This window comes from Sparus aurata, chromosome 4, assembly GCF_900880675.1.
Source record: "Sparus aurata chromosome 4, fSpaAur1.1, whole genome shotgun sequence".
Taxonomy (NCBI): Eukaryota; Metazoa; Chordata; class Actinopteri; order Spariformes; family Sparidae; genus Sparus; species Sparus aurata.
Genome location: NC_044190.1, coordinates 14,509,654 through 14,798,011, shown reverse-complemented (window position 1 = coordinate 14,798,011; position 288,358 = coordinate 14,509,654). Strand labels below are relative to the sequence as shown.

Sequence of the window (288,358 nt, the reverse complement as noted above, 5' to 3'; positions counted from 1 at the left end):
AATAGATTGTTGCATCTTTGAGGATCACCTAAAAGGGTCTATCCATGGAAGTTTGACAAAATAGGGGCCTCCAAACAGCCTCTTGCATATGGCCCCCAAAAGTCAACTCCTGATCCAAATATACGGAGTAACTAATGATAAGTTTGTGATAAATTAAAGAACGCTATCCATGCAATCATAGGCGTAGTTTGCAGGGTGGCATGAGAGGCGACGCCTCCACTAGCGGCTGAACAATGTCACTACATTGAGTCCAAAATAGTTTCAACAAAAATATTTCTTGATGAATTTTCTTGAATGACGTAAGCACTCAATTATTTTATGTTTGATTTTGTAATTGATGTATTTTTGAGCAGTCATGTGACAGGGCTCGTTGTCACGTACAGTGTTAGTGATGACTTCCCTCTCTTTTGCTGTCAGCGATTCAGCTGCTCTAGCTATCTTTCTATTACCTGTCAAGGGACTGCAGATGTAAATTAGCTCCAAGCTCACTCTGGTTCAACACATCAAATTGCAACATGATGTTTAATATTGTACATGGTCACTTTACAAATGAAGATGATTGAAATTAAATGATACCATGAGCAGTGATCTTTGAGTGGGTATGAACCTATCAGTTTTCAGTTTCATGTGTGCGACTACTACATATTTTAAAAGGGTATATGGAAAATTAAAGCCATACAGTAAAACATGCTCGACACAAATCTATGATTCACTTTTAACAAAATTTAACTTTGTGGCTGCGAGTGTGTTTCGATTGCCAATGTGCGAAAGATAAATTTCCCAAATGGTCAGAAACAAGATTGTACGCTCTTTTGTTGGGGTACATGGCACTCATTTAGGTTAAAAAATGATTGCCCTCTGAAACCCAAATATCAAACTCTGTTGAAACTCTTGTGAAATGTATAAAACTGACAGCTGATCAGTTTTTGCTTTGGTTTTTGCAAACCTTATATCCCACAGTCCCAGCTAAGTTACTGGTGCAATAACCTTAATACTGTATATTTATCTATTAAAACAAGAAAGCTCTGTCTGTCTGTGTGTGTGTGTGTGTGTGTGTGTGTGTGTGTGTGTGTGAAATATCTCTGCAGATCAGGATCAGACTGACCTGAGATTTTCAACATGGCTGCTTCGTGGTTGAAGGGTGTGCAACCTCGGATTTGTTTGGACTACAAAGTGCCGTTAATAAATTATTTAAGAAATGATTTATGAATTCCACCAGCATTGTCAACCATAGCCACCATAGCCACACCCCCTGAATTTGTGCGCACCAGAGCCAATCATTGCAGAGCCCTTCCCCACGCCCCACCTCCTGTGTTCTGATTCTCTAATGATACAACTTAAGAAACAAGCTACTTTGAGTGGAGATATATGCAAGAAACACAACAAACATGAATCGGAAACGGATACTTGCACAGAACACTAGTATGCTAGAGAAAAACAGAAAATTGTCCAAGAATTAAAAGGCAGACTGCAGTTGCAGCAGAATTTGTTAACCAAAGCTACCCCTAAAAGTGATGCAGCAGTGAAAGGTAGCTTAATTGTGGCCGAAGAAATCACCCAAGCGTCCAAGTGCTTTTTGGAGGGCGCATTTTTGAAATGGTGCACGCTAAAGGTATGTGAGCAGGTGTGCCCCGACCAGATACAGACTTTTAGCAATATCAGTTTGTCAAGAAACACCATCCCAGACCAAGTTAAGGAACTGGCAGACAATCTGACAACACAGCTGGCCGAAGAGTAACGCAGTTACCTGGCTTATTCATTAGCTGTTGATGAAAGCACTGACAATGTAGCTGCCACGCATGGGACGACGACAGGCAAGAACATTTTAACTACCCATGGTGCACCTGCAATGTGTGGAGGAAAAACAGGCTTGGTTGGGCTAGTAACATAAAATCAAAATCTTTCAAGTCCATTTCACATTATTTTACTTGAAGAATCAGTTTCATCAATTTTTATACAAAGAAGAAATTAAATTCTGAGACATGAACGCAAGTTTCCAGTATAAATGTCCTCTTCAAACCATAAAAAAAGGAAATTCTCAGGATAGTTTTTAACTTCGAAGCGGTGCAGAAAATTTAAACTGAAAAAAAAAAAAACCTTGATATTTTAAGAAATATGAAATAAAAACAACTTGTGTGTTGATATCAAGTTAATGAGAACAATTGAATGATTGTTTTGCAGTGCACAAGAGAATACCACAGAGAAAAATTAGTGTTCAAATCATGGAAAATGGCATTTTGAATTTAGCCGACATAAAAAGGTCAGTTGATTACAGGCAGAGGGTGGAAGTGATTTAAATGAGTTAAAATGCAGACTTGCGGACAGGAGCGCCAGAACAAACAAGGTATTACACAGATGTCTGCCGTGTCGTGTCGGAGCTGTGGCTGAGGTGTTTTACTGGCTCCCCGGGCCGCAAGCTTTAATTTCAAACAGTTTGCCCGGCGACTGACTTTAATGATGGGTTCCTGTCACCTGGCTAAAGGTGTGTAAAATAGTGAGCTGATGTAGCAGTTGGCTCCTATAGCACCTCACGCAGCACAAAGTGAGCTTTTTCCGCCAGGTTACAGGCATGAAGTGTCTCTAAAAAAAAGTTGGTGGCTGCTCTCGTCGCAGTCGGGGGGAGAGTCGAGAATCAGCGGTCTTCTGGGTCAAGAGTGCCGGGGCGTTCTGGTGGCGAGCCCTCTGAATCATGAAGACACATTTTCATACAAGATTCGATGTGAAGCTCAAGTGACACTAATAAGTTGAGCTGAAAGATAATCGATGGGGTCAAACTGCTTGTACGGAAACATTCTGCAGATTGATTCCCGCAGAGAAAAAATGCATCACCGTCGAAGCTGGCGAAAATGGGGTGTAGTTGTGCATTGATGAATTAGAGGTGCCACGGAGCATTATTTTTCTCTGATGTGTTCAAAGCAGTGCGTTCAGAGGCACTTTGTCATGGCTGTCTTCCAAAGAAACTCACTGAAAAATATGTTTTCTCACTGTAACTCTAAATTTGATGGAGAGCTAACGGATGCGGGGTCCCGGGGTGCACATCGGCTTAACCATCAGGGAAAATTAATTGCATTGCATTTTCTGTCACCTTCCCGGTCGACTCAATCACGGCAGCTTCAAAATAAGAGCGGAATGTGACCTCAACACGTTCTGCTCCAATACATTTCCGAAAGATGATGTAACAGGTGGTGCAGTCGTGACAGCAAAATCGCCAAAGCGGTGGCTTTTACTGTCCTTGGATACGTGGACGTGACAGATGCAAGGATCACTCATAAATAAGTGACAGAATAGCTCATCTCTCAGCCTCCTTTGAGAAAACCATATGAGCACACCAAAAACAACTTGCATCAGTGTTTTTGATCTGCATGATACAAGGTACAAGGTAATTCATTTGTCATTATACAACGCAGGGTCGTGTAACAAAATGAAAGTTTGCACACTCATCCATGCTACACAAATTACAGAAGATATATACAGTTATTTATAGAGAAATATACATTAACTTTTTGAATCTGCATTGGAGTGTAAACTTTGTAAACAACAGCCACAGGATGTGATGATAATGTTGTAAGAATCTTTGCATCAAAAGGTCGACATGTGGGCAACACTTTCCATCTTTCCCACTGTGTTGGTGTTATAAACACTGAGTCCACCTCTCCTCATCCAGCTGCAGTCCTGCACTCTGTCGGCTCGGAACAGAGATGTTGTGTCCAACTTTCATGCAGCTGAGCCGAGACTGGGTCCCATCGTAGACTGCTCATCATTAAAACAAACCTGTAACAAGGGATTTGATTGCTTGAGTCACTTTTACAACATGTCAGTAGCCTAACCATTCCTTTACCATGGTTGGTTAGCTTTTATGATGCTATGGAGAGGCATCCTTAGGATGCATTTTTGTAGCTTGCTCAACAGGCTAATGTTACTTATTCTGTAAGAAGTGATAAAAATCTAGACGCTTGCTCACCCTGATGCTACTGTAGCTCAGCAACCCTCTTCATGCATGTCTTGGCGGTCCCTCAAGAGCCTCCTGAAGCGATGCTACTGCGTCAGCTCCACTTATTTTTCCCTTTTGCTGAAAAAAGTGGTCATCTGCAGCTTTTTGCTAGGCTCACTTGAGATAAAGGGAATAGGGAGTTTCAACATGATGGGAGTATTTAGTCCATCCAGTCCAATCGCATTCTTACTCTGATAAGACATCCAGATAGCAAGGGTAAATTAGGTAATAATGGCCGAACAATCAACAATGTCTTTAATCATAAGATAGCGAATGATTGTGCTCTGAAAGAGCAGCCTGCCTTTCCCCCCTTTGTGACTCTCCATTACAGCAGTCTAATCTTTCTTCCATCCAGCCCTGAAACTTTTTTTTAATGGAGTGAAACTGCGGGACTGTGCAGTGAGGACTATAGGTGAGAATCTCTCTTTCAGCCCAGTCTAATACCTCAAGGGGGGAGAGCGAAGGGGGAGGGTGCAGGGAGCGAGGCACACTGCGATTAGATGGCATTAATGGGCTTTTAATGTAAGTCTGGGCTTATTAGATGTCAAACACGAAAGGGCTGAATGGATTTTAGAGATGAGTTGAGTTAACCTGCTGTCAGGTGAGCATGACACCTGCTCCATTGCTATTCCCAGCCACGGAGGTGCCGCAGATTACATGAGAACCTGCACTCCGATCAAAAAGAAACACAAAGACGAGACTGGCGCCAAAGTGAATCTCTTGTTGATCCCAGAGTAAAGTGAATGGGAGCTGGTGCGGTGTGACACAAGCGCCTTCGTGACTTAGAAGTCCTTTTCATCCATGAGAGCTCAAGGTTGTTGGTCAGTTCAGACTGCAGCGGCACACATGCCGCGCCCGCTCGAAGCTCCGTGTTCTCTGCTGCAGCACTTAAATGACAAACACACTCTGAACTCAATTTGACGCCAGCACCGCGCGTATTTAAAGTGCATTGTAGGAGACAGTGCCATGGCAGCTTGACAGTGAATATAGGGAATAAAAGATGGCTGAGAAGGAGCATGTTTGATGACAGTCATGGAGGAGTAGAAAGTGTGTGTGTGTGGTTGTGTGAGTGAGAGGGAGATACATACGAACCATGAAACAGAATAAGTGATGAACAGCCTGCATATTTTACTCCACGGGAATGCAAGACGTACAGTGTTCATCTGCGCTGGCGACTCGATGTAATTGTGGTTTTCTTAAAGGGAAGTCATCTGTGACAATTAGTGATACTTCAATCTTATGGGTAAGTAAGATATCAACAAAGAATATAATGACCTGTCAGCAGCGTAAAGTCGAGTTGATCAGAGAGAGTTTTTGTTTTAAGATCCACAGAAACCGCTGAGTGTGTTGTTTCTGTGCACAACACTCTCTGGATTATGATCTGTTTCCTTGAATCATACGTAAACAGCTCACTTACAGGATGTCGGTATGGATGATAACCTTGGTATAGAATCAAAAAGTAAATATCAATATCGTGTCAACAGTACACATTTGATAATACCGGCAGTGCAGGTGTTAGACCTTGTGGAACTTCTGTTAATCAGTTCATCTGGTCACCTTTTCACCATTCCTTTACTCTAATTGGTCTTTTCATACAGTGATGGTTACAGACTCTCTCTCCACCTCCCTACACTGGTAGTTTGAGTGCCATTTATTTGCTGTTGCTGTTTCAAAGATATCGGCAGTAGAGGTGTCTGCCCTCTCTTGAGCTGCCACTTGGCTTTTGGTGCACGAAAAAAGAAAAACGTGAAACACTTCATCCCGCCGACCGTGCCACCACGCAGAAGAAGGCGAGCATCTGCTCATGGATGAGACGCTCATGCTCGTGGAGGCGCTGAATGTAAGCATGAAGCGTCCTCCTCGGCTGAGCTGTAGCATTAGCATAGATGGCTTGGTTTTGTTAGCCTCCTGTCCCTGAGTCGATCTTCCTCTGCACAGATATGTGAAAGATAATAGTTCCAACATAAATAATGCTCACAACATTTACTATAATCTATTTAATAATCTATTTATAATCTAAATCTACTATAATCAACGTTTGTGGATTATAGTAACCGGGTCATGATTTCTGGAGAGAGACATCGCTGTCGAGTTTTTCAAATGTTTTTTTTTGTTTTTTTTTATGCTTTTTAGCACCAAAAGCCAAGTGCCATCGAGTTCCGTTATATTTAAGAGATGGCAGACATCTCTACAGCTGGGAGAAGTGAGAGAAACAATATATATTGTTGATTTTAGGGTGATCTGACCCTGGTAAAGTCAGTGTGCAGAGACATGACTGTTTTCCTCTGTTTTATGTAAATAATAATTTTACACCATTCGTGCAAATAAGTGCTTTGCACATAAAATAAACAAATGAAAAAAGGCAGATTCCAAAACAAATAACTTTGGGCTTTTACACAGGTTGATAAAGATCAGTTGATTGATTGTGAAAATGATAAACACAGACTGATTCATAATGAAAACAGTCAGCAGTGACAGCCTGAGTATATCAACTCATGTTTAGCCTCAGAGATCATTTCCAGCACACACAATCCAGCACAATTCCTCCACTGATTGTTGTTTTGTCTCCTCATTATCATGTGTGGAGCTTTTGTTATGGAGAGCACAGCAGGATTCTTGATTCTAATCAAAAATAATAATAACATCCTCATCTTGCTGAATAAAAACCTCTAACTTCCAGTCATGCTTCATGAATATTTTTCATCTGTTCTTTTGTTTTTTCGCCATGTCTGAGCACAAAACCACAGAACGTTGAACTTTCAAAACAGAGCAGAACCTCTGAGACCATCTCGGCTTTGACAGAAAAAAAAAATGCACCTCTGCAGATACTTCAGACCTAAATTGATTGGACAGTAAAATGTGGAGAGGAAAACATGAATTTATTGATTGCCTCTGTAGACTACAACAATAAATATATATACCTATATAGCTATACCTTCCCAAGAGGCTGGAGCATGTACACGGAGAGGTTTGAAGTATGTTTGGATGAAATAATTAGCCAGGTCAGTCATATTTCACTGGTCAGTAAAACAGAAAGAGACGAATCAACAAAACATTCAAAGAGCTAGGATTCCTCTGTTTGCCCCCACGTCCACATCAGGTTTACCTTCTGTTCAATCCAATTATTTTTCCTTGTGAGGGACCTTCCAGGTATGATAGCTCGAGAATTGCAAGTCATAAAATAAAAAATTGTGTCTCCGGAACTTTCAAAGCACAACCTCCCTGCCGGAGGACAGTTGTAGATATTTGCTTTTCAGATCACATTTCACCTTTATTTTTTTCTATTAGCAATCAGCTGCCAGGCTTAAAGTCAATTACCTGCTCTCATTTTGGAAATTAAATGAAAAATAGTTTGATACTAAAGAGTCTGGAATCCATTTTCCTGATTTGTGCATAGTGAATTGCTTTTGCTGTGTGCAGAAAAACCTCCCGACTACACTTTAAAATATTTTTCATACTTTCAGACGTCACATTAATCCCTCTGTGATGACTCTCCAGCCTCTTTGGCTTCTTGAACCCTGTCGAAACTCATCAGAATAAAAGTCCAAATTTGTTTCGTCGTCGCGGCGAGAACAGGTCTATCGCTCTCGGTTATGGAGAAACTGACACGTCTTTCTTCATGATATGCTGCTCTCTTATTTTCTTTGTTGGAATTTTAATATGTTATATCTCTTTTTAAGTATTGATAGCGAGAATGAAAAAAAAAAAATAGCACACTCTTCACGTGTGACTGGATTCCCAAAGCAGCTGCCTTTTGTTTGATCTGACGGTCACAGAGCTGGAGAATTTACACATAAAAAATTCAGAAGTTGTTTTTTAACATTAAGTGGCTCCTGACAGTCAGATTGCCATTTGATTATTATTCATATTATTTAAAACAAAAAAATGTAAAAAAGTTACTTTGGTGGAAGAAATATAAAGAAAATTTGAGTCTGTCACTAGATTACTGCGGCAGTTGAAGTCAAAGATGCTTTAGAGGGAACTAAGATTTTGATCGCAGAAGCAGGGGCCATAAATCATCCTATAGATGTATGTACAGTGTTAAAAGATTATGCCACAAGCTGCCGTTGGAATAACACACTCTAAATAGAAAAACGGAAAAAGACAACACCTAACTAAAGCTCTGTGTGATGCGAAATAATAAATCATTTATTCGCCTCCTATCTTATTTTGAATTGATGTTATGAATCGTCTATGGAAAAACATACAGCTAGTGTTTAAATATTTAACAATCCGCGGGTAGATTTAACAGTTCCCATGACAGCTGTTTGGAGAATATATTTCAATCAGAGGAGAAAGATCTTCATTAACAACTAAATCAAACTGACCTTAAAGGGCGACGCAATTTCATACTCTTTTTCTTGGTTTATATCTGGTGGACCCTGCCACCTTTTCTGTCGTCAAATAGTGTTATGGGGAACAGCTTGTTCATTCAGTTATGGACCAAAAACATATTTTTGAGTTTGTATTATTATTGATAGTGTAAAAAACACTGACATTCTGAGTTTGAGTTTCTTCTCCAAAACAACATAGTGCCCCTTTAACATTGTTTACGGTTTCAGCTCTTTTTAGAAAAATCAATTGCACTAAAAATACTGATATAAATGTTGGGAGGTGGAGAGAGTCTGTAATTGTACATTATCATACAAAGAGAACAACTGCACCGAGTGAATAGGGAACCAGATGAACTGACAAACAAACGATTCTGAAGACCTAACATCTGTAGCTTATTTACAAGGTGTAACATGCATATTATTAACATGGGCTAGGACTAGGCTATATCACCGATGTTGCCACAGGGGCAGGGCGCATAGAGTTTTGAAATGATACAAACTACTACAAAAATAAACAAGAAAAGGTACTAGGTAAAGTAAAGTACTAGGACAAAAAGTAAATAGTACAAAGGTACTAAAAAGGTTAAAGGTTAGATGATTGAAGTTATTCACGCTAGCTAGCTTACAATTGGGCAGTACAGTATGCTGGTTGCATACTGTAGAAATCAGCCGTTTTCATGTTTTCTACCAAGACTCTTGATTCCAGACGAAAAGCAGATACCAGGTGACTTCAACAGTGTATTACGGTCGGCTCACAAACCTTATTAGAAGCTGGAACCAACCGCCAGATTTCTTACACAGACGTAAACAAAAACAGTCATTTTGGACTTGACACATTGTTGTCACAAGCACACAAGGGTGGTAACTATTGGTGGACGGCACAATATCATTTATTATTCAACCCTCCTTTTCCCCCAAAATTGTTAAAACCGTCACCAACATGAACATTTGCATTAAGTCATGTGAAATTTGATCTGATTTTCAGGCCCTTTTCTCCTTTTCTGTTTCTTTCTACAAGCACGGTTGAGATGAGCAACTCACCTCATTAGAAACCTCGTTCTTCTTTTCGGTCTAAACAGGTTCCACTCAAAGCTCAATTACGGGCATCCGTTGTAACATTCATCTTAATGAAGACTGGGTTCAGCAGCAGTTTTACATGTTAAATGGTTTTTAAAACAAGCTAAATATAATTGACTTCACTGACCTTGATGGCTGAATAAACAAAGTCTTGTAGGAGAGCACAGAGAAGCTAGAACTTCATGCCTAAAATGAGAATTTTGTGCATTCATTTCTGTTTGTACGTGAGCCACGCTGACATTTAAGTGGTGGTATTTTGTCCTGTTCTCTACATTGCTGTGTGCGTGTGCTGTGGGCAAAATATCACTTCTTAAAGCATTATCCATTCATAGACCACAGTTTGTTCCATCTTTCTGACATTAAAACACGGATAACCGAAGATCCCAAACTGCAATTTGATGTTGTTCATGCATTATTAATACTCTCGAAGATAGGAGAACTTGGAAGTCACTTACCTTAAGTTTTCTCTCTAAAGTTACTTTTATATCTTAGATGGGACATCTAAGGCCTTTATGGATGCTTCCCTTACACATCCTGTTCAAAGTTCAAACCAGAAATGTTTAATAGATAGCAAAACAGTTTCTCAGGGAAGGAGAAAATATTCAAGTCTGAGCATCAGAACTTTTACAGTAAATGTAATGTTTTGGAGCCTCTAATCTCCTCCTTAAGTGTGCGATTATATCTGCGCTGACTTCAAGCAGTTTCTGGACTTGAGGTAGCCAGTTTAGTGGCTGATTTTTTTTTTCACTGGTCCACTTTGTCACTGGCAATTTACCAGAATTGCCTTAAAGTCCATTAACGGGCTGTACGTGAAAAGCAGAAGCTGTTTCTGCATGGGTGGAATTTAGTGTCAGGCTGTTTCAATCAGCGTTCAGCTTTAGTGTCAGCAAGATATTTAATTATGTTAAACCCACTTGTGTGTTTAACTACGCCATGAGAAGTATTAAAAGTTAGTAAGGGCAAACAGAATGATCAGGCTCTGAAGTGTCTTTAGTTCACAGTAAAGGTCACACCAGAGGGCCGTTAATTTGTCAGTTTTCTTATAGAGCATCTCCGACTAATGTTGGAGGACATATTTAGACCCAAACAGTTCATGTATAGGCTAAAATGTAGGGTTCCCTCAGCATGTTGAAGAAATCTTTTGGTTTTCTCTTATTGAGTCCTCTGGAGTACCTTACAGCAATACTAAACTCCTGTACTTTATATGCTTATAGAAGGCTATACAGTGGTCCATATTTTGAGCCAACAGAATAGGTCTGAGAATGAAAGCTGCACAATGATCAGCAGGTCAGTGTGAAGGTTTGCCAGCTTTGGTCAGCTAGGTTCAGCAGACTACTGTGAGATTTTGATGATAGGTTTGGGGAGAGGTACTGAAGCCTCTCTTCACCAGAACAATTCTTGATTCCTGATTTTTTAAGGAGCATTATGATCAGGCACAGACTATTATTCCTAACATGCACAGCTCCAAGCACAGGTAGCATGTAAACATGTTGTCCTGCTGGAAAGAGGATGCCCTGGTGTATCTTACACAATACACCTGACCTGGCTTTAAATTACTGAACATAAGAGTAACAGAGTCTGGCACTGAGTGGCTAAAGCTAGCTCAAGCTTCAGCCGGTCCACGTGACACTGGCTAACAGCTAACGAGCGAACTCTTTTTTTATTTGATTGTCATCTTACATTTCATCCCCATTTATTGGTTTCGGAAAGGTTCTTGGTTTGGTGCCACAGACACCTCTTTATTTTCAAGGTGCAGCTATTATTTTCAAATTGACAGTGTCGAGTTTGTGCCGCTGCGAGAACAGTGTTGTACCAGACGATGTCAAACTGTCTGTGAAACTCTGCCAGCGAGTTGTGTTATTAACAGGCTGAGTTTCAGGCTGTTCTTCCTGCGAAGAAAGGACTTATAGAGACAGTTCACAAAGTTAGAGACAGTGATGAAACCAAAGTGATAAAAAACAGACAGGGGTCAGGAAGTTGTTCGTACTTTAACATCTACAGTTGAATAATTACTTCAGTCCCCCTTCACGGACCTTCCTCCAACCAGAACAGGATGCAGCAGTGGATACTACACCTATTTTTATAAGGTCCAGTTGATGGTTTTTCATTGTCTGGGGTGCATCTAAAGCTATAAGGAACATTCATCTTCATCAAATGGACTCACTACACTACATGTTTCACTCAAACTGCTGGATGGACTCTGTGAGAAATGTCAGCCTTGGGATTTTGTGTCTTAACTGGCTCAATAAACCACCTCAAACTCTGCCCTCTCAAAACACATTTTATGTGTGAAAAATACTGCTGACCTTGTTTTATGAAAGGTATTAAACGCGTCCGTGATTCACTCAGTAAAGTTAGTGGACCGCATCCCTCTCTCAGATATCGTGGAAGTCTATAAACTATAATCTCTTAACTACATTGATATATTGATGGTGAGGGTTGGAGATTTCAATATCTAGACAGGTACATGTGCTTACCTAAATAACTACATGGTATATTTATATTTATTCTTTAGAGAAAAAAAAACAGAGGTTCAATACATGAAGTATAGTTATGGACATACTGTAGTCTGTCTATATGTATCTACTTTTTAAAAGGTGGCCTACTTATCAGGTACAACATCTTAATCTCAGGGGGGTTTCAGCAGCCTGAACTTGTTCAGTTTTATGTGGATTGACACTGGTGTACAAAGTTGTATTTATTTGTTGATATTGAATCCAGTAAGTAAAAAAGCTTTTTTAATGGAGAGGCAGTTGTGGCAGAGAGGCAGGCAGGATCACAGAAAACAGTTCCGGATAACAAAAACTCAGCGAGGCTGCTAGGATGAAGTGGCAGGGTCTGAGTGGGAATGGGATGGTTAAGTATCTGCCGGGTGGATGAAGGAGAGTGCAAACAGGAGAAAGGCTGGGCGGAGTAAGCCCGTCAACTTGATGAGGGAGGTCAGAACAGGTGTGTAATTGGGTGTAACAGTCAGGCATCTCGCGGACAAGAGGAGAATGGCTGTAACTGTGTCTGAAGAGGTGGAATTGTGACCGGAAGGGGAGACCTAAAGGCAGATTGTAGATCTTATTGTGGAGTGTGAAGCACTTGGGATGTGTTAGCACCTCCAGTGCCGAAGCCATGGTTCCCTGCTGGGAAAACATTGGCTTGCCCCCTACCTCAAGTGAAGGAGTTTACGTATCTTGGGGTCCTTTTCACAATTCTTCAAAAATGGAGAATGAGACGAACAGGCCGTTTGGTGCAGCATTGTGTCAGAACGTGGGAAGAGAGACAGCTGAGCTGAGATTTTGGTAACAATCGGCCCAAATGAGTCTTTCCCATGTTGAGGAGCTCAGAGTAGACAGAGGACCTTGAAACTGCATTGAAAGTAGCCAGCTGAGGTGGTTCGGTGATCTGATCTGATAAAACTTATTTTATCATTCTTCCCAAACCCAGATTGTTGCGCAGTGGGTCGCATTTTACCCGGTTATAAGAGAATTTATATCCAGTAGCTAAAAAAACTAACTAAAAACAGTTTAGTTGGATTTTTCTTAAAGTGGATATTAATTTGCATTTGGGGTGCTTTTTAAATCTGACATTAACTACAGGTGCACTTGATTTTTGCTGCCTTTATATCCTAAAGTATTCAGCTTTTTAGGTTTATTATAGAATAAAAACTATTTCTACATTTACCAATGTTAATTCATGTACCCTTACTGTAAAGTGCTACCTTATAATTTCTAATGTTAAAATTCTTCTTTGTGTTTATTGCTTTTGCTTCTTTCTATTGAATCTGAACCTGTTGTGTTCGGTATGTCATCCGTCACCTCTACAGATCACACCTTCCGCACTCACAGATGCCTGGCACCATAACCGGCCGGAGCTGACAGATAATAAAGCCACACAAGACAAGATTCATTAGAAGCATCTTGTGAAAAGGAAAATTATCATCCAACAACGTAAAAATACACATATTGTGCTAAAACATATTGCTTTATCATCTGTTTTTTGGAATGTAGAATAAAAAGTAGGACCAGGCTTGTAATGAGTGAAAGCTGAAAATCACAGCAAATGTTGAGTTAGTGGTCGTGAACGGCGTGCTCTCACATATCAAATTTAACCAGGACAGTGAGCTTAAGTCGGAAAACAATCTAAGATGCGCTCTGCATAAATTGATTTTATTGCTTTTCTGCCCTTGACGTTGATAAAAACCCAACCCTTCACGCTTGCATCTTGTACTTCCCGCATTATGGATTGCCCAATTCTGAGTATTGATGACGGGGATCCGGGCCAAGGACTCCCCCATTCTCTTCTCCTCTCCACTGTCCCCAGAGGACAATGTTTTACATAAAAGATGACTTCCAATCCCCCCAGACATACCCCCTACCAAACTCCTCAGAGACACTTGTGCGGACTGAGGGTCCTTGTTGTGAATAGCTCTCTCTAATTAGGTTTCAGACTTTTTCAAAATGATAAATGTTCAGCCTCTCCAGAAACCAGAATATTAACTGTGGTCTTATTCTTACTCCTGATATATATTTGTGTCCTTGTCAAAAATTGGAAAAGAGAAAATGTCCTTCAGGGCGTTTTATAACTGCATCTGAATCATGACGCATTACTCCCACATGCCATTATACCAGAGTAGAGCAACGTCTACAGCAGATACAGTCAATTAATCCCCAAACTAATTATACAATAATACCTGAGAGAGTTCTCACAGTGAGGTGCTGACACTGATGTGCTGCTGACACTGAACATACGCAACCTTTGGTTCATTATAGCAAAAAAAATAAAAATAGCAGTATAATCGCTGTAGATGTTTCATTGTTTGTTTTCTTTAACTACTGAAGATGCAGTTTCGCCACTATTTTAATCTGGTTGAAATTTAAGAGACGTTAAGTTTCATTGTTTGTGTAACTTCGAGTTGTGGTTCCATTTCTGTGGTTCAGGACCCCTCAATGGTTTGCAACTTAAATCGGAGGGGACGTTAGCTTATTGACAAGAAGGAAGAAAAGTAACAAATATTAGCTACTATGACTCTCTGTTAGCAGAGTGGATGGAGGCAGGATTTGCTCCGAGGTTTTGTCTGTTAAAGGCATCTCTAAGTGCTTGAACACATGGAAGGGGAATATTGGATCTTTGTAAATTAATTAAAGAGTATGGTCTGAACCAGTTCCTATTGAAAATTGAGGCACTCTAGGTCTCATCCTCCTCACAAGGAATCCAGAGTCCAGCAGCATAAAACAACTTCAACAAATCATCCACAGACTTGTATAGACAACAGAGTCACATTACAGTCGCACGATATGGTCAATAAAAAAGTGATTAATGCATGTAAATTGCTACAAATTGTTACACATTGTTACAAAGAGCCCCTTTAAAGATGAAGAACGCAAATCTTGGTTTGTCGCGACCGGTCACTCCTGGCAGACAGATGCTGCGGGGGCGTAACAAGTAGACATTGCTTCATTTTTAAAGCGTCACAAGACGTTTTTTGAACATGTAACAATGACATTTGACTACAATAAAGCATATATTAATGGATCATTCACATACTGAAATATTTATATTTCCCCTGTTGTCAGCTCCATCTTCATTATTGATTATGATCCGATAAATTATCCCAAAAGTTACCCCATATTAAAACCACTTTAAAGCTGTCTCCGCCACGCGCAACTCAGCAAAACTGCTCATTTTCTGCTCCCAACTGCATCAAAAGCAAGTAAAAGTAAATATGTTTGCTACACTGTAAAATCTTACGGTGCTATTTCTGTTAAAAATTAGGAAACCGACTACCTCATAATTATTATAATTATGGCTAACTGAAATAAATACAAGAACTATTACTAAAAGTACAATTCAAATGTAATAGTCTACTTGGTAATTCTAAGTTAATCAGTTTCCTGACCTTTTAAAATAAAAATCACATCTCATTTTATTCCAATACTTATTTAATCATTCATAAAAAGTTATATAAAGACCCTGAAACACTCACAAATAAAACAGATACAGTACTTTTAAAAAAAGCATTGTTTTCATGTTTTATTGTTTGACAGTATTGAATTAAAGTGAATAAAATTTCGCTTTTGCATGACAGAAAAATACCCTTTAATGTCCAGGAAAAAATAAATAAATAAACAGATCTACAGGAAATTGATTTTTTTTTAAATATATATTTTTAATTTTTTCCAAAATAATCGTTTAAAATAAATAATTACGGCTCATTTTACAAATAAATGTGTTTTTAATTATCAAGAAAGAGCCAAATATGTCATTTGCGTCCACGATCATTTCCTCCTCTCCTGGGGCGATAGAAAAGTCGCCCCAGCACTGCAGCAGCTCAGCCAATGGTAGACTGTTGCTGAGACAAATAAACACATAGCAACGGATAATTCAGCTAATTAGCATCGTCAAATTTGATAAGCTTGGGGCGATGAAACGATCGCCCCAAGCCTATGTTTAAGTATCCTGGCAACCAGAAACAAGTGTGGGAAATCGAGATGGCGGCGTCAAATAGACACGAACAAGAACACACAGGGCTTCAGCTAGCCATACATTCTGTAAAATCTCTCTTGCTATACGCCTTCGAAAGGAGAACTTTAACGGAAAAAACTACATATTAAAAAACTTGGACCTGATAAGCCCGGTCCGAATTTAACACAGCAGACACATGAGAAAGGTAAAGTGCACCAGAGGAGCCTCTCTCTGAGTTGGTACGACAGGACGGCTTGGATAACGTTAACTGGATGTACTTTTGCAACTGCAGTATTCTGCTTCCCGTGTTTACTTTTTAAAATGCTGGGGACATATACTACGGAGTGGATTAAAAAACGTGAATGCTCGATGGTACACATGAACAACGCTGTCAAGCTAGCATATGCTAGGCAGGACTAGCATAGCTGCACAGCTGGACGAAGGACACAGGATTGCGGTGAGAAAACACAATGAAGAGGTGGACATGGACAGACATATTTTATCAAAGATCATTCATTGTGTAAAATTCTGTGGAGCTTTTGAGCTGGCATTGCGAGGCCACTTAAGACAGCCTTCGACAACCCCGGCATTTAATTTTTTTGTAGCATTTTTCGGGGAGTAGTCGATTTTGTGGCGTCCCTGCACTGTGTGTTAGAGGAGCACCTGAAGACCGCCACCGTCTTAAAATGCACCTTAAAGTCTGTGTAAAGCAAAATCAGCCATTTTCTTCTAAACACATTAAACAGGTCATAAATGTGTTTACTTAAAACATGTAAAAGCCATTCGACCATTTAGAATTTAATTTTGGAGCTAGGCTCACAAACTGCTTTTGAACATTTCTTTGTTCAGGATTTAATGGGCGGGTCAGAAATCATGCAAATCATGGCCGCGTTACGTAACGCAGCCATATGATTTGCATAAACCAGGCCATGCTGCGGAAGTGGTATAAATACGTTCAGCGCGTCAGCTTCAGTGGTTCTCCCACTCGCTCTCCAGTCTTGGATAGCATTGCTTACAATAGTTTGCAGCTAGCTAACCAGCCAACCAGTCAGCTAACCAGTCATGTCTCCTCCACATCGCTTGTGCATCTTTCCTAGATGCCACAGTGTGCAGGGTGACGGTGCTGTTAGCTTATTTAAGTTTCCTAAGGAGGACAACGTAAGGAAACGGTTGATCGATTTTGTCAAGAGGAGCTAACGCTACTGTGGGGAGTTAAACATCACCACCAACACCCGTCTCTGCAGTGTCCACTTTACCCCTGATAGTTTCAGCAACTATCACCAGGTAATGTCTGGATTTCTGCAGAGTCCCTTGATGCTGGTCACTGGGCATAATGTGGCCGCCGCAGCCGACCCTCTCCGTCCCGCTGACGGCGGGTCCCACCGGCGGTAGGTGGCGGTAGTATCAGGGCCGCATTATTGGTGAACCGTCCCAGTGTGAACGGATAAACCGGAGGTGCGGAGCGAGGGCGTGTCGGTCTGACAGTCTGATAACTACACAGGTCAAAACAAAAGTAACGTAGTAACTGTAACTGTCTTTGGCAACTTATATGAGGAAAACAAATACCACAGCTGTATGTGGAGAAGCGTCTGTCCTCTTGTCCGTCCTCCGCCTGTCCTCCCGACTCTCCCTCACATTTCTGCTCAGAAAACAGCGTCTGTCACCGGCAAAAACTTTAACTCACCGAATGTTTGTGACGAAAATAAATCACGGCGACCGTCAGCCCTCCTGACCGAGAATTCAGGGAGCCTTCCCCCAGATAACAGCCTCTGTCCCCGCGACTGACAGAGTCAGACAGCGTCCTGTTTACTGATGGTGATTATGTATAATTATGTAATTTAGTGCGAAAAACTTAACTCCGTCACTTTCCAGGATGTTTGGTGGGTCAGGATCTCAATCACTACACATATAACAGCATCCATATGATTATAAACTGTCCGCAGGTTTAGATAGACAAGAGGAAAACCTGGGGAGACAGCGACGTCATTAACATGACGTGTACCGTCACGCTGTAGGCTGCATCCTTGTGCAGTACACGGAAGCACCCCCCCCCCAGTGTTTCACAGCAGAAAGAAGTGCTTGTTTTTTCATGATTTTGAGACCTAATTTTATATACTTATATACTATACTAATTTTATATACCTAATTTTATATACTTATCTTACGCGGTAATATTACCGCGCAAGATTACTCCTCACTGAAAAATGGTCAGATTAGAGTAACGCGTGACCGGCATAACTGCACGGGCTCGGCTCGGTCGGTTAGGCTTGATTTTTTTAGGGCCAGATCTAAGCTCTAAGTGTAAGTGTGTACTTATGTATGTTATAAATAATGTACATTTGGGCAATTAAATGCATTTTGCTGAAGGTGCAAATCCTGAAAGTGATTTTACATCGTGCATCCTGTCATGCCCATGTAATGTTAGCAAATGTTATTGCATTTAATTATGACATGATTTGGCCTTATTCCCTGAGCAGAGTCCATCTGACAGCACAATGATAATCCACAGGTAATATTTTATGTGCACCAATATAGCTATGACAAGGAATTATATGTAGACTGGGGTTTTAGGTTTGTGTGTAATGTAAAACATGGACTGTGAGGAACGAGGCTGAGCACTATCAGTGTCTGACTCAGAGTCAGTGTCTGGCTCTGATGGCTCAAACAGGTCGGGCTGGGTCCTCCGATGACGCTGCTAGCTTCCATTGTTACTGTAGGTTGCGTCCTTGTACAGTACACGGAGGAGGCTCCCCTCCCTGCGTGGGCGTGGTTCCAGCGCCTCTAACTGACACGCCCCCAGTGTTTCACAGCAGAGAGAAGTGCTTGTTTTTCCATGATTTTGAGACCTAATTTTATATACTTGGCAATTTTTTTAATCTTTCAAATTTGGCTCAGTGGTCAATGATACATGTTGTGTGTTAAACTCATAACAAAAATGTATTTCTGCTTTACATGGACTTTAAAGACAGTTCAAAACGAACTTTAGGACTGCGTGCTGTCGGTCCTTCGAGACCGCATTCTGGAGGATGTAAAAACGGCAGATTATCTAGCTATCCAGGCAGATGAAACAACAGACACTGCCACTCATTGTCAGCTGGTGCTTGTGCTACGTTGCATTTTACGAGTTCATCCAGCTTCCAGACGCGACCGTTGACACAGTCGCCACTGCAGTGTTGGAAAGGCTGAAGACTATTCTTCCTGAGGGACAACAAGGGAAACTACTCGCCCAGGTCTATGACGGAGCTGCCGTGATGAGAGGAGCTACAGGTGGGGTCCAGCGCAACGTTCAAGACGTTTACGGGAGACCCCACTACGTACGCTGTTAAGCACATCAGCTGATACTGATAATGCAGCAGGCAACATCACACATCAGAGGTAAGCTGTAAAGGGGCGTTCAGACCAAACGCGACAGACGCGAATACAATCGCTTCAGACACTTAATTCGCGCCGCGTCAGACGCTCCATTCGCACCGCGTGATCATTTTGGACTATTCGCTTCATTCGCGTCATTCGCTTCATTCGCGCTTGCCCGCTCATTTTTGAACCGGTATTTCTCAACCCGCTGTCTTTCCACGTCTATTATGGCTGATATCTATGGAGGACCAAACCTGACATAAGTATAAATAAATAAATAAATAAATAAATGTATAAATGCATAAATGCATAAATAAATACATAAATAAATAAATAAATGCTGAAATAAATGTATAAATAAATAAATGCATAAATAAATACATGCATAAATAAATGAATAAATAAATAAATGCTGAAATAAATGTATAAATAAATAAATAAAAGTATAAATAAAAGAATAAATGCTTTTTATTTATTTATACATTTCTGTTCACCTACATTTATTTATTTATTTATTTCTGTTCACCTACATTTATTTATTTCTGTATTTCTGTATTTCTGTTCCCCTACATGTATTTCTGTGTCCATATGTAAATGAGGAGGTAGGAGGTCCTAACCTTAGTCAAGAGCATGATTGGTCAAATCGGAGAGCCAGACAAAAGCAAACGATTCCTGATCTCAAGCCTCCCTCTCTGTAACGTTGTAAACAGCTCTAGTTAGCTTAATGGCCTCGACCAATGTGACAGGTTAACTGGCGTTCATTTTAACTTGCGAGGGTCCCAGATGTGCTGGTGGTGTGGTTTGAGAATCCTGTCTGGAGAGCCATTTCCGCTAACCAGGAAAAACATTCTGCTCATCGCTCCAAGTCATGTATACCTGTATTCGTTTTGACGTGGCTTGAACACTTATATCCACACGGAGAAGCCGGGGCTGCGACTTGCAAACCACTGCTAGACGAGCGCTACAGAGCACAAATCGTCCAAAAGTGCATGTTGTCGGTCTCATATCTTTGTCGTGAATCTCTTCAACTCATGTGTGGAACAGTATCAAGCATTTGTTCACGCCGAGCGGCTCGAGAGCGGCGTGGACACCGCTGTTAGCAGTTAGCTGCTAGTAAGCTTTTAGCTGCTCGCTGTAGCGCTAAGAGCGTAGCGTCCAGGTTAACTGTTGACACATGTTACCACCGAGAGTGAGATAGATGTCTGGGCTTTCCTATGAACCATAGTCGCTACTGGTGTTTGTATCACAGGTTGATCTGGACGTCTCACGATTTGCCACAGCTGATTGACCTCACGCTGAGCTCGGGCTGGATGTCAACGTACTCTGCAGACTGTTTGACCAGCAGGCTGTATGACAGTGTACAGTTTTCACACTGACTTAGCTTCAGCTTAATAACGATGTATGCGGCTCGGAACGATGGCTTTAAGTGACCATTTGAACAGTGCGGAATGAAAAATACCCGATGGTAACCGGTGTCACAAGGTAGCCTGGACGCTGCGCTACAGCATGCAGCTAACAGCTAACATAAGAGCTAAAAGGGGTCTCCACGCCGCTCTCGAGCCGCTCGGCGTGAACAAATGCCTCAGCCTGTTCCACCCATGAGTTATTTGAGAGTACAGACATACACGACAAAGATATGAGACCGACAACATGCACTTTTGGACAATTTGTGCTCTGTAGCGCTCGTCTAGAATACACATATACATGACTTGGAGCGATGAGCAGAATGTTTTTCCTGGTTAGCGGACATGGCTGAGGACCCCTCTCTCTCCAGACGGGATTCTCAAACCACACCACCAGCACACCTGGGACCCTCGCAAGTTAAAATGAACGCCAGTCAAATTCATTACTAAACCAGAGCTACATGAACAAATGTCAACAACTGCAGCTAACAGTTAGCTGAGCGGGCTTGCTGGTTGCCAGCAACATTCCTGTACAGTGTACAGGAATCAGCGCTGCTAGTAAGGCAGAAGTAGTAGACCCTCATCGAGCACACTCCTGTAACCAATCATGCTCTTGACTGAGGTTAGGACCTCCTACCTCCTCATTTACATATGGACACAGAAATACAGAAATAAATATATGTTGGTGAACAGAAATACAGAAATACAGAAATAGATAAATGTAGGTGAACAGAAATACAGAAATAAATAAATGTAGGTGAACAGAAATGTATAAATAAATAAAAAGCATTTCTTCTTTTATTTATACTTTTATTTATTTATTTATACATTTATTTCAGCATTTATTTATTTATTCATTTATTTATGCATGTATTTATTTCAGCATTTATTTATTTATACATTTATTTCAGCATTTATTTATTTATGCATTTATGCATTTATTCATGTATTTATTTATGCATTTATTTATTTATTTATTTATTTATACTTATGTCAGGTTTGGTCCTCCATAGATATCACCACCGTTGCTGTACTGTACCTGCTGTACAAGTCCCAGAAACGCTGGAAAACCACCCGCCGTCGTGTCTGGGCTCATGAAGTCCTCCGGAGACACATGGAGCTGGGGGAATTTCACTGTCTCCTCCAGGAACTCCATCTGGATAACGACCGGTTCCAGCGGTACCTCAGGCCAGTTCGAGGACCTGTTAGCTCGGGTCGGTGCCAGGATCTCCCGCCTGGACACTAACTACAGGCACTCCATCTCAGCTGCGGAGCGCCTGTCCATCTGTCTGAGGTGAGTTGCGGTGTCGTACAGCACCGGGTGCCCACACACAGCTACAACTAGCTTCTCCTCCATCGTTGCTCTGAGCAACCGTAAACAACGGTACGTGAGGGAAGTGATGTCGTCGGCTTGAACTCGTCGCTGATTGGATGTCGCGGCGCGATGCTGCCTGAAAAGTTGGATATTTTCAACTTTATTCGCGTCGCTCCAGCCGCTTCATTCGCGCAGCGCCAGACGCTCCATTCGCGCCGCCGTCGCCTGAATCGCGTGTCATCGCGCCATTTACATTGATTTCAATGTAGAGTTGCCGCTCCATTCGCGTCTATCGCGCTTGGTCTGAATGCCCCATAACAGTGTTCTATATACAGGTCATAAGGTGTTTACCTTTGGTATCTTTGTGTTCATTTCCTGTATAATTATGACAGTTAGCCTATGTATTTGAATATCCTGAACTATTCACCATACAGCTACTGAAGAACGTAAACACACCGAAATGTTTAGATGAAGTTTTTTCATATTTATGATATTTAACAATAAGATGTCCTTGTTTTTCCATACAATTTTATATGGTCAGCTTGTAAGGAGATAATGATGATATTTACGTGGTGAGATGTGAACATTTAATTCTACTGTTTATTATGTGTAGTGAAAAACATCTGTATCATTTCATAGGTATGTGATACGATCTGAGGCATGCCAAGGAGAGGTTCTCTTTCACCAAGCACCTCATCAGTGCCAAGGAGACTTGTTCCCCCAACACAGCGTTAAGTCCCTGGATTCAGAACTGGAAACCACTGTGAAAGCCTATCTGACACTGGACAAGGCCAAACTGAAGACAGAATTGTCCCTGGTCTGTGTAAATGAAGAGTTCAAGGCTTGCAGTGGTGCGCTGGCTCTCATGCAGGTTTCCATGGAAAACAACCTCCAGGACACATTTAGTGAGACTGTAATAGGGCGTTCAGACCAAACGCGACAGACCCGAATACAATTGCTACAGACGCTTAATTCGCGCCGCGGCAGACGCTCCATTCGCGCCGCATGATCATTTTGGACTATTCGCTTCATTCGCGCTTGCCCGCTCATTTTTGAACCGGTATTTCTCAACCCGCTGTCTTTCCACGTCTATTATGGCTGATATCACCACCGTTGCTGCACTGTACCTGCTGTCCCAGAAACGCCGGAAAACCACCCGCCGTCGTGTCTTGATTCATGAAGTCCTCCGGAGACACACAGAGCTGGGGGAATTTCACTGTCTCCTCCAGGAGCTCCGTCTGGATGACGACCGGTTCCATCGGTACCTCAGGCTGACTGGAGCCCAGTTCGAGGACCTGTTAGCTCGGGTTGGTGCCAGGATCTCCCGCCTAGACACCAACTACAGGCGCTCCATCTCAGCTGCGGAGCGCCTGTCCATCTGTCTGAGGTGAGTTGCGGTGTCGTACAGCACCGGGTGCCCACACACAGCTACAACTAGCTTCTCCTCCATCGTTGCTCTGAGCAACCGTAAACAACATACATGAAGGAAGTGACGTCATCGGCTTGAACTCGTCGCTGATTGGATGTCGCGGCACGATGCCGCTTGAAAAGTTGGATATTTTTAACTTTATTCGCGCCGCGCCAGATGCTTCAGACGCTTCATTCGCGCCGCGCCAGACGCTTCATTCGCGCCGCGCCAGACGCTCCATTCGCGCCGCCGTCGCCTGAATCGCGTGTCATCACGCCATTTACATTGATTTTCAATGTAGAGTTGGCGCTCCATTCGCGTCTATCGCGTTCGGTCTGAACGCCCCTTAAGTCTTCTTTAGATTCTTATCACCACACCGATGACCACAGCAGAATCAGAGAGGTGCTTCTCTACTTCTCTCTAGAGGATAAAAACATTCCTTAGGAACACCATGAACGCGCAATACCGCCTGAACGCACTGGCTCTCCATGGAGAAAAAGCTGATGCAGACATTCCTGGCTTTAACACAAAATCATTGAGAGGTTTGCTATTCAGAAAGACAGAAGAGCAAAGTATATGTTCAAATAAGAGCCGTCACACACTCACTCACTCACTAACTCACTCTATCACCCAAAAAAACAACTCAGCATTTGCACACTCCAATTGGTACAATTTCCTGTCAGTTTTTCTTGCCAGTTTTTCTGTGTTAATCTTTAATCATCGTCCACCTGTAAATGTTTCTCAAGAACTTTAATTTTGTATTAAGAGTATTCACTAATATACATCTCATATCATTGTCATTATCTGTCAAACTGTTGATTTCTAAAGGGCAATTAAATAGTTATTGTTTATGCCTAAAACAATGGTATCTTTTGGTTTGGGTTCTTTTATTGGGTTAGTTACCGTAAGCTTCTGGCACACATAGCCCCCCCTAGAATATTTTTCACCAGCCGCCACTGACTATACATATATTACTACAAATTTAATACATTAAACACAGCAATTACAAAATACCCAAATAATTCAAGAGATGATTTATCTTGTTTTTACCTATGATATAATATCATACAATAAAAATACGCTTTGCCACTTAAACCCACTCATCGGAGTTGCACATAAAATGCAGCTTGCAAGTGACGAAGTACATATTAAAACACTTCAGAGTGAGTGTTCCACTTGCTCGTTACGGACAAGGGAGAGAAGCAAAAGCATCACGAACAGATTGTGTGAACTTTTTTTTGTCTTTCTTTTTTTTTTTTACTTTTTATTAGTATCATGCATTTCATGTATTCATTTCAATTCTTGATTCAGGTGGATTTCATAACAGCTGCAAAACTGCAGAGAAAAAAAACAATTAACTAGAAGAAGGACACACACCAGTAATAATAATAAAAAAGAGAAAAAAAAAGAAGGAAAGATAGAAAAAACAAAACAAAAAACATACTCTCATGAGACATAGCTGTCACAATCTAACATTTTGACAATGGTTTCTTAAAGGAAAGAAATTCAATCACAAGCACCCTGTCAGTCTCAATGATGTTTAGGAAGACAATCAACACGTGTCATCTGATGGCACCGCTGAGTGGTTTTGTCACCTTGACATGTCTCTTATCCATTTTTCTATCCAACACATTTAGGAGTACGAGCTGTGAGTCCACGATGCTGTGTGCTCCTCCAGTCCAATCCTCATTAGTGTTTGTTTCTACAGTGCTTTGGGCTTTTTCAGCAGTTCTTCTCCTTCATACTACCCAGGTTGCTTGTTTCGCTTCACATGTGTTTAATTTCTCCTCTGAGATCGAGATCAGGCGCGGTAGCTTCATCTTTACTTCTCTCCAAAGGTCACCTAGCGTGGAAATATCAGAAGTTTGGCCCCTCGGATCCTCTGTTCCTCTCAGACATCCGTGTAGTGGTGGCAAGCGATTCTGACACGTTGCTAGGTGTCTGATATCTCTGAAACAAAGCAGACGTGTTTTTGCAGGGAGGAGTTGCTAGGTTACAAGTGCCATTGTTGTCAGATTCTGTCACTTTGTGGGAAGCTCTTATTGAACCACATAATGTACTGATGTTTCTATCAATCTTTGGACTGAGCTGATAGCCTCAGTATGTTCACAGTAAGGCACGTTGGAACAGCTTTTTTTCAGCATAACGTTCATAAAGATATTCAATTCCTATTAAAGCTCGTACGAGGTGAATGTATCCATGCTTCATCATTCTCCATAATTGACAGGGAAGTAATGGCTCCTAAGTCAATTAAAGTCACTCATTGCTCTGCATGCTGTCATTCAGAATTAAGTTTACAAATGCAACCTTAACATACGTTTTAAATTCCTCCTCTTGACCTGTATGTCACGTCCATTTCATCATCTCGCCTGCAGCCGTGTCTTGAAAAGGGTGTGAACGCATGGTCTGAAGTTTGCACATATGGTGCACATATTCTAATCTGCTTCAGTCGCAAGTAGCATTTCCTGTGTGGGAGAGGTTCAGTTCAGTTCTGACTTTTATTGTGCTTCTAGAGGAAATGTGGTTCAGAGAGGTGGATACGAACACAGAAACAATATACAAGAGGACACGGGACATCAAGACAGCAAACAGCCAAAAGGAAAAGGAAAATGTGTCTTTTCCACTAAAGGGAATCAATACACCGGGCATATGCATTGTTTCTGCGTGTACACACATTCATACAATCTCGGCTACGGTGCTGTGACTGCTGGCTCACCGTCACACTGTCAAGGCTTATAGAAGATAAAAGGGTGTCACCCACTTTAAAAGTTTTTAGTTTAACATGTGGTGTCCCTGCTATGAGATGGTGTGAAATATCAAGGTCCTTTTGTACTGATGATGGTCCTGAGAGAGAGAGAGAGGGAGAGACATCAACGTTCATCCATCTCAGAGTTTGACCAAATAACTTTTGTCAGGACAGTCTCGACAGTGCTCTTTCTTTAGTGCTGCTGCTGCTGCTGCTGCTGGACAGACCTCTTCTGCTACGTTTACAAGTGGTAGTGACAGTGTTTTGGCCCCCTGGTGAAGCTCATCATCATTTGTTGAAGTACTTTGCTTACTTGGAGTTTGGCCATAACTGTCTACAATCTCCCCAGGCTAACAGGGACGTTAACAGTGACAAGAACTGCAGGGTTTAGAAAAGTAAAGCAGAAGTATTGTTAGCTCATGGTTGCATCATTTGTTCAGCCCGTGGCCGACTGAAGATTGTACTCGGTGACCTTTATGAACTGTCATCTTGCACTATTACTCTTATTCCAAATGCCAACGGTCTCCGCTGCTGCATCTGCCTCCAACACCCCTCCTCCCTGTGACTGAGGCTTAACATCGGTGACGTGCTGAGATCTAATGTTCATGTATGTTCACAGCTACAGCTGATTATATGCCATTGTATGTTAATGGGGATTAGTTTCTGCTCCCACCAGGGGGATTGTGCTGGATAATCTGGAATTCATGTGAACCATTCCTCACTGATGGCTGTGAAAGAAATGTAACCGTAGCAACCCTTACTTTCATGTGTTTTCATAATAATTGTGTGCTTAACAATGTAACTGCTGCCTGGATTTTGCCCAGAGAAGTTTCTTTGAATACATTGAATACATGAAATGTCCCTACCGGAGTCAAAAGGGCGTGGCTGGGGTGGATTTTACAAAGCCAGCAGGGCAAATGTGCTGAAACCTCAGAGAAAAGCATGCAAACAGACAAAACATGGGCAGGCGTTCTACAACAAATGCTTCTGCAAAACCACAGATAAGTTCGAACTGGTCATCTCTTCATGTTCTAGCTATGTTTGATGAGGTTGAATTCTCTTTTTTTCGTCACAACACTGTACTTAATGCTATGGTTAACCCTCTGGGGTCTGGGGTATAATTGGCCGTTTTTGACTATTTTTGATTTTACCATTATATTTCACCTTAAAAACTATTTACCTTGCCTTGTTTGGTGTCATTGTTTTCACCACAACCTCACATGTGTGACTGTACAGTTATTTTTTCATTTTGACATACTGTATTAACACAATGGACCTAAAATCACAAAAAAACATAAAATCCGAATAGAAAAAAGTTCGTTTTTTTACTGTGAAAACCACAAATATGCTCAACAAACCATTTTTGTTACTTATAATGCAAATATAAATTGTGTTTGCTAATTTGTGCATACGTCTTTTAAATTTACAAAGTTATATGTAACTATTTACATTTAAGTCAATGAAGAGCTTGCTCCACATTCAGCTGTCTCCTCATTGTTTTGACTCATTAAACAAAAAAAACAACTCCACTACACACTAAACACACTACACTAAACACTACATAACACACTAACTATGCACTCCAAACACGCTAAATGTCACAAAACTCGCGATCTCTGTCGCTGCCTCTGTGACCAGCACTGCTGCTTTCACTTTTCCACCCCGTCCCTTCCAAATCTTCCAAATCACGTGGTTTGCCATGTAATTTTGTGATTGGCTGGTGTGGTGCCTTTTTCCACCAATAGGAACGTGTTTTTTTGCTTGCACTTCCTGCTTGCAGACACGTTCGTGAGGAAAGCCCGATCTCTTTACCGTCTCTTCCTGCACCAAATGCGCAGCAAATGTGACGGCAACGTTAGCGAAAAAGCGTAAGCATAATATATCATAAATCCGGTTTTACTTGGCCTATCAACATGATTTAAAAACTGGTATGTAGCTTGAAGGCTGCTCGAATACATACAGTCAGAACCGAGACTCATAGAGGCTCCGTCTCACTGCTACATCATCTTAAATTGGTCACGTGATTTGGACGCGCCGGCGCGTCAATCGACCTCAGAGGGTTCAACAAAAAACACGTGGTTTGGGTTAGGAGAGCATAAAGGTTTTTGGGTCTTATGCCTCTACATGTATCAAACAAAGAGAAGGCCTGTAGGAGAAATCAAAAGCCTAAACCATTAGGGCCTTATTGACACGAGGAGCTGCAGTACAAAAGAACAGAACCGAGGACCAAAAGGTGTAAAAAACGTAATTCAGGGTTACGACCTGCCCCCAAATCTTTCACCCGGTCCCTATTGGCTGTGAGCTGGGAAACTCTGCCAGGATCAAAATGACATCAATCCCCGTTAAAAGGTCAGGAGACACTGAACCACGTCGCACTCCAGGTAGCGGCGTGGTGGTGAGACCCCCGTTTCATGCTGCTGCTGCTGTAAGGGTGTTACTTTGAGAAACGTTTTTTCATTTTGTTTGAGCTAACTTCAGTTCCCTCCTTGCTGGACGAGACAGAGACTGTTTTTGTATGACTTTCGTTTTTGTTTGAATATTCATCATTATTGTTTTGGATCCATAGAGGAACGCTGCACAACCCATTGTGAAAATGGGGTCATTTTCTCACCCCATGCAGACCTGCTGGGGTGGGTCTCCGCTTCCAGTTGATTTTGGGGACATGGAAAAAGGTTTGTAGCACTGTCCGATTTATAAGGGAGGGGAGTCTTCAATTTCGGTGACACACAGTGCTTGGGATTCTTGATCATGACGAAGGTCCCATTCACAGCAGCACAAACACTCAATTTCGGTTGCCATTACTTCAAAGTGCATTCATATGGAACTAAGCTTGAGGAGCGTCCCACCATTACTCTCCTTCCTAATGGTCGCACTCATGGATAGACACTTTTTGCCTGCCATGACGGCCACGCGCCGGAGATGCAGCAGCTAAGGTGAGTAGTTCAAAAACCTTGTTTTTCATAAACTCTGGGTACACAAACAGTGTTCTCAATGATTGTGTTCATGACTAGAGACCCTGGTGATGCTACGAGCAAAGTTTAATGTTGTGTCGAGCCTTCTAAGGGCTCTATCTTGCACTAAGCGCAATTGACTTTGTACACTGGCGCTTGTGTAATTCCTATTTTGCATTCGGCGCACATTGGAATTTTCCCTCCACAGATGCACGTCCTTAAATTAGGGAATGAACTTGCGCTCCTGGGGGCGGTTCAGCGAAAAGAGGAGGCGTGTTCCGGTGCAAACGTTCACTGGTGCTATTTTGCTGTTTCAGAAAACACTTCCGCAACAGACCAGAAAAAACCTATTCTAAAGTCAGTGGCGCTTATTCAGATGCTATTTTAAGGGCGCATGCTTGGCCATAATGTAGCGTGTACTCAACCTGCATACACTTTGCTTCTCTCATCTACAAGGAAGCAGTTCCCGTTTTTTGCAAACCATACAAAAAAAGTTGAAAAGATTTAAACCGGAGAACTAATTCTTTTTCCCTCTGATATGCGACGCGCCCGCCGTAGCCGTGAGGGTCCGGGAGTGGCAATGCGCGATGTGCTCCTGCTGGAGCGGGTGGACGGAGATGGAGTTGGGGGAGGAGGAGGAAGGAGGAAGGGGCACAACAGGAGCAGGTGGTGCGTTTGGAGACTTGAGGCGATGCGCCTGAGAGGCCGCAGCAACATCGCCACCCGGTCAAGACGGGCATTAATACCTTGCCGCATCCCGGACAGTGCGGTCCGGTCTGACATGCTGCCACGGCGTGTAGTGGGTCTGGATCATCTGCACCTTGGTGTTTGCGCTGCTCCCTCATCAGCTGGCCGTTGCGCACTGCTCGGCCCGTGCGCACTGCTCCCGAGGCCCGGTGCGATGTCGTGGGGATGCCAGCCTTAGAAACAATTGTGGCAATTTCCTCCCACGTCCGTTTAACCAAAGATCATTTGGATGGATTTCTCCCATCCCCATACAAGACCACTTCTCGGTCTTTTACAGCCCTGACGAGAACGTCTGTCTCCTCAGCTGTGAACCGCTCCTGGCGTGCGCCTGGAAAATTCGCCATTATAATAGCAATCCGCCTTGGAACAAGCGCGCCTGCTTTTAAAGGGAATGTGAGATGACGCTCTGATTGGTTTATTGCACGCTACGCCCAAACCACACCTATGACTGATGTAGCTACTTCAGACCAACCCATTTTAGATTTGTGTCGGGCGCAAGAGTCATTTATCCCGCCGGCATAATAGCGACAGCGCCTGAGATCCGCCCACAAAGCTTCTTGCGTTTTGTGTTTGATACTTGCGTTTCAGATCGTTAAGATAGAGCCCTTAGTGTTTAAAAAATAGCAATTTTGATGCCATCGTATCAGTGCCCCTAGCACTCCCATTCAAAATTAACCTGCCCGAAAACGAAACTACGGTAAATCTTAAAAGTGCGTCTTTCTTCATAATTATGCATTTACCCGAAGGTTTGACTCATATACATTCACAAATAAAGCCTTGGTTGCATTTTGGCGAGAGTTTCACTTTAATAAACACTGCTGACTAGTGTCTGTGATTATTTTGCACTATCCCATATCATAATAACAGCTGGTTGAGATGGTCAGTGCTCGGATTCACGCCTTCCCTCATATCTAATTATTGATATTTTCATAATATTGACAATTCGATTAATTTCAGGCTTTGAGACTAAAGGTATATCATTTTATTATTGATCCCTGATTTCAGTGTGGTGCCCCGTGTTGATTAATGACTCATAGTTACCCAAGTTTCATTAATTAACTATAATGATTGTATTAATTAATGAGAATATTTTAATTAACAATCACTAATCAATATCGATTCCCAACAGTTTGTACCTTTCTTTTTCAGTTGCCATGATGACAGATGGAGATGATCAGACCTCCGCTGAAAAATAGCCGATTTTAGTCGCCCCATAAACAGACATCCACAGGTCCGCTTAAAAATATCCAGTGGTGTGACTCACACTGTGGCAGCTTTGTCGGCTGTAATAACACCACCACTATCTCCCTCCACCTCGTGACGTGACATGTTGCTAACAAGCCTATAATGTGAACGTGATGTGCCACGTTCGATACCAATGTCCACCTTGGATGTATCTGTGGTTTGCAGCAAGGTTTACCACTAACATTGAATCCTGGGGACTGGGCAGGGAGCATTTAGGACATTTGCTGCTAATACAAGACTATAACTAAATACACAAATGGCCCAAAACACTTCAATTAAGAGATATGTAACCTGATAATGGACGGGGCATTATCCATGTATAACTTTAATTAGCTTGTTATAGGACTGAATCAATATCAAGTGTAGAATATTTTTCTGTAGAATATTTTCCTTTTTTGCTTTTTGCTTTTTCCTCTCATCTCTATCGAGGGCTCAGACGATTTGAGGGCACTTCAGCAATTGAAGCAATCATGTCAGACAAATAACATTACTGCTGTTGAATGAAATCCAGTAGCGGTCCTAAAACCCTCAGCTCGTCATCTCAGCATTTACACTTTCATAAGATGTGAATAACTGCCGCCTGTGCTAATAGACACTAACCATCCAATGAATTTGGATGAAGGGAGCGAGGCTGAATTGTCCTCCATTAGCTGCATCAAGAGGATTGTATGTGGAGCCATATATATAGATAAAACTGGACAGATGATTGGTTCAACTGGCAGAGTGACATACATGTTTCTCAGAAAGGGTTAAGAGAGTCCAACAGAAAGAAAATATCAGCGGATGTTTTAGGCTTTCAGGACAAACTCAACTCTCTGAGGACAAAAAAAAATCATGCGACACATTTCCCCCCCCTTTTTTTCCCCTTTTTTCAGCACATTAGGACACAGGGCTACCTCACTCCAGAGGAAAGGGTCTGGAGGTTAAAGACAACTGGATGTTTTTGATAAGGCGTTTCGAAGGATGCAGCTGTAGGCTACACTGTTGAGGGTTTCTCCTAAACCCATTAAATTCTGAAACACACTCACAAACAGACTCACTTCACTGCCAGGTAAAAGAGACAGAGAGCCCAAAGCAGGTTTGGAGATAATAAATAGAAAATCACATCTTATGTTGGCTCTGTAGAGGGGCAACTCAGGACTCTCGAAACCAAAGAGGTAAAATGAATTACACTCTGCGCGTGGGAAAAGGTACATCTTAATTAGCAGTGATAGTCCAAAGAATATAACAAGTGCTTTGAGAGAGAGGAAAAAGGAATTGTGCCACGAGAGCTGAAATACAAAAATGTTCGCGTAAAATGAAAACACACGTCCGCTCGAGCACATCGTCCTGTATTCATCGTCCTGATGAAGGCAGGGTAGCTGCTCTGTTTGGTGAAAAGAACACAGAGTACTGGAGAAGAGTTACGCAATGTGTTTTAATTTTGAGTGACCTTCCTTGACACCCGCCGTTAAGTGTCTGCATGGTAGAAAAATGCAGAATTACTTCCCGGTAACTCCCTTAGCAATATTTTAAGTGTGCTCGGTAGAAAAACAGCCATAAAGACGGTGAAATGTAATTTACTATGGATATCTTATTAACCTTTTTTAAATTAGTGTGACATAAACTAGACTTTTATCATATAACTGGAGTCTGTCTGTCAATATGTCCAATAGCGATGCATCATTATGATGAGGCGAGACAAGACAGACATTAAAGGTATCATTTGTAACAAATGGGCAGGATTATGGTAGCTCCAAAAACTATAGTGGGCAGCAGAACCTTTTACTACTGCTCACTCCTCCGGATGTGCTTACTTGTTGCTGTCACTCGCAAGTATCTCAGATGGCCGTGGAGCAGAGGGGCCCTGTTAGCGGATTCAAGTCCGCCCACACAGCATCCTCAGATCACAGGAGTCACCAGTCAATCGGTCGAAACAGGTTGTGTCGAGCTGGAGTATTTCCAAATCTTACTCGGTGAGCTACAAATGTATTTTTGCTGAACCGGAGGTGATTGTGGAAAGACAAAGCAGTGCTGTTCTGGTGATATGTGTTGTGTTCGAATGGTGTGTGTTCAAGTCTGAGTTAAGGATGAGAAAAACTCATCTTAGTTCCGCCAAAGAGAGACATTTTTCTCTACAGTGAGAAGACTTGGTTTGAAAATTATTTGCTGTTTTGCCATTTCGTGTGTTTACGTTATTTACTCAAAAGACCAAGTAGCAAACCCACAGCTCGACTATCAGCTCATGTGGTACAAAGTGGTATCATAACTCCAGTAGACATCGCTGCTGCACGGTACATGATGTCTTTAACAGCACTGTTGTTTCTACACACTCTGTTGATGATGTTTCTTAAATTTCTTAATGCTTTCACATAAAATGTCTTACAAATCGCTCCGTTATTTGTAAAGTACAAAACAAATGACATGCTTTTGAGTTGTTTTTTGACATTTGATGTCCTCGTACCCAAGAATGAGAAGAGATCGGTTCAACATGACTCATGGGCTCAGATCTGTTTCTCTAATGGTAAAAAAGTATGCATGATGACTGTTGTGTTGTAAACGTGATTGAGTATTTTTGTATTTTCCACTCCATAGTAAGGTAGGCTTTGACCTTTCAATACAACCGTTGTCAAAGCTTACCTCAAATCCCCATCATAGTGCGTAAAATCACATACATGGAAGACTTGGGGAAAAAATAACTTTTCAACAGAAAGGGCCGTTCTTGGTTTCTGACGACAGCTGTTTCTGAATTGGTGGTGACTCATGCTGACGGCAGTGCCCCCTGTCTGTTTGTGTCATTTTAGTGCAGCCACAATTTAGAATGAATGTAATTATGTTCCATTCGGACCAGGTCTGACTGTGTCCTCTTGTCCCTTTGGCTTTAGTTTCATTTTTTTTTTTTTTTTTTTTTTTTTTTTAAATTACCTTGTGCACAGCCCTGTGAATGCAGGTCCTTCTCCTGTGCGAAAGGTCAGAAATGATGCACATACAAACAGAAGCATTTGAAACATCCATCTAAAGTGAGGATGTCGTGTTTCAATTTCGGTTGGAACACACGAGCATCAAGATTGTTTTGTATTAAAACTGTTTTCCTGATAAATGGTTCTTATTGCCACTTTAAAAGGCAACACTTGAGCAAATGCTGTTTCACAAATGGCAGACTACCCCGGGTTACTCGGATGCAGCCCGGCGATGTAAATTCATATGCTGATGGCTTGTCAGCTACAGGGCTTGAAGACATGACTATTTAATTTATGTAAAGGAGTGTGGGCGTGCGGTCCGCTCCTCTGCAGTAACGTTGTGGATTTGAAGGCCGGGGAAGAATAGGCAAGAAAAAGATGTGACAGCACACCAGCCGGCAAGGGAGCGCCTGTTTGACTGCTGTATGATTTAAATGTTTCACAGTCGACAAGACGCACGATTTGTCAATGATGCAAAAAAAAATTAAAGTTTCCACACAGGCGACCATAAAAGATTGGAGCAATTACTTCATGGTCCCCACCTTTGCTGACACAGGCACACGGAAAGACACATCCTTATAAAATCATCTCCGTGTCAGCTTCGGCTGAATCAGCAGGGAAAATCCGTCATTTTTATTTTTTATTTTTTTCTCAGATGTGGAAATTTCTCATGTGTCTGCGCCTCCTATAGCGTGATTAAGTTCAGGTTATTCAAGCTGTATCCTGTGGAAGCTGAGGACGACTTCCAGTTGAAAACGACATAATTTAGGTGAATTTTCATTAAAGCACAGATAGATTTAATACTCCAGTGTCCCCTAGTGCTTATTAAATCAGGTCAGTTTGAGATAATGGATCTTTAAAATTCTACAAGCAGCTCTGGTAATCTCTTCCCGCTCTCCTCCCTCTCCTCCCGCTGGACCCGGTTCCCTTACACCATATTTATTACAGGATGATTCAACTTTGGGGAGAAGGGGGAGTGAGAGAAAGAGCGTGTGAAAGAGATTTCCAATAGATAACGTGTTTATAATATCAACTAAGAGCCCCGCAGCCGGAGAAAAAGAGCTGCAGGTGTCAAAAGTGCAGATTATTTCAAAAAGCAGCAGAGAGCAAAGATTAGGGAAAGAATAGCAATTCCAGTTCTCAGTGAGACGATGCAGTCGATGCCTCCTGACTGGGGTGAGGCACCGAAGACGAACGTCAGGTAACTACGCTGAAGTTTCTTCTTTGAGATCCGGGGCAAACTTGTTGAATCTATAGCTGTCACATTTGATGTCAGTATTGATTTGTGAGGACGGCACATTGGAAAGACTGGCGGCTTCAAGAGATCTCACTGTTTAGCTATGCAAAGCTTGCTTTTAATCCCACAGCAGGTTTTGGAGCTTCCTGCTTTGTGTGCAGTCGTGGCTCGGCAGAGCAGAGTAGCATAATGTATAATGATTGGAATATTGAACTACACATGACTAGAAATAACAAGAAAGAAAGAAAGTTTCTCTCTCTAACCACTCTAGGATTGTATTTTCCCTGCATTGGGGGGGGGTGAAATATGTCCTAGCAAGTAGCAAATCAGGAGCGTATTTGTTGTTCAAATTAGCTGCCTTTGAAGGAGCATTTTTGTGCTGCAGCTAAATGGAAAATAAATAAAGGCAGTAGCTGCGAGCCACAATTGGACAGATCAAAGATAATACGCACTTCAGGTGGGGAATGATTTGCGGTTTGGCCTCATGTAAAAGCAGAGGAAAAATTAGGCGCAAATTTGACTTTAACTGTTTCAAGGTCTTTCCTCCCCATCCTGTCACACATCATCATGAACTCCAAATCCCCTCAAAAATGGCCACAAGCTATTTTTCCTCATGCGCTTACATTAATACATCTGCCCTGCCCATGATGGTCTTATCACAGTTTTAGCATCTGCTTGCGCTGTTGGTTTTTCTCCGCCTGTCATTCACAACTTTACACGTCCCAGTGAAAAAGCTCAATCACTGCAGAGAGATGCCTACAGGCCAATATTATGTGCAGCAGCGTGTGATGTAAACACCCACTTCAACCCAGCAGCATAATTTTACCTTCAAAAGAGAAAGCACTCAGCTCCCATTTTCATTTTTGCCAGATGAGGTCTCTACATATAAAAACTGGCCGTTATGAACAGGCTGCCTTTACCCTCTTTTGTTTCGTGACAGCTTTGTGTGCTCAGACGGACAAGTTGGCACCAATATGGCAACCCTGCTGGGTTGATTATTACTTGCCGCACATCCGGTGCATACTTGATATTTCAGAACCATTTTAATCTCTCTGAGAGACCACTAATCTTTTTTATTTTTTGAAAGAATTCTGTTAAACACTGTGTGGGAGGCTTAAGTCAGGGAAAGGTAGTCGCTTGAGTTTCACTTTGATGTGTACGAAACTTACTGTTACTTGAGGCAGAATTTATAAAAGTTAAAAGGAGTTCTCCAGAGATGAGGATTTAATGTTCATAGTCATTTAGGAGGATGAAGTTTGATGTCCTGGTGAATATATAGCCGAACATTAGAAACATTTAATTTATCGTTATCCACGTTTCTAAAAGAAATTAAAGTTTGTAGTCTCCTGCTTGCTACACATGTAGAACATACACAGGTAATCAAATAAAGGAAAGAGTTTGTGTCTGGGTGAGTGTAAACTGCAGCAAAAAGATAATATGGTCTGTATACCTTCACATTGAGACTTCAACACAGGAAATACTGTCCATTTGTTGCACTCTTTCAATCCAGAGCACGGTCCTCCAATCGAGTGCAACAGCTTGATCTGGGATGTTGTGGCAGGGACGGGTCTCTGTAAAGATGTAGGCACAATAGTCACTGACTTCCTGGTTGTTTGGCCAGGCAGATTTCAATTTTGTCCATTTAATTTTTTTGCCATCAGGAGTTAGCCAAGAGCAGCTCAGGGGTCCTGCTGGTGTGGCTGAGTGGTCAAAAGGAGCCATGGCAAATGTATATATATATAGATATATATATATATATATATATATATATTTACAAGTGTATAAATTAAATGTGCAATATGTAGGCTTTGAGAGTAAAAACAAAAACCTATTTTGTTGTAAAGATACCCACTGAAGTTAGCATGCTAACCAGCTTCTCCCAGGCCATCCTGGTCCAAAGCTCCTGTGTTAGCGATGTTCACAAACAACACACACCCAGTAGTCTGATTTCCCCATCTGGACTGCTAGCTGCATGGCTAACTGAGCTAAGTAGCTAATGGCAGCTACAATTAGCAGCAGTTAGCAGTTACTCTGGTGATACACTGCCCCCCATTTGTTTTGAGTGCAAATTTGACAGGTGGCCGTTCATTACATATATCAAACACTTTGATTCCAGATTATTTGTTTGGTGTTGTAAAGAATGACATGTGAAGCTCAATGCTGGGGCCAACATGAATAATAAGTCTGCTGATGAAGACCATATCCGTGGTTGAAAGCTGCAGAACATAGAAGTTATGACCCTGAGTTGAGCTGGTTTGGTTGAAAGCTCTTTCAGAGGTACATGGAAGAACACTTTGTCACAGGAACAGTTTGTTACAAACAGACTATGATTCCTTCAGGTTCTTTAAATCATCATTGATATACTGAGGGGAGGCTGGCGGTTGGTAATTGTAAGGCTCCCCTTGCAGGTTTAAACTCCTCAACAAAGTTTTAGCTGATAAGAAAATAATTAAAAGTTTCTTGGTTCCCCGATAAAGTTGGTTGTGTCATTTTATAAATGTGACAGTGTCGGGGAGACTAGAATATACACTTGGGGAACAGCCCAAAAGGAACATGAACTTGTCACGACACAGCCACTCCCCCTGCTGTTACATTTCTTTGGAACTTCACAGACCTGTCACTCTCCACCTGTCCACAAGATGACCTCTGACTTTTCCCAGATGTGGAGCAGCAATTTTAAGAGTGATGGGATTCGAATAGTATTTAGTCTCAAATGTACACTGTTGCATCACAAGAAACTATATTCACCAACATCAAACATAACAGTGTAAGAAAGTAATAAGTATAACAATAAGGGATAAGACTTTTACAATTGAGGGGATGGTGGATAGTGAAAATCTGGCCCATATTTACAGATGATTTAATAGCAACATAATGACATCCCATTAGCATTTAACCACTTCCTAGCCAACATTACCGTTTGATTACATCCATTGGTTTCACTGATAGGTTTTTTAAAAAAAATGTTTAGAAGATGTGCATTGTTATTTCAGTACTGATTTAATGCCTCCCCAACTGCATTATGTTACGCTATCAAACGGTAATTTTAGCTCGGAAGCGCATGGTCGTATGCTTACATCAGTGGTTGATAACTAAATAGTAATTTTACCTTGACCTTGGTGAAATTGAGAATGAGGTAAAGTTTTTGTTTTGCTGTCCTGCTATGAGGTCGCAGGTGATGAACTTTCAACCCACCAGTCCTCAGTTATTTATGTTGATCGCTTTTGGCAGGATGATTATGAAAAAGTCGAGGTGCGCTTTCAGGAGAGGAACCTTTTTTGTAGCAAACTTTGTCGGTCAAAAGCTTGGGAGATAAGGCAGAAGATGTTGTTAAGACCAAGCTGAAATGTTTGACTGCTGAAAATGTGCTTTTGGTGTCTTTCAGATCCATCAGGTTTGGGCACTATGTATGCAGAAAGGAAAACAATCATAAAGCTTTTCTGTTTGACATCTGCTGCCTGTTGATGAGCTGCCTGCTGCCTCCCTCTGCATTTGTCTGTTTGTTTGCACTCTCTCATTGTTGGCTGTAAGCCTGGTAGTTTGAACATTAGTTTAGTCCTTTTTCTTTGACCTGTTCTGCCTATGTCTGCATGTGGCACCACAATCCGTTCGCCTTGTGCACGCAGCTGTGACTGCATGTTTTTTCTGACTTTTTGAACAAGTGTTTCTTTTTTAGTTTGTTTGTTTGTAAGGTTTTTTGTATTTTGCCTCACACCCTGGTGAAGGCTTTTAGCCAAACTGCATTGGTGTCAGCCATCTAATATTAAAGGCCTTATTATTATGTTCAGGACTCGCTGTTCATTCGATTTTATTTTATTTTTTTTTTGCTCTTGTTTGTGATTTTTCAACACACACTTTAACATTCTGTTTATAAAACTTTTTGTTTTCATCCCCTCCTTTTTTTTCCCCCACCCACAAACTCACCCACCAGATTCCATTTAGTTTCTTCACAGTTTGGAAATGCAGAGACCCAATCAATCAGTACCCCATCAGGGTTACCTGCACACACTGTAGGTGTGAACGGATTTGACAATCTGTGCTGCCTTTTAACACAACAACACCTTATAAGAACACGAAAGCAGTGACGATTTGCACTACAATGGATTACCTCCAGTCATTCAAGCAGGGTTCAAGGCTCTGCAAGCTGATTTTCACACCTTTCAGAAATGCAAATCCGATGCAAAAGACCTGCTGCCTCGGAGCTGAGGAAATAAAAATCACAGCGCTATATACAATGGGATGTTGAGGAAAGTGATTAGCAGTAATGCAGAGCATATTTGACATTTGGGCAAGAAAAAAACCCTGATATGTTCCTACAGGGCAATAATAGCAGATTTTACTACACACGTGCCACACAAAATTTGCTGATCTAAAAAAAAAATAACATGAAATGAATAGTAAAGTTTATTTTTACCTTCCTCAGAGGGGTCGAGAAACTGGCGTATTCTTTGCAGTCAAATTTCCCATCTCAAGAGGAAGAAAAATAATAAGATTTACACCACACCCTGCAGGGATGAAGTTGGTCATTCTTTTGATTCAGTGGCAGTCTTTACAGTGCTTTACTATCACTGAATTATTAATTGATCGTAACAATGAAAGGCAAAAACTACAATTCATAAGTACAAGAGAGCAAGTCTTAAAGCAGTAAAACACAGTGGAATAAGCTGAACATTTGAACTCGGGCTAACAGCTTTGGAATAACAGCAGTCTGGCTGTGGATCAAATGAAAAGAAGACAGGGATACAGTCATAAATAATCAATACAATAAACTTTGAAAGAAAAGAGGAAATAAGACACAACCTGTAAAGGGTGTGGCATCAACACCACCACCACCGCCGCCGCCTGCTTTCAGTACCTGCAGCTCGACTCAGCAGCATCTTGGAACACATGATCATGGCTTCAGTTATTTTAATCTGTTATCTCGGTCGGCAGCTGTTACACGAGTCTCCGTATTCTCAAACAGGGTCGTGCAGTCATACCCTGCAGTGCTGGGAGAGATATGTGTAAGTCGGTATCAAATTGATGAATAGAAGTATAATGGTGCAATAATTTTGCCACCTGCCTTGTATCCACAGAGCTGTGGCGTGAAGTCCAACCGCCCCTTGAGCATAATGGTGGAGAAATCAAATACATGCTCAATACATTAAAAGTGAGAGAAGCACAGTGCATTTCTCCGCCGCTAAAGGATTAAACGAGGACAGGAGAAGGAGACTCAATGGATTCACACTGAGATGATGGACGGACGAGCACCATTGTGTGGGTGGTCGAGAGACAGATATATTTCACCGGCCTGGACGCCAGAAATAACTGTTGGCATTTTCCTTTTGTGCGTACCACAAATATGTCCAAATGTGTAAGTTTCATATGAGTCGTCAATGCAGTACATGTCATATCATGTTCACATGCAAGAGACCACTGTTCGAGACGGTGTGTCTGCATTTGTAAACGCTAAATCATTGGATATTTAACACAGTCGCCAGGATAAATGTTAAGATACTTTGACACTACTTTTCTTCAGGCTGACTTTTCATTTTCATTTTTAATCTTGTGACAATGCTGTGGTTTGGTATGGGCACAAAAACCACTTGACTGGGGTAAGAGAAACCTCATGTTTTGGCTTAAAATACCAGGTTTTAAAGGCACAAACAACATTGCTTGAAATTGCCCCGAGGCCTTCTAAAAATATCCAATATTTCCTATATTTAAAGGGACATTTTCAGCTGTGATTATGGCAACAATATATGTAGTTTAGGCCAAAATGTCATCTTGAAACCTAACCCAAACATAAGCACAGTCTTGTCACAGGATAAAACTGATAACTGAACCTAAAGTTGAATCATAAAGACGCCTAACGTTTCAACGTATCTGGGGATTGCAGAAATGTACCTTTTGTTTTTGCCAACATTTATTCGGGCCATCTGGTTGAATCTCACTTATTGAGTCAAACAAAGTATTTAATGTAAATGATTTTATATTTTTCTCACACAATAATGAAAAAAAACAAATTTTGATACAAAAACAACCACAGACCAGAACTGGATGTCATCGTGTACCATGTGTTTTGCTTCATTACCTTTGTTTTTTTAATCTACTTCACTGAGTGTGCCGTATGTGTTCTCAAACAATCTGTGAAAAAATACATATCCAATTTCCAGTCTCTGGTGGACAAATACGCTGTATAATAATGATATCCACATACCTCCTGGTCTCATAGGAAATATGTAATTATGTGTGCTGATGCACTGTGACTTTCCTGCTTGGAAATAAAAAAGAGACTGTAACTACATGCCAGTGGGGCTGCAGATACCAGGAGTGTCAACAGGATTTTTGGATGAAAACTCAACCTCATGTCCCCTCTGGAGCTCCAGCCAAGACAGAGCAATTTTAAATCGATGTAAGCAGAGCACGTTTGCCGGTACTGACATGACCACAATCTATTCAACAATTAAAGTAATTCCTTGTCAAGAATGCCACAGCAAGTGCAAGCTAGAGGGGCAGACATGCTTTAACGAATAAAGTTACAATAAAATTTGATTTATGAGACAGTGGGGCTTCCTCGCTGGTGATTTATTTGTTGAAACAAAAAGAGGTTATTTGGGGAAGGACACAGAGACATGATTGGTGAAAAGTGTAATCTAACTGGATATCAGTTAGGCAAGCAAAGTTATATTTCCTTTCGATGTGGAAACTGTTTCAAAGCAAAATAAAAGTAAGGGTGCGGAGGTCGTGGGGGTTGGCTGGACATGTAGCGCGTCTGCCTTTACCGTCATGAGGGAGACAGGTAACAGGCCTGCAATAAATGTTGGCTTCTTTTTTAGAAACGGTAACCTCTTCCCTAACCATATCTATATCTGAGATCATTTGCCATGAACACAGTCGTTTCCTAATAATCAGAACTTGTGAAAAAATTTAGTCCTGGGTTTAGCAGAATCATCCGACACCAACTTTCAGTCTCATGAAAGGTTTGGTTTGGGTTAAAAAGGATTATTTGAGGAAAGAGGCAGGAGGAGAGGTGCTTTTGACACCATGTAGAGTGTTGATTTTATGTGTTTCTATGTGATTTTATTTGTTTTTCATGCATATTTTCATTTCTGTTTTATCTTTTTGAGCAGCACTTTGGAAACCACGTGTTTGTTAAAATCGTGCTATATAAATAAAGTGGATTGGATTGGATTGAGAGGCAGGGATGTTAAAAAATCCTGTTATGTTCAAGACCCTGTTCAAGAGGTAAAAGATGTATGTTTCTAACAAAATAAAAGTTAAAAATGTTAAAGAAAATGTCTGACTCTTCTGTGTAAGGCACAATTAATTATATAATTTTAAACAAGACTGGAACCACTGTACCTCGGTCTCATTATACATCCATGGGAGGAACACTGCAAGTGAGCAAAATCAACAACACACAAAATTGTGAATGTTTTACGAAGACAGAAATGCACTCAATACATTTGTCATGCCTCGAGGGACACACTGAATGTGAACTTAACTTTCACATAAAATTTCTGCCTTTTTCAGTTGTTCCAAATGTGCAGCGTGCGGCTACCTAGAGAAAAGATCCTGCACCCAGCATCTTTTTGTTGCCCTCTGACGCTTCTCATCAGAGGGCTCTGACAACTTTAAGTCGCAAATATTGGAACCTTTTCAGAAAGGCGCGGGGGCCTCACTGTCGCTCTTTTTCAGGTATCCAATCATATGTTAGATCATGCAGGACTTGTCACTGGTCGCCATGGTAGCCTATCAGACAGAAACATCATACAGCTTGAGGCTTGATAATGTTTGCAGAACAGCCAATAAACAGACTTCCAATTTTATCACACTTTTATTTTCAGTTACAATTAGTTTGTATCAAAAACTGTTTCATACCTGTTTGTGATTATGTTTTGTTACAGACTAAGTCTAAAAAAACAATAGTTGTTCATATATTAGGGAAAATAAGTCAGTTAATTGTGACTTTAAAAGTAGGCAAGTGCAACATAACTCGAGGCAGTAAATGCTCTGTACACTGACTACGGATTCTTCTGGATGATTTGAAATAAAGGCGTGATAGCAGCAGTTGTGTAGAGGCGACCTGCTTAAATCTTCTCTTGCTGTAGTTGAAAACACAGCACATATGTTCTGCTTGTGTCATTTATTTTCCCCTCATGTTGTTTTCATGTTTATCTCCGCCAACCCAATTTGATGCCCTGGTTGCTATGGAAATACGGAGTCTTGGATCTTAGAGACAGCGTGTACAATTTTGCAGTACCAGGCTCTGTGTTGACAGCGACACACTGACGTCCGGGATAGCAGAGCACACAAAGAGCTGGATACACATTTAGAATGGAAAGCCTGTTCACTGGAGATGTGTTCTACTCTGCTCCTCTGAGGCAAAAAAAGAGTAGGAGGATGCAACCTTTCCCAAAGGCCAGCAACACACAGCTTCTACACATTGTTTTTCTATGTAATAACAATGTTTATTATTGTATTAGTTAACTGTTAGTTGATGATTCTTACTGTATTACTATTAACCAATATTAGCATCTTTATAAATGAATAAATAATGACCATATCAAAATCAAAGGGTAAGATTTAAGGGATGACACCTGTGAGCTTTTTATGGCTTGTTGTTTTTTTTTTTATAATTTCAGGCCGGCAAACTTCAATCTCTCTTAAGCTCATTGCCAGACGGCAGGCAGCTTTTTGTTTGTTTTGATGAACTCACTGTACTCGAAACCAACTGGCAGACCAAACAGTGAGCATACCTTGGCATTTATTTTGATAGTCATTGTGTTTTCCTCCAACCTGAGCATTTATTTAGTTTAGATCAGCGTAAATGAGCATGGGTGAGAATGAAAAAACATTTAGATTCTGATGTAAGCTTGGAAGATTTGTGTGAAAGTGTCTGCAAGACCCAGACTCAGAACCAGGTAGGTGGATAATCAGGAACAGGTAAACTGAACAGTGAACTCAACAAAGAATGATTTGAAAACGGGATCTAAGTATAAACCAAACCAATGAAGGGGTGACATAAAGGTGGAGAGAGGTGGAAAAAAGGGAAGGGGGATGAGTAGAGGAACAAGAGAGCTGGAAAGGAGCTGAGCACTGGAAACCAGGCAAGTGTGGCAGGAAAATCAGACTGTGGAGCAGCACAGGAGGGAGGGAAAAACACAAAGACACCAGAAAAACCCAGAAAACATAATGAAGGAGAAAAAATGACGGGACCTCGACGATGGCAGTAAAGTACATTATAGTCTTTTTTTTATTAAATGTTTAATTGTGTCTTTGTTAAATGTTTCTTTGTGGTTCTTTTCCTATATGAAATATATGAAAGCACTGTTAATTCATATATGGCAAATTAAATGTCCAAACATACGGATACAGCACCATGTGTATATGGTGTTTTTTATTATCCTATTATGAATACACTTATTCATTAATTTATTTGCAACTATTTTAATCTTTTATTCATGTACTGTACCGGCCTGATGAATAAACCCACCATTGAGGCAGATTGGCAGTACAGTAGCTCTCTCACACGCTGTGAGAACCTTCTCCACGGTTAAAGAAACATCGTGTTAAGGCCCTTTTTCTCCAACAATTAGCAGACCTCATTTTACTGCTATTTTGAATATCTTTGTTCAAACTGGCACAATGTCCTTAGGGTACGCCACGAATCCTTCATGAGTATTCATCAGCATTTAATACAGAAGCTCTTCCTGTATTAAGAGCCATAAATCAGTTACACGCCAAATTTAGGGTAATTTGCCACCAGAATTTGCCCCTTTTAATGTTTGTAGTGCTGTTCAGCCAGCCACAGCATGCTGATTTATTGACCTCAGCTTCATGAAGTTCATCGACAGTGAAAGTGATATATGGGTGTATACTGTGTGTTTTGCCCTACTGCATGTCATGTACTTCAGAGATAATCCTGGAAGCTGATTTGTCTATTCGCCTATTTGCAATATTTGTTATTGTAGAAGAATGTTAAGTGACTGAAGAAAGCTGGGTACAGATCCTAACTAAAACAGATAAGTGGGAGGTAAATACTATTCAATTAAGAGTAAATATATGGATTATACAAGGTATTAGGTTGCAGTTACCTTTATCAGCAAAAAAATATGCTTGAACTGTCAGATAGAAAAAGAGAGATTGATAATGCCATGCAGAAATTCACTGTTCATGCTTCACAAAGGAATGAGTTATAGCAATGTGAATTGTATAAGTACTTCATCAATTGCAAAACATGATTTAATTGGAAAAAAAAGGGCTCTGTGTGTTTTTTGTGCTTTTGCAAATGGATTGTAATTGGAACACTTAATTGTCTAATTATTGTCTGCATATTTAATTGACTCTTCTTACGTCCCGCCCATTAGTGCCCTCTGATTGAATAACAGCTGAGCGACGTTACTACCCGGATGTTTCTCAGTCGACTTTCCCGATTGCTGTGAAACTCATACAGTATGCTGCCATTTGCTTGGCTTGTCTTTTTTCAAAGGGAAAATGCGTTAACAAGTTGGTTTACTGTGTGGTTGGTCCCGTAATAAAGACACAATTTGTCCGATATAAGGAGTGGATCAGGCTGTGTGACAGACCTCAACATCACCAACCGCCGCTTGTTTGTTCAAAGGTAACATTATGATGCACAGTCACATGATGTTGATGCCAATATCTTCATGGACACATCACATATATGAGTGAATGTTAGAAATGTGCTAGCTAATATATAACAGTCAGCACCATGGTCTGCTGTGAGGAATAACTACATCGCAGACATTATAATCCCAAGAAGGGGAACAAGGGACATAACCGGCAGCACAGGAGCGATGTTGACTGATAATCTTGTCATCCTCAACATCCATTCAAAGAATGCGTGGCTCTCTTGTTTTCCTTCACACTGTGATGACTCGGCCTCAGTTTGCCGCATATTGTTGTGTTCATTAAACTTAACATAATGAAGACGTCTCCCACGGCACACTGCAGTCCTTGCTGTTAACTTCTTGAAGCTATATTGCATGACTCCCAGAAACTATTAATTAAACGCTGCTGCTGATGGATAAATGAGAGCGGCATCGCCACGTTTTCCTTGTCAAACTTGTCCAACCTAGCAACAGTGACTAAGGGGAGCGGGACATAGGACTGGTCACATGTCTTCGGATGAGCACATGTTAGAGCTGCACAGATTTGTGTTTTCATATTAACAATGGAACAAAATACTTTACAGCCTGAAACTTATATTGGCAATAGACAGTTGTTGTTTTTTTTGTTTTGATGCATCATTATGAAGTAATGCTTAGAATTACTCTATTACTCCACAATGTAATAGAATAATAACAAAATCAACCTTCAAAGATGAAGCCTGACTGGCAGTCCAATCTGGCAGCCTGGCACCATTTCTATCTGCTTCCTGAGACGACGTGAATGAATGAACACGTGTTTGGTCCTGTGTTGTTGGTAGTTGCCACTCTGAAGAAAAAAAGGAAATGACCCGGTTGTCTTTGCTACAATAACACCACTAGGAAAGCGCTAAATTGAAAAGTTGTCTTTCTCCACTTCTACTGCGTTGTGTCACTCTTACACTGTCATCAGTGTCATTTCGAGATGCTGCAGCTTTCAGTGAAAATAACTCAGTGTACACTACCTGCCCAGCACCAAACAACACAGACTAAGTTACCATTTAGCAGCTAAAGAGATATTTTGCTCAGCAGTTGAGACCAGGTTAGAACTAAAAGGAGACGGTTCACTCCTAATGAATACTAATGTTGCTTTTTTTTTTCTCTGCTGTCAGTTTGCAGGACTTTCTGGTGTCTCCAAGTGGCCAAAAATCAATTAATACTGCTTGAGGATAAAAACGAAAAATGAGTTACAAAGAGAGGCTGTGATGTGATATTGAGTGAAACTGGGACAAGACTGGCAGCAACCAAAAATCATTATTTCTGAAGAAGTAACTAAAGAATTCACTTTTTCCACAGTGTAACCAATGCCCACTTCAGCTCTTCTACCAGCTTTTGGTCTGTACACAGTGAATGATCAAATACAGCCTTGTTCATCAGTCTTTCTGCTGAGTATCACAACCAAACAGGTTTTAATTTAGCTCAACTGAGAGGCATGTAATTAATTCGCCATAAGCGGTAATGAGTTGCATTGTAATGTAGCATGTAATCACCTCTTGTCTAAAGAAAAATTGCTCTGGTGTTTCGCCTGCGTGTCTAGATATACCTGTCTTTAAGTATTTTTCTTTCCAAAATGGGTTCAGCCTCGGTTTCCACTTTGAAGGGCCTCAAAAAGCATTTCTTTTCTTTTCAATACAGAGACATGAATACAGTGGAAAGAAAAAGAGGGAAACAAGGTGAGATTGGTTCGATGTCAGCAGGCAAAAGGGGAAAAGGAGTCTCATCCTCTGCATTGCAGGCCCCGAAATAACTGTGAGTGTCCTCGGTGCACTGGGCTGTGGCAGATTTTAATCAGCTCCACGTCTCAGCCACAGCACGATACGCACCACGGGAGCAGTGGGACCCAGAGACACACACCACTGACAGAGAGGATCTCTTAATGGCACTGAATGGGGCTAATAATGCAGGACATCAATTATCAATAGAGGCGTGGTGTGAACAAAGACTGTTAACTGTGTGGCACCTCAAACCACAAGGGCATGTCAATAAAAGTGTGTATTTATTTCCACTCATGCGCATCGGGCGTCATAAAGGAAACGCTTTTAGTGGCTGATGACCACCTCCAAGCTGTAATCATGTTCGTCATATGCATTACCATTGTAGTCCGAGCTCTGCGGCCGTTCAAAATAAAACTATCAAACACTAATTAGCGGCAGCCACTCACGTGAAATCCCTGCCGGGGATTTGTGGCAGCGTTAGGAGCCGTCGTGGTGCTTGTTTCGTAGCGTCAGGAGCTGCTACAGTGGCCGCATTGAAATCAGCTCAGAGTGTCATCTGTGTGGGCCATTCTCACACAAGACAAGCGTTCAGCATTCAAATGATAAATGGAGGCTGGCTGCTGCCTATCTCAGACATTTCTGCCACAGAGCAATGGAATCACGAAGCATCTCGGGTCATGAACATGGTTACAGCTATGCTGATAAGTCTCCGGCCACCAGAGGAAAGGGAAAGCTCTACAACGAGCAGACACACATAGTTTGCTGTATCACTGACTTTTAAAGTTAGTTTCGCTAAGGTGTTTGTAACCTGCCTTTTTTATAAAAGAAAAGGATTTACTTTGCGTTTAGCATTGCACTTTTTGGCTGGAAACAGATGCCTATGGGTCCAGCTACACTGTTATTTTCAAATATATGTTATGCAATAATTCTGCATTCAAATGTCTGAAAACACCTAGACCCTGTTTTCATATTCTGTTGAGTAGTGTACTCACATTATCCTAAAGATCCAAAGATTATCCATTATCCACCTGTTAGAGAGAGAGAAAGGAAGTCGACGAACGTGACTAAACTATCTAAAATGTTACCTCGTCCTTGAAGATTTCTGCCTGCCTGATGGCAATACTTACTGTCAAAGAATGAAGACAACAACTCCCATGATCCCACAATAATTACACGTTTCCTTTTGTTGTTGTTGTTGTTTTTATTGAGAGACCCTAAACGGCAGAAATTTCACACTTATCATTTAAAGATGCACTATGTAGTTCTGGGGAAGACGTTTAAATCAGAAGAGAAAGATCTTAATCACATGATATTTTTTTTCATGCCTAAACAAACTACATGACCAAACTCTTTTTGTTCTCATGACTGAGTAAACTGAATGAAGAATATGACCTTTGAGGACAATGAAGTTTCACTTTGTTTTTATTTGGCAGACCTTGCCACCTTCCTAGCTTCAAACAGCGCTCTGTGGACCTTATTTTCCTCTGAGAAGCTTGTTGAATTTCTTCTCTAGAACTAGATTGGTGAATGTTTGGACCTGCTCAGAGAGAGAAAGCAAATTCAAACAATGCTTTGCACACACAAACTCGACAAAGATGTTGGTATTATTGCCTTATGAAGCTGGATATGTTAAGAAGTTAGCGATTTGACTTTTACATAAAAAGCAATACTTTTCCTTCAAAATGTGTCTCTGGGTATATAATAAGTAAAGAAAGGTGGGACAAGTCCATGCATCATGCATGTTTAATCACATCTAGAGAACATTGGTTTCAGAAAAAGAATGGTGCATTCAGCTTTCCCTTATATTAATAGACCAAGATGCTGACATACAAAAAGTTTTGACGCATATTGATTTTTTAATGTAAATCTTCTCATGGGACTGAAATAGGTAGTGCACCCCAAATGTTTCAATTTTAACATTGCAATTCATGTTCAGCATGGCCAGCCTTTTCAAAAACTGTTGTTTTCAGTGTTGGTTGTCGTGAATTTTGGTGAAAGTAACTTAAAAGCAATGCAATAATAGTGTAATGCCTTACAGGTCAAAGACAGTAATATTATAATGTAACGAATTACTTTGAAATGACAGTAACAAGTAATAAAATATAGCTGCAAGCGGCAATCCGCAGGTTCTAACCTCGTTCACCCCAAACCACCCACCCTGACCCTCATCCCCCGCAGTCGATGACATCGGTCGCCGTGTTCCTCAAAGATCTGTTCAACACATAACCATGACAAGCCCCACATTTCTCCAAAGTGGATTTTCAGCTACATGCTAATGGCATGTATAGCGCCCCCTATAGGTTGAGCTCTACATGCTTTGTTAGGCGGATTCCCAGGCATGTTTGGAACCTACCCGCCAAGTTTTGTGATGATAGGACATAAGGTGTGGGAGTTATGGCTAATCATTTCTAAGCACCGCCCATTGCGAAAAGACATTGGTCCGTGGCGGCCATGTTTTTTTACCAATCTGGCTCAATTACAGTAGAAATGTGTCCCCCGAAGCATATACCAAATTTGGTGTTGATAGAGTCAATCTTTCAAAAGTTCTATTCATTTTACTGTTTTTCACATTATGCTAATTAGCAAAAAATCTAAGTAGGCGGAGCTTCATGGTCCAAGAGGCTTTTTTGTAGAGCACATGGAGCTGGACTTGTGTGTCAAATTTCAAGTCAATCAGACTTACGGTGTGAGGGGCATGGCCTTCCCAAAAACGCATTTTCAAGCCTTAGTTACAGCGCCACCATGTGGCTGTCTGGGCTCATATTTTAATAAAAGTTGATGCACATCATTTCCAATCATTGGGCCAAGTTTCACATTTCTGGCCCATTCCAGCTCACAGGAATTTGAGCTCAAGCGGCAGACAATAAATGAAAATAATAAACCGGCACAATTCCAGAAGGGTTCTACTCCGGGGTTAGAACCCTAATAATAAACCAGCACAATTCCAGAAGGGTTTGGAATTGTAATGCATTACTATTTGGAGTAACTTGCCCAACCCAGTGTTTTCGTGGTTCATGAGCCCGGTCACAGCACTCTTTTCAGTAGTGAAACTTTGGACTAAAATCAATTCATTTTGTCCAAGAGAGTAAATTCGTACAATGCTTTTGCACTTTGACACAGGGCTGTCGAAACACTGCGAACTGCCTTGGCAGTGCTCATCTTAGAGGGAACAGGGAGACCTGAAGAGTCCAGAATGAATAGGATTTTATATTAGCTGTGTTGTACATTTCATTTTCACATAACCCTGCTCTGCTAGAACTAGACCTCCCATCAACCTCCCTACAAAAGAGTTGCAGCAAGGTGAGATATGAGTGAATGGCACCAATAATATGCACATACAGTATGTTCCATTGAACTTACTAAATTCTATTCAACTTTCAGCTTCTTGCGTTATCTATTTCACACGGTTGCACAGACACATTTTGCTGTCTTACTTTCTGGTGTCAATGTGCAAATTGGGATGATGAGAGCAGCTCAGAGTGAACCTTAATCACCAAAAACAAACCAAAGCAAATAAGAGCTAAAAAGATCTGTTTGTAAATTCTCTGTAGTTAGTTTAAAGGTATGTTTTAGGTAGTTTTTGTGAACCACGATCTCAGAACTCAGAGCATTAATGACGGGCGACAGGGCTCAGCTCAACTATATGTGGCAGGCTGATGTGGGAGTCAACAAAGTACCGAACTGGGACTGAAAATAGACTCCAAGACAAGGGATACAGTATGGAGGTGATTTACAGCGGTTCTGACTGAGATTGAGGACGATGAGACACAGTAGGTGACAGAAAGTCAGATATCCGAGTCGGGTGAAAACAACATATTTTCAGATCGATAAAAGAGAAATTTGAATTAATTAGGGGTTTGGTTGTATTTTTCTGTTTAATAAGGAAAATAAAATTAAAGGTATTTCATTTCATGACATTTTGTGAATTTATTTTGTTCACTTATTACATGAAAAGATGGCACATATCAAGACAAAGTTGCATTACAAGACAGGACAGGCCATTGCTAGCCAGTTAGCATGTTAACTTCAGCAGACAACTCAAGTTCAATTTTTTGAATAATTAAAATAAAATTATGGCCATACCCTACAAATTGTTCCTTGAATAACAGCCTTTCACATTGTACAAGGTAATTTGATACAGTGTTGAATTAAATGTTATTAGTCATGATTAGCTTTAACAAGAAAGAGCTGAAAGCATCAGCAAATTTGATTGAAGTTCCACAACATGGCTAATTAAAACTAAGAGAAAGGTTTTTCTATCCAGAAAAGTGTTAATTTGTGAAAGTTACTTCCTCCAAACGTTCACATTAACATGACTTACCTTCCAGGCCCACTAATATACAGGAAAGTTTAATGTTGTGTACTTGAAGTTGCACTCACAAAAGTCTCAGCCATTAATATCGTCTCCTCCACACTGTTTTTGCAGTGCTGCCCTGTAAACATTGTCCATTTCATCTTCTTTGCCTTTGTAATAATGTTTTTCGAGATATTCTGAATATGCTTATACCCACAAATAGAAACCATCAAAATAGAGACACTGTGAGTCCTCTCCCTGAAGATTCACTCTGACAGCACTGTGGCTGGACAGATAATGGGATCTGCTGAGGACATCAGCATCCTTGCATGAAGCTGTGCATTGTTGTAAATTGTTCAGTGGATGTGGAAAGCACAATTTCTTCTTTTAATGATTGAACTCCGTGGCTGATTGCTCTGGTGTAAATGCTGGATGATAATGGTGATAATGAACTGGGAGCATGCAGAGTCTCAGCCTCAGCACACATTTCACTGCAGCAGTCTGGCATATGGCGTGAGATTTCCGTGCCTCCTCAACATTTGTTGACCTTGATTTGAGCCTGCCTGCCTCCCATACATAATTAGTACCTGTTAATTTCAGCATTCATCCCCAGTCGTCTGAAGTGTGGTGCCAAGTGAGAAGTGGCAAGTGCTTAACCAGCCTCCCCTCTGTTTCATAAGGCTGATGATGAGCAGATGAGGGGGTGAAGTCAACGGCTTTATTGCTGACCGGCTAGCTGGCTGGGGGCTGTCCCGCTGAGTCACTTAGCTGATCGATAGCTAATTCCCTTAAATAATCAAGGGGCCTCTGCAATGGGAATGTGGTGGGAGGTGTGATAATTGATTACTTTTGCTCTACATTTTCCCCTGTGAGTTCACTCTGTACGATACTCCACCGCATTTTTCATTGAGCTGTTCACGAGATGCTGAGGTTTGCTCCTTCCATGCATCACATTTGGTTAGGGCCAATACAAGGGTATAATTCTCCTTTGCAAAGACATTTACTCTGGTGCAAATCTTGCTGGGCCAACCTTCAATCCATGTCCGCCTCTAATACACATGTCAATGAGTTGTATTCTTCCCTGATGAGCTTGTATTTATGACATTACACGGGAGCCACATGTCTCTTTCAACCACATGTTCGGTCACACAACCCCAAATCCTGCATGGATATGTTAATGGGGCCTTCTTTTTGGAAAATAGACTGTAATAAAATAATTGTGTGTGGAAATTATGTTCAAGAAGCTATAAAAATCCATACGTTCTGAGTCTCAAGATGCAAAACCTTGAGCACATATTGCATTGTGACCCCATTTAACCTGGAATGAAATGAGGCTTGGCTTTTCTTCCCTCACAGAATTACTCATTAACCTAAATCATTTTTAGTTTATTTTGCAGAGAAACAAATTATGCTTGAAGATGGTAAAAAGATAAGAAAAAAAACAACATTTTTGCAGCAGCTGCTCAGATGTTGGATCCAGGACTCAGCTGTGCTGCTGAGGAGAGGAGCGAAGATGAAGAGGACCAGAGGCAAATTTTCTGCCTGCCTTGCAGTTCTCGTGCCTCAGATCTTCTATGTGCCAGCCTGCTTGTGTGTATGTTTACGAGCATGTGCGTGTGTGTGTGCGTGTGTGTGTGTGTGTGTGTGCGCACACCTATAGTAGGAGGGCAGGGATAGAGGAGAGAATACATTTTACTTTTGAAGAGGCACTTTGACTGGCACAAACCATCTGTTGTTTTATTCTGTATTCAGTTGCTTGTTTATCTGCCAAAACCACAAACAATGTAGGGAGGACGAGATATAAAAGGAGGAAAGTGCAAAAGCACTGAGCCAGCAGCGAGTCAACACAACTGACAACCGCAATCTCACAAGTGAGCTCGCATTGATTCATTTCAAGGTGTAAATTAGTTGGTTTGGACAGATTTTCAGTGGTGGGGGACGCCTGCAGTCCTTGTGTAGCCTCATTGAAATGAGGACGGTTGCTTTTATCTACTGTTTAATATTCACATGCAGTGATGAGTGTAATCAGGACTGGGTAATCAATCAGTAATGTGTTCAGTAATATTATTTAGAGATTAACCACATTCATGCACCTATCAACAAGGGACAAAAATAATCTCACCTCAAGGATTGATAAGTGGTGATCTTGAACTTTTGATCATATCAGGGCTTTGATTGTTCCTGCAGGTTCAATATAAATAGAGATTTATTACTCTGCAAATACTTGGAGACAAGAAGAGGAAACTATTTTGGTGCAAAATTAATAATTATTTTCTCATTTGTCCCTTAGACGAGAAATTTACAGTGGGATGAAAATGAATTTTTGGTAGGGAAAGCAATATATATACAGTTGAAACCAGAAGTTTACATACACTATATACAAAGGAACATATGCTGTTTTTTCTCACTGTCTGACATGAAATCAGACAATCACTTTTCCTGTTTTAGGTCCGTTAGGATTACCAAAATTATTTCTATTTGCAAAATGCCAGAATGATGTGTGAAGGATTTTTTTTAGACAATTTTTTATTACTTTCTTCAAAGTCAGAAGTTTACAAACAGTAAGATTACTATGCCTTTAAACAATTTGGGAAAGCCCAGATGATAATGTCATGTCTTTGGAAGATTCTGATTTTATTGTTTATTGACAACATTTGAGTTAATTAGAGACACACCTGTGGATTTTAAGGCACACCTGAAACACACTAGTTCTTTGTGTAACATCATGGGAAAGTCAAAAGAAATCAGCCAAGATATCAGGAAGAGAATTGTGGACTTGCACAAGTCTGGTTCATCCTTGGTTGCAATTTCCAGATGCCTGAAGGTGCCACGTTCATCTGTTCAAACAATTATATGCAAGTATAAACACCATGGGAATGTCCAGCCATCATACCGCTCAGGAAGGAGACGGGTTCTGTGTCCCAGAGATGAACGTGCTTTAGTCAGAAATGTGCATATCAACCCAAGAACAAAAGCAAAAGACCTTGTGAAGATGCTGGCTGAAGCTGGTAAGAGTGTGTCATTATCCACAGTGAAACGAGTACTGTACCGACATGGGCTGAAAGGCCACTCTGCCAGGAAGAAGCCATTACTCCAAAAGAAACATAAAAAAGCCAGATTACAGTTTGCAAATGCACACAGGGACAAAGACCTTAATTTTTGGAGACATGTCCTGTGGTCTGACGAAACTAAAATCGAACTGTTTGGCCATAATGACCATTGTTACGTTTGGAGGAAAAAGGGGGAAGCTTGCAAGCCTGAGAACACCATCCCAACTGTGAAATACGGGGGTGGCAGCATCATGTTGTGGGGTTGTTTTGCTGCAGGAGGGACTGGTGCACTTCACAAGTTAAAGCTTGGGCGCAAATGGGTCTTCCAGATGGACAATGACCCGAAGCATACTGCCAAACTGGTTATAAAGTGGCTTAAGGATAACAAAGTCAATGTTTTGCAGTGGCCATCACAAAGCCCTGATCTCAATCCTATTGAAAATTTATGGGCAGAGCTGAAAAGGCATGTGCGAGCAAGGCGGCCTACAAACTTGGCTCAGTTACACCAGTTCTGTCAGGAGGAATGGGACAAAATTCCTGCCAACTATTGTGAGAAGCTTGTGGAAAGATATCCAAAACGTTTGACCCAAGTCATACAGTTTAAAGGCAATGGTACCAAATACTGATGAAATGTATGTAAACTTCTGACTTTGAAGAAAGTAATAAAAAAAATTCTAAAAAAATCCTTCTCTCATTATTCTGGCATTAAGCTAATAGAAATAATTTTGGTAATCCTAACGGACCTAAAACAGGAAAAGTGATTGTCTGATTTCATGTCAGACAGTGAGAAAAAAAAGCATATGTGTCTTTTTATATAGTGTATGTAAACTTCTGGTTTCAACTGTATATGTTCAGTAGGGACCCATTAAATGACAAAACCACGATGGACTTTTAAGAAATGTTTCATTTACGATACACAATTGGGACCAGGACCCAAATGCAGATACAATGGCACGTACTCGACCTGAGGTTCGGAAGTCCAAAACCAAAACGCAAGGGATGAGGAGAACCCAAGAAAACAAAAGAGATGAACTGACAAGACTTGAATACACAAGGGCTATTGAACAAATGAAACACAGGTGTACACAGAAAAAGGGCAGGAAAACAGACAAAGGCAGGAAGTGGAAAGTCACAAGATGAATTCTACAAAATACAACAGGAAACATCAAGACTGAAAACAAAAATCATGACAACAATCAACTATTACAGGAGTACTAACAGCAGCATCAATTTAAGAACTTTACAATGTAGTATATAATTATATATGGTATGACCATGTCAGTGTTTGTAGTACAAGTTTAGAGAAAATTAATGATCCGATGCAAAAATGACAGCAGGCAAATACAAGTCTATTTGCTGCCTCAGCACCATGGATTTATCAGTACACAGTACGGTAAGGCTGCAGATATTTCAGAGCCATGGTCGGGGTCATAGATTCTAACTTGCACAAACCTGAGTCAGACAAATAATTAATGAGGCAGAAAAACTAACTAGACTAACATGGTCAATTAACCAACTTCTCTGCTTCTGCACTCTTTCTGCTAAAGGCGGCAGAGATTGGACATGGCAGGTTAACAAGGTGGATGGCATCCCTCCTTCTTCCCCTTTACTGATCACATCACATAATATTCATCTGTGGATTGCAGTCTTTTCCTATCATACTCTTTCACTCAACTAACAGTCCTTTATATAGCGTGAAATCAGTGGCAGCTAGGACATGAATCACAGCTTGCAAAAAAAAGAAATAAGGGACCAGCTCTGAAAGATAATGCTCCATAGTGCTACTAGTGGTCAGAAACTCCACGCGGTACCTTGAATGTCATATGTGTGTTGACTGCAGTGAGGTTAGCCTCTGTTTTTCATGAAGCTAATGGAGACCATGATAAGTAAAACTGAATTTAACTGTAGGTTCAACTTTCCACTTTTATCCTCCATGTTATCTTAAAACAGGTTTCTCAAACATTTTCTGCTGTGCCCCCGTTTTCCAGATGACATTTCCATACACACACATACACGTCTTTTGCTTCCAAACTCTTTGAATTTAATCTACGTTTTTAAAAAATAATTTAAGTGGAGATGGAAGGCTTTTATTGTACAGGCATGGTCATTTTAGACCTTAAAAACAGTCTCAGGTGTGTTTTGGTGTAAAGCCTTTGTCAGGAGGTCATAGAATTAAGACGTTCTTTGACCTCCTGATAAAGGTTTGACTTTAAGGCATTCTGTTAATATTAGTAGTGTAATAGTTTCAGAGGGGGTGCATGAAAGCTTGCCTTGCCATTTTTATTGGAAATATTGCCTGTAATGAATATAGAATTGCAGCTTCAGTGTGGGATCTTACTGAAGTTAGTATAAAGCACGTTACTTTTCTCGTGGACTTAAAGGATCTAAAAGCGTCTTTAAATATTTACTATGTAACAGCATTCAGTGCTTTCAACAGATTTTCTCTTTGCACAAAAATGGCAACTCCCTCGGAACAAACAAAAACCTGAACATTTTCACTGTACCGAAGCTGAGATACGGCTTGTCATATTTTCTTGTCGTTGTTTTGGAAGTTGTCACGTGCGCTGTAGATTCATGAACTGCTTTATGTTTATAACAGGAGTCCTTTCTTAAAGTTGGTGCAGAACCATGGCTCATTAATTTTTTCCGAGGAGAACAGCCCCTTTTCATAGGGAAACACCTAAAAGATGCAGGGAAGGGGGCCCCAAGACCAGGACTGAAAAACACTCACAGATATGGCTGCATCTATTTATAATCCGGAATGTAATGACTAATAATAATTCATCTATTTAATATTGTCTTTGGAATGAGACTTCAGCAGTTTGGCAATTTTTTTCTCATGATCAAAAATCGACTCTCATGCTTTTAGATTAACTCAAGTCAAGACAGGACGAGAATTAGTCTTGATTGACTCTCCTCACTGTAGAATTACTCACTTTCTCTAATCAGGTCGTTTTGCAGCATTTGAGCTGGAAAGCCTCCAGAGCAGCAGGTTTGCCCCCATTGAAGTACACAGAGCTGCTGCTGTGACTGGTAAACACACACTGCCTGCGAATACTTTCCCTTAAAATCCATCCAAATGAGTCTTGAATTAATTCATTTGCCTTTCTTAATTAGTATTTAACTTGCCGACTTTACATATTAACACATTCTTTGACATTAACTAATTTGTCTCCTCTCGCAGATAAATGGCCAAATCCTGGAAAATGTTGTCACGAGTTAAACTGGTACTTCCAGTTCAGATCAATGACACAAGCACTCCTTCCATTAGCTCGTTATTAAAATACAGTGACCACGACCATTTGATCTGAGTTGAATCCAGGTCATCGCAGTTGAAGCCAAAAGCCTCCACCCTGACCACACTGTGCTGCTTTCATGTCAGGCTACCACCTGCTTCCTCAAATCTCCTCCACATAATCCTCTATAAACAGTCTCAGGACTTCCTCCAGATTGTTGTTGGCAGTTGGCTCACTGTGCAACTAAGATTTTCACTGAGGAAAATCCAAGCAATAATGATGTAAATATTGGGCATTTAGACCCGCAGTGCAAACATCTGTCCACAAAATACTTGGATTATGTTGCACAAGCTGTTCAGATGAGCTTGATGGACAATATTCTGCCTTTTTCAGAGATGTAAGGAGATGGCTCTGTTAGGTAGCATGGGAGGAGACTATGGTGAAACTGCAGCAGCTAGCTTGGATGGTTCTCTATTAGTGTAAGTCTTTAGTTGTACATACCAGTATTGATAGTCTGGCTAGCTAAACCTAGTTAAGGTCTGGTTGGGTAATCCCTTGGATAGGGTTGGGGAAAGATCATTTTTTGTCACCACTAACATCGCTGAACATCGTCCCGACATCTCGCTAAAAATATCTAATGGTTAGCTTGGCTTACATATTGAAAAACTGGCTCGAACAGTGGTCTCTTGCCCGGCAGCCATCTTGCTTAACTGGTCACCAGATGGTCATTAACTTTGTTTGGTGCTGGGCAGGCTGCATATGTGGATTTTAGGGGCCTTTTCACTGAAGAGAGCTGTGTTGCTGCCAACCAAAACACTAAAGTTAGATTTGAAAAACCCAAACCAATGAAAGACATCATAAGGCTATGTAGCGATGATGGAAAGTGTAGAGTCGGGTGATAATCGTCTGTGAATTCATCAGTACAAGTTTAGATTTACCTGAGGGTAGCATGCAGCTCATGCCACATTTTTCTGCCCGACTAGAGTTCAACAGGCCTTCTGTTTTTTTGTTTGTTAGCATGGTGAAAGCATGTCTGTTTACCTTGGTTGCAGACATGCACAGTGTTGATACTCATACAAGGCCTTAATCTCATGGCTATAAAATATTTTGAAAATGTATTTTTAGATTCAGATTTGTATTTGCTACATCTTTGTGTGGAACGCATAATACGCCACGACCATAATACTACAGTGAAGGGCCAGAATAGATTCCCAGCACAAGCCAAGTTATATAAAGAGAGGCAAAACATCATTAAAAAATGCTCCTAATTTACATACAATCTTTGGATTATCAGTCTGCAATAGCAACGTAAATTTAAACATAGAAGGCTGATTAACAAACATTAATTCTAAAATGTTTGTCCAAAACCAGCTGGTCCAGCATTGAGTTCCCTTCAGGTATCTATGCTCTAATGAGTATATAAAGTAGATGCAGTATACCAGCTTTTTCATTCATGTTTCGCAAATCACTGGCACTGTAGTGACGCCTTATCATATTCATGTAGCATTGAGTATGACATATAGAGAAACAGGCTTATTCCCTCATGCCAATAATGGATATGAACAGCTAGTAGGTGGTTACATTTACTGAAAAGCACTCTAACTTACACTTATTGTTTCTTAAAGCTGTAGTCAGATCATAACATTTATTCAGTTTATTCTCTCTATCATACCAGTTCCAATCATTCCAGAGACTCCCGTCCTGCATTAATCCCCTTCTTGCTGTTTCAACCACTGGACCTTCCCCCACCCACTCACTCACCTGCCTCCTATCTCCCCAGTAGTACATATACCAGTTCCCTGCTACCAGCACTCTCTCAGGTTGTCTAGTTCACATGTGCCCTAGATTTCCAGCCTGTTCTGATCCTGTATTGTGTTTTGATGATTCCTTTTCTTCTGGTCCCCTGTCTGGTTAAGTTTGCCTTCTCTGACTGATCTCCTGGTTTTGATCCTTGACTTGCTTTTGATTAAAACTTTAACAATATTTTGACTATCTTTGTGTCTGTTCTGTGCCGGATTCAATACAAACTGGTTCAGAAACATGCGATGAGCTGCTTCTTTGCAGGGCGCAGTGACTCCCAGTGAAACGCAAAACAGTCTTAGATTCCACTAAAACTAATGTTGTGTCCGGAGTGAGCATCAACTGCATTTAGAAATCTGAAAGACTCGAAGTGTGACCCAAAAATGTTCTCTTTAGACTCGACTGGCCTGTGTGGAGACTCAGCTCATGCTTCAAAGCAGCTTGAACTGAGCCAAGTCACCGAATCGGCAACAAGCTGGTCACTGCCTTAAGCGCCAAGTCTGAACCTGCTTGAACTAACCTTGCAATTTTATATGACACAATTATGTGGAACCTGGGCCAACCTGTTCTGAGAGCAGTTAAAACTAATGTAATGATGTCCACACACAGACCAAAGAGAAAGAGACATTTGGTCCCTCTGATTGTCTGTTTTTATGCCTGATTGATTAGAAGGGTTTGATGAGTTAAGCATTAAGTCATCATCTTTTGGCTGCCAGGCTTTAATACAGGGCTTTACAGCTTTTTACTGAATTGAAAGAGCACTTATCAGTGTACCTTTATGCACGAGCTGGCACCTTCCCTCTCTCTCTCTCTCTGACCCTTCAGAACAGCCATTAGTGTCGTTTTGTTTTTAAGTCCGTTCTTGGCCCAGTTTCTGTCATATCTTTGGAATTATACTTGTCCAAAGTCTGGTTAATGCTGCCTTGACAGGAGTTGTTCCTATTATCTTTCTAAGTCCGAGCACAGTTGAACAAAAGAGCTTCAAAATAACTTGTTGCTGTTGGACCTTTCTGCAAAATGACTTATTACTAAGAGCCTGCTGTTCACAGACACTCTCCATCACTTCAGACTAAGCTTGAGCTATTTTGCAAGGAAGAATGGGCAAATATTTAAGTCTCTAGATGTGCATCGCTGGTAGAGACTTACCCCAAAAGACTTGCAGCTGTCATTGCAGCGAAAGGTGGTTCTACAAAGTATTGACTCAGGGGGGTGAATACTTTTGCACATCACACTTTTGTGTTTTTTTATTTGTAAAAAAAAAATTAAAAACCATGTATCAATTTCCTTCCACTTCACAATTATGCACCACTTTGTGTTAGTCTATCACATAAAATCCCAATAAAATACATTTACACTTGTGGTTAAAACGTGACAAAATGTGGAAAAGTTCGAGGGGGGTGAATACTTTTGCAAGGCACTGTAAGTCGTTCTTTCCCCCAAAGCCAACCTCGTGTTTTATTCTGGCCGAACGGGGAAACCTTTAGGAATCAGGAATCGGTTGAGAGATTCACAAGTGTTTCAACCGATTTGGTGCAGCTGCAGACAAACTTCTAATAAGTGTGGTAGAGGAGGATATCACACTAATGCGCAGGATTAACGAGAGAGGTGAGGTTATACAAACGTCACATCTCAGCATTCTGGATTTAGCCATAATAAAGTTGTGAAACTGCGTGCATGTGCAGTGTAAGAGGAATGAATGTTTGTAAATTACAGAACATACAAACAGTCTATGTATGGCCTATATATACAAATATACATACGTAGTGCATCTTTTGAATCTGCGTTACGGTGAATGTAAACAACACCGACAAAATGTTACATGGAGGAAACACATGCCATCAACCTTGTCTGAGTGGGAGCATCGAGCATCATTGTTATTACCACAGAGTCCACCTCTTTCCTCGTCCAGCTGTACTTCTGTCAGCGCAGAACACAGCCCGCCCATCGGAGGAGCTGGCGGCCGATGCATCTTCACGGGTTGGCGTAGAACATAACCATTTCATTTCAAATAGTACGGAATGAGACATAATATAGTAAAAAATTGAGTGAAGTTTGTGCCCACAGATTGGACTTGGCAGAGGTATGAACATTTCCAGGGCCCCTCCAGTCAGAGAATATAATGGTAGTGACTCTTTTGCCTTTTTTGATGGAATTAGTGCCACTAGCGTAGTAAGCTGAGGGTATTTACTTCCCCCTCCATGTTCATTACCCGGCCTTTGTTAATCGCAGTTTATTCATGTTGCCGACACTGTGATGGCTTTTATTTCAGACTCAACCAGTATTTAATGCAGACTTCCCTGGAAGAAATTGCTGTATTTATATTCTGTGGCTGTTTAATGTCAGTGGGGCTTAGCAGAGCGAGGGCTAAGTGAAAGTCAAACTATTCTTTACCTGGCAACTGTGCCTGCAGGGTCTGCTGTGTGTTGTCCCAAAAAAAAGTATCATGCTTTGAATAACGCCACCACGTTTCACAAGTTTACAGTTGTCTACACTTGCATAACTGGCCGCAACCCTGTTCATTTAACACGGGACTCAGTCAGTATTCATTGTCTGTCCATGCAAATATCACTCCCCTGTCTCATCTGTGTATTTGGAAACCTTTCATATTTGTTTATCTTTCCCAGAACGGGCTTTGTCAGAGGAGGACGCTGACCTTTCAGATCCACCCCAGCGACCCAAACAGCAGCAGCAACCGGTGTGGAAAGATCCCTGTCAGACATGTGGGCAATGTATAAGCAGCAGAGTGCAGCGAGACAGTGACAGAGGGAGAATGTTAACCTGCTGTTTGGCCTCATTTCTCACTCTCATACTCTCACTGTCATAACCTCATTGAGTTAGCTTTTAAATGCACCCCAGGAATCACTTTAATGTCGCAACAGTCTGAGCTGTAGGTGTACTTCTAAAACGCAAAACAATACCTCCAACCCCCACCTACACAGACTCACACACACACACACACACACACACACACATACAGTATGTTAGTTAAGCATACTTTTGGGAATATTATACTTACTTTGCCCCAAACTTAGCTTGCCCAATTAAAAAGAGAATCTGGACTAGATCGCTCCAAATACACCTACACTGACAGGAAAATGGCAACGCAAGTTTTGTGCTTTGTAAGAAAATGCCTCTCTTTTATTCTACTCTTATATTGCACATATAATAAATCATCAAAACTACCTGGTTAAACTAAGAAGCTCGCAGAGAAAACAAAGGGGAATTCTAAGTAGTGCGACGTGATTAAACATGCAAGACTGTTATCAGCTTAACTCAAGTAGTTCATTAAAAAAAAAAACTTGGATTTGATTACATATTCTCCTTCTGTGCCACAAATCCACCAAAAAAAAAAGAGATGAACACATCAGTATTTCCTGAGTGTGCCAGTAGCTGTTCATATGATGAGAATGTGTTGTCAAACTGGAACTCAAGCTGTTCCTTCTTTCACCAGAATTTGTCTCCGCGGATTATCTGTTGGGCGGGTTTGGCTGAAACAGCAGCTGCGCATCGGCCTCCATATGCCACAGCTTCCCACCATTCCTCCCAATTATTAAGCAAACCCGGGGAATTCGGGGTCTATCAGGACGCACCGATGATTTATTCCAAAATACCGATGTGCTCTTTCCAGTCGTATGTGATTCGTTAAGTTCAATGTGGCTCATCAGTGAGAAGAAAAGAACAAACTGAAACAAATTCCTTTGATCGTTAGTCGTGTCAGAGACCATTTTCATTCTGGAAATTACATCATTACACAACGTCACTGCATAAAAGATATTAAGATCCAACTGAAATTTGAATTCTCCTCACTCTCAGCTATGGTGCATATTTCATCCTCCCTTCAAAATAGGATAACACACTTTTTGGACATATTTTTGGAAGCAGCATCTGAGCTTAGAGTCTCTGGGGGTTGTTTCCCATGGCAGCCACTGACTGACAACTGAGGGCCGGTGCTGCCAGGAGAAGAGCTGACATCTTCCACTGTGCACTTCAGACTGGAGCGTGTCATATACCTGTATAGACTACAAACAGGACATTATTCCTTTTTACATCCGGCTTTGGTTATGTACCATCTATCAGCGAATTAAAGGGATCCAATTTATGTTTTAAGAAATCCAATAACATCGTAAAACCGGACCAAAACAGACCCCCAATTTGCCGGCCTCTGTCTAAAACCGTGGACCGAGCCACCAAAAGGACGGCAAGTTGGCGGCTTGCTGCCCTGTATAAAAACGGCTAGTGTCTTCACAGCGTTCAAAACTTTGTAGGACTCTTTCTGCCGTTGAGTTTATATTCCAATTGGAAAGATGACGCTTTTCTGGTGATGGCGAAGGATTTATGTAGATGAAGTTGTTTACAATGTTCAGTTGAAGCTGAGGTTTCACCTTTACTGCTTAACTATTTAGAATCTTTCAAACATTCTCAAAAAGGTACCTCTATGGATATTAGGTACACTGTAAACCTGAATAAGTTACCAGAACTCAAAAGAATTGAGGCAATCGATTGCCTCAATTCTTTTGAGTTGATGAACTCAAAAGTCAAAATTCTCCAGAACTTAAAGGTTGGATGACTTGCTACTTGTACCTTTTGATAACAGTTAAATTAAAGTGCTGCTTTAGCTCAACTCAATTATTTTTCAGTTAATATGACTTACAGTTTCCAGTTTTCAAAACCACTGGAATAACTTAACAGAACTTTAAAAAATAAGTACACAACCACACCATTTTTATGTTAAGCAAACTCAATGTTTATTAGTTTGTGCTGTCATTGTTTTAAGTACACATTTGTCCCATATGTTGAGTTTGTTTACTTAAAAACATGTCATTCAAAACTTAACATTTTTGAGGCAATTGATTGCCTCAATTACATTGAGTTTAACAAACTTAATATCTCTCTCATATAACTCAAAATTCTCTGATTCTAGCATTTCAAATGTGTTCCTGGTCACTTAAGGCCCTAGGAAATAGATATTTTTCACAAATTTCTGATATTGACCAAACAACTAATCAGATAGTCAGGAAAATAATTGGAGTAATCAAAAACAATAATAAATAATACACAAATGAAATTAGCTTTCGTTATCAGCTATAAAAGTGTTTTTGGCGACCTGGCTAATTCCTTTCAGTGACGATAGAGATTCTCACAGGGTGGTAGTGAACTGGACTTGTATCATGGTCACTGATGACAGTAAGGAGACCCACGGCAACACCAATCACAAACTAACACATGGAACAAAACAGATGACATATCATTTATCTTTATCACATCTCCAGTTATATCTTCCTCAACACTTAAGTCTTAACTTCTTGAAACTGGAAGAGAGAGATGCAATGATGGGAAATACATTCATCACATATCAAAATATACTGTTTGTGAGTTTGGATCCTCTGAAAGATTAGGTTGTAACCTAGGTTAGCTAATGTTAGCTCGCTAGTTCTAGCAGCTGACCATTACATTTGTTGTAATTGGTTAGCTAGTTAGCACCATGGTGGCCAGCGGAGTTTTGCCTCTGCTGTAAACTTAGTTTATTACAATCCATGGCGTTAAATAAGTAAAAGTGAATAAATATTCAACTTCAAGACTTACAGTAAGTCCTGACTGCTGCCGCATAGGTCGAACTTTCTGCCTTCTGTTGCTTCCGGCCGCCAATCATCTCTGCAGTTCAAACTTTTCTTCTTCTGTGTTTTTTCCAAGAGCGGTAAGGAATCAGTGTAGTATGCACATTAGCGCCACCTTCTGCTTCGGAGGGTGAATCAGAGATTAACTTGAAATAAAACATTATCCCTGCAGCTGCTCAACACTTAAGTAAAAATAAAAAAAACATATAGGTTAGAGTAAACTGATGCTTAAATAAAATACATTTTGTCCTCCACTAATGTCAAATGCATTGTAGACCATTTGTCCCAATCGAATTGTTATTGTTTTTTTTTACTGATTTTATTTATTTGGAGAAGCACTTTGAGATTTTATTGTATTTCAGCATGTGATATATAAATTAAGTTTATTTTTAAATCATCCCTATTTAAAACCATAGAAATAACAGGACTTTATCACTCTTAGCATGTAATAACTTAATTCTATTAAGTTGTGCTTAAGTGATGTTTTTAAGTTATGCTCACTTAGATATAAAATTGTTCCATTTAATCAAAAATGATTAGTCAAAATAACTCAAAAAGGAACAACATGTTACACCAACTTGACATGATTAAGTAAGTAGAACTTTTTCTCAAACTTTGAGTATACAGTACTTAATCTATATAATTACTTTGAACGTTCGGGTTTACAGTGTAATGGTGTTCATTTATCGCTGATGTTTCATTTTTGTCTTGTGTCTACTAGAATTCTGCCCATACATGTGCAAGATTTATAAAGTATTAAACCCCGACTGTTAAGAAGTTTGAGTGCATGTGGTTTAAATGTAGGTCCCATAAAGTTTTTCACCACAGTAGGCCTGTTGATTTTATTATTTCCATCCTAGTGTCGGAGGATGATTGCCTGATCACTCTAACGTGTTACTTGGCTGTGGCCTATATAACATGAGTGCCTGTGTTTCAGTCTTGATTTTGAAGGCCTGAGGGCTAAAAACGTTATCTAATTCAAGAAAAACTGCATGTGGAGCCAGAACGTGTGACACCCTTTCATTTTCTTGCCTCCTGTCGGTGATCAGCACCTCATTAAAGCACTTGGTGTGTGTTGCCTCTCAGTGACAAACTATCAAAACTCACATCAGCAGCAGGTATTCCTGTAATCAGAGCACCACTTCATGATTTACAGCGAGTACACAAGGAGCGCTCGAACACAGAAGGGAATAAGCAATGGCTACCAGTGTCACAAACTCAGCTTGGTATTGCCTGTGTGGCTGTTGGAACTGAAGTGATATCAGGAAGTATTTTTAGCGCTCACCCACACAGATATTGCACCAATCAAATGCAGGCCGGTGCCAAAAATTCATTCACCCTGGGGAATGGCAAAGTTCTGGGTGCTAATGTGACCGAAAAATACATGAATAACATATATTTCTTCTTTTAGACCAATGACACATGCTGGTATCTTAGCAAAGGAAAGTAAAAAATCACAGTGTACAGATAATTTCCCCCACTAACTGTGGAACTCTTTTTCTGAACAAACCCCCATCTTCAGCCTTCGCCCCGACGTAAAGGCCCCATGTTCATTAAAAAATCACAGGATTCCAGCACAACGCACTGTTGACCATTTAACTGCTGTCAGGGCTGATCTGATAAAGAGACACTGATTTGGGGTTATTACAACAGGCTAATCTTATAGGTTAAATTAATTCCAAGCGAGTTAGCTCAAAGAAAATGGATTTAAATTTAGCCAATAATAAATTTGACATAGCCTCAATTTAGATAGCAATCTTTTAATTTCATCGGAATTAATTTGGGCTCAGCTGGAAGTGTGAATTAACCTGCCAATACCCCCCAAAGAAATGTGTACATTCTTTAGCAACCACTCGCTGCCTGTTAATTGATTCCAGCACCCTGCCAAACACTCACAGCCTTAATTGTTGTGCTTAATTAAAACAGGCACAATCTCTCCACAGAGCACGTTTTCTGTGATGAATGAAGCAAATCCTCGCTTGTACAAACATGTTTTTTGATACCCGAACAAACAGTGTGTGTACATCTGCACACAGAGCCATTTCTGTTATATCTTGAATAGAAGAACTCTCTTTTTTGGGTGGGGGGGGGTTCAGGTTGTTTATTAAGGCATCGTCAAGTTTCATTACATTTCTCAAGCAGTGGTAACCAATGCGGAAGTCTCTCATTATACGTCTGCAGCAGTAATCACTGCGATTCTTTAACACTGCGACACAAAACTCCTCTTTCTCTCTCAGCCAGACAGAATCCCTCCCGCGCTGACTGATGCCTGAAATTAGAGCGTGGAAGGAAGCAGACCCGTCCTGCCTGTCACGTACTGAAAGAAATCACACATCTCCGGGTTATTGTTGGCCGTACGGGCCCGGCCGAGGCACATATCAATCATAATAAGGACGCATATTGATCTAGTGTGCGCTCCACTCGAGTAATGATGAGTGAAAGGACCGAGGGAGCAGGAAGATAGATTTTCTGGATGGATTTTCTTCACGTATACAGATATAGAAGTGTTTATATTTATATATATTTATTATAGAAAAATAAGAAAGCTCAGGTGTGAACAATTATGAAATATTGTTAGATTTTCTTTCATACAAAGGCATCAAAGACAAGAGAGCGGAGTTAATCCCTATACCTATTCCCTCTCTGCCCGCAAATACATTCTCAGTCGAAAAAAAAAGGAGACACGTTTTCTTGCTGAAGGTTGTCACTCAAAGTTAAAGCAAACTTAAAGCAGAAGAATAACAACCAAAAAAAAATAATGAAAAGTTTTCAAATATGCTGCATCAGGTACATACGTACATATATTTCGCTCTCAGCATGCAGCAGGTAAACGCTATGTAACTCTCCAAGGTGCACGCGGTGAGTCGCTGTGTGGAACTGGAATCTCTGTTTGGACACCTGGAGGTCAGAAGATTTAAGCAGTACATTACGATGATATAGTTGTTGCTACTGAGTAGTGCTAGGACCAAATACACAACTCCCTTCCTGAATACCAAAACCTCAGTCTATGAATAACAAAACAGCACCCAGCCTCCCTGCACCTCCCTCGCTGGGGTAGAAAAACAAACGCAAATTCTTTGGTTTGACGGTTCAATTCTAAGACTGTGGCTGCGACTGCCAGTTGTGGAGTATCAGAAGGCACAGTTCGAATTTAACTTTCTACTGCCTTCCTTATGCCGTAACAGCAGGTGATAGCTGATATGGATAATGTTATTGTTCGCCATGGCTTCTGGATTTTGTTGCAAAGGCCTCAGTGGGCCAGCTGTGTCGTCTGTTATTTAGGCTGCAGAGCAACAAATGTTCAGCATCAGCGGGAGCTGCATTTCTTCCCTTTAGCTGATATGATCATGTGCAGATTGTCTTTGATTGTCTTTTACACCATTTTGTGGCGCCTATCCACGCAAAGATAATTAGAATTAAAACAAAGCTTATAGCAAAAACGTTTTTTTTTTTTTTTTTTACATCCTTTGTTGCCTGCAAAGCATATTCTTCATTAGGGAAAAGACTTCATTTGATTCTCTTTGGCAACATACATAAATGGCTGACAGTTAATTTTGGCTGTTTCAGTGTAGTTCACATAGATTGCCTTCAGCGATCCCTCTATTTCAATGCATTAAATCTACTCAGAACAATTCATAATCTAACTTAAGCATCTGACAACAGACCTTTACAAACTCAGTTGTAATATCCATTGTAATTTATGTACAAAACTCCACACTCCTATCAAACGCCAATGAGCACGAGTGGCAGACTTTCTCTCATGGGAGCACGTGACTTCGGTCCGGAGAGTCTTTCCAGTTTTTAGCGGCGTCCGGGAAGGTTGCTCATCTGGATGTTGTCCCCTTGGAGTGCTGGGTTGTAATAGGCCGACCCACCCAGGTTCAAGTCCAAAGGTTCACTGTTGTCTAACCTGAGAACTAGAGATGAGACAAGTTAACATTAAACATTTGTACCATTGATCTCGTCTCCTCATTCCTGTATTATGAAGGAAAAGATTTTAGACAACAAATTTAGTATTTCAAAAACTGCCTTTAAGTCAACTATTGGACTGAACCAAAAGATGGATGGGCTTTGTTCTGTTTGCAGGCAGTGAGAGTGGTGAAGCTGCACCGACTACTCATTAAGGTCTGGTTGGAAGAGAAAATGACTGTCTGCCAAAAATGGATTGCTTTGCTCATCTTATATACAGTTGCTTTTATTGGGATTAACAGTCGTAACGCACAAGAACGCATAACTCTAATTCCAAGGTCATAGAAAGGTATGTTTATTGTGAAAATTTCAGGCTTATTTTAACCAAATACAGTCTTGGTCAAAGAAGTGTTGGTAGTATACAGTGTAATCAGGCATGACATCTACATGAGTCAACACTATAGGAATGATTAGGCATATGTAAAACCAGAGTGTTATTAACATGCTTTACAGATTGACAGAGTGGTCTCTATTCCTCCCTCTCATTCTACATTGTTTATGCTCTTTGCCATGTTTTTTCACCAATTCAGTCTTTTTCACTGGTTGAAACATTTTCAAAGTGGACAGAAATTTGGGAGTTTTTGGAGAGTCAGTCAGTCATGCACCTGCTGGTATCCTGATGATTCATTTTCATGAAAAAATGTCTCTTTTGTGAACCCTCAACCTTCAAGCTCAAACTGAGGCTTTGCACTCAAAGGTACATAAAATCATAGGGGTGTGCATTGGCACTGCCCTCACAATTCGATTCGATTACGATTCACCAGGTAACGATTCGGTTCAATTCGATTCTACGATGCATTGCGATGCATCAAAATTCTACTGCACACAACAAGGCAAACTTTTCATCAGTCATGAGGCAATACAAGCAGTCAGATATTGAACAACAGATTTTATTGGCTGCTATGTGTGTATTATCACTGTCCTGTTTCCCCAGGTGTTCCCCTCTGTTAATCCAAACCCGCGGACAGTTTATAATCATATAGATGCTGTTATAATGTGTAGTGATTGAGATCCTGACCCACCAAACATCCTGGAAAGTGACGAAGTTAAGTTTTTCGCGTTAAATTACATAATTATACATAATCAACATCAGTAAACAGGACACTGTCTGACTCTGTCACTTGCAGGGACAGAGGCTGTTTTCTGGGGGAAAGTTCCCTGAAGTCTCGGTCCGGAGGGCTGACGGTCGCAGTGATTTATTTTCGTCACAAACACTCAGTGAGTTAACGTTTTTTGCCGGTGACAGACGCTGTTTTTTGAGCAAAAAAGGGAGGAGGAGTCGGGAGGACAGGCGGAGGACGGACAGGAGGACAGACAGGAGGACAGACGCTTCTCCACGTACAGCTGTGGTATTTCTTTTCCTCATATAAGTTGCCAAAGACAGTTACAGTTACTACATTACTGTTGTTGGGTCCTGTAACGTTGCTTTGTGGGACATTTCTCTGTATTTAGTTGAGTGAAGGACCTGTGTAGTTGCACAACCGACACGCCCCCGCTCCGCTCCGCGCCACGCAGGATCCCCGCATGCAAATGGCAGTGTGAAAGAGGCTACTGTTGTTGTTATGCTAGCTAGTGCTGCCGCTAAGCATGTAGCTACAGGCTGCGCATGTCATTGCAACGTTGCTCCAGAAATGCCCCCGGAAGTTATTGAAAGTTCAAAACTTTATTGTCCACTCAAGGCCAGAAAATAAACAGTGACATAATCGTTTATGGAACATTGCCGCATCGATGCTGAATCGTGCATGCCCCGCATTGCGATGCATTGCCGAATCGATTATTGATGACACCACTATAAAATCACATCATATGTTTCTGAATTGTGACATGGTATTGCAGGAAATATCCACCCTAAAACACTTTCACTGTTATAATCCTACAGTTACTGTATTTGTGTCTTGTCTTTTAGTTGTTTTGGGCTGTAATGTTGTTATTCCCACACATAACCGGCCAAACACAGACAATCCAACATCTTATTGATTTATTTACAGTCCAATTTTGTATTGTCTTTTTATTTTTTTCTGCAAAAAATCCCTCAAAATCAGAGAAAAAGGTTTCTCTTGTCCCTCCATTTTGGACAGACATTCAAAGAAATCAATCACACAAAGCTCCTTTTTCCTTTTTCCTGAGTAAACATCATTCCTGTTGAGTCATCATTGTCCTCTCTGCACCTACGGGAGCTGAATGCAACAGGTTCACATCCATTATACAGAGCTTTTTGAAAGTAATTTGGGGGGATGCAGGAAACCACTAAACCTGGCTGAGTTAGAAGTAAACAAGGCAGATTGAAGGTAAGTGGCTGCGCTTACACTTAATACAAAATAACAACTGCAGCTCAGAGAAAAGGGAGAAAGGGTCACCAGCCCACCAGAGGAAAAAAGAAAATATGTAATCAGTCTTTGATGATTTTAAATGTAATTAACATTACTTTACTTTTAAAGGTACCCCAAATGTTATTTTGGGGTACTTCCAGAATACGTTCACATGCGTTGATGCTCAAAAATCCGTTTATTTATTCTCTCTGTGTATCTCACACAGTATTCCCCCTCTGTCTGAAACACTATACTTGGGCTCCTCTTCAAGGCCCCTCCTCCCAAATACCCAGTCTGCTCTGATTGGTCAGCTCACACACATCTGAGTCAGCACCTCTAAAAACAACAGCGCATCGACGCTACATTAAGAGCCCGTCCACACGGAAACGCTCTTTTTTGTAAACGCACATTTTTTGCATCGTTTTGGCCGATCGTCCACACGGATCCTGTAAACGCACAGCTGAAAACGCACTTATTTGAAACCGGGTCTCAGGGTGGAAAAATCCGAAAACGCAGCCCTCCCGTTTTCATGTGGACGGCGAATCCGCATACTTTCCGAAATGATGACGCCATCATCACCCCACCCCTCTACCTCAAGCCTTTGACCTCTGAACCAGTCTCATAACAGCAACAACAACAATGGCGGACTACTGCTTGTGTTTGTGTTTCTTGCAACTTACTCGCCTCGTAGTCGAGTGTGAGTCGCAGCAGCAGTTCGACCTCATTATCGGTCCACACAAACAATTCTGGTTTCCTTGCACTAGCCATTTTCGTCTTTTTCTTGTTGTGTTTGGTTTCTCCGTCTACTATCTGTTTGTTTACGGCGCGCAAGCTTTATGCGCATGCTTCGTATCTTCTTCTCCGTTTTTGCTGAAATTTTAGCGCCACCTATAGGCCTGGAATATGAACTACAGCGTTTTGAGTCATTTTCAGTGGATCCGTCTGGACGCAAATATTCTTGATGCGGACAAGGCCTAATTCTTCCATGTCAAACTAGCTGCTGTCTTATTATGTAAATTATGTAAATGTGTGACATGGTGACGTAGCGCGATGTCACCGGCATCATTGGATTAAAGGCAAGACTACTGACAAGGCGTTTCAGGAGCAGCGTTTTCTGTGTGAGAGAGGAGCTTCTGTTGGTATGGACTTTAGACTTTTTAACTTTCAAAACCTTTTTTTAATACACAAGAATATATAGCAAACACTGAAGGGAAGAAAGAAAGCACAACAGGTTTCCTTTAAACCGTTTTTTTTTTTTTTTTCTATTTTACATTAATTATATTTCATCAGTGACATAAACGGGTCTTCGGGGATCAGAAATTCTCCCCTAAACTACAAGCTTGGTAATTTATTAGTAACTGTAGCCTTTAGGTCAATAACAGCTGTATTAGCAGCAGCATTGAATAATACCCTCTCCGTTGTTAAAGTAATATGAAGATTGCTTTCAAGTGATTCATTTACATTGAAAGGCTTCCTGTTGCTCCTCAAGTATTTACGAACGCATGTGTGAAATGAGCCTATAGAGCATCACTTCAAGATGTAATCTGACGCATGTTAAAGATTCAGGCGTACCTGCTGCAGTGGAGTGGAGGAGAACTGTGAGAACAAACCGCTGCCTGCTACTGGGCTCATGGCAAGAATGAGACAAATTGCAAACTGTCATAGTGCATGATCCTATTTTGCATGGTGAGGTTACCTTATTAAAGCAGGATGGAGTTGTGAGTGAGTGTGAGCGTGTGTGTGTGTGTGTGTGAGTGAGAGAGAGAGAGAGAGAGAGGGAGAGAGAAAGAGAGCGAGGGGGAACCGAGGGCTTGAAGGAAAAGTTTAACAGTTTGGAAAATGTGCTTATTTGCTTCCTTGCTTAGAATTAGATGAGGAGATCGATACAGCTCTCATTTCTGCTTCGGAACCAGAGGTGACACATTTGCCTACAAGGTTGTATAAAGCTCACCAGTTAACATGTTTTATCTCACTTGTTTAATCCATTAAAAAGAAGTGAAAGGTCCAGTGTGTTGGATTCGGAGAGATTTATCGCCAGAAATGAAATATCATATCCATGATTATGTTTCCGTTGTGTTATATCCATAGAAGGAGCTGGTCCTCTCCCACTATCCCCACAGTAGTCTAGGATGGACAAACCAAACACTTGCCCTAGAGAGGGACTCCCTTTTTTTCACAGTTTTTAGAGCAGACCGTAGGGGAGGGTGGATTGAGGGATGTGCAGGTGGTTACTTCATCGCTAGACATCACCAAGGCCCTGTCCCGATGTACATGGGTATTTCTTAAAATAAGCTTTTTCTATGGGTTCCTGGCCTGTCCTACACCCGTTTTATGTCATTGAGAACAGACCTTTTGGAAAACTCCTTCTAGGGTGAGGTTATTCACAAGCTCCATTTTCAGCGTTTACATCTAGACAGCAGAATCTGAGATTCTTGGAAACAATGACGCCTATCTTGGTTGTGTTATGAAGCTCATCAGAAGGACTCTCTTAATGCTCATTTATTCAAAGTTCTTTCACTTTCTCTTTCTCTTTCTCTTGAGGTCGCACAATCCATGTGTCCCTCAAGGCTTCCATATATATTTGTTTTAAAATGTAGAGTAAAAGTAAAGAGTTATCAGAAATATAAATACTCAAGAAAAGCACAGATACCTAAAGAATCTATTCATGTAGTTTTACTTCATAACTTCCCACCTCTGGAAAATATAACGAGGGAAAAAGGACAAAAAACGTCATTGTTTTCTTTGAAACCTTGTTTCCAAATAAAACCCTGCACGCATGAGGGCCAGACCTGAATCCTGCACACTGGACCTGGAAGTGTAAAAATCTTATGTAGAAAAAAAAGTGATTTGGCAAAACAACTGTGTAGCAACGATAACTGTCATCACACTGGGTCGAGGCAGCATGAAGTCCATTATTTTTTCCTACACAGCTTTAGTCGAGAGTTTGCAATCTGCCGCCCTCCAACCAGAGGGTTTTTTAATATACGAAAACTTTGTCGGATCAAACTGGCAACCTAATTAAGCCTTGATCAGGCAGTCGCAGATAGCAGTGTAATTAAACGCGTCCTGGGGTGGATTTTCCTTTTGAAATACCAGGAAGTTTAGCGTTTATTGTAAAAGGGGGATGTCGAAGGTCACGTACCTGGATCTGAAGGGTACTCCTCGACCAGTTTCCTGTGAGAGAAACCCTTCTGGTGTTTCCGCTTCAGGATGACGTAGACCACCAGTCCCACGACGGCCACCGCCACCGCCGTCCCCAGCACCGCCCCCCACGCTCCGTTCCTTTTACTCCTGTGGGGATCTGATTCCAGGCCTTCATCGGAGGAATGAGACGGGTGGGGAGGAGGGAGCGGGAGAGAGTAATAAATAATTGTGTCAACATTAGAATCATTTTTTATCATCTGCTGTCTTTGAGGGTTAATTGTCAGATAATTATGGCTGGAAAGCCTTTTTTCGAAATTGTGTTTCCAGTGGCAGCACTCTGCATAGATACACACCCTAATTAGTCAGCTGTTCAGATTTGTCTAATTGCACTGCGATAATTAATGCAATTAACATGGCAAAATCATTATAATATCTTGAATACATTTGAATATTTTAAGGCAACATGCTGCGCTCATTGTCTCGATAAGGTGACGTGTGACTGAACATTACATTAGTCCTCCATGGTTCACTTATACATAACCATTGAGCTAATCACTACCTGCACACATTAGCATCCGCGCTCACGCGTTTCCGACAGCTGTACGGGTGCGACAAGCATCGAGTGTGATAGATGCTGCATCCAGACGGACTGAAGGGAGACGGACCTGCTCTGACATCTTCGGTTTGAACGGCGACTGTTCTAATGTGTGAAAGCTGAAAAGCCTGAAGATCTCTAAAAATGTACTTAAAGGTACTTTTTCTCCTCTTCTGTTTCACAGTTCGTGTTCAGGACGAAGAGGCAGTATGTCAAAGTGACAGAATTGTTTTCAGTATCCTTTGACATAGAAAAACGACATTCTTATTTAATCAGGGCTCACATATACATAATTCAGTGGCTCCGGTTATCTACAAATAGCTCAATTTACCCACTTGCAAGGATCAATTTACCCCTAACCTGGGGCAAGTTGAACCAAAGGAGCATTCAATTTCAGTCTATTTCAGTTTTGTTTTCTTTTGCTGCCTTTTTCCCCACTTCTTGGTGAGCAGACATTATCAGTTATCAGAGGAGGATATTATTGTTCTCGCTGGGAAAGCATTTTAAGTAAAGATATTGTCATCTTTACCCCCTCTCATTTCAATGTTGGTTCAACCGTATCAGTTATAGTTGATGTAGGTAAAAAAAAAGAAAACAATTAAACAAAAAAAGTCTCCCTAACGTGTGTTTTCTTCTTGTTCATACAGTTGAGTGTTTGGGTTCCACTTTGCAGAGTTCGACACTGGAGGGCTGTTTTTACATTCATTACAGGAAGTGGAAATTATCTCCGTGCTTATTGGAAATCTGTTTTAAAGCTCCTTGAACGAGGCTTGTGTTTGTGGGATTATGAAACAGGTCTGTCTCCAAAGTAGCTTCATTATTGTTGTCAGACACTCAGAATAACAATCTCAGTCTGCCAGTTGCAAAAACAAGCACTTTCAGTGGGCGTAACTTTAATGGTGAAAGAGTTACACTGCAGCCAGCGCATCTGAGGTGACCCATTGGACCAATTCTAACACTTTCGGCAAGTGTGCATCATTTTCACACCCACACTTGTGAAAATAGGGCCCAGGTTAATACGGCTCAATCGAGTGTGATGTGTAGAGTTGAGCCCCCCAGTGAACGCACCCTGAGACATCTTGTCTCCAGCAGTTAAATGTATAAAAATGAAAAATATTTGCATTTTCATTTATGACGGGGAAGTAAAAAGTGCCATGTAAGGATTTTAAGTAGGCATTTACACTTTTCTTCTTGCAAAAACCATGTCAGACACACATTAGAGATTCATTGTTTATGTATGCCACTTGTGTGATGAGATCTTAAAGTTTTAAAAACATATTTTCTCAGGGGCATTTGAAATAGATTCAGTCAAAAATGCAAATACATGCAAATAAAATGACATAACCCCAAATCCCAATCCCTTGTTAAAAAGTTTTTTGTCACACTAGTTTAGCGAATGGTGATGTCTGATATACTTCTACAACTATTGGACAGGTTTGCTGTGACACTTGCCGCAGATATCCATCCTCACCTGAGGACCAATCCAACTGACTTTGGTGACATTTCCTCTAGTGCTGGGTCTCTAGTTTGATATATGTGGTTTGGGCTAAAATGGCTGAACAACTATTGTATAGATTGCCTAAAAATGTATAACTACTTAGTAGTAAGTAGAAAAATGAATGATGCTGTAATGAGCAGCTCCCACTGTTGGTCAAAATGTGACTGAGAGGTTAACCTGTAGGCTCTGCTACCTGATGCCATTCTTATAGCTTTGTTACCCTGCTGTAGTAGTTGGATATTTGTATTTATTCATGTCAGTAAAGCAGAGTCGTCTTGTATGTTCATATTTATAGACCCGATGTTTATCTCCGCTTGGCGGTCTTGAGCTTTTGTACAGTTTTTGTGCACACGCTGTGCCTGTCACAGTGACTGAGCAGCAGTTTTCTTTCTCCCCGTGTTACCCGCAGTTTCACAACTGTTTTCCCACAGTTTATTGCCGTCATCTGTTAGTGTTACGTCCTGCTGTCACATCTGTCCATGTGATGTGAGTTTTATTTTAATCTCAGCCTCGCGCCAGCTCTCTGAAGGCCTTTTCTTTCCCGCTCGGCATCGAGCTCGCCCACATATGTTTTGCAGGGAAAGTAGCTTCTCGAGTTGATAAGATGGACTTGCACTAGTGGATATGACGGGCAGCCTTTTCCGTCCTTCTCTACTTGATCTCGTGGCCGACACCAAAGACTGGTCTCACGCCCCTGCAAAGAGGCAGCACAAGTATCTCTGACCCCAGTCCCACTTTCGGGCCTTTCTGCCACTAAAACAGGGTTTCATTGTCCGACTGAAAAGGTGCTTGTAACAGACCCCCTCACTCATAGCGGCCACATCGATAGCACCTGAAACCCAACCCAGCCTTTTCCTTTGAAAGAAGGGGCGATTGTCCTCTGCCAGTGGGAGAATAGATGCAGGCAAATGTGGGTCAGGGAAAGGGCGGAAAAAAGCGAGGCGTGACAGTGATATAAGGAGCACACCTTCAAAACAAGTCTCTAAAGGTAATCTACAAAGGATTGTATGCTTCTTTGGTTGGCTTTTTGTTCAAACCTTAACCTAAAAGTAAAAAAAAAAAAACCTTTTTCTGACATCTGTTCTTAAAGTGATGTCATGCTGCTAGGACGACACACAAAGCACTTTTTCCGGACAAAGAGAAAAATGTGCACCAGCTACTGTGACACTTAAACCTGCAGCCGTACCTCTTTCTGGATTTTCCCCTGAGGCTGAACCCTCGTCTGTCCTGTTGGCCCTCTCAGCGACAGTCTGAGTCGTAGGGCTCGTTTCTGTGGTCTCCGATGAGAAGACTGTTGTAGGTGAAGACGCGGTTGACGTGCCATTCATCTCTGGCATCTCTGGGGTTGACGATGAAAAGACTGTCGTAGGTGAAGACGAGGTTGACGTGCCGTTCATCTCTGGCACCGCTGTGGTTGTCACATTTGTCGTGTTTGTTGATCCCGTTGCATTAGTCGACCATGTCTCCTTGTCTCTCGTTGTGGATTCCTGCGTAGCGTTGCCCTCCGGAGCCGAGGTCGTCGTCCGTAAATCAGTGCGGTTCGAGTGATCTGGAGAGCCGGTGGAGTTTCGAAGAGTCGTCGTTGTGGTATTAAACTCCTCCTCGGCTTCTGTCGCGTTGATCGAGCTCGAGTTTGTAAGATCTGTAGTTGCATTGGATGGAGGAACAGTGGTGTTTTTGAATTCGGGAACCTTGGTTGTAACATTTGGATTCATGGGAGGCACGTTGGTGGTGACAGCAGTCAGATCAGCAGATCCATCATTAGCATTGTCATCTTGGCCGTCTTCTTCTTTAAATTCTGCCATGGAGCCAGATGCTATCCCACTGCTGTAATCATTACTCGACTCCGCAGCAGTTGCATCAGCTCCCTGATCAAATTTTATCTCCTCTCTAGGAACTGCTTTGTTTTGACTTCCCGGTTTATTTTTGGCTAGATTACGGAGCCATTCTCTCAGAATTGCCCGTCCCGGAGAGTCGGTTGAATTTTGGAGCGATGCCATGTGGAAGGTTTGGACAAGCAGAAGGAGGCCCGCTGTGATTCTGAGATTCAGTTTCATTTTTCCTTCGGTTTCACTCTGAAACACAAGATAGAACATAAAACATTCTTTTAGTTCTCGAAATAAATACAATCCAACATGCCAAATTTTGAGCAGGCTCAGATTCACATACTGTGATAGTAGCTCAGATGTGAGTGCTCACTATCGAATACAGATCATGTTATGGCTGAAAGAGAAATGATGAATATGAGTATGGTGGCCATTTAATTACATGGGTTGGTTATAGTATTTTTTTACATGTCAAATGTAGATTCTGCTGATTGTTGGTTTGATGTAATTAATTAATGAATTCATGAATTACTAAGAAACACATCTTATTGCCTTGAATATACTGAAAAAATAAATGTGGACAAATCTCAACTATAAGTCTTCTTTGGGGCTGAAATTATTTTCATTATTGATTAATCTGCTCAACATGTAAAAAAAAAAAAAAAAAAAGGGAAAAATGCTCTCCCAGAGTGATGTATTCAAATGGCCTCCTTTGTGCAGCAAATAGACCAAAACCCAGACTCTATCTGAAAATGAATCAGTGAAACTCAAGACAAGTCATGAAATGGTTCAAAAATAATAGTATGTTAAGTTATCTCCATCTGTACATAAAGAGCTATAGAATGCGTAGGTTGCACAGTAGATATTGCGTGAATATTGTTTTGTCACATTGTTAAGTGACTTTTTCTTATATCACTTTACTGTATGTTGATATGGGAAATATACTCTTGTCAGCCGATTGTACGTCACTGTATGCTGATATTATGCAGCAGTATGTCCACGACATGTTCAAATAACTTGAAATTATTAGCACAGAGCAACACAGACACTGAGTTGGAAGAGAAACAGACAAATGAGACTTTCATTTTCCATCAATTGCTATAAATATGTTTTCTGCACATGACAGATGGAAAGATACTCCAATATAATTATCTGAATGTAATGATTTAAAGTCCTTGTAAGTTTAAGTCAAAAAAACATAAAAAGAATGGCAACTGCACACAAATGTATCTCCTTCAAATGAAAACTTGAAGGAAAAAGGTTGTTGTTGTTTTTTTCTTTTCTGTTCTCTCCCTGATAAGATCTGTTTACCACCTGCCCAGCGCAAGCACCTACAGGAAGGATGGCGCCACAGGTGTTAAACTTGTGTTCACAGCCTTTAAACTACCCCTGACCACACGCAACGACTCGACATCCAACAAGACATCTCTGCTTGTTCCTATTTTTCCATGAGCACAAAATACCCCGCTACACCGGCGGCACTGACGCAAGTCATGATGAAAATCCTTGAACGACTGAACCTGTCCCACCTCCCGCCTTTGAGCAGAGCTGCTCAGTTGATGGCACGGCGAACACGGGCCACAACATCAGGAACACGACGTCCCTGGCTGCTACATCAGGAGCTTGTAACACATGTGCCCTGTGAGCTATGTGTTCTCCCCACGGCTTCACTCCGGTACACAAATGACTGCAGCTCGAGTTATTCCCTGCAGGGCACTCTCTCTGCGAGTCACTTTGTTGATCGGTTGCTTTGTTCGGAGCTTATTTCTTATAAGCAGTGCAAACGGCTCCGTTAACATCCCCATCGCCCGCAGCGACCGAGGTTGGAGCATGCAAATCTGGGGATTTCACATTTCTGTCAGAACAAATAAGGTGCATTTTAACGAGCCAATAAAGGTGCAAGTAATTGAAAACAAATTGGAGAGAACTAATTTCTGTTTATTCATCTCCTTATGCAATCAAAGCCATCCTTAGTCTTATCAACATGCACATGGATTTCTGAAGAGGTGCAATACACGTCTCACCCATTTCACACCTCCAAAAGATGGAGACAGGCGATCGTATTGTCAGCATCAGTTTTTAACAAACTTCTTCATCGTCCACGCAGCTGCCATGTTCATTTTTTTCTGCTCTGCGGGGAATAAATGGGAAACCTGTGGGATTCTAATGGCGCAGCCAGCCGTGTGAACGCAGGAGCAATCAGACGGCTCAAGTTTGCTGATTGTACGGCGCTAAAAGCACATAATTAAAGAAAATGGCTTAATCAACCCAGACGGAGGGAGGGGCGGAACAATTTAGAGCTTATAAAGCTGCAACAGTGAAAATCATAAATCGGATTCAAACTGGTCGTTTTTGTTTGTTTTTTTTTGCACAGAGAGATTAAAGTTTAGCACTGTGAATTTTAATTCTGCAGCAATTTGGGGGAATTTGGCACAGCAATAGAGTGTACCGGATCTGCTAAAGTTTGAATCCATTCTTTAAACACAAAAGAGGTAAGAAGCGTCTTTCTCTGGGCCTGACTGGGATGAACCCATGATGAAGAAATGTGACATTATATCTTTATCTGGTATTGTATTGCTGAGTATCTGCCACACCGTGCTGATAGAAAAATGGGAGTCTTCTGGATAATCAAGCTTTAAGCTGAATGTTTTTTTCTAAGTAACAGAATTTTATTAAGAAAGTAGTTACAACTCTACAAATTAGGTACATTTGTACATTCACATTTGAAGTGTAAATGCCACGATTACCATTACAGTTATATGTCGTGTTAAGAAATAAAGGTTTTTGTCATACAATGAACTTCAGAGATCATCAGAGATGTTTGGGGGCATAAGACCCGTGACGGACTTCATTCCCTTCTCTCCCCACATGTTCTGTTTGTATCTTAATGATACATTATCAATTTAGAGATGTTATATATAAGATTTTCACATGAAAATGTCTTGTTGACTCGACATTATCTCACATGACAACAACATGGGTCAACTGTGAATGCAACTTAACGACCCTTATTTACGCTTCTTTATAGGTGGCGACCCCTAGTGGCCCTAGTAATTAATACAGCAGCAAAGAAGGAAGTCAATAGACTAAAGTATGTATAAAGAGCAACAAGTCTGCATTCGGAGAAGGTTGGGGATGGATGGCGGGGTTAAGCAAGCACAGGACTTTTACTCAGTGAGGGTCGGTACGCAACATAATTGCAGTAGGTACGTTGGTAACTGACTTTACGAAAGTAAAGTGTTAATTAGAGGAAACCACAATGTTAAACGAAACCTAACTAAATAGTTTTCTTGCATGAACCCAGCTAAACTGTGATTGTATAACAAAGGTTTGGTACGCCTGTCACTGTTATGCTGCAACAGGCAACAGTGATATAGTCATTTTGGAAGTCACTGGTAATCAAACTATTAAGCAGATTAGGTATAAGGATGTGTTGTCCAATTGATTCCAATAATGTTCAGACCCCCAAAAAAATCTATCAATACGCTTCATTTATTCGCCTGTTGCTGTAACTTCTGAGAGAAGTTAAACATAATGCGAATAAAGCTTTAAAACATTACCTCATGACTAAATACTTCTTCCTGTTTCACGTCAGAAAGATTTTCATGAGAAATGGTGGTTGTATAACCAGTAAAAATAACTCCTATGATCACGCCCTGCTTCACGATGTCCTCAAACTACATACTTTGTTTTCATTTTGTTTGAGAGACCATGAGTGGCAGGCGTCACACACATACATGTATAACAATCATGATGATATTTTTAACCACTGTGACTCATAACATACTGTGGACTCACTGTAAAACCAGTTTAACATGAAGATCAGCATGGCTCGTTCGTTTTGATTTGTACTGTGTAAATGTGATATTCAAGATCACACAGGTTATAATCAGTATCTCAAACACAATGTGGGTGACCGGTATTCATCCATATCTGAACAAATGTTTTGTGTTTTTTGCTGGCAGGTGTGAGCTGTGGAATTTCAAACCAGTGATTCCTGTTTTGTGTAAACTCAACATGTCACTTCCTGTCTAGAATAAAAAGTCCACCTGCCTATGGAAAATACAGCAGCAGCCCGCCCGCCCCGCTGAGCAGGTGTTTGACCGTCACTGTCTGACCAAAGAGTCTCTGTGCCAGGGTGGGTCAAAGAAACAGCCGGAGATGTTTCTCGGCGACCCATCGCTTTCTGTTGAAGGAGTTCCCACTCAGCTGCTCTGTCGGAGATTGTAGCAGCTATCACCTCCACGGCTCCATCAGCCGTGACTTCAGTCCCACATAAACACACTCACACAGACTTACAGACACACAAATACACCCTGTGAGCTCCTTCAGCCCACATGCAGGCACTAATTATCTGACATTTACACTGTGAATCACTCAGTTTGTTTAAAGTTCACCTGTGTTGTTGTCACCTATTAATAAACTTAAAATTAGGTTGTACATTTACTGCGTCGTAAAACTTGAATACCTGTGTCAGACAGAATCCAAAGCAGGGGCTGAATGTAACTAATTACATCTACTCAAGTACTGCACTAATGCACAGAGGCACCTGTACTTCTATCTTATGCCTCTAAATACCTCCACTTTAGTACATTTCAATCACAAAATATTGTACTCCAACGTATTTGTTTAGCAACCGTGGTTAACACTTACTTTTCAGATTACATATAAATCAGATCAGTTTTTTTAAAATATGATTCAGATGCTGCAGGTACACGGACAGTATATCTATAACCTGAGTGGATCGGAAGATTGGAAGATGTGTGTTTACACGCACCAGAGCATTTGATCAGATTATAATTTCTTTGACAAAATGGTTCCACCTTATCAGCTGATAAGGCCCTGGCGACGGATTTTTGAATAGAACTTGGCTTGTCCTGTTCTATGGGGAACCTTTGCCAAATGCCCTTAAAAGTATCACAATTTTAGATTGTTTTAGTGATAGTATATGTAAATATAAATATCTTAAAATTTGTGAAACATGACAATGATGTGAAATCTTTGTAAATTTTCATTTCACAAAACTGTAATAATTTAGAACAAATTTAGTACGGTAAATAGGTGGTCTTTGCAACAACAGGCTGGCTGATCGTGAAAGCCAATATTTGTACTGTTTTGAGTGATACTTGTTGTAAATGGAGTACAGAGTGTAGAGAGTACAGTACACTTGCTGTTACCTCCTAGAAACTTCTTCATGGCCCCTAAATTGTGCAAAGTTGCGCAGAAAGAATACATTTATTCCAACAGGACAGAAATGATCCGCTCAACATGGCTTGTGTTAAATTTACACGGTTATGAGGGCCTAATATTGTTCCTATTGACCGACCTGCTTTTTCAGGCCTGGATCATACAATATCTTCTGATTCAGGTGGTCACACGAGGCATTCTTGTTTTGATTATTAGTAAATACTGTATAAGTATCCATGTAAAAGCAGCTATTGCTATAGATGAAAGTACCCAGCAGCATATGAGAAGTTAAAAACAGCTCAGACAATGATCTGATAATCAAAATTTCTGTGTTAGGTTACCTTCTTTGACTGGAGTAGATGACATACTTCCTCCAACACATGTAACTGCATTGTGTGCATTCCCCTGTTCAGGTTACGTAAGACACAATGTATGTCACTTGCTGTTATGTTTTGGAAGCCGGTGACACACTTTCACGTCGGAAATAAAATCAGTTATGTTTTTGTTGTCTCTTTGTTTTCTGTCATTTAAAGCAGCAGCAAAATCTGCCAGGTAGAACCACATTTTTACACATCTTAGGTGGAACGTTTTCATGTTACAGTTGCCAAATATAAGAATAATTGGAAAAGAAGTCTTTACGCTATAAATAAAATGGGCTATTTGTGTTTTGTTTGAGTTCAACGTAAAAATATAACAGCGACTTAAATCTTAATAAATGTTTTTAGACAAAATAAATCATCCATCCGGCTTATATTCCCACACACCTCCTGAGAAAAATAAGACAAAGACTCAAATCCTTCCACAGTAAATCCTTACCTTATTCTTAGGCTATATCAGATGAGAACAGGTGCACAGGCAACAAAATCTCTTCACTCAGCTGCCAACGTGTGAGAGTGAATCAGCAGTCGTCCCGGAGAGAGAGGCAGGGAGGAAGGGGAGGGAGGGGAGGAGGGCCCAGCAGAGTGGCATTCAGGGAACAACCTGCTCAACCTGCTTCTACACCTGCCAGTAACAGCAACACACCCTGAGCCTCGTCCAGCAGCCCGCTGTGAAAAGGCCACACAGGACAGGGATGGAAATAAATTAAAGGACAAGTGAAGGGTAAGAGGATCGAGGAGCTTTGGCGAATGAGTCGCTTTGGTTCCCATTTAAATAAGTTGATTATATACATTCTTGGTTACCAGGTTGGAGCTGTGAATTCCCCCAGTGGGTGGAGCCCCTGGCCACAGGTCCTCAGAGCCCTTTTTTTCTTTCTCAATGAGGCATTGGAAACGGCTGCTGTCGTCATGGCAACAGAAAGGAGGCTGGCGAGCTCAGGTTTCATCCACACCTTTGTCTGCGGTCTATATCAGGCTACCGGGTGACGTGTGACTTTGTGAACTCTTGGGTGCCGTGCGTCAGATGATCCCGATGATTTTGTGTTTTCTTTTTTTTTTTCTTTTTTTTTTTGTCTCTTTTCTCAGTTAACTGAGTCATGAAGTGGTTGAGTCCACGAGTGAGGTGGATGAAGTGACACTCCAAGCTAGTGCGCTCTGGCGAGTCAAGAACAAGGAGCACTTGTGTTGTAAATCTGTAAAGTGTCCATCCTTCAAATTGTTTAGAGTTTAATTTGAGTTTGAAAAAAAAAAAAAAAAAAAGCCCTCAACATAACGTGCGTTGTCAGAGGTTTAACTAATAACATTAAAGAATTGCTCCATTATATCTTGGTGTCCATGACAGCGAGCCAGCATGCGCAGTACCAGGACCTTGAAACTGAAGCAGCTAAAGGGAATCATATTATGGTCTGAATGAAACTTGTTTTTTATACTGTGGAAATTCTCAAGGATCTCCAGTGAAACCGGACACCTTCATATTAGAAATCCATTTAATGGACTGATCTTATTTAGAACACTAAACATAGTCTTTCAGTTCATCATCCACTGAATACCACAGGATGGTGTTTTATAACACAAACTGCAAAAAATGGACGTCAATTTAGTGGTAAACCGAAGTGTTCGCGCTTAAGGCGCAGTTAGGTCATAAATAGGTGAGTAACGTTGTGTTTGATTTGGAATAGCTGGTTAAACTGTTTAGCCGCCGCCACAGTTGTATCAAGCGTTTGTGCCAGATCCCATTCACTACTCAACCCGCAGTGACGGTGACATGGCTGTTCAGCTAGCGCGTCTTGTCGTATAACATGTCGTCAGATTATATTTCCTGGGTCTCACAAATCATCCTCCAATAGAGATCATAAAAGCAGCACGATTCCTTTAAGAAACTGGCCGGGCAAGAGAAAGAAGGATAGCTCCGGTGGCAGTAAATGTACAATACAGGTTACGACTTCTAGTTGAGTGACAGCTATCACGATCCCTGCATTAATGCTGCTTGTTGGGCTTTGAGGTGGGCTTTAAGTGATTGTAAGGGTTGTTCCAGCTATTAGTCAAACTCTGCGGTGTTGACATGAAAATGGTGCTGTTGCTTGTGAAAAACCTTCATTTGAAAACCAGAGAAAATATACATTAATGGCATTAATGGTCTATTTTTTTCTTTTTTCTTTGTCAAGTAACCATGGTATAAGAGGGAGAACACTCGATGAGGTGTCCATTATCGGGAGCTAAATGACTGTGGAAACTGTCCTCCACTACACATCTTACAGTGCTGACCTGCATGTTGTCCATTAATTCCTGATAATGGACACCTCGTCAGGTATTATGCCTTACTTCAGAGGGCACACACGAGGAATCAGTAATTTACATTGCTCTCACAGAAATAGACAGTCTTCCCCACAGCCATCAGACTGTTTAACTCAATCGCTACCTGAACAATCACTTTCCACTCACCTGTTTGTTTGTTTTTTGTAAATATCTTATTTTCTTTCTATTTAACTTAAAGCGTATTTGTCTAATTCTTTTTCCTGTACTCGTTGCATCTTGAGCTGTTGTAACAAGTGAATTTCCCCGTTGCAGGATGAATAAAGCCCACCTAATCTAATCTAATCCAGACATAAAGCTAGGAATGAGGACAAAAACAAAAACACAGTTCAGATAAGGTAAAGAATGGTAAGAGTAGATAATGATAAAAAGGCAGGCCTGTACACCACAACAGCTTGTTAAAAGAAAGCAGATGTATATTAAGTGAAATCACTCTAGGGTCACATGGTAAGAGACATTTTGCCCTCTTCTGTTCTTCAGTGAATCATAGACCTTGCGTGGACTGCGATGAGCGATTCCATCCAGTAGATTAAATGTTATCTAGATTTAAAGGCAGATGTAACTGGTGTGAAACACTTGCTGGGTGCGGTCAGCGGCAGAACACTCCCTGGGGAATGCATGTAGACATGTTAGAAAAAACGTAATGGGTTATAAAACCGTGAGCACGGATTGTGAATCCATTCCCGCGGTTTACAAATCCCTTCCCACGGATTTCCACAGCCAGTTTTTTCTTCTACCATGTGACCCTAGAGGGGCTCCGTACTAATCCACCATGAACACGATACAAATGTGTGTTTAAGTCAACTGTTCTGCATGCTGTAAATACAGTACAAGTAGCGCAAGTAGCGATGGAGATAATGCTTTTTTTGCTTTGCTGCAAACAAAATATGTTCCCTGTGAAAAGGGCCACACAGAAGTACGCACTTTAAGTTCTGCCTAAGAACACTTCCAAGATGTTACATTTCTCTGTGAGAAATGTTTCATTATTTATTTGATTTTGTTTTTTTTCTGGTTTGGCCACGAATGAAATATCAAAGAATATTGGTTTGTATTTGAAGTGGGCTTTTACTTTCCTGCCTTCAAACACCGCCACAGGCAGGATTTTAGAATTCCTTACAACTCTCCCCCTCAAATTCTTAACAGAAATCCATAGTTTTATGTTGGATTATTCAGATTTCATTTCATAGTTAACTGTTCAGCTATACTTACAGCCAATTTTATCTCCCAACATGAAAGTTGAAAGCCTGTTTCACAGCCTTCCGGGGAGGAATATCAAACACTTTGTTTTTTAATCTTATTTAAGGGCTTAACTATTGTCAAACGTAAACATATTTAATCAAAAGACACTGCAGTCAGCTCATAGAATGCCTACGGAGAATAAAAATAACTTAGAAAGAAAGACTGGTCAACTTCTGATCAACAGAGTTGGTAGTTCGATCCCTCCCTGATGTCCCTCCTCCTCTACACAAGTGTCACTGAGAAAGACGCTGAAGCCAAAGCTCCTCCTGATTGGCCAGGCCAGAAACCTGCATGGTAACCTGCTGTGTGTGTGAATTGATAAATGACAAGAACATTGTAAAGCACATTGGATAAAAGCACTTGATAAACCTATTGAAGATTCAAGATGTTTAAAGAGAGCCAAAGTCACGTCCCTTCTGGTTTCGCTCGTGGGACCCCATTTCGGAAAGACTTATGATACTTGGGCCAATGCTGGTACCGATATTAGGGAGCTGAAAAAATTTAGATATCAATACAAACTGAAGGATCATTTTTTTGCAATGATCTCTAAGATTTGGTTATCAAACTAGACATAAAGATATGCTCAAAAGTTTTTATATCGAAGCACACCAGACAACGTGTACGCCAATACCAACATATCTGTGGGCCAGTGTCAGCCAGTACTCTTTCTAGTGTTCAGGCTCTACACTGGACGTGACCCCAGTCACCCCTGTGACAAACATGTGCTACTAAGTGACTTTCGCTCCCAATAGCTCAGTGGAGGTGTGATTGTGTAGAGGTCAGCGGTTGAGATGCAGCCATGAATGAGGTGAAACAGTGGCTGACTGTCTCACACACACACACACACGCACACACACACACACACACACACACACACAGGCAGCTTGTCGCTGGCTCGTCATGTGGCCTGCCAGCGTTTGAAGCTAATGGGATCATGTAGCCTCATCAGAGGACGTGAATAATAGAAATGTCTAAATCTTGAACAGAGGACAAACAGGCCTCAGACTGCAGCGGCGAACAAAACTAAAGTCATGAAAAAGTAAGAAGGCGGGGCACTTTGAAACCTGGTAAATACATGATGAGGGGCTTCATCACAGCGACTCCTCACAAATTAGGATTCAAGTTAGGTGGAAGTGTAAAAGCCGGCGTCGTTGTTGTTTTGTCTCTGGCAGTAGCTGTGCAGTAACAGACGAGCTGATTCTGTAAATCTGCAGTGATAATGAGTTATCGTTTGAGGTCATTATCAGGATTACAGTGATGGCGGTGGAACAAATTAGCATCCGGCACACACAATCCCTTACATAATCTCCTGAATCGTGATCCAAATAGTAGAAAATAACTGTCTCACTACTGAGCTGCCAAATATTTGTACTCACACAGTAACACATGACATGATATTTTGTTGATTGTACGACATCGATTAATTATCATAAATAAATAATTATGGAAAAAAGTGTATTATTGAATGGAGCCTCATTGTATGAACACGCGTTTTGAACAGACCACTTCAGCAACGATGTCACATTGTTACAAACATGGCAACATGGCAAGCTGATCCCAGACCTGTCCAGGAGAATTGATCCAATTTTGTAAACAGCTGTCGATGTTTGTCAGACTGCTGTTTTGGAATTTTCAACATTGTCTCCCACCTCTGACAGTGCTTCACACCATCTTCTACAGAATAGCAGGTCAGATATTTGACCAAATGTAGGCACATCGTCAGCTGGCTGCACAGCACGGCACATTCCAACTTCGCATGTGGTGGGGAAGTTAAAGGACAAAACAGCAGGGCTGTGATATTTCTATGTTTCTGACAGCCCGCTCACAGAATAAAATGAAGCTCTAGCATAAGTTGAGACAGAAAGAGTACTCTCTCACATGCTCAGTCCTGAGTTTAATCCTCACACCATGCTTTCATTCACCCCTCTCACTCACGCTCACTTTATTATTTTGGGGCCTTCAGTTGACATCAGCAGCTCACATCAGCCGGGCACATCTCTCCAATACCACGGTGTCACACCTTTGACTGTTAGCCTATCATCTTGCTGCTGTCTCTTTAAATTTGATTGTCTCCTGCCTTTGTTTCGTCCATGCTGCTGTTTTGCATGCACCTTTCCAGCTTCATCGTTCAGCAGCCAGGAGTCAGGGCAGCAACCTTCGATCACAAGATCTCCCTGTTGAGTCCACGCACCAAAGACTTTCTGACAGGACTCACATTCTCTCCTGATTGAAATGTTTTTTTCGAGGCTGCTTTTATACATTTTTGTATGTGTATATATATATAATATATATATATATATAGATATAGATGTAGATATATATAGAGTATATATAAAAGGAGACCTCAGGACAATTTCCAGCTGTGTTCATGGCAACCAAAACAGGTATTTTAGGCCACAACATGATGAATTTCTAACATTAACCAAATAGATTTTGTGCCTAAACCTAACCAGGCGATAACCACGACACTGTCACAACATGTGAACCTAAAGAGGCACAGAGTTGAAACACATAAAAAATAGGGTTTGAGTTGCAACCAATGTTTCTGAAACCTTTATGGTCAATAACCTATAAAAAGTAAAAAAAAAAACCATAAACAGGAACAAACAGAAATACAAGAAGTTTAACCTTCATAACAGAGCACTCATTTGGTTTAGATCAGAGTATATGGAGCATACATATTATGAAAGGATTCATTTATTCTTATGTGTTTCGACCGTGTGTGAAATGGGAGTGTGTGATTGGCTGCAGGTGTGTTCGGCTTACTAAGTGAGTGATGTATGTGTGTGTTGTCCCAGACAGCTGATTGGTTCCAGCCTCCGAGCCAGCAGCTAATAGGATGGCTGCTGTCAGTTCCTGTGGCTTCTCCTCTCTACAGCAGTCCTTTAATTTGTCAAATGTATTTCAAAATGGCCGCAATTACTTTGTCGCTGGTGGTTCTTGGGAGCCGGGAGGAGGGGAGTCTCATTTTCATGTTGCGCCAGAGCTTCTGTTGGTTCTTTATTTGATTTCCAAACAAAAACTCAAACATTCAGCTCTTACAGGCCATCCCATCCATATTTCTTCTCACAGATCCTTAATTTTACCAGCCCTTTTCTTGACTGCCTCACACTGTAGGTACATATTCATCAATGCATTTGTTGAGGGAACTTGTTCATTAAAGAAGACTTGCGAAAGACAACTGTAGGCAAGTGGATAATGGAAAGAGGATTTGCTCTATGATTTTATGAATCAGGCTGGAAAAAAAAACAAACACACTCATCATTACATTCTGCTCAGGGCAACCACATAATGTTGCAGTATTTATCATGTCACCTCACAGCAGGACTGTTCTGGGTTTTAAACCTGCTGGCCAGTTTTCTGCGTTGATGTTCTCTCTCTATGTGGGTTTCCTCTGGGTGCTTCCTCCCACAGTCCAAAGACACGCAGGTTAATTGGCGATTCTAAACTGCCTGTAGGTGTGAATGTGAGCATGAATGGTTGTTTGTCTCCATGTGTCAGCGCTGTAATAAACTGGCCGTCTGTCCAGGCTGTACCCCGCCTCTCGCCCAACGTACGCCCAGATTGGCTCCAGCACCCCCACACAACCCTCCAAAGGATAGGCGGTTATAGTTAATAGATGGACGGATGGATGAATGCATCGCTCTTGTATACATGTGGAAAATACATAATTCAGAATACATATATTATATATTTAAATAGAAACATCATTCGTCCGTGCAGGGAGGTTTTTGCATGAATTCTACTTGATGTTGAAGCAGCAACATAAATGCATAAACCCTGTTCGCAATTTCATATGAGCTGCATAGCTCATATATTTGATAAATCAAATGGACAGTATAATGAAACTACACCAGTTTAGGTACAGTATGCTGACAATCCAGATTACAGGAAACCACAGCTTGGAAAAATGTAATACACTGAAGCTGCCTTGTTCCGGTGTTTATCACTGGAATATTTAACCGAGACCTGGTGACCTGGTGTTTTCACTCCACAGCAGTAATTTGCTTAACGTGAGGGGTCAGAGGTATGATTTGCCATATTGATAATCACCAGATTGATAACTGAGTAAAATCAGGATTTGTTGGATGTTGTATCTTGTGACATATCTAAAAGACAATCATCAGAGGAAATTTTGGCAATGTACATTTCTGTTAACCACAGATATGTTGCAGCTTTACATTGTGCTTATGGTTTGGTTAGGTTTAGGCACAAAAACCACTTGGTTAGTATTCAGAGAAGATCATGTTTTGGCTTACCTGGTTCTGTCGCCACCAACACAAACATATAGAAAATGGAGGTATGGATAAAAACATCCAGCGGTTTAGTACTACTTACCAGTGGTGTGTTGCCTGGCAGCTGTCTCACTCAGGACTAATGCGACAGCCTGTTTTCATTCCTGCTGTAACACATAAAGCTACCTGGTCATTGGCCCTACGCTTCTAAGTTTGATACTGTATTTACCACTCTGCTGTCACTTCTTGATGTGTTAAATACGATTCAAGGTTGGGGCTGGTAATTCACTGGACCTTTCCACCTAAGCCCACAGTTCACACCCCGATCGTGACCAAGAGTCAAGAGTGATAGGTTTTAAATTGCAGTGCGTAAGTAAGTTAATGTACGTAAATGACATAACTTACTTTAAGTAAGTGAGGTGAGTTACAAGAGTCAATGTAGCTGTTTTAACCCAAAGCACAAACTTTTTCTATTTAGAAAGTATAACCGGTTGTTGCAGACCTAATGATGCTCTGGGTTACCCCACTCATCAAAAACTGACGCTTTAGGGTTGTAAGACAGGTTGGCTGCCAGTCGAGAGCGTCATTGTTTGACAAGTTGGGAATGAGACTCAAAAATCTACTTTTCTTACAAATAGAACCTTTAGGGCCACTAGCAAAGCTGCACAATTTGGCAAATTTGGAGTAAGAAGGTGTCAGAGGAAAACACCATCCCCTCAAATTCCAGACATGAGTCATGTGAGGACAGGGTAGGACAATTGTGTTATTACTGTATCTGAACAGGAAGGAGCTTTTTCAGAGATCAAGGCCGTTTCGGCTTTACAGAGAGCCAATTTCACACATGCTGTGAAAGGGAACGTGGAACAGCCAAAATGGCATAATGGGTGTGAATTATGTGATTCTTATGAAGCATCCTTTGAGCTATTACTGTATTTGAGGTTTATTTACTCTAATTACGGACAAAGAGTAAGAAAAAATAGGTCACACTCTGGATGTTTGTTTCGAATTAAAAATGTGTTTTAAAGTATTGATACGGTGTTTTCATGCCGTTACAGACAGTTTACAGCTGCTTAGTTTGCACGTGAATGCCACAGTGATCATTATGAATTAAAGTTCCATGTGAAGACATTGAAATGATTTTCTCTTTTCCAGTAAATTCTCCAAAATGAAGCTCTCAGATGCTCTGGATGAGACATTTGATTTAATGAGTGTTTTCCCTGTGTGCTGAAGATTCTCTGGCTCAGTCTGAGGAACACTTTTGCCAGTCTTTGGAGAGGCATAATGGAAAAACTCAAACTGCGCTTCCTCTCGCTTATTTCCTCCGCTGATCATAACAAGCGCATCGTTTCTACCAAGTCAGAACCTGCGGTTTCCTCTCGAGGTTTTAATGGTTCTGACTCAGAGTCAGCGAAAATGAAATCTAGCGGTAAATTGCCTCTTGAAAACACATTCATCTGAGATAACAACATGTAATCGCACTCAAGGTGCTCTGTTTGTTATAACATGCTTCTGACATTTGAATAACAGTCGGCTTTCAGCACAGGAAGGCTGTGTCAATTCAGAAGTCCCCACAGTTTTACAGTTTTATCTATAGAACATGGCTTGAGGTTATTCACAAAAATGAGTGCCGTGAAGCTGGTTTTTTTTTCAGACAAGGCCAGGCTGTTGCGTGCTCTAAGCTTCCTCTCTGGGCTTGATTACAGCCTTTGTCCAACTGTAACATTACTGTGGGCTCACAAAAAGCATTAATGATACCCTCTTGAGGCCCTCCAAGAGCACGTGATTTGTGCGTGTGTTTGTGAGTGTGTCTGGCGATGTATCTCTGCAGGACTGCGGAGGATACTTCACTGTCAGAGTTGAATTATCTTCTTCAGGTTCGTGTCTGGCAGAAACTGTTGAGGCCCAGAAGGCAGGAGGGAAAGCTGTATGGCTCTGCCCTCATATCTGTTAGGTTTAACCCCTTAGAGACCCACCCTACACAGTCTAACATTTGCCATTTTCATCCCACTGGTCGCCATTTCATCCCACGCCAACCCCTTAAAGGGACAGTTCACCCCGAAATCAACAGTACATATATTTCCTCTCTCCACTGTAGTCAGTACGCAATTCACTTATATCATAAAAGCATCCAGATCATAATTTCTGATTTGCACTGTGTCAGTGCCGTATAAAATATCTTGTCTTCTACCATCAGTTTGGATTTGAGCAGATAAGTTTGCTGGGATTGGCTCCAGCAAAAACCCCCGCGACCCCATAAAAAGGGATAAAGCGGTTACAGACAATGGATGGATGGATGGATGTTTTGGCATTTTCAGTCTCAGATGTGATAATAGGAATTGGTGTATTGGTGTTTTCCTCACTGAAAGTTCTGGTGCTTGATTTATCCGACCCAATCCTATCCAACTGTTTTTTATTCTTCTCCATCTTTTCACTTCCACCTTTGGGGCTGTTATAATTACTACAATCACTAGAGGGCACCGCCTAGCAGCACATGTAAATATGTGCTATGATAAGTTGCTTTCATAGTTGACCTGTACGGTCATTGTTCTGATGAGAATGAGGCTCGTTTTAGGCACACAAACCACTTGGTTAGCGTTGGAAGAAGGTCATGTTTTGGCTCGACACAGCAGGAAATTGTCCAGGTGTTTCAGACGAACAAGCCCTATATGTTCCAATGTCTACTTAAAAATATCCACTGGTGACATGCTTACAAATGTTAAAACGCCGTCTCGAACACTGGTCTCTGGCTTGGACGCCATCTTTCAACAAATTATTCAATGCACCAACGCTGTGGCTTTTCGAGCATACCTGCCTGACTACAGTGATACTGCACAACGGCATCTTGAGTTGTATGATATTGATTTACAGGTCAACAAAGAGGATGCATCCCTGTCATACTGCTAAAGAGGGGGATGGTGTCCCCCCTCAAATTGATTACTGCCTATTGGCTGCCTGAACTCGGCAACTCACACAGATTCAATCTAGATGGATAATTAACACTGCAGGTAAGAAGGAAATTATGTTGTACCAGTTTCCTCCTTTTTCCCTTAAAGTCATCAAACTTCGGGGCGCCGTTTAGCTGAGTTGGTAGAGTGGGCGTCCCATGTGCAGAGGCTTTGTCCTCGCTGCAGCAGACCTGGGTTCAACTCCCGGCCCGGGGACCATTTGCTGCCTGTCACTCCCCCTCTCTCACCCTGTTTCCTGTCTACTGCTTCAGCTGTAGACAGAAATCAATAAAGCTGTATCAATAAAGCCATAAAGGCCAAAAAAATACTTTAAAAAAAAAATAGCTTGCATCAGCTTGTACCAACGGTTTATCGAAGCTACATTATTTCACAGTGAAACATCCTGCCCGGGACTCTGCGAATTAGGAATATTATGGTGTTATTAAGTCTCTCGTACAGAAATACTTTCATGCACTTTTCCCAAAATTTTAATCTGAGATGATCGATGATATTTGACTTTGTAAAATTTCCACAGTGAAGTTCTATGGGTTTGAACAGAGTGTGACTGCAGCCAGAAATGCTCCCTTTCAAGAACAGCCTGCTGTATTTAAACATCACTATGGAATCAGTTAAACAAAGGAACAAAGTCTGCAGGCTTTCAAATGCAAATGTGGACATCAGTACACAGCTTGGCCAACAGACTCTGCATCTGTTACTACTGTTTCAAGCATTTGAATTTTTGTTTTTTAATATATGTGTGCCCCTGGAAAGCAATATCAACACTGAGTGGCTGTATTATCCTGCAATATACTAAGCTGATAGAAAGCACTTCAAAATAGTTTGAAAAGCATTTACTGCTCTTGGCTTTATTCTGAATCCGACACATCCTCCTTGTGGCCTTTGTGAGGGACAGAGGCTCTGAATGTATCAGCCGCAGCTTATCAACTCCTCATTATGAGTCAATAAAGGCTTTATGAGCCTTTTTGGGGAAGTTTCCTGGATCTCTCCCTCCTCATTACTTTAACATCAGAAAAAGCAGCTCACAAGCTTTAAGATCTCAGTGAAATATTGGTGTTTTAATGGGAAGCCGTGAAGTAGAAGAGTACGAAAGTGCGAAACAAAGACGAAATTATCTGTGCTAACTTTTTATTGTTGGTGATAAAAGGCTGGCTTTAGAGTGTTTGCCAAGCATGAGTTCCAAACATATGTGTTCTGAAATCAGGTTATGTCGCTCTGGTTACTGTGACACGCAAATATCCAGTGACATCATTTCTTTTCTTTTATGTCTGCAAAATGTCTTTTATGGCACCTGAATCTGAATTTTCACATCCACGAAAAAGCCATTCTGGACAAAAAAATCCCATCTTCAAATCACAAAGCTGCTGACTGCATGTTTGTCGTTCCTTTTTTCCTGTGAAGTGTGGTGCTTGTGGGCAGGCACACACCTCAGGTGGAACAAGAAGGATCTGGTTTATTAATGGACGCTAAGAGACTCGGTTTACAGGGTGTCAAAGGAGCGTGTAAACAGCTTAACTGGACTGTGGCCAGGGGCAAGGTTAGTCTCTGCATGGGGCCAAAGGACGGGTTTGTGTGATTACTTATTATTCAAGCTAATAATACAACAGAGATGGGAGATGTAAACACCTCCTTTAATTAGGTGTGAGGGTTGGTTTGTTTGTCTGTTTGTTTGTTTGTTTGTTTGTTTCCCTCAGGGAACAGAAGCCGACAACACATCTCTGACATTCTCTCACGAAGGTACGTCAGCAAACAGATTTAGACCTACACATTAGGCACACAGAGCAGCATCAGCATGCATTTATTTATTATTGAGTTGTGTTTCTGCCAGCTGATGAGTATGATTCCACTCAGGCTGCACCCAAATCGCCGACCCTCCTGCAGACTGAACCCTCGCGGACTTCAGTCGTGACTGATTCACCGTCATCAATCTATTCAAATCAATCTTTATTTATATGGCGCTTTTCATACAAAAAAGTATCTCAAAGTGCCTTACAGAAATGTAGCGCCTTACAGAAATGTTCACCTCGAGTCTGCGAGTGCCTGAGAACGAGAGGCAAGTATACCGCTGATACACAGGCCTGAGGTCTACAAAAATAAAATCAATTTGCTTGCCTCTATAACCTTTACGCCTACATACATTATGACTGTATCATGATGTGTGTTACTCCCCAAGCGGACTCTCTGCGAGTCTTCAGAAAACCCGCTTGAGATCGCCTGGGGACAGGATAAATTGTGAGCTTGGACAGCAAGGGGTCAGTCCAGACCTTTTGGACATTTGGACGCAGCCTTACTCTCCTTGTAGCTCTTTTTTGGCCTCCACCAACTCATGAAAAACATAGTTGGCTCTTCAGCTGCTTGATGGCTGACTTTCTTCCTAAGCGTGGGGCTAACTTTGTCTGTCATATCGTGCTGGGTATGTGATTTTATGTTTAAAATGTTTTGTTTTTGTTGAAAACAGCTGCCAGCTGGGGCTTGAAATACAGTTCATGACAGCAGTAACAATGAACCACACTGTTTTGGATGTGCCAAAAAAACAAAGAAAACCTGGCTAAAGCTGCATAGAACAACAGTTTGGTGCACATCTATTAAATGATCCAGGTGTGTAGCAGAGGGACGACTAAACCAGACAGACAGTTTGCTCTCACCTTTTGATCATTTTCTTCGGTCAAAAGGAAATGACCGAAGAAACACTGTGGATCCCTTACACTGTGGATCCCTAGACACTTACACTTACACAGTGGATCCCTAGACCCGTCATATTCCAACGTAGTATCGCAAAGCCAGGCGGCTCCCGCAGTGGACCAGCGATGAATATGTGACGTGATTTCAAGCTAGAAACTTTACCTCACCATGTCTTTAACTTCCCCCACGGAAAACATCCATGAGTGGGAGCCACACAGGGTCCTCCTATTTACTGATTGCGGTTATGTGATGTCATTTACAGTCACTTTTCACGATGCATGGTAGGTCAGGATCCAAGTCAAAACACTTGATAGCAGCATGCATATGATTATAAACAGTCAGGGGGATACATCATCGTACGTCATCTCTGTGTGAAAAGGGGCTAACGTTAAGACGGGGACATGTGACGGCCGCGAACCTGTACGTAGGCAGGTGTGACCAGACACGGCAACTCATCAGCTGACTGACAGCTTGGCTTCTACCGGGTGACGGCACGCTATGCAAGGAGCCGACGATGTTGCTGGAGGTGTGTTAGGTAACACTCGTCTTCCTCCGCCACCTTCTACCTGTACAGTTTGGCGAACATTTTGCCAGGCTTGAGGACTGCTGTTGTCGTTCATCACGTGTTTTTAGTACTCAAGGTTAAGCCGGTGTAATGTGTCTACTTTGATGTCATGTATTTTACACATCAGCACGGTAAGCATCCGTTTGGAGTTGTGCTTCTGTTGTCCACCCGATGAACATTCTCTCTCATCTCATCTCAGATTCGGTCTCAACCAAGAAGTCTCGTGAAGACAAACCTCTGAATCATTAGTCAGACAGTTGACTCTCTTCATCAGGCTTGGTGCTACGCAGGCAGCGTTTATGTGCTGAGAACAGCTGCCTGCTGCCGCTGAGAGCATTGTTAATTAACGGATCAGACTAAACCATACATTCAGCGGGCTGTAAAACTACAACAATGAGTTTAAAAGGTTCATGGAGCCGCAGAGTTGTGTGATAATTCTCTGTGGGTTTGTCACAACAAGCAGCCCTTTTTAGACTAATCCGTCCTATCCTCTGTGTGAGGATTGAGCGGAGCTACCACAGACATTTCTGTTTACACTTGATTTGGACGAGTAAACCTTGTTTTTCTTCCCATTTATGGCTCCGTATGAGTCACAGCTGAATTAGATGCAGAGGTTTCTTTGAACAAACAGAGACATCACTTTATGTCACATGTTCTCCAGCTGCTTCGGATGACTAATACTGAAGGGTATGTACATGTGCAATATGAAAGACAAATACCAGAATGATGACCCCGCGCTCTGACAGACGGGACACGCCCAGATGTGGTCAGCTGTTGTTTGCGTCATCTCAGGCTTCGAGTGATGTAGGCTAAAAAAAAAAAATTGTGCGCTTTCGTGTGATGTTTGTTCTTTCCTTTAGGACGCTGACAAACGGACGGCATCAAAACATAATGGCTTTGAATTATTGTGCCAACCGGCATTTTTAAAAGGCTCCAGTCCCTATATCTGCAGGTGCTCTCCCAGCTGACTGATGGTAGCAAACACTTTTTGAGCCATAATTCAAAAAGAGAAATTATCAAGACGACATCCAGGACAGTTAAAAGATACTTTGAAAGTTGAGTTGTCACCATCCGGAAAAAAAAAAATTGCCTGACTTTCAAAAGTGAAGAAGTGAAAGTGGTTTCAGTCACTTCTATGGGTTTGATGTGACTTAAGAAATATCAGGGAAGAGCGACGTGTCACAGGAACAAACAGCTTTCAGATTATTAACATCTGACAAACACAAAGTCGAGCCAAGAATGAGTCCTTTGAGGACACAGTCTGCATGTTGAGTTTAGATAGCACCTCATTTATATTAACCATCTGCTCAGTCACTATGACAGAGACAGTGATTAAAACTGTCTAGTTTCATTAAAGGGGAAATATCTGGATTTCTGGATAATTGAATATGAACATCCAGAGAAGAAATGTGTAGCATCATCCGAATCACATTAATGCTACATATACAGGTTGTTGTTGTTTTTTTTTAATATATCCAATATTAATAAACCTTATATTCATCACATTTAATCCGTGCTTTCACATGAGAACTGCAATCTGCACATCACTGAGCAACACTTTGCTGTAAAATGTGAATGCTAAGAAGGAGACTCTAAAACAAGGTTAACGCTTCACAAGAAAAACATTAATAATTGGTAAATGTATAGTTAATTTAACTTGAGTTAATTGTTTTTCACTGTTAATAAATAATGAAATGCTTTATAAACCATTTATTAAAGCAACATTATGTACTCTTTTTTTACCTTAAAACACAGCTTCAAAATCATATACATTTACTACATGACATAAGGTTGCTGACTAAATTTTACAGGCCTGGGGTTGTATTGAAGACAGTGGTGTTGCACTCAAAAACTGTGGAGGGGGGTGGGGCAAATTGCACAAAATACAAATTTCTACATCGTATTGCTTTAAAGAGTGTGTATTATGTAGTGGCTTCTAGCAGAACGGTCTCGGCAGGAATTGAATATTACATTCATGAGTATGTTTTTGTTTAGTGTCTAATCCCCCAAAAATAAGAGTAGTTGCGTTTTCATTACCTTAGAATGAGCACTTTATATGAAGTTTCGAGTGGCTGCCGGAAATGACCGGGTTGGGAGAGACGAAGAAGGTAAAGAAGAAGAGCAAGTGGCTGCTTTCCAAACAGTCTGTATTGTGAGAAGTTTGAAACCACAATCTGAAAAGTATGTATGGTCATACGGATCAACTCCAAGATGCTAAACGAGATCGGGACAAGCAACGGCATAAAACAATAATAAGCATTTGAGCTGCCTTTCCAAGATGGAAATGCTAGAGGACTGAATTGTGCTGCTTTCTGCTGGACAGGTAATAGTAACACTAAAGATTACAACAAATATTTCCCCTGCTGCTTATGGTGAAAAACCTACATAATGTAAGATGTTAACTTGCAGTAGGCTACATTAGTTTCACCTGAAAGAAATGGCAGATCATATGACATCAGATATTAGCACACCGTAGCCTCAGTTTGTGCCTCTCAGAGAGCTGGGGGTATCACTCGAATTAGCAGAAATACTCAACGCTTTTGTGAATGAGTCCATATTCAGAAAATGTGTGTTCTTGTCATGCAGGCCACTGTATCTTCTGGAGCCTCGCTAACGTCTTGGGAAAGGGAGGGGTGAGCGAGGGAGTGCTGCAATCTAGAACCTCACCGCTAGCTGCCGCTAAATACTGGATATATTACAACCTGTACCTTTAAGCGATTGTAAAGGTTTATAAAAATCAGCTGCAACTTTATAATGGCCATACAAATAAAGTTAATAAATTAACTACACGGGATTTAGAAACCATTTATAACGTATCATAAACATTAGTTGGGACCTCAAGCAACATTATGTAGAAACTGTCATTTTGTGACATGGCGCCCCCCACAGTTTCTGAATGGAACGCCACTGTTGTAAATTCAAATCCCAGGTGTCTAACAGTTTGTTAGCGTAAAATAAAAAAACATAATGCGGCTTTAACAGCAAGGAAAGCTTGATAAATTGATAACAAAGAATGTCAATGTAAGTTAACAGTGAAATAACTATTCATTACATTTGATTAACTATACATTTACCGTTTATTAATGATGGTTATTATAAATTGTTACTGATGCAACATCGTGCAAACATGGCCAAGATGTTTGTTTTTTCAATGTTGGAACAACTGCTAAAATAAGATCAAACACCTATGTGTGTCTCTGTTTCATATTTATTTTATGGCCAACTAAAGCTTCTAAAAGGAGCTTGCAAAAATGCAAGATTAAAAAAAAAAATGTCTCGGGGTGCCATGTTAATTCTGTTTAAATAGAATATGTAATGTGTAATCTTATTTTCAAATGTTTAGTTGATTAGGCCGAGCAGGGTTTCACATTTAAATTAAAATGCTCGCAAAAGTCACATAGATTAGGAAGTAATATCCTCATAAACTGTCACAGTAATTAAATGAACCATAAATATTGCAAGCTGCTGTCTTTGCACCTCAACTGAAGAGATCGACAAATAACTGATTCTGACTCAGTGTGAAGTCTACTCTATTTCAAGAGACTGAACGACCCGTTCAAGGGCAATAGGACAACCCAGCGTTTTACAGTTTAACAGCCATTCTTCACCTTGTGTGCTTATGTTGCTTTCTTATCATTTATTTATCAAATTATTGTTTTCCCTCCCAGCATTGTTAAGATGCTGCTGGTGCATTTTCCACCACTAGATGTCAGCATGAACCAGCACCTTTACCTGTGATCATTGACTGTAGATGTTCAATAGACCGACCTTTTCAGAGGGTCGATGGCATCATGACCGGCCAAATGAATCGCTGACTTAAAACAGCAATGGGAGGAAATGGGTCAAACCTCTGGGATGAGCAACGGAAAATGGATGATTCATGCAGGAGAGATAGGTGTAGCAGGAGAGACAGGTGTAGCAGCAGTAGAACCGTAATGCACAGAAGCAGAAGTTGCAACACTGAAATGTGCAAGAAATACAAAATTGTGATATTAAATCTAGAGCTGCAGTGCAGCAGGGCCAGACCACAGAGGACTTTATGTATAAATAAAATAAAGCACATTTGTGCAAAGTGACTGGAGTACAGAGAGGAGCAATACAACAGATTCATGTTGCATTTAGAAGTGTTCCCTTGGCAAATATAGTTCTTCTGCCCTTAGCTTGCTCAGCTATGCAGCGAGCAACACGCACTCCCACTAAAGGTTGAAGACGAGGAGCTGGCCTTTAAATTTTTTACTTGAAACACTATCGACACTGGGAGAACTGTGTAGGATAATCCTCAATGAATTCAGTGATAGAGGTTAAAGCTCATATCAGAGGAGGTATGAAACTTTTCATACCCTTCCAAGACTGCAATAAATCTCCATATCTTGTTTTTCTTGCTTTAAACATTTCTGATGAATTGAAGGAGTAAGTGTTCATTTAGGGGTTGGAATAAAATCTCATGCTTCTTTAGCCTCAAGTCCTTGAATTATCTAGAAAATGAACATAACATAACTACAAAAACTATATTAATAAAAACGTTGGCTGCAATTCTTAAATCAAGAGTACATAAACAGAAAGGGACTCGGCGTTGTAGATCGAGGCAGAGAGGGGCTTTTTCAGAGCAAAGGAGCAGCGCAGTGAAGGCAGCCTGATCTGAAGAGTGGCAAGTCAACGTGTTTTAGAAATAAAATTGTGAAGGACTAAGGGGGGAAAACTGATAGAGTAACTTTTGTAGGTTCATTGTTCCTCATGCCAGTGTGAGAAAAAGCAATCATGACATTGATTTACAGTTTCCACAGATGAGCAAAAACCTGTCAACTTGTTTTTTTCACCCTTTTTAAACTGATTTGTAAAAAAGAAAGTGGACTACCAGAATATTTTGCTCACTTGCCTCTCTGGCCTTCCACACAAAACTGATTGTAGAAAAAATCAATTTATCACAATTTACTCACAATTTTCATCAATTTCTGTAGAAGATGATGTGGCCAGATAAACTGCAACCCTCTTAGGAGTTTATTATCAGCAGCTGCAACTGGCATCATGACATTTTGAGAGTAGTGGATGACAGAATAAAGCTGATGTGAAAGAAGCGCTCAGACAAAAGATAACAGCTGTATACATATAAAGAAAAGGCTACCGAGGTGGTTTATTGGACCATGTTGCCTTGGACAGGGCAGTAAAATACACGGTAATCTCTCCTTTGTTTTGATGACAGTAAAATCATCACACCTAAAAAGGAACAAAAAGAAGGTCATGCATGATATTTGGTTGTCAGAGTGGCTCATATAACCTTTATGATGCTCAGCGTCAGCGTCTGTTCCACCCGAGACAATAAACATGAACTCAGCTGAAAAGAATTCTTCCGCTAATGCAGCAGTTAGAAAATAATTATAAATTCAGACCAAGATTTGTTTTCCACTCAGTTTGCTGCCTCCTGATAACAGAGCCTACTTCACAGATTCTGGTTGTAAGCGTTTGGGACGCCTCCAAGGACAACACAGTTTTACGAGTTTATGAATACTGTATGACGGCGGCCTGTGATTCTTCTAAAGCTGAGTTTGTCCTGTGTTATAGGAAGATGAGGAGCAGGTTCTGCTAACGCCTCCTGTAACAGTGTCTCTTTGTGCAGCAGCCCTGCCGCCTCACGCTTTTTGACACGAGTGCATGTTGTGCTTGTCTGAATGACTCCAGGAACATTACAACCTGTTTAGTTCACTCCAGTGACCTTAAAAGTCCTAGATAAAACACATTTGACGTAATGGGGCAGGGTGTTTGCAGAACGACTGCGCTATGAGGTAAAAACGCATTAAAACCATAAATCATAGTGGATTAAAATTAAAAACTTTCCTTCCTGCTTATTTTAATATTAAATCTGGAAGAGATTCTGGCTGCTTTCTGGGAAGAATTTGATAACCTAATACTGTGACGTAAAAAGGATTTATGATTCTATAAATTGCCATTTTTAATGGCAAAAATATGGATGAATAAAGGCTGTTGGCAGCTAATGCAGGTAAAACCTATTCTTAAATCATTTTGTTGCCAAACGAATGTGCTAGACATGTTGTGGATTCATCCGATCAAGATGATTTTCACAGTTACTTAATAGATTTAATTTACCCAAATTGGCATATAAACCCTGCTGTGCAGTGCTGTGAATATCAACAGTAACCGATCTTCCACAGGGCTCAAATAAAAGTTGGTGTTTTCACCCTGTAGAAGTTTTTTATTGGACTTTATTTGTAACCCACAGAAGATTATCCAAAAATGTGTATCATGATCCACAAAAATGTCACTCTCACCAAATGTGTTTTTTTTAATGCATGTTGTGTGAAGTCATATCCAGAAAAATACAGGGAGATTTGCAAACATATATAACTTTTACTGTAAATTTGTATTTTTTATTCTATTTTGATTTACGACCCCATCCTCATCAGAAAAACAACCGTAAACGTCAACTATGAAAGCAGCTTATTACGATCCATACCATACTGTACAGACTTCTCACGTGGCGACCTCTATTTATGACTGCAGCAAAGGAGGAAGTCAGGTGAAGACGTGTGAAAACATGAAGTCTGCTTAGGGGAGGAGGTCGTGGACAGATAGTACAGGACTCTCACCCAAGTGTCAAAGCAAAAGTCAATGTTAATTTATTTCAACTCAGTAACATAGTTATGTCATGTACGTTATCTACCGAAAGTAACTAATGTGACATGATTACATTTGTAATCTACATAAGTAGCAAAGTACATTTTAATGCCAAATCGCAGTGTTTTCCTAAACCTAACCAAGCATACGTGATACGCTTGTTGGTGGCGCGCTGCAGGGGTCATGTTGTTTTTGGGAGTCACTTCCAATCAAGTCAAGTCAAGACATTTCAGTTTTATCTATATGGGCCAAATTTGCAATCACATTGCCTCAGAGGGCTTTATAGTATGTACAGTGTATTACATCCTCTGATCCTTCCAGAAAAAAATCTTTTAGGAAGGGTAGGGAAGAAAAAATTACCTCAAGAAGAGCCTTAATACAGAGGAGGAAACCCTCTCCCATCCCATGATGGACTGATATACAGATTACAACGACAAAATAGCTGATGCGAGTAGATTATGTAAAGTAAATGTGAAGAATATGGCTTCAAGAGGACGAGTGAGCAGGCCTAGGCGCTGCCAAGTGGTGCCTGAACCACACCACTTCCTCTCCACAATGGTTACAGAGGACGTGTTAGTAATTGCACACATAAATGATGTCGGTTTTACCAGTGTCGATAATTCCACTTAAAAATGAGTAAAACTAATAAAAACTTCGACACAGCCTGAGCCTTTTTATTTCAACACAGCACTGCTGCTCTGTCCACACTGAAATGGAGCAGAAAAACTGAAACCTTCCACAGGGATGACATCACCATCAAGTCATGAGCTGAAACGCCTGCTGCCCTAGAATCCAGACTCACACAGACTGTGAGACAGCGACAGGAAACAGGCACTGAAATAACACACGACACACGTAAGACTCATCAGACCCACGAGGAACTATCCTGAGAGCTACACAAAGGAATTCGCGGGAATTAATTCCATTGTTCACTCTGACATTTCTTGGAAGCTCTGTGTGTCCAATCTGTGTTGGAAGTGGTTCACTTGAAACAGGTCGTTGATGTAAGCCGTGAGATTTTCAGCGTTCCCAGACACCACTGTCTGTTTTTCTCTGCATGTAGACATCATTTTTTACTGCACTGCAATGTGATTTGCAGAGAGCCACCAATTACACGGTCTAAATTGGGCTGAAGATGCTCCCGCCACTGAACTTGCGAATGAAATATATTGATTCTTTTTACATCTGCAGATCTTGTATTAGTTTTTTGTCTGTCGCTTTTTCTGCAGATATTTTTTCCCTCTTTAATGGGACTGTTTTATTGGCTACACAAGCCTGACACTTCTTTTTGAAAAGCCTAAATTAAAGAGCACTTTCACACGTTTAATTTGCAAAAACAAGGGGGAAAAAATCATGCAATGTTCTATTAAAGTACATCTACTCTGACAGTTGACTACCAACTATAAATACAGAGTCATGCAGTACTGGGGTTGGTGCACATACAAATCTAAACAGAAGGCCCCGGCCAAATGCAGTTACTCTCACACTTTGTTTCAGTGTTTGTGGTCAAAATGAAAAAGAGACTTGCCACACTCCTAAACAAAAAAGTATGCAATACTTAATCACTTTTCAGTTAGATGTGTGAGTGTATGATATTGCATGTTTGTGTAGTGAAACAAAATTCTGCAATACTCAACAATATAAAAAGTTTGAAAAGCACACACATCCAAGCATGATCAAGACTGGGTACTGGATTTTAGTTGTATAACTTAATGCAACAAAATGTAACTTCCTGAAGTTATAAAGTCTTTCCCGGTTGTCAAACACTGATGCTTCAGGTTGTAAACCCCCCCCCAAAAAAGCATCAGTATTTGAGAATCTAAGGACGAGGCCCAACAATCAACTCCAGGAAGTTGTGTTTTGCTGCATTCAGGTTCATACTTTAATTTTAGGGGTTTAAAGTAGAAAATGTTTACATGCTTTAATGTTCAGAAAACATTCCTTTTCTCATACTGTCCAATTGCTACAGCGTCTCTATTCACCTTCTGTCTGAACGCTCTGTTTTAGCTCCTGCCTCTTTAAGGCCCCCTCCTGAAAAGCCCCGGTCTGTTCTGATTGGTCAGCTGTTACAGGCCTGAGCAGTTTCTGGTCACCATGTTTCTGCGTCAGTTCCAAGACTGCGGACAAGTGGCAGGCTCTGTTGCCAATTCACGTAATGGCCAAAATATGTAATTACAAGGTCAAGATAAGCACTGGTGCCCAAAAAGATTTTTTTCCCATAAGCTTACATAGTGAAATAAGCAAATATGGTGGATATACAGCATATACTGAGCATCACAATACCTGCAAAAAATGTTATCTATTCCGTACAATAACATTTGAGTAGTCTAGAAGAAATAATTGCTGAATCATTTTATCCCCGTTTTCAAGTTAGCCAGGGGCTGAACCAGAAGTTAGCCAGAGGTCTTCAGTAAGCACACTCGACATTGTGGAAGATCCAGGTAGTTTTATACCCGCCAAGTCAAACGTTTTTGCCTTCATTTGCCACTTTGCAGTTTTCATAGGACTAAACAGGGCTCCTTCTCCAATACTGCGTCCGGTTCTCATTATTTATCCGTGACCAACCCTCCATTGTTTCTGCAACCAGAGGTGTGCTGAGGGCTGCATGGTTGTGACATCACAACCATCCTTTTATTTATAATATGGAATCTTTAATATACAATTGCATCCAAAAAATACAAATACTGTATAATGCCAAGCAGACCTTAAAGAAAATTGGATGAATTAGCGTCATGTAAAATTACAGTTTCAGTCTGCTCCAGCCAGGACGTATTTAAATACGGTCAGTACTTTCATATGTTTATTCAAATAACCCCAATAATTGTACTATAACAATAAAATAACATTGTAAAAGCTGTCTGTGGTTCAGTATTCATGCTCCCAGTCAAATTTTATACTTTGGGTATGATGGAAAATGTGTCTCTTTCCACCAGCAGCATTTGCCCTGTTAGAGATGTTCATGATTTCTGAACGTTTGAGCTCATATTAGCATTTAATGGGTGTCAGAGGCCACGATTAAAGCTGTGGCCAGTTTTTGTAGATTTACAGCAAAGTAGGAGAGAAAGGCCACTGGCAAACCTCGCTACAATCTTTGATCTTCGTCTACAATACCTCAGTGTTCACTTCATGGACTATGTGCCCGCTGATTAGATCATTCTACATAAATGTCCTTTTGACATGCCCAGATAAAACCCAACGTGTCCAGGAAATGTCTCAAAGGCTCAATTTCAGCTCAGTATCTGGAGTCATTCACTGCTCTGGTGACGAATGGAAAGAGCTGCATAATCAGCACCTCCTCAAGTTCATTGTGGGAGAACAGAATTGGAAAAACCTTTGTTTTAATGACACCAGTACCACAATAGGCTGACCTCATGTGCTCCTTTTTATGGTTACCTTGGAAATCATAGTCCACGTCATTTAGTTGTGTGGCACTAAAAGGCCTTTGACTATCAAAGGGTGTTTACAGCTAGGTTAGAAAGGTATTTTTACAATACCATCGAACTCCTTGAGTAAGACTGAAATAAATAAAAAAACAACCATGAGTAAAACCCAGACACCACAATATCAATAAAACAAACCATGAAATACAAGACTTTGACATGCAAGCTACATAAAATAACATGAAGCATGATGTAAGGAGCTTCAAATAAATTTACTGAATGACCATTCAATAAAAAAAACTGTTTAATAAGGTACGGGCACAGTGCGCTCTGCTCTGAGAACACTCATGAGAGCTGCTGCACAGATGTTAAAAACAGTGTTTAACATATAACAGCCAAACGTCCAGATGGAGCCAAAGCCTGAGACATTTAGAAAATGACGCTACTGCTCGGTCGAAAGCAGCTCTTATGTAACTACAATGGTAGTGTATTCGATGCGTCATTGACCATTTACTCTGAATAGATGTCCAACCACTACGAGGAACAGCAGATCTATGAGGATGTCTCTACTGAAGTAATGGTGACACTTCACATTGTTACAGTTTGGGTAGAGGTTCAGCCAGCAATATAACCAAAAACAATACAGAGAAAAGTGTAAGGAGTTGATTGAATAGTCTAGTTAGTTAAGGCTACTGCTAGCAGCTTTGTTATGTTCTGTGCTTTGTTCTTTACATGCCAACATGATAAGAAACGGCACGCAAACACAAAAAAAAAGCAAAAAATGTACTCTCCGTCTTGCTGTAGCTACTTGATAAGCAGCCATACAGGATTGTATTTAATTAAATCCTCCTTTTTTATCATAGCTACTTATAGGACCAACTAGCACTACACTTAAATAGGAAAAATGCACTGGTCTTTTTTTACTATGGTATTAACAGCTGGCTGGGATGTCCTTGTTGCCTTAGCTTTATCCTCACCCTGTTAGCATGATACACGTAGCATAGCAGGGTTACAATTTACATTGTCTCTGACAGGCTAAGCTAGCTAGGCTTTCTAACTAGCTTAATTAGCTAATCAAATCTCCTCGCGAAAGTGACTGAACGGCCTGTCAAATCCACACTCGCTGGCCAGGATTGCGAAGTCTGTTTTGGTCTATTTCCATCTGAGACTGGATAACCATGGTTCACAAACTACTATAGATTCTTATGGTGAATCTGCTATAGTTATCATCAGTCGGATCGTTAGACCTAGGCATTCGAGGCTATAGCCCCAGACGTTTTGGGAATAGCCACGGATCTCTTTGCCTTAAAAAAAAAGTAAAATAAAATAATAATAATTGCCTAATGATGAAAATAGCCCCAAAGGTTTTTATGTGTTTGCATATCGAACAGCTGGCAGCCACAAATGCAGAAGCTCACCTGGCTTTCCTTATGGCATATGCCCATATATGGGCAGAGTCAGATTAATTTGTTGCAAATTCAACATCAGTGTTATTCTTCCCCCCTCTATGTGTCACTGATATTACCAGAGCCCATCTAATAGCCTACTGTTTAGTAGGATTGCAGCATTTATAGTAGTTAGTTATTATGGATATACGGAGGATCTTAGGAAAAAAACAGTTGCAGCCAGAGCAAGAAGACATGGAGAGTGAGACCCCTGATAATATTTAGATCAGATCAGGTTCGTGAAAAAAAGCAGCCAGATTGCAGTCCCGCCGTGAATTCAACCTCTATATGGTCACCTTGACAACAGGTAGGCGCATGTGTTAATTATTCATTTCTAATTTTGCCCGTTGTGGTAAATCAAATCGGAATTGTGGTCGTGGGTGTAGTCTGGGTGTGTAGTCTCTGTTAAATGACAATTATTTTCTCTCTTAATACCCTACAAAGCCTACTGTAGGCCACTCCTAGCGACAGCCCTAGTTATCATTTTTAACTGCATCATGTGAGACTAGAAAGCTTGTCTGGAGTGGAAACAGTGAGAGAGCTGGGGTCAAATCTATTGTAAAGTAAAGTCCAAAGGGAGCTTAAACTTGTGATGGTAACAATGCCACCTACAGTAATTAAAACAGCAAAAAAACAAATAAATGGCTCCAGTACGCTTGACTGGTGTAATCACAGTCAAGCTTGTGTACTCACTTTAGACGGGTTGCACACTAACGCTCTAAACTTAGCAGCTACAGTGGAGATTTGGGCTTGAATAAGGGTGTAAATAAAGATTTTTCATAACAATTTGGGATGTCTGGGAGACATGGAGCACGCCAGACAAACTGTATGGAGCCATTTTATCTTGCCTGTCAGTTGTTTTTTCACTCTTTAAAAGACCCCATCTACTGCCCTTTCAGCTGCGGGGGAGAAGGCTGCGACTCTGTTTTGCTGTGAAGATCCAGAAATGTTTTGTTGAGTAAACGGGTGATCCCTGACCCCCTGACAATAAACCAAAAAAGTAAACTTTCCACTGAATACTGCACTGTCAATGAGTTTTAATGTAGCAAATTCCGTATTTGTTTTCTTCTCCCTGACTCTCCCTGGCCATAGTTCCGTTAGCTTATTCAGAGTTTTAGATGAGTACTTTTCTTATGCAGAACATGGCTGTTTAGCAGAGCTAATATAGTGTTATCTAAACATTTTTTTTATCATAATCAAGATGGTAAAAGTAACAATTTCATTCAGTTTTCTTCACAAAAATGAACGAAATGCTGAGGTATAAGTCTACTGTACTCGTTTACACCCCCCATTAGAGCTTTGGCGACTCCTAGTGGGAGAAAGAACCCCCAGGTTGGGAAGCAATGAATCAAGAATCCATTTAGGGCCTTGAGAATCACATCCTCCCTGGCCTACAAATTAGATGGTGAAAATTGTTTTAACAAGAATAACACTAGGGAAAGAGGAGTCCTTCACACGGCAAGAAAATTCCATCTCAGTCTAATACAATGTGGGCATTAACAGTGTTGCTCACAGGCAGACAGCGGCGGGGATGGGCTCATTCCCGTGGCCTGGCACCGGCGCAGACAGTCAGGATACTCACAGAGCCTGAGCCACCATTCATGTAGCAGCACGATCCAAAGATTACCGCACTGGTTACGCTGTCCTGCCAGCTACCACACAAACTGCTTACAGCATATGGAAAGCATGCCTGCACACTGAGCTAAAATAAGTGACCACGTGGCAGAGGTTCAAGAGGCACTCAACAACTCCATTGTGCCGTGTTTGAATGGAAGTTTTTTAAATCAGGATTATATACAATGTCAGGTCTAATAACAGTTTTAGTAGCTGCAGCGCTTTATTAGTAGCTCTACAATCATTCCACTCACAATTTGCGTATAAAACTTTCAATTAAAGAGTCTGATCTGCGGTCAGATCAATTTCTAAATTAACTCCTGGGGTTGTAAAGAGGCATTCAATCAGCCCAAAGTAACAATTAATCCTTCTGCTTGTTGTCATGCTTTTTGACGAAAAAAAAAAAAAAAAGGAGAAAGAATCTGAGCAGTTCATAAAATCTTCTCTCAAATCACGTCTTAATTTGAGGAGTCATCTCAATTAGTGACGCGGGTGCACTCTGATTTGTAAGCGTGCCAGTCAGGAGTGTAACAGTTAAGTTTAAGCTCTTGGCACAGACCTCCTCCTCCTGTGACCTTTACCTGAGGCTAATAAGTGTTCTTGTGTAATTACAGGCTGCAGACCCCTGCACCGAGGCAATAAAAGCATAAGCTTCATTAAAGGGAAGCCATGGCTTCTTTCAGGACCTTCAGCACTAACTTGACTCTCGCCTTCCTCCCACTAAAACACCGGCCAGACAATGATTCTTTTGACAGTGTCCTGAGTCATGGGGGAACAGTTAATCCTGTATTTCAGCAAATATCTGACTGCCCAATGAAAATGGGAGCAGTAACAGTTATTATGATCATGGTTTTTATTATCTAATTTAGTTCAGTAGTCAGGCAGATTTGCAGAGGATTCCCTGACTGCGAATTGTTACTCATTATCTGTCAGCAGGGGCACCGTGTTCAAGAAAAATAAAAGTTTAAGACTTTTCTCAAGTGATACCTGCACGCCCTGGGTTATTATTTCGCAGACAACAACATTACTGTTTAGCTGCACAAAGGTCAGTTGTTTTAGGAGGAATCAACCAAGAACTCCCTGACCAGGTCTATCGTTTATCCCAGAACTAAATATTTATACCAGTTTTAGAGACATGGCCTGACTCAGAACCTCTAAGAAGCATTGAAAACACAGCTCATTGAGAAACAACATGAGAGTGTTAACTAAGAACAATAATATTCTAATCATAGTGGCCTCAGAGACAGAATTAGAGCAAATATCAGCCCAGTCACCAGCATAAATGTTGGTTTAATCCTTTTCAAGTATCAAAATCTCAAAGTATCAAAGTCTCATAATTTCAATATCAACATCTCTACACCATGTGAGCTTGTGGAGACAAAATGCTGAAAAACTATAGATTTCTTTTTATGTTGCAACGTTACGTTTCTTTGGGTTCAATTTTCAGTTTTATGTTTTGACAACGCTGTGCTTATGCTCAGGTTAGGTTAAGGCACAAAAACCTCGCGGTTAAGTTGTTTCACTCCAAACATAATGATAATCTTATAGAATATAATGCATTACCATCGATTAAACTAACCAACTGTATGTAAGTGTATTAGTAAATTATCAAATGAGCTCAATCTTTGACATCTACAGCTGTAAATATGCGTATGAATTCAGCAGTACTATTCAGAAGCAGAGACATAGTCAAACATAACACTGACAGAAACCATTTTACTACACTTTGAGTATTGTCGAAGTTACCCAGGTAATGCAGGTACGTTTGTAGGTGAAGTTGCAGAAGTAACGTAGTGATTTTAACCCTTTTGTTACACCTGCCAAACTGGTTTTAGTGCCTAAACCTAACCAAACTCCATATGATGAAGATTTGGTACTTGTGTTGCCATTATGTGCAATAGTTATGTTATTTTGGGTACATTTATACTGTATACATTTTTGCAGGAGACACTGACATGAGGTGAGGAGGCACGTTGTACTATCCATGCGTTAAAAAAAAAAAACTCTGAACCAATGGTCCATTTAATAGGTGTTCTGGAGATTTCAGTGTACAGTACATGTTAAATTTTTCCTTTTCTTTGTCCCCAATGCGATCGTTGAGACACGGAAAGTTCCTTTTTGAACCGCACTGGCAACCTCTACCGCTACAAGGTGGATTTAGTTGCTGTTCTGTGTTTTGTACTTTGTACATGGTCAAAAATAACACTATTGGTGTCTATGCAGTGGATGAAATGCAAAAACTGCCAACTCCAGAGGTCAGGCTGGCAGTTCAGCACCTGTTGGCCTGCTGACCCTACAGAAGGGCTGTGTCCTGCCCATAAAAAGCTAAACAATAACACTAGTCTGTGAGGTCACCGCCTGAACTGAGGACACAGTCAGATGTAATCCCTTTAAGCGAGGAGCAGCTTCAAGCATCAACAGGACGTGGAAAACCTCTCTGAAGTAAAAGCAACATGCACAGTTCAGGAGGTCGAGAGGCACCAACTGAATCTCATTCAGCTCCTCTCCAGGTGAACAGCTCTCACCGATGGAGCCTTCGGTAATGATGGGGAATTTGGAGGAGTGTGCTCAGGGGAACAGCCTTATTGATCTGGACCATTGTTATCAGACTAAGTGCTGGAAATGAATTGTGTAACAAAAGTCCCGGTGTTCAGAGATCTGAAGACCGCTGAGGAAAATGTTGAAGCGTCTGTGCAGTAGTTTGGCTTCAGAATACATTGACTGTTCGGAGATGTGATAACATTTTCATTTTAACATGATTGTTGACCTTTTAATATTTCCGCAGAGTGACTTGTTTTGGACAAAGATGGCAAGATAATTCAAGTTGTGGTAAAGGTCAATCAAACATGAACATTTAAGATAAGAGAAGTTGCTGTAAGCATTTCTCCCGAACATTTACAAATAGAGCAGACTGCTAAATATTATTATAACTGACTTACCATAACATAAACATCAGTTTGCTGCGGTCCATGTTCTCCGAAGTCGGCAAAGTCGGAACAATCAACTTCCAACTTACAGTGGATTGCAGCATTAACGCACAGACATGAGAGTCGTATTGATCCTCTCATATAAATAAATGCTACCATCCAGTCTGTTTGAACATAACTGTTCCAAAGAAATGATCATTAACAGATTCTTGAGTGAGGCCACCATTAATAACGGCTTTAACTCATGTGGGCACGCTGTCAGATGTAACTCTTAGAGCCATTTGTAAGTAATTGTGTCCGTTTAGTGTTCAGGCATCATTAACCTATCTGCAGTGGTTGCTGTGGTGACAGCATGAGTGTGCAAACTATGCTAATAAATACAACCAAAACACAAAGCTGCAGGCTGATGAGGAATACAGATGTGTCCTCCTGCACTTGAAGCCAGAGCATTTAGTTACGGTGTTAAACTCCTCGGTCACATCAGGCAGAATGAGCGGGGATGGAGGCCGTTGATGTGTTGCCATGTTTCATACTGCATTCTACCGTAATTCCACCCTGGATTTGGTATCAACACGTGTCACAAGCGGTATGAAGATAATTTTGCACTTACACCAGCACCTCCACTTTCATGTGAATCGGTTTTCTATCCTCTGTGAGTGTGGTTTGAACCTTATTTGAAGGAAATTGATATCCATGTGTGCTTTCTAACGCCTGGCCTCGACGAAAAGCCGTTTGGCTGAGATCTAGCCCGCCTCTATGGACATACTGCAGCTCTAGAGATTTTCACGCCTGTCTCGATCGCAGCCTGTGATTTACACAAAGCCCTCGATGCAATATGGTCCATGAGTCATTTGTGTTTGTGTCCAAGTGATTCTATGGTCCATATCAATCCTCCCAACACGCTGCCAGACTGATTCACTGTGGTAAACTGAATCATCTCTCAGTTAAACCAATACTTCTTCCATTCTTCTCCTTCAAACTGCGTCTGTGTGCAGGACTCTGACTCATCTCGCCATCTTCACTTAATACATTGTGAAAAATTCCCAGCTGCCCAACGCCTTGGATTAATCTGATTGTTTGCATAGGTGGTTGAGTGTTGCTTATAAATACTCATATTCAGCCTATGTTTTGTACAAATGAGAATGACTGTATGTGGATCAAAGTGTGGATGATTCATTCTGAATCACAGCTCTGTCTCTCCAACATTGGTCATCTTCCTCCTCACAGAGAAAAAATGAAATGGATATCCTAAATCCTTCGAAAGCATCTGTCAAATCTTGGCCATTGTTTAAAAGATGACACAATATTACAGTGTGGGTTTTTTTTTTGCATTTTCACCCACTTTTCTCCCAATTTGGAACAAACACTGTGGTCTTTGCTACTGCGAACTCCCACTCAGTGCAGGACAGGGCACAGTGGAAAACGTGGTATCTTGAAGGTTTTATGAAGTTGGATAGATCTCTTAGTTTAGTTCTTTCTCTGCTTTTCTCTTTCAGTTTCTTTTCTCGGATCCTTTCACACACTGAGAGCAATCAAACAACCCGGCCGTCAGAATAAATGCTGGCAATGGACGTTTTTGCCAAGCCACTGATTTGTAAAAAGTTTCTCTATGATGAAACTTTTACATTTACATTACATTTTTCTTCAGTCTTATCTTGTGATGATGCTGTGCCTGTACTCTGGTTAGGTTGAGGCACAAAAAACACTTGGTCCGGATTAAGAAGAGATCATGCTTTGGCTTGAAATACCTGTTTTGGTTGCCACAAACAAGGCTGGAGATGTTCCAGCTTTTTGCAACAATACACAGTGTCACACTTACAAATGTGGAAATTCAGTGTTCCCTCGTCATAAATATCCAGCGGTTTCACACTTCAAAATGTTGAAAAGCTCCATCACCATTGCCTCCAGTTCCAGAAAAATACTTGCCAACCTTCTTGCTATCCCTAGGAGACTCGTTTTTCAACACCCTCTCCCGGTTTCCTCCTGGGGTCACAATTCTTCTCTGTTTCTCCCAATTTATGACAATTTTTGCGCCTTTTCCCCTTTTACTTATCACAAATTGCTTCTAGCACTGTACAGCGTGCAGTCTGCTGTACTGTTCTGCCTCATCCTCCTCCTCAGTGAGTGACAGATGGGCAGAGAAGAAACAACATCACAACTTATTTCCAACGCCTTGGAGAGAAGAATTTCAGTGTCATTGCATAAAATTTTAAAGGACAAGGCCTGCTTGTCTTTGCTGTTTTTTTCTGTCAACACCAAGTCAATCCTCACCCAGAGGCTGACAAACAGGGGGCAGTGGACAGACTCTATAAGGGGCAGGTGCAAAAAAAAATAAAAAATGAATTAAATTATTCTGCGTTGTTTTCCGAGCATTAAAAGTACAATTAAAATTTGTAATAAAACACCATAAGAATGTCCCTGGCAAATGAAGGTTCTCGGTCATCCAGGTCCAGGTAATTCTAGGTGCTGTATTGTAGGTTACTGGACTTGTTTCAGTTACTTGAGGAAGTTTCACCTCTCATCCAGGAGGATTCTTCAGTTCCAACTAAATGGAGAGGAGTTGAAGGCCTTTAAACTCTATGTAGGAGTGTCCTTTCAGAGTCGTTAAGGACATGCGTGAGCTCTGAGTTTCAGAGTCGTCAGGGCCACTTGTAGGTCGGTGACCCAACCGGCCTCTATGTGGACTGATAGGGCTAGGTGAGTTGTTAAGCTATCTCAGGAGGGAACTCAGTACTGCACTGTAGGTGGGTGATAAGTAATGTCTTAGACCACCTACTCTGTTCGAAAACAGCCGTTCAAGTATGACATAGATGGTTTCTTTTATTCCTTTTTCAAGCCATCTGTCTTCTCTGGCCAAGATGTTTACATTGTTGTGCTCAAAGGAATGATTTCTCCTTCAGATCTAAATGGACAGCCGAGTCTTGGCCTGAGGAGTTGGCCCTCTTGTGTTGTGCCATTCTTTTATAGAGAGGTTGTTTTGTCTCCCCAATGTACTAATCTGTGCAGTCCTGGCTGCACTGAACAGCATACACTACATTACTCTGCTTATGCCTGTGTGTTTTGTCCTTAGGATGGACAAGTTCCTGCCTCAGTGTGTTGATAGGTTTGAAGTGATGATGTTTATTAAGGAATGAGGATGTTGTTGTGTTTTCCCGTCTCCTCCTCGCTGTCTGCTCTGGATCTATTAGAGGTTTTGACAAAGGTCCAGTTTTGGTAGCCACGATTTTAAGTACTCCCCTGATGTGTTTCTGTTCCTTCTCCTTCCCCTCTTTCCCTGTGGGCACAGCCTCAGCCTGATAGTTTAGAGTTCTGATGAACCCCAGCTTGTGCTTCAGTGGGTGACGAGAGTCTAACAGCGAGTACTGATCGGTGTGTGTGTAGGTTTTCTGTACACTTCAATGTTGAGGCCTCTGTCTTCTTCAGTGTGTACTGCTCAGTCCAAGAAGGGCAGACTGTCTCCTCTGACATCTTGATGTTATCGTCCACAGCACGTATATGGAAGAGGTTGAGAGCGGAACTGCTCCTAACCACTGGTTTAGGTATGTGGACGACACTTCGGTCAAAATCAGAGAAATGGAAGTGGAAGTCTTCACAGGACATATAATTGTTGTTGACAGTAACATCAGGTTCACGTAGGAAGATGTCAGAGGAGACAGTCTGCCCCGCCGTGTTGTCTGGTTGTCAATGCAGCCTTGGCAGAGCCTGATAGAAAAGAGGTGGTTCAAAGATTCGATTTTCCATTAACTTCCTAAGCTCCAAGGGCAGAGGGCATCCCATCTGACATGGAGGAGTCACTCAAGACAGAAAGCTTCATGAGCATTATCATATACAGCACTTCACTTCAAAGTCCCGTCAGCAGCGGGTACAGAGGTAAACTCTTATCTCGAGCGCATTTTTGCATAAAGATGCAAGCCTTCATGATTTGTCTTCTCAGTCCGCTCGAAAATTTGCAGCTGACGGTACAACCTTGCGAAACTGTACAAAAGTATCTCTTCTGATTTCTTCCTCTTTTAGTGTATGGTTTATTTGACTTTGAAGAGAACCTGGCAGGAGAAGTCAAATGAGCTGACGCAGCCTTTAAAATCAGTTACATAATATTTATAACTCATATGGAACCTTTCAGCGAAGGTGCGTTTAAAGCTTTTGGATGCTCCCATGTTATTCAGTCACTGCTACAGTCTGTCTTTAACCCGATGCAGGGACATGAACTTTCTCACATGGGGTCGACGTTAAAATGAATCCTGGCTCAGATCTATCAGCGACTTGTTTCAAATTTGAAATTACAGATTCACTGATCCACATATTTTGGGACTGCAGCAAAGGTTTGGTGTGGTGTAGAAAATTGGTATGCACAGCAGATAGGCAATGATGTCATATAGGACATGGCAGTTATCAGAAGCCACTTTGTTGAACTTTTATTTGGTGAAGAAAAAAGATTGGACTCAATGACAGATCAATAGATTGGAGTGGTATTCGAGTGGTTTATGATGTATGTGTGGGTTCATTTATCTGCAAAATACAATGAAATACTCAGGTTGAGTGGAGCTTGGTTGTTTTAGGTGTGGGGTAAATGTGTGTTGTTGTGTGTTACTTTTTATTTTTATTTACTTGTTTTTGTTTCATCATTAGGGTTTTGAATTCTAATTGAAACATTTCAAATAAAACGTATTAAAAAAAAATTCTCTGTTGGCTCTTTGGACCCCAAACCTCTAAACGCTGTTAATGAATATGTGGGATGGCTGCAGGAGATCTACAGTTATTAATCAACAAAAACATTTAACCCTCTGTGAACGTTAAACGCACACAGCTTGTGTCACTGTGTCTCGGACATGTACACTTCAACACTGGCTTCATCCCCTTGGTGACTTTTGCAAAGTGAGACTCGTGCCAGCGGTTGTGGTCGTGCCAGCTGGTTCACATGAAACGGCAATCAGCGAATTTGGCTCTCGGGACTTGCTGGTAACTGTTTTCATCAGAACTGCATCATAAAGTTGAGCTGTGCTGAGCCAACAGGCTGCTTTGTATGTTTATTTTTCCAAATTTCCTGTGCTATGACTGAGGTAGTGCATTATTTATGCTTCATGAGTTAAAACACCACAAGATCCCTGCAGTCATTATGTATTGAATGAGACATGTACCGAAATGATTCCGCCCGTGACTGCATATGCAGGGCATTATCATTTCATGATTATTATATTAGATTTCCTGATATGGAGAGAGTTCACATCGCAGATCTCTTCTATACTTTAATAAAAGCTGTCGTCAGCAGTACGCTTCTCTCCCTTTTGAGTCCATTCTTTCTGCAAACAACCTTGTTTCTTATTCCACTGTGCATAATCTTCAGTGGCCTCCCTTTACAATAACAAGAATAATTTGCTGAGGATACTGCGTTACAAATGAACTCTGATCAGAATCAAGACATGGGTACAGGGAATTTGTCTCAAAGCTGCTACCAATTTGACTTCAAACGTTCCTCCATGTTAAGGTCCCTCCAGTCAATGGTGTGTCTTTTATAGCAGTAATTGTGTAGTTAAATTGTTGAAGTCATCGTTGGACGGGGTTCAAGGCATGTTATGTCTCAGATCACGCAGAGAAAGACAAGTGACTCAGGACAACTTCCACTGCAGCCAAGCTTTAAAATCTCCTAATAAATAGATTGCACTCTTAAATGCCTGGAAGTTCTTCCATTGCTCTTTTAACTGAGTAGATTGTTCTTTGTGAAATGCAGTTGTCTGATTGACTTTCTACCCCCGGAGCTACTAACGAGCATCCGGCTTCCATTCAGTCCCCCCCGCAGCATGATATACTGCATTTTCTTTCTTCCGTTCTTCATGAGAAAAACAACCCAGTGTCACTCGCAGATAAAGCTGCTGCTCCGCCGAAGTGTTGCTTGGGATGTAATGAAAATGCAAATGACGCGAATTATATGGTAATTATTGACTGTAATGTGACTGGAGATATGGTGTAAAATATGCGTTATGCCTGGTAATTAACTTTCGGCTGGGCTTGTTTCTGGACTTGGAATCTGAGCGAGTGGTGGAAAAACAAACACAAAAACAGTAAACGACGTTGTCCTAAAATGTTGCGAATGGAACAGAACATATTCTTACAGCGGCCATTTCTCCAGTGACTTCAAACTTAAATACTGGGTAGAAGAAGTAGTTCATACATAACCTCCTGTGAAAGCACGGTTTTTGTTATTTTTGCACACAATAGAATATAAAGTGTGAATTGGTGAGCTTTAGAGGTGTAAATAGCATTTAATCCAGATAGGCTAACTGTGTGGCCCTGGTTGTAGTTTTTGTGTTAAGCTAAACTAAGATTACCGGCCACTGGTGGGAGCTTCATGTTGACCATTACATGCATGACGATGGTATCTCATTTAAAAGCATAAGTTCTGCATTGAATTGTCTAAAAGAGAACTCAACCTTTATTTATGCATTGTGTAGATAAGTCGGAGAACGAGACTGAATTTAAGGTGAAATAAAGCTTAAAACCTTACGTCATCTGGGAGCGTTTGTGCCGGAGTTACATCCACAGGACTTCCATCAGCAGTGGTGGTTGTTTAATGCTGTATACATCGACGGGGAAGCGAGTTGGATTTGCAAATAAACACATCTGTGTTTGTTTGAGTTACTCATGCAGTGTTTATCTGCTGTTATCTGGCTGTTTGGTCATATTACTTTACTGTGCACTTGCCGTGAGCAAACGTTACAGAGCAACGGCTGTGTGGATGAATTAAGGACGACTCTTGATTAATTCAGTAGTCAACTCACCAGAGACTACTTCTCCCACTTCTTTTACCCTCTCTTCCCTGTAATGTTGTTCTTTCGGTGCAGTAGTGTACATTTCCCCTCCAGCTCCAGTTGGCAGTCAACACTACAGTAGCTTCCATAAACACCAGAAAACAGGGTTCAGTTTTGGTTTTCTTGGCGATCATGTTCTGTTTTGACAAAGGAAGGAAGCAAGACCATTTCCCTAATTGTCGAACTTTAGCAATGCTAAGCTAGCCCCTGAGCGTGGCTGTTGATTGATCTCATGAAGAATAAAATATGAAGTTGCGTGTTCAGGCTGAAGTCATCGCTCCTCACAAGCAAATAAATGAACTCCAGTGGCTTTCACTGGAGTTTTAATATGGAGTGAATCATGTTTGGCATCTGAGGATTTTCCATTCAATATTATACGGCACTTTGGAAATACAGGGCACAAACAAAAACCTCCATTTTCTCTGAAAATGTTGAAATCTGAATGCATTTAATTTCTTATTGGTCTCCAAAGAAATAATGACGAAACGCCCGCTGTCCCAAATCCAGCTCTTTTCTGGCATAAGGGGGAGTTCACATGCGGTTCACCGTGGTGAATTTTTCCCTGTTTCTTAAAGATCAATCACGCCACACATGCGCGGACACACTGCCAGGACAAGTCTGTGCTTTTCTGTCTATTAGTCAGAACTGTCTCTGTTTTACACAGTGAGTCAAAGGATGTGAGCTAGCATGAAAAGATGCAGCTGCCAGTGACTGTAGGGATGACGGCCTTGATTTGAAACAGACAAGAACTTGGAAACTTTCGGGCCAAAGCACTCATAGGCTGCCATGTTTTTTAAGATTTCAAATAAAACCCAGATATCTGACATCTAGAAGAATGTCCGTGCATATCAATATAAAACTCTTTTCATCTTTTGATACATAAAACGCCTCGGAGGTTACACTTGGAGGGAAGCTTTGGACGAGTTGACCCTGACCTCGAAATATAAAAAAAAAAACCAGGATGGTCCGAGAAAAAGATTTCAAATAAAACGTTCACCCACATGAATGTCGTTCTCTGTTCTCCAGTGTTTTTATCCTTAACCAATAATTCGGCGTGGTTTGTTGCTTTCGTTGGATGTTTTAACAAAACATCTACTGTTTCAGCATTATATTAAGAATAACTAAATTGAATGATTCTTGGAAAAATATATGAGGCAGGGAGAACTTTCTTCAGAGCTGACAAAGACATTTAATTAGCAGTCCCAAACCGTATGAATTAAACATGTTGTGTTCAAAATAATAACAAACAGAATAAAATAACATCTTAAGAAACATCTTGTTTTAATCCCGCACATCTCTCAGGGACGGCAATTACTTGTTTTTCATTTAAACAAACAAGTTAAAATCGCACCCTGCAATAAACATTCCCCGAGTGGAAAAGACTTACGAACATCACTGAGAAAGAGATCAACAGTGGATCCATATTAGCGCATTAAGACAGGAGTTCACAGCAGAAAGAACACATGACATGTATTAGACCATTTTCTTGAGCAAAACTGAATTACCAGCCATTCTGCAATGTCTCTTGTAATGACACGGACGTTGAGTGTGCAGACAAATGGATTTGTTCTTGGCCCATTATCTCTGGCTGAAATGAAATAACTTCATTAGAGTGGCGGGCATACTGTGTGCCCGGGCTGCTGGAGCGGAAGGAGATTGACACGAGGAAAGAAACGGAAAGCAAGGAAACAAAAATACGGATGGAAATAATTCGGCGGTAAAGTATAGCCTAAGGCAAACGGCAATTATTGTCAAATATATTAGAATTCAGGCGCGTGCACAAAATAGTTGTGCTGTAGGTACAAACTCTAACAGAGCACGCGCTGGATACAAAGATTTAAATCTGCCTTCCTCGTGATTCCCAAAATATATAATCAAAATACTTAGTATACAAATATGCTAAAAAATGAAATGAAGGAATATGAGACACAGATAAAAAGTGCAAACAGTGCGATCTGATCACCTGTTGTGCAGGGTGCTAAGACCGAAACAATCTTGGGGCATTCCCCTCAAAGCCAGTCAGAGTGTGACAACACCCTTTTGTGAAGGCTTAAGAGAGGCGGTGAATTCCTCGCTTGCGTTTTTCTGATTTCGTCCATGACAGACTGCAGAGCTCATGGTAACAGATCGTCCAGCTGAAACTCTGCACTGTTCAGGCCCTGCTGAGATTTCATTGCCGTCTTTTGTTCTGTCTGTTTGAGGGAACTTTTGAGACTTCTGTAATCTAGTTGAGGGATTATGTAGTCACCATTCAGCCAGGTTACCAGCTTTATGGCCGTGCGTGTCGCCTGCAGGTTTCTTTGTCGTCGAGCTTCATTGAACACCTTTATACACATTTGGTTCCGTTTCATTTCATTTTGGCAAACTCTGGAAGGGAGGTTCTGGGAAGAAATGTACTTCATTATCATTTGAGATTTTGGATTTCCAGTAAATGCTACTCTATATTCTCATGTGCTGTTAATTGAATGTCCTTGGAAGAGGCAGAAATCAAAGCTGCACTCATGTGGTCCTCAGATGGTCCCATTTCCCGAGTTGGGAGGTCGTTCCTCCATCATGTCTGGATGTGGGAGCAACATTATCTCTCAGGGCATTTAAACACCGCGTTGACAGCTGGTTCCAATATTTGAATGACAAGTTAGCACAAAGGAAACGATACACTGCCTATACAATACTTGACTTTGGTTTCTAACCATCAACCCAATGTTTGCTTTCTTCAGCCATGTTTCAATGTCATATGATGTCAACTCGGCAGCTCGTGTATCAAGCTTTTCTCCCACTTTCTGGGCGGTTGTCCTGACTTGAGAGGGCATTCGTGGGAATTTTTTCCAATAATTCCGACAGTAACAGTGCTGAGAGTCATTCAGGTTCAGGGAGTCGAAGAGGAAGAGAGAGAGAGAGAGAGAGACAAGATGGTGTACGCGATCTCTCGGCTTCATCATGCCAATGGTGGGTGAGTGGAGTTGACCGTGCCAGGCTCGTACAAACATTGGCTGAACAGTGTCTGTCAACCTAACATGGGCCTTTAATCACAGTGAGGTCTGGACAGAGCTAGACTCTGCTGTTCTGTGTTTGGTGTAGGTGCTACCACGACACACATGTCTGATGTTACAGCAGGGTCATCAACGAATAGTTTTGGCTTTTTTTAATTAGAATTTCCACATGTTGAAACTAAACATGTGACTACAAACCTCATGAAACTTGCTTCCTCACATGTAAATTCCACAATTTACAAATTTGCACAGTTGCCTGGATGAACGACTTCCGCACCGAAGTACAGGAGTGGGGAGCGTCTGAGAAGAACATGAATGCAGCATAGACGTAAACACAGAGTGCAGCTGGGGCTAATGGAAATGCCACTAGCTCTGAAGGCATTTGGTCATAAACAAAAGTCTTGGACAAAATACAATTTTGATCTGATAAAAGGGAATTACTGAATTCATCTAGCATACTGAACCATCATTTGTTGCAGTGCACACGCTCTGCCAAAGTGTGAGCGGAATGATGGCTTTAAAAAAAAAAAAAAGTACATGGTGAAACTGCTGCGAAAACAAGACTCGTGATCCAACACATCTGTTCACGTGGGACCGAGGCTTTATTTTTCATTCTGCATGCTACAACTACACAAGCCCGATGTGAAGGCTGGAAAGCGTCCAGGGATTCTGTCAGCGACACTCACATAAAAGACTAACACTAAACCAACAGGATGGCCGACATTTATCATAGCTGTAAAGAGGGAGAACCTCACACTTGTGCTTTAACTCTCACCAGAGCAGAGAGACGCAAGAAATGATAGGAGAGTCGTCTTTACAGATACAAAGTACATTCGGCTTCACAGATATATAGTTTGAGGCTCCTCAGACAAGGCCATGCATCTTCAGCAGTGGCTGTCTCCCTGCTGTATTATCTAAATCCTCCCTGGTTCGCAATCTGTCGGGAAATACAATAGATTTGCTGACTAGGAGAAACAACTGATAATGAAAACGGATAAGAATGAATATTGGATTTTATTTTTGTTACGTTTTACAAGGTCTGAGCGCACGTAGTCAGTGGGCCTGAGCTGCTGCACAAACTCCTAAAACTCCACATGATGTATGATGTCACTGCCACCATCCAGTAGTCGCCGGGAACGCTGGGTCATCATTTCTCTGGTTAATGTCTGGAAAAACTTTGAGGCCAAATGTGACACGGGGGCTGAAAGTAAGTGATGCTGCAAGAAATGCAGCCAAAAACATTTTTCTAATGGATTCGCGTCTAATTAAGTGAGGCAGGGCGAGCAAGGCTGAAATTTCAGCAGACATTTCACAATACACAAATTACCCTGAGTGCGTGCCCGAGTTGTTCAATTCTCCATTCAAATTGAAGGAGATGACACATTTATGTCAATTTTCTTTTTCACTTCTTTTCAAATTCCACTCGCATCATTTGGATGCTTTAATTTGACGTCCCACCAAATGATTTCAGACACGACCAGCATCACTGCTACAGCACTCTGACATCCTGATTCTACCACAACGCTATGAAAGTGAATCTGGACGTGAAATCTACTATAAAATTTACTACGGAACTTATTAGGAATGATTTGCAAATCCAGCAACGTTGTTATACTGATGTGGTTCATTTGTCAAAGTTGATTTGTAAATTAGATGTTCAGAATCTGCAAAATCATTTTGACTTTTGCTTGATATTGGAGTAGACTGTCTTTAAAAGGGGCACTTTGTAGTTTTGATTAAGAAATACAAACTCAGAATTTGAATGTTTACAGTTTTAATGAGGTCCCAATACAAACTCAGAAGTATTTATTTGTTCCCTGACCGAATAAACGAGCTGTTCTCAGAGGAAAACAGTATCCCCACAATGCTGCTTGAAGCTGGAAGGTGGCAGGGTCCGCCATGTATAAACAAAGTAAAACAGAATCCAACTGTGTCGCCACTTTGTTTATTCCGTCATGAAAACAAAGAGTTTCTTTATTTAGTTTGTTTGTCACTGAAGATCTTTCTCTTCTGATCAAAATGTCTTGCCCAAAACTAAATAGTGCACCTTTAACAAGAACCATATCACCAAAAACTGACTTAAATAGACTCTTAAAAAGTGTATTTCATATACTTGAGTGTACTTTTTAAATGTTTAAAATGACTAAACTTGACGTTCCTGACTTGTATATAATATATTGAAAGCTGCATTTGATACATGCTTAAAATACAAAGAGAAAAGCATATTTTCCCTGTGTCTTTGGGTACTTTCACCTAACAAAATAGCACACTCGTACGCTTGAGTAGCCGCTATCTGTATAGCCCCCCTCTATCCTTAGAACCACTGATCACAGAGGAAAACAATAGAGAAACAACATGGGAAGGTACGACACATCAGGAAGAGGGGCTGCTGTGGCTGAGTGTCTTGTTATCGGAAGGTCTAGTTCGATTCCCCTGGTCTGCATGTTGAAGTGTCCTTGGGCAAGATACTGAACCCCAAACTGCTCCTGATGTCCTAGTCGGCACCTTGCATGGCAGCCATCGCTATCGGGGTATGAACGTATGAATGAATTACTGTAAGTCTCTTTAGACAGACGTGTCTGCTAAATGCCTTAAATGTAAATGTAAATGTAAGAAGAGCCGCAGTGGAGGGATCCCAGGATGGACGGTAGTGACAGGTCTTGTCCTGTCCGACCCGCAGTCTTCGTCCGGTTCCCGCCGTTCCCCCCACCAGTCTCCTGATCATCACCTGCCAGCACACCTGTTCTTCAGTCCCTGTAATCTAGCACTTTGAATATGCACCTGCCCGCAAATGGGATCCGACTGCCAGATTGTTCAGTGTAGCCTAACGTCATTGAGCTTCAGCCATCTTTTCCTGTTCTGCTTGTTTGTAAGTTTTGATCTCTGCCTGTTTTTTTATCCGCCTGCCTGCTCCCATCTGGTCCTGTCTGCCTTTGCTGAGTGTCAACTTCGGTCCCAAAAACAAACTAAATAAACCCCGCTTTAATATCATCTGCTCTGCCTCATTTTTCTGCTTTGAGACACACGACACCTACCAGACCTGAGATCATGAGAGGACCTATTAATCATCATGCGGTCTTAATTAAAGGGTAGGTCCACCAACTCTACACATTAAGGTGTGTTTGCAGGACTTGGGGAGCACTACTGCATATGAGGGAAAAGTTGTATAAAGCCTTTTGTGGCTCCAGCGAAATCTGCATGTAATCACTCAGTGGCTAAGTTGCATTGTGGGTAATATAGGCACAGAGTTGTGAAAAGGCCTCATTGCGCTCCTATAAGACTGCTGGATTCATTATGGAGGGTTTAAAAACAAATGACCAAAATACCGCAAGAACCAGGGTATTGGATATTTTATTCCACCGATTTTTCTTTCTTTCTTTCGAAACCTACATATCCCAGAATACAACTAAAGCATTGCACATAACTTCTACAGCAGCCACAAAAAGCGTTATAAAAAGGCAAAATTACACCAAGACCTGTACACTCACTTTAATTTGTAAACTTGGTGGAGTTACCCTTTAAATGTCTCATATTTAATCAAATAATACATTTTAATCACAAAAGTCAGTCTCAGTTAGTCCCAGAAGCATAAAATAAATAAACCTTTACTGCATTCGCAGGATAAACTCTTTTGACCTGACTGCTGAGTCACTTCAAGTCAAGCTCAGTTCGGGAAGCAGAGGTTTGCCAAACTGGAATCTTACCCCAACGTGGTCAATTTAGCTCAAAGTTGGACGCACTATGTCAAAAATTAGGGCTGGCAAATGTCGGTATAGCATTGTAATATTCAAATTTCATCCAGCATCTTGAATGAGAGGATGAAGGCAGACGCTTCAGCAGCACACACAGCAGAGAGCTGCTCAGAGGAAGGAAATATCTGGATTGTGCTTTGAGTTCCAGCTTTAGTGCAACATGAAGGAGGTCACAAACAACTCCTCGTTTTTTTGTTTTTTATGAGACTGTCCTATGTGAGTAGGTGGAGGCCTCCTCCTCTTCAAAATGATTTAATGCAAATGTAAATGCGCCACAAAAGACGTCAAATCAAAACAGAGGGACACACCCTGAACCATAACATGACTTCATTTTCCATTTACTTTTTTTTCTTTTTGTCTGACACCACATTGAAACTCCTTCTGCAGGATAATGTCACAGGGCAGCCTCTGTAATGCTTCACTAGGCTGCTATATCCCCGCTTTAGTTGAGTTAGCACTGCAGGTTTGTCATAAAAATGCAGTCGCACACATGCCGATGCATCTTATTACTGTTGGACGAGAGGACGCAATTTACAGTTGTGAATTCTTCAGAAACTATGGAGCAACGGTGACACTGAACCAAGGACTTTTTAATTCAATAATGCATTTCCTTTCAATTTCTCGTGTTATTGTCGAGGTGAGATTCAGACACGACGAGCGGCGGAGCATTTCTCCACATCATAAATCAGACTGATGCACACGGCAGACCTTGGTTTATGTAAGGCTTACATAACAAAGTCATTCACTTTCTGTTTTGGTATTTAATGGAATAGCTCATTTTATACATACATTGGAATCTATAAACCCACTTTTAACAAGTTTACCACTTAAAACTGGTTGTGCTGCTCGAGTTTAATTTATGCAGGTCACAACCCTGAATAATCACTCATGCGGCGGGAAAATGAGTGCAGGACTCCTCATAGGTAGGTAAACATCTGCTGTTTCCACTGGAAATAAATGCACAAATTGAGTGGAATTGTGGTTTAGCAAATTAGATCACTCTTAACATGTTGGTTCTTGAGATATAAAATCGCAATTATTCTTCCCTCGAGGCACCGCCTTTGCGACCGGAGCATCTTAAGCTCACTGGAAAAAGCATCATCATTACAGCTGAATAGCATTTGTTGGATCCACACAGTGAAATTCGTCTTCTGCTTTGAATACTATACTGGTATAATTTTTCAGTACTGGAATACATTTTCAAATGGGTCTTTTTATTTCCAAAGTAAATACACTTATAATCCTCAAAGTATAGAGTAAAAGCTAGGGTAAATTACAGTTCCAAGCTGTAACAAAGCTTTTCAGGGCTCAACTCAACAGGTGACCATTGCATGTATTTTTGTCCCCTTTAAACTAAACTGGGCCTGTCATTTGATGCCAGCGGGCCACTAAATAACAGGTGGTTAGTGTGCTAAAGGAAGCTCAGAGAACACCTGATTTCAACTTGTGGTTGTAATTTGTAGTCAGACATCTACACATACATATATATGGTATTAAATTATGTCTTTTTACACTTTGTTGCCTACGACAAGGAGTTTTCACCTGTGTCCGTTTGTTTGTTGGTTGGTTTGTCAGCAGGATAACAAACAGACAACTGAACGGACTTCCACAAAATCTAAATGAAGGATTGGTGTCGGCCCAGAATCGACCCCATTAAACTTTGGTGTGGATCCAGATAAAGGGATCACTCCAGGAACTGTTTCTTGCTTTCTTTAGCATTGCGTTTTTTTTAAAACATTTTTAATTCTTTTTATCAGTTCCTAAGAGAACAGTGCATGAATCTAGATTTAAAAAATATGCTGTAGTTAGGTGGCTGGTATCTATGAGTGAGTACAATTTGATGCCGAAAATGGATCCAGATTGAAATACCTTTTCATAGACAGCAGTCTTTTTTCAGCTGCTATATGGGCACGCATAATTATAGAAACCTGCAACTACCACCAACGTGCAGCTGAACTAATGGGAATTCAGAAAAGAATCAATGTTGAATAAGCTTCGTTGAATTAAAGCAGCCTTGCCCAGAGGTATGCACTCTGCTGAGTGCCACGCTCGTTATGATGTTAAATCAACTCTTGAAAATAAACAGCTATAAAAGTCTTCATAGACAAATTCAAATTATGTTTGTGGAGGAAAAATGCAGGGTGAGATGGGCAAAAGTCAAGTCTAGCTCTACTGAAAAGTGTCTATTTTTGTGAAAACACTCAATTTCAAGTCCTGTTTTCAAGTCAGTGTTCATTCAAACATTATTATCAGCTAAATGTACGTATGTGTCAAAAGCTCTTCAGCAGAATAACCCTTCTGAGAGTTATGTTATATTATGGGATCATTATTACTGATGCATAAACCTGTGAGTAGCATCTTAATGCAACAGAGAACAGAAAACACTTGAAGTTGGCAACAGTACTTGATAAAATGTATTTAATCAAGGATTATTGGCTTCTATCAGCAGGAGAAAAATTGTGTGTGTGGTGTGGTGTGTGTTCTGTAATCAGTATTTCTTTTTCTTTCTTTCTTTCCTTCTTTTAAAATCGGCCAAGGGGGTTGGGAGGGTAAATACATCTTAAAATGTATTGTGATAGCTATTAATTACCTGTTAAAAAATGTAGTCAGTAATGTAATCCAAGTATTACAATATTTAAGTAATATAACTTGATTACTTTCCATTACTTTTGGATTATCTCAATACTGAGCATTTGACAATAAAGAATAGCTGAACGAAAAATCAATACAATAGCTTTTAACTAATCTTAATCTCTTTAAATTTGACCATAAAATACATTCATTTAAAAACGCAAAGTAAACAAACAACTAGTTACTAAAGTTATCACATAGAAACAAGAGGAGTAAAAAAGTAGCTGCCTACAATATATCTCCAATGAGTGTAATTTGTAGTCCTAAAACACGTAAATCAATTAGCATTTTTTCACATCCAGTTCCCTCGTCTCAAAGTCTGAGGTTTTTTTTTAATCAATTTTTGGTTAAATTGCCATAAATAAGATCTGTGTTTACCACAGCCAATAGATAACTTTTTTTTTTGCTACAGCATAAAATACCACATTACATGTCCCACATTGGAATTATAACATGCTATGTGTCTTAAAAATGGCGGTTGCTAACAAGTGGCTAAATGAGGCTACGGATGTTGTCATGGACATTAAACATCATCACACCACGCACATAGACTCATCTACTCACTAGTCCGTCTTTACAAACTATTCTGACTTTAACTTTACAACTTGTAGACTGATCAGTTTAAACAGAAACACTAATACTAATTGTGTAGTAAGACACTTAGAGGTGGTGACATTTAAAGGGATATTTCGGTGTAAGTTTAATCCATGGTCTAACACATTTGTCGGAAAAGATAAACAAAACTCACCACCCGAGAAGCCTCCTTGTTGTAGGGAAGCCCTGTGAGTCGATTATCGAGTGCAGTAGAGTCTCGCAGTAATGATCATCATTGAGCTGCGGAACTCTACTGCACTTGGTAATCCACTCACAGGGCTTCCCCACAACGAGCCTGCAGGTGGAGAGGTGAGTTTTGTTTATCTTTTCCGGCAATGATATCAAATGTTTGATGCCTCGAAATATGTGGTGGGACCCTGTTTCTAATGTTGCTGAAGTTTGGTGCTGTTCTGAGCATTATTTGTGGCTTTTTGATGGCGGTTTTATATTTGGACCCATTTACTGCAATGTATTGTCGTCGTGCGGTCGTTTCTGAGGATGCTAAAACTACGTTAGCTAGCGGTCTGCAAACTTTACCTCTCTCGAGGGGGGGGGTCCTAATCAGTGTCACGGTGTGTTAGAACATGGATTAAATTTACACCGGAATATCCCTTTAAGTCACGCAACCGCAATGTAGTCAGCATATAGCCTGAGAATAGGATTTTACTCCTTGTGATTTAATTAACGATATGAAATCAAATTAAAATATCTCTTTTTTTTTTCTGCCGAGGAAACCAGGGCGATGCTAACTTGAAGGTTCACCTCAAAAAACACGCCATCACTGCACCGAAGTAAGTAGCTGAAAATGGAAATACTCCAGTACAGGTTTGAGGTAGGCTACTTGTAGGTAGATTCAAAAACATTAAGCCTAAATTCCAACACTGGTTTCAAGTTATATTGCTCCTGCCCTCTGTGGGCACTTGCGCAATTCCCAGAAGTCTAATAACTTTTTAAAAACCATCTACGCCAACTTGTTACGGCTGTGTGAACGAACACAAACTCAGTTCCTTCCTGTCCTGAGTGGGACTTCAACAGCTTGGCCCCGCTGGCAGCCTCCTCCAGCCTGTGAAGTGACGGAGGGGCTGTAATTTGAGAGTGGCGCTGAGGTATTATTAGCCAAAAACCCGAGCGCGCCACTTGAGACGTCCAGATGTTGCGTTTGAGGCACCAAGTGAAGTCGGCTGTCGGCTGCAACCGTCTCCACGCTGAGCAAAACTCCCTCACACTACTTTCCTGTTCGCGCACAGTGATGGAGGCTGACAGGCTCGACTGAAGGAAGAGAAGAGGAGCGACTGTCACCCGCTTGGACAAACGGGGATATTGAGCAGGACAAAACAAAAGCGTGAACTAACCGCTAACAGTTAAACCTGACTGAGATGTTTGTGTTTCTGCGCCGAGTTGGAGTTAAATAGTCCGCCGGTGTGACACTTTCGCTGTGAAAAAGAAAACGTTTTAAACTCTTATATTTCCATACTTGTGTGCGTGTTTCGGGACAAGGCATCATGGCTTTTCTTCACTTGCTCCTGTGTGCCGGGATGTTATCACTGCCGACGTGCAGAGCCTTTTTCTCCGGACCGCTACATCCGGAGATGTCCAACGGCACTTTCCATCACTACTTCGTGCCGGACGGCGACTACGAGGACAACGACGACCCGGAGAAATGCCAGATGCTTTTCAAAATGACCGACGAGCGAAAGTGCGGGCTCGACGAGGACCAGGACGCCGTCATACGGGACGATTTCACCATCATCAAGAGGCAGATCGAGGACTCGGCCAGGGTGCTGGAGGGGATCGGGAAGAGCATCTCGTACGACCTGGACGGAGAGGACAGCTACGGGATGTATCTGCGGAGGGAGACGGCGCAGATAAGCGAGGCGTTTACAAACTCGGAGAAATCTCTGCTGGAGCTGGAGGTGAAGTTCAAGCAGAGCCAGGAGAGCGAGCTGAAGGAGGAGCACCGGCTCAACGACGACTTTCTTAACATGGTAGTGCACACACGGGACGTCCTGAAGGACACGCTGGACATTTCTCTGGGACTGAAGGACAAGCACGAGCTCCTGTCTCTGATCGTTCGCAGCCACGGCACGAGGCTGAGCAGGCTGAAGAACGAGTACATGAAGTTCTGAGAGAAAGTAGTTCCTGCTACACCAATCAATACAGTACTATTTTTATGTTTGTTTGTTTTTTTTATTCTAAGGGTTGAGTGTGACCGTGAGGCAGAGGCAGGGTTTACAAATTTGATCAATCATTATCAGGAATAAAACCATAAGCTTCAAAAAGTGCAAAAAACAAAAAAACAAAACAACATATTTTCTCATTAAAGGTGCACTATGCCGTTTTGGGGGAAGACATTTAAATCAGAATATACCAAAACAAACTAAATAAACAAATTTGCTTTTTTTTCATGACTGCATAAACTGACCTTAAAGGAGAACACAATTTCATACTGTTTTACTTTGTTCACATTTGGCGGACCCTGCCACCTTTTTAGCTTCAAACAATACTTTGGGGACCTGCTGAGTTCTTATTAATACCTCATTAATATTGTAAATTTTCTTCTCCAAAACTACATAGTGCCACTTTAAAATCTAGAGCAGCGGTTCCCGACTTTGGGGTCAGAACCCAACAAGTGGTCAAAAGATACTGTTGATCTGAGATCACAAGATGTTTTTGTTAAATTTAACAATCTGGTATTAAAAAAAAAAATGAAATTGGTCTCAGTTGCTCACTAGAACTAGAAGACCCATGCAGATAGTTTTGGTTTAATTTGCTCAGGTTTTGTGATATCGAGCTCCAAAATTGGAATAATCAAACAGGCGACTGCCCCACAACCCCCAAAAGCCCTGATTCCCTATCTTTTTGTGTTTGTTTTTTTGCTAATTTGGTTATTATTATTATTATTACTGACACAACTAAGGAGCAGTCAGCTGTGTTGGTTCCCTCATTGTTAAGTTACCTCATGGCCCTGTTTTGTAAAGGGGCCATGTGTCAGAATGTGTTTTAGGACTTCAGCGTACCTCTGCCAACAATACCCTTTTCTACTCACTCACAGATACCAACCAACTAAATACACCTAATAATTTTTCATCAACATCAATGCCTTATACCCTCAGAAATTAACCAAAATGTTGAAAACGCACAATAGCAAGGAACGTGAGAAAAAATTATTCCTAGTTCCGCACCAAATGTTAAATGGGGTCTATTCCTGGTCAAGAACCAACTAACCAACCAACACAACCAACGAGTCCTTGGTGGAAGTAATTAATAAAGTTAATATTGTCTTCAGTTCTTTAGAATAACATTTTGACACCGTGAGAAACAGCTGATTCATTCACATCTATTGCATTCATGACAGAAATGCGTTGAGAGTGCGTTGAAAACCTGGGCAAATAAAACTATTACTGCGAGTGGTGAGTAAGAAAATGTGTTTTAAACCTAAAAAAAAAAAATATTTGTTGCATGGAATCTGACACCAATGATATTACTTTTCATAGAAACACCACAGGGAATGATATCCTATTTCACAGTAATAATATATGACAATATTGTGATACATTTTCTGGAAAAGAGCCAGCTGACAAGAATACCATTTAGAAATGTCTGCCTCCGGCTGATCCAGCAAACACCTAATAAATCAACGTACTTCATCATATTGATGCAAAGATCCAATATTGCCATAAAATGTTCCTTGTCAGTCATTGTAATTCACCAAGGGATGTTTAATAGCTAACGCGGTATCAATGATATGGCAAAACCTCTAGACAAATTTATATCATCTGACTGAAACTGTCTTATGGCCCACTGCTTGTGAACGCTGTAATAGTCCAATAAAAACACATGATATTGGTAAATACAAATTACAGTAATATTTTCCAATTAGTAATGTATGGCCTTGTGTGTGTGTGTGTGTGTGCGTGTGCGTGTGCGTGTGCGTGTATGTAAAACAACGGCTTACAATATGAGTCAGCCAATCAAAAAAAAGTGAGAACAGGAACTATCAGTTCCTGAGACATACGTACTGTTGTCCGATGAAGGGTTTTACAAAGCTCATTCAGTCCTAGGAGAGTAAAAATAACGAGCGACGAGTGAGTTTTGGAGAAGATTAGCAGATTCACTTCAGGACAAAAAAATCTTGGACATGTTGGACAGTTTATGTGTCAGCATCGATATTCACAAGTGAACGCTGCGCGTGTAGGTTTGATTCCCACCTGGGAAGTTGACAAAATGAGTTTTGGAAAACTCCGTTGACAGGGTGGACCTCATTTAGCCTGGTTGAAAGCTCCTAACATGACATCTAACATCTTCTCTGACAATCCAGATAAATGTTTATAAGAATATCAAAGAATGTTTACATATGAACACCTATCTGTTGTAATATTTTGCTTCATAGGCTATGGCATACTTTGCACAATTCTTCACTGTTGCGGTGCTAAAGGTTGTGACACGGTTCAAAATGCAAGGCCTTTACTGTGCCTGTTGTGCACAGGCAGTATACTCTTGTAAAATGTACAGTGTATTATTATTAGACGTAAGTAAATACTGTGAGTGCCAATATCTTAATTACAGAACACCTTAATATGTATTCTTTGTTTATATAAAGTTTTGAAATAGAGCTGCATATATCTATTCTTGTTTATGTGGTGGGATGTAATGTGTTGACGGATAAGACTGCAGGCAGCACTCGTGGACTTCATGGTCAAACATCAATCTGTGTGACAGCATTCTGAACGGATTGTGTTGTGTCGTCTCAATAAAGACTTTGTGTTTGAAATACACTTTTTTTTGCAAGAACGTGTTTTGTTTGTGGCATAACTTATCAATTGTATGAGATATTCCTTTAAAGCATGTATGACTTGTTCAAGAGCTGCAATTTGGGTTCAAACATTTATCAGTGTCACTATTATTAGTCTTTTTAGTCGTCAAAGGATAAGCTTAAAAATGAAAATGTAGTCCCGTCCTCAAGCTGATGGAAAGTTTGTGCACCTGCTTCAGACAAAGTGGTAGCAAACACTTTTAGCTTAGCAGCTAAAGTGAAGATTTCAGCTTTTAAAAGGGTGTAAATAAATCTTTTCCCAAAATCAATTTGGGTTCTCTGGGCTTCTGGAGACTTGGATTATGCGGAACGAGCTTCATTGAGGTTCTGGTCCTGTTTTTGCTATTGTTGTTCTTTTGGGGGGGGGGGCTTAAAACAAGCCCCCAGCAGTTATTTAAGAGAATGCTGCACCCTGTTTTTTTTTTTTTTTTACTGTTTCCAGAAATATTTTGTGGACCACACAACATTCACGCAATTTTCCACTGGGGGTAAGTATGTACTGACCAAATATACATTTTGGGGTTAATTAATCCTTTAATGATGTAAAACTGAGATGAAACCATTCCTTATGTTGTTGTGAAACCCTCTGGGCTACATCCAGGAGGTCGTTTGGTTTTTCAGCCGACCCCACAATGTTGCAGAAGCTCTATATTCATTAGAACTGCATACTGTAGGGCCACGTGCTTCAAAATTACAAAATTCCTCTAAGTGCTTTTTTACAAGATTTTGAGGTCTGCTGTTAATTACACACACAGGCAGTGCCCCCCAACGAGTGCTTTGAAGGAAGAGGCTGGTCGTTTGGTATTTATGAGGAAAAGACACGTAAGGAGGCTCTGTTGATGGTGTTCTGAGGGGCAGCGGTGGGCCTTACAAACAACTTGTTTTTTCCTGTATTCTGCCCTGGTCTGCTAAAAAACAACTTTTTTGTCACGCTTCAATGTTTGAAGGTCATGAATAAGGTGGCGTAGACAGTTTGAAACTTTGTGTTTAAGGAATAACGTCACTTGTACCCAAAGCTCCATAAAACCGATATACAGTATGTTGCGTAATATCGCAAAGAACGAGACAGCTTCACAGAGCAACACAGAGTCATTACATACTTTGAGCCCTCTGATTGCACTCGTGACGAGGCAATATAAATACACTTAGAGCAGACACCTGAAAACACCTTTAACCTACTTAGTATGTCCCCATGTGAGGGAATAGCCTCTGGTTTTCCTCACTCATGTTTAACCTATGGATAATTAAAGATTATCCAGAGGTTATACAAAGGTTAATGATTTCAATGAATTCATGATGCAAGATTACATATCGTTAACAAAGGAACATTGTGTACCTCCACCCTCTGCAAGTCACGGATGATACCTTACCACAAAGTTTATTCCATGACTTCCACATATATCCAAACATTCCACTGCTATCAGTGTTGATGTTGTTTTATTAATCAACAGGTGTGCACTGATATTAGTTGCAAAGGTGACTGATGATAACCATCGCCTACCCTTTGAAACTCAGCAATGTCATGTCAGTGTCATGTGACCTGATGTATAACACATCAGGTCACATGGGTTAATGATTGCAAAATGAAGCTTTAAAAGTCTGAACTCAGATGTTAGACGTTAGTGTCACTTGGACTGAAGACTCTGCAACACATCAACCAGGTACTTGTCACCTTCCCTGAACCTGCAGAGGACGTAGGAAGCATTATACTGAACAAGGTATGACTGAACACAGTAAAAACTCTCATCGGGTATATTTCATTTTCTTGTTGGCTAACATGTCGATGAGATAATCAAGCAGTTGTTTGGTTGATAAAATGGCAAAAAATAATTACAAATATTGCATAAAATTTCCCAAAAAATCAAGGTGCTGTCCTGACATTTCTTGTCTAGTGGGATTACATTTTCTCCAGACAAATAACAAAAAATGATTATATTGATCATCAAAATAGTACAATAATCTTCATCAGCTTTAGGGCAGTTGAAAAGTCTCATTTATGTGTGTTCTCCCAATTGTGACAAAGACTGCACATGCATTACTGAGGGCATCAGCAGTAATTAGCTCAGCCACGCTAGCGGCATGCTTCCAGGTTTAGGATAAATAAAGTTGGCACTCTTGTCCAGACTGACATGTTCATGCTCCCTGTTGTGGAATTGGCTTATGGCTTATGTTGAGATAGTTTATAAAATAAGATCTTGGAGGACCAACATAGCATCACGTCTGTCTACACAGAGTGTTGCCGTGATAATCCTCCCGAGTCTTCCAAAGTGTACAAATGATACCCTACAGCTTCAGGAGGCAGTGCTTCCATACATGGTTATCTGTTTAACAACATAGCAAGGGGGTGATAAAGACTCTCACCTTTCTAGCTAGAGGACTAAGAGGTCAGAGACATTTAGTCTGTAAACATAGTTAGAAGGTCTCCTTACGAGGTTTACGCAGACAGTTAGCTTAGCCTTGGCTTGGCTCGTCAGACATCTGTTCTGTAGACTTATCTACAGTAGCTTTGAGTATCTAGGTTGCAGAGACCATGAGAAGATTGTTCGTAGAGCAATCATCACTATAATTATCCAGACTTTAACGTCTGTACAAGACACGTATGACCTCCTATTGTTCGGAGACATACTGTCCTTGGAGAATCAGAGGTGGCCTTATCAGGTTGCCATTCCATGTCTTAAAACCGTGAAAGTCTGACTTTTCTGTAAGAAAAGATGTCCAACTTCACGTCAGGCAAAGTCTGTTTTTCAATAAAATCATATCCAAATGTAATGAATTTAGTGTTATATTGTTAATGCACAGTATTCGTCACTCTCACACACACACACGTCTTTAATGACAAATCCATATTGAGTTGTCTGATAAATGCTCACAATTCCTGACCATGGGAATTTTTCTCTACAATCTGTCCAATATGGTGTCAACGCTGCATTAGCTACAGATATCTCGGGCCTCTAGAGGATAATTAGATTTTGGTGATAATTTTTCATCTACAGGACACCTGAAGTTATTAGGGGTTAGCGTTAGCTCACGTGTTTCTACTTTGTTTTGACTACTACCGGTAATAAATTGTTTCACATTGTAATTTTAGACATCTGTTCAACTTGAGTTGCAGATGTCTAAATAATTTCCTGTGTTTCAAAGTTTTTATGACGGCAAAATGTGACTCCATGCAGCAAAAGCTACAAGGTGAATTTGAATCGTGACCTCAGTTTGCCCGAGGTGTGCACTTCACCTGGTGAGCTACTCATCATCTTTACTGAATACCATGTTTCGGTGATCCAATCATATTATCCTACCTGATGAAGTCTGCATCACCAAAACAAATATATCACTGAAGCTAGCTCACCTGATAAAGTATATGCCACATGTTGGTTATGGGGTTAAGGTCTAGAGTTCAGATCCATGCTGTTGCTTTTGCTAGATGGAGTAACATTTTAATTGATATCAAGAATAATATAATTTTAAACCAAAAGAAGTTCTTTAGGCATTTGTATCTGAATGTGAACAGATCTAAAATTACATGGGATAGACTTTTTCTTTTCTTTGAAACCCTGCTGGATGTCACTTGGACATCAATTGTAAATATGCAAAGACGTCTGGAAAAGACACTTTTATTCTGGCTCTCCAGTGGAAGTGTTTTAAAGGTCGGGAAGGATGTTGAAACGACGTGTTTCGATCATGTCTCTACCAAGTAGGTAGTTTAGCCTTTTGGCATGCTGACATTTGCTTGCAGGCCTATCGCAGTAAACACAATACAACAAAAACAACAACAACGATAACTTAGGATGTGCTGTAGATGAAAAGTCTGTAGAATTATCCTCTAGACACCTTAAATGCATGTGGCAAAAGCTCCGACACCACATTTGATGGACGGTAGAGAAAGATTCCCATGTAAAGGACTCATCAAGAAAGCTCAAGATGGATTTTTAATTAAAGAGCTCAGTGTTTGAGAACTAGGAATACTGTGCATGAGGGTGTGATGTTGAGGATGAGTTATCACAGAAGTCTTTATAATGATCCTGTCCTTAAAAAACATTCTGGCTGCAGAACATCTGCATGTGAGCATCCTCATGGTGTTAGGATGTGCTCACCGTCTCACAGGGCTTCAGCACGGACGTGTTGTTTTAAAAAAGGGCCCCACAAAACCATTGTTCCCCCTGGACTCTTTGTGGTTGAGCAGCCACTGGCCCGCTATCCACGCAGCAATTAAAAGAGGAGAAACGCTCTTTTGTCGGGGTGGGGCAGCCACACTTTTGTTTTATAAAACACAACCCTGTTGGCTCAGGAACTCGGTATCAGACTGAAAAAGTAGGGCAACGGTCATGCACTTGCAGGAATTATGTCATCGAGTCCAGCCTCCCGTCAACCTTTCACCTACTTTCTCTCTCACTGACAGCCGGTGTTTGTGTTGACGCTGGCGAGGGGGACGAGGAGCCGACGGAAACATATCAGCGATTACAGGTAACGTCTGATAGCTGAAAACTTTTTATAGAAAATAAACGTAAAACTTAAAAAAACAAAACAATTAAAAAAATAAAAATAAAAAAAAAAGCTGCGGGACTGCGACTAGTAGCTTTTCTCTGTGTTGGCTTTGAAAGTGAGCGCAGGATGTAAACACGACGAGCAGAGACATGGCGGTGCGTTGTTAACGAGGAAGCTGACACGCCGGTTAGCTCAGTTTTCGCAAGCTAGCAGACCTTAGCGAGTGGAACTGTTGCCATGTGCGACGGAAGTGAACTACACCAGGCAACAGGAGGACCGGGTAGCTTTGGCTCACACGCTTCTTTCTTGTGTTCAGTGGTCATATGTTGTGAGCTAAAACAAACCCAGACCCCGCCGCTGCCGGTGATGTCACAGCCTGAATAAACCGTGTAGGTAGTTTAAGAAAACAAGAGAAAGTGGAGGCGCATGTCAGCCAGTAGCCTAGCTAAGCAAGTGGACGCCCAAAGTAAATCAAAGGCTACGTTCACACCGCAGGTCTTAATGCACAATTCCGATTTTTTGTTTGGCTGTTCACATTACCTCTTTAAATGCAGCCTGTCTACGGGTTGCTGTGTGAACAGCTCACGCTCCTGAAGTGACCCGCATGCGCAGTTGATCATTGATGACATCACGCCACAGCGGTGTTTACGGAAGCGAACATGGCAACGGCAACCGGTAACGTGGGACTGTATGGCTTAATGCTAAAAACAGTGTGTGGCAGCAGCCGGCAAATTTGTGAGCGGGTGATATCACGAAGGAGGAAGAGGAGAAAGAAAATTCATATTTTAATGATGGCTCTATGCGGAGCAATAGCGGCATCATCCGTACAGAGGAGTACTTGGATGCGGCGTCGGAGCCAGGAGTGGTGGGATCGGGATGTGGCTGGTTACACCGAGCAGGATCACTGCTGTCCTCCATGTTTGTTTTGATTATGTTCGTGGCTCCCGCTCGCTCCCGCCTGTGGCACACTTTTTTTTCAATCAACTTTATTTGTCATTCATTTACAAAACAGTGCAGAGCGGGTCAGAATGACATCAAAGTCGCATTAAATGCGACCTGGCTGTTCAGATTGCGGTCGCATTCAAAAAAATCCGATACGTATCCGATTCAGTACCACATTTAAATGTGGCCTGAATCTGATTGGAAAATGTCAGATTCAATGCGACTTGTGCTGTTCACACTGTCAAAAGCAAATCAGATATGGGTCACATATGAGCGAAAAAATCGGATTCAGGTCACTTGTAGCTGCAGTGTGAACGTAGCCAAAGAGGAAGAGAGAGCAGGTGCTGGATTAAAACACAACACAAAAAGCCTTTATGGTGTCAGTCACTGTTGTTGGCACTAATGAGAGCTGCACTGATTCATTTTTGTAGGGCTGCACAATTTATTGAAAGCACAATATGGCAAAGTGCAGTAAACAAGGCACAAGGTCAACTTGTTCGTCAGTTTTTAAACAAAAAAAAACTTCAAAAACTGATTAAAATGTCAGAGTCTAATTCCTGCTACATCTATTTATTGGAGTGTTGAGGATCAGGAGTCTCACAGCCCGGGGAAAGAAGTTGTTCTGTAGTCTGGTGGTACGGCAGCGGATACTTCTGTATCTTTTGCCAGTTGGCAGCAGGGTTAATGGGCTGTTGCTCCCTGCTGGCGTCTCGCTTCACCTATGATTTTGATGCTCTGTAGATGGGAACTAAAGCTGTGGAAATTTCTCGATTATAAGATGCATTGCGATGCAGACATGGAGGATTCTGCATTGATGCAGAGACGGAGCATAATCGAGAGGCTGCAGCTCATGTTGATTCTCGGGGCACATGTTGGATTTTATGACCAGATGGACGAGACCCGCACTGAGCATGACTTGTGCCTCAAACAATTACTAATCACGTTCGCCACTTTCACCTGAAGCTAACATCTTCAGCCATAAATAATAACTGTTACAGCAAGCCCAGCTAATCATCAAAGATCTAAGGAGGTGCTGTCAACTCTGGTGTCCAATTCTGAGAGAGGTGTGTGCAGCAGAGTCAACAGATGCTTATCTTAAAGCAGACATGTGTAAACAATACTATTGGACAACATGTACTATATACTACTACAAACATGCAAGGCACTGCAGATGTATTAATGTATTGAAAAGATGCAGCTTTTATTTTGTAGACTGCTGTAGTCTGATTATTGGAAGAACTTTCTGAATAAAATGGAGATTTAAATGATGAAAAGTAGCCACGTGCAGTAAATTTAGATCATATCCATTCCATTCCATAGGAATCCAAAATTCAAGCAAGCAAAAATGATCAGTCCTACAACCTTGAATCATATCACAATTGCAGCTTTGCCCAGATCTTACCAACACACTGTCAGCAGGCCAGGCTCAGAATAAACTACAGTCATAATTCCCAAAGCCCCCTGAAAAAGCTTGGAGACATTTTCAACTGTATCTGATGAGCTCGACATTGTGTAGGACCATGATTTTGATTCTTGGATTTGATGTAAAGTAAATTAGACTTAAGTTTTAAGCTGCAAAAAAATGTGCATAAGTGCATTATTTTTGCACCCTCACTCTGTCTCCTGATATACTCATGAAATACTACTACCTCATGGTGACATAAGTAAATTTAGCCTGGCGGGACACTCACTGTTGGTAACTTGTAAAATTTGGTCTATCATGCACACCTAGTTTTCAAACATTACAGCTGAAAGAGTGAAGTGTTCCTTTTTCTCTGTCTCCACAGAGTTGTTGGCCCTTGCGGATCTAGAGACATAGTTGCCTGGAGAGAACCATTCAGAATGTGGATGAGTACATTTTCACGTGTCGCCCTGCCTGCGCTGCAGAGGAGCACCTCTGCCATGGCCCGTCCGGCTCTAAGGGCTTGTAGCCGACCAGGACTACAGACTGCGGGTCAGGTGTCCTCTCGTCTGACCTCAGTGCAGCTTCGTGGGCAGCAGACATTGGGGTCAGCTTCCCTCCCTCTGGCTCGCCACTCAGTGAGGCATGCCAGGGCGCTGGATGAGGAGAGGATGATGGAGGTGGAGTGGGAGGATGGAGGCCAAAGTCTGTACCCATTCACATGGCTGAGAGACAACTGCCAGTGTCCACTGTGTACCCTGGAGTCAGCTCAGGCCCGGAAACTGTTGATGGCTGATCTTGATATCCACACAGGAGTCGACACTGTGGAGGTCATCAATGACAACAAGGTAGGCTGTTACTATCTGACTCCTGCTCTGAGGTTCACAAACTCCGCATGATCTATATTGACAAAAACAAAAGATGATTGAACTATTATTCAAAATGAATGGGGCTTTTCCATACACATTTACTGACCTGGCTTGACCTGGTTAGACTCAACACTGTTCCAAAACAACAGGGGAATTGCTTGATGTGTCTTTAACTAATAATCCGCTTCTCTTGAGTAGTGGTCAATTGAGCGACTGAGAGTAGCAAGCTAAACACGTTTATTTATTTATTTCCTTCAAATTCTTCACAATAAAGGTCCACAGGTATTACTTATCCAGAAGCTTTTATTATGAAGCAGCAAAATCAGGAAATATTATACGACTTCCAGCTGAAAGCGAACATGATGGAACAGTTGAATAAAGCAGATAACTGAAAGTATGAACAGGGATGCAGGAAAAAAAAAAAACTAGAGATTCAGATAGAAGCTGGAAAAGTACTGAGAGCACAGAACATTTGAAAAACACCTGTCTCTCTGGTATCTTGCACATACATGGGTCTTGCAATTGCAGCCTGTGTGGCCAAACGTGCCAGTGAAAAAGCCCCATAAACGTCTTGATTTGTACATTTACAGAGCCTACATCCTGGATCAGCATTAACTTTCTTTAATACTGTAGTTGGGTTCAGTTTTAAAATTCCCCTGGATGGTAATAATGGACATTTTGGGTGTATTAATTTTCATGTTCACTTACCGTTACTCTTGTAATACTAAAAGTTCTAAAAACCCTTAATTTCATTCCACAATATCACTACCTAGTCGGACATTATTATTGTTATATGGTGATATATAGTATGATACTTTCAAGAAACGTTTTTTTTTTCTTTTATTACTTTTTTTCTTTTCTTTTATTTCTTTGCATTTTTATAAACAACACAACTTGTACTCTACTTTGGTATCATGAACATTGTTTATCAACAGAATTTACACTTTGCTGATTGTTTGAGAGCAACTGCCTGGTGATAAACTGTGAGGTAAAAGACGATCTCATTTTGGCAGAGGCGCACGTTCAGCCTGACCTTTAAGTCCTCCAAAGAAACCACCTGCGTCCCTCAGCTCACAAAGGTGGTTTGGCCCCTCGAGTAGGACACAGATATAAACAGATTGCTTTGACGTGACAGTGTTGCCAAGCTACCTTGTGCCATTTGCTTTTGCTGATAGAAAGCAAATTCAATAAGTTTCCTGTATTGTTTTTTTTTGTTTCCTGTGCAGAGATTTTTGAGAGGAGCTTATCAGCGTGAGCGTTTATTGCGAATACCACAAAAATAATTTCATCCTTGCCTCTGGCTATAGAAAAAGATTAGAGGACACACAAAATCCTCCGTGAGTGGTTTGAAAAAGCAGATGGTATACATTGGAAATCCTTATTTGAAAAGGAATAAAAGCTTTTCCTTCTGAGTTTTATGAATCAAAGGGCATATTTTTAAGGGGCTGATGACTGTTGTTTCTGAGAAAATCTACATTTTTTAAAATGTATTTTTTGTTTTTTTATTATATCCATTATTGGTTGTCACTTACTCTGAACTTGAAAGAGAGATGGTGCACTTTCATTTGATGGCTCATAATAACAAAATATTTAGAGGTGGAAACATGGAGAAAAAAAAAGGAGATAAAATGTATCGGCCAGTTTTAGGGATCAATAAGCCTTTTGTCTCTCCACAGGTGTCCATTGTGTGGCCAAACCAACACACCAGTGTGTTTGATGCAGAGTGGTTAAAGAAACGCTGTTTCTCTCCCGCTGCCAGACAGGCAATGCAGGAAGAACTTTTCCTCAACAGTAAGTCCACCTTTTATGGTCAAAATCTCATTTTCTACATTTGTCTTTAATATATATAGGCTTTTGTTGAAAGTGTTTTCGAGAGGTGATTCTTTTTCCCATGATGAGGCTGAGGTGCTGTTGTCTTGTGTTATAGACAGGTGTTTGTATTTGTTTGTCAACCTCATTGATATCATTAGGGAAGCCCAAATAACAGAAACACCTCTCAGTATAATAGAATTCAGTTTAACTGCACTACCAAACTACAGCTTCCAAAGTGAATCAAAACCCTCCCTGAGACATTTCCAATTGAACAATAAAACCTTCACAAATGGAGAATTTATTACAGGACTGTTGTGGTGAACTGCATTAGTTTTAATTCAGGGTACTTGAAAATGAATTCCAATGGTCACTTTATTGTGTGTCAGAGGCTTTTTATGCAGAGCCTTTCTGATGTACTTGAAGATAAAATGTGCTCATCTCCCCCACATGTATAAAGTGAATGCATGCACAAATGAAGTCATTGTGTTAGTGAAAAAAAAATATTTTTATGCACATGCTTGTGTATATATACATAGTTCATACAAACTGCTGTAATGAAAGGCCAGTACTGACTGAACTGACTGCTGTGCTCACTTTCTAATTGATTACCCTGTGGTTGATGTTTAAAGAGATGTATTTTAAAGAAGGCCACAAATCACAACACAGCTGTCCTAAAGAATTAACAGCATGAACAAAACACTCATTAATTACTGCATTTTCAAAGCTGTTTCTGCAAACAGATATTTGTCGGCTTGCCCAGCAGTGAGTGTTACCTGTTTGTACATGACAAACAGTCAGACGCGATGAAGCTCTTCTTGGATGACAGTTTCCACACTGTGACCACATTTACTGTGAATTATGACAAAATACATCAGGATCTCATTTTCATATTTTCCCTGTAACCACAATGGAGAGCGTACTTGTACATTCCAGCATGACATTTAATGTCTGTTTAAAAGTTGGGATAAAAAAGAAAACTGCAAGTGCTTCTGCTTTAGCAGTGCTACAGATAAACAGTAATTTCAGTATTCAATTGTGTGTTTTGATGTCTCGTTCTTTGCTTCCTATTTCCCATTATTGGTTCATGAAAGAGAGGGTCAACAGAGTACTCAGCTGAAATTTAATTTCACCCTGACATAAGTGTAAAATGACTAAAAGTGAAATCTGTGATTTATGCACTCCAAAGGTTTTTGGACTTTTTTCAATCATCATTTCTCGAGTTCTCTATCTTTTAAAATACATTTTAAACTGATTTTGCAGATGATGAAGTACATAAAAATTGTCTTAATTATATGTATTTAATGCTTGATGTGGGAACAGCAGGAATTTAGAGGTATTGAACAAAAGGAATAATATACAGCTGCTCTCTGGTGTGTGTGTGTGTGTGTGTGTGTGTGTGTGTGCGTGTGTGTGTGTGTGTGTGTGTGTGTGTGTGTGTGTGTGGCTGTTATAATACAAATTAGTGGACTTTCTCCGCTAACCAATCCTGAAGAAAAAAAGATGCCCCTGATTTAAACTCTTCTTACCACACTATTTTTTTTTTCTCTGTAACATAACAGGGTTGTTAAGGAAGTAGGTTTTTCTACAGACTGGAAAGAGAAGTCATTTTACAGTACATTTACAATGGCCCAATACACTTTACAGCCTGCCAGACAGCAGAGGAGAAAGTTTAGCTATGGAACAAGGTAGCGGCGTTTCAGAGGAGCGGGGGATGGACTGAAGTCGGTTTGTGTACACACACGTGGTCCTGAAGGACCCACAGGGCTCAGCGGCTCCTGCTCTGTTCCACACTGATTAAGGTCGTGTGTGTGTGGTGTTGCAGAGCTCCTCCATTCATGTTGAAGTGTAAACAGATCCCCCTCATAGCAATTTACAGACAGATAGGCTTTTTTGTAGTGGAGATACTTTTCAGCCGTTCACAGCACAGAGCCAGGAGCGCTCCTGGAAGACACTGCTAAGCTCATACACAAAAATACAATACAAGATGACGTGCATACACACACACACTCTGGGTTTAATTATTTCCTCATGAGCGCCAGCCTGAAATTCTTTTGCACCAGAAAAAATCTGGAAAGGTATGGTTCACCTCCGAGTATTTTGCTCACATTGTCACTCCTAACTACTCCATGACGTTAACTCACTGAAGCGTAGTCCACAGTTTGAATTTCTGTTTCCTTTTTCATGCAGTGCACCTAGATTTTACAGGCCCATGTTTGCCTGTTAAAGTGTTCTCAACAGTGAAAGTTAAGAACACCCGGGACACCGTGAGGTCAATATGAAAATTGGAGCTCTGGGGATATTATTCAGCCTGTACTATACCTCCTGTTCTTATGTCTGAAGTAATGTTTTTTTCTTCTGCTTTTACCGTTTCTATGGAGTTGTGCAACTCAAACCGCAGTATGTAGTTCAGCAGCAGCAGTTATTATTAGAGGGAGAAGTCGTATCATTCAAGGACACTTAGAAATAACACCTTCTAACATGTTTAGTTTACAGTCTTAAAAAAGGAAAACAACTAAAACGTGTTCAATTCGTGTAGCACTGCAACGATTAATCGTCTAGTTGTCTACTTTTAAATAAATCGCCACAAGTAATTTGATCAGTATGAATATTTTTTGAATTATAAAAAAAATATTTTATGATTCAGGCTTTTTCAATTTTGTGACCAAAACAGCACACTTGAGGACGTCATCTTTGGCTTTAGGAAACACTGATCGAAATTTTCTCCCATTTTCTGACTAACAACAAATTGTCTAGTCTAGAGAATAAAAAAAAATCATTACATGCAGCCCTTAATTTGTGTTTATAACACATCATAGAATATGGCAATATAGGCAACTTGATTACTATTAACTATCATTCCCAGACAGTTAATCTTCCTGTTAATGACTCTCCATGCATCATAACTGTTCTGTCAGTTCCTCAGGTAAAACTTTATTTTCAAATGTCGACTGTAGCATATTGGAGGCACATGTGATTTATCAGCATCACCAGTTTATTGTCCTTGAACATCTACTCCAGACAGAACTGAACCGAGGCACAGAACGTCTGCATGTGAAACATGCTAAGGTGGCGGACTCTCTGAAAAGCTGACGTCTGTATAAATGTGAGCCTCATTCAGACCCCCTTCTGTCCCTGCCATATGGAAAACCGATTTAGAGTGAGGGTCAAGAGAAAGAAAAGATCTGCATGTTCTTACCAAACACAAGCACGCCGTTGTCAGTATTTCCTTCCCTGGGAACGAACAAATCCCTGAGCCTGTAGGCATGTGTAACCAGGAATTTGAACGCAAACTGCCTGGTGTCCAACCCCGAGGAGTTAACACAGACATTTTCTCGCAACATTTCTTGATATCCCAATATACTGTTATTGTTAGGACTCTATATTTTAGTTTTTTACTGTGTTTTATGGTCAGCTTGGGAATTTTACCATGTTTGTTACGCATTTGCTTTCTTTGTGGTCCACTGCGTAGTTTGCAGCTTTCGTCAAAAATGTTACCAACTCGTATCTGCTGTAGGGTTTGCTGTATCTGCAAGAATCAAAACAAGTGTTACATGTCATTCACAGATTCAAACTTTGGTATTCACACGTGCCATTTTTTCGCTGGCCTGTGCACTTTGAGCCTTTCACGTCACTTGGAGGAGAGTGATGATGTCAAATTGCTCTCGGGAACACCAAAAGCTTATGTCACTCACAGCCTTATCAGCAGTGACTCTTCCTTTCACCGATAAATCTGTCAGTGATTTACTCAAACGGCTGCCAGATGCTTTTAATATTTGAACCATGTCATCGGCTCAGGCCTCCCATTTTGCGCTTGTCATGTTTGTTTAGTCGAGGTAGGAATCATGACTAATTTCATGTCACTGGTATTTAAAAGTCGGATGTGAAACAGGTTAAATGGATCTTTTCAAAATGTAAAAATATGCCCAACCACATGCTTCCCTTACCGTTTTCACTCACACGTATTCAGCAACTTACACTGGTAGTTTGTAAAAGGAGTCTCGTCTTTCCCAGATGCCTTTAGGAGCATTTGCTCATTCAGAAAACAGTTTTATATTGCTCACCCTCAACATAGCCTAATAGCATGTCATTTTTTAGTCATTTGCTTTGATCACTCAGATTAGGTGTGTTAAGTTGTGCTAATTGAAATAAGTGCCACTGAAGAGTTTAAAGATTTTCTCCCCCTTTAATATAATGATTGTAATTAATAGAGAAAAGATTATTTTAGTCTCAGTCATTGTGATTGTTTGCTTGACACTTGCATTGATCAATACTGCTGCGATCGAACAATCAATCAGCAAAACTGGACCTGCACCATATAAGCACCTAGAACCATGTTTTTGTTGTTTCTACATCGTTGATTCTTGAGGAATTTTACAATCCATTTGACATAAAACAACACAGTTCTGCCATATGACGCCAAAAGGTAATACTATGTACTTAGATATTTAAAATGACTACTTATACCAGAACACATTTGAAAAATACAAAACCTTCAATTTAGTCATCACTGTGCTCACCATGGTTTCAGTTTGCTGTAAATGGTCACTTTTTATGGCCCTTTCGACATTTCGAAGTAAAAGCTCACACTATAAAGCTATTCACTACACGGTAAAATGCACTGCAAGTATTTAAAAGATAAGGAGACATAGAAAGGAGTCTACTGGACAAATTTAGTGAAATTTATTGTTTTTCTCAAGAGTGTGATTGACAGGAAATGATGACACTAAAGGTGCGATGAGATTTCTCTTACTGTAGCAGCTGTCCCTGCTATATCCTCCTCTCGCCTGCCAGAAAACGTCCCTAGTTAGAGTCACAGAGCTGTGAACAATGTCTAACCTCAAGCTGTAGATTGAGTGTCAAAAATTCCCTGGCACCTTACCACATCTTTACCTCGACTTTCTGGTCTTAACCAGTCTTTCTGCCACATTATGAAAATCTCTGTGAAGCTTTCAAAAGTCTGAGAAAGGCCGTGGAAAATATTCCCAGGCAGTGTGAACTTTTTTATTAGGCTATAGTGGCAATGTTCGTGGTGCTTGTAAATACTTTTCGATACCAATACAGTCAGACGATCTTTAGCAGGCTTGACTTGGGTAATGCATCTATCTCGTCAAGTGAAAATGCCGTAAATCTGTTAAAGTTGATCTGCTGCCTGGGTGCTCAGTAGGACCAGAAGGAAAGCAAATATTAGACCAGTTTTAAGGGCTGTGATCTTGTTGCTTGGTTTGTTTTACAGATTTTACTAAAAGTCTTTGGAGAAAATAATTTTTTAACAAGCCTCTAAATTGTTTTGAATTGCAAGAAGAAAAAGGCAATTTGTGCACCAGCTTTAAGCTCTCAGGCAGCTGTTAAGCTAAAATTATAGTCTCTATATCCACATTGCCTATAAGGTCACAAGGATCTTGTGCTTTACTCTCAGTTGATGTCCATGTGCTGACCAAAGTGTATACCATTGGACACGTGTTAGCACATCTATGGCGACATACGTTTTAGCCCGACTTTTTGAGTTATTACCATAACTCTCTTTCATTTTTGATACTAATGTGCAATTTTTTAACACTTTTTATATGAGCTTAATTTAAAAATCTATGGGCCTATTGATTATTTTCATTATGTATATATAATTCTTCTGATTATTTTCATCTTTAATGGTTTAGTCTATGGAATGTCAAAGCTTTGTGAAAATGCGTTTACAATTTTCCATAGCCCACCAGTCCAAAACCCAAAGACTCTTCATTTCCTTTCATAACTGAGAAAGAAAAGCAGCTAATCCTCACATTGAAGAAGCTGGAACCAGCAAATACAATTTTATTATTTATTGATTGAAATGAACCTATTGTTGTAGCTCAACAGCACATACCCATATAGATGTAGGTGCTATGGAGGTTGTCTTTGGCGTTCATTGTCAGTAGTTTGCTGTACGTCTTGTGTCATTGTGGCTTTACTTGTGCTCTCATTTCCTCTTTAAAAAACCCACAGTTTACATCAATTAGTGTTCCATCTGAGTTGGACAGTTACAGTAAACTTCCCGACCAACTGGTCCGAGGCGCCTCTAAACGGACTCAGCTGAGTTTGGACTTTCCTCCATTAAGTCGACTGACTGATTCTATAACTCAGCCAAGTAGCAGCTGATTTGTCATTTCCCTGTCTGGCTGGTGTTTCCTTTGCCATCTGGTCTGAATTTGGGCTTCGATGTCATCACTTGTCAGTTGATAGAAAGGCTCCTGGAAACATAGCTGTGGAGGTCTATCCACGGAAAAACTTTTCCAAACCTGACCGTCACTTCTCAGGCCGTTTCACAGCTTCAGCAGAACTCACACTCAAACACGTGCTTACATACACGTGTTCATGCAATGATGTCAACCTGAGAAGAATTTGAGGTAACTGAATTGTTAACAGTGACTTGAGTGTTTTCATTTGTCAAAATAAGCTTTTGTTATTCTGCTGTGGGCTGTGATGGACCGCTGAGGGTTTAAGCAACACAGATTTGTCAAAAACACTGCTGGTCAGCCAAATCTCCCACATTTAAGATGTCTCCTTCAAAAGAAGTTGTGGTTCCTTTTTTAGCTAATTTCACTAATTTTCACCCACACACAGTTTATTTATTCACTGTGTATTCCTGTAATTCCTTCACGGATCTATTATATTTAGGTTAAATCCCTTTGCTTTGTCATCCCGTTTGAAATGTTAACACCTTTACATCAGACTGCATGGAAAGCTTGGTGATTATAATGATTGGATTTTTCATTTTACTGCCAACCAAACCTCCTGCTTGGCACTTAAAATAATACCGAAAGCATTGAGCATAAGTTGGCAAAAAAAAAGGACGTAATTTGACAAATTACCACAGGATTCATTTGAATTTTGTGAGCCTGAACTTGCTGATGGAGAAAAGAGTTGAGTTTGGATTCATGTTTGGACGGTCTGCTGCTCTCCGGTGAGGAAACACTGCTCGCTCTGTCTCCTCCAAACTGGGAATGCAGAGGTTGGCTGCGCTGTCTTCCAGGCGTGTTTCATAGATAAAGGTGTGTTTGTCCAATTAGTGCAGGGTGGTGTGTGTTTCATGGAGTTCCACTGAAGTACAGACACACATTATATAGACTGTGAAAACTCAAACATGCAGGCTAATTATTGACTGGAATATAACTGGAGACACAGTTTCTTTTTTTATTTTCAAATGTCTGGATTCGTGGTCTGGTAGGAAAAGGATTATTTTGAAACTTTCAAAAAAAGTTCAACCCTAATGAAGGCCTACAGACACTAGAGAAGTAAAGCTTTGCCACTTTGTTTATGTACTTCAATACAGTACGTCAAAGAAGAAACAAAAAATCTTGAAATAAAGATTTTTGGCAAATGCTTTTTTTTTAAGCTGTGAAAGACAAAACAAATATGGTTCTGTTCCTCTTAAACAACCAAAAACTGAGTTACTTGGAGTTGTCATCCTTATTTGATAATAACTAATGAATACACGTGCTGGCAGTGTGGATGTGTAATGGGTGCTATGTCTTTTCAAAACACTTATCATTAATCATTCAGCAGATCTTGTACTTGCAGCAGTTTACAAGCTGAGTTGGGGGTGAAAACCTGTTTCAAATTAGAGCTGGTCTGTTTTCACTTACCCATCAATTAACAGAGATGGGACGATGTCAATGATTTATTACTCGCTGTGATTGAAGAGAGAGTCCGTCAAATCATACTTTATTCTGTGATTTATTGTAAAGCTTTATTGGAGCCTCCAAAATCATAGAAGCTTCCCTCTTTTGCACTGATGTTGAAATACGCAAAAATATGCAGTTTTGAAAAATATTTCAAAAGAGCAATACTCAGTGAAAACAACTGCTGGTGAAGTATTTTCGAGATCATTGTCTTGAATTGTTCCAGAGTGGTGAGAGCGTCGATCTTGATAATGTAAAGTAAAAGGTACTTGTTGAAAATGTTCCCTTAGAAATTACAGAAATAATATCAGCAGACCTTAATTTAATGAATCAAAAGTATTTTTTAATGCAGGACAAGTGGCTCTCAGTGGGTGTTTATAGTGAGTGATTTTGCCGCTATAGTTGACGGAGACGCTATTTTATATATTCATGTCTTACTGTTTTACTGTTTGGCTGTTGAATGTATGAAAATGCATCAGATTTAATATGATCACCATGTTTTTTGTTTGTTTTTTTTTCTATAAAATCCCTGATTTGTTATAGTGGAGTAAATAGTACAGTATTTTCCAATGATTTGTAGTAGAGTAGAAGTATAAAATGGCGTGAAATCAAAACCTAGACATTATTACTTTAGTAAATGTGCTTGGTTACAGTCCCCCACTGGCTTTATTAATACTGACATATCACTGAGATCGAATAAATGGGATATTTGGGGATCAAACTGCAGATCAAATGAGGCAATCTTATTTCATTTGATTTCAATAAAATCTCTAAAACGTTCTTTTAGTACGAACAACAGCTCGATTCTAATCTATCAGGCTTATTCTTTCTAAAAAAGGTTTGTTTGTGCCCATCTGGTTCCGAGCCCTCCGCTGTGCATTCCACAGACGGCCCATTGAAGTGAGCTGATCTGAGCTCTGTGATAAAACTTAAGCAAGTCAAAACAAAAGCTCTGCGGATAACTGCAGTGATTCAAACAGAGCTTTGAAGGCGCTCCCAGCTGCAGAGGAGAGTGACGCAGCCCTCTGAGCTTAAACAGAGCACAGTGAGGGGAGAGCCAAACTGCCATGAGCTGCCTGACAGCCACAGGAGCCGCGGCTTCAGGTTTCCTCATCTGGAAAAGCCACTGTAGCAGACCACGACCGAGGGGGGAAACAGGAGAGGGGATTATGCACATATACTATCTTGTCAGACTGTCAGTGTCTGGCGGTGTCCCTTCAAGCAGATGCTAGCACAGTCCTTCCTGTGAGAACTGCCGTGACTTTACGCAAATTAACAAATAAAGTTAAGCCTGCAGTTACTGATTTGTTTGGGCCACTTGGGGGCAGCAGAAACCATCTGCAAACACAACATTAACATAAAATCATCTTGGTAAAATTAGCAAACAGCTTCCTATTTTCACATTCAGCAGCTACAGAGGAACATTATCATTCGTTTGAAGCCACCTTGTTAATATAAGTCCAATAATGGCTCTCTTTTAGCTTTAATCTCTCCCGACTTCTGAGGGAAAAAAAATGTTTCACCATCTAGTTCTATTTCAAATCTATGGCTTGGTGCTGAGCATGTTATTCACAGTGGTTTCTCAGAACTTGTTAGATGAAAACAACGACCTTTCGCTGGCAAAAACAATGCTATACCCCGTTTTATACAGAGATAACTCAATACCACCACAACAGACTCTTTTTTTTTTTTACACAGCCTTTGTTTGTTTTTACATCCAACCAAACAATGACAGCATAATGCCACCCTAGTGTGTGATTGTCAGATAGCATGCTGGCATACTGCAAGCAAACGAGGCGCAGGACGTGTAACAGAACAGCGACAGCAATCAAATGTTTAACGTGTGTGTTGGACAGCGCTGTCTAAACAATGGCATAAGCAGGGTAAAGGTTTCCGGCCAAACAACACCTTCTTCCAAGGTGTACGGAGGAGGGAAAAACACTGAAGAGGTGGCAGAACACAGCACTATCAGTCCTTCACCACTCCTGTTACATGCCGGCTCGTCTCGTCCTCTGCAGGGAGGGTTAAAGGAGACACTTTAGGATGGACTGTGCTGGTTCAGGGTCAGATACATAACATGTCATAAAATTGTCACACTCCTCTTTCGTCCTGCCGGCTCACTGGTTCACTGTTTTTACACGCAAGTCTACTCGCCGCTGTTACGGCTCACACGTGAAGAAACAACAACGCTCCATTCTGCCTTTGTATCTTTATTATTCAGAACAGTGAGGAGGAATAAAGGTGCAACTGTCCCACCATGAACATTGACGCTGTGTAAAATGGGCTTATGAGAGCACTGAGAGGGAACCAAAACAGTGAAGTTGCGTACCAGACAAGTAAATACGGAGATAGTATCTCATCACTGGATTACATATATTTTGACACTTGTGAAATAACTATAAGAAGCATTTGAAGACAGACAAAACGTCCAATCAAATGTAACATGATGAAGCACAATTGAAAGGTTACCTGTTTAAAACATGGTTGAATAGATGCAATCAATCACAGTCGGAACATTAAAGGGACAGTGTGTAATATATCAAGTATTTAGCGCCATCTAGCTGTGAGGTTCTACATTGCAACACTCCTTTGCTCACCCCTCCCGTTCTGAAGTCGTTGGAGACGTTCCGGAAGCTACGGTGGCCCTGATGGACAAGAAACTCATTTTCAAAATATGGACTCTTTCCCAACAGCGTCGAGTATTTCTACTGATTCAAGTAATGAGGTAAAGATGTAGTTAGTTATTGTTATTGTTTGTGACGAGCGCTTTCGCTGAGCTCCCTCTCAGTTCCGCAGTCAAGCTGGCTCTGAGCGAAAACGCGTTTAGCCTTACTACGTAGTACCACGTAGTGCTTTGTGTCCCTCTCGGCAGTCCATAGTTTTTTTAAAACCGGAAAGACATGGCGGCCTCCATAGAGCTTGCCCGTGCTATGTATATTCGGATAGGTAATTCTTCGCTCAGGCGGATAAGTCAGATTGTTGGCAGAGGTAATTGTACACCAATGAGGACTTACTTATGAACGAAGACGTTGATTTGAGTTAATAAATGACTTAAATCGTTACACACTGTCCCTTTAAAGCAACGGAAAAGACGACAAAACACCAAGGACGCCTTACATTCATATCACCTGATATGAAATCATGTCTTGTATAACCTTTTTTCTAAAAAGTAACCAATAACTGTGGCCGTCACATAACTGCAGGTGAGTAGGACGTTTTATTCTCAGTCTCAGATATGGTAGAGTAGAAGTACGGGGGAAAATTAGTGGAGTAAAGCACAATTTCTTCAAAACTGCACTTGAGTCATTTCTAAATAAATGTAATTTTCTACAATTGAAGCTCTGTTTGTTCGCTCCAGATTTTTATCCCCAGCAGTTCTGGTGAAAAGGTCCTTTTTGTTCTTAAATCGGTGGCCACTGTGAGCTGACAGGAGACTTAAAAAAAAGTACTTCCCTGTGATCCCTCACAGCTCAGATTTGTGATTAGCCTTCCTCGGTTAAAAACAAGCACATGTTAGGAGCTCATTACACGATGAGAAGGCAGATATTCTTGCAAAGTTCTCATCTTTTGCTCGACCCAGCCGCCACAGTGTGAAGTCGCTCAGCGGTGAGCGTGTTCAAAATGAGATTGGAGCTGAGCTGCAGCCAGGACTGCACAGCTGATGTTTGTGCACACTGCGACCAGTGCTGTGGCCTCTTGGTCACAGTTGACACTTTTTAACCGCAGAGCTGAAACACTGCGGTGCATGTAGAAGACACCCAGGTCCAGTTTCACAAGAGTAATTGTAACATTTAGGCTTGACCTTTGCCCCAATTTCTCATTCTCTGCCCTTGTCTCCCTCCGCCCTCTGGACAAGTTTTAACAAGCAGGGGGTTTCTGACCCTTTGAACTGTGCGGCCAGAAGCTGATCATTTGTGACAACAGCCTGGAGGGAGGTCTGCGAGTCACGATGATCACTGCGTTTCTGACTGATGTTGCAACTGTGCGTGCTTTGTGCCTCACTGCCTTCCTCACTGAAATTCCTCATCACCAGCTAATGTCTGTCTGTTGCAACTGTAAATCTTTATGGCCTTCAAAGTGAACAGTCACATTGTCTTTTAATGTTGTCAACACTTTAGAGGATGATAAATTATGCATGAAGCTCGCCCTGCTGTGTGTCCGTCTCCTGCAGGCTGCAGCCTTGTAATCTGTTTGTGATGCAGCCGCTCGGAAAAAGTTGTTTTGACGTCGTTGGGTGCTGAAAAGAGACGCTAGAAGGAGCCACAAACATCAGACAGGTACACAATCTCCTCAGCTAAACCCTACTTCTCCTCCTCCTCCTGCAAATGTACTTAGCAGCTGTTTCTGTGGAAGTCACTGGAGAGAGGCTGCATGGAAAAAGGAGTCGAGCCAGCTGGGTGGAGAGCTGTGGGAGGATTTTTTCCACTTCTGTCTGTCTGACAGAGACAGAAAAAGAAAAAAAAAAAAAAATCAGCCTAAGCGAGCAATTCATCTTGGAAGTGTGCACACCATCGCATGCAGTGGCGAGCTGCAACATTTTCAAATCAAGGTCAATAATTAAGTTGCGCATTAGAAGTTTCCTCTCTGCAACAACCTAGACGTAAAACCTGCCGTGCTGCGAGCCACTTTTAGGATTACTGTCAAACTTTAGTCGTATTTTCAACCTGAAAAATTGAAACTACAAATTGATAATGTGTTTTATTCAGTGGAGTGTGTTCATGCTGTGTTTTTGATTGGATTGCCTTGGCCCGCAGCACACCAGACATCACTTTGCACGGATTATTCAACATTCTATACGCTATCTCGGAAAAGGAAACATGTCCTGAAGGGAGCAATGTGTGTTGACGGAAAGTATAAAGGAATGTGTGTGCGCTATAGCTCAACGCTGCTGCACACCTGGATTGTTCTGGCCCATTTTCATAGGTGGAGCCGCACAATCAGATAATGTCGACGCAGGTGTCTTCAGCGAAAACATGAATTATCTTTGTTAATGCAATTGTGAACGGTGCCCATCTGTGGCTATTATTTGTGCCTGTGGCAAAAACCTGCCTCCACAAAGCAGTTGTGGAGATTTCTTTACACGGCATGGAGTGAATGTGCAATAAAGACAGAACATGCTAAGTCTCACTCCTCAAGAAGCTAACGCAGGTTTAGACAAAGGCGAAGAGAGCAGGAGTGAGGGAGAAAAAAATAAATGTGAGGTCTGATAAAGTTGCTATGATACGGACCTGTTGTGTTTTTGTTGTGCAGCGTTTTGTTCAACAGAGCAGCTTCAGGAAAGGACAAAGACTGTCGGCTTGAAAAAGCTTCATGTCTGTGCATAACGGGCACGGCTTATTTCTTGTCAGACAAACAAAAGCCAAAAAGGAACAACCGCATGTATGTAAATGGCAACTCTTCCATGTCCTCTTTCTCACTTCAGAGCGTTATTATTGGGACTCCAAGCTCCGCATCCCCACGGCCGACTACCAGGAAGTCCTCTGTGACGATAAGGCGGCGCTGGCCTGGCTCCTGGCCCTGCGTCGCGTTGGCATCGTCTACCTGAAGGGGGCGCCAGCAGAGCAAGGCCAAGTGGCCAAACTGGCTGAGAGGATTGGCTATCTCAGGCTGACATTCTACGGGTAAGACTCTGTGACGTCCATCCTTTTCTCTGCAGTCATCCTCAGCCAAGCCACTGTTTAATAATCGGACTCCCCACTAAACCTTGAGCTGCTGAATTTTCCACTGATCATATTTTAGCTGGAGCACTGCCCAGGGACTGTTATGAGTAAGAATTGAATAGAAAGACCTTTATTTACATCCCTTTTCCAGTGAATCAGAAAAAAAAAAAAAATCAGCTTTGATGTTTTGATGAAAGAAGCGCTCAGATTCTCACCTTACAACATTAATGTTTAGAGAAACGTCTCCATGAGTCAATTATCTGTTACTTTGATTCATTTTGGTTCCATGGAAACGATGAGAGTGTCTGTTTGTCGTTCATCACTCTGACTTACTGCCGTGCTGATTATTTCAGGACAGAGGCGAGGAAAACAACCTTAAAGCATTCCAGCTTTTTTTTTTTTTTTTATTTTAAGCTAGAGGAATTACCTGGTGCACTCAGTCAGAACAGAGGTTTGGAGCGTAAAGCTGTTCCACTGCCAGCGGATGAGCTCATATTGCCGCAAGTAAAGAGACTGCAGACTAATGCTGAAGGCCTGCCATCAGAGAAACTCGACTGTTTTACGAGTCGGGCATCCAAACGAGGCATGCAAACAGAACATGGAAGATAACTTTCCCTCATTAGACCTCTATTCCTGCTGCATCTCAATGAAGTATCTACTTCAGAGGCTGCAGTCGACGCATTCTTGTGAAGCTGCCCAGTTTCCCTCAGGGATCCCTGCAAAGTTCATCTCATCTCTGCCTTTTTCTCCACGCAACCTAATTGTTGCTGCTTATCTTCTAAAGCCAAAGTTAAATTATTAACGCAGAGTTTATTAATGAATGTTATCTTCGTCCTCAGGCACACATGGCAGGTCCAGGACAAGTACATGGCCAACAATGTAGCCTACACATCAGGACGGCTGAGTCTCCACACAGACTACCCCGCGTTACACTTTGCACCTGGAGTGAGTAAAATCTGATTTCTACGGTCTATTGAGTGGAAGTAAACTGTGCTAAACAGATATGGTATCACTTATGAATTTATGTGCAGCTTTTATAAGTTTGTTTTAACTACCGGCATTCAGTTTTTATGTCATCAGAGTTGTAAAATGAGCATTTGTGCGGCGTGTGTGTGTGTGTGTGTGTGTGTGTGTGTGTTAGGTTCAGTTTCTGCACTGCATCAAGCAGGCTGTGGAAGGAGGGGAGAGCGAGGTGGTGGATGGCTTCCACATGGCCGAGCAGCTACAGAGAGAAGACCCCGAGGCCTTCAGGACACTCTCCTCGCTCCGTGTCGACTTCACCGACACCGGGGTGGACTACTGCGACTTCATGCTGCAGTCCAAGAAATGCATCATCGAGTAAGTGGAGACGGACGGCCAGATCAGATGAATTTTGTATTATTACACACACTAATCATCAGCTCTTTGTGTGAAGTAGACTCAGATTTAAAAAGAAATTGAAATGACATGCATGTCAAAAAGATGCAGTGACACATCTGAGCGCTGTGACTGTGTGTATGATTTGAAGTGAGACACTGCCATCTACTGTTCAGAAATATGAAGTTCAAATATAGTTGTCACGGCCTCCAGAATCATGTGGAACGTCTTCACTGAAGAGTGTTACAGCTGCACAATAGTATTTATTGTTTTGGAATGAAATATTTCACAGCCACATTTGTTGGGCTCTAACTTTTCTATAAAATGTGAGAAAATGGTGAAAAATGGTGAAAAAATGTCCTGCTTTGTTCACAAAATCACAAGATATGCAGTTAACTATCAGAGAGGAGTAAAGAAACCAGAAAACAATGTCTTTAAGAGGCTGGAAGCAGAGAACTGTAACTTCTTTAGAAATATACTCAATCTGAGTATCGTTGGCAATTAATTTATCTAAAAATCAAACAATGCATGGATTAATTATTGCAGCTTTACACTGTTAAGTGTAATCTGTCCACATACTTTTGTCTTCTTAATCGATTGAATCTACTATACTTTACTAACTGATGAATCCTCAAGCCCAGAAGATGTCACAAAATAGAGAAAAATGTCCGAGCCCGAGGTGATGTGAACAAAGTGCTTGTAAACAATAGTCCATTTATCAGTTACGTTACTGAAGGATAAATTATCTGCTTCAGTTTTGATGATCATTTTTTATTTCTTTGTAAAAAATGTGTTGGAATGTAAATATTTGATAGATTTTAATAGTGTTTTATTATACTAAAGTAAAGTTTGAACTGTTGGTAGGATAAAAAAAATCAGAAGAGCACCAGCTTTGGATCATATTTCCATGATAAATTTCATAAACCAGAATCACTGTATGAACCCCGTTAGTGAGATTGGCTCATTTGCTTAATATGTGACGTACATGATTATTGAATTAATCAATTCTCTTTGTCGTTCGTCCCAGCGTTGATGCCGAGGGTCGAGTCGAGAGGATAAACTACAACAACGCCACCAGAGAATCTTTGCTGGACTGCCCCTTACATCAGGTCCAGCCCTTCTACAAAGCACTGAAGGCCTACGTGGACATCATGAACCGACCCGAGAACGTGGTGACCTACAGAATGGAGCCAGGTCAGTGTGAACCTCTCCAAACCGATGAAACATGGATGAAAAGTAAAAAAATAGAATGGGAGCAGAAATGGTAAACCGTCGGTGACGCTGGTAGTAAACAGAGCACGAAACTGAACGGCGCTGTTCATCATCATTGTCCTCATCAATGTCACGATGACATCAGAGGCCAGTGTCCTCTCAGTCGCTGTAGACAAAATGAAATTACCCCAGACCGATGTAACCCTCTCTGTATAATCACTGCTCTGCAAAAGAGTCTGCAGCATCAAGTGACAGAGACAGAGTAATGATATTGTTCGAGACACTAAGGACATCAGAGTGTAGCAGGATGGAGCCATTAGTAGGGAGACGGCGTTGAGACAGCGGCACGCAGAGTTCAAGCCTCCGTGTTAGAAAGCATCCATCCTGATGACGCGTCCTTGAGGCTGTTTAAAGGATTCAGTATGCCACAAGCAAACATGTCGGTACGTGTCATCCAACCATGTCTGAAGGCTGAAGGGTTTAAATCTGCCTCACTCAAAAGGTGAAGCGAAGAGCCTGTGCTCACAGAGAGGGATGAGACATGATGACGTCACCAGGCGCTCAACCTGAAGAGCAATTTTCCGGTGGTGGCTTAGCAACTGTAACTAGGCAAGGACCGAGGTATTCTGTCCACATGTTGAAGATGTGCGCATGAGGTCGCAGTGAGTGGGAAGTGTGGGCATTTATTGAAGAAAAAGAAGTGTAACAGGTTGTTTATCTGCTGAAGTGTTTACTCGCTCGTCTCTAATAGAGTGGTGTAGCGATGATGTGTTATTGTAGGCCTGGCTCCGTTGGCAAGAGGTCTTATAGGATTTATTAATTTGATTTTGGATTATTGCAGAAAAAATGCTCTGTGGCAAACACAAGTTTATGATAAATGCGCATTTTGTTCAGCAAAATAATCTTGTGAAGCGCAAGTTAAATCGCTAGAAGTAAAAAGCTAACGTGAGGCTATAAACAGACTACATTGAGGTTGCATGACTTAAACATCACCACCACTAATTATCTAACTGCACAATGACACACACATTTTCAGTAAACTGATCAATGTACAAGTTGTAATGTTACAGTTAGAGTAGATTGTAACTGAAATGGGACTAGTGAGGAGATGAGTCTCAGTGTTCACTGTGATGATGTTTAATGTCCCTGAAAATGTCTGTTGTCTCATTTAGCCACTTGTTAGCATCCGGCACATAAGGGCTTTTTAATAAAACTTATTTTAATCATAGAATAAAACGTGTAAATATCTTAAGCCTGTGGTAACACCGTTCTTATTTAACTGAAAACCCATCCAAAGAACTTTATTGACGTAACGATGAAGGAACCAGATGTGCAAAAATGCTAATTTCCTGGTTTTAGGACTACAAACTACACCTTTCTATTAGCAGCTCTCTTCTGCTCTTTATTTGATCTGGCAACTCCAGCCAACATTGGTTAAGATTGCTTTAAGTTCCAGTTACCCTCATTCTCTTGCCACATTAAAGTGACAACACACTGTTACAAAATATGAATCGAATATCAGCCAAACTGGGTTATGTTAGAGTAAAATACCTGATGAGTATCTGATTTTATTATGTTTTTCCTTTTTATATACAAACCACCGTTTTTGCCCGGGACACGCAGCTGTAGCTTTGGTCTTTCATCATAATATTATGTATAAAACCATCAAGTTCATATCTTAGAACCCTGTTATGAGATTCTAGTCTTATGAAGTAGCAGAAAATGGAAATATTCAGGTAAAGTACCTCAAAATTATACAGTTAAATACCATCACATGCTATTATTATATTTTGACAAAAAAAAATGTTATGGAACTGAATCTGTTCCAAATATCAGTCTCCTCGATGACCAGTAATGAGTAACAGTATATAAACACATCAGTCAATCCTTGATCCTAATTTTCTACCAACTCTTGTATCTAACATTAGCTAAATAGCTAGCTAGCTTCAGCTGATGAGACCTGCCAGTAACAGTTGTCATTTCACTCCTAACCTCTGACCTGAGTGTAGGCAAATGGGAGAACTGAAAGTCCTTGTGGAGAGAGAATCAAATTAAAGGTGCAATATGTAAGAACTGGCCATCTGTCAAATTCAGACTCCACACAAAAAAGAGGCAACATATCACCAGTAACTGCTTACTGCTGCTAACCTTAGCTGCCGTTAACTAGGTAGCTCAGTTAGCTGTGGAGCTAGCAGTTGGGACTGGAAACTCAAGGACCAGGGGAGTGTTGGTGTTTACTCTGCTAGCACAGGAGCTTTGACTTGGACAGATTGGTGCTAGCTGGTTAGCATGCTAACTTAAGTAGAAATCTCTGCATCACATTCTGTTGATAAGTTTAGCTAATTTCTGAACATTTACAGCTAAAGTTCTTCCTTATTGTCCCTTCAAATGTAGCTGAGATCCTTAAGTCTGATCTGTGGGTGTTGATTTATTTCAGGCGACTTGGTGACCTTTGATAACTGGCGTCTGCTGCACGGCCGCAGGAGCTACATTAGCAGGCCGGACATGCTGCGACACCTGGAGGGCGCCTACCTGGACTGGGATGAAGTCATGTCTCGCCTCCGGATACTCCGCAGTTCGGTCCAGGAGAAAGTATGAGCTCTGGAAATGGCCACATTTTAACCGGTTGCTTTACAGCCTGATGTTAGGTGGCTGGGAACTATGAGTTAAGCTAAATGTTGCTCTTGAAAAACGATCTGTGATGAGGGCAAAGTGCAAAGATATTGAAATATCTCACGACATGTCAAGAGCTAAATCTCCGACCCTGAAGCAGCCAAGCATAAATATTACATGAACAATGCAAAGATTAAGAAAAACACCTTGGTTTAAGATTCAAAGGTGTTGTTTGGATCAGTCATGTTTGATGAGTGTCAAATGAGTTTTTCTATGCTTACGCTGAAGAGGTTTTCTATATTTTCCTGGGTACTCCACATTATTATGATATTGTGCAATTTATATATGTTGTCTAAACTGATTTACCGCGGTTCTCCTTTCAAAAGACCCCCTGGCTGTTTCTGGAATCACTCCCTATTCAATCTTTATTTCACTTTATTTACTGACCACCATTTTCTATTCATTGAGTGGAGAACTAGAGGGATTTTAGACTCAGCCCAGGTGTAAATTGTGCTATAATCCTTACATCTCAGTTTTCGTGCTTACCATCTACTACATTATCTTGCTACCTCTACTTTTAAATCCTGTGCCTACATAAAGGATGTGATGTCCTTGAGCTTTCCTTCAGTCGCAGTCCGAATTCAACATTGCCTTAAGCCTCAGAACATGAGACGTAGCAGCATGAAGTAACTGTTATTTTGTTAAACTGACCCTTTAAATCAATAGTGATATGTTCATGTTCATTTATTTATGAAATCACAGAAAGCTGAGATACTGCAAACAGTTGCTGTCCACTGAAAAACAAGTATTTTCAAGATTTAGTGCATTTAAAAAGGAGAAATGTATAAGATATGGCCAGAACTCTACTTTAAAACTTAATGCTACCCTAACATGGTCAGACTGTAAAGAAACAGCACTGTTGACGATAAGTCAAAGATGCTGCGTTGCAAAAAAAAAAACAACTTTTTATCTTCTGAATTCAAGTTTCTCTCTCTTACTAAACTAAGATATTCAGCTCTGTTTTTTTTTTTGACATAATTCAAAGATAATTAGGTAACGCTAGCTTTCTAAAGCCAAGGATAGCTGGCAAAGAGAAGAGCAGCAGCTGCCCCATCCCCTGAAAAAGGGAAGCCTCACAAGACTTTCTGGGGAGCTACCCTCAAATTCTGGCCATATTCTACTGAGTACACCTTTACATCTTCAAATAAAAGAAAAACTTAAGGACCGAGTATTCTGTTTAGACATTACTTCTCCTATAATTAAACCATTTAAGATCATCTGAATAATGAATCATCATAAAATTGAAAAACGGCCTGTTAAATCTTGGCTAATAGAAATGTGATATTTAAAAAAAGAAAAACATTTTTGAGGACTGCAACAATTTGCTTTTAAAACTCCTGCTGTTCCTGAATATGATCGGTGACTAGATTTTTGTTAATAGTGTAAAAATAATTGAAAAATCTTATTCTAAAAGCTGAACTTTAAAATGTCCTGTTTATGTACTTGGGCATCCAAGATCCCAAACTATCTGCATTGCTGAGGATTATGTGTAGAAGAGTCTTCATCTTGATCTGAAGCTACAAAACTTTCCCTGAAGCTCAGTCTTTTTTTTATGTGACTTAAAGATAATATGGACGTACTTTCTGTAGCAGAAACTGTCTGACCAGGTATTCAGACATGCTCACCGGTGGAAGGTGTGATTGATAGTTCCTCCTTAAACCTTTGCAGTTTGTATATTTCATAATGAGCCTTTTTTTCTATTTACTCCAGTCTTAAAAAGGGCCAGTTACTGCTATAATCAAAAATGGTCCCTTAAAAGACATACTGCTTCTTGTGTTTTTCAAATGTACTTTAAACAATTTTTTGGGCCCTTTTAGCACCACAAGCTGAGAGCCATCTAGTTCCATTATATGTAATGTCTCCATAAGTGGCAACTCACACCCCAACAATCTAAACGAATAAAGCCCTGTGTCCACATAGCATTTCTTTTTTTTTCAGTTGTTCCCACTGGAGCGCGAGCATCTCAGAACAGTCTTTCTTCTGAGCGCTCCACCTGTTTTGTGTAGACGCTCCGAGTTGAAAACTTCTCAGGAAGGCGCTGGTGACGTCACCAATGCTCTTTTTACTAGGCGACTGTATTCTCCATATTTTTGACTTTTCTGCCTGTAAAAAAAAAAAACAGGCATGGGCCTTAAGTGGCACAACAGGTATGAGGGAAAAAATTTATTTTTTGATTTATGGGTTAACTGTCCCTTTAATGGTTGTTCTGTGGTTTGAGAAAAACTCAGGCTTTTACCAAAATGCATTTTCTTTTTTTTTCTTTTAAACAAAGGTTTCAACTTGATTAAATAAATCTTCAAAGTGCCACAGTGCTGTCTTCCATTTGTTTACTCATTCAAATTTCAATGTTTTTCCCTTCACAAAAAGGACAACTACACTGAACATTATTTGCGACAACTTTATTATATTGCCAAAGCTGTACATATTCTATAAATACTTTGTCAATATCTGGAATACTTACACCTGACATCTCATTTCATTTATTCCCTCTGGTTACAGCAGCTGGCTCATACAATGACAGAGATGAGTTGTAATAATCCAGTTTTAAAAAAGAAAAATCCTTTTAACTTAAGCAGAAAGAGCTGTGCCCCACTCCCACCAACCAAACCAGCTTCAGCGCTGCTTCAGATCGAGTTCAGTCGTATTCACACCGTCATGTGTGGTGTTATTTGTTAACGGAACTTCGGCTTCTGAACATCCTACTGATTATTTTCCTCTGCACAGTTAAATTACTCAAAATACAAGCAAGTCAGAATCAAAAAAACATCTTCCAGTGAATGAGCTGTACCAATAAATATTGCTGATCTGGAGAAAACTGTCCACCACATGAACGCACGTGCGCACAACACACACACACAAACCCACACACACGCACTCGTCAATGTGAAAGTTAATGGGCCAGCGATAGGACCAGACTCAACCGCTCTTTACCATCACAAAACAGAAACAACATTAAGACTTGACGATCTCCTCGGGGAGCAGATGACCACAGCTGTAGGCTTCAACACGTCTTGACATGATTCATCACAGGACACAAAACCGCTGCTGTGAGCGTGGAAGTGTTTGTACGTCTGTCACAACCCAGTCTGTGATGGAAAAGCAGGTGTTTCTTTTTGACTGCTCATGGAGTGAACTCCAGAACCTGACCAAACTGCGCCAGAAGTACACCATATTTTATGAGTGATAGAAGTCCTGGTACAAGCAATAATGTTCCCCATGTCTCCAGCTTCTCAAATGTGACTGTTGTGCTCTGATATTTAATTGAATACTTTTGCATTTTGTACTGATGATCAAACAAAACAGATTTTAATAAGTCAACATAGACTCTGGGGAACTACAGTAGGTATGTTTAACTACTTTGTGGCCAAACGATCAATCTGTAATGAAACATAACTGCTGGATACAGCCTTGTGACTGCAGGAGGATGCACTGTTGCATGGATATTATGGGATCATGAATTCCTTATGCCGATGAATTTTTAACAAGCTGCATTTCCTGACAAACCGGGTACTGGGAGTGACCTAAATTTTCTTTTACTTATTTCTGCCTTGATAGATTTGTTATGTCTGTGTATCATTCAGTCTTTATAACTGTTGGGGAAAAGGCCAAAGATGCTTTTTTTTTATTTCCAGGTGCAGGTCAACAGAGGCACAGGGGAAGAGAAGTCGCTATTTCTGACTAAGGCCATCAGTAAATGTGACCCTGAACCTGGAAATAAAAAATAAAAAAATGATAACCTGTTTTAAAGACTGCATCAAAAACCGAACTTACCACTAATGCTGCATTCAAGAAACATCTGCGGAGTGGGAAGAAAGAAAAACCTAATTCCACATCAGGACGCTCGCGCATTACTCCAACATCATTTCCACGTCATGGTAACAGCAGCACTTGTTTTGTTGTGTTGAAGTATTTCTGGTGGTTTATTAACAAGAACAACTAGATTATAAATGTTTAGAGCTACTTACTGACTGAGGTAAAATTCAATTAAAATCTTAATTCAACAACTGCCAGTGAGTTAAAACAGCCAATTTGCAACTCTGTTGATTTTTCTGCAGTTATTTTTAAGCAGAACATTTTCTGACCTGTTTGAAAGACTGAGTGACATAAAAAAAAAACATCAACCATGCAGCAGCGCCCCCTGCAGTCACATGTTTGACAATGGTGTATCACCAGTTTGTGTCAGGTGTGTCACACAACTTGTATTGTGTGAATTCAGAAGGAAAACGGACTGTGCCGTCACTTGACCACAGCACCTCCACCACCTGCATTGTTTAAAAACACCTGCTGTGACATCACTGATAGGGGGTGTGGTCTGAGTGCAAAATGTTCCAAAGGTCACACCTAAAGAGAGCATCACAGCAGCTGGGTTTTTTTTTCTCCTTTGTCGTTCATAGTTCAAAAGACACACTTTAAAACAAACTCAAGAGATCATATTCACGTCAATCAAAATGTACTATAGAAATAAAAGTTCTTTCTTACATTCGTCACCCTGTGAACGCCAGTGAACTTAAGAAAACCTGGCTCTGGCAATGGCTAACTACTTAGTAAGTATTGCACATCAAGCAAATCAACAATTTGTAAGATTTTTTTTTTTCCAGAGAAATGTACAGTCAATATATGTATATATTAAATAAATACTATATATAGAAATATATATAATATTTATTTGTTTTATCCTCATAGTAACATGCAATTGATAACAGCAGACCACAGACGAGAAGTTTTACAGTAGAACTAGAACAGTAATTCAGCCTGGCGGGCAAGAGAACACATCTGAGAACACTCACATTATTTTAGGGTTCAAACACTTTGAAGAAGCGTTTACATGCGGTGCTCTAGTGCAGTATACAGTAGCATTTTCAGTATGGGATGTCCTGCACTACGAGAGGGTCTCTGGATGCTTCACCAGATTTCAACTTGGACAGACTGGAACTTTACAGTAACCACATATCACAGAATAACTCACACAGTCGTATGGAGACGGGGTAGGAGGGCGGGACGCTACTCTGTAGTGACTGATCAAGGCTGTGCACGGGACCTGCATGCACTCTTTGCCTCGAGGCCATCCCTCACATCTCCTCCTATCGGTAAAAACAGTTGGGTGTTGGCAGCGGGAACGATAGAAGACTTTCACACTGAGGAGAAAAGCCCGAGGAGAGTTGCGTCTCCCGAGTTAAGGAGCAGGCAAACATTAAGCTAGTTGGTATGATCACCAGGACGACAGCAATGAGGAGTATTTACACGACATCACAGAGCAAACACGGCTACACAACAGGGTCGAAAAAAAAAGGGGTCTTAGGCTTGTATATACAGGAAGAGGGAGCAGGGGTTGTGTGCTTAGAGTAAAGTTAGGGATTGTCAGAAGTCTCTGGTTTTAGAGCTGAGATGCCATTTCAAGTAGAGAGGCACGCCGAGGACAGAGGGGTACAGGGTGAGGGGTGTAGACTAGCTAGGAAGGGGTCTCGGCGACAGCATCTTGGGTTTTCCGTCCGCCTCCTTCCCCTTCACTGCCGCCACGTAGGAGAAAAGGCAGAGGACAGAGTAACAGATCTGATGTGCCTGTTGAGGGAAGAAGGAACCGTGAGGAGGATGACAGTCCAGGTGTGAGGAAACATCTGTGTAGAATTAAAGTAGCACAAGGAACAGGCCTACAGAGGCTCCCCTCTGCCTGAATACTGCAGGAATGTGGACTGTTGGATACTTCAGTATTCAAAGGTACCCTGTGACCACTAATAAGTAGGTAGTACCAGTCAGCTGACTGTCTTTGTCTACACAGGATAAGTATCTCAAAGTGCAGCTGTGCCATCTTTGAAGTGTCATTAATTTTTTTCCAGATGCAAGTAAGAAGTCACTGATCCTGCTTTTGATTTCAATGATCCAAATTAGCAGATTTTGATGCTGAATGAAAATTGTGACACCTAGTAATAATACTATTGAGAGGGGAAGGCCTGCCACTTCTGGTGGTCGACCATAGGACATTATTTCATAAGTAATTTGTAGAATAGTTTATAGTAAGAAACAAAAACATTTTTGATCCTGTTTGAATTGTGTCATAAATTACACATGACGTTTGTCAATTTAAAAAAAATATTTTACAACTCAAGAAAGTCAGTTTGTCATGAAACTAATGATGTACACTGATGTGTTTTCGACAAACAGGGACTGTCAATTTAAAAGATAATTTTGCAAGTCAACAAACATCATATGTGTAATTCAATGCACAATTCAAACAGGATGGAGAAGTTATTGGTCTCTGGACATTACCCACCATACATACTTTTTCCAAAATAAGGGCCCATGAGGTAAGCCAGAAGGGAGAGTCTTCGCCTCTCTATGGACTAATGTAAACCCTGAATGGTTTGTATAGTGCACTCTGGAATCATGATACACATTTCTGCTGCCAGTTTCACAACACTCTGCTGATGGTTGGTTGCAGTAAAGTACTAAGAAGCAAAGCAATTCACCAAAGACTATCGAGTAAACAAGGATGTGAACAATTTAAACTCTTTCAAAATAAGCTCTGCAAATGTTTTATGAGGACGGAAATGCATTCAACATGTTTGTTGGATCTCTAGGGTACACGCTGTGTGTTGTTGTGAGAAACACTGAATGGAAACTGAACTTCTGTTTACAAGCTGGCCCCTTAAATCTTTGTGCTCATCAAGCTGTATTCTTAAGCTGCAGAAGAATAATAAAAGCTTTTTAAAGTTATCCATCAGCTCCAGTTAGTGCTCACAACAGAATACTGCTGGTCATTAAATGTGACTAACTGTCCAGTCTCACTGCCACTAAAACTTCTTCATTTTGTCATTTAGAATTAAGCCCCTAGTTAAAGTGGAGCTACAGTATGAATTGGAGACTCTCAGACTGCAGTGGACCTCTTTTATTCTGCAGTTAAGTTCGTAATCATTGACACACAGGATAAAACGACAGGGTTATAAAACTATTACACAGGATTTTATAATAGAAAGTTATCACAGTTACTCTGCAGTCTTGTACCTTCTGATGGGCCTTCAAACTTGTCGATGTATTACTCAAACTGGATTTTTCCATCTAAAAATCAACGCCAACACCACTGCAGACCTTAAACCCATACGGTCAAAAGGTGCTCTAATCCTTTAAAGACCAGAGTGAGTCAAACCGCTGCCTCCACAGTGGTGTTGGTGTGATGGTTACAGACACAAATGTCAAATTTAGCGAGGTACATTTCTGCCGTTCACACATTGTGACTAACTCGTTCTCTACATGCACTGGTAGGAAAGGATTGACTCTGATAGGATAAGCGAGGACTCACCATGGGGGTCTTGTACTTGTGGATCACCACTTCTTTAGTTTCAGGAACTATGCCGGTGCAAGAGACAAAACAAAGAATTCAAAGGCAGCAGGAACCTAAATGAGTTACTGTGGGGAGCTTTGGGGGTTACAGGGGTGGAATACAACAAGGTGTAAAATGGGATGTGGGCCAAGAAGAGTCCACCTCAACAGTCAGAAGCACAGTAAAGTTTGGACAGGGAGGGTGACAAGGCTAAGAGTGGCTTGTGTACTTAAGGTTTAGACAAAATTCAGCTGCTAAATCCTGGTTATGTTTAAATATTTTAAAAGGGACCTTGTGCTTTGATTATTTTCTGTCATACACTTATAATTTTACCATGTCAGATTTTCATTAACACCCACAATTTTGGGGCGTCTGACTGTATTTATTTTCTATTATATTACATCATTCTTCCTTCTTTGAATGCATTGTTCCAGTAGTTTTTCCCTACTAGCATTTATTGGTCATCTTCTCCAGACACAGCATTTGCACAAATAACAGGGACAAACTCAGCTACCTGCTCAATCTGTCTATTGGTACCGAGGTGATTTACCTCCGACCAAGACTCTGATCCAGATCAGAAAATGTTTTCTGGTTTTCCTCTGATGTCCTCCCACAACTTTGCCCCAACTGTCTGTCATTTGCAGAGTTTCCTGATGGGCAGACAGTTTAAGTTGTTGCTAAAAATAACTTTTGACTGCTGCTAATTGAACTTTAGCTGCCATTAGCTAGCTAGCACAGTCAGCCGTGCAGTTAGCATTCCTATTAGCTGACTCTCCCCACTTCTCATGATGCCCAGGAGTGAGGTTCTGGGAGTTTTTTAGGCTTTTTAAGTGATGGAAGAAAAAAAAATCGTTTCCGACAGAGGATGAACTGCAGGGCTGCCTGAACAGCCAGTATGAGACAGATAAGGAGCTTTCTGAACAATGAGTCATGCAAAGCTTCTCTATTGGAGTGCTCCTTGACAGCTCCTATTGTGCTGCCAGTTAGCACAATAGGTCCCCTTTAATATTATGAGTGTACGAATGGAGAGTGTAATGATTAAGCTGTTCATCTGAACTGTTGGTGAGACGTTCATGGCCCAGAAAATGGTTGTAAAGTTTCAAATATGAAAAACAAAGAACACAGGAAAACACAAGGGACAACCTCCCCTCCCCAAACCCTACCTCCCCTGTGAACTGAACGTTAAAAGACATCACAGAAAAGCAGCTACAAGAGGCCAAACTCCTTTGACCCAGGACCACGTCACTGTCCACAGGACAGATTGACTTTTCATTAGTAACTGTGAACCCATAGCAGAGATGAGAAGGCTGAGATCTGGACAGATGTGACATGTTAAACTGCTCAACAACCCCACCACAGATCTCCACTTTCTGAGGTACACACTATCAGAGAATGATGAACCACATGAGAGATGGGGTCTGGGGTGATCTCCAAAAATGAAAAGCAAGTGATGAGGGAAGCAGAGGAAAACTCATGGACAAGAAAAGAAAAAAAAAAGACTTGGTGAGAGGGATCGAGTGAGGAAATACTCTGCACAGTTTGATAAGAAAGGAGAAAGGTGACAACACTTTACCTGCTGGAGAATGAAGGTTTTCATAGTGGCAAAGATGAGGGCAACATTACAAAAGCAGCACAGAGACACGACAGTAACCCAGCCTGGCTCTCAACTTCAACCTCTGATGATCACATACTGCCCCGTCATACTGCAAGTCATCTTGTTTCACTTGTAAACTGTGTACTTACCCTTAACACTCTATCTACAGCACATACCCTCTTTACTCTCTTCACTCCATTAGTGACTTGATATATCTTAATCTTTTTAATGAAGCTATCTAATCAATTAAAATATGAGCTGGAGATACCATTGGATTTAAATCACTGTTCTAAGCATGGCTGTTGCATTTGTGAAATATGTGACTGCTCAATGTCGTAAAACCTGGCAAATTTAGAATTTTTCACCATCAGTGCAACTAAATCAGGTGTCTTTTCTGACGCTATCAGAGCAACAAGATAAAACTGATCCTTATTATTTGATGAAGTTTAAATATTTTTAATATCTAACACAATTTGATTATAAATCAGTATATTGCCCTCATTTTTTGATTTTAGCAACAAGTCAGATTATTGCTTTTGTGTCTAGGTCTTAAAGGGCAGAAGACAACAATACGTTCATCTGCCCCTCAATACTTTCCTACTTTAGTTCTCATCACTCTGCACCAAGCCCACAGATTCCGTCTGTGTAAATATTTTAGAACTGGTCTCAAATGTATAATTTCATATCCTAAAACATCTAGGCAGTGTAGTTTTTTTTTTGCAATTATCACTTGAACAGGACTAAATAGTTGCATTTGTCGGGAACTATCTGGTGAGTAAAGATAGCATTTGTGGGACTGTCAAAACAACCTACAACGTGTGTGTTCATGGTTATGAGGATATTTGTTATAGGTTAGGGTTTTATTGACATTTTACTGTTGGTTATAACAACTTAGTTTATTCTATTAACATTTTATATTCCATCTTCAATAAATTTAACATGTGGTATTTCATAATTTTATCTTTAACATTATTAACATATTTAGCATTTGTTGGCCGTTTTATCTTTTATTATCTATCTTTCCCATGTGTGATTGGTGCCCTGTTTTTGTTTTGTTAGTTTTTTTTGGTGTGCATTAGTCATTTTTGTTTCCTAACATCCTGAGAAGTTCTATGAGGCTTTGGATACACAGACAATATTTTTCAAAAGGATATATAATATCCTGTTAAGATTTTTTTTTTTCCTTTAGTATTTTATTTTATTTTTAATATATCGTGATATATCCTCACATTAAAAAACAGAGGAATTTCTACTTTTTTTGTATGTTTCACCAACTCCATTTAAAGGGTTACTGCTACTTACTTTATTACATTTTTATTTCATTTTACTGTACATTAAGTTATGTGACTAACTCCAACATTTCTCCCGATGGAACAGCCTTTTTGTTGCAAAATGTAAAAATATGTAAAAAGGGCAGCCAGACTCTCTGTCCTCACACTTCTCTATTACACTTTAAGAATATTTTCCTCACCAGCTCCATCCATCTTTATCAGATAAATAAAACTTGCTCTTAACTCTGAAGCTACTGTGTGATTCGAAGATAACTACGTCCTCTGAAGAATTCATCACCTCCAGACATCAGTGTCTCAGAGCTCCTTTAGGAGAGCGAGTATCCAATTTAGGGAACCCTTATTAACTCTCATCAATACATTTGCCATGGCGCTGAGTTACTGCCGTGCCAAGTACAGGCCTAGAATCAATAGATGGTGTAATTACCAAATTCCTCCAGGACAAAGACTCCCTTCACTGTATTGCACTTTTTAATGTGACTCAGCTCTATGAAAACCTAAAAACAAACAAAAAACAAACAAAAACAAGACAGAACATTATTAACTCAACAACGCTGGATGAAAAGTAAACACTTCATATTTAAAAATTAACCATGTTAAACTTGTTTTATTCAGTGTGAGAGGTAAAAATAAAACAACTACACATGGAATGCAAGCTTTCTAACAGCTAACCAAAGAAAAGAAAAGCATACTATGAGAAGTTTCCATGATCAAACGCATACATGGGCGACGATTAAATGAGGAGAAATGCATTTAGTCTGCTCAAAGCTCCAAACTAATTCAACATGACTTGTGTATCCGAACTGGAATAATTAATTGTTATATTTAGATGTAAACAGCAGAGGTAGTTAAAAAAAAAACACATTTCTTTTTATGCTCAGAGATGCAGTATGAGCCCATATGATGCATACATGGAAGTTCCATATAAAAATGTAGACAAGGACACAAAAAAAGATTTGCCAAACAGCTACAACAGTTAAAAGAAAAGATAGAGAAATCAAAAAGGAAAACCCAATAAGATGTAACTGCTAATAAGCAAACACAGCAGAGGTTGTGTACCTTCCGCTCCTTGCAGGGGGAGAGAGCATGGGAGAGAAATGGTTTGGATTATTATCGGACAGAAGAGCACAAACACTCGACGACACTCCTCCGAGAGGGTGCTATCCACAGGAGCCTCGTACTGATTGAAATCAAGAATCTAGCTAAAGTAGTTACCAGAGCCAATGAGAAAAACCCGTAACAACCCCAAAGACTAATGAAATAGGAGAGAAAAAAATAAACGAAGACTAGAGGTTTGACTAGGTTATTGAGAGCTGGATTCACCTTTGTTTTCCCGGACTTTAAACATCTCAGTCCCCCAGAGCCCTCCATGCCTCCTCCTCCAGCAACAACGGCTGGCACCAAAACCACTTGCTCACACAGCAGAAAAGATAAATGAGGGCAGTCACATGGACAGGAAGTCCCAATGCAACAGTGCATAATGTCACCTCTGACACCATCTAACCCCTGACTTTAAATACTAAATCCAGTGCTGAATAAACTCCTGCTGAGGGTTTGTCAAAATTGTTCCTCTAAAATACCATGAAAACTTTTCATGAGCTGAACTGAAAATACTTCCAATCTAACAACTGTAGCAAAGCAGCTTATGATATTTGTTTATTCTAAAAGTCTGGCACATCTTTGAGAAACTCATATCTCTCTTTAATTGTATTTTGCTTGTCTGGTAATAAAAAAGCTTTTCCAAGTGTGACACTCTACCCCCTTTGCAATATGAGTGGCAAAAATTCAACTCGGGTTCAAAGAGCCTGAGGCTGATAAGCAGAGGCAACAGGAAAAGCAGTCAGTAATTATAACTGTGTTACTTTGTAGGAATTTCCAAGTTGAATGGTCAATTTACTCAAATCATTAAAATACATTATTTCTGGCCAAGCAGTGAGCTTTGGTTTTAAAGAGAACTGGAATTTTATTTTTGACGCTCACAGCAATTAAAAAGTAGATTAAACCTGTACTGAGGAAAAACAAGCCTAAAAACACAAAACTGACATAATCACCTTTTAAATTTGTTCCCAAATAGTTGCTCATTTACACATTCAGCAGACGTAATACTGAGTAACATTATCGTTCATACGAATTCATGTTTCTGTCCATTAGATAGATCAAAGCCAAATATTGACTCTCCTTTGAGCTCCCTTTTGCTCTTTAGTTGCTAAATGGTAATTGCTTACTGAGTCTGTCTGCTGTTTGGTGCAGGACAGTGGGATACAGTGGGCCTTAGGGGGTGAGAGTGCTGACATTATGGTACGGAAATCAAAACGATGAGCTGAGCGTTTCTTAAAGGGTCTGCAGAGCTCAGAGGAATCTGTGGGTTCATCAGTCTGACTTTGAGCAACTCCTTTCATATTACAGTTAATTCATAAACATCAATTATAACAGATTGAAATTGTAATCAATAGCTCCCCTTTGCACTCAAAAATTGCGTCAAAATGATTTTTGGATGCATTTATGTTCTGTCAGCCAAATGTGTAATGTAGTAGTTATTGCTTTATGCAAATACAGTTGAAACAATTAGTTGATTATTCTATTACTCAACTGACAGAAAATTAACAATTCAGATTCAAGGTCAAGTCATTTTTTATGCACCACTGCCAAAAGTTCACAGGTTCAGCTACTTAAATGTAAATGTAACGCAAGGAATCTATTTTCAGTTGAAACTATTTGGTAGAGAGCGTTCCAATAAAAACTCTTCACTATGAGGTCTGTGAACATTGTCGCAACAGAATACAAATTTTGTGAGCACCACAAAAAGGGTTCTGTTCACCTTCACTGTAATGCGTTGAGGGCATACAACTCAAAGAGTCGATTATCTCTTGACAAGTATCTTGAAACCTAGACAATTTTCACTATTTCTAATTCTTAAAATTTAGATGAACTGACCCCTCAAATTACTTCTGTTGTTGTGAAATGAGTTTGAAGAGATCTGATGATTTACTCTTTGGTAACTTGTTGTTCCTTTGTTTTCTTGTTTTTAATATGCCTCATAAGAATAAAGTGTGTCAGCTGCAGTGGGTTCCTGATCTTTCACTTCTCCAACTATCACGTACAGCTCATTATTCAATCACAGCTCCACATTCTAACCAACCTGAAGGAAAAAAATGAACTTCAACTCTGACTACCTGCGTGGGTTGTGAAGACAACACATGGCGATGTTCAAGGGTCCAAACTTAAATGTGGAAGTTGCTATTAAAATAGCCAATTATTAATGAAAAGTCTTTTTTCTCAAGGTCATCCATCTTACCACTGATGCACAACGCACACACACACACACACACATTAACACTTTGTCTCCTCCCACACAGTAAATGAACAATGAGGTTCAGTACCACGGATGTCAAAACAAAGTCGTGTGGAAGGATGTGTTAATACTGTTTGTGGGAAACGCATGCATATGAACACACACAAACATACACATATAAACAAACAAACAAACACAAACTGAAAAAAGCAAATCCAAAAAAGCAAAAGCACAAACAGGAATTCTTCCTCTACGGGACAAACATCAGGTACGATTAAATGCCAATCAAACATGTTTTCAATCATCGCTAAAATTTTGACTACTGAGATTTGTTTTAATGACAATAGAGGAAGACGTCACAGGATGAAAGGAAATGATGCAAACAGGAGAGATGAGCAGAAGGGTGGACAGAAGAACGGGATGAACTCTGAACCATCATGAGTGATTTTTATCATCATGCCTTGTGTGAGATGAGGAGCAGTTTCTCTGCTGTGGTACTGTTCTCTTACCTGGCTGTGCATGAATTTAAGGTTGATTCCTTCCAGTGTGACCTGCAGCAGTCCACCTTCACCAGTTTTCATGTCCTGGACGGGGAACTCTCCGCCCAGCTCTGGACCTGAAGGAAACCACAACTGAGTTTACAGCTAGTATAGATAATAAATCCCCCCCCCTCCCCCAAAAAACATTCAATTTAACAGGCTAACAACAAAAAAAAAAACTTTACACACTGCTAGCATGTGGGCAGGAATGTTTTAAACCTGCTACGAAGTACTAGGATGATAAGAGAATTGTCTAAAGGAAATCACAACAGCGTAGCTTTTGAACATCATAAGTGTGATGATGCTTGGTTTCTGTTCCTTACTGTACCTTCAGTTTGGTAAGACACGTACGAAAGAAAGAGACAAAGTACGTAATAATGAAAGTACAAAATATGAAAATATGAAATGTTATATAAATATATAAACACGCTCGCACACACACACTCTCCCTGAAGAAGAATGAGGATAAAGGACTTGGGAGACCTTGGCCTGCTGTATTGTTTGTTAAAGGGACAGTTTGTAATATATCAAGTATTCAGCGCCATCTAGCTGTGAGGTTCTACATTGCAACACTCCTTTGCTCACCCCTCCCGTTCTGAAGACGTTCCGGAAGCTACGATGGCCCTGACGGACAAGAAACTCATTTTCAAAATATGGACTCTTTCCCAAAAGCGTTGAGTATTTCTACTGATTCAAGTAATGAGGTAAAGATGTAGTTAGTTATTAAGGTGGTTATTGATGAGCGCTTTCGCTGAGCTCCCTCTCAGTTCCGCAGTCAAGCTGGCTCTGAGCGAAAACACGTTTAGCCTTAATACGTAGTACCACGTACTGCTTTGTGTCCCTCTCGGCAGTCCATAGTTTTTTTTAAAACCGGAAAGACATGGCGGCCTCCATAGAGCTTGCCCGTGCTATGTATATTCAGATATTCATATTCTTCGCTCAGGAGGATAAGTCAGATTGTTGGCAGAGGTAATTGTACATCAATGAGGACTTACTTATGAACGAAGACGTTGATTTGAGTTAATAAATTACTTAAATCGTTACACACTGTCCCTTCAAACTTGAGCTGACGTTCTTGCACATGCACATCCACAAAGTTTTAGGCCCATGGGTAGGGCTTCAGACACGGATGAAGAGAAGAAGAACGAAAGAATGACAGACAGACACCAAACAGAAAGAGGACTTAGGTTCAGTCTCCTCACTCCCTCCGTACCTGGTTTAATGCTTTGCTGTCTTGCTGCAGCTCTTTCCATACTGTCTTTAACACAGTAGTAGAGTTCACGACACTAGACAGCAAAGAGGAAAGTCATTTGAATTTCTTTTTGATGTTCTCTGAAAATGAACACAAGCACAGGCTGCAAAGAGAGAGAGGCAGTTTCTGACCTTTTTGGTATAGAACTTGTTGAGCTGTGTCTCTTGGCCATTGCGTCTCCAGAGACACAGCACCTTGGTCTTGGGACAGTAAGTCATGTTGATGAGCTTCTCATACCACCAGCGTTCGTAAACTGTGCCAATGTTGCTGCGCAGGACTATGCAGTCATCACACACCTGGAGAAATAGAGAGTTAAGTTTAATTTTAGTAAAATGATTACCAACATGATATAGTCGCAGCTGCAGTTAAAGGAAGTACACTCTGCGTACCTCCATGAAAAAGATGTCTCCTGTGGTGTCAGTGCCAGCATGTACAACAAATGTTTGCTTCTTGATGTGACGGCTACCACTGGGCCTTATGGGAAGCTCACGGCCATTCTGTAAAACATAATTCAGTAAAATTAATTACAAAAGTATGAATAGAAATTGGACTAATTACATTTAAATTAGGCCAGATATTCACCATGTTGGCCAGTTTGTCCAATATCTCATTGATCTCTTGGCTGTACGTGAGGCCGATGTGGGACTTCCCCATCAGACGCCTCACTTTCTTCCTGATGTCATTTTTGTTCAACTAATCAAACAAACACATCCACATAAAACACAAGTCGAGAAGTATCAACAATGTCAAATCTGACAAAACTCAACAATTATGCTGTCACATGAAAAACACGACAAACAGGCCTCCGTACTTTCATCATTAGCATGTATGCAATCATGTTGTGCAGTAGAGTGGCCAAAAGTCGGTCTTCATCATCCTCCAGACGCTTCCGGTCATGGTCTCCTAATGACAAGTATCTGTGTTGACAAACACAAGAAAAGCAAGTATTGTATATAACAGTCCAGGACCAGAATCACAAGATTATCTGGTGACTGTGACAAAATGTATACATGACAAATCAAATAAAGCCATGTTGAACCTTTCAATCATCTCCTGGGGTCCCTGGTCCATCCCCATCCCCTCACGCTCCAACATTACAGCGTCTAAGTAGGCATCCTCCCAGAACTGCAGCTGGTCCCACAGTGTGGAGCGCTCCTTACCTGAACACATGAGACAGGACACATGTAGCTCCTAAAATGTGCAAAGCTGCACAATTTCAACAACATGTGCAGCCACAAGCATACAATCTTAGTTCTAAAAATGTAATTTATTTAAAAAAATATTTTTTTAATCCACCCCATCGAATAATAAAATAATTAAGAGGCCAAAAATCAAGAGGTCAGTGTTTGATCCATAAATTATCAAACAGATTTCTTCACCAGTTTTTCACAGATTTGTATTAATATCCTGTGTCTGCATAATGTAATAACTTTAGTATTATTGCAATGAGAAATTAATGAAACCTATTCACACTGAGAAAAAGTTTCAATCTGTTAATCAAAAATTGATCCAATAAAGAATTATACCAACTCTTTACTCTGCAGTGATTCAGCATGCCTGAAAAATACAGGTTGTTGCAGAAACATGACTTGCACAAAGATTTGACGATTGAAAGTTTTGTGAAATCTTTACTTGTACTTCTTTACTGCATGTTGTCAGCAAATCCTTACAGGATATTATTGAATGTACACTGAAATTTTGATGCCAGTTACACAGGGAGGTATGTGATGAAGCTCACAACTAACTGGTGACAGGCTCACAGACAGGCTGCAAATAAGGATTTTCATAATCAATTAATCTGATGACTATTGTCACAATTAACTAATTCACTGTTTGTTCTAAAAAGTCAAAAACATTCTGAACTGCCCGTCAAAATTTCCTAGAGCCAACAGTTACATCTTCACCTTCTTCCTTTGTCCCAACTGTCTAAAAACCAAAAGACACTTTTGTTTAAAAATGTAATTAAAAGCATAATCAATTGTAAAAATATTGTTCCCTTCGATGAGCTAATCTACCACCAGGTGTAATAAAACCTTCACTTACATTTTTTTGATTGAGTGATTAATTAATTACCTGCCCACCTCTGCGGACATTTGTTTTTCCCAACAGCAAAAGTACATACAGTACACTACACACAGCACAACACAACATAAAAAACAAAATATACAACATACAGTTGTGCAAATGGGAAGGCCTGTGTGGCATAGAGAATTAAATATGTTTTTTCTATGTTTTTACTGGCCCTTGGGACCCCGAATCGACCAGTGCAGTGACTATGATTGAAGTATCTGCAGTTAAATGTCTATTCTATCTGTGTACACCCCTGCCAATATATGGCTGCCAGTTTCTTTAAGTGAAATGTTACACTCAGGTTGCCATACAAAGCTGTTATATTAAATGACAAAATGCTTTTAACCAGGCTCATGCATGCCATTTGAAGTATATGCTGGCTAACAATAAAGCTCCTCAGCTTCCAGATTAGAACAAATAATTGACTGGATCTCTTATAAATAATGTCAGAGTTTGATCAATGATTGTGGTCAAGTACTTCAAATGTTCGGCTCTTCTACAGGCTGGTTATAGAATATGACAGCGAGGATGTTACTGGCTCCACTTAAAGCCGTTCTTTTTCTTTTTAAAGTGCCATTATTGCATTTACAGAGATGTCGGATGCCGGCTTTAAGTGCTGAAATTTGAGAACTTCCTGGAACCACAAGTTATTGTGAGTGACAAAATTACATTTTCTTCCTCGAATTTAAAAACTAAGTTGTAAAAACTCTCAAAAATAATATTTTAAAAATGATCTATAATATAAAACAAAAAAGCATGCCATAAATAATGCAGGATGCAGAAGATGAATAAAGTATTTAACTTCATCCACTTTGTTCCAGCCACACCCTGCAGAAGCTTATTAAAAATCTTGACATTTCCCAATATAAGTTACCAGCTGGTGGCTAGTTTTAGTGTGCCTAACTCATAAATTACGCTTCTGGCAGCACTTGAAGGCGCTCATTCCATATGCAAAGCCAGGGAATGTTAAGGTTCTAGTTCAACATGAAAGTAAGTCAGAAAACTGGTTGAAAACATAAGTGAACAGAAATTCAAATAAATGGTAACAGAGCAAAGTGAGCAGAAATCACACAAATGTTGCCGTCTTTGATCTCTTTGTAAGAGAAAACTAAGGCTCAGCTCTGCAGGATTGCTTATATTTTCCACCTTTACCCCATGTTCAGAAACACACAGATGTGCTCACCAATACACAGAGAAAACCCACAGCACATCAAAGATTAAACAGAGCTACTCCATGTGAACAATGGATACACCTCCCCGCACACACTCACACACATCTGTACAGGAAAAGGGCAATGGCAAGAGATTAGCCCTACTTAGAGAAAAGGTTTCCATGGCAGCATCCTCTAGTTGATCCCAAACGGAGCTCTTATCGCGGCCTGGAAGAATTTCCCAGGAGGAGCAGCAAGAGGGACGACAAGCAGCAAGAGCAGGAGGGGGTTAGGCAAGGAATAGGTGAGAGGGTTTAATGGCAAAACAAGAGCAGAGCGAGCCGAGAACCACACCAGAGAAGAAAAAAAACAGGACCAAGACAGATCAAGTTAATTGACACACAATTCATAGCTTAACCTTGCAAGCAGGTTGTTAATTTATCAAAAAAACAGGTTTAGCCAATAGTCTTGTTCCTGCTAATTGTGGTGATGAGGCTGAATGTTTACCAAGTGCTTATATATGATATTGAGTTTGAGTCCTTATTGTTTTTTCACATTTAAAGACTTAAGTTTAGTTATTTATTGCAATTTGTTTTGTTAAACATACAATTACAACTAAACATCAGTAATTACTCTGCAGCAGATGCAGTCATGTCTTACCATAATGAAAATAAATATTCCTAAAAGAAGCAACCAAGCATTATTTTTTCTATTTTTTCCTTTCCTTTAATGTTAATCCTGTTTTCACATAACTTCTTTCAGTAATGTTAATTCTTCACTCTGTAAAATTAGATAGTTACATCAGATAATAAACATCAGGGTATGCCCTTTCACCTTTTAACACAAGTTCATTTCACCGCTTCATAATAAACATTTAACATTACACTACTTCTGTGTCATCACATGTCTGACTTCTGCTTTATCATAACTGTTTCCAGGATTATCGAAAGTTCACCGTGGTTACATTAATAGCAACAGTGTACAAGTACAACATGTAGCAATAGTTTTATTAGTGGATGTACTTTTCATAATTAAGGTTCCGATGAGTATCTGTGACAAAATTAATGTTAGTAATGCAAAGCTGTGACAGCCATTTAGTGACACACAAAGTAAGGAAACACTTAAAATGAGAAAAGAATTCATCGCATCACACAGGAACGATAAATTTGAGCTATTTGACAACACTACAAGAGGAAGTAGAGGAGTCAAGTAGAGAGCAGAACATACCCAGCAGGCCTTCACACAGGTAAATTCTCATACTGATGTCCTCCATTGGCTGTGCCGGCGGCCCCTTCGCCATAACATGTACATGATCTTTCACACCTGGTTTCAGAGTGTGGGTCTTTCCCTGTGAAACGTGACAGGGTCAAAGCTTGTGAACCATCAGTGGCAGTAGAATAATGACCAAAAATACACATTTTCCAGCATCATGCTACTGTAGATAATTCAGGTCAAATATTGTTCCTAATGAAAGTCTGGCTCTAGGAATATCAACTCTGTGACTTGTCTGTTAAGACAGATGGACAATGGAAGTGGACAAGGAAGTGTTTGAATTGATTTAGGATATTAATCTAGACACACTAGTTCCTCAGCACAATTAATCAATAATTCAATAATGACAGCTTCACTTAATAATTATAATTAATTATTATCATAATTAATACATAATTGTATGTACTTACTAATGAATCAATAACAAAACCACTACTAAAACTACATTTATGCAGCGAGTAACAGATCATCATGCTATTAAAGATAGCAATGTGAAAAAAACAAAAAACTTGCACATCTTGTAAATACTTACAACTTTTATTAGTCATTGTCAACTGTGGGAAAACTAGTTGTCTACAAAAAAAACTATAGAGCTGATATTAACTTGTGTTTCTATGTTGTTTGTAAGTTAACAGTGTCTGTTTAAGATGGCTATTATTTAAAGTGAGAACTATGCTCTACACATATAATTTACTTATATTGAGTTTAATACTTACAAATACTGTGCTGGTGGCTGGATTGGTTTCAATTTCACTATCAGAGAGAGTCCCTCTGGACTGATTTAAATGAGGAGCAACTCTTCCACCGAGGCCATCTCCTGCTGTGCTGCTCAGGTCACTGTCAGCTCCAAGAGTCTCTCCAGAACTATTGCTTATCTAAAATAAAATAAAAATCCAGGTGTAAGAACAAACACATGCAGTGTTTCACATGCAGAAATGCTTTTGGTGACACTAAAATGTGATAAAATAATTGGAAATAATCTTATAACACAATCTGAAAGCACGGAATGTACAGTGTGTATATAGTGTATTCTCTAGCAGCCTGATCCAGCTCTTCACTGAATTTTTACACTACATGACAGTGTAAAACAAGACTCCATGTTTTTACAGGTTGATATATATGAATCAATATGAAACTCTGATGAAGCACTGAAATGGTATAAATAAAGTGAGTGAGCGAATTGAAGGAGCGATTACAAAATTCAGCCTGATAAATTTTAAGTTTAGACCAGAATTTAAATACAATTCCATGAATTTAAACAATATAAAGCTACACATCATGAGTTTATAATGACTGGCACTTGATTGTTAAAGTTTAAGAAGTTGCAAGCACATATACAGTACACAATATATGAAGCTATATGCAGTTATAACCTTATAATAGTAACACCAACTTCCTAGGCTTTAAACAGAGGGTACTGTAAATGATGTGTCCATTTGTGAACAACATTGCAAAACACCACCCATTATTCTTATTTCTCCTTTTGTTCTCCTTTTTTTAAAAAAGGGAAACAGACGATAAAACAGACTTTAAATGGCTTTAAACCAAATAAATCATACTGGCATCTGCAGGTAAAATTGTGAAGAACCAAGTAGCAGGAATAGGCAGGAAAAGTGCAAAATATCTGAGTTGGCTGTGCCCTACCACTGTGCTAGCCTCTGAGTCCTGGCTGGTGCTTCTTGTCAGGATCGGTGGCTCTGAGCTTGTTACAGACTCTGTGTCGCTCTTCTGAAAACACCAAAAAATTGAAAAGTCAGTGATGGACAGTAAAAATGAGCTGCACACCATTAGCAGTTCTAAACATTCAAACCACCAACACAATAGACTGTTCAGCACAGAAGACTCTGGGGAAGGCCAGACAGCTGAAAATCAATCCATGAACTGGAAACTGAAACTAAAATTAACCTTCCTTCAATCATTCATTTACCAAATCTTTCAGGTACAAACCTGAGATCCAGATGTGACACTAAGGCCACTGTCAGCACTGATCTGTGACTTCTTCTCCTCTGCATCAGTCACCTGGGGGCGCTGCTGCTTCGCTCCTTCAGACCCTGAAGGATAGACGTGATTATCAGCATGTTTTCAGAAAAATACAACATCTTCTTGCCTTACTTAGAGTCGCCTGAAAGCCAACACAGCACAGCACACACTGATGCTACGTCCATCTAAAGTGCCAAAGCCTCGATTTGAACACAGCAAAAGCGTAAATATAAGACTACCTTATTCATGTTTGTGAAATGATTTTTACCGCTAAGACTCAGAGCCTTAAACTGCCTCTAGCTTAACATACAGGGCAGCTATAGTACATCTAATCTAAAGAGGAAAGAAGAAATCTTTCTTTTTTTCCCCACAACTTTCTGTATAAAGTACTGCAGCAAAATTGAGTAGTAACAGATAAGCTTTCAAAGACCAGGCAGAGAAGTTACAAAGGATCAAGCAGAGAGTGCCATAAAAACTGGGGGTAAAAAGTTACAAATGAAAACAAAATTGCACGAGCGCGACATTAATTCTCAAGTCAATGCTGCAAATGTAGCCCAAGTTACACCAAAACCACAAACAGACACAGGCAGTTAGGCATGCAGACAAACTGATGGACGGTAAAGGAGACATTTTCTGTTTCAAGTGTGATTTGTACTTTGTTATTTATCACCTCATGAGGTGACAAGTAGATCCTGACACTTCCTTGTTTGTTGTGTTGCTTAATGTTTGCAAACTATTTACCAAAGCCTTATAATGTGCCAGCAACTACAGAATATTGGCTGCCGACGCACAGTTTGAAGCACGCCACTTGAAACTGGAAAAAACAGTTAAAAGAGCAGGACAGGGCAGCAGGTATTCATTTCTTCTCGTCTTGATGCGGGGTGTCAAGGGGGAAAAAAAACACACTGGAAAACAAAATGACACATTGCTTGAGCTAAAGCCAGTGAATAAAACATAAAATTCCCATTTTTTTTTATAATAATAACTCTTAAACATTTGCAATTATTCTAAAAGTAAAGAGATGTAAATGAATAAAGTACTTTTATACAGCACTACTCTCCTAAACGTGTTGGCTTCTACAGTACATCCCATCTCGTGAGCTACAGCTATTAGGCTAACAAAGCTGAGGTCATTTCATACTGTATCACTGGAAAAGCTAGCATTTACTATAGTAATGCCTGCTGGAAGAACTTACCCATCTCAAGTCTTGATGAACTAAAAACAAGGGTGTAAATTCTCACAGCACCATGTTTGTAAGAAATTCAATGACCCCGTTTTTCATCCAGCAAACACAAACTTACAAAAAATACAAAATGTAATACCACTAGAGGATACCAACACTACTGCATATAAGTAATAATTATCTAGTGTTCCAAACTAGAAAGTCAATACAATCTTAGCTAAAATCACCCTGATCCACATCTCATTTGTAGGGCATAATAGAGAGCTGCAGGAATGAGTCCTTAGACCTGAAATGTATTTTTGCACGTCCGGCTCCCCCATCTCAAACTTAATCTTTTTTTTCTGAATGAGTTTTCAGTTACATTACGTGATTTTCACATTTTTTTCGACTACAGTAAATACCCCACCTTTGAATTAAAAACTGTTTCACTGACAAGCGGCTAAATGAGTCAACAGAATCTGTCAGGGACTCAGAGAACCATCTAATCACTAGTCCGTCTTTACAAGCAGACTTTAGTTGCAAACTCTTAACTTTATAACTCGTTGAATGACCAATTTATAGTGCAGTGTCTATACTATAGCATACTAAGACGCTTAGTGTAGGTGAAGTTCAAGTCATGCAACCACGATGCAGTTTGTTTATATAGCCTGAATTTAGCTTTTTACTTAGCAATTGCAAGTGGTTTTCATTTGTGAAGATTATCTTACAGAACAAAACTTGTGAATATCATAAGTTTGTGTTTGCCACAGAGCTTATTTTCTGCAATAATCCAAAACCCTATTCAAAAACCCCATAAGGCTTCTTGCTGAGGAAACCAGGGCAATGCTAACTTCCGGGTTAAGCCTGCAAAATTACGTCATCCCTGAAACACTCTATTAAACTAATATACAAATCTTGATCTTGGTCTTGCATGAAGGCTCTTAAATCTTTTTTCTATAACTTATTTGGAGCACTCCTTTTTATTTATTCAGTAAAAAAGACACTGGAGGGTTTGAAAAGGTGGGGAGAAGGGGGTTGAAAAAGGTCAACAGCTGAACACCCCAATCCTTTTTCTTTACTTTTCCCTTTTTTCTTTGGTGTGTGAAAAGTCTCTTACTCTGTGGTTTTTCCATAGCTTTTTGCTTATCCTGGTGCTTGCTCCACAATTCTACCCAAGATGCATTGCAAGCAAGGAGAGAAAGACAGAGAGAGAGTCAGAGAGCTGGTTGAAAAGGCATGTATGGTGGATGAGCATTAAAATCAAAACAAAAACAAAATAAGCACTGAGAATCTGTCATTATTGAATGAAGGTGTTTTGTAATGTTTGCATGTAGCTGCACTTCAATCTGGACCAAAAAAGTATTTTGTTGATTTGATTGGATCCACTATGTGTAACAGCTACTAAGGTAACATTACAACACACCCACAGCTCCTAGCCCAAAGTCCTGGAGAGCCACACAGTGACGTCAGAATGAGCTTTGGCTCTGACCATTGGATGCCGACTGCATTTGTCTGGCTCTCCAGAGCAAAGGTGAGAGAGAGAAAGGTTGATTCGGAAAAAACAGCATGGTATGGGGTTGAGCGGCCGACTAGCCAGCAGGTGAAATGGAGCAGTTGCAGAAGCCGGGATGCAAGTCTCAAAGCATTCTGTAGAATTGAAGGTGCAACTTCTAACAGGAAAAGAAGGGGTGCGGGTAAGAGAGGTGTCAGGGTGGTTGACTGAAAATGTCCCCTGTACACAGACCCAGAATAATTAAGCCATAAAGAGATTATGAAAGAATTCTTTAAAGTATGTTGGTTCTTTAGCAACCAATAGAAAAGACACTTTCTGCAGTGAAATTTGTCTCTTTACTGGGACTGTTTACTGGGGAGCGATGCTTCCACCCTCCATGCTGAGAGCAAAGGGAGCTGCCATTTACCACAGCACGCCTCGCAGAAACCTGCAGTAAAGGCAAAGACGAGCACCGATTTGACTATCGATGTGCATACCTCTGGTTTCCCTCGTCCACTACTGCAGATTTAGGTATTGGAAGACCAAAAGAAAGACATGCAATCAAGGTGCTAAAAGGCTGACAACACAACTCCAGAGAGGAGGCAAACAGGGCACAGATGTTTCAGGAAGGGGAGACAAACACACGCAGTCTAGCCTTGAAAACAGGGTAATATTCCAGACACTTTTCAAGGCTACTTAATATTTGCAATGAGAACATTTGAATCAGATTTTTATTTGAGATGATGTTTTATGTTTGAAAATCATACACATATTTGGTTTAAGATCACAGTAGAGCAAATTTTCCTAAAATAATATATATATATATTTTTAAAGAGCCTACCCCAGTGATTATCACCAGTATTTGAGGTCAAAGTGTGTGGAATATTGTGACACCTGTGAGGATCAGTCTGGGACAAGTGAAGGGATCTTTCTTTGAGACGGCTGGATAAAGGGGTGGGGTGGGGACTGGTATTTAAGGTTGATGAGCTTGTAGGGGACGGGGTAGAGGATCTCACAGTGCACATGCAACCGGGGCTGGAGTGGTGTACACACCAATGGAGGCAATAAAGTTCTCCTCATTCAGACTCCGGGTATCAAAATGGCGGGCTCCTTTGCCCGTTGTGTGATGTGGCAGCTGCAGGTGGGGAACGTTCAGAAGGCCCTGAGGTCTGGCAGTCTCCATACGACCAGAAGGACTCTCTTTACTTCCTGGGCTGCCAGCACTGTCTGTGGGACTTCGTTTGCGTTTTTCTGGGTCTACCAAGTTACCAAAATTAAGGGGCCAGAGACAGAGTTTATAAAAATTACATAAAAAGAAAATATGTGGAGGTGTAAACTGGGAGAAGATTAACAGTATTAAACAAAGAAGGAAAAACAGAGATGAAATCAAAATTTTACAGTTATTGCTAATGTTTTAGTAAGTCAACATATAGCATGCAGCTTAAAGCTTAATTTAAAGACATAGCAAAGACGTAGACAAGTATTAGTAGCACACACGCCATTTTTATGCTAACCAGCATAAAAAAAACACATTTTTTAAAATAAATCAGAGACTAACAATACATTTGGGCAATCCAGCTAAACATACAAGACATACCTTTGGTTTGATAGTGTGTGCGCGCTATTTCCAATAAGCTGAAGACACTGGCCATTCCTCCGAGGCCTGCATTTGTGTACGAGTGCTCCAGACTGGAAACTGTGCACTTTAAGATGTCCAGCATGCCTTTGTACACCTTTCTGCTCACCTCCTGGAAACAACACATTACCAGGGTTTTTTTCTCTCTTTCTCTCTCTCTTCTCTTTCTCTCTCTCTCTCTCTCTCTCTCTCTCCCTCTCTCTCTCTCTCTCTCTCCCTCTCTCTCTCTCTCTCTCCCTCTCTCTCTCTCCCTCTCTCTCCCTCTCCCTCTCCCCCTCTCCCTCTCTCTCCCCCCCTCCCTCTCTCCTCTCTCTCTCTCCCTACATACATACATACATACAGGTAGATAGATAGATAGAAAGGCTGAATTAACTTTTGAGTCAACTTATGGCTCAGTGTGTTAATGTTAATCATCAAGTAACCATCAGCTGTAAAACATCACTCTTAAAACACATTCAGACTAAACTATAGGCAACTACTTTGATAATGGAGTAATCGCTTAATCATAGATAAATACACATTCAATCATGCATTTCTTAACAGTTAACTTTCCTTTTGCACGTACAGCTACACCTGCAGATTATTTTCTGGCACTTATTACAAGGACCTTATTATAAGGCCCTGGTTTTTCTTTATCATGTGATAGTAGACTGAATACCTTTGGATTTTAGGTTTTTTAACTGGCAGTTCCTGAATAAGCCAAACTACTTGAATACATTACTTTGTGCATATTATAACAGCAGTTTTACATACAAAATAATTAATCAGGTTAATCAACAGAGTAGTCAAAAGAGAAAATTATCATCAGCTGCAGCCCCAATTGAATAAATAAATAAAATAAATGGAATAAATGTACTAAACAAAAAATCTTGTGAGAAGAGAAAATTCTAAAAACCTCCTACAAAGACATGAAAATGTATAAAACAAATTGTCGACATGTTATATTCGTGCTGTTATTCCTCAGGTTTTGATTTTAATATTGCGTATTTCTTGGCGGATCAGTGCACAGCGAGTAGGGCAGAAACAAGTATCTCACCACATCACGTATGATCTCCTGTCTGGCGTCCTCCTCAGACTGTATGGCTCTGTTCAGCTTACTCAGCACAAAGACACGAAGCTGCTCGTTCTCCAACAGGCGACGTACTTTTTTCATGTTGAGCCAGCCGACTCCCTGACCATCCAGGACACTCTGCACCACCTCTTTCAAGAACTGCTGGTTCTCACTGAATCAAAACAACCATGTTTCAGTCATATTCAACAGATGCCTTTAAAACAAACTAAAAACAGAAGTTTTACATATGAAAAAATTCATTACCTTGTGTTGTTGACTCGACCCTGAGGGGAGGGCGATTCTCTCTTCACTGTTGGACTGTGCTTGATCACCGAAGACTTCTGGTCCACAAGTGCTCGAGGTGCACGTGCGCCTGGAAGTAGAGCCAAAAAAATGAGGTTTCTGGTCACCACAGAGCAAGAAAACCAAAATAACAAAAAAAAAACACTGCAAACTACAAGGTCACTAGACAGGAGATCACTCAGTAGAGGTGGACTTGACATATACAAAGGCTCAACCGGGAACTGTAAACCAGGAAAGGGAAAAACTTTCAAAGTTATTTCTAAGCTACCACATCAAATAGAGAGGGCAGACACACCGGGAATCTAGTGATGGTTCTACTGCTGAACAGACAAATTACTGGAGCTGCTAGAGTCTATTAATACAACAAGAGAGGTGAAGGACAAACCAAAGTACATACATACTCTCACTCTCTCACACACACACACACACACACACACACACACACACACACACACACACACACACACACACACACACACGGGAGTCCAAATGGTGCTCTTGGTGGTGGCATCAGACATTAGCAGCAGAGAGATGTGAGGTCAGACAGAGGACAGTGTGTACACGAACTGCATCAGTGATAACATGCATGAAAGAAAAAAGGATGTATGGATGTTAAAGAGAATGAGCTTCACTATAACCTACACAAGCTGACTCATTTTATTGCTCTCCTGCAATGCCGTGGGATGCTCGGTATCTGCGAGTGAATCACTTGTGGAGGTTGGGTTTATCATTTCAGTATTATAATAATGATTCTCATAATATTTCAGCAAGTCCATCTATTTTCTCATTTCCCGTACTGGTTTTTCAGAGCCAGAAGAGACTATACTTTGAAGATAAGGTAGTCTGGGAGGATATGCAAAGCTATGCTTCTATCCTAATGACACGCTATGCTTCTATCCTGATGACACGGACGTAAATAAAAACAGCTGTGAGATCTAACTTTTCCTACGGGGGTGTTTGCATTAGCCATTTTAATGTTTTTAATGGGACAGCAATAGTCCGAGGACCACCATCATTCCCTCATCTATGTCTTACATGTCTTTCATGTTTTCAAACGTTTATTTACTATTTTTTTTATATACAGTCTATGCTCTTTTCCGTTTATGAAGAGCCCGCTGACGCTGGGGTTGTTTCCATTGGTTACTGTAGATCACGTTTGATTGCGCGATATTTCTGGCTCGGAGGACTAGATTCTATATCGGCCGTGAGACAGATGTGTGTGGTGTCCTCTGCTGAGAATATCTGAGCACACCACACACAGTACGATCAAAGCTGATTTTTTAATCGTCGTGTGGGGGCTCTACAGATAAAAAAATCTCTTAAGATTTATAAAATCCTTATGTGTGTACCCCCCTTAACTCGTATGTCTGTCTGAGGGAACTAGTAAAACATTTAAGGGTTTGAATCATTATCACAATCTTCTTTTAGGTAACCAAATATCTTTTTCAAATGTAACAACTACTGCATGTCTGATCTACACTTGGATAAGTGCATTTTGTGAGAAGATCACATATAGTATATAAAAACATATCTAAGCGTAGGCTGAGCTTACGGTTCCTCTATTTTGTTACTTGCTGATTCTGTTTCATGCAAGGCATGAAAGGACAGGGGAGGAGCAGCATCCTACAAGAGGACAAAAGGTTTTTTGATCTGACATCTGTCATTACAGCCTGCTTTATTGTCACTTTTATGTAACAGCGGGGATCTATTGTTTATTATCATTGCTAGAGTCTCATGGGGACATGAAATTATTTATCATTCCCATTACCAATACTTCGATTGCACAAGCAAAGTCTTTCATCAGGTTTTAGTCTGAAATCCAACAATGCACAGCTGCTAGGTTTTCTCCTTGATTTATTCTAAAACATTCAGCAGTAGAAAAAAAAAAAACACTTGAAAGTCTTTACAAGTACAATTAACATTAATGGTGGAGACAGCTTATAGATTGTGTCCAACATGAATATTGCCAGATGTATCTTTGGTTCAATAAAAAAGTTCTTAGTAGTAGCTGCAGGTCTTGGCTAGACCTCAGCTTTTATCTGTGGCTTTTAACAGTGGCAAGAAGAGCCCAGAGGCATATCAGTAGAGGATACTTTGAGACCTTAACCTAAGGGGTCAATGATTTTTCAAACATCAACGAGGGAGAGGTTGTAGTGAAGCCAATATGTATCCCAAGTCTGAGCCCACAGAATCCTAAATGCAACTGCACACAGAATGCAGTTATAGTAGCCCCTTTCACACAGGAGAAGACGCATTAACGCCGCAGCGGTGGTTTGCCAATTCGCTGTCAATGGTGATTCACACTGAGCGAAGCATCTCCACCTTAAAGATGAACCGCCGTGAATTCACACAAAAAGCCAGCACTGTGGCTCCTAAAGAGGCGTGACGGTACACGTCATGATGATGACGTTGGTGTGCTTTCAAGGTGTTTCCCTGGTGTCCCCCCGTCAATCTAAATCCGACAGTTTATAATCATATGGATGTTGTTACAATGTTTTGTGATTGAGATACTGACCCATTAAACATCCTGGAAAGTGACAAAGTTACGTTTTTTGCGCAAAATTACATAATTAAATAATCGCCATCAGTAAAATGGAAGCTGTCCGACTGTCTCGTTCATGGGGACGGAGCCTGTTTTCTGGGGGAATGTTTAATGAAGTCTCGGTCAGGAGGGCTGACCGTCGCAGTGAATTATTTTCAACACAAACACTTGGTGAGTAAAAGTTTTATGCCAGTGATAGATGCTGTTTATCGTGCAGAAATGTGACAAAGAGTCGGTAGGACAGACAGGAGGACAGACGCATCTCCACGTATATCTGCGGTATTTTTTTTTTTCACACAAGTTGCCAAAGACAGTTACAGTTACTACGTTACTTTTGTTTGTCTACGAAACGGCAGTGTGAATTGAGCTAGTGTATGAGTGTGGTAGAGTTAGAGAATAGGGTTACATTAGCTGACAACCATAACAGCCTCATTCTAGTATCAACATCAGTCTGATTTTATGCCTGAACCTATGTGGCCAGGTTGAAAATGATGATATCAAATCCCCCCCCCCCCGAGAGATAAAGTTTGTGGACCGCTAGCTTACGTAGTTTTAGCATCCTCAGAAACGACCGCACGACAACAATACATTGCAGCATAAGGGTCGAAGTATAAAACCGCCATCAAAAAGCCACAAATAATGCTCAGAACACGACAAACTTCAGCAACATTAGAAACAGAGTCCCAGCACATATTTATAGCTCGGTGAGTTAAAGTTTTTTGCCGGTGACAGACGCTGTTTGTAGGGCAGAAATGTGGCTAGGAGTCAGTATAAGAGATGGGAGGACAGACAGGAGGACGGACGCTTCTCCACGTACAGCCGCGGTATTTTTTTCAGTTACAGGTACTACGTTACCTTAGTTTGGTTCTGTAGCTTTGCTTTGTGGGACATTTCTCTTCATTAGTTGAGTGAGGGACCTGTGCAGTTAACAGATCATCCGATGGACACGCCCTCCATAGGCGCAGCCGGCTCATCTATTCACGCTGGTTAAGTTTTCCAATACTGCACCTCTGATACTATCAGACGAGTATCATATACAGAAGTTATTAAAATGTTACAAAAATAAAATGTTTAATTTAAAAAAAAAAAACAAGGTCAAACATCGTGATACAAACCGAATCTTTAGTTTGGTGTATCGTTACAGCCCTGGTTTATATAGTCACTGGTTGTACTAAATTTTGATAGAGTTTCATTTTAAACGAATATTGGTCCCAAATTTCTGTTTTCATTCTCCTTGATTTCTACGAATGGATACTGGCCTTGAAAAACCATATCAGTTGACCCCTAATTACTACTATTGTGACCTTATGTATTTTATTGTAGTCTGCTGTGTGCTGGCTGACTCATCTTTTGTTTGTAAAGAAAACAGAAAGATGTAAAAAAAAAAAAAAAAAAATGCAAAACTACTTTGTGTATATGACAAGTGGAGGGGCATTTCTTGTAATGATTTACAAAAGAGAAATAACACTGGAAATTGAAAACGTGATTTATAATGACAACACTGTTCAATCTATATCTTCATACCGTTCATTGCTTTTGACAGACTGTGTTTCAGTTCTGCTGTCATTGCACCAAAAATACCCAAAGCCTTTTGAGACAGCTCTGACAAACACTAACAGCCTCAGCACCAACGAAATCCAACCAGAACCTCCTATGAAACACACAAAATGCTCCAGATTATATGCAACATTACACCTTAACTATGATGTCTGGAGTGTGTGATGTGAATTACTGGAATGTTGACACTAATGTATCTGCCGAGTTGTAGTTTGAATGACACAAGACAGCCAGTATTGCGCCTGTTAAAATCCTGAATTTATTTACTGATGATTAAAGATTTTTACCAGTTGGGCTCTAAATCTGCATAATTTGACTGTAGTCACTGCTCACCTTGTGGAGCACAATTACAGCATGATGGGCCCAACCCCATTTGTACACTTTGTGGGAGCAAAAAGGACAAGAAAATAATTACAAACAATGGATGTTGGGAAATTATCTTGTTCTATTCTGTATCTCCAACATCTTTTCCTGTGTGTTTTGCTTAATTTGCCTCCCTGTGGTTAACTGCATAACATTGTTTTACTTCTACCTGTGATTACCAATGTTAAATCTAGGTACATTTCTTTATTGATTCAGTTGAAACTAGTTTGTAATGGGTTAGTTCAATAAATAAAATTAATCACAAAGTATTGTGGAATGAAGTAACAGTTAGTCTTAGGAAGGAGGAAAGTCACTATGAATGGTGACATGGTAAGACAAGACTCAATGCTCCACTGGTTCAATGATGATACACACAGTAACCGTAATGAGGATAGACAAGAGGGGGATGCTGGGAGATGTAGTTGACTGGCTTGGAGAAGCATGCAGCTCACTCGATAAAAAGGGTAGAACCCACCTTCTCCGCTCCCCGGGCCGGCCTCTGTAATTATCTCCATTAGAGAATTTAGCCCAAATACTGCACACAAAACCCAGAATTAGTGCCGCGAAAAGGTGGACAGAGATAGGGACACCGGCCCAGACACAACCAGTCTGAACATCAACCCACAACACAACATGCACACTCAACATGGCGCGCAAACAAAGAAAATTAAAAGTAAAAGAGAAAAAGGGCAGACAGAAAAGAGCAGAGGACAATATGTACTGAGGATGGTGTTAACTCTGAGTGTTTGATAAGATGATCATGTGTTTGGCAACACATTCAACATTTACAGTGCCAAAAAGGAGTTGTGTGTAGCTCATACTTTGTTATATACATCAGCCTGAATCATGCGATTAATGCTGAACAGTGCAGTCCAACAATGACAATGTAAATCTTGAACAATGGATGGAGTTGTTTCTGTGCAATGTGTGCATGATGTCGGGCAGAAATTGTGTTTGGAGCACCAAAACACAAAATGTAACCAAAATAATCATGATACACTCATTAGATATTCAAAGTTTCATCACTTTTTGTTTAAAATCCAGCGTGACCTCAAAAAAGGGAAGTAAACATTCAACAATGGGAGTCACCAAACCAGCAAGCAGGGAAAGAGACATATGAAAGTCAGGAGGCAGGAAATTAATTCTATTCATAGGAGACAGATGTTTCTGTGAACATCATCCACAGACATAAATCTAACTTCATTAAAACATGAATTTAATGCACTTTAAAAGGACTGAGCATCGTTTGCGTAGCAGTACGGATGTGCAGCTACAGATGATGTGCATCATCACGAAGACTCCCACCAGTCACACAGAGCAAAATGGCAAAGGAACAGAGGGGAAGGTATGTATTAACACAAAGAACACTAAAGGTGTGTCTTCTATCTTAGTCCTATGCTAAGAAACAGGGTGTAAGATAGGTATAGGTAACTCGAAGGATAAAGAAATGCCTAGCCAGGAGCTAAAACAAACTACCACACCAGACAGAACATACCCGGGCTGTCAGGGGCATCTGAACAACAGAGACAAAACACATCATAATCAAAGGTACAGAACATTTTCTATGGCAGCTATTCAACATGGAGTGTAGCTATTGAGTTATAGTACCATGCTTCACCTGTTTTTTCTCTCAGTTAAAGTGAAAATCCAGACCAAATATTAGCCAGTTCAATAACTGTATTGCCAAGTGCAATTTTATTCCCTGTATGTTCAGCAAAGAAGGACAGATTTACACTCTGCATAATTTGCTCTCATGTCTCATGTTCATAACAGATAAGACTTTAGAAAAAAGCTGAATATGAGCCTCAGCTGTGACTGTGGCTGGAAATGATTTTGTTATGCTTAGGTTTCCATTCATGTGCAACTGCACTCCTTACACACATAAAACTATATTGCTTCCTCTTTGGATTGCTTCCTCTTTCTGTTTGCTGCCTTCACACATTTTTCTGAATCCAAAAGATGCCCAGGTGCACATTTGTACCAATGTATTGTACAAACTGCTCCAGACATGATTCATAGGAACACATTCTACACCATCAGCTAATGGTTTAGTAGAAAAGTAAAGTCAATCAATAGTCCATGGAAAACTGCACATGACAACACAAGAGCAACAAGAGTTGCTGTGTGAGTCCATGACAACAAATGTGAAGTCAGTTTTTGAGAGGATTTTCCTGTTACTCTTGAGAGAAAAACTGTTTGATACACCCTCAATATTCTCCTTTAAAATAGTGCCATATCTGTTTGGCAATCCAGTGGGAAGAAAGTCAGGCTATCAATAAAACAACAATACAAACCTGCTTGCTCCACTTCCTCCTCAATATCAATATTGAAATATTCTTTTACCACACAAAAATAATTTAGAGAAAAAAAGGAAAACAAAAACAAAAGGCAGAAGGACAGACAATAAATAAGTTGAAAAAGAATACTTAAGTCAGAAAATACTTAATAATAATGCTATGTTGTTCCGTTTAGAGAAGTGTACATTAGGAATGTTGTTAGTGATTTTAGTGGGTAAGCAATGCTGGCCATAAGCGTATGTAAGATGAGTGAGGGCTTGTTAAATTATAAGACTTTTATACATATACGAGAGGGTTCATGTTATTTTTGTATAATCTTAAAATGACAAAATAGAATTTAAAAAATAATAAACTTAATAACCTGTTACATGACAGAAAACGTGAAGTTGGTGATATAAAAAAATATAAAATGAGTTATTAAAAAAACAAAAATATTGTACCGGTGTGTTCTAAACAAGACATTTTATAATTATGTTTTTTTTTTTACCCTTGAAATCACACTGAACAACTGTCACACAAAATAAACAAAAACTCAATCAATTTCAGGATGCACTTAAACGAATATAAATGGATCAGGTTAGCTGTGTTGTCCTACCTTTTAAGCTGGGGAAAGGAGTAGCTTTGTCCCTCGCTGCTTTGTTGGGAAGGGCAAGATTGGACAGACTGAAACTGGTGCCGTGATTCTTGTACAGATTGCCTGTAGGGAGTGGGATATTATGTAATATGATCAGAAAACAAGAATAAAGTTCAAATGATCATGAAAAAATTATAAATTACATTATTCAGCATTCACATGAATTTTAGAGAGGGACTTTTATTCGAATCAAAACAGCGATAAATCAGCCTTTGGTAACAAGTGGCAGCTAACACCATAGTAGAAAAATAAAAAGCTAAAAACGTATTTAAAACATAGCCTTTTCTTTTTGTAGTAGAAACAAGCTCCGAACACAACACTAACTCAAGCTTTCTTTATAGCTGTAACTATAGTTATAACACATCCAGAACCATATAAGCATTCATTTGGAATCATGTGCTTCTGTTAAACTAACACATTTAGGTCCAATATTTGGTCTCCTGAGGTAAATACCTTGCGCTTTCGCTGCTAAATGCCCAGACATTCACTGCAAACAGTTGCTTGCTGAAGCCATAAACAACACCATTCACATGGTTTGTGTGACCAAGATCAATGAGCTAAAGACGCTAAAACCTTCTACAGAGCACAGGGTAATGACAATTCTCTGGAGGTTTGTCACTATGAGTGACCCCCTTCACATTACACATAACAATTTAATCAACTCTCATCTTTAATATATACATTGCAATTACAACTAACATTAAATCTGTTTTTGTTTGTTTATAATGCCATTCATTGATTCTAGTCCCGGTCTATATTTTTCATCGCAATGGCAGTTTTTTGTGTCAGATTAAGAAGGTAAAGAAATACAAACAATATTCTATAGGCAGCATCATCTTCACTCTCTGCTCAGCAATTAAACACACTCTGGATTTGATTATTGCATTTGTATGAGTGGGTGCCTTAAAGCTTTAAACTGGGTATTAAGTCTTTAGGAATGGGTGAATTGCCTCTGACAAGTGCTTTTGGTTTGGTGCTCAAATTCATCTTCACCCACATAAATCAGCCCACTTTACATGATTTACAACTTGGACTCTGCTGAAAGAAACTAAATGAAATCAAATGTTCTTACTGGCAAAGGACATGAGTCCTCCGAATCCATCATTGCTGCTGTTGGAAATGGTGGAGTTTGGCGAGCTGTTGCGAGAGTCTCCCTCCCCGTCAGACTCTCCTGGGAGCCTCAGGCTACTGGGACGTAATGGACGTGCTGCCCTAAAAAAATTATCAAAGGACATTAACCACGGATCTTATACACAGAAACGTATAAAGTATATGATATATGAATATGGGAATCTCTCAAGCATTCAAACCACATCACAACATAGCACCACCAAAGATTCAAGACCACCATGAATGGAGAGATTAATTTGGCATGCTGGGTTTTGAGAGAATATTTCATGGTTTGGTCAGAGAGCCCATTTGAATGATGATTATGCATTCATTCAAGTGATGAACAAGTTTAACACACTTGTTGCCATTGAGGTTCTGGTTGAATCGAGGGGTGTATGACTCCACTTGCTCTTCTGCATCAGGGTCATCCTCTGAGGGGAAGCCGTACTGAGGCTCAAAGTATGGGTTATCATACTCTTGCTTTTTGTTTGCTGGGTCCACCAGGCCTGCGTCAGCTGTAGGTCTGAGGAACGGCTGACTGGCCAAAGCGGGGACAGGGTTTTGTAAGGCAGCACTTGCTGATACTTCAATTTCAGGTGCTTCCCCCTGCTCCTGGAAATTAAGCACATGGATTAATGTTGTGTAAATATCTCCTTGCATTTGTTTATGTCAATTCCTTAATTTTAATCAATTAATCAATTCTGCAATACACACATATACACACATATTCTGATGACTAGTTTGGACTGGGCTTTATTTATTTATTGCCTGTATATTGATGTGTGTGTGTGTGTGTGGGTGTGTGTAGGTGTGTGTGTATAGAGAGAGAGCGAGAGAGAGAGAGAAGTTAATTTCAGCTTTGCACTGACTGGAAAGATCACACATAGAGCTGGAAACATTAGTCGACTAATCGATCAGCTGATGGACAAAAAAGGAAAGAAGAAAATCAGCAATTACTTAAAGTAGATAACTGATTAATCGTAAAGTAATTTTTTCATGCAAAAATTGTAGGAAATGTTTTTAGCCTGTCAAATCTGGGGATATTCTGCTTTTCTCTGAATAACATCATGTCAAACTGAATATCTCTGGGTTTTGGATGGAATAAAAAGATATTTAAAGACATCAACTTGGACTTTTGAGAAACTGGGAGGGACACCTTGCACTAGTTTCTAACATTTTGTAGACCCAACGATAAATACATCAATCTACAAAATAATCTGCATACTAATCGATAACTACAATAACTGTAAGGGTTAGCCCTAATCACATACATTGTTGACTCCCTGGATGATTGTGCTCGGACTTGAGCTTGCAGTCGTGCTGGAGCTTGAGCGTAGAGGTTGTCCATCAGAAGCTTCAGCAGGTCCATCCCCACTAGATGGACCCTCCGAGCCTTGACCTTCCCTGAAGTCCTCATAGTGTTGAAACTCAACCTCACTAGCATCTCCCAGTGCAGCGTGGGTAGGGGGATCCAAGCCTAAAGCATCATGGTAAAATATTACTAGGAAGGAAACTGAATGAATAAAGTCAGTGCATATTTTTTTATGAAACACCGACTCACTTGGTGTATCTCCCTGGATGTCACCCTGGATCATCTCACTCACAAGGTCTCCAAGTGAGGAATAGGACGAGCTGGAGTCATCGTACGCCTCGCTGTCACTACCACTGCAACAAATACAATTTATCACCAAGAGCTGCCAAAATAAAAATGTACATACCTAAAAAACTAAAATGAGCTAAGAACTCAATAAGAAGATTACATTAGATTGTGATTGATCTTTCTTACCTGTCTGTGGCGTCAGACTCGTTGGCCTCATCCTCTAAGGGACCAGCCATAGCTTCAACCAGCTGGGAGCTCCCATCATACACTCTGTAGTTCACTGGCTGCAGCTGGTGAGCATACCACTTGGGCTTGTCTCCAATTAAGGAGGGGTCAAACACATCTGAAACAGAAGGGTGCAGAATGATTTCCTTACTACTTTCACAGATTTTTTAAAGTGCATATTGATCGAGATAGAGACGATTATCATCTTAAATTAAACTTACTGTTATGTATCCTCTGAAAGGCGAGGTTGGTAGGATTGAGAGCCCATTCTCCATAAAACTCCACTGCCTGGGTGTGAGAAAGTTTATCTGCAAAGCTGGAACGTCGTGGCCGAGATGCAAGAAAAGAGGTTGACTGAAAAGCCACCACAGGCCGTGGGAAGAGGCGCAAGGTGCGGGTATGCATCTGGAACCCCTGGAGAACATTTGGGGAGTTGAAGAATCGTACCATGGCGACCCTGTAAAAGAAGTTAGTTAGCTTTGCTTAATATTTCTTACCACATACCACAGTGTCCATGTCTGCTCACCTCCTTACACCCAATTACCTTAAATGCTGTTGTACTTATCGCACAGAACACAAGCCTACTATATTTAACTTTTAATCAAATACAATTTTATGCCCTCAAAGTTGTTTCACTTTTTCCCCATGGTGTTGGAAATGGCATGGAATGTCAATATCTTTTATTGTTTCAAAGCAAGACATTTCAGTATCTGACACAAGTTTTTAGATTTTTGTGTCTCCTGAGCCTTTAACAACCTCACAGACCTCTCAGCTCAGCTGGTTCTGGATTAATGACCAGAGTGAAAACCAAAAATAGTGATAATGCCTTTATAATCATACTGCTCAAATGTGTAACAAATTGCCATTGCTCATTGACTTGAGATAATACTGAGGACTTTAAAGTTTCAAGCTGAAGAACTACCTGTTTACCAATGCTTTTAAATAATTTTCTTTTTGATCAAATGTATTTGTAAGTTTGTCATAAGGATTTCATTCTGTGTGCATTTGTTTGCTTGCTTTTACTGTTTTTATCATTTCTTTCATGGGGTTTCACAATCTGGAAAACACTTTGGCTTGCCTTGGGGAGTGAAATGTGCAATATAAATAAAAGCCTAATTGCCTGCCTAATAACAAAAGTCCTTACAAAACCAGTTTACAATAAATGTATGTATTCTTTTTTTCTAGAGACGTTGAGAGCTCTCTAAATATCAGTGTAGCATTAGAAAAATAAACAAAGTACGCATATTTATGCTACTTACTAGGGATGTCCCGATCAGGTTTTTTTTACCCCGATCCCGATCCGAGTCCTTTAATATTTAGTATCTGCCGATACCGAGTCCCAATCCGATTCTTAGCCTTAACTAATATTTTCCTAGATAATACAGCTGCATTAAGAAAAAAAGTACCTGCATCTAAGCTGTTCCTTAATAGGTTTTTATTATTTTGTTGAAACAAAGTATATACTTTAATATAGCTCTTTCTTATTCTGCATATGCTATTACAACATTGGCCTCCACCTTCCATGTGTTAGCAGGTGAGTGTGTGATGCTGCACTGTGACAGCAGACCCTCGTGTACAGCAGCTGAAGTGTGTGTGAGACGCAGCTCACGCTTGGTACCTCAGTATCATCCTTTGCTTATTTCATGTACTTTACGTTGTCACATAAAATGACGTGGACACGTTGCTTGTCTATTAACGCGTTCAGCATCTCCTGGATTGCCTGCTTTACATGCTCTGCTGTATGAGACCCACGAAACTAGTGCGCATATACCGGCATGTTGTAACTCGAAAGTGGAATAAATGTAATGCAGAGATGGTAGGGCATACCGGGAATTCAAAAACTCCATGTGACGAAGAAAACCCTTATCCTCTACCACGGAGATGACCTGGTTTTCCAGAGCGATTAATTTGATGACCCTCTCTGTAATATTTGTGGACATGTCGCTGAGGATATTTCTCATAAATGAAAGTATCCGCGACTGTTTGCTGCGTGCGTCTCCTTGCCTGTACTCTCGAGTGAACACGTTGTATTCTTTGAGTTTTTGTTTTGTATATGCTGTATCAAATGAGTAGTAAAATGCAGCTCCGCGAAACGGCCATATAGCAGATGTTACATGTCGCCGTTGGACTGCTTTCGCTTTCTAATTGACGTTATTTCCACACTGCAGACACTTTATTCACAGATTTGCCAGAGTAACGCCACGCGCGCGTCTGCGTTCTGCCACAAATTGTGCTCTGACGTTAAAAATAAATAAATAAATAAATCGGGCTTGGGTCCACGTTCAAAATTGCCTATTCCGATCAGCGGAAAAATGCCCAGATCGGCTCCGATCCCGATCCTACAGATCGGATCGGGACATCCCTACTACTTACATTTTTGCATTTGTAAGATTAAAATTATTATTCTTGCATAGGTCTGCTACAACAAACAAATATTTGTCAGATATTCCATTTTGGTGCTTTTTTTTTTTCCTTTTCAAAGTTTTTTACATAGACAGAGAGAAACATGAAAAAAGATATTCAAAGCTTGCCTGGTGGCTACATCCACAGAATCAACGTCATTGCCATAAATCAGAGGGTTGAACTCCGTGGAGGATGGTGAAGCTTTATCTCGCCCGGGTGGCAGCAGCGGCATCTCCTGACCTTCCTGAAACTTTTCCAGGTTCAGAATGGGTTGGGTGTTCAAACTCATACTGGCCAAGGCCTGGAAAAGGTGACAGTGACATAAATCAATAACACAGCAGTGGATCTAAACATAAAACAATATAGCGCTAGGATGAACCACTCCCACAATTGGCATCAACATTTATTTATTCATCATAAATTCCTACACTTAATGGGATATTCTGTAAATGTTTACCCTCTCTGTAGAAGTAAAACAATCAGGGGCAAAGTGACAGACTGCTTAACAAGGGACTTGGAAAATCTGGTTTAAGGGTGATTCAAATTGCTAAAATCGATTTAGACAGTAGTCCCTCTTCCTACCAAGCATCTCTGCTACTCAGTAGTGAGCTTAAGAGATGTAAGAGATGAAGAACTAAAGGGTCTTAACCTAGGTTTTCTCCAATTTTACTGTTTTCAGAACTACTTAATTTTACTCTCGTTTCATATGGAGCTGAAGCATCAGTTTTGTGCATGTTGATGCCTGTAGTGGGTGTGTCATTTTGGAGAGGAGGGGCACAAGGGAAGTAAGTCACTATGCATGGTTTGCTTTGAGGGAACTGCTGCAGACTCAAGTGTCAATGTTTAGCTTAGCATAATGGAACATTTAGTTGCTGGGTCTGGATGATTGTTAACTCTGTCAAAGTGATTAGCTTCATCGTATCTTGTTTTGGTAACGAGAACACTCACTGATGCCAAGATAGATGCACGCACATTCAGTCATGCTCAAGCCAGAGCTAAGCAGTATATAAAAAAACTGGTCCGCTGCATTCTGTGACACTGTTATGCATTTTGTTTAAGTCTTGAAGAGTAGGAGATATAAGTAGTAGTGACAAGCAAAATAATGTGAGAGAGAGAAGATATCCGTGCAGGGGGCATTACACATTCCACAGGAGGAGAAATGAGTAACCTTATTTTCAGAGGAGAAGATCTGCTTTTGGGTGATCACGGTCAACCTAACCAGACACTAGGAAGGGGATAAGAGAGATGCGAGGAGAATCACATGAAGGGCTGGGATGATTACTTTGTGACTGACACTGGAACAGCACATGATGGAAGGGTCACCACCATGGCCCTTTCCCTTTCTTTTCTTAGTCTCCTTTCAAAAGTACTTTCTATTTGCCTTTTTTGCTGACAGCAAACTAAAGTATATTTTGGTGCCATGTAAATGAGACTCAAATAGATCTCATTCATGAAAAAATATGCTGATGTTATTTCTGATTATTTCTGAAAGCAATGTCTTGCTGTTTCATCACTTCCATTTTCAATTCTGCAATTTACTGACGGAAAGAGATAAGAAAAGTTTAATTTGTGTTCTTCTTGACACAGTGAAGGATGGCCAGTCGTGCAAGAGAATTTGCATGACTGAGTGAGAGTGAAGAAAGAGAATGACCGAGACAAAGAGGATTGTGAGGAGAGAAGAGATGTTTTCTTTATGCTCAACATGAAAGACAGTGAGAAACACGGACAAAGCAATTACGTGACAAGACTTCACCTACAGTCTCCAGCCACTAAAAGACACATGAAGGCCATCCATGGTGACTAACTGGGAGAAAACCAGCAGTCACAATGGAGTGGTGATGACAGATACAGAACAGCAGATCTTTTGAGAAACATAGATAAAATACTTGCACAATAAAGCACCTGCAGCTATATATAAGCCTTACTTGTAACTTAAGCAAAACCATGTCAGGTGAGCATAACTAATACAACCACCAATTTCATAAAAGTAAATAAATCAGTCGCTCATTAGGGACCAATTTATTTCACGTATCCAGCGTAAAGTGCAAGTATTTTGGACTGACTCTCACATCAGCAGCATTCTGCTTTGGCATCAAAGTCTTCAGATAAGCGGTTAAACCATCTCCAGCGACCTTTTCTCCATTCACAGATATTAATATTGTGTGCTTGTTTCCAAATACACAACTGCTAATCTGAGGTTTTGCAAACTTCTACACACCAGCCTCACAATCACACATCCGCACACAGGGAGAGAGCTGCTAATCACACATGGCTGAAGAACCCGCTCTGATTCAAGGCATGTTAAACAAAGTAAGTGTATGCAAAGAACAGTTTTCTTAAATCAATGTAAAAGAACATGAAGCAAAGTTTGAAGAGAGCATACAAGGAAAGTTTGATGTTAGTTGTATTAGATGAGACAATACAATAAAAAGTTAATATATTAAAAGATAAACAGGTTCAGTGTCTGCATTGACTTTATAGCACGAAAAGCTTTGACCTTGGCTACCTGAAGAAAATCTTTAGTATCTATCTGCAAAAAATCTACATATCCTACTTTGACTTAAGCAATGTCCCTGTGTCACTTAAACGATTCAGTGTGTAGGACTTTAGTGGGATCTTTTGCAGAAATGGAATAGAATGTTCAAAATGATGTTTTCACTAGTGTATAATCACCCGAAACTAAGAATCAGTGTTTATGTTACTTTACAATGAGCCTTTTACATAGTGAAAAGGAGCCACACCTGTTCCACAGAGTCCCAGAAGGGACAAACCAAACACTGGCTCTAGATGGGGCCCTTTCAAGGTTGACATGTTTTTTTGTTACTGTGTTTTTTGTTTTTAGCGGTTCTGTTGGGGCGAAGGGTGTTCAGTTGGCTGGTGTCTATAAACTCACCTCAACATGCCACTAAATTCTACACAGTGGTTATTTAAATGTTCAATAAAATAGTGCATGTTAGTCAATTTTAAGTCTGTTTGTCTTGTTTTACAATGAAGGGCAATGCGTAAAATCATTACAAGGATTTGCGTTATCTAAATGTTTAAAGTATTTCTTCCTTTAGTTATGCAAACAGGAGTTTAAGATAACCAGTAAAGTTACGAGTGTAATTAACTTAGCACCTTGCTGAGGTTTCAGGATTACCAAGCAAAAACATGGATGCATGACAATGTGACCATCAACAGTCAATGACGGCTAAAATTTTAGCCAGTCAGCACACTTAGTGATCATATCAGTAGTTTTTTAACATTTGCTAAGAAGGGATTGTGTGTCCTATGTTATTCGCACGCATTGTTGAAGTACGAAAAGAAAAAGTTGTGCCCATGAATCAGAACCAGATTCTGATGTTATGTTAGATAACCAGGTTTGGGGAGGGGGGAGTTAGTCACTACAAGTAAAACTAAAGGTTTTCTTGAGAAGCAGGGTCCTAGGATCTGACTTTACCTCCAAGAGCTAGAGCATGCAAAGAAAACAGGAAAAAAAGAAAAGAAACACATTTGTTTGTGTTAGTACACTACAAATCCCATTTCAAATGCTCGCACACTCATCTACAATACATACAACTGTGCTGAGGGAGGAAGCCCCTACTCTTCACATTGCTGAAAAAGAAGTTTTAAATTCAAATAAGAGTGCATATCTCTGAAAGTCAAAAGTCAGCTCCAGAGCAGGAACTGAATTATATGTCTTTGCAAAATGCTCATATTGTCAATAGTCCCACTGGTTCTGGGCTGAGCCTGGGCTGCAACAGTGCAGTAGAATCAGAAAATCTTACACTGACAAAAACCTAAGAGGAATCAGACAAATCACATGCAGTACCTGTTTCAGGTGTTTCTTAAGCTCGCCTGCTTCAGGCTCTGGAAGAGGTGGAAGTATCTCTGCATTGGTGGGTGCTACAACCTTAAGACAAAGAAAACAACAATCTAAATTAAGATAAGAAAAAAAATAATAGCTGAATTCAAAATCTGGATGTCATTCAAACAAACAAAAAAACAAAACAAGATCAGAAAGAGGAGTAGAACATCATATTGGTGTACTAACCTTGCTGCTATCAAGGTCCACAAGCCACAAATCATCCGGCATTTTGAAATCAGCTTTGTAGAGGAAGAAACTTGCTGGAACACCTATGATGTAGGGAGTGGGAGCAAGAAGGAGCTATGGGCAGGAGAAAAACATACCAGTTAGTCACCATTTCATGTTAATTAAAAACTGCATGTTTGGCAAAAATCATCAAACTATTTGAAATATGTTTAAACAAATAATCCTTTGTACCTGCTCAGCAGAGGCCATGCACGTTGGCAATAAGGGGATGACAGGGAACATGTACTCCAGAGGGTAGATCATGGCCACAAAGGCCATGACGCTCATAGACAAAGCATTGTAATCTCTGGATTGAAGAATGACCTGAGCAAAAAAAGAAACGGAAGGAAAACATAACATACAGGTTTAAGTGTTAATGTTTATTTCAACACAAACTTGGTGGTTGTTCACTGCCTTGTTATGCTCATATATCATCATTAATATGATGATATTATGTGGTGATATTACTCTGTGATTTTATGCTTTTATCCTATGTAAGGTGACCTTGGGTGACTTGAAAGGCGCCATCAAACAAAATGTATTATTATTATTATTATTATTATTAAATAGACAAACAGATGGTCACTTAATTGACCTCTTGTTCTAGTGCACTATCACACTATTATTTGACCAATCAATCCATATTTCCTCCTTTTATAAGTAACATAAATGTTTCAAGGCTCAAGGTTGCCTTTGAGTCATATCCGCAATATTAAAAACTGAACCGTTATGAAAAATTCATTTGGTGGCAAAAAGTCCTTGAAAGGAAGTCACTCAGAAAGCTTTCAGACAGCACTTAGTTCAACCTGACTGAATTTAATGATGTATTGAATTAATCTTCAAAAAGCCAATATGGATGAATGCAAGACAGCAGCGTTTCATACTGGCTGAGAATGTATTTGCGGAGGTTAACCAGGAGGAGGTGGTTGATGGTGGGGCTGCAAATAACACTAAAGCTAATTAATGATTACACTTGGATGCACCATTCAGAAATATTTTTCAATCAATCTGCATTTTAAGCTGAATCTTTTAGGTAGGAGGACATTTATTTAGGTAGTTGGCCCAGATAAATTCAATATTTGAGAGACATCGACTCACAGAAAAGCAGAAAACCTATCCAACATTTACCAAGCAGTATGGCCTTTCGGCAGTGTGAAGGGACATGTGAATCTGAGATTTGATATACGATGGCTGCAAATGAACCAGTGTATCAATGTCACTTTAAACCAAGAGCAACAACAGAACACTACACCAGCGGCAGCCAAACAAGGATTTCTATTACATCCCTACAAATGCTTCAAGTGTTAATGATAGGAGAGACAGAGTTAAAGAGTCTTTCCTTTCAGTCACATGGTGTTTACAACCTCCCTTTTACCCATCATACTTTGCCCACAATGCAGTAAAATGGCTGCAGTGAGTCTACATCTTTAACAGAAAATGTCTGATGAAGGTCACTCGGGACATTTCTCAGTCCAGGAGTGGACACAGTGCTGCACTTGAGAACAAAGCACTGACCAATAACAACATATTAGTTATAGCTTCGCTTGTTAGTTCTCCTTGAAACAATCAATTGGACCTTTACTAAAATGCAGCTAGAGACAACCACAGAACTCATTCCTGTCTTTAAAAATACAAAGGAAACAAAGAGAAAGACTCAAATGATCACTGATAAGACACAGTTTCTATCCTGAATCCACCGCTGTGCCCATCATTACCTTGTGCTCTAGCAGGATACAGCTGAGGACCTGAAGACATGCGTCCACACCAAGAAGCTCTAAGGGCAGGTGCAAGGGGAAGTCGACCATGGAGAAGCGAGAGTTGTCAGGCAGGGCAAAGGTGAGAGAGCGTTTGAGTTCGTGGGGCAGGACTTCCACATCCACACGCCTCTGTCCTGCCAGTGGTACTGGTGAACGCAGCAACCGGTACACCCAGGACTCAATCTCCCGCAGGTCTGCCAGCAGCTGGCTGCCTTTCTCATCCACCGATAGTGCCCCCGTGAACACTCGCCACATGGTGTCCCTAGAAAGAACATAAATCGAGATATATTCAGAACTGACTGTGTTTCCATTAAATTCCTTTATTATTCATATTGTTTTATTCATCTATAAAATGTAAAAATTAATTAATTAATTTAAAAAAATGTGAAACTTGTCAATATGTTAGGTCTTTTAATTCTTCAAATAGTGTCCAATAGAACCAATCACAATGTTTGTTTAAAATAACTTTCGGGTAGAAAACCCCTGCATCACACACTAACTTACATACCATTTCTTATTTCAAAGTATATGCATCTGAGTTTGACTAAGGTTGGTTAGAGACCTAATTTACCTGATGGTCCACTGACTACAATAAAATAAAATGACAGACAACTAGCAGTTAGTCCAAGATGTTGATGTTGGATAGTTATCATAAACACTAGCAAAAAAAAACAAAAACAGTATATCAAATAAATCAAATGTTACACTTCCAGCTGAAAATTAGTCTGCCGGTTTTCACATATCTTTACAATGGAAATTAAAGAAGTGACAGTGACAGCAACATCACATAACAATAACTTAACTTGGCCGACTTGCATACTTCCAAAGGAGCTGTTTTAGTACTACAACCCATTTCTTTTTTTCTTTTTACATATACTCAATTGTATCCAGATAATATATTTAATGTTTTACTGAAAATATCATATGCTTATTCTGAATTTGATACAAGCAACACAAGAAGAAGAAATGCACCGTGAACACACTAAACAGGAAAACAGGTGATAGTATCATGATCAGTTATAAAATGGCCATCCTCGAGTGGCACTGTCATTGACAAGTGATGATGATGGGGCAAAGTTTACCACTTTCGTTGACATGAATCTCAATGCAAAAGTAACTCTTAAAATGCAAACCATTACTGGAACTGATTCTCTCTCAGGTGCCAAGCTGAAAATTACATCTGACATTTAATACAGTGACTCTTATTAGCACTGGCATAATTAAAAATGTTTAACTGACATGTAAATGCTAAGCTTAATAAATAACACATTGATTTCAGTAAACAGTAATCTTAAAGTTAAACGTTGATTCAATTGTTTTCTCCTTTTATTACTGCAAACAGCCACCACAACGCCTCAGGAAACAACCAGTGAAATCACTAATATGATGAGCAAATGAGATTGCAAACACAGGAGAGGCTCTCAAGCAATCGACGAAATATTGATGTGAAAACCCTCCACTCAACACACACGTGGTGTCATTAAACCCTTTCTAGAGTGTATAATCATTGTGTGTCTAGCAAGGATGGAGATAAATCATTAGTCCTTTGAAGCCCTCCCACCAACTGCAGCTGCTACCCAAAGGCAGCCAGAGACCTCAATCTGTCAGAGCCGCCATAGCACACAGTGCTCACAGCCATTATGCAATGGCTCTCCTCCTTCTCTGTCATCATTGCCACACCACATTTTCAAAAACCATGGCAGGAATGAAAGAATCTCAGGTCAGTTGAGCCTGTGGCATGAATGGCCTTTTTTGAGGTTGTCAGAAAAACCACAGCTCTATACTGATGATATGTGGATCTGCTGCAGCATTTTACCAGAGGAAAAATATTAAGGTATGTAAAAGATTAGCTGTGCATCAGACATCCCTGCAATCCCTTGAAATGGAGATGATGAGAGGGAAAGCTGCACTGGTTTTACATCTATAAATAGATGACTGTGGAGAAAATGTGCACCTTTGGTGACCAACAATCACCTAACACTGGGACCAAGCCAGTGTGAAGTGACAGCCTAATTTACAATTTTTCACTCCAAAATTGCAATCTACTGTGTCACCCATGGCAACAGCATAGCCAACAGAGCTTGGCAAATACGGCCACATCACAACACGATGTCAAAAGAAAATACAGTGTACAGCTGCAGGTATTTTCTGCAGCTTGAATAAATTATCATGCCCGTTTTGTCATTAACAAAATCTACATACAGGGCCGACTAACAATATTTTTTTAATTAGTCAAAAAGTTGTTTGGACTACTTAATGTGTTAAAAAAATACATGGTGAAAAATGTCAATCAGTGTTGCCCAGAGCCCAAGATGATGTCCTCAACTATCTTTGTTTTGTCCACAACCCAAAGATATTCACTATTCCCTATTAATTGTAGTCATTAAGGAGTAAAGAAACTAGAAAAACTCAACATGACCCTTGAATCAGAGAATGTGGACCCTTTAAAAAAAACAGAATCTCAAACCGATTGATTTATTATAAAGCTAGTTGGCAATTAATGATAAGGTTGACAACAGATTATTGCAGCTCTTAAGTCTTATAATCAAAATACTGTGCTAAATGCCAAGCAGCTTTCATTTCCTGGTTCAGGGATTCAAATTTTTAAAAGCACATAAACTAAATAGCATCTGAAGTATCAACATCATCAACATTTTTGGTCACATGTTGAAGAAATAACATTACCATTTTTAACATTAAATATTAAATCTTATTCTTAAAATCCTATCTTTGTACCTCAGATGTACCTATAACACTGGAAGAAATAATACTTGCCGCATTATAAATCATTTAAAACAAAACCCTTTAAGTGCACTGTGGATATTTTGGTTGCCATTATTTATCATCAAGGTGGAGTGTGATGGCATAAAATGTACTGTGAAAACATGACACAGTCTGCAGATGGCCTGCTAAACTGCATGAGGGCCACTGACAAAGGCTCTTGTGTTAATTCTGTAACACAAGCATACACAGAACAGGCGGACAATGAGAGAAACAGATGGGAGATAAAGAAAGCAGTGGGCATTGCAGAAAGCATTAGTAAGAAGACTCTATAACCAACACATTTTTGCTATTCTGGTAACTTTTTAACTTTGAAAAAGTAAAACTGAATTATAATAGTAACTCAATTTGCATGCAATGACACGTCAGCAATAACCCACTGATGCTATTCTACAGCTTAAAGATGATGAAGACAGGTTTTAAAATACAAATTGTGTTTTGTTATCTTGGATTTTTAAGCAATGCTAGCCATTCTTTTTACAGAATGTATAGGTGTGCATGTACAGATCTTCAATGGGTCAATTGCATTTACCAAAACTTACCTCCTAGAGGCTGTAAAGTTAATTATGTTCCACAATACACACATTTTGCAAGGAATGAAAGATGTGCTGATCAAGGCAAGAACATAAAATGGATGCTGGTAAAGTAAATGTCATGGGTTGATTAAATCGAAGGTTTCAAGCCCTTGGTAATTCAGCAAATTTCGGGGCAATCTGTCTGTTAGATAATGAGCTCTCCTTATCAAAGTTGACATTCCGCCTAAGGGTGTCACAAGAAAAAAAGGATTTCTCATAGCATCAATCAATCAGATTAGCCATGTGCAGGTCCTCTTAAATAGTACGTATATTTTAATGTGCACCAGAGTGAAATGGTAGTTTTCTAAGAAAGAGAGAAAAGAGTTCCAGGTATAATTCATAAAGCAATCTTAGGCCTCACCTCTGAGTAGCACGAGGGAGCCCAGCTCGTTGAGTTAGCCTCTGGCTGCAGCAATCCACCAGCCTCTTGAGAATATATAAGCATTCCCTAAAGGTGGAGAAGAAGGGATAGTGGCTGAGTATGCACAGGGAGGTCAGCGTGCTGTTGCGGTTCCTGGCTGCCATCTTAGCAGCACTTCGTCTGTGCTGTGGGGACTTTCCGGCATTTTGGTCGGCACCTGGTTTGCCGCTCTCTTCCCCAGAGGCGGGTGGAGGTGCTGATTCGACTTTTTTAGGCGGAGATAATATGGAGGGTGGGCCTCCACCGCTGCCATCAGACCCTTCACTAGTGTTCTCCGCCTGTGCTGCTGTCTCTGTGTGGCTGCTCTTGTCCCCTCGAGGACGGTGGTGTCCTCGCTGAAAGGAGCGGTAGAAGTTGACGCAGATTCCATAGCGGGTGATTCCTGAGTCCTTGTCGGTCAGCGTGAAAACAAATGACGAGTCATCACGAAGGCTAACCCTGCGCTGGCGTATACTCAGGCAGCCTTCTGGTTGGCAGAAAAACACCACATCTGGTGGGAGAGGAAAGTCGTGGTGGTCCTCCAGTGGGTAGCGGCGGAGAAGCTGAGGTGTCTGGGCCACACTGTCACTACTTGGTTGCCTGGAGGGTAGGCAGAAAAATATTTGTTTAGTTTTAAAAGCAGCAATGTAGCCTGTGGAGCTGAACACATCATTAGTTCTACGTGATTTAACAGCTTTGTGCATTTTACAATTCATATCTGATGTATCTGAATAAACTGTTTAATTTAATTTGAAATAGTCTTTAACTGATGAGAAGTGTTTCATGAAAGGAGGAATACTAGTCCCTACAGTGCATCACAGTAGCTCTTTTTACACAGCGTCTCCGCATGATCTCCGGAGCGGTGGTTCGCCAATTCTCCGCCGATGGTGATTCACACAGAGCGAAGCATCTCCGCCATTCCGCCGTGTAATTCACACAGAAAACAGCCGCTGGGGCTCCTAAAGAGGCGTGACGGTACACGTCATGTTGATGATGTCGGTGTTTCCCAGGTGTTCCCCCTGTCAATCTAAACCCGCGGACAGTTTATAATCATATGGATGCTGTTATAATGCAAAGTTATTGAGATACTGACCCACCAAACATCCTGGGAAGTGACGAAGTTACATTTTTTAGCGCTAAATTACAAAATTACATAATCAACATCAGTAAACAGGACGCTGTCTGACTCCCTCACTGGCAGGGATGGAGGCCGTTTTCAGGGGGAAAGTTCCCTGAAGTCTCAGTCAGGAGGGCTGACGGCGCGGTCAGTTTCTATGTTACTGTTGTATGGTCCTGTAACGTTGCTTTGTGGGACATTCCTCTGTATTTAGTTGAGTGAAGGACCTGTGCAGTTATCAGACTGCACGACCGACACGCCCTCGCTCCGCGCCTCCGGAATATCCGTTCACACTGGGATGGCTCACCAATAATGCAGCCCTGATACTACCTCCAGAGGCGGATCAGCGCTGGAGCGAAATTTCCCCCCTCTCCACATCTGAAACTTTCACAAAGAGGAGGGTGCAGAGAATTGGCGCAGAATCCCCACATACAAACGGCAGTGTGAATGGGGCTAATGACTAACAAAACCCTGATCCATCCTCAAGGTTACAGAAACAAATTTGTATCTATACTTTGTTTGGTCAAGAATCCAGGAACCATTCACATAAATCGGGTCAAGAAGAGGAAACAAATAACATCCCACAACTCTGAAACTGCCCTCAAGCATGACATTACATACCTAAATGCTCCAGTCGAGAATACTGACTGGCTAAAAAGCAGTGGCTGACTGGATGGTTCTACTTTCACTGTGTTCATGTGAATCATCCTTTCCCCCGTAGCTGCTGAGCTTGAAACAATGTGCTTCTATGCTTCATTATGAATGCTACATCATGTGGGCAGGGATGTAAACACATCTCACGACCCACAGGACTCAAAAAACCTGGTGTCAAACCCTGGGGAACACCCCCAGAGGTCCTGTGTCCAAGCCTTATTGGGTCAGAGCCAAGTTCGATTTATTGTGATGCCTCATGGATAAGACTTCTTCCAGCATGTCCTACAGATGCTTGATTGCCTTCCTCAAGTAGCATCAATACAATTCGTTTTTCAAAGCAATATTTGCTTTGAAATAACGACCATGTTGACTGAGACATTCCTTTTACTTCTTAAAGTCAGATTAAGTTCTCACCTTGCTCCGACCACCACCAGGTAGTCGAGAAGGCGAGGGCACGGTTTCTTTTTCTCCATCTTGGATTGGCCACGTCCTGTATGTCACGGCATCCAGGATGTATGTTCCCTCTTGAGTCAGTGCTGTCCTTTCATCACAACTGGGAAAGTTCAGAGGTGAAATGGAAACAAAGCTCCTTGATTATCATTGTGATGGTTCGAATGAATGAGTGAAACCTGTAATCACAAGAAAAAGACAGGAAAAGTAGTAGTTAATGTCATGGTTTCCTATAGGCACAGTTGAATACATGCTGGAGCTTAAACTCATTTATAACTATGACAGAGCATTAAGGAAAAATCTAGGTCACTGCCACTGCACAATACCAACCAGCGACATATTTTTTCATAGTTGCAAAATTAAATATGTGTCAAATAATCATGATTTATAGTCTGACCTTTTTTTATAAATGTCAAGGACTATAAAGAAGTTGTGCAGTCTGCTCACGTTTGCAGTAGTCTCCACTTTCCATGTACATATCTCATCTATTAATTCAGTATTAACTACTTGTCATAAGGAGCCTTTCAAACCCACATGACAGGTGGTGCGTCACATACAGGTAAGTTAGGATAGGAACGAAATCTAAAGGATATTTTTCACTTAAGAAAATATGAGTAGACAGAGAACAATGCTGTGTTGTTCAAGCAGATAATCCATTAAAGAAGCAGTTTTATGACAGATCTAAATGTAGTTGCATTGTGTTATGGTTTATTGAGGCTACTGTCAATGAAGAAACTCTTTTTCACATCTAAAACTCAGCATTGTCCCTTTGTGTCTGACATTCCAATATTTGTGAAACAATCTGGCTCAGATGTTTTCTTTCTATCAAACAGAATTGTCACCTGCAATGTCACATCGACAGCTTACTAGATCACAAAAGATGTCAGACATGACAAGCTCGCTGTGTACACATTTTATTCTAAATAATACAAAGGCGATAAAAGCAAAGTACGTGTTTTGGCGTTGATTTTTCTGTCATGATGGTTATGTCAGCTGGTTGTTTTTGTTGGAGGATAAGGACTTTTCAGGAGAGGCTTGCTGATATACTAAGCAGCTTAGGAGCCTTGGTGGAATAAGCACCCTTCACAGCTTGTACTATGCCCCCTCCAGCCCTGTGATTTACAGGTAACTGCAGCAAACTTAACCATCGACCTCTACATATGGCTATCCCCCACCATGGAGCTACTTACAGCTCCAGTCAAGCACCTTCTCAACGTGCTAGAATCCTCAAACTATGGATACAGTGGGGTAAAAACGTCTTACATAAACAGCCAAAACCTGACAACATTACAGCATTAAGAACAATATTTCAGCAGCTTATCGCAATTGAGCAGGCCTTGCTTAAGTCACACAGAGCTGCAACAACAATACTGCTGCTTTATCACCTCATAGAAGCAGTGTTCTGGATGTACTCTTATAAAAAGGTAAGATGAGAATGCATGAGACACTCCATGTAAACAACAATCAAATAAACCAGCAGAGGGTAGGGATTATGCTAGGCTCAATTCTTGACACTTTTGTCTGAAACTATTTGCAACAACAGTTGTTGTTTTCACATTTGCAGATGTTTCATGTGTTTCTACAAGCTGCAATTATGTGATATGATACTTGCAGCCAATGGAATTGCTGCTCCCCCAGAAAAGGATGTCAGAGGTCAGAATCTCACTCAGAGGTAGATGTAAATTACACAGTATTCTACTTAGCTACTGTGATTAGCCATTGTGTTTTACATCTACAGCAATACAGTTCATAAACAGCAGGGACAGAGCATAATGAACAGCTTGTGGCTGCAGTGAAGACTTTAGTCAGAGCAGAATTTGGTATCTGTGTCTCCTCCACAGCAGATTTCTCCTCAGCATGATTGTGAAACGTTTTTACAAAATGGCGGCTCTATAAAGGAACTGTTTCATTTTGATGGACAAGAGAAAAAACTTGTAACTGCTGATGCTTTATGCTTCATACATTATACTGTAATATATAATGTCATGTCATACATTAGCATGTAGTGAAGAGGACAATGTTCAGTGATGGGATCGACTTGTGACACAGCCTTTACTCTTACAGCAACAAATGGCACATGCAGAAACTCCACCCCGAAACACAAACACCAGAGCATTTTTTCGCTGTCTCTTAAAGGCCATTATCCTCATACTGATAAGCTAATGGACCAATAATTGAGCCAAAGGCTCATATATAGTACATCTCATTGGTTCATTCCCCGTTAAATGTGTGATTTAACATTAAGGGGAAAGGACTCGATGTGGCACTGGTTTAAAATGATTAGACCTCTATCACTTACAAGCAAAATACAGGCTTAGTAAAAAAAATCATAACCTCTTGTTGTGTGTGTTACTGACTCATTAATATCTCTCTCTCTCTCTCTCTCTCTCTCTCTCTCTCTCACTCTCTGTGTATGTATGTACGTACGTACGTACGTACGTACGTACGTATGTATGTATGTATATATAAAGCTTTAGCTTTAGCACAACATATAAAATTGCATCAAAACGTAAAAAAAAACAAAAAGAACTTTGTTATGCATGTGTTTTGTTGAGCTGTGTACTTACATTAACCCAAATTTTTCCAGCAATGTTCAAGAGAAATCTGCACTTTATAAAGGGAAGTGGGTGAATGTAACCAAACATAAATGTAAATAAATATATCAAATCATCTATCAACAATCAACATTTCTGTCACGTCACATACATTTATATCAGTAATAGAGGTCATTTAACAATGAAGACAACAACTCTCATGATCCCATCCAACTTCATGAAGTCATCAAACTACCTTTTTTGTTTTAATTATTTTGATAGAAACAAAAATTTCAAACCGTGTTTTCAAAACAGGAAGCTTGACTGCTCATTAACATGTCATTTTCTATCTATATTGATGCAAAAAAACTATATGAAAACTAAAAGCATTAAAATCAATATCTTTTCATTAACATGTAAAATGCATCATTAGATATTAATGAATGTCAACTACAAGGTAATGTTGACATTTCACAAGTGAATTTCATGCCTCTTGTCAGGCAAGAACAGACCAGGCAGGTACACAAACAAGTCAGACAGGATGCATACAAGTCATGAGTGGGCAACCGGAGCACAGTCAGCGTGTGATTAAACGTCCTTGCGTGTGATGCAGCTGTATCCAGTGGATGTTATGGCTGACTTTATCACAGAAGGCTTGCAATGCATTATGGGTGTAATTATGTCTAATAGCTCTAAATGTGAGCAGCGCAGCCATTCACAGATGGGCTTCTTGATGGAACAAAATGGACAAAATCTTACTTAACTACCAAACACATCCGAAATGAAGAATATTTACACCATTATAACTGACATATTAGTATAAAACATAGCCACTTTAGTTACAGAACACTTTTAACATCATGCTTTTCATCTTTGGGAATAAATTAAGCTGGTTCATACTTGACAGGGTTAACATAAAGAATAAGTAGTAAATTGACTGAATCTTTTCAGTGCTGAAGTATTTGATGTGTGCAATTCCATATGAAGACATGGTTCAAACAGCACTAAAGAGTGGGCTGAGACATGACACATCGCTTGTTGAGTCAGCCTATGTCAACAGCCATCACATTTTGTTAAGTTTATTCCAAAACACTGCAAGGTTAAGGTAAGGATACAGACACTCCTTTTTCAAAGCTAGTTTTTTGTAGATTTTTTGCACAATTAATTGAACCACTATGTTGTACGCTAGAGAGCTGAGACAATGTAAACCTTCCTCATAGTCACAGCAGTGGCTTATACAGCAAAGGAAATAAATCATACAGCTAAATATATTCCAACAGTGTGGCTTAGGCCTATGCAGAATACAGATCTAACTCAATTTATCTTACAACCCCATCAGGACAATGAATCAACATGCAGGTCTGGCAACATGAACGTTTCCTGGTGCAAAGCCAAAATGGCTATTTCATGAAGCAGCAGAGCTGAAAGCAGAGCTGGAGGCGACTCATCCAGCACAAAGATACAGAACCACAGCATTATTTTTAGATGACAACAGGAGCACTACGCCACTTCACTGATTATATGTAATGAGTGAGCTCGGTATTGAACCTTGTTTTGTCTCTCTACAGAAATTTTTTTAAAAAAAGGATCACCACAACATTGTGTGATCTTCAAAGGCAAGATAATGATGTAGGTTAACACAACAGATGAATGTGGTCAGAGTGATCTGCAGGCAGCACTCACTGGTTACATAAGCACAGAGAGATAGATATGATTCACAGGCGTCCAACATGGACAGCATTTCTCGCCAGTCACAACGAAAAGCAGTAAGCAGCGATGGACATACACAAGAGAGGGATGTAGTGTAGATAAGATGTGTTGATCACTGCAGTCTCACTTTAGGATTACAATCTTTTAATACTGAACCAATGGTACAAGAACTATTTTGGCCCCCAGTCAATAAAAACTGGTGAGCACAAAATGATGGCCCTGAACTCTCCAGGCCACCACTGACAAAAATACAATACTATGTTATATCAGTACTATCAAAAAATTGGACACAAGTATTTGTACAAACAGAGTGCCAATAAACATCTTGAATCCGTTTTCTCTACTTATATTTTCGTTTCAATCCAAATAGAAGCCATGTTTCTTTCGACCTTGCCTGCCTATGACCCTAATTTTAGGTCACAAACTTCACAAAAAATAAGTAGGCTACTTATAGTGATCTATTCTCTGCTGACATGCAAATTAACACAAATGTGTATTTTCCCATTAACAGGAAGCATATCTTTATGTTATGATTTATTCAATTCAATAGGTTCACTTTTCACTTGTGTATTAAAGAGTTCTATTCTGTTCTCAAATAAGATGCCACATCATATATGAGCATGGCAAGCGTTCACTTATTCTTGATTAACAGGCAGCTCAGCTCGATGTGTATTAGTGAATAGTGTATTCCATTCACAAACATTTGTCACAATCCCAAATCATTTATTCAAAACCCCAAAAATAATGTCCTAAAATTTCAGTCAATCAATACCGTGCCATTTCTTTATGTAATTCAACCATAGCAAATAGCCTGATATTGATATAATGACAGAATATTGCAGTGATGACTTGGACTATGATTTTTTTCATAAATAATCATCAGTAATCATCAACAGAATATAATGACTGCGATGGTAAAGGCAAGTGTTAAAACAAGTGCGGTGGGTTCAACTAAATAACATCATACTCATACTGTAATGCAGCCTTTAAAATCAGGAAAAGACAACACAATATCCAACATCTAAGATGATGTAATGTCTCATATCATGACAACATGAGAAAGACAGAGACAATCTGAACAACATTGTTCAAATCTGTAGTATTTTCATTCTTAAATGTGAATTCTCTCTTTTACTCTGAGGGTGCCTTTACGTTTTACCTGCTTGTAAAACTAACTGCTGGACCATCTGGAGATGTTTTTCTATGGATTTTACCTTTTTTTATTTGTATTTTATTAATTGATGATCAAACTGTTTATGAACATTCTCTATTTATTATAGATTATTTTTCCACTGAGCTCCTCAACATATTTTATTTATTGTATTTCTATCTATTATTTTATTTACTACTCAACTGACATCTTACAGCATGTTTTACTGAAGTATGTGTGCAGGGCAAGCAAACTGCGGAGATGGGATTAATAAAGTTGTCTGGACATAATATATTATTGATAAACTGCCTAGCCCTGTTTTAAGACAGCGCTTTCTCATGTGTTTGACCTGATTTTTGCCTGACATTACATTAAGATGTATACTGAATGAAATGTTACGTATAGCACGCCTTAACGATGATAAAACATTTAGCACCAGGATGATATGAGTCATTCATTCTACACTATTCCATCTATCTGTTACTCACCTTAATGTCACGGTCGTTCAGTCCACTTACTATTAAATCAACTGCCTTATTTCATCAGTCGTGTTTTCGTCGGAAGCTGGTTTGACATTGTGTAAAACAATACAATTGCAAAACGATGCTACAGACGTGAGGAGCGGTGGGTTTACAATGACACACGACTTAAAGGGAATGGGTGTCATTTACACAGTGCAAATCCAATATGAGCTGACGTTAGTGACGAGGTGTAGCGGCAGTTTTACTACCTAACAAGCTAACTGTGGAGATTAGGGTGACAGTTAATGACATTGGGGGTAACAATAGGATAGAAGCGTTATAACATATAAGGCGATGCCAACGCCTCCTGATAGCTCCTAGAGAGCAAGTCGTGTATCTTGTGGCTGTGTCGTCCTTTATTTAAATTTCCAACAAGCTGTCAGGCCTTGACTTGTCCTACATGTTCACCTCAAAGATGCATCATCTCACCTCCACTCTGCTAGCTTTATGGTTTCCTACGTCACTGATGGATTAGCCAGCTAGCTAGCTGCCTGGTTAGCTGCTAACAGTAGCTTCACTGATATGGATAACAAATGCTAACTTGTCACATTTAACAGGCGGTGGCGACATGAGACAACAGTTCAAAACAAACGTTATACATGGTGTTGAGTGGTTTAAATGTCACAGGCGTTGAGTAAGAACATCCTTACCTGCATACATTAGCCGATTAGCCGCTAACGTTCGCAGCGAAGCCAGCTGCTGATGTCGGCCTGGGTGGTGGGTGCCTTCTTCGGTCACTGAGGGAGCAAGGTAAGCGCTGTTTGTCTGAATTCAGCCTTCTTTCTTTAATATTACGGTTTATCATTAGAAACGTTAGACGAGAACGACGGCTAGAAAGGCTCGCTTTCCCGTCTGACAGCTTCGCAGCATAGAAAAGGATGCGAGATGTATGTCCGCCTCTCTGCTCGATGAACGGGTGGCTCGGTCAGTTACAACCTGCCTTCACAACATCCTCTTCATCATCATCTGCAGGGAGTTCCGCATACTCACAGCCCGACCCGACGGAAGCGACAAGCAAGACCAAAGAAATCCACTGCATGCTCCCCACAGGCACTAACATGTGTTCTAGTAGCAGTAGTATTTCTTCATTCAGTTATCAGTCTGGATATTTGCAGTATTTGACGTGTTTTATTGCCTCGCAGGGCCGGCCAAAACTTTTGTGGGGACCAGGAGTATGATGTGCCAGCCCCCCCAAACTGTGCAATTATTCACCACAATTTCTTACAATAAAATGTACCAAAAAGGCTGGCCGTAAGATACTATCACGTATTTAAGATACACGATAATCCTTTCTTACTCCCACAGTCAGGAAATGTGCATTATTATAGCAGCAAAGGGCACAACAGGAATAGAGAGCATCAGTTAAAACAGTATACTTAATGAAATAAAAATATGTAAGTGAAAAAGAACAAAATAAACAATTTAAATAAGAAGCCGAAAACTAGAAAATATTTATATCATTGTACATTTACCAAAAACTAATTAAAATAAATAAAAATACCCCAATTTTGGGAACAGAAAAACAACAAATATGAATTCACAAATTTCAAATTAATTGTGCACTGAAAAGATTGCTTTATATATAAATCCACAGTCAATCTTGATAAAGAGCTTGTATAAAGTCAATATTTGTTTTTATGTTAATTAACAACATTCTACACAGCTCTTCAGCTCTACAGAGAGAGAGAGATGTGTATGTATATATATATACTGTATACATATATATATATATGTGTGTGTGTGTGTGTGTGTATGTATATATACAGTATTTCTAAATGTCTACAGAGTATCATAAACTACAGTGTAGCTTCTGCACATTTTAAATCAATATTGTCCAATTTTTGAATACCACCAAAGCTCCAAATAGTGGCAAGGTGAACATTTTGGGATAAAGGGGTGTATTTTGAAAAAAGTTGAACTCTGTCCACTCATTAGCTTTCAGAAGCCCATTTAAAACTAAAAAAAAAAAAAGCTTGTAAGTTCTTTTTATAATCAAACTACACTTTCTATAGTAAGAAAAAACATTTGTACTTTCTTTAAACACGTGCTGTCCATGTTGGAGGACTCTGAATAAATGGATCTCCATACATTGTATACATCAAAGTCTCTTTACAGGTCACAGTAGTTCTACTGCAGGTATTAAAAACTTGTATGAAATATTGTGTGACTCTAGAAGGAGCTGCTCCTCCAGACTTCTCATTTCTGCTTGTGGCCAGCAGGTCAACGCCACATCAGCTGCTGCCAGCATAACGCACCTGTATCTCTGACAGAGCTGTTGGTGGATGTGTTGCATTGTGGGTAACATAGGTGCCAGGATTTGACAAGGAGGTGGGCACCTCTCTGGCTCTGCTGCATTATTTTGTAAACTTGATTAAAAAAAAAAGTTTGCCATCATCATTGTGTTAACGTCATGGGATTGAGTAGCTTTTAAAAACAGTTTATATTTCTAGTTAATTCATGTCATACTATTTTTGAAAATAGCATGAATATGAATCCTAACATGAATATGTTGTATGTTTTAGCATGTGATACAAATTTGAATGCCCTAACCCAGCACTCACAATTTTAAGTACAAAACAAATGCTATTTTGGTATGTATGTTGTAAAGTTATAGGCCTATACTATACTGTAAATATGATCTTAATGCTTTTGTATATTATCTATAATTATCATGACCTTTTCAAACGGATTCGCTGCTATTTGGTTTTGTAGTTGTGCGCCACATGATTTGGACATCATCCTCTGTGTAAAAACAAACAAACAAGTGACTCTGATTCCAAACATATCAGCACTACAGCGTAGCTTTAATATATACTGTACATACAAAACAGAAGGTCTTCAGGAGTTACAGTATTAAAATAGGTTTGCATTTCTATATACCAATAATGTTTACAGTGCCACCCTTTGAAGACAGGAAGTAAATGAGATCAGGCGACAATAACAGTATGTACAATACATTTAAACTTGACAGCATGTACGGTTGCAAAGAAAGATTTACTGTAAGAGTCAACAACTGATGGTTTTTGCTCATTTGACCAGAGTTCAGCACAACTTTACAAATTGAGGTTGTGATGGAAATTCACCCCAGTATTACAGGGGCTACTATAAACGTAATAGTCAGCGTTTCGCGAGAGATAGCATAAAAGAAGCAGACTTAAATCCAAAAGCAAATCTCCACATTACATTGCAAAGGGACCCAAAAGAAAATCGACTGAAACAATCACTGGTGCGGTTTCAAAACGCTGCACACTCCCACATTAATCTGCTTCCTTTTCATATGATTCATTTGTCAAAAACAAGAAGGATGTAAGAAAATCAATAGCAAAAACGTTTTCAGAGCATCAATAAAAAGTAAATCAGATTTTGACAGGAAAGGCAAAAATGTTTGATACTAAACATGGTCAGAAAATACCAGGGCATCATTGACTTCTGCCTTCATGTGCTCCTTATCAGTGGAAAAGTATACTTCTTCTTTCTTACTTATACTTTCTTATAAGTGTAATTAAGTTAACATTTGACATTTAACTAATGGGAATGAAACTTAAACTGTGTTGTCTCGTATAACTGCACCACACCTGCACCCAGTAGCAGAAACAATTGCACAACTGGAGCCTTACGTCAGGTGTTTTTTGAGCAACTGTTGGGGGAGAGGAAGGAGAACACTGGTTCCTTTTGTTTCAGTGATGATCTTGCAGGCTCAAGAACATACTGCACCAGTGTTAATACAATACAGGATGTGGAAGGAAACCATCCTTTTGTTTGTATTCATTCAACCAACCAATAGGTGGAGCTCCATTTACAGTCTTATATCCTCTGTTGCAAGAGGTCAGTCTCTTAAATCAACCAGTGTTAACCCAGCATCTGTCACTCAGATTAGTCACCACAATGATTTATGTCATTATTAAATAGCAATTACAACCTATGCAGTGAACTCACCAATAGTTTTGTTATGCTTTTTTGTAATTACTGTGTTTTTTTGCTTAATTTGTTAAAGGGGGAGTTCACCACAAATGAAGATTCAGTCATTATTTTACTTACCGTCATGAATATGGAGAGTTGGGTCAGTTCTGAAGTAAACGGAACATTTCTGGAGCTTCACAGCAAAACAGCGTCGAAGTATTCTCTATTACACTTGGAAGTCGATGGGGATTCGTGCTAAACGTAACAGTAGGAAACTGAACAAAAAAAAAAAAAAAAAAAAAAAAAAATATATATATATATATATATATATATATATATATATATATATATATATATATATATATATATATATATATATATATATATATACATGTAAAAAATTGCTCCCAGCAGCTCGTCCAGAATAAAAAAACGTCTTTTCAAATCAATTAGGGATTTCAGTGCTTCTGGAAACTTGGATTACACCAGATGAGCTGTATGAAGCCATTGTCTTTTCGTACAGTAGATTTTTGGTTTTAAAACAAGTCCCCATCTTCTATAGTTGTTTACAATACTGCAACGCTGTTTTGCTGTAAAGCTCAAGAAAAGTGTTTTGAAATATGACACTTTGCCCAAGTTTCCACTGTCATTAAGGTGAGTAGATACTGAATTTTCATTGGGTACATTTATCCTTAAGATTAAGCCTGGGTCTCAAAGACACATGTTTCAGTCCTGTTAAATCAGCAGGGATATAAAACAATAACTCTTTGTCATGGAGGACATTTTAACATGTCACAATAGGAGGAGCACATGTGTCAATGATAAAAGTAATGGCTGCTTTAGCGCCCTGCTACTTTGCATGGTGGTTAACTGTCCACATGGCTTACTGGAATAGTTAAATAGAACAGAGACGTTCTTTTTTTTCCTTTTTCCTTTTTTAAATAATATCATTAACACCTGTGCTTTTCTTACTGTGACAAGTCAAAATGTCTGCTGTGAAGAAAGGCCTGTTTTTAAAAAACATCTGGAGGATCCATAGCAGGTCACTGATTTAAACAAAAACATTATGCAATACAGACATGGTGGTGGATGAAGAGGGAAAAAAGACAAGTCTGACACTGAAAATGTCAAAATACACAAGCCTCATCACAAGAGTATCTTATATGGATCAAATCAAAACTCGTCCTGCTTATTATAATGATTGAGGACACCTGTTTTTGTATTTCTGTGCTTATGTCAAGAATCATGTGACATATTAGCTGTTAAATACAATTTTATTAATTAAAAGCCATTAAGAAATTGTAGCTGAGGGTGGAGAAAAACAAATACAATCATTTATAATGCCTGATTCTAACTGGCACTTAATTTACCATCATTTCAAAAACAAGCTTCAAAGACATGTTGTCAAGTTTTCAGCTCTCTTGAGTATGAAGAGAGAATAAACTTCACACTTGTGAATTTGCAGTGACATTCCTTTATCATCCATTATGCATTTCAAGTTTACACTGCACAGGAAAATGAATGGAAAACACAGCATAAATATAAACATCTAAAAAGTCTGTACTTTTCCTCATCAACCTATGAACTTTTTGTTTCTACTTATTTCCTGTTCTCTGCTCCCTGTTAATAAAGATTTTGGTACAGTTTTTTAGTGAGGATTTCCAGAATTTAACCAGTTAAAGCATTTGGTGTCGAGTAACCCTTCGAGGAAGACACTCGCGAAAAACAGTAGACCTTTAGATTAAGCTCGTTTTCCAGTGAATATTCAGCTGTACACCTTTTTCTCAGTATCATTCATACAGTATATTATCAAAAATAAAAGCCTGTGAAATTCTCTACATCCTGTTCAAACTACACAAATGTTGGTTGTACGTTTCTCTCACCTTTAAAAGTTTGCGTTAATAAACAGAACCAAAATCTGGAAATAACTGTACTGCCTTGTAATGAAATTAATGTATCTCACATGAACATAAAGACGAGTAAGGTGTTAATAGAAGCAATCGTTTCTGTTTTGATTTAAGAATACAACTTTGTCAGAGTGGGATATTATTCATTTGAAAGGAGGCTCACAGAGATGAAGGTTTGACTTTCTTTGTTAAAGAACATTTAATCTTTACATGGAATTTTGAGGACACATAAGTACCACCTATTTCAAGGTACCAGCGCTCTGTGTAAAAAAAATAAAAATAAAAAAAAGGAGGAATAAAAGAAAGAATACGATTTAGTCGCATCACCATTTCCTGTAAATGAGGGCGCAGACTGCCAGTCACCTGCACTGAGGTTTACCTTCTTGTGCGTTAGTATGTGATTGTACAATATTGTGGATACGTTCCATTGGTGCACTCTATACAGTTTTCTTGTGAAAATAAATATACAATTTACATGAACGTTAATGGGCATCTATAAATGACCAAAAGGGTCCCTTAAGCACTTGGAAGAAAACTAATCTAATAGAAATTAAAGAAGCCTCCAGTTTCCAGAGGTCTGCTTCACATTACTTTACCTGAGCGACTACACCAACCTTTTGATTTCTGCACTTATGCCAAAAGGAACACAAACTATTTGTTGCCATATCGCTATGCACAACACCAGCCACATGGCCTACTGTTTTACCCAAACATCAATAAAGTGAACAGCAGATATCGGTCTGCACATGCTTATCCTTTTCCACCTATTGCACAACTGCAAAAATCACTATTTCAACTGAACGAGCAGCTGTAATCCTGATGTTTGAGACAGCCACAGCTAAGACCTGCTCAGAAATGTTGCATTGTAATTCTTAGCGGATGAGTACAGAACTGCACTATGGATCAACATAACTTCAACAAATATTAAATCAGAGATAACTGGCTGAAGAGCCTGATGCTGGTATTTAAAATCGCCACAATCATGTCAGCATCTACACAAAAAGAAAAACAACAAAATCGCTCAAGGAAAACTAGGTGTTCATGTTGCTCCTTATGAACACAAAACCAGTTAGCAGTCTGTTTGAGAGCAAAGGGCAATGATGCTCTCCTCCCACCAGGAAAAAAAAACAACAAAAAAACGCTATAACCAATCCCTGACCAGATGGGCAGAAAGGAGTCAGTGATCCTGCTCAATGCAATGTCTGTCTCAGTCTTCACACAGCCACATCAGGTGACATCAGGTCTGCAGTCACTCATTGACGTCCCAGATTTCTGATAGCAGCGGGGGAAGCTTCTTGTCCTGGAGGCGAAGTGCAAAAACCTGCTCCGAGTGGACGCTACTTAGTGTGCGAAGGCTCACCAGCTTCATCAGCATACGGGGAAACATCAAGTGATCCTGAGGAAACCATTGAAACGAAAATTTTAAAAAATAAACAGTTTTACAGTTTTACAGTTTCTGATAATGGCCTTTCTCATTCACTTTTATGTCACTGTTGTTCTAACCATTCTAACCTCAGCCCTGACCCAATGTTCTTGTTGTGAGGACTATAGCCAGGTCATGCTGACATACTGCCGGTCAAAGAGGTTACCGCTGGGCGCTTACATTTGGTCTCTTTATCATGATGTAAGAGCGCAGTGCGTCCACGTAGGGCTGCTGCAGTCGCTCCACCAGATCATGATCCTGCACATTCGGCCGATCTAAACAGAGTTTACCAAACAAAACACACACCTGTTAATCTCTTTTATTACAGATTATTAGAAATAACTGACAGTGGCGGCTTCAGCTCTAGATACACTTTCACTTTGAGCCCTGCATGCTTAGGATTCACTGCAGGTTGTGTAGTTTATGATTCTGACCTGCAGAAAAGATGTTGATGGCGATGAGCAGGGCGTATTCAGCCTCGTCCAGATGCAGGTCGTTCATTCCTTTTGAGAACTCAAAGATGGGATTAATGAACTCGAACTGAAGCCCTGAGAAGGTGAGAGTAGAGAAAGAGGGAAGGAAGGAAGCATTTCGTCACTTTAAAGAAGGAAATGTATGCAATAATACTTTGTGTGCTTTAGGGTTTACTTACTAGTATTATTATTATTATTATTGTAAACAATGAAGCAAGAGCATCAGATGTTTCTTTCTCTATATAGATTACATATCAATTATACCCCATTTGTGACAACTACAAACTGCATTTATGATTTAAAAATATCGTAGCTGATATCTTATGGTAACTGTCAAGTTGCTACAATAGTTATGGTTTAAATGATGGTTCAGAAAAAAAGGTATTAACACTAAAAAAAATCTTCTCATACCTTTTAGTAAAAAGCACCAAGACAGTTGGAACACATGCAATCATCTTAAATCATAACTAATATTCACATCTTCCATTAAAATTTGACAGGAAGTAATTAGCAAATCCACCTGCTTTGGCAAAATCCTCCTTATTATAGCTGAAATCCTTCAGAAACGTGATGCTATCAATAGCAGGGTTGTACCGCCGAGATGTCTCGAGCAGCATGATCTGAGGAAGAAAAACACATCTTGTTAAGTGTAACATTAACATGCAGCCAAACTAAGACTAGCTGAGCGGAGATATGCAGAGTTTTTGCCACCAGTAATTAGAGAATGTCAACTCTCAGTCATTCTTGCCTACTAAAACTGCAAAAAAAAAAATGACCTTACTGACATATAAGAGTCAATTCTTGTTGTTATAGAAAGTTTGTGTATTTAGTTTACTTGTGACATAATCTAGTAAGTGCTGTTTTCAAGTAAGTTATGTACAGTTCCAGTGCCTGCACTGAGAGCTCAGAAAACCTTTTAAATCTGAAGCTACAGTATCAAGAAAATAAGTACTTATATACTAATAAATCATGACAAACCTCAATGGTAGATGTCTTCAGTAGAGCAATCTGGTCCTCCCTTGTGAGCTCTAGGAAACCAGGAAGCTGCTTAGCAAAATCCACAATCTCCTGGACCGACATGATTGCGAGCTCAGTGAAGTGGGCGAAGCGCTGCTGACGCACTTCTCGATTCTGTAAGTCCTGACTCTGTGGCCACGGCTGTTGGATGCACACACAAATGTATGAAATGGTTAACAAAGAATGAACATCACCTGATGAGTTTATAAATCAGCAAAGCATCAGACACAACATATGCGAAGTTGAACCTGGAGAGCAGAGATGCTCAAATCAAGTCTTTGACCAGACATTGACAGGTGTTTGTGACTCTCAATTTACCTCCACACCTCAGCACAGTAATGATACTTTGTCTCTACAGCAGCTATTTTTCTGATACAGCTGTCATGTCCTGCAAGCATATTGGCCACCCTCACTGAAGCTTTTATTAACGTCCAAATTAATTGTCACAAACAACCAACCGTTTGAAGGTATTCATATTTGGTTTCTTATTCTCGTCGTTTTAAGTAGGCCGACTGAATTCGGCAATAAAATCACATGAAAGGCCCTGAACTGGTCAGAACAACCCAAATCTACAGATCTATCCATTCACAGATGTTCACTTACTGTGACTTTTGGCCGGTCGAGGAACGACCTCTTGTTGCATTGCTTCTGCATGGCCACCAGCTTCTCAATCATCTCCTGCTGCTGTGGATCCAGTGCGACTGCTTCCAGAGGAGGGGTGGGGGTGACCACTGTGGACGAGCGGGCCGTCTCCTCCTCGTGCTGCTTCTTCATCTTCTTCAGTCGGATTTGTTCCTCTGAGAGCACACCTACAGGCCAAAGAGGGATGCACATCTTGACTAACGGTTAATGTTACATTTTATACTCATAATTCATCTGGCGTGCAGACACTCACACTGCTCCAGCATGCCCGCCTCCCGACACTTGCGCAGGCGGCACTGCTGGCACTTGCGGCGCATGTACATGTCCATCTCGCAGCGGCCATTGTTCTTGCAGGAGTATTGGGCACTTTTAATGACGCTGCGTCGAAAGAAGCCCTTGCAGCCCTCACAGCTCAACACATTGTAATGGAAACCAGAGGCCTTGTCACCGCATACACTGCACACCTCATTGCCAAGCATCTTCGGGGCAGGCCCCTTCTTTCTTTTCACGGGCTGACCATCTATACACACAAAAAAAGAGAATACATCAAAATAAAAATGTTCAACAATTTCAGTGAATGAAATTCAGGAGGCGGTAATCTGAATACAGAGGGTTACTAGATGTGTGCTAGAGGCCAGGCCACATCTGCTTGTCTAGCCTCATTAGCATGAGGACAAGATGAGTACTTGTAGGCATCTAATCTCAACTGAGATAAGTCAGAGATGGCTCTATATGCACATAATGTAGGATATACAATGCAAAGAAAAAGATTTAATATTTATAAATTTAACAACCCAGTGAGCATCAGCTGCTGATTTCTAGTTGAAAACTGGGTGACATTCGGTCTGAACGTCTTTGCCCTCTTTTCAACCAGCTAAAATGCAGTGACAAGATCAATGTGTCACAAAACACAAATTGTGTTATTTTGATTATTCGTTAGGTTGAAGGTTTAACGTCTCAAAAAGTCTATGGAAAAAACGTTCACTTTTAAACCAGTTTTGAATGTTTCTTCACAGGTGCCATTTTTTTGAATGTCTTTTCAACAGAAAAAATACTCACTGGAAAAGATATATCAATTCTAGTACACATTACTTCGTCAGCCTTAAAGCACCTCACAATAAGGATACAACATAGTAAAGACACTGAACTACTAGATTATCAGATATACTTGTACAAGCTGATCCAATTTGTGATTCAAACCTTGAATTGTCAGATGTCAGATATGTTCATTCAACTACTGAGTTATTTTCAAGGCTCGAAGTAGTAGCACACTGCATTAAAGTTTAAAAATATTTTATTGACTCCCATTAATATACACAAGGTACAATATCATTTACAGTTTCATTTAAAAAGACCAACAGGGGCGCGCAGGTGGTCGAGTGGTTAGAGCGCATGCCATATATACGCAGCCGACCCCGGTTCGATTCCGGCCGGAGGTCCTTTGCTGCATGTCACATCCCCCTCTCTCTCTCATATTTCCTATCTGTCTACTGCTTAATAAAGGTGTCTATGCCGAAAAAATCTTTAAAAAAAAAAAAGACCAACAGCATAGAGGACAGGTGGATAAGCTAACAAACTAGTGTCTACCTCAGTGAGTAACCATTCTAATGAATTTAAATGGCTGACTAAGATAAAGTTTTACAGAAGCTAAAATAAATATATCTACAAGACCTACAAGACATGTCTATGGTTATGGTGATGTTACCAGAAAAAAAATATTGGTTGGTCTTGAGACAAACCATATATCATATTAAAGCATTTTGCGTTATGATTCCAGATTATTGGGAATGATAATTTTTGCAACAGTTGTTATTTTCACTGAAAAAACTTTAAAAATCATGATGATGTGACATTTGTTTGGGTTCGTACCAAACAAACATATTTTTTTTACATCCTGAGGACAAGATTTGGAAGCCAGAACATCTCACACATTTTAGCTTGATCTTGCTTTAGGCCATGTTGCAATTTTGACTTTGAGTTATTGTCTTAAGCCTTAATCTTGACCACAATCAGCTAAGACTCTCTCAGAATGGTGATGCACACAGCGATGCCTTGTTTTCCCCAGACGATGACTAATGATGACTAAAGCAGCAACATTTACAGAAACTGCACATTGATCTTCCGCACAAGCAATGTGGCACTTCAAAAAGACTGTGTGCCGTTTATTCAAGGATTCAAAGTTAATGTCAGTTCTAGAGAGAAGCGTCGAACTTGTGTACTACAGCCATTTAAAATGCAGTACTTCTCTCTCACCTGTGCTGGCAGATGTGTCACCTGCAGCTGGATCCAGCTTAATGTCACTTGGCTCTATCGCCAGAGGGCTGCTCATGTCAGTCAGTGAAGGGCCGTTGTGAGGGGGGGCAGGGAAGTCATCTGGGTGGGAGAGGTCAGCCAGCGACAGCAGGCCGTCGTGCTTCATTGTGGCGCTTCCACTGCTTTCCTCAACCATGCAGTCCAGCTGCAGCTCAGAGGCCCCGTCAAACACCTTACTCTCATCTGAGGGACGAGACGCAAACACGATCAAAACCACCAGCAAACACCGTGCGACAGTGTGACCACTTTATGTAGTCTATGTATACTATATTTCTGCTCTGTCACTCTTTTGTTAGGATACATTTTAGTGCACTTGTTCAGCACACACCCATGTTCTTTTGAGGTGGACAAAGTAATAAACAGCTTAGAAGGCCCAGGCTGAATACTCAGAGCATTCAAGGAGAAGATTGTTGCCAAACACGTAGCAAAACAAAGACTCAGAGAACTGATCCCTGTCCAGTTTGACTCACACAGTGCACTGATACAGAGATGGTTCCTCTTACCATGACCAACATCTGGGATATCAGTCATAGACAGCGTGGACATCTTCTGCACAGCAGCTTGTCATAACGAAATCAACGTGTACCTGTGCAACAAAAACACAAATCTTACTCATTATGACAGCAATTTCACCAACTTTGTTTCAGTAGGAACGAAAGTATAACCAAAACAAATCCATCAAGCAAAAACCAAAAATTCCCTTTTGCTGAAAGCAGCTGTCACTGTGGTGGACTGTTTATAGTAACCTGATGTAGGCTGTGGACACATTCAAAACAGGGATGTGGTTGTATTGCATCAATGGAAGGGCATTTATGAGCTAGACAGCACAATGTGCTTCTTAGAAAGATCTCAAATATGACAAGTGGAGTCAACTCAGATCCTGTCTGTAAAAAAAAAAAGCGTGAGCAGCAAAGCTAACTGACTGTGAAAGCAGAAATGAAAGTTTGTCATGTGTCACATATGGACGCATTTCAGGAAACTGATTCAGCAGACACACACACACGCATGATTTTCAGCTATTCTTAGCCAGCGTGCGAGAAGAAAAGCCCAGTTTAAAAATGTATGCTGTCTGTCATATGTCCGACAAACAAAAATACAATAAGGCAGCTCTCCTTGTTGATTTGGAACATAGACTAGGTAAGCTTGCCGTCACACTGAACACCTGGATTTTATTGGAGATTAATGCTGTTAGAAGCAAGTTTGGCCTCCAACATGGCGACAGTGTACAAGGTCTGTCCGAGCCTCAAAACTACATATTGTGTCTACACCAGAGTCATTACTTTGTGCAAATAAGTAATTTCATTACTAATTGTATACGCTTTCAATTTATGTTAAAACTGTGTCACAGAGCTTTTGCTGCACCTACCGGAAACCACCTCTGTGTGTTTACAAGACAGCAGCTTATGATGTGTAAAAACAGACAGACCTGACAGACAGGAGGGAAATCTGCCATTCCTTTTACAAAACTCTTCAGATTGAAGACCGCTGACAGACTAGAAATCAGTGGTCCTAAATAAAGTACACTGCAAATGCCCGATCAAAATTTGTTTTGCTGATATTTGTCTATTGCAGTCAGTAAGTTTGGACAGCTTGCCAAGAGTCCCATTCAATTTGAGTACCTGTATGTGTGTGTGTGTGTGTGTGTGTGTGTGTGTGTGTGTGTGTGTGTGTGTTTGCGTGTGTGTGTGTGTAAACAAAGTCTGCATTATGTAACCACTTGTGATGTCACTTTTTTGTCACGAAACTATAGGATATAATTACCCAACACCGCTGCAATCAATGTCAACCCAAAAGCTGATAGCAGGCGCTGAACTGGTAGTGATTTTAAAAAAACTACACGAGAGTCAACACTAGTTTTAGAACAAAAATGTACGAATGCGATTACTCAAGACAGTCACAACAAAAACGAGAGAACGGATGAATGAACAACTGTGATTGCGCTTGACTGTCAGATTATATTCCCTGGATATCAAGGGGAAAACCATCATAAAACAGAAGACATGAAAGAGCCACAACAGCAGTGGAGGAAGTAATTTTCCACAGACAAGCCTCGGAACTTGGAAGCACAGTTAACCTGGAGAGTGGTTATTGTTGCAGCCATCCAAGTTAAAAGCTTTCACACAGGAGGTAATAATGAAGGCTACACTTGTTGGCATAAAGGCACCTGGGTGACTTTTTTTTTCGTCTTTACAATACGGTTGTGACTGTATTCACTTATTGTCGGCAAATATCACTCTAAAGTGAGGCTAAGTATGACTAATGTTTGCCTTTAAATTATCCAGGTCGGCATCAAGAAGCACCGCTGTGCATTTGCCAAAGAAAGAATGCAAGTCTAATGGGATTCTTTCAGTAATAGCCTCAAACTACTTCAACCACTTCCGCTGATTACAAAGCATTTTGCTCTAAATAACAGGGGACGATCCCGAAATGAAAAGAAAAACACTTATGCACAAAGCCCCATTTGACTGAAACTTAACAGCCACTGTGAGTCTGTGACAGTATTGGACTGACCTTACCTCTGGAGCTGATGTCTTATTTATCGCCTATCCATCTCGCTCATGTGAGTCCACAACCACAGTCTGTCGATGTTCCTGCGCTGATGGATGACTTTTCTTGCCCGAGGAGTCTTGAGGATGCCAAAACCCCTGTGGCTTACTGGGCGGAAGTTTTAGTGACTCAATATCTTGAAGCGAGTGAGTAGGAAAGAAGTCCCTTTCTACAAAGCCCAATTGGAGACAGGAGGGAAAACAGATAGAGAGACAGAGGGAGGAGGAGGAGGGAGAGGAGGAGGAGGAGGAGGGAGAGGAGGGTGAATGAGGGAACACAAGAGGTTACTATTGGTCATGTGCATGGCTCTTAAATCCCCACAGGGCTGTGGTGTTCCAGCCTTTTCCACTTGGAGTTTTTAAGCAGCCGATTTGCCTTGAATAGCCTCACACCACAAAGACACCTGCAGACAATCTCATCTTTTCTCCATTTCTTTGAAAATGGAACCATTATTGTCGTCCACCACCTGACATCGCAGTCTATAAGGGCTCCAACCACTGTCACAAAAATGTCACACAGTGTATGAAATTAACATTGAATTACTACATCTAGCTTGAATGTGTCTATCATTTAACTGAAAGATGAAATGAAAGAAAGAAAAAGACTAAGAAAAAGAAAAAGACTAACCTCAACACTCGCATATTGAGTAACAACAAATCAATATGTCAAACTCCACATCAGCACAGCGGATCGGAAGTTGAAGCTTGTTCGACTTGTGTTATACAAGCTCCAACATCTGTTCTTGCACACAATGGGTGTAGTAATCAGAAGGTATCAACTTTTATTGGGTGAATTCACATTCTTTGGTTGTAAAACCTTTCTGCTCAGCCGGTGAACTCATGTCATTTCCACCCCGACCTCTCTGTTCAAGTCCAATGTCCCCCGCATCTTATCAGCTGGCCACCTTTGTCCATGTGCATGTTTTCATAGACTGTTGGAAATTAAATGAAAGCACCAACAAAATCGATAGACAAGCACTGACTAAGGCAATGTGGTTCTGCCTAAAACAGACACAATCACAAATACAGATGCAAACTACAATTAGGCTAATTACAACACATTTAACATCATCGCCTGAGCGTCTGACTTAAAAGACAGGGATGGTTCTTATCTTACACAAATCTCTGATAAGCAGTTGTATAATTCAACTGCATTTGTGATTCAGCGACAGTTTCTCGATGCTGAATTGTTATTAGACAAGATGTTTAAATAGAACTACTGGATTAAGATGATTAAGCAACCAGTGCTAGACCAATTAGTCCATCAAGAGCAAAATCAATCAGACATTATTTAGACATCATTTATTACTCATTTGGTCATCTTCAAGATAGGAAAACTAAAAAATGTTTTAGTTGCAGCTAAAATGACATCATTTGCTGGTTTTCTTTGACAAAATTAGGGATGCACGATATGGATTTTTTTCTATTCATACAGAAAATCGAAAATTACCTGCTTGACGTGGCTGATATGGATAAGATAACTGATAATTTCGCATTTTTGTATTTTAAAAAGAAGTGCATGGCCTTTTGTTTTTAGCACAACAGAGGGTATGAAGTTCTAAGATGTAGAGAGCAGGAATGAATGATTTAATCATCAATAGTGAAAGAATGTGGGGTTTTCCGACAGGCGCTGGTTCGATTCTCCTGGTCTGCATTTTGAAGTATCTTTGGGCAAGATACTGAACCCCAAACTTCTCCTGATGTGCTGGTCGGCAGCTTGCATGGAAGCCGCCGCCATCAGTGTATGAATGTATGCATGAATTACGGCAAGTCGCTTTGGACAAAAGCGTCTGCTAAATTGTAAACGATGAATGATGAATAGCTCTAATAAGATTGTTTGTTTGTCTTGTTTGAAACTCCCTCTTCTGATTCTTTTTTCTCCATGGTTAGCAGATTGCTCACCAAATCTGAATGTGGATACTGCTATCTACCAAGTGTGTAGATGTTGCACTGGTTAAATGCAATAAAGGAATTTGTCTTGATATGATCAGCTCTTTGCATCGGCTTCAAATTCACCAACATCGTTCAATAGTCAATAATATAGATGTTCCAATTTCAGGCACATCAGAAATCAGAAACAATTAGATTCTTTAAATAACTTTAGGTGTGGTCCCATTAACCAGACTGCACTGAGGACTTCAACGAAGCCTAAAAAAACTGTCAGTGACCACGCTGGCGACTTTCAGATTGATTATGAGAAAGCTGTGTTCATAAATGTCTCCAAGTCAGTACACCAGACATGAAAGCAGTCAGCCTGACCGGGTGGGAACTGTTCCTTTCTCAAAATCTCAGGGTGCCAACGGATGTCACGCCCTCCGGTGAAGCGAAATCAGACTGTCATACTCAGCAAGAACTTCAGTGTGAAAGCAAAGAGTCAGTGCTTTTCAGGAGTCACAGACTCCAGAATGGATCAATGTTCCCACCATCACACTGATGGAAGAAGAAGTACAGTCAGTGATTTGGGTGCCTTGCAGATCCACCCAGATGTTTTCACTTCTCCACACCAGAGAACACTGCTCAGGTTAACACTGGGTGGAGCAGTGCTGGGATTTATGTGAGGCCACCAAACTGAGAGAAACGCTGAAAAAGACAGCCGATCGCAGGTGCAACAGATGTCAAGACCTACACAGCCACACAGAGGCAGAATAAGTTAAACCACCGTAGTGGTTGGAACAGACGTGTTTAAGATGTTTTCGGTGAAACCCCTTGTTTAGACACTACAGCTGGACACATTTAGCGAGGTGCAGAACAAGCAGTCACAGCTTGGCATCCTTTGTCAAGCTAATTTAGTTAGCTCAAATGCAATTAGCCTTGGTAGCTAGCTCGTTGGCTGTCAACAAACACTACGTCAGCACCATCAGCGTTGTTTCGTTAGAGTATTTTGAAGCAAAATACGTGAAAACCAAGTCGCAACTTCGAACACATTCGACAAGTTCCGTGTTGACACTGTTCTGTCGTGGTAGTTCAGAGTTGCTGCTAACATTAGCTCAGTAAGTTACTTTACTAGCCTTACTGTCAGTGAACTGGCAGGAAAACAAACGTAGCTAGTTAGCGAGCTACAAAAGCAGCTTGTAAGCACTAGCTAACGTTAACACAATTTAATGAACCAAGCGTAAACTCGTTTGCCTTCAGGCATTGTTAGTTAAAAACAAAGAGATGCTAAAATAGGTGAGATTAGCTTCAAAGTCAATCTAAACAAGGCCAATCTCGTTCGGCTAACACCTCCGCACGCGATGGCAACTCCCTTTAAACAAGTTTAACTAAGACAGCTTTGCTAACTTCACGTTTCGGGAACAACAAAGGGGACAAAAAAGCAAAACGGATTGACTTGCCAGAGACTTCACGAGTTTGAGACTACTTGGGAGTGAGGGTAGGCTACTCCGTCCGTTCTTGGCTGTTGACAGCGGCTTTGACAACCGATGCTAGCGTGTTAGCTCGCTAGCCAGCGTAGTTGCATCATGTGACTGCACGGCGCTGGGAAGCTCCGCTCAGCTCAGGCTGCCGCTGGAGCAGCAGGAGGCAGGAGACATCAGGCTGAGAGCTGCGGCTGCACGGTTTATCCCCAGTGACGACTCTTACAGGCTATATATATATATATATATATATATATATATATATATATATATATATATATATATATATATATATATATATATATGTGTATATATGTATATATATATATGTGTATATATGTATATGTATATATGTATATATATATATATACATATATATATATATATATATATATATATATATATATATATATATATATATATATATATATATATATATATTGTTCATTGTTCATTTGGAAGTGAAAACTTTCCAAAAGAAAATCATATGGCATGTTACATTACCATAACTGACTAAACAAAAGCAAGCAAGGCATTGGTTTTATACTGATTTTTTTCAGGATGTTTGTTTACCTGGTGAGATTATCTTTTGAACAAAACGTCCGAATTGCTGTAATAAATATTCAATGACAAAATGTTATAGAATAGAATAACTTGGAAAATTGTCTCACAAACACAAACATGTCCACTGTATTAAAAACAAAGAAACATCATCGCATCAATAAAACAAAGACCTCCCAACTTTACCACTGTCATACATTTATACCCTCAGTGTGCGGTGCTCACTATCATCTATCTATCAAGTTTACTGTCATCGGTCGACTACATAAATTGTCAAAGAGGCCTGAAGGGAGCACCTCAGACTCAGTGTGGGTGGATTTGGTTTTAAACTTATATGATAATAATTTTGTGGCACATGAATTTCCTTCAGAATAAATCATGTTTCAGTTTTATCGTGTCTTACTTTACACCCAGTACAATAAACTAAACTAGAAATTAAAAAGGGAAAGGTTGAGTGTAAAAAAAACAGCCTCTTCCTTTATAACCCATCTGTTATACCTCTTCACATGCACACACACACTGATGAATCACTGGACACAGACACAACACCACTCACTCAGTGTCACACTTAAACCGAGAGGAAGACTTATTCAGATCCTTTGCTCAGTGTGGGAACACCGGACTTGTGTTTGAAATGAAAGAATCAGCGGCAAAATGTACTAAAAGAAAAAAGTCATAGTGACACAAGAAGAATGGACGCTGTAAAATCATTTACAACTGGACTGTCATAGTTTGAGTGAATCAATCATATACATTCTTCTGAGATGCGGTATGAATTGCAAAAATGCTATGTATATAACACTGAAATTGTGAAGTTAATATACTTTTCCTTTCCACCCCTGCATACCAGCAGTCCCATTCAATTTCTCCTTAACATTTAATCTATAATTTGCAAAAAAAAAAAAAGAAGAAGAAATATCTGTTCCAGCCATTTGAGTGTAACACCTCAGTTAAATAACAGTTTTATCAGTGATTGTTTCCAGATATCCAAAAACACCTAGTTTTGTATAGAATGTATGTGAACTGGCGCTTTGTAGTTTGGGAGAAGTTTACAAAATTAATGAGGTTATGATTCAAACACAGCTATGTTTATTTTTTCCATAACTGAATGAACAAGCTGTTCTTTCCTCAGAGGAAAATGAGGTCCCCGGGAACACCGTTTGAAGCTAGAGAGGTGGCAGGGTCCGCCAAACATAAACAAAGTAAAAGAGTAAGAGACTGTCCTTTAAGGTCAGTTGGTTTATACAGTTTCTTCAGTCATGAAGACAAAGAGAGTCTGTTTAGGCATAATGTGAGAAAAAAAATCAGTCAATGAGGATCTTTCTCTTCTGATTAAAATGTCCTCACAAACCCACACAGTGCACCTCTGATGTCCAGAGCTCTGTCTTAGAACTGCACAGCATGGTTCAGTCATTGTTCAGCATTGGAAAATGGTCATCATCAGCGCCGCCGCTAGAGGGCAGACTCGCTTTAGACTGAACAGGAAGCTCGCGCGAACAGAGCGTCCTGAATGTGCGTCCGCCGAGGAAGAAGAAGACGAAAGAAAACAATCACAAGCGGCTGTTTGCAGAGCAGTTTTCTCTATTATTGCGTAGTTTCGACAAAGGAGACACCATGCCCGTCATTTGTGCGGCTACAGGGTGCAACAATAAGTTTGTGAAAGGGTCGGAAATACGATTTTACAGGTAGGTTTTTGCAGGTAGAGCCGAAGTTCTCGGCGGCGTCACAGCGCATCTCATGTGTAGTTGGCTCCAACGTTAATATGGCACAGCATGGACGTGAATTACTTTGCTTTTAAATGAACTAACTTGTCCTTCCGTAGGCTATATCTCTTCCTGGCCACTTTAAGTTTTAAAGTAGCGTTATAACTGCATTTCCAACTTTAATAATGAAGGCGTCCTGGTGTAGCTTTAACTAACAAGAACTCATGGTTCTTCCGAGCTAGCTGTGACATCCTCACGATACTCACCAGTACAATCGTGCACTTTTCTCGGTGGCATCTTGTCTGATATTAATGTGCATTTGCTGGACATTTAGTGATGGTGGTCGCCAATGTGGCTAAATCGTTATACCAGTGCTTGAAAAATGATCTCGCACATTTAAGTAACAGCATCTCTCTGCGATTTAAAGGTGCAATATGTAGTTTTGATGAAGACACTTGAACCAGAAGAGAGATCTTCTTTGACCGATTTCTTTACGCACAGATAAAGAAACTCTACGTTTTAATGACTGAACAAACAAACCGACCTTAAAGGACAACACAATTTCAGACTGTTTTACGTTTTTTTATATTTGGCGGACCCTGCCACCTCTCTAGCTTCAGACAGTGTTCTGGAGACCTTATTTTCTCTGAGAACAGCTTGTTTATTGAATTATGGGAGAAAAATATATATTCAGAGTTTTTTGTTATATCTTCATTCAGAAACTCTGAGTTTGACTTTATTCTCCAAAACTCTATAGTACCCCTTATAGCCACAAACATTTGCCTTTAAAAAAAAAATAAAATAAAAATGCAGTGTACCATTCGATCCATTTTGGCTGAATTGGTCCTTATTGTACAACTTAGCAATGTGCTTATTCAGATACACAGTAGCACACAACTTTACCATCACTGAACAATTTAAATGTATTTACAAAACTTTGAGTTAAAATCCAATAATACAAGACTGCCCATCCACTGTTGTATTTCGTCACCTATAACTGACTCAGGCTATCCTGATAATGTGAACAGACCTGACAGGTAACCAGTTGAACTGTATCAGGTGCTTACCCAGGTAAGCACATACCAACTTTCACATTTTTTGTTTACGTGGTTACAAAAAAGCTCTCTGGCATTGTAATAAAGATTGACATAAAGTAATATAAAGCAGTAATCTGAGCTTGACCGAGGTTATCGGTTAGCAGGTATTACATATTATATATATTAAATTGGCCTATCAAAGATATATAGGAATCATTTTGAAATGTGCCAATATGGAAACTTTTCTCTTATAATGAAATTATCAAGATTATAATGAGAGCATGGTGCTTGGGCTGATGTATGATTATTAAATTCCCAGTGGACTGTTTCAGTGCACTGATGACATTTTGGACAAAAAAGTTTATTGATTTCCTGTAAAATAAAGTAAAATAGACTGCCTTCATTACATAACACATTTGAGAGATGTATTTTTTGATCCCTAATATAAGTATTGGCCTCAACAATCAAGCTTTGGTCAGGCTGTAGCAATTATAGCCAACTGAAACCTAAATGATTAGTGAAAGATACGAAGTAATACTCATAACAGTAGCGCAACGACACAACAAACCTGCACGTAAACACCAAACCCTTTAGGACTCAAGACTTCTTGATAAAATGTTAGAGTTCGCTTTTGTGCACTGCTCGAGGTTTCAGACAGTTACGGATGCCTGAATATATCCAACTTGGAAAAAAGACTACGTCATTTACAGATGTTGGTGTGTTGTTAAGACAGCTAAGAATTCTGCTTTATGTTTCTGAGAAAGCATAATTTCCCTCCCCCTATAACTGCGTCCACTAACTGTTGTGTTTATGAGACGTTACCTTAACAGCTGTGATGGTTGGAAACCTGTGGCCTGGTTTGAAGCCATCTCCTCCCTCTCCTGTGTATCAGGTTTCCACTCAGCAAGCCACAGCTCTCCAGCAAATGGGTGCACAGCCTGGGGATGAAAAACTTTGTCCCAACTGCCAACACCTGCCTCTGCTCAGAGCATTTCCGGATTGACTGCTTCAGGGACTACAATGGCAAACAGTTTCTGAGAGAGGACGCAGTGCCCACCCTGTTCGCCAGTGGGCAGGATTCATCAAAGGTGCAGATTCTTTCCTTACAGTTTGTTTTCAGTCTAAACAAGTCATCCTGTTTTACTTTTATATTAAGTGAATAGAGAACTGATAATTCCACAGATTGAACTTCGTAAAAGAGGAGTGGTACCAAAGGAGACAAACGTAGCAAACCCCATGGCAACACAAGCCGAGCGAGAGAGAGTGAGAGACGTTGGCGGTATACGCAGAGAAAAAAGAGGTGGAATGAGGGTGAGTTCCTGTTACTGGTGTCAGTACTGTGGGTTGATAAATCCACCGTATGAATGTGATGACTCATTTATTTTAAACTGTGTATAATTACAAACTTGTTTCCAAGGATACCTTAAGTTATAAGTATCAAATGGCCCAAAACTGTGACATTTAACTTCCCTTGGTGCCAGAGTTGTTAGACAAGCAAAACAACCTGAGAATGTAAAATATTCACATTGTTGAGATTCAATCTGTTATGAACAATAAGATGATTACTTTCGTTATGTAATAATCCCCTGATTATTTTCAAAATTAACTGATTAAATCAACTGTAGCGAATATATAAGTTCCTGTAGGCATAATTTACCTTAAAATAAAATATACTCAATTCGTTTGTTACAGGGTGGACGAGGAAGCCGTGGAGGAAAACAAATGTCTGACAGGTGAGTGTGTGCGTGTGTGTGCGCGCGCGCTTATTCATTATCTCTTTCATGATGATGTGAAAAAATAAACTGTCCCCACGTTTTTACCCCTCGGAGAATGTTTTGTAATATTTATTGTCATTGCCAAAGTGCTCTAATACTAACAGTGTTGAATCATTAGAGATGCATCTCTAAACAGAGTTTTTGTTCAGCTGTTAACATTTTGTTTTGTTGGTATAAATCAACCTGAAACGCTAATAAAAGAAAACCAGCAAGAGGAAAATACTTTAATAAAACTAAACTGAATTGTTGCACGGCAGTGAATACACGTCTGTTTGTCACCTCGTGCATGCAGGCAGAGCCTTGGAGCCAAGAGCAGAGTGTACGACAACAAAGGCCGCCTGCTCTCCAACAGCAAGGACATGTGCGACTGTCTGGATGTGGATTGTATGGGCTGCTTCTACCCCTGTCCTGAATGCGGCTCACGCAAGTGTGGAGTGGAGTGCCGCTGCGATCGGAAGTGGCTGTACGAGCAGGTGGAGGTGGAGGGGGGAGAGATCATCCGCAACAAGTTTGCCATTTAGACAGCAGTGACTTTTGAGGCTTTAAATGCTCGATCAAGGTATCGGTGTTTGTGCTCTTCCCCTGAACTGAGCTGCAAAGTCAGGCTGACGGACTATTCAAAACTGTGATGTTTTTAATAATCTTCAATAATGTCAACAGATATCTATCATTCTTCTGAATGATTAATGTGCTTCTTTTGTTTTTCCTGTTTCCTTCAAAAAAAATATATTTTTCCATTTTATTCTCCTGTAAAAACACTGCTCATGTGCCATTTTTTGTTAATAAACCTTTTTTTTTTTGGTCTGCCATCTTGATGTGCTGGAACATCTGCAGAACGTAACCTGATGTTATTATTGTCCATCTGCAGAACGTGAAATCCTTTGTCTCAACAAGTTTATATTTTGAAACGTACATTTCTTTATGTTGCAACTTTATGTTTCTTTAGATTTATTTTCCAATTTATGTTGTAACAACGCTGCTTAAAGCCCCAAAACCACATGGTTAGGGAGAGTGTGGAATAGATTGTGTTTTGGCTTAAAATCCCTGGTTTTGTTGCCGTAGACACGCAGTGAAACACCATCTCAAACAGTGAGCTCTGGCTTCGCAGCCGTCTTGTCTACATGAAATTTGAGCCCATCTGTTTTCCAGACATTCAGAATTATTCTGCCAACTGGGTTGGAGTTAGTCAGTTTTTGTTGTTAATGTACATTTTAGATTTCTTTCTTGAATTATTTACAGAACAAATGATGTGAAACAACACAAATACATCTGAAATAGGCAACTGACATCAGGACACAAAGATTTTAAAGAGTTATAAAGGCATAAAGGGTTTCATATAACTGTCTGTTCGGCATTTGGTTTATTCTGGCATTGATGAGTGAGAGAAAGACGTGAGAAACGCATTGTATAGTTTAGACAACCAGCTCTTCTTCAGTCATTTCCTTTTAGTTTCATTATCACTTTGTCATAGTGGGTGGCAGTGAGCCATCTTAATGCTGTTTGCTACATGCCATAAAAGAAGAAAAAGAAAAGATGCGGTAACAGACAAGAGCTACACCCTCTACCAGCACCTGCATAAAGTTAGCCAGCCGGTGCAGCAGTGTTTCGGATTCTTTAGATATTGCGATATCATCCTTACCAAGACTTCTTTTGGCTCCAGTAATTGTGATATATGCATTCAGTTGCTGTTATAAGGAATATTTATTTGTTTTTGCAAGATCTATGAAATCCCTGACCATTTCTTTTAATAATAAAAGTAGAAAAACATTTTATTCTTTGTATTGCTCAAGCCTCAGAATATATCCACATGTATGACTTCTCTTGGGATACAGACACTGAAACATGTTCAGGGACAGCTCATCACAGTCACAAGTCACTGCACACAAATCTCAGCATGATCCCTGGAAAGCATTGTGAGCAGCTGCTGTACAACACTAAACTAGCAGAATCTTCTCTCTTCAGTGGGGAAAAGACTAAAAGTGTCCAGTGTTCATGGATAGAGAGAGGTAGAATATAGCTTTCTAACTCCTAAGCTACAAAAGTAGAAGTACTGAAGTATTAACATTGAAAAATATACTTAAAATACCAAAAGTGAATGTAGTCTTGCATCATTTTCTTTGTTGATTATATTCTGTATTAAAGCGAAACTCTCGCCAAAAAGCAACCGAGGCTTTATGTAGGATTGAATATGAGTCAAACCTTCGTGTGAAAGCATAATTACGACGAAAGAGGCACTTTTAAGATTTACCGTAGTTTCGGTTTTGGGCACGTTAATTTTGAACGGGAGTGCATGGGGCAAGACATGCTAGCATCAAAATCGCTATTTTTAGAACACTAAAAGGCTCGACACAACATGAAACTTTGCTCGTAGCATCACTAGGGTCTCTACTCACGAACAAGAGCATTGAGAACATTGTTTGTGTACACAGAGTTTATGAAAAATAAGTTTTTTGAACTACTCACGTTAGCTGCTGCACCTCCTGCGCGTCGCAGTCATGCCAGACAAAAAGTGAGATCCCCAAGTGCTACCTGACAGGCACGCTTGAGGAGCGGTTCACCATTACTCTCCTGCCTGTCAGTACTCGGGGATCAACACTTTTTGTCTGGCATGACGGCGACGCGCAGGAGCGCAGCAGCTAACGTGAGTAGTTCAAAAAACTTATTTTTCATAAACTTCGTGTACACAAACAATCTTCTCAATGCTCTTGTTCATGAGTAGAGACCTTATTGATGCTACGAGCAAAGTTTCATTTTGTGTCGAGCCTTCTTAGTGTTCTAAAAATAGCGATTTTGATGCTAGCATGTCTTGCCCCATGCACTCCCGTTCAAAATTAACGTGCCCAAAACCGAAACTACGGTAAGTCTTAAAAGTGCCTCTTTCGTCGTAATTATGCTTTCACACTAAGGTTTGACTCATATTCAATCCCAAATAAAGCCTCGGTTGCTTTTTGGCGAGAGTTTCGCTTTAAACTAAATCTGCCATGTAACCAGTAACTACAGTAATGAATTAAAGGTACTGGAATCAGCAGTACTTTTTTGAGAATTGTAGTGGAGAAGAGGTATGAAGTAGCAGAAAAGAGAAACATTACAGTACTTGGGTGAATGTATTTAGTTACTTTCTGTGTAGGGTAAGTAATCCTTCCTCAGTCACAGCATACGCTCTTTTTTTGACAGCTAAAAGTCATATTTTCCGTGTGCTGCAGAAAGAAACTATCAGCGTGATGTCATATGTAGTCCTTTTAACAAGTCAAGACATTCATTATTGTACATCTGATTCATCTCAGTAATCCGACCAGAAAAATAATGCCCATTTAAAATGTAATTAATCATTTCCAATAGGTCATTTTTGCCTGATTATCACAGACTGGACACTAGAGGGCTTGTCTTCTTACATCCTCCTACACGCTGACCAGAGGCAGCAGGCAGGAGCATGACACAGCAGTTCATCACGTCGGCTGAAGAATTGCTCAGACCGTGACGTCTCAGTTACATACATCCAGCTGTCCTTAAACTCATCTCTGGGTCAAGAGTCATGCTTTGCCTCCATATCCTGTGCTTATTTCAGGAGATCCGTGGCAGCGATGGCTGGGAAACATGCTCCTGCCAAATCTGAACTTTGAAGAATCACAACGGTGGATATTCATCTGAATTAAATCATTGCCTGGTAGGAAAATGTGGTGTGCAGCCACAGCGAGTTTTGCTCTAAACTCACATTGAAGTTGAAGTTGAAATATTTCCTCAGTGGAAAAGTCAGTGTTGCACCAGCTCCAAGTAGAAGAGAGTGTCCAAAAACACCTACCCTCTCATATTGACTGCTGGCAGGAATATTAAGCACATTAGTCACTGTTTTGTTGGTTTTTGGAGTAACAGCAGGGCATTTCTGGAGAGAGGTTTATTAAGTTCACTGAGTTTTAAATATCACCTGATTTACCAGGGGTTCAAAGGTCTCCACGATGAATATGTGATGTTTCGTAATTGAATCATCATGTCACGGTTTAAGACAACCTAGCAATGCGGTTGCGGTCTGCATGTCATACACACACACCACAACATGTTAAACTTCACAGTAAACGTTCAGGATCAGGCCTAGAGAAAGTTATTTGGTCAATTATACATTTATAATTGACCAAATAATAATTGTGGCAATTGTTCAAACAATCGTCGAACATAAGATTCTTTAATCAGGAAATAAAATGAAAAAAAAGTTAGATACATTCTGGACAGGTCTAAAATCTGCGGCAAAGGATTACTATCAGAGAGACTCTTATACAAACCTTTCAACCATTTAGATCCAGCTTCCACATCTCCTCCCAAAGCAGAACAAAACTCTTAATTTATGTTTTGATCATTCAATGCGACAGATGTGATTGTTGGAAACAGTTCTGTACTTGTTCTAGGAGCTTTATGAGTGAAGAGGGATTGTACGGGAAGAGGTTCTTTGTCTGCAGCCTCGTCACCACCTCTCTGAGCTGTGACAGACAGAGGACTGCTCTGACTGATGTTGCACAGGTCACCTGTCCTGACAGAGGTGCCGCGTCTGGACATGACGTGTGCTCAGTCAGCGATGATGACCCTGCTGGTGTTCTTTCAAGTGCAGAGTTAGATGGACTTGGTAAAACTGGTGGGTGAGAGGACTCAAACTGCTGCTTCATGACAGGTGCTCCACTAATCTTCTGTTTCCCATCCAGAGCACTAAATCTACTGTTCTCACACACAGATGTCCCAGACTCATCCTGACAATCCATGTTCTCTGGTTCAGACTCATCGGAACTACTGTACCCTACAAGGCGACTGCCAGCAGCCATACTGATCATTTCTACTGGTGTATCTTTAGGCTGGACACAGGGGCTGAATCCAACTTGCCCTGGCTGACCTTTAGATGTTAGTGCAAACATATCACCAGCACCCGAGTCGGGAAGGGATTTCTGCAGCGAAAGTTGACAATCTGACACACTGACTTTTCCACAGGCTGCAGTGAAGCCCTGCCAGTCGGCCCTCAGGTATTTAAGGTACAGCACGAAGTACTCCAGAAAGCAGGTTTCAGTGGAGATGAGGAAGTCGAGGAGGATGCTGTGGTCAAACGAGATGCTCCGAAGCAAGAGCAGGAAGTGGCAGTGAGGGTTGCACCCAGAGGCACAAGCTGCCTCCAACTCGGAAGACTCATCCAAACCAGACAGTCTGCAGGGAGAGAAGAGAAGTTTTTTTTAAAGAATAATGACACCTGCTCCCCGGTGCTGTACCAGCTCATTTCACTGATTTTGGTGAGATCTCCAGCCAGATCAGGAGGAACCAACTTGATTAAATGTTGAACTTTGCTTGGATGTACAATATAGTGTATATTCATCACTAAACTACAAACTGCAGCATTTTTCTGACAAGAAGTTTTATAGTTTATAATTCCTCTGATTGATATTTACTTATTACCTATTTCAGAACTGCGACATCACGTCCTTTTCCAGGGAATTACTGTAGGGTGAGTTTGTTGAATGAAGTGCTCATGTGACTAAATCTTTCATGACTGTGTCACCTAATTAAGTTTTTATTATTATGAATTCTGAGCCACTGGGTGTCGTTTTTGTTTAGTTTTTTTGAAGAAAAACTTACAAGTGAAGAGTAACTGCCGGGACGGGAAGCCTTTTCAGACCGTTTTGACAGCTATTTTGTTCGTGCTCATATGATTGTGGCATTTAACAGAGTTCATTCATGTATTTATTGGACTAAAAAAGCTAAGGGAGTGTGTTGAGCGTAGCGAACTAGCCGCTAACAATTCCCCCACTTGTTAAATGTTAATATAGCCAATCAAACAGTTGTTCACCCGCTTAAGTTGTGATTGTAAAATAGTTATTACAGCAAGCTGTAAGTTACTACTGCAATACTGTTTCTGATAATAAACACTGTCCTGACAGGAGATTACCTCTTTTGGGAGTTGGAAGGTTTCACAAAAAATGGGAAATTTCTCAGTTATCCATTTTATAAATCATATGCTTAAAATGCTGATCCAAGTGTGGGGGCCTGCTTCATAGGCTCTGGGTGTTCCCAATACCTGTGGGAGTTGCACTGATGGGCCTGAAGAAGAGCAACGACCCATGTTCTTACAGTTTGATGGGTTATGTACTACTGATTCTTTGCCCACAATAATTTGTTAAATCTACAAAAAAAAGTCTGTTTACATGTTAAAAATAGGTTTTGAGGTTGTTTTGATAACGATTGGAAGAGATCAACACACACTCTGCTGACTGAGTCACTCATCAAACCCAATCCAATCAAAACACTTTTTCCTTTAAACTTTATTTGCATGTCATGTTGTTGACATGAACACATGTCTGTGAATCTGTTGTACCTGTGATGAAGGAATATGGAAAGCAAAGCTTTCAATGCCTCCATCATGTCGTCGTCCTGTTCTCCAAACAGCAGGCTGACCCAGCAGCACGGATGAGCGACCTCCATCAGCTCGACTCTGTTCTTCTTCAGGAAGCCGCACAGACTCTGTAGATACCCATACACCTCTGTGGCACTGTCCACTCCAGCTGTGAGACAACAAAGGGAGCATCAGCATAGCAACGCAACTCATATGTGAGAGGACTGCCCCCTGCTGTGGAACTGTTGTAATACTGGGTGTGCAGAGTTCCTATTCTTACTACATAATGATCTAACATGTCTAATTAGGCACATAGCAACACAACTGTTGAAACAAAAGGCAAATTATCAAGAATACACACAACAAAGACCAAAAACTACAGAAAATGATATACCTCCTGTACCATTTTTTACTAGAAACAAGGTCAAGCTTTACTTTTTGAAGGGCAGACTTGTTAGCAAACAGTTACTTATTTGCTCATCCAGCTACCACAGAGCAACAATATCACTCATTTGGAGTCAAGGTTCTGGCCACCTGATGATGAAACAATCCCAATCCAATATTCCTTTCTTTCAGCTCCGTTTTTTGGCCCTTTGACTGCTAGGTGCTCATTTATATTGAAGATCCAGCAACTGTGTCTGTCTGTTGTTGGATGCTGAGCAGGTAATGTACAGTCGAGCTTTTTCACAACAACACCTGCCTGCTGCACCTGAGAACATTGCTACGAGAGTGTGTTAGTTTCTGAGTTAGTGTCTTCTTTTAAGTCTCTTCTAAAAATGACTTCGGAAGTTCTGATTTAATCAGATTTTTCTGCTTATTTTATTGGTTTCAATAAAGTGTTTGGCTTTTTATCCATTCATTATCTGTAACTGCTTATCCTTTGCAGGGTCGCGGGGTGCTCGAGCCAATCCCAGCTGACATGGGCCGGTGGCATGTAGCCAGTTCCAACAATCTGACAATCATTCACGCTCACATTCACACCTCAGGGAAATAATGACCGATAAACCTCAGTTGCATGTCTTTGCACTATGGAAAGCCGGAGCACACAGATAGAACGCAGGAACCAGTACCAGTACCTTCTTGCTGCGAGGCAACAGCTTTAACCACGGACCATTGTTTTTTAATTTTATTATATATTAAAAAACATTTTTTTAATCTAATAATTTATTTTCTTGTATATTATATTACTCATTTATTATTTATTATGAAGTTATTTTATTTCATTCTAAATATGTAAATCACTTGGTACTTTTTTAAATATCAATATTTGGCACCAGTGTATCGATAACGTACGCACATCCCCATTTTAACGGTAGTTTAAAGTTCCCCTCAAAAACTCAGTGCTTTACTCTGTTTGTGTATCGGGGATGTACAGTCATCCTGGAGTCTCACCTGTTCCACCAGCTGTCTGAATGTGAAGCTCCATGGACTTAAGAAGAAGCAGGCTGACACCACTGAGCATTACACAGTCTGGTTTCTGACCTTCATTGGCCCCAATCTGTCTGGTCCCCCCAAAGAAAGAGGCAGATTCCACTTGAACGCTCTGTAACCAATCAGCAGCCACTGCTGTCAACACACTCCGAGACAGCACGCTCATATCCGAGTTGAAGCAGTCATGTTTGGGCCCAGGGAGCCGCGCTTCTCCTAGCGCCCAGTCCTCTCCAGCCTTCTGAAGCACCGCTTTCTTTAAAAGCAGCAGCACTCGCTTTTTGACAAAATACTGCGAGGAGCCGCTGATTGTTGTCAGGAGCGCTGAGGAGTGAATGTGGGTTAATCTCTGACTCTTCAAACAGCCATCGGCTCCACGTATCGAACTGGAAGCGGTCAGCACCTCCAGCAGGTCCAGCAGGAGGCAGAATGTGGTTCCCGAGAGTCTGCTGTGGGTCAGCTCCATCCAACACTGCGCCGCCTCTCTGCTCTCTTCACGGATAAACTCTGAACATAGAACACTGAGGCTGGAGTCCAACACTGCCAGAAGTTTCCAAAGGATCTCTGATGGAGGAAATGCAAGAATTCAAAATGAGCTCAGACACAACAACAGAGCAACGTTCATACAGCAAGCAAGCAAACTGGGCTGCTGTACTCCGGCCTTTATGTAGGTCTTTTTAATATGAAAACTGAATATTTTTGGATTTTGGACTGGGCTTTTAAAGACATAAGAAATTAATTCAAGGGCTCCTCGTAAAACTAACATTTACATATGTCCTGTAAATGTAAAATAATTAATATTTGCCAATATACAGTTGTCTGTAACTTTGTGAGTCACTCAGACTGCCATGTCCTGGTTTTTGGGAGACAGCAATGATTACAATGCACAGTCTGACAGTCCTGGATCAGGGAAACAAAAAGCAGAGAATATCTACATTTCTGCTTGAAGTTCAGCTGTGACTGACAGGATTGTTACGGATTCACACATCAGCAGAACTTGGCTGTCACTGAGCCGTTTCTGCTGATACTGTAAGTGCACAAACAAGCTGGTTTTACCTTGATGCGCTCCTTTAAGAAGACGTTTCAAGACCTCAGTCAGCGACCACAGACAGGCATCCAGCTCAGGGCCAGGGGCTGAGTTGTGAAATGTCTGCACACACATCTGCTCCCACACAGGACTAACAGTACCCTGACAGACAATACAGAATATTGATAAAGGTTCTCAGTCATCCAGGTAATGGTAACTTGAGTGCGATATTATAGGCAACTGGACTTGTTTCAGTTTGTTGAAGTACCTCATTAAACCATTCCGCCCCTCTTTCCCAATTCTTTTGACTTTATGACCAATTTTTATCCATATCCAAAAACTGTGTCACTTATTTCATCCATTTCCCATGAAAACAAACAACTGAATGGTGACTGTAGTGCTATGGCATACACAGAGCTCATACTGTACATGTTTTCTAGAAAGAAGCTGACATGTGAAATTCATGGGGAAAAGGGAAATAAATGGGGTGTAGAGATCCTTACAGATCACGATTCAAGTCAGGAAAGTTGCAGTTTGTCGTCATTAATGAAATGCTAATCTAGTTTTGTGTTAAACACTCAGTGAACTACACTGTCCCGCTCAACGCGTCACCGACTGCAACATGGCTGACCACTAGGTACAGAAACGGGTACTTAAAAAGATCAAAATCACATTAAATCTGGTCATAATGACAACTGCAGTTAAGTGAAAGGGTAGGTCATCAGTTTTTCGTGAATGAGCTTATAATGATGCTGTGCAGTGTTTAAGTTAAAGGTTTTGGTGGCCATCACTGACGCAACTGTTGGCTGTGTAGTTTCTACACTTGCTCATTTTATGAGTGCATCGGCGTCAGCTGGGAGCAGACACCTCAACGCTTGAAATAAAATAAATACAAAATAAGAACTCTAAATATATCATTTCCAGTGTAGTCCACTTGTAACTCAAAAGCTGCAATAAGTAGTCAACACTCGGGGCTGTAGTAAAAACAGGGTAACATATGTCTGCCGGCATTTCTGCTTTAGCAAGTGACCATGGTATTAAGGGGTTAATGCCCTATAAGGTGTCAATAATCAGGAAGTAATGTACTCTGCAGAGGCAACTGCCCAACTCTCAAACCTCTGCATCGTCCATTTATACATGATAAGAGACACCTCGTTGGGCATTATCCCTTACTTACCCGATTAAAACTGATTATAGCTATGATAGTCATCCAGGTTGTATTCACTAACTTAGTTTAGTTGGTCTGCAATATGGAAAATGATATACTTTTGCTTGTAAGCTCTGGCCTCGGGGCAACTGTTTGGAATTGTTGTTCCACTGTCTGTCAGTGCTGTCTGTCACCTGGTTCATTATAAAATACATGATGTGTACACAGAGTCAAATATTCAAAACCATGGCTCCCTCATTCCATCACATTCTACATGTCCTAGGCACCATTTTACCACGATTTCCCATTGTGACAAAATTCCGATTCATTTAGTTAATGAAACCTTCAGGATCTAGAATCTACAATTTGTCAGAATTTGTCAGTTTGGACAAAGCTTGAACACAACATGACCCAGTACAGATGAACCAGCTGAAAAGCTGGTGTGGTTAAAGAAAGTTTACCAAGAAAGCAGTTAGAAATGAGTCAGACTGCACATTTAACATTAACATTTACAGGTACATTAAAAAAGTTGTGAAGCACACTTGGCTAAAAAGTCTGCAATATTTCTAAAATGTGGGAGTCCAGAACTGACAACTCACAGATTTGAGGAGATGATAGAAAACCCACGCTGATACACTCTTGGCAGCCAAATGTGAGATGATCTGGTCCTCGGCATGGAACTGACAGACCTGTGGAGTAGAGGGCTTCTTCAGTGTCATAGAAATTTAACTGGTGTTTTTTTACTGAGCATGAGGAGAGTCGGGCACTCACAAGTTGTGACATGAGATCCATGTCTTGAAACAAAACCCTCTCGATGTCCGCGCAGTATAACGCGACTAGTGGAGGCAGGCTGCGGGAGGTCAGGCTGGAGATGATCTTCTCCACCAGAGTCAAACTAATGTAGGTCAGCTCCGAGCGGTTGCCATGGCAATAACCTGCAGGAGCACACCGCCCGTCCCCGCCGGGCAGGATCATGGAAAATATCTCATCCGCCGCCTCCGCAGCGCTGTGGCTGGGACATGATCCGGTCTGAAAACACCTGTACACATCTGTCAGACAGGTGGAGGTGGGTCGCTCTCTGCAGCTCGCCGTGTGCTCCATGCTGCTGACTCTTCCGTGTGGACCTGCCATGTGATGCACACGGAAGCAGCGTTACGACGAATGGCTCAGCGAGCCGAGCGAAGTCACCGAGAGTTAACACGATGAGAGCGGAAGTGTACCACATGGGCCTTCAAAATAAAACGGATTTCATTCTTGGTAGTCGAGATCAATAGCCATATTATCGCTTGGATCTTGGCAAAATTATGAAGCTCAACGCTCACAATGTGTGGAAGGACGAGGGACTTTTACAACTTTACCACTAAGCCATCCATTTCTTTTGTATAAACATAAATAGGCGTTAAAAGTTGTGGCCGGAAGTGTAGCATTCGTTGGACTTCGCCAGAGGGTGAGTCCGTGTTGTCTTTAATTATCCTGTGGGCCCTGTGAAAGAAAACCTCACTTCACCATTATTTGGAGTTCTGGATAATTCATGTAAGAAAAAGTTGACTGGGCAGGTTCTTCCATTTGCATCAACTCTTGTTGTCTTTAGCCACAAAGTTAATAAGATTTGATGAAAAAAAAAAAAAAAAAAATGAAATTCAGAATCAGAGAGGAAAAAGCTTAATTCAGATAAAAGCAAGTGAACAGCGGCATTGGTGTTGGGATGACACGAAAAAAAGGAAGTAATACACTGAACTGAAATAGAGCAGGTAAGAGGCAGGAAATTCCCAGGAGAGTGCAGGTACAGCCGTAAACTTCATACTTTATGTCATAATGATTAATGCAAGGCTCTGAGAAAGAAACATTAGCCTACAGCATAATGATAATAATAATAATAATAATAATAATAATAATAATAATAATAATAATAATAATAATAATAATCTATCAGCACACAAACATGCTCCTTACAATCACATTTATGTTAAACTTCCTTTTCATGATAAACAGTGGTGAATTGTGTCCTCATCATTCTAGTCTCAAGGCCTAAAAACACACCCTCAACGTTTCTGTTCACTCAGAAAGGGGTAAGGGGTCAGCTTAATATTCTATGGCAATCCCTACCTTTATTGACTTATTGTCCCCATATTTCCAAGTTCTCTTTTCTAAGATGCAGTGAAGAATTCAGCAACAATATCCAAAACGAGTCTTCCACTTCGCATTAAAGCTCCTTTTGTCAATCTGACACTTAATTTCCTTCTACTTTGACATGAAGGTCTACTCAAATCCAGTATGGACGTGTGTCTTTGTCTGCTGAAGCTTCAATAAGATCATATACATTTCAATCTAAATCATCTTTTAACGTTCGTGTTCATATGAAACTGGATTGTATCAGATGATTATATTTGTTTGACCTACACTACCCACTGAAGACTATTATATTATTGACCTAAGTAACCAGTATAAGCAATTTCCCTCTCTTTGTGATAGTTGTATCCTCAGATGGGAAATACTTGTAATGACTGCTGGACTGGGCTAAATGTCACCTAATCGGAACTTTGACTTTCTAACTTGTATCCCATCTACATCCTATACCAGAAAATGTTACCAACAATTCTTAGTAGAGGCCACATTTCCATAACTGCCTCCATTTATTCTTATCCAGTATGTTGATGATTGAATATCAAATGCTTTATTGCCCGTCTTTATTCTCTGCTTGTCAAAAGGCTATATGTAATATACACTGTCTTCGTTTTTGTGCGCTCGCTTGGTCTCCAGATTTAGCTCATTGTAAGTTTTGAAGTAGGTTCAGAGTTGAAGAAATAATGCTCTTATTCTGAAGGTTTGGAGGCGGAAGCTTTTTTTCTGCTGCTGGGGTCAAACTGATGTGTGCAGAGAGACTTTGTTGTTAAAGCGGATTGTTCAACAGCGAAATGATGCTCAACAATGCTGAGACCGACATTTAGGGAACTTTTGATTGACAATATTGCAGTTTAGTGTTAGATTTGAGTGGAAAGGGAGAGAAACATGCGGCATTGACAACTCCAATTTTTCCCGTCTGGAAGCTGACTGGCTAAGTTAAACGTCGACCCAGTGTCTGTCAAGTAGGTCTTTGTTTTGCAGTGTCAAAGTTGGTGTGTTTATCACTAAATATGTAGAATTTACTTTAATATCTTTATATGCCATGTGTTGTTTTGGTGTATACCCAACTCTGCAAGTGCACAAAGTCAACGCAAGCGAGCGAGCTATCGCTACTGAGTTTGTTAGCTTACTGGCTAACAACCGTTAGCTAACAGCCTGTTATAGATTTAGCCTTAAATCACAGGTTCCAGTCTGAGAGTTTCAGATTCATTGCATGTTTTTCAAGTGAAGCCTGCCGTCGTATCTGTCAGTTTGTCTCCCTCGGTTTGTGTTAGACACCGTTATCGCTGTTTACCTGTGAGTGGTTTGCATCGTTGGTTACGTTAGCAAATAAAGCCATTCTATTGTCCTTTGTATTTTCATCAATCGGTTAAGCTAACCAGCTAAAAATTGGGAGTCCGGCCGGATATGCTGTTAGTTGGAGTTTCTGCCTTATTGCAGCATCTTAGTGGTTTGGTTTTAATCAAGGGACAGCCTTATTTCCGACCTGAGCCATTTCTTTGAGCAAGTTGTGCATTTGCAACATTCCTCTCATTTGACATTCCTGTCATTCAACGTTATTGTTATTATTATTATTAGTAGTAGTTACACATTGATAACAAACCCACAATATTAATTCAGTGTAATTAATTGGGTACGCCAAGCGAAGATTATTATTTGATCATTTAGGCGTCGTTTTCTGCTGACTGACAAAAAGAGACGTTGTTTTTGTTTGTTGCAGGTAAAACGACAGAAGACAGAGGAGAGCCTTCTTCTCAGTCAGCTCTCAGCCACCCTGACAGTGCAGCTGTATACGTACAGGTGCAGCTCCGATATGACTAAGAGAGGCACGTCTCTTCAGCTTGTCAAAAGGTACTATTTGGTTGTTATTTGGGATTGGTCAAAAAGGTTGGCAGAATTCTGCAATCATCATGTTGTGTTTATAACACACAGGGCATCTGCTTAGGTGGATTTGTTCACATGTATTTTTCATCCAGCTTGAGCTTGGTCAGCGCTCGATAGTCGGACCTCTGTGAACATAGGCAAATGACAAAATGCACCTCACACACCCTTGCAGTCATGCAATTCTACATGAAAAAAAAAATTATTTGTGCTTTGGTCTAAATCCATGCAATGTTCATTATAAATCGCCTTATTTGCAAGTAGAGATCACTGATGGTTTAACTCAAACCCGCTGAACACCTGTTTGCCTGAACTAGAAGATCATCAAGTTAAATATAAGGACAATGTTTTTTTCTGTTCAAGTATCTTTGATAATTAATTTGTCTGTTACTATTGATGCTCTCCGAGTCGAACTGATGTACTAACATTTATAAGGTGTCACATCTAACCTTAATTTTGATTTCAGGAAGAGACTTTTTGATTATCTAACAAGCTAAAATGGTCAAAAAAGCAACAAAAAAAACCCTGCATAATCTAGTACAGGAAGAAACTAATGCAACAGCACAAGACCAGTATCTGCAGACACAAGGTTGGTATGCAGGTGCCACTTAAACTGCCACTAAAAAGTCACAGATGCATTGTGGTACAAGTTTATAAAATAAAGCTTATAAGGTAATCCATACTTGTTTTACCACAGCAGTTGGGTTCAACTTGACACACAGCTCTTAGTACGGTTTTTGCTGAACTTGTTCTAAACTTTAGAACGGTGTTTACTACAACTATAAATTGCTCATTTTTTATGGTCTATCTTTATTGCTTGTCTTATTTTATGTGTGTGCTTTTATGTTTGTTTTCAATTATTGACTGTAAATGAGCTAGGCCCATTTATTGGCCAATATGGGCCAGTGTATATGTCAGTCCACATCACATTGATTGTACAGTGATTTTGTGGCATCTCTGATAAGACGTTTTTACCATAGGGCTGCTGTAGGTTTTTTCTCTGGCAACCCCTGTGGTCTGCATCAGTGCAGCCTCAACACCCTACCAGTACTCACATGAATGGGTGGACTGGTGTTATTTACTCAGTCGAGTATATTTTTATTTTATTCTATTTTATATTCCCCTTGGTCGCCTCCTACCTTGTGCTGCTGCTTTTTGTATAGTATAGTTTGTACTTTTTATATTATATTGTTTGCACAGGGATTGCTTCCCTTTAACTACTGTGCATAATTGAATTTCTTTTATGGAGGATCAATAAAGGTGCATCTTATCTTCCAGCACCATGCCTGATTTGGTGTAAATGAGGCCTTTTAAAAAGTGAAGAATTAGAAAGCACATTTACCAGAAAACAACCAAGTGTACTTTCATTTGATCAAATTACTCACAGAATCACAGAGGATATAACCTGCTGTTGGTGACATTTGTCACTTTAACTGCAACCTGAATGTTTGTCCACTGCCCTTTTCCAATGATAATTGAAAGACGGAGTCACTCAATAATGCGCCCGGTAATCTCACATGTTTCATGTGTGGAACAAATGACACTAGCAGGCTTGGATGTTCAAAATACAGTCAAGAAAGGATTATATTTTGATCTAGGTTATTTAACTGATACTGGTTCATAAAAAAATTGGCCAGATCTGCCACATAAATGGGATGTGACTCCTTTTGATTTTGATTGTGACAGGATGCTGAACCATCACTGCCGGAGGAACCCTGAGCTTCATGAGGAGCTGCAGATCCAGGCTGCAGTGGCAGCAGGTGATGTGTACACTGTCAGGAGAATGCTGGAGCAAGGATACTCGCCTAAGATCCGCGATGCCAATGGCTGGACACTGCTCCACTTCTCTGCTGCCAAAGGAAAAGAGAGATGTGTTCGAGTCTTTCTGGAGCATGGAGGTCAGAGGCTTTGTGTTGTTTGTCATGCTGCTGAAGCTGGCTTTATCTGGTGGTTGGCATCATGCCATGACAAGTTTTTCTGTCCATACACTAGAGGGCGTTACTTTACTGGAAAAGACAAACTTTCATTCACTTCTGTGTTGAAAACCATTTAGAGTTAAAAAAAAAAAAAAGATATAACAAGTCACAAACAGAGTCTTCATCTGGTAGAGAACTAGGCCCATTTTATATACATACAACAGTCATAGAAATATCTATAGAAATCTTTATATGTTTTTTAAACAATATAGCATTTACCTTGAAAAGCTTTTTAATTTACACAAAACATTTCGATACAATCACTGGTAAGAAGACCAAGGAACATGTTCGGGATTGTTGCTGAGCTCCAAAATTTCCAACTATCTAAAATTCCAACACAGCAATGAAGCAACCATGTTGCATCAAAATCTTTATTTTGTATAGTATTAGATACAATTATCCATTTCTTTGTCATTTGTAAATTATATGGCAGAAAATCTAGTCAAATAGACATGACATTCTTTTGTTTCAGCTAGGGCTGAACAATATGGACAAAATTTCATATCTCGATATTCATGCCAGATATCTCGATATCGATACAATATGACTACGGGTTCGGTGAAAACCAAGCATTTTTCAGAAAAATAAAGAGATTATTTTAAGTAATATAAAAATGGTTGATAGAGAAATCTTTACCAAATAATCACAAACTCACTACAGAGACAAATATATTTGAAGTAACAAAAGTAAAGGGAGGGAGAAGATCAAACGAACTATGTGCATTTTTACAAGATGAACGATGACATCCTAATCTGGAGAGAAAGAGTGAGAGTGAAGATTGAGACTCAGCAGCTTCAGGTTATCGCTGGTAAAGTACCAGTGGAATTTAGATAGACTAAGAAGTCAGAGAATTAACGGATCAAAACAGAGTAGACGGCAGCTATACGGTCTCAAATCCACAGAGCGAGCGGCCAAAGCGTCCGCTCCTGCTGCCCCAGCCAGCCGCCCACACACACACCTGCTGCCTGCAGCCGTGTGAGAGGACAGAGAGCCGGCGCTGCTGCAGAGGAGCCGCAGACTGATGACTCTGAGCAGCAGGAGAATTACAGTATAATATATTTCTCGCCTTTCCCCTGATGATCTGAATAAGTCGCTAAATTTGTTGCTAGTCGCTTTTCAGAAATAAAGTCGCTAAGAGGGTCTGAAAAGTCGCTAAACTAGCTAGAAAGTCGCCAAGTTGTGTTTGCGTCTCAGTCTCCGTCTCCCTCACTCCCGCCCTCGTATGTTTGTTATTGGTTGGCTTCAGCTGTCGATCCACAGCAAGCATGAAATAAGGTTTGTGGTTGGCTGGCCTTAGCAGTGCATTCAAGGGCAATCATAAAAAGGATGTTTGTTGTGACTGCCAGAGCTGTACGTGCAGGGCGAGCGGGGTAATCTATATCGTTTATATCGTTGCTTTTTCGATATGAATATCTTGAATGTTCATATCTAGATATAGATACGATAACGATATATCGTTCAGCCCTAGTTTCAGCACTATAGAAAGGTTGGCAGCGACCTGTCAATGACACATAACATGTGTAGACAATTCCTTGTCTTTTCAGCTTGTCTATACAACTTGCAAGCATCCTTTTCATCATCAACTCAAGATAAATGCGTGTTTAAAGAGTCTATATGAGGCTTAACAGTAAGGATGCTCCGATTGATCAGCCACCAATCGTTATTGGCCAATATGCATTGTAAAAAGTTTGATTGATGGTCTCTATAGAGCCAGGTCAGAAGATCAGATCAGATATACAAATGAGACAGCTTTTGAATACGTGCAGCACCCACACACACTGCATGATTCTGCTGCTCACCAGCTGCTAACAGCTCTATAGCTCTCCTCCTGCCATTATCGATACCCATTTTCAGTGCCCTCGCAATTAAACCAGCGCAGTATATTGGCCTACCAGCCAGATATTTGTGACTGAGGGGATAGGTTGACAATGTAATGCTGTTTGTTGTGAGCCCTGCAGCATGAAAGCTAACTGAGCTTACAGCTGACTGAGTGAATAGCTTTCAGCGGAGCTAAACAGAGCCAACTGGAGGAAATTAAGTGTTTACTCTAAACAAATGTACTGAGGTACTTCAGCTGGGTACAGTGTTGTTGGTGAAAGTACGTTGTGTTTGGAATTGCATACAATTTCCATCTGTGTACATTTTATCAATGTGAAGTAACCAGATACAAGCAGTAACCAGGGGGTGGAGTAGTGGCTTCAGGGCAAAAAGTCCTCAGTACAAGGACGGACACAACTGAGACTAAAACACAGAATCTTTCCTAAATTCTTTATCCTATTAACTTTTTTCTGAATTTGTATTTTATAATTTAGAGATAACTTTTCATTTTGAACCCATTTTTTTGAATCAATAAAAATAAATGTATTATTATTTTCTCAACATTTTAATGATGATTTTACTATGCCACTCATAACTATAACTATACATGACTGAAGTGAAGAAACGTCCTTCAGATCGGTGATTGGTATTGGAAGATACTGTGCCTGTGAACTGGGAACAGCTTAAATAAATTTATTCTTTGGCTGCTTCGGTGCAACACACAAAGCTGTGATCTCAACACTGACATGTTATCACCTGATAAAGTTGTTATGATTGGAAATCTTGGACCACTTTTCAGGAACACTCTCCAGCTATAATGGTTGTCAGCATAGTTCCAGCGCGGGTTATGAAATGTCCTGGAAAATGACTGTTGATACTAGTCTGTCTCTTGTTCTAAATCTATTTAATAAATGCCCATTTGAAACAATTGAAGATGGTCCAAAGGTTTTACACTGAAGAACCTGTTGCCTAGTCATAGATGTGTCTAAAGAATATGATGGCTAGGGGGCACTCTATGATAGAAGTGTGAAGGGTTGAAAAGAGTCTTGGTGACGAATTAGAATTAATGTGGAATGTAAAGTCACACACAGCCACAAGGCACAACTTCTGTTGTATTTGACCTTCTTTTTATTTCCACTCCCTCTGTGCAGCTGACCCCACAGTGAAGGACTTTATTGGTGGTTTCACAGCACTTCACTATGCTGCTATGCATGGCAGAGCGCGCATCGCCCGACTGATGCTGGAATCTGAGTTTCGCAGTGACATTATAAATGCAAAAAGCAATGACGGCTGGACGCCTCTGCACGTGGCTGCCCATTACGGTCGAGACTCCTTTGTACGTCTCCTACTTGAGTTCAGGGCAGAGGTGGACCCGCTGAGTGACAAAGGGACCACACCGCTACAGCTGGCTATCATCCGTGAGCGCTCCAGCTGTGTACGGATCCTCCTCGACCACAGCGCCAACATTGACATTCAAAATGGCTTCCTGCTGCGATATGCAGTCATCAAAGGCAATCACTCATACTGCCGCATGTTCCTGCAAAGAGGAGCGGACACTAATCTCGGACGTCTTGAAGATGGCCAAACCCCGTTGCACCTGTCAGCCCTCCGGGATGATGTATTGTGTGCTCAGATGCTCTACATGTACGGGGCTGATACCAACACCAGAAACTATGAGGGCCAAACACCGGTCGCTGTATCTGTTAGCATGTCTGGGATCAGCCGGCCCTGTCTGGACTTCCTGCAGGAGGTCACCAGTGAGTATCACCAACACACGTCCCACAGCATGACATATAGATATAGGATTGTTGTTGGTTTTTTGTTTTTTTTATCTGCAACAACTTATTATTACAGTACATTACAAAAGCAAGATAAAACATAAAAGCTTACAAAAATCCTGAGGGATAGCATCTCGATGTGGAATTACATATAAAAGGAACCATAAATATACTTTTATAGATGTGTAGAAATCTGAGGTCTCACGAGTCTAATTCTGCAATTAAACATACTGATGTTTTCTTGAAACTGTGTTTCCTTTTATAATTACATCAATATGGATTTGTTGTTCACAATGTAGCATTATGAAGGATAAGATATGGATAGTGATTTCACTGTGTCCTCTTGAATTTTAAAGCGTTTGGACATGTACTTCACGGCCAGTGCTCTCATGCTGATTGACATTGACAGCATTCATGTCATGCTGTTTGCACGTTTTTCAAATTAAGTATCTGATAGTAGATAAAGATTGGCGAGGTTATTTCTTTATAACAGAGGACTCAACACAGGAGAGAGTAGTCATTTCTTTATTCAAACACTTACAAGTGAAATGCTCTGGCTGAAGGAGCAAAGTGCCTACTTGTGGTTTTTCATGCACACCTGTAGTTCATTCATCACCACTCTTGACAAAATTACCTTTTGTGGCTCCAAGCCAAGAATAAGACAAGGGGGTTGGTAACATAAGGAACACGAAAACAACTTTATTCAGGAACTCCCTCCCCCTGTCCATATTGGAACCAAGGTTATGTTTCCCAGATGGCATTCAAGGCCTGCCAGCTGATGTAAAGACTGGCAGTCACTTAAAGAACATCAAAAGTAGTACAAAGATTTATAAAAAATGTATAAAATAAAGATATCTGGCCTTTTTTGCACTCAATTTAACAATGACATTTCTTGCAAATATACATGTATTTTTTAAAATCAAGACATTATAACTTGCACTATGAGTACAACTACACACTTAAGTGCTGATATTGCAAAAGATTCTTTGTCATGTAGACTTTCATCACTGCATGGAAATGCACAAACCCTTTGTGAACAGGGTTGTTGTATGACATGTGACATCTGACATGTAATATCTCCAGACGGCAGGTGCTTCATTCCTAAAGACAAAGGCACAACGCACAGCTTATTGAAGTATTTTTACCGACGCATTTTCATTTGCTGATTCAAATAACAACATTTCGATCAGGAAGAACTTTTCAAAATGCAGGATCTTTTTTGTTTATTCTTCGTTTAACCATGAAAAGAAATATGAACTAGTGGGTGGAGTGTAGAAATGGAATCCAAGTTTAGTAGAAAAGGTGAGCTTTTTATTTTAAGTTGAGTTGAGGAAAAAGTTAAGAAATGTATAGAGTGAAAGAGGGCTGCATGCGAACATGAGGTTATAATGAGCAGTGTTCAGTCACAGAACAATCCCAGGTTGGTAGAACAGGAGAGTACATTACCTGAAGCATTATGATTTAGCAGGAACAATGGCTGCATTCCTTCACTACCCCCTGAATTTTGATATCAAAGATATCAAAGAGCTGTGCGCTGATTCAGACAAGCCCTTTCAGAGACTGAAAACCCTCAACCAGATCACATATCTGCTGGGTTATTGATTACACCTCTGCCTCCTGGATTATTTCATATGGCATGAAAGGCACGGAGTTCTTTTTAACTGTCCTCATACTAAGGCTCAAACTTAAAGCAAAACCAAAAGCTCAGACATTTTTCCACTTAGAGAAATATCACATATTACTGGGGGTGTCACGATTCTCCAAAGGTGTCACCACAAATTGGATGTTTTGTTGTGAACTTGAATGACATCTGATGTGAAGAGTGCACTCTGCAGTTACAAAAACCCACACTCGCTGCACTACAACATGCTGTGTCTGTTTTTCTTTTCCCCTCTTGGCACGCCTGCCGGGCGTGACACTGGGCTAAATCCTCGATTCCACTGTAGATTTTGAAGGTTGAGATTGTGTCATTTTGATACCACTTCTACTTTCAATAGCCGACTTACATTCGAGATCGTGACACCCCTTACGTATTACATCACTATCATTGCTAACTTCGAAGTAGGCCAGCACAATATGAGGTAAATCTGCGACGCGTGATAACACTGTTCAATATTGTGTTGACGATATAACCTGCGATAAATAAACAAATATTGAAGTTTGCATATTATTAACTATACAGTTAATGATGGCTAACGTTAGTTTTGAATTGTTTGTGTAGGTCTTTATGATTGTATTGCAGTTGGTTGGTTGTGTTTCCTCTAGATTTTGCTGCTCGGCATGTTTTACACGTTTTTTACATGTTTTTCTATAGCAGAAGTGCTGTTTCTTTTCACAACAAGGCCTTCGTCGGCCACATTTTCATTGCATTTCTCTCCTCCCTGAGCCATCATAACGTGGCAATCACCACCAAACTGATGCCGATTAATTTTGCCAGAGTAGCTAACAGCTAGCTGGGGCTTCATCTGATTGGCCCTTGTATCTGGGGCTCCATCTCCGTCGTAGCAAAATGCTAAATGATTTTTCTTATTCATCACGTGTCAGGCAGTCTTTTGCAATGTGTTTATTGCGCATGTTCATATCGCGATGACAATGAAAATTCGATTTATATGGCAGCCCTACTTCCAAGGTTACATTTGTCTAATCATTTAACAAAGGCACAATGCTACCTCCTGTAGAAAATCCAGTGATGACTCTGGCAGCCTGTTTTACTGAGCCTTGTTTTTTCACTTACTGATCAAGGGCCCACACACATCAAACCTACATAAAAGGATGCTGACTGTTGCAACATCTCACAAACACACAAGGCCAACTAGCTTATATGTTCTGTACCTGTATGAGAGAAAACACCATGTACCTCTATGTAGGTTGTCTGAAGTCTGTATCCATCATTCATATAGGCAAACTGGGACAGCGGATATACACAAAGTGGTGATAAAGCAGCATGCTTCAACCTGAAATTTTAGGAACCTTGTGACCTAAAATTTAGTTTACTCTTTTTAATTTTCTAAACTTCCTTTTTGGCTGTTTTGTTGTGTTTGTTGGAGTTGTGACGTCATATCTCGTGATCAATCAGGCCCAATAGCACTTCTTGCAACCCTAACTGCTGCAGAAAAGGGAAAATTGTATTGTTTAAGTTTTGGTTTTATTCATAAAAACAGTCAAAAAACACTGAATACACATACACTATTTTCGGATTTTTAGCTGTAACTCCATGGGTCCGTTAAATCAAATAACAAAAATGCATATTTTCCCATCTAGACGAGGTGCCATATGGGTACTGCAGTGGAAAGATCTTTAGAGATATCCACCTTTTGAGATTCAGTATAGTACAGGAGAAGGTAATGGTACAACATTTTCTTTAAAGCATTATGGGAGTCCATGGAGATGGTAATCAGAGTTTAATATGATGTCACAGCTTGTAGGTGTTTTTGTGGTAAAGGAAGACTCCATTGCAGAGGAGTCACTTTACGAGCATCAGACAGATAACACCCATACATCACTTCCTGGAATCAAGGGGATTCTTCCCAACTCTTTGCATACAGCTGATAACAGAGTAGATACTGACTGGTCTGGGGAACAGATGAATGCCTTGGAAGCCAGTTGGAAAAGCATACAGCTGAAAGACAGACTTTGTAACAGGATATGTAATGAAGGGCAACTATATATTGCCATTTCAATATCTTGTCCTACCCCTAATGAGTGCCCCACCTCAACCATTAGGAGCAAGTTCAACTGCCCAGCTTTCTTACTGTGGCAGGATAGGGACTCCTGATCGCCACCACCATCTCTGTAGAATCAAAATGATTTTCTTTACCTTACAGTCTCTGTTCCTGTTCATTTGGGCTTTGTTTTCCCCCCTCAAGTAAAAAGTAGTAACCCAGTACAGTTGTGAATTGTACTGATCTCCATTCAAATTTGGTTCAATTAGAATCTTTAGAGTTATTTGGCAATATTTAGAATTGCCACCACAACAGCAATATTAGGTTTTCCAGAAAGATGAAAAATGAAATGTCTAAGGATGCTGAGTCAGATCTCGTATTGATATTTCATATAATTACCTTTCAAAAGAAGAAGAAAGGACATCACACATCTCATCAAACAGTTTATTCTTGCCACTCTTTTTCAGGCAAAACGCCCTTCCTCAGCATGTATTCTGGCAAAATTACAGTAAAACTACACTTGTGTGCGAATTATAGGTTATCCAAAACTGCACAACAGATATACCCCAATAGGGGGAGCTGTATCCTTTTTCTAAGGAGAGCCAAGGACCTCACAGGGTCTCATACAAACAAAACTAAATCTCACAACCGAATAACACCTAACTGTATCGCAGAAACCACATAGCACATGTTTGTATCTCAGGAAACAAGTACATGAAATCTCCTCATTCACTCCCTTTGGAATTGGAGAGTTGAGGAAGTGTATCCAAAAGGCTTCTCTCTGGAGCAGGATTCTGTCCCTGTTACCAACTCTCTGTGGCATTCTCACTGTTTCAATGGCCATATAATGTAGTTCACACAACTGTGGTTAGTGTTAAGGGAAAAAAAAAAGGTTTATTTAACACTGTATTTTGCTACCGACAGGGTTTTGTCAGACTTTTTAACTCCTCCATGCTGCTCGGTGGTCACTGCTTTCTCTGTAGAGTATTCCTGGATTTCTTCCTGAATGGATCAGCTCTTTAGTGTCCCTGCTTCAACATCCTTGAGCGCACATACCACAAGTATGCAGTTACCTGTCATTCCCTAAAACAATGTAACGAAGATGTGCAGGGGATTTAGAAGAGGGCATACACACTGCCAGCTGAAATATATGCAGTTACACATCTTTAGTTTATTTAAAGTGAAACTCTTGCCAAAATGCAACCTAGGCTTTTTTGTGAATGTATATGAGTCAAACCTTCGTGTAAAAGCATAATTACAACGAGAGGCACTTTTAAGATTTACTGTATTTTTGTTTTCGGGTCAAACTCATTTTGAATGGGAGTGCTTGGGGCAAATTAGTGATGGCATCAAAATCGCTATTTTTTAAAACGTTAAGAAGGCTTGACACAACATGAAACTTTGCTTGTAGTATCACCAGGGTCTCTACACATGAACACGAGCGTTGAAAACATTGTTTGTATACACAGAGTTTACTAAAAAGATTTTTTGGCCAACTAACGTTAGCAGATGTTTCCTCTGCTCACTGCCGTCCTGCTAGCCAGAAGTATTGATCTCCGAATGCGACGTAACATTGAGGAGAGTTAAGGTGGACCGCTCCTAAAGCTTAGTTCTATATAAATGCACGGATCATTTATTGTTTTGTTGTTAGCGAAAAACAATATTGACCTAGAAGGTGAAAAAGGAGCCTCATATAATCAACAATACTAAAATCAAAAGTCGGAAAAGTCACGTGAGATATCGCGTTGCGTTGTTGCTGGAAGACAGTAGCAGTCCACCTTAACTGTCCTCCATGTTACGTCGCATTCGGAGATCGATACTTCTCAGCTGCCACGACGGCGGCTAGTGGAACAAGCTACTGCTAAGGTGAGTTGTTCAAAAACGTTCTTTTTAGCAAACTCTGTGTATACAAACAATGTTCTCAGTGCTCGTGTTCATGTGTAGAGACCCTGGTGATACTACGAGCAAAGTTTCATGTTGTGTCGACCCGCCTTTGTGTTTAAAATATAGCGATTTTGATGCTATCGCTAAAGTGCCCCAAGCACTCCCATTGAAAATGAGTTTGACCCGAAAACGAAAATACGGTAAATCTTAAAAGTGCCTCTTTCGTCGTAATTAGGCTTTTACACTAAGGTTTGACTCATATACATTCACAAAAAAGCCTAAGTTGCATTTTGGCGAGAGTTTCACTTTAACTGTTAAAGTCGAATATCAGCCGGAGCAGTCTACGCAAACTAGAGTTTGAAACCTACGCTTTCTCGCTTTTCCTCACTGCCTTGACAGTGTAAGCCACTGGGTTTCTGGGAATCTCCTCAAAATAACTTTCAAGCAAGTCTTTGGCGATATTAAGCTAAATTTATGTTCATCGACTGTTTTCCTGGGCCCGCCTTTCAACTAATCACCCAGATGGTGTAGCCAGTGATGCATACGGCAATGAGCCAGAGTTAAGATGTTAGTTGGAATCAAACATAAATCTATTAGAATTTTTTTTGTAAACAATTTATATCTAAAACTTCTTCAAAATAAATTACAACACACTTACTTCTGTACAAATGTGTCATGTCCTCTAATCTTTATATAATTTAAATGAGTGAGTTGTATAAAAATGTCCCCCCCTGTACAGTACAGTTATCATGAAGGAATAAATTAGATATAGAGACCACAGCAGTTTTTTGTTGTTTTTAATGCTGTAAAATTTGGCACTTTATCATCACATTTGCCCTTGGTGCAAGCCTCAAGTGGCATTTCGAGGAACTGCAGTTTTTGGTACTCCAGCTTTGGCTTCATTCTCAGTTCTGGAGGTTGCTGCTTGGTCAGGATGTAGTAATGAGCATGCTACCAGGTCTTATTCCACTATGTAATAAATGTTTATGTTCCTCTTTCAGGACAACCGCGGACTCTACAAGACCTGTGTCGAATAAAAATTCGTCACTGCATTGGCCTCCAAAGCTTGAAATTCTTGGAGCAACTACCAATTGCAAAGGTTATGAAAGACTATTTAAAACACAAGTTTGACAATGTGTGAAGGCAACACCAGAAGTGAAGAAGGCGACTGAAAACTCTGCTATCATTTGTGAAGACTATGCAATCACTCTGCTCTTTGCCTGGAAGAAATGTCCGTGGGACTGTTCTTTACACGCTGAAGGATAGTTAGTTCATTTGTTAATTCAGTTCAACACATTAAAAGTAGATCTTTCAGCTACTGTTCTCCATTTTAGCCTTTTTATGGTTAGAACAGTGGTCGAGGAGTGGAAATGGATCCACCTCACACGAGGAACGATTGTTTTTGGGGGAAAAAGAAAACCTTATTTTAATGCAGATAGCGTTGCTACTACAGTTTGCATTATGACCATGTTGTTATTGTACAAATGTGTATGATGTTATCTTTGCTGAGTCAGATTTTCATCAAGTGCGTACTTGCCAATCAAGCCCCCATCCTTTTTTAAAAATTTGTATTTACATTTTTCTTCTTCTGAACCATAGAACCTCGGTGCAGTGATTGATGACAATTTTCTCCCTGACCCAGAATCAGTGTTGAGCTGCATGGATAATTATAGCTTTAAAAACATCTACATGGTACATTCACTGATTTTGTTTGATCCCCCTGTTGTGAGTGTGAATCTCAATCACCACCCACATCTCCTTTTTGTCTGTTGTTTCCATTGACAGCTATTGGCAACAGTTCATAAATCAGTTGACCAATCAGCAATCTGAATACGACCTCTCAATTAATTTATGTCAAAAGAGAAAAGCAGTGTTACTTTGTGTAATTCTGCTTTGAACAGAAAGCAAAAAAACCCACAAAATATGCAGCTACATATGGCTGGGAGATGTGGACATTATGTTTGGATTATATCTGTCACTGCACAGCAAGTTCTTTCTCCTATAATAATGAATAATAAACTCAGTTTATAACTGACAAACAACCATCTTTTGTGACGTGCCAGAAAGCCAGCTGATTGGCCAAAAACCAATGTTATCCTTTGGGGCAAATCTGACCATCAGAGTTACATCCACTAAAAGTGCTTGTTTTTCCACATGTGAAACGCTGCTTTGTTCCATCCTCCACGCCGCTTCATATACTACCAGGAGTGTTTCAGAGGCAGAGCATCATGCCTGCCTGATGTTCTTAACTTACTCCGGTGCTTCTACCATGGTTGAGTAGGCTACAGAGTTAAGTTGTTTTGTTGTTTGTCTGTTTTCAGTTTGTTTATGCTTAATATTTCCAACTTTGCTGTGCTGTAGATGCCTAGTCTGACTTCCTGCGTAGCTTGATTTGCTATGTGCAGCTTGATATGGCTGCTGTCAGCTTCTTCAAAGAAAGCTTCAGTGTGTATTCTCCACGGAGCAAAAGAGAGAGCTGCTTCTGGGACACTGTTAAAACCACAGGCATCGATCGAACCACCACAATCAGCTCTTGTGACATTGTCGCAGTGGCAGCAGATGAACCCAGTTGCATCTGGGGATTAGAATACCAATCTTGTTCATTTTGTGGCGAAACCCTTTAAAGCACCTTTAGTGGACCTAACTTTGACAGTCAGAGTTGCAGTCATCTGGCTGTTATCAGCCAGATTCCAAAACTAGATAATTATGAATCATTAACACACTAAAACATGTCAATTAGGGCCCAGGTTTAAAAACACCAGTATCTCCCTTTAAGGAGCTTAATCAAGTTATTCAACACCCATTCAAAAATGATTTGAGTTGATTTGGGAACTTAAGTATAATTTTAAGATCATTTTGAAACTGCCAGTCGAACAGTGAAAGCATTAGTGAACTTACTTTTTATACTATACTTTTTAGTTTGGAGTGAGTGCACTGTGATATATTTTTCTTCGAAAGCACCAAAATTTACTCACTAAAGCAGTTGTTCATGTACAAATGAATAATCAGGTCTGTTTTGGATAACACCGACACACAATCACTCGAAGCTACAGTCAATGTTAATATGTTACTCGTACAACAGATATTTTTGTAGAATTTATTTAAGCAATGAACTCTGATATTCTTATTGTATTTAAAGTATTGTGATCAGTTTGGTGTGACTCGAGTATTTCTTTTTTTGTGTGTATGTCTGAGTTTAAAGACTCTTGTACAAGAATAATTTGAAATCAAGTGTTTTTTGATTTTCATGGCAGAAATGCTGGGTGCTTTCTTAAAATTCATCATCTTTTGCAGGTAACTCTGTTGTGCAGATTATACTGTGAATCTTTCATTTTGTCAATTTGGATTTAAATGTAGAGTTTGGAGTGATGCCCATGCCATGGATAATATTCCTTTCTCTGTCTCTGCATGCGTTAAAAATGCATAGTGAAATTATGTGGCACCTAAAGTCGTTTTTCCTCAGATGTTGTGTTCATAAATCCATTCTGACAATGTTCACCTGCATTAGCATGTCAGCGTCATTTTCATATTTAAATTTGCATGTTGCCTTGTATCGGGACATTTTGTGCAAAGTGCAAATTTGGAAATGCAAACTGTGCTCTATGCAGGTAAGCCAAGAGAAATTAGTCTGAAGATTAGAATTGATTTGAAGCGAGACTACAAACAGCGAGTACGTCAACGTAGGAAAATGGAAAGTGAGTTTAGAGGTAAGGAGAGTTGCATTGAATACCAACTTTACATAAAATCAAACTCCTGTGCTTGCTTCGTCTATCAAAGTCTGCCATTCAGAACTGAATACAGTAACAGATTGACAGTACCTGTCCTATTTCAAAAGCTTCTCCAAATGCTACTGTTGTCAAAAGTTTGTTTACCATGGCAGTCTCAAGTTGAATATGGGTCTTTTGAAGCTTTTAACATCCATCCACAAGCTTCTGGTAGTCCTCCTGTCTGAATTTTTAACCACTCTTCTTGACAGACTTAGTGAATTTCAACTAAATTTGTTAGCTCCCTGGCATGGACTTGTTTCTTCAGCACAGTCCAAAGGTTCTCGACAGGGTTCACATCAGGACTTTGGAAAAGGCCATTCCAAAACCTAAATTCTAGCCTGATTTAGCCATTCCCTTACCACGTTTGATGTGTGTTTGGGATGATTGTCCGATTGTGACCCCCAACTGCACCCCTGACCCAACCTTCTGGTTAAATTTGGAGATAAAGGAGTTAAAGGCCACACTGTCTCATCTCCAAACGTATTGCTGATCATTGTAACCAAACAAATAATTTTTTTGTTTCATCTGATCACAGAATTTTCCTCCAGAAGGTTATTTCTTTGTCCATGTGGTCAGCAGCAAATATCCATCAAGCTTTAAGGTGCCGCATCTGGAGCAAGGCTTCTTTTTTGCATGACAGCCTCTCAGCCCATGGCGATGCAAAACATGCTTGACTGTGGACACTGACTCCTGTCTTCCAGCAGCTTCTAATTCATTGCAGACTTTTTTGCTTTTTGGTGGTTTTTAGTGGACTCTTGACCATCCTGACCAATTTTATTTGAGCAGCCGGTGATAGTTTGTCTTTTTTTCCTGATCGTGGCAGTGACGCAACTTTGCCATTCCTTTTTACTTACAGTGTTTGTAACTGCATTGAAACTGCTCCAAGTGACTTTCCTCACCTATTGATAATGCCCTCTTTCAGATCAATGCTGAGTTCTTTAGACCTTCCCACTGTAGTGTTTGTGGCTGAGGGGTGTATTAAACAAGTCCTATTAAAATGGGCCCATAATCACCCAGAAGAAGTTAAGAGGCCATGCTACAAAGCAGATTTGATTGACACAACTAAATAATGAACAAAATTGATTGTTCAAGTTGCTGTGTGTATATTTTTGACCCAGCAGATTTGGTCACATTTTCACTAGACCTATAATAAATTAATTATTGAACCAAACACATTGGATTGTGTGTGTTCCTCTCATTCCATTACAGAAAAGTGAGAGTTGTAGAAATCACTGGAACTCAAGACTGCCATGATATACATGTTCTATACAAGTGAATGTAAACCTTTGACCATGACTGTAGCAGGGGTGGATGTTATAAAAATGAATTGAAAATGAACTGAACATTTTAATATAAAACTACTACTCTATAATTTATGGTATTTGATTTTAAAATACTATTGTATCATTTAAAGGTGCACTATGTTTTTTTCTGAGGAAATATTTTTAAGAGAACAGAAGAATCTTCACTTTTTTCATGACTGAATAAACTGAACGACAATGCAATTTCACCCTGTTTACTGTGTTTATGTTAGCAGGACCCTTGTGAGTTGCTACCTTTCTAGGGTGACAGTATTGTTGGGACCTTCTTTCCCTCAAGAACGACTTGCTTATATGGACATTTTTCAAATAACAATGTCTGAGTCTGTATTGTTCCCTTACTCATATTGTAAATATTAAAATTTTTCCCCTTAAACTACATAGTGCACCTTTACGTTGATATATTACAATCATAACTTCATTCTGTGCACATTTGATACAGTGCTGCATTCAACCTGTCAATCAAGCTCCACTCCCATCAGTGAGATCGGGGTGCGACTATCTTTGCCTTGTTTCGTTGTCTCCACGGTCCTTCTTCTTAAGAAGTTGCTGTAGTTTCTGTTATTTTAATTTGAAAGAAAATGTATTCGATTGATCACTTTTAGTTTTCAGTTAATTTTATAACATACACCTCTCATAAAATACAGCCTTCTTTCCCTTAATGTAATGGACACTTTCACTGTATCCTTTGTATACCTGAAGGCCACTTTACCCAGTGTGTCCCGGACAATACTTGCAAAGTTGATGTTTCCTGAAAGTTTGATCCCCACATTGCTTAGATCCATGTTTACAAGCTGTGTTCTCTACCTTTGTTGGCACATTCCTATATTTCTTCTGCATTACTGCAAGGTGGTGTTCAGTGGAGTAATGTGAACGATTTTTTGCAGTGCCCCAGTTCCACTATGTGGATGGAAATGGAGGGCCAATTTTTAACACTTCTGAAAATAAAAAACAACAACTCCATATCGCTAATAGTGGTCAAAAACTACACCAGAAAAGTCCAAAAAAGTGAACCTATATTTCACTGACATACTGACCAATCACAATACAGCGTGGAATGCCACAGAATACACTATTACACTGTTATCACCCAGTTTAGGGGCCTTAATTCATTGACTACTGCATTGATATTTGTTTAATGGTGCCATTGTAAAGTCTGGCAATGTCCAGTGACCATTTCCGTCCAGTCAGTCGGCAGTTGGATATGAAATAAGTCATCAGTCACTACAGATTTGGAAGGTTACACATTCTCTCAACTTTCCAGAGTTTAATTCTGGTGTGAACTACTTTGTCACCCATTTGAGCTCTCTTAACATCGGACTTTGGAACACTCTGAATTAGTTTGGCTCATATCTCTTCTGGTGCATGGGTTCAGTTGATGCCCAGTAGCCCTCAGTCTTCTGAATGACGCACTTTCAGGCTATAGGCTGTCTCCTATTAAAGCAGCAGCAGCTGAAGTGGAACTATAACAAAACCAGGAGTGTTTGTTTGTTTTTATTTTTATTTTTTTTACTAAGGATGTGAGTTTTGAAATTGTACTTCTGACCTGGGCCTTTGAAAACCAGAGGTAATTTTACTTTAATCCAATTGACTTGACTATTGCTGCTAATTCCTTTGATGACTTATTCCGAGTACTAAAATTCTAGATGCAGCTCCTTCCCTGTTGACTCACTTATACATTTTAATAATGCAGTATTTTAAGATTTGAGTGAAAACAAACAGGTTAGGGAAAAAAGGTTATTGGCATTCATTGTGTCAGAGTATTCCCCAGCACATCTCAGTCCTGTTTCATATTCCATGCTATCCATATTTCTGTACCTGGTTCTGGATTTGATATTATGCCATTTTGCAGCAGCAGTTTTGTATTGTGTGTGAATAAGTCGATCGACTGCCTTCTCCAAGCAATTCCTCAGCAGACTTTGGTTGTCACAGTCAGGGAAACACTTCATACATGTCTTATGTGGCTATCAAATGGTTGTAAGTCTTCCACACCATTAACAGCTGAATGTACAGAATATGCAGATTTTCAATTGTAAAAAAGCAAAATGTGTGAATAAAACTAAAGTTAACGTTTTTGAGCCTTCAGTTGTTTTTTGTTTGCTTTTGTGTGTGATGGATTTACTGTGAGAGGTTAAAGAGGTGACTATTTTGTCCCTATTTTGACAGTAGCTCTACTTTTTACCCTGTCCATGCATCATTATACACTTCATATGCCTTACATCAGATCTAAAAAATGTCAGAATCATGTTCAAATTAATCATTGGTAAAATAATTAGTTCTCATGTAAAATTGTTACCACTATTCCCCCCTTTGTATTAATCTTGATCACTATCTAATTTGACTTGGGGCTGTTCTTGTCAATTATGTTATAGTATGCTCAATAAATACAATGCAATGATAATGTATAATTTTCAATGGGCTACGTGGTTACTGCCTTTAAAGGAAAACTGTATTTATGAGATAACTTAATAGAAATATTAAAGTAAACTCGGCTGAGGTTACATCCATGTCTCCTTTCAATAGTATACTGCTCTTGTGTGATGTAGCAACAAAAACAACACAATTATACTGGAAAAGCCCTCTTGAGTGTTTTCGCCTCTAAAAGGAAAAAAATTTTTAAAAAAAACTTTTTTGAGCCATAATTACTGAACCCCTTTGTAAACATGTACGCACTAACTGCTTTAGCTGTAGCTTGGAATTGTGTCTGCAACAGAGCTGTGAAAGAGACTGAGGAACTAAGTGTCTTCACGGCAATCTACGAGGGCAAATGTTTTGAGTTAAAAAGTTTCCAGTTCCTAGATGGGCCTTGAAAATGGACTCAAATGAAAAATAGACTCAATGACAAACACAAACTCAACAATTAGTACATACAATTACAAATCAAGACATAAGGCAAAATAATACTAAGAGTGTAATACACTGCGAGATTTTGGCCATGTGTGTGCCTGTTATACCCAAGTATCTCATCATCAAAATTCCTTTTATTCTGTCTTCACTTAGCTGTGTTTTTGTTGCACAGAGTATATACTTATTCTGCTAAAAAGGATGATGTTGGTACAAATGGCTATGATTTTTTTTTCTTCATTTAATTCTTTTATTTAATCCTATATCATATTTCTGACCCAAACAGGTGATTTGTGAGCGTCGAAATACAGTGCGAGGCCCAGTTGCGCTAATGTGTAGGGATACGGAGGTTCTACGGTTGACAAAATATAGTGCCAAAAGAAAGGCCGGTCTGACAGGGATGTAAAGCGGTGTGAATTTTCTCTATATAACGTAGACTTGAACTGATATAGATTTTTTTAGGTGGGCCTTGTTTTAGGTGGTTAAAATTCGCTTTGCATCTGGACTCCATTCACTGCAGTGCAAAGCTGAGCGTCTGGGCTGGAGCGGCTCTCTGCTTCTCCAAACTGAGGATGCGCTGATCAGCAATTACGGTAGGGAACAGACCAACTATAGATATGTACTTTATATGACCCCACTTCAAAAATCTCGAACTATCCCTCTAATGGCCCAAAAGACTCTGTCCTCAGCCTCTGGCCCTTCGACTGCCCTTGATCATAGTCTGTTGGTAGCTTTGCCTCAGACTGGTTATTCCTTATTCTTCTTCCCATCCTTATGGGCTTTTCTATGACCCTCGGGGTAACCACAGGTTCTCCGGCACCGGGCATTTATACGATCCACAGTAGATCTCTTTTATGATCTAATCCCTGCTCTTCAACAGCAGTTCTTCTCTCAAACATCCCACGTTTCAGGAGAGAGATTGAAGAGGGGGTAATCACAGGTTACCTGGGACTGTGCACTGATCGAATCTGCAGCAGACTTCCTCTTAGGCCTTTTGGGAAACACTTTTTCAGTTCATGAGAGGTGTCTCTCCGTGAAGGGCCTGTCTGGCGTCCGATGTCATGCTGGAGTTGGGAGCAAATACTCCTTCTGGTCTCTGCACATCCTGACAGACAGACAGACAGCCTGAGATGAGTCTTCAGAGCATGACGGTGGTTCTGCCTGGACCTGATCTGGATCTGGGGTTCCAGGCGGTCGGACTGGAGGAGACAGTGGTGGAGGTGGCAGGCTGTGGCTGGGGTCTGGTGACTGACATGTCATCTATTACATCTGTAAATTGAGAAGTTGAGGACAAAAAACGTGTCATTATCTTTATTTCCCTTTGCATATCTTTTAGGATGATATCCTTTAGCTGTTTGAATTTGAATCTTAGAGTGACCGGGACTCGTAACAGTCACTTGTCCATCTCACGCACCACTTTACCATTATTCACGAACAGGACCCTGACATACTTAAACTAATTTGCTTGTGTCAGGGGCTCACCAACCAACCACTTCCCAGCTAGAGGTTACGGACTGAAGGAGCTAGCAGAACCACATCATGTGCAAAGAGCAGAGAAACAATTCTGTGGCTCCTAAACCGAACACCATCCTCACCACAGCTGTGCATTGAGATCCTGTCGATGATTATCACAAACTAGGATCAGCAACAAGGAGCAACCTCACCGGAAACATGTTTGAACTTGTACAGAGTACATGGACACGGCTCTCACTTTGGTTATATAGGGACCTGATAGCTTGTAGCAATGGCTGTGGTACCCCATCCTCCCAATGCGCCCTCCACAGTATTCCCCAGGCAGAATGGTCGTAGTCTTCTCCCAGTCCATAAAACACATGACAACTGAATGGGCTCACTCTTTTGACCCCTCAGCAAGCCTGCAAGGTTAAAAAGCTGGTCCTCTGCAAGGGATATGAACGAGTTTTCCCCCGAGTCTTCAGACTTCAGACTCCTCTACAGAGGACATGTTAGTTGGCTTTTTTGGATTTTGCGCGCTATGTGAGCAATTATGTCTTTCTGTTTGTGATGTCTTATTTATTTTTTCTGTACAGCACTTTGGCCAACTTTGGTTGTTTTTAAAGCGCTTAACAAATAAAGTTGGATTGGATTGGATTGGCTTAAGATACTCCTCAAAGTACTCCTTCCACTGCTTGACCATAGTGCTAGTGATTGTATATCACTCACTAATAAATGACATTTTCACAAAACTATTAAAATGATTTTTTATCAGATTATTTAAGAGTTTCAGTGGGTTTTTTTTTTGGTTTACCTAGGTCAGCCAGTGGGGTGCTGCCCCCAGAGTGACCGCCTCCTCACACTAATGAACACATTATAACTAAGAAGGTATACATCATTACATCCGATCCAATCAGAGGACTGAGATCCGTGCACCACATTACGCACATAAAGACGCAGCACTCCTCCTCTTCCAGTTAAATAGAGCACTTTGCTCAAATGTTGCCAAACGGAGTTGTTAAAATCTTTATTGTTTATTGATAACCAACTCCATGTAGAAAGATAGGACTGTCAGTAGCTGTGCTGTGTTGATCAATGAGAAGAGGGCAACATTTACAAAATTTACAAAACCTTTCAAAGTTTATGAGTCCTTTCCCACAAATTTCAACATCCATTTTTTTTCTGCCATGCGGCCCTACAGGGGCTCTGTACTGCAGCGACTAAGGTCCTGTCAAAACACTGCTACTAAAAACAGGGTGACTGCCAGCCCCTCGCCTACTGTGTAGGCTTTGATTTAGAGTAGTTCATTGTCAAATTTCAGCTGTTGATATCACCATCACAAAACTAGATTGATGTATTCTGCATGGCCAGGCTAATAACATTAATTCATTATGTTCTCCACAGTTACTGTGGTAATTATTTTTATTCATCAGTTCATCTTTTAAAGTTGCGATGGAGGAACAAAATATCCTGAAGAATCCTGAAAAATGTTCTCCTCATTTCAGTTTTATCACATAATTATGTTAAAGGGATAGTTCGGGTTTTTTGAAGTGGGGTCATAAAAAGTACATATCTATAGTCGGTCTTTTTCCTACCGTAATCACCGATCAGTGCAGCCTCAGTTTGGAGAAGTAGAGGGCAGCTCAAGCCCAGATGCTCAGCTTTGTACTGCAGTGAATGGGGTCCAGCAAAAAAGCAAAATTAACCACCTAAAACAAGGCTCACCTAATTTTTTTTACATCAGCTCAAGTGTACGTTGTATAGGTAAAATTCACACCGCTTTACATCGCCGTCAGACCGCGCTTTCTTTTGGCACTACATTTTCTCAACCGCAGAACCCCCGTATCCCTACGCACTAGCGTAACTGGGCAACAGTACTTTGTACTTTATATGACCCCACTTCAAAAAACCCGAACTATCCCTTTAAGGTATTTTTTCACACTAAATCAAATATGCTTCTGTGGGAAGTGGAAGACAATCACAAACTAGCAATGCTTTTTTTCCCCCACTGTGGAAAGTAAGTATCATCTAATAATAATCACCTGCAAGCTCATTCAGGTCATTCAACCCACACTGGCACGGTGCCAGGGTGTTACCTTTCAGAGGATAGCTGTGCATATGTGTGTGTGTGCTTAGCTTGGAGGCACTGTATTTTTTATGCATGCATATTTGATTTGTCACCCAGGCATATAGCAAAATATAAAAGCATCAGAAAATTCTGAAAGGAGAACCTTGTCAAGCGTCTCTGCTGAGCTCTGTATCAGTTTGCAAAAGGAATTTTCCCCTTTCCTTTCTTCTTTTCCCCCCGAAATGCTTTCTCAAAAGAGGTGGTTTCTGTTTTCGCCTCCATTTGTTCTCAGCAGGACTCAGTCAAACATTACACTGAGCTGAGGTGACCTAATAGTGGCTGTGATATACTTCTGTCTTACTTAACCAAATATAGGGTGTTATCGTTGAACAGATCACTGGTAGCATTACATGATAAAACAATACCATCCCTCTGTGGGCCAGCAAGCCTTCAGACAGTAGGAACAATAGCAGCTTTGTAGGAGTCTGTGCAGCTCTGTGTCTAAAAATATCTAAATGTCTTGTCCTCTCTTACCTGACACAGTACCTCCATAATGTCCCCACCTAAGTCAAATATGTGCGCATATCCCCTATAATGGGGAACAGAAACAAACATTTAATGTCACTCCATTCGATTTATATGTATTATAATATACTTCCTTTCTCAAGGTGTAAAACCAAGATGCAAAAAGAAAACATCCATCCATCCATCCATTTTCATCCGCTTATCCGGGGCCGGGTCGCGGGGGCAGCTGCCTGAGCAGGGACACCCAGACTTCCCTCTCCCCGGATACTGCCTCCAGCTCTTCCGGGAGGACCCCAAGGCGTTCCCAGGCCAGCTGAGTGACATAGTCACACCAGCGTGTCCTGGGTCTTCCTCGGGGTCTCCTCCCGGAGGGACATGCCAGGAACACCTCCCGAGGGAGGCGTCCCGGGGGCATTCGAAACAGATGCCCGAGCCACCTCAGCTGGCTCCTCTCGATGTAGAGGAGCAGCGGCTCTACTCTGAGCTCCTCCCGGGTGACAGAGCTCTTCACCCTATCTCTAAGGGAGCGCCCTGCCACCCAGCGGAGGAAACTCATTTCGGCCGCTTGTATCCGGGATCTTATTCTTTCGGTCATGACCCAAAGTTCATGGCCATAGGTGAGGGTCGGAACGTAGATTGACTGGTAAATCGAGAGCTTCGCCTTTCGGCTCAGCTCTCTCTTCACCACGACAGACCGATACAACGACCGCATTACTGCGGCCGCTGCACCGATCCGTCTGTCAATCTCACGCTCCATCCTTCCCTCACTCGTGAACAAGACCCCAAGATACTTGAACTCCTCCACTTGAGGCAGGAACTCTCCTCCCACCTGGAGGGAGCAGGCCACCTTTTTCCGGTCGAGAACCATGGCCTCGGATTTGGAGGTGCTGATTCTCATCCCAGCCGCTTCACATTCGGCTGCAAACCGCCCCAGGACATGCTGGAGGTCCCGGCTCGAAGGAGCCAACAAGACCACATCATCCGCGAAAAGCAGAGATGAGATCCATTGGCTCCCGAACCAGATCCCCTCCGGCCCGTGGCTGCGCCTAGAAATTCTGTCCATAAAAGTAATGAACAGAACCGGTGACAAAGGGCAACCCTGCCGGAGTCCAACATGCACTGGGAACAGGTCTGACTTACTGCCGGCAATGCGAACCAAGCTCCTGCTCCGGCAGTACAGGGACCGCACGGCCCTTAACAGAGGGCCTCCGACCCCGTACTCCCGGAGCACCCCCCACAGTATGCCACGAGGGACACGGTCGAATGCCTTCTCCAAGTCCACAAAACACATGTGGACTGGTTGGGCAAACTCCCATGAACCCTCGAGCACCCTGCGGAGGGTATAGAGCTGGTCCAGTGTTCCACGGCCAGGACGAAAACCGCATTGTTCCTCCTGGATCCGAGGTTCGACTATCGGCCGAATTCTCCTCTCCAGTACCCTGGAATAGACTTTCCCGGGGAGGCTGAGGAGTGTGATCCCCCGATAGTTGGAACACACCCTCCGGTCCCCCTTTTTAAATAGGGGGACCACCACCCCGGTCTGCCAGTCCAGAGGCACTGTCCCCGACTGCCACGTGATGCTGCAGAGACGTGTCAACCAAGACGGCCCCACAACATCCAGAGACTTGAGGTACTCAGGGCGGATCTCTTCCACCCCCGGTGCTTTGCCACTGAGGAGCTTACGGACTACATCAGTGACTTCGCCTTGGGTGATGGATGGGTCAACCTCTTAATCCCCAGCCTCTGCTTCCTCTATGGAAGGCGTGTCAATGGGATTGAGGAGATCCTCGAAGTATTCCTTCCACCGCCCGACAATGTCCCCAGTCGAGGTCAACAGCTCCCCACCTCCACTGTAAACAGTGTTGGTGGAGGACTGCTTCCCCCTCCTGAGGCGCCGGATGGTTTGCCAGAATTTCTTTGAGGCCGACCGGTAGTCCTCCTCCATGGCCTCCCCGAACTCTTCCCAGACCCGAGTTTTTGCTTCCGAGACTGCCCGTGCTGCCGCACGCTTGGCCTGCCGGTACTCGTCAGCTGCCTCAGGAGTCCCCCGGGCCAGCCAGGCCCGGTAGGACTCCTTCTTCAGCTTGACAGCAACCCTTACTTCGGGGTCCAGCACCGGGTTCAGGGATTGCCGCCGCGACAGGCACCGGAGACCTTACGGCCACAGCTCCGGACAGCCGCGTCAACAATGGAGGTGGAGAACATGGTCCATTCGGACTCAATGTCCCCAGCCTCCCTCGGGATCTGGTCAAAGCTCTCCCGGAGGTGGGAGTTAAAGATCTCCCTGGCAGAGGGTTCTGCCAGACGTTCCCAGCAGACCCTCACGATACGTTTGGGCCTGCCAGGTCTGTCCAGCTTCCTCCCCCGCCAGCATATCCAACTCACCACCAGGTGGTGATCAGTTGACAGCTCAGCCCCTCTCTTCACTCGAGTGTCCAAGACATACGGCCGGAGGTCAGATGACACGACCACAAAGTCGATCATTGATCTCCGGCCTAGGGTGTCCTGGTGCCACGTGCACATATGGACACCCTTATGCTTGAACATGGTGTTCGTTATGGACAAACCGTGACTAGCACAGAAGTCCAGTAACAAAACACCACTCGGGTTCAGATCGGGGAGGCCGTTCCTCCCAATCACACCCCTCCAGGTAACACTGTCATCGCCCACGTGGGCGTTGAAGTCCACCAGGAGAACGACGAAGTCCCCGGTTGGAGCACTCTCCAGTACCCCTCCCAGGGACTCCAAGAAGGCCGGGTACTCTGCACCGCTGTTCGGCCCATAAGCCGAGACAACGGTGAGAGTCCTATCCCCGACCCGAAGGCGCAGGGAAACGACCCTCTCGTTCACCGGGGAGAACTCCAACACATGGCGGCTGAGCTGGGGGGCTATAAGCAAGCCCACACCAGCTCGCCGCCTCTCGCTGCGGGCAACTCCAGAGTAGAAGAGAGTCCAGCCTCTCTCAAGTAGTTGGGTTCCAGAGCCCAGGCTGTGCGTGGAGGTGAGCCCGACTATTTCTAGCCGGTACCGCTCAACCTCCCGCACCAGCTCGGGCTCTTTCCCGCCCAGTGAGGTGACATTCCATGTCCCCATGGCTAGAGTCACCATCCGGGGATTGGGCCGCCGGGGCCCCCGCCCACGACCGCCACCCATATCCCTCTGCACCGGCCCCTTCTGAACCCTTCCGCGAGTGGTGAACCCACGGGAGGGCGGGCCCACGTTGCTCGATCGGGCTGCGCCCGGCCGGGTCCCGTGGGCAGAGACCCGGCCACCAGGCGCTCGCCTGCGAGCCCCAACCCCAGGCCTGGCTCCAGGGTGGGGCCCCGGTGACGCCGATCCGGGTGACGTGCACGTCCTTGGTATTTAAAAAAAGAAAACAACAATATCTTAATAAAATTTTTCTTCAGATTTTTATCAATAATGGCTATGTGTCACCAGGGTCTCTTGCAGTGGCAAACCCAAGGAGAATGCTGAATGCTGGAAAACAAACAGCCCATTTGCACTGCACGACCTCAATGCAATGTAGCTTAACATGGATGTACTGGATTCTACTTTTGTTCTCACTGTTCCACCAAGTTACAGGTACTTTCAGAGGTTGGTGGCAGTTTTGATTGGCATTGCAACACAACAAGGATGACGACACCAAACACAATGCATGGTGTTCGGAAGATATGAGGACACAAAGGCTGTGAGTCGAAAATAAATAGATCCCCTATGAATGGAACTTACAGGCCCCAAAGCACAGTCAGGAAATGCACATTTATAGCAGCTCTACTCGTCCCCCTCCTTTGCAGCTGGCTCGTGAAATAGATTTGCAAAGTATTTTTTCTGTCAGGAAGGGGAATACAACACACAATCAAACAGTGCAGTGGCCAAACTAAACAAGATTATAGGTAAAGGATAATAATGCTGCAGTGAAGCAGGCTGAAAAAATACTTGTCTTGCTTGTACTCTCGAAATCTTTCTGAATACTGGAAGGACACCCTCTGTTCTGATTCTTCCAGAGAATAGTGGCTACTTTGAAACTCAAAATGACCTTGAATGAAAAGTATTTGAAACTGCCTAATATCAGACACACTCCTGTACGGTACTGTTTCTAAAAGAATGAAACATATTCGATCTCCAGGGAATGAGAAGGCATTCCAGGAGCTACTGTTGTTCTTTTTTCAACATGGCTTTCTCAAGGGACTCTTTATCTTATTGCTCGGCCCAGGAGACAGGCAGCTATCAGGGGTCAGTTGTGTGACGTTCGGCTGTCTTGTGCCGAGCACTGAGAAAACAAAGGGGCTCTTTCTGATGGCTTTTACCGCCCTGTTATCATAAGCAGCTGTGAGCTGCACCATTTTATTAAGACTTTTGTGGTGAAAGCACTTCATCGTCTTGCCAGATGCTCAGGCCACTGAAGCAAAACAAAGTGACAGAGAGGCCAGTGCTGGAATTCCCTCATGCTGGCATTCCAAATCCCTCTCTTGCCCACCTCTGCCTAGATTGTTGCTATTTCTTTATTTAACAAACTCAAAAACTATTAGAAGTACTACAAATCCACTGTCGAGTGTAAAAACCATGTAAACCTTTGATCTCTTTGTCTGTTGCTCAAATCAATGATGAACTATTTTTGGAAAATGTCCCAGAAATGATGTCCACATTACTTTTGATACCTCTCTGTATCTATCATGTATATTACAGGGATGGGCAGTACCACAAGATTTGGTTTTGATCTGATATCAAGTTATTTGAGGGCACTATCACGATATTGATATTGATGCTGATACTGATCATTTGTATTATTAAATAACAGGATAGTTTTTTAAGGCAAATAACAAAAACACTGGACTTTTGGAGAGTCACCTGAGTGAAATACCAAAATAATTAGGTCTATAGCCTATAATAGACTTCATTAAAGTGCTGATGAGGCATTTCCTTCCTCCTCCCTCCTTTGCTGCAGCTCCAAGTTCTATTTCTTGTGTATATTTGGGTGATGTTGCCACAGTAGTAAAAAGCCTTATACACACCACAGTTCGCAACATTTTCATTAACAGCTGTAAAATGAGTCCAAATCATGCTCCGGTTTTGTTCAGCCACTAGTTTGATCCAGCAGATGTTGGATCAAACTAGTGGTTTGGGTACCTGTGTGCTCATATGTAGAGAGAGAGTCAAAGTGCATTTCAATTCACACACGTAGCATAAAACAATTGCTGTGCCTCAATCCAGGGTCTGCATCCTTCGTAGGCCGCATTTGAAAACCAATTACGTCACAACGCCGTGCGAAGACTGTCCCAATTCGAAGGCATCCCACAAATGCGGCCTTTTTTTCCCCTCTTCCTGGAGGATGCACCGCTACTATCCTTCGTGGCCTCACATATCCCAAGATTCTTTGCACGCCCGAAAAAGAAGAAAGAGGAGAGAAAATGGGAACATCCTGTGGCGTAAATCGTCGTAAAGCGGGCCTGGGCATCAGAAATCGTGACATGAGGGTAAAACATCTGGTGACTCAAACAGGAAATGCTCCAAAGACTAGAGCATCCCATTTAACAACGGTTGACGTGGTTAACAAGGTCTCTCCAAAGGACTCGCCTTCAAAGACCGCAAAGGCAGGGTCCTTTGAAGGATGCAGACCCTGAGTTGAGACACAGCAAATATGTGTGCTCATATTTACAGCCCTAAACAGTGTTTCATATGGTTAGCAAACTAAATTATAACTGCTGACTTCACATAGTAAAATCAATCTGCTGCTGTAGCACTGTAAGACTGAGCCACTTCAGCAGGCTCAGAGAGTCAAAATGGAAACTCAAAATTCACAATAGGTTTAAATTACAGCCACAACTAGTGGAGACATCGGGTACCAGGAAAGGGCAGCGCATATATATCTTGATGTTTTCTATTACAATTAGTCTTACATCACTAGGTTGATGAGTAGGGAAAGCTGAATGTAGCAAGTTACTTCATTAAGTATTTTTTTTATCCAGATTTCAATGCAGTCCAGCAAGATACTTCTGAATTAAAACTGAGAGACTGGCACAGAGCGTTCATGCACAGGAATGTAGACATGTTTTGCTGGTACTTTGTGCCTTCTCCTCCGTTTTATCTTTATAACACAGGAGTTTAACACTATTTTCTTTGGGGTTGCCCTTTAGGCTGTGCTTCATTGTGTTGGCACAATGTATCACAGTGCCTAAGAAAGCTGGGAAAGACCGAGCCAAGTTGCCGAGTTGCTCCCATGCTGGTACTGGGATGATGGTGACCAGCTTCATCAGCAACTTCACCAGCAAGACTATGCTGGTAGGCCAGCATAATTAATGGGACCTTGCTGGTGGACCAACTTCATTATGCTGGTCCACCAGCTAAACCAGCACAAAACCAGCACTAACCAGCATGGAAATCATGCTGATCCATGCTGGTTTTTCCAGCAGGGAGCTAAATGCAAGGAGCTACGGGTGGCTAGCAGTCTTCTCAGAGCCAAAGAACGAATCGGAGGGCGTATGTCATCGTCGCCACGGTCCAAAATGGTCAACATTGTCCGCCTCAATCGTCAAAATGCACGACTGCTTTACAATGATGAGAGAGTTTCGATATTCCCTGACAACACCACAGAGGTACAACCCCAGCTGCACCTAAGCTCCATCTCGACTACATCAACTAAGCTAAGACATTTGATTGACTGGCAAATGCTGAGAGGTTAACTGGTGGTACATGT

At 40.6% G+C, this 288,358-nt stretch overlaps 8 protein-coding genes across 43 annotated transcripts; 4 read left to right on the top strand and 4 right to left on the bottom strand.

The window, feature by feature from the left end:
- Positions 1-67,634: 67,634 nt before the first annotated feature.
- LOC115579721 (mucin-15) lies at positions 67,635-85,136 on the bottom strand. Its single transcript, XM_030413327.1, has 4 exons — positions 84,907-85,136; positions 78,264-79,152; positions 74,983-75,153; positions 67,635-69,479 (listed from the first exon to the last, which is right to left on the bottom strand). Exons 2-4 carry the CDS (start codon positions 79,132-79,134, stop codon positions 69,364-69,366), a joined length of 1,158 nt encoding a protein of 385 aa, XP_030269187.1. The 5' UTR covers positions 79,135-79,152; positions 84,907-85,136; the 3' UTR covers positions 67,635-69,363.
- A 47,118-nt stretch (positions 85,137-132,254) lies between these two features.
- Positions 132,255-136,008, top strand: fibinb (fin bud initiation factor b). The gene has a single exon (XM_030414270.1). The coding sequence runs from the start codon at positions 132,736-132,738 to the stop codon at positions 133,357-133,359; it is 624 nt and encodes a 207-aa protein (XP_030270130.1). The 5' UTR covers positions 132,255-132,735; the 3' UTR covers positions 133,360-136,008.
- Positions 136,009-137,681: 1,673 nt separating this feature from the next.
- bbox1 (butyrobetaine (gamma), 2-oxoglutarate dioxygenase (gamma-butyrobetaine hydroxylase) 1) lies at positions 137,682-166,363 on the top strand. Of its 5 annotated transcripts, XM_030414265.1 has the most exons (9): positions 137,688-137,764; positions 140,443-140,507; positions 143,258-143,720; positions 145,418-145,532; positions 158,628-158,826; positions 159,705-159,810; positions 160,007-160,203; positions 161,249-161,415; positions 163,871-166,363. In XM_030414265.1, exons 3-9 carry the CDS (start codon positions 143,313-143,315, stop codon positions 164,029-164,031), a joined length of 1,353 nt encoding a protein of 450 aa, XP_030270125.1. In that variant the 5' UTR covers positions 137,688-137,764; positions 140,443-140,507; positions 143,258-143,312; the 3' UTR covers positions 164,032-166,363. The 5 variants fall into 5 exon arrangements, with proteins under 5 accessions (XP_030270127.1, XP_030270125.1, XP_030270129.1 ...); XM_030414267.1 differs by lacking the exon at positions 140,443-140,507 and having other exon boundaries at positions 137,682-137,764; XM_030414269.1 differs by lacking the exons at positions 137,688-137,764; positions 140,443-140,507 and adding an exon at positions 140,824-140,917.
- Positions 166,364-166,490: 127 nt separating this feature from the next.
- madd (MAP-kinase activating death domain) lies at positions 166,491-223,110 on the bottom strand. 27 transcript variants are annotated; one of them, XM_030414236.1, is made up of 39 exons: positions 222,607-223,110; positions 216,006-216,220; positions 213,782-214,420; positions 210,023-210,326; positions 208,500-208,631; positions 208,269-208,382; positions 208,047-208,127; positions 207,675-207,683; positions 205,404-205,460; positions 204,364-204,536; positions 202,054-202,289; positions 201,794-201,950; positions 201,569-201,672; positions 201,279-201,484; positions 200,366-200,619; positions 199,970-200,109; positions 198,859-198,960; positions 196,442-196,501; positions 191,466-191,574; positions 191,187-191,373; positions 190,112-190,262; positions 189,568-189,771; positions 188,140-188,190; positions 185,828-185,931; positions 185,525-185,608; positions 184,597-184,755; positions 183,836-183,956; positions 182,774-182,836; positions 180,427-180,547; positions 180,199-180,304; positions 179,970-180,080; positions 179,777-179,884; positions 179,519-179,683; positions 179,349-179,421; positions 178,106-178,212; positions 175,364-175,372; positions 174,732-174,801; positions 171,401-171,447; positions 166,491-169,665 (listed from the first exon to the last, which is right to left on the bottom strand). In XM_030414236.1, exons 2-39 carry the CDS (start codon positions 216,062-216,064, stop codon positions 169,552-169,554), a joined length of 5,091 nt encoding a protein of 1,696 aa, XP_030270096.1. In that variant the 5' UTR covers positions 216,065-216,220; positions 222,607-223,110; the 3' UTR covers positions 166,491-169,551. The 27 variants fall into 27 exon arrangements, with proteins under 27 accessions (XP_030270096.1, XP_030270098.1, XP_030270108.1 ...); XM_030414238.1 differs by having other exon boundaries at positions 185,528-185,608; XM_030414248.1 differs by having other exon boundaries at positions 200,483-200,619.
- Positions 223,111-227,111: 4,001 nt separating this feature from the next.
- Positions 227,112-239,681, bottom strand: nr1h3 (nuclear receptor subfamily 1, group H, member 3). 6 transcript variants are annotated; one of them, XM_030414638.1, is made up of 10 exons: positions 239,510-239,681; positions 234,102-234,217; positions 233,572-233,814; positions 231,572-231,838; positions 231,280-231,485; positions 230,638-230,817; positions 230,180-230,279; positions 229,621-229,734; positions 229,367-229,461; positions 227,112-229,159 (listed from the first exon to the last, which is right to left on the bottom strand). In XM_030414638.1, the coding sequence occupies exons 2-10, from the start codon at positions 234,175-234,177 to the stop codon at positions 229,013-229,015; spliced, it is 1,428 nt and encodes a 475-aa protein (XP_030270498.1). In that variant the 5' UTR covers positions 234,178-234,217; positions 239,510-239,681; the 3' UTR covers positions 227,112-229,012. The 6 variants fall into 6 exon arrangements, with proteins under 6 accessions (XP_030270498.1, XP_030270501.1, XP_030270497.1 ...); XM_030414641.1 differs by having other exon boundaries at positions 234,135-234,217; positions 239,510-239,679; XM_030414637.1 differs by lacking the exon at positions 239,510-239,681 and adding an exon at positions 236,143-236,347.
- A 1,889-nt stretch (positions 239,682-241,570) lies between these two features.
- arl14ep (ADP-ribosylation factor-like 14 effector protein) lies at positions 241,571-246,378 on the top strand. The gene is made up of 5 exons (XM_030413182.1): positions 241,571-241,776; positions 243,724-243,919; positions 244,014-244,142; positions 244,524-244,564; positions 244,899-246,378. Exons 1-5 carry the CDS (start codon positions 241,706-241,708, stop codon positions 245,125-245,127), a joined length of 666 nt encoding a protein of 221 aa, XP_030269042.1. The 5' UTR covers positions 241,571-241,705; the 3' UTR covers positions 245,128-246,378.
- Positions 246,379-247,697: 1,319 nt separating this feature from the next.
- lins1 (lines homolog 1) lies at positions 247,698-255,732 on the bottom strand. Its single transcript, XM_030413542.1, has 6 exons — positions 255,338-255,732; positions 255,166-255,255; positions 253,449-253,581; positions 252,357-252,956; positions 250,947-251,133; positions 247,698-249,784 (listed from the first exon to the last, which is right to left on the bottom strand). The coding sequence occupies exons 1-6, from the start codon at positions 255,695-255,697 to the stop codon at positions 248,956-248,958; spliced, it is 2,199 nt and encodes a 732-aa protein (XP_030269402.1). The 5' UTR covers positions 255,698-255,732; the 3' UTR covers positions 247,698-248,955.
- A 1,672-nt stretch (positions 255,733-257,404) lies between these two features.
- asb7 (ankyrin repeat and SOCS box containing 7) lies at positions 257,405-276,848 on the top strand. The gene is made up of 5 exons (XM_030415018.1): positions 257,405-257,652; positions 258,411-258,541; positions 260,258-260,469; positions 263,517-264,122; positions 270,691-276,848. The coding sequence occupies exons 2-5, from the start codon at positions 258,504-258,506 to the stop codon at positions 270,828-270,830; spliced, it is 996 nt and encodes a 331-aa protein (XP_030270878.1). The 5' UTR covers positions 257,405-257,652; positions 258,411-258,503; the 3' UTR covers positions 270,831-276,848.
- Positions 276,849-288,358: the final 11,510 nt, after the last annotated feature.

Excerpts from the sequence above, each read along its gene's own strand:
- fibinb (XM_030414270.1), top strand. The coding sequence starts at position 132,736 with ATGGCTTTTCTTCACTTGCTCCTGTGTGCCGGGATGTTATCACTGCCG.
- arl14ep (XM_030413182.1), top strand. The coding sequence starts at position 241,706 with ATGCCCGTCATTTGTGCGGCTACAGGGTGCAACAATAAGTTTGTGAAA. Across the intron at positions 243,920-244,013 it reads GTGGGCAGGATTCATCAAAG|ATTGAACTTCGTAAAAGAGG; the intron begins GTGCAGATTCTT and ends ATAATTCCACAG. Across the intron at positions 244,143-244,523 it reads AAAAAAGAGGTGGAATGAGG|GGTGGACGAGGAAGCCGTGG; the intron begins GTGAGTTCCTGT and ends CGTTTGTTACAG.
- bbox1 (XM_030414267.1), top strand. The coding sequence starts at position 143,313 with ATGTGGATGAGTACATTTTCACGTGTCGCCCTGCCTGCGCTGCAGAGG. Across the intron at positions 143,721-145,417 it reads AGGTCATCAATGACAACAAG|GTGTCCATTGTGTGGCCAAA; the intron begins GTAGGCTGTTAC and ends GTCTCTCCACAG. Across the intron at positions 161,416-163,870 it reads GACCTACAGAATGGAGCCAG|GCGACTTGGTGACCTTTGAT; the intron begins GTCAGTGTGAAC and ends GATTTATTTCAG.
- asb7 (XM_030415018.1), top strand. The coding sequence starts at position 258,504 with ATGACTAAGAGAGGCACGTCTCTTCAGCTTGTCAAAAG. Across the intron at positions 258,542-260,257 it reads TCTCTTCAGCTTGTCAAAAG|GATGCTGAACCATCACTGCC; the intron begins GTACTATTTGGT and ends TGATTGTGACAG. Across the intron at positions 260,470-263,516 it reads AGTCTTTCTGGAGCATGGAG|CTGACCCCACAGTGAAGGAC; the intron begins GTCAGAGGCTTT and ends CCCTCTGTGCAG.
- nr1h3 (XM_030414638.1), bottom strand. The coding sequence starts at position 234,177 with ATGTCCACGCTGTCTATGACTGATATCCCAGATGTTGGTCATGGTAAG. Across the intron at positions 231,839-233,571 it reads TGACACATCTGCCAGCACAG|ATGGTCAGCCCGTGAAAAGA; the intron begins GTGAGAGAGAAG and ends TTGTGTGTATAG. Across the intron at positions 230,818-231,279 it reads TCGACCGGCCAAAAGTCACA|CCGTGGCCACAGAGTCAGGA; the intron begins GTAAGTGAACAT and ends TGCATCCAACAG.
- madd (XM_030414236.1), bottom strand. The coding sequence starts at position 216,064 with ATGGAGAAAAAGAAACCGTGCCCTCGCCTTCTCGACTACCTGGTGGTG. Across the intron at positions 202,290-204,363 it reads TCTGTGGATGTAGCCACCAG|GGTCGCCATGGTACGATTCT; the intron begins GCAAGCTTTGAA and ends CTTCTTTTACAG. Across the intron at positions 171,448-174,731 it reads CTTTGTCCTGGAGGAATTTG|TTCCTGAAACTAAAGAAGTG; the intron begins GTAATTACACCA and ends GCACCGGCATAG.
- LOC115579721 (XM_030413327.1), bottom strand. The coding sequence starts at position 79,134 with ATGAAACTGAATCTCAGAATCACAGCGGGCCTCCTTCTGCTTGTCCAA. Across the intron at positions 75,154-78,263 it reads AGGGGAAAATCCAGAAAGAG|GCCTGGAATCAGATCCCCAC; the intron begins GTACGGCTGCAG and ends CCTCCGATGAAG. Across the intron at positions 69,480-74,982 it reads GGAGTACCCTTCAGATCCAG|TTCTCAGGTTAGACAACAGT; the intron begins GTACGTGACCTT and ends TCTCATCTCTAG.
- lins1 (XM_030413542.1), bottom strand. The coding sequence starts at position 255,697 with ATGGCAGGTCCACACGGAAGAGTCAGCAGCATGGAGCACACGGCGAGC. Across the intron at positions 252,957-253,448 it reads TCTTAAAGGAGCGCATCAAG|AGATCCTTTGGAAACTTCTG; the intron begins GTAAAACCAGCT and ends TTCCTCCATCAG. Across the intron at positions 251,134-252,356 it reads TCAGACAGCTGGTGGAACAG|CTGGAGTGGACAGTGCCACA; the intron begins GTGAGACTCCAG and ends GTTGTCTCACAG.